The sequence below is a fragment of the Cydia fagiglandana genome, chromosome 26 (assembly GCF_963556715.1).
Source record: "Cydia fagiglandana chromosome 26, ilCydFagi1.1, whole genome shotgun sequence".
NCBI classification, from domain to species: Eukaryota; Metazoa; Arthropoda; class Insecta; order Lepidoptera; family Tortricidae; genus Cydia; species Cydia fagiglandana.
In genome coordinates this window covers 10,031,143-10,259,994 of record NC_085957.1, presented here as the reverse complement: position 1 = coordinate 10,259,994, position 228,852 = coordinate 10,031,143, and the positions used below count along the sequence as shown (strand labels likewise).

The 228,852-nt window shown below is 43.2% G+C and overlaps 6 protein-coding genes and 1 long non-coding RNA gene across 11 annotated transcripts; 3 read left to right on the top strand and 4 right to left on the bottom strand.

The window, feature by feature from the left end:
* Window positions 1-12,339: 12,339 nt before the first annotated feature.
* LOC134677367 (uncharacterized) lies at window positions 12,340-23,735 on the bottom strand. Its single transcript, XM_063535802.1, has 5 exons — window positions 23,565-23,735; window positions 22,908-23,055; window positions 21,857-22,017; window positions 16,865-16,949; window positions 12,340-12,652 (listed from the first exon to the last, which is right to left on the bottom strand). Exons 1-5 carry the CDS (start codon window positions 23,733-23,735, stop codon window positions 12,468-12,470), a joined length of 750 nt encoding a protein of 249 aa, XP_063391872.1. The 3' UTR covers window positions 12,340-12,467.
* Window positions 23,736-46,042: 22,307 nt separating this feature from the next.
* On the bottom strand, window positions 46,043-65,773 carry LOC134677380 (uncharacterized). 5 transcript variants are annotated; one of them, XM_063535815.1, is made up of 10 exons: window positions 65,652-65,773; window positions 64,577-64,744; window positions 60,806-60,878; window positions 57,707-57,840; window positions 57,551-57,625; window positions 55,260-55,317; window positions 53,446-53,583; window positions 52,586-52,644; window positions 51,983-52,034; window positions 46,043-49,363 (listed from the first exon to the last, which is right to left on the bottom strand). In XM_063535815.1, exons 1-10 carry the CDS (start codon window positions 65,750-65,752, stop codon window positions 46,139-46,141), a joined length of 4,083 nt encoding a protein of 1,360 aa, XP_063391885.1. In that variant the 5' UTR covers window positions 65,753-65,773; the 3' UTR covers window positions 46,043-46,138. The 5 variants fall into 5 exon arrangements, with proteins under 5 accessions (XP_063391885.1, XP_063391886.1, XP_063391887.1 ...); XM_063535816.1 differs by having other exon boundaries at window positions 53,446-53,580; XM_063535817.1 differs by lacking the exon at window positions 57,551-57,625.
* Window positions 65,774-67,054: 1,281 nt separating this feature from the next.
* On the top strand, window positions 67,055-73,709 carry LOC134677435 (uncharacterized). The gene is made up of 5 exons (XM_063535904.1): window positions 67,055-67,436; window positions 68,655-68,791; window positions 69,068-69,241; window positions 70,068-70,674; window positions 72,703-73,709. Exons 1-5 carry the CDS (start codon window positions 67,379-67,381, stop codon window positions 72,741-72,743), a joined length of 1,017 nt encoding a protein of 338 aa, XP_063391974.1. The 5' UTR covers window positions 67,055-67,378; the 3' UTR covers window positions 72,744-73,709.
* A 5,754-nt stretch (window positions 73,710-79,463) lies between these two features.
* On the top strand, window positions 79,464-179,305 carry LOC134677462 (microtubule-associated protein futsch). Its single transcript, XM_063535944.1, has 14 exons — window positions 79,464-79,957; window positions 143,799-143,896; window positions 144,499-144,663; window positions 144,855-144,968; window positions 146,231-146,384; window positions 148,998-149,143; window positions 149,724-149,823; window positions 150,831-150,928; window positions 151,523-151,696; window positions 165,162-165,269; window positions 166,548-166,697; window positions 167,879-167,995; window positions 172,356-172,445; window positions 175,285-179,305. Exons 1-14 carry the CDS (start codon window positions 79,780-79,782, stop codon window positions 178,657-178,659), a joined length of 5,067 nt encoding a protein of 1,688 aa, XP_063392014.1. The 5' UTR covers window positions 79,464-79,779; the 3' UTR covers window positions 178,660-179,305.
* A 4,735-nt stretch (window positions 179,306-184,040) lies between these two features.
* Window positions 184,041-187,484, bottom strand: LOC134677608 (ribonuclease H2 subunit C). Its single transcript, XM_063536076.1, has 4 exons — window positions 187,293-187,484; window positions 186,534-186,661; window positions 185,810-185,914; window positions 184,041-185,459 (listed from the first exon to the last, which is right to left on the bottom strand). The coding sequence occupies exons 1-4, from the start codon at window positions 187,438-187,440 to the stop codon at window positions 185,445-185,447; spliced, it is 396 nt and encodes a 131-aa protein (XP_063392146.1). The 5' UTR covers window positions 187,441-187,484; the 3' UTR covers window positions 184,041-185,444.
* A 501-nt stretch (window positions 187,485-187,985) lies between these two features.
* LOC134677657 (uncharacterized) lies at window positions 187,986-226,340 on the top strand. The gene is made up of 25 exons (XM_063536118.1): window positions 187,986-188,336; window positions 191,203-191,322; window positions 193,481-193,624; window positions 196,480-196,547; window positions 201,298-201,986; window positions 202,309-202,547; window positions 203,563-204,251; window positions 204,780-204,885; window positions 205,264-205,421; window positions 209,376-209,507; window positions 210,508-210,617; window positions 211,328-211,460; window positions 212,771-212,983; window positions 213,223-213,316; window positions 215,324-215,439; window positions 216,022-216,186; window positions 216,540-216,698; window positions 218,242-218,351; window positions 218,644-218,767; window positions 219,061-219,175; window positions 219,658-219,884; window positions 220,327-220,590; window positions 221,054-221,149; window positions 222,164-222,291; window positions 222,747-226,340. Exons 2-25 carry the CDS (start codon window positions 191,208-191,210, stop codon window positions 222,787-222,789), a joined length of 4,437 nt encoding a protein of 1,478 aa, XP_063392188.1. The 5' UTR covers window positions 187,986-188,336; window positions 191,203-191,207; the 3' UTR covers window positions 222,790-226,340.
* LOC134677503 (uncharacterized) lies at window positions 204,799-206,224 on the bottom strand. The gene is made up of 2 exons (XR_010100031.1): window positions 206,087-206,224; window positions 204,799-205,802 (listed from the first exon to the last, which is right to left on the bottom strand). It is a non-coding gene; the product is annotated as an uncharacterized LOC134677503 (long non-coding RNA).
* Window positions 226,341-228,852: the final 2,512 nt, after the last annotated feature.

The window sequence follows — 228,852 nt, the reverse complement described above, 5'->3', positions numbered from 1 at the left end:
TTCAATTAAAAGACATATCAAGATCGCTTACCTTCTTTCAAGTTCTTTCTAATGCTAAAAAGCCCCTAAAAATTTAATTAGTATGGAACCAGCACAGAGAATCAGTATTTTACGCCATAAGTTGTTGTTTTGACAACAAACCATAGAAGCGGGGCGTGAGTTTCGTGACCTAAACGCGTAAGCGCCATGAATTTTATATGAACTGCATTACTGAGTGGAGACCATTTCAGCCTCACATCTTTATCTTTAAGATGTCTCTTTGTGGTGTGCTACTCTACAGCGGCGCCACCATAATGAATACCAATGAATTATATTGTGAAATGATGTACCTAAAAGGTACATAATGTACATATAATGTTTATGGCCGTACCTGTGCTAGGAAACGAAATAATCGGCATTGAAAGTGGCGCCGCTGGGGAGCATACTCCCCAGCGGCGCCACACAGTACTCATAGATAGAAATGATATTAGCTATTTTTTTCTTATGTAAATTGATGTACTAATGCTGTTTATTACGTACCTATTGAAAAAAAGAATTATTTTGCATTGATTAGTGATTTTATTTACATTTTAATTCCGCATTCCGCCTAAACGGTACGAGTTGTAAGAGAGGCGCGCGGGTGAGCGAGATGGAGATAGAAATTCATCCCGCGGGACCGCGCTCCCGCGGCCCGCTCCTGTTTTCAGTAATAAATACTTTTGTTTTTGCTTTCGTTATGTTTCTGTGTCTGTACTTCTATATCAAAAGGAAAATTAAATATATTAAGTACGTTGTATTTTTTATGTTTAAAAGTATATAATTAATAGTAAGTTGTTTGACTTATTTGTTTTACAAGGGGGCAAAGTTATTGTTTAACCGCTCGTGCTAATATCGATACCCGAGATAGCGTAAGATCCCAAAATTGAACTACGAGCGTAGCGAGTGGTTCGGAAAATGGAATCTTGAGCGTTGCGAGGGTTTCAAAGCACGAGGGTTAAACAAAATTTGCCCCGAGTGGAAACACAAAATTTTTCACCACACCAACCCTTACCCGTAGCAAATATTAAATGTAAAATATTAAACGAAATCAAATCCAAATGAATGTTATTAGATATTTGTCATCTAAAATCATTATTTAAGAGTTAATTCTTCCAGAAAACATAAGAAAACAACTCAAAATGTACAGTTGATTACTTTGCCTCACATGTGAATAAAATGCAACTTTGCTATCAGTGTTTGAAGTGCAAAGTACTTAAGCCTTTCCGAGCTGGTGTGGTGAATTTTACATTTTCTGTATGCTAGTTTCAGATGAGAATTCTATGTTGTTTCATTGTGATTTTCAGTAGTCTGGTTTTAATTTTTGAACTTATTTATAATATTTTTGTGTTGGCTTTCGTTATGTTTTAGTGTCTGTAATATAGAGGTACAATAATATAGAGATGAAACGGGGGAGGCGCCAAATGACTGAACGAGATACACTTATAGAACTTTCAGTAGGAGTAGCAGAGAAAGCGGTACTATTGCTTGTCCTTGTCACAGTCTCACTTTTTGTTTGTTCCCCACCATAAATTCGCCAGTATGAGTTATGGTGGGCAACAAATAACCCGACCGAATTACGTAGATTGTTTTTGGTATATTGTCAGGAATGTTAAAACGTGTTTTTAATATTGTCGCATTGCGTATGTTTTGTCCCTCACGGAGGAACGCGCACACCACTTCTATAGGATGCTACCTTCTATGGTCTGTAAAAAGAAAAATAGTTATTTGTTTTACTAGGGGGCAAAGTTGTTGTTTAACCTCGCGTGCTAATATTGGTACCCGAGCAAGCGAATGATTCCAAAAAAATAAAAACAAAATCAAACCAAATCAAATTCAAATTAATCTTATTAAATACTAGACGGGCCCGCAGCTCCGCTCGCGTAAATGAAATAAGGAGTGTGTCAACCCTGCCAGGGTTCATAACGGTGATAGGGATTTCTTATTTGTAGCCGTTATTTGGATAACTTAATACGCAAAATATCTGAAATAAAATTATGTGATTTGATAAAAGGCAAAATTATACTTTTTCATCGACGTAGTTATTTATTTAAAACTCATTTCAACATAAAATTATTATTTATTTTTATAAGCCTAATTGCAAAAACGTTCATTAGATTAATTTCCGCTTTAAGACGAATATGGACGACCACCGCCCTTAAATCGCCTTTTGGTACAAACGTACGTAATCCCCATTTCCCTTTCTGAATACTAACATTACTTACTACGGTTATGTGAATCCTGGCCTCCGAGAAAAGATCACACCATGTTTCTCGGTCTTGCGATAGCTCTCGCCAGTCCCCATGGCTGAGGATAAGCAGATCTCGAGCAACTACATACGTCGTTCCAGCGTCATACCTATGACGTCCAATTGGGCGTCTCCCATTTCGTTGTCCCAAGTACGCTCTCGTCACGGCACGATCCTCTCCCATTCTCTCTAAGTGTCCGAGCCAATGTAAGCTTAGCCACTTTGTCTCTCAGTATTCCGCCAGTATATCGGAACACATCCTTATTTATATAGCAACAGATTTATATTACGATATTTGGCCGACTGCTGACTGTACATTTGCTTATTTTCACCAGGTCGTTTCGCTCAAAAATATCTAAACATGCACTTAAATTTTATCTACGTACATTATAACTTGCTATCAACTTTGTATTTTTGGCCCATCTCGGCAGCCCGGTCTCCGGACGAATTTGTTTGCCGAGGCTGTGAAAGTAAATCTGAATAATATAACTCAAAAAGAAATTTAAAACAACAAAATACAAATTACTATTGATATTGATATGTCATCATCAGTCATTTTATGGCATGTCCATGTCCATTAGCTTAAATAATCTGTTTAAGCATCAGATTGTGTCAACACTAAGAATCTTTATTTTCCTCATAGTTGATGTGAAAAGCAGTATGGGTCACACGATATCAAAATTATTTCGTCTTGGGCGTTAACACTTGAATCCCTCATCACGCTCAGGATTCTACTTTAGAAGGTTTGTGTGATGAGCACAAGATCACAGATATTTTTTTCTGAGACATGTATGTTTTCTGAACTTTTTCAAATTTGCCCCCTTGTAAAACAAATAACTTACTATTACTGATTTAAACTTTCTCGATTATTAAACATTTAAATCAAAAATGGCCGAGTTATTCAAGAAAAACCGTTTTTCGAATAAACGCAGGAGCCTGATTCAGTCTACTTTTTGAATGTACACTCCCAGTGACCCTCCCGAGGGACCTATGAAAAAAAAATCCAAGAACTAATTATTCACGGGTCAAAATCTATAATGACTGTACTAATTATCAAACTGCACAACGGGACTTAATCGCGTATTTAAGTTTTAAGATTTACCTCCGACGTTTCGAGGACGGCGTTGTCTCCGTGGTCTCGGAGAAGACTGGCTCAAGTTGACATCAACATCTTCTAGCCGCGAACTTAAATACGCGATTAAGTCCCGTTGTGCAGTTTGATAACTTACTATTAATTATATACTTTTAATCATAAAAAATACAAAGTACTTAATATATTTAATTTTCCTTTTGATACAGAAGTACAGACACAGAAACATAACGAAAGCAAAAACAAAAGTATTTATTACTGAAAACAGGAGCGGGCCGCGGGAGCGCGGTCCCGCGGGATGAATTTCTATCTCCATCTCGCTCACCCGCGCGCCTCTCTTACAACTCGTACCGTTTAGGCGGAATGCGGAATTAAAATGTAAATAAAATCACTAATCAATGCAAAATAATTCTTTTTTTCAATAGGTACGTAATAAACAGCATTAGTACATCAATTTACATAAGAAAAAAATAGCTAATATCATTTCTATCTATGAGTACTGTGTGGCGCCGCTGGGGAGTATGCTCCCCAGCGGCGCCACTTTCAATGCCGATTATTTCGTTTCCTAGCACAGGTACGGCCATAAACATTATATGTACATGATGTACCTTTTAGGTACATCATTTCACCATATAATTCATTGGTATTCATTATGGTGGCGCCGCTGCAGAGTAGCACACTCTTTGTGTTTTGTATACTTCTTGTTTCACATTTTATGTTATTATTTCCTATTGTGCATTTTGTAATGGAATGATGTGTTGCCTGAATAAATATTTTTCTATTTCTATTTCTAATTTCACGGTTGCGATTACGACAATTTCATAGTTTGGTATGGATTCTCTATAGTAATTATACGTCAATGGTTTTTACATTTTATCTTATCGCTTATATACTATGCTTATATCTATTCGCTTATGTAGATCAACTTTTTTTTGGTGTTGTGTCGGTAATGTAACCATGGCAACGAACCACACTAAGGACCCCCCACATCTGGCGTCTTTCGAGCGTCGGCGTCTACAATTCTATGGCCGCTGCTCGACGCAACGTCGACGCAGCGTCGACGCAACTGCGCAGCGACGTCATTTTCCATAGCGCTGACCAGACGCCGACGCTCGAAAGACGCTAGATGTGGGGGGGCCCTAAAAAGTTTCACCCATTGGATCTTTTACTAAAATATAAATATTATTAATTATGCTTATCATGAGACAAAAAATGGTTACGAAGTAATAATAGGTAACATAGTTATAACTAATAATATGCTTATGTCAACTTACAAATACAAAATGTCAGAGTATGAGATAAATCAAATCTATATGTTACTAACATACAAAAAATGTTACTGAAAGTAGTCGAGCTAACTAAATAAATTGAAAAAAATGAGAAATACACACAAAAACTGTTTGATCTATTAGCCATGTTCATAAACTGTCAACTTATCACCTAGGCCAGCGGTTCTCAAACTTTTTTGGTGACGGAACCCTTTCGGCAAGCGAAATATTTGACGGAACCCCAAATTAAAAATTTTCGTTCATCACTGTGGACCAGATATACCTATAGAAGAGCTGGTTTTTTTTTCTTATTATTACAAGTATATTTTCGCGGAACCCCACACTTAGAGAATGGCTGATCTAGGCAAATAAAACTATGACATTTTAGTCGAGCCTTTTAAAGTAATAGTCTGTCAAGACATTGCTGTCAGTAGAAAAAAGCGGCAAATTTAAGAATGTAGGCGCGAAGGGATATCGTCCCAGGGAAAATTTTAATTTCGCCCCTTTTTCTACTGACAAAGTTGTTAGACCGGTTATAGCTAAGGGTGGTATTCCATCTGTCTAATATCTTGGTTTCATGTCATTACAACTCACTCTTTCGCATAAGCAAAAATATCTGGGAGTCCGAGCAAACATATAAAAACTCAAAAATGCGCGTTTTCCCAGAGGTAGGCCCTAGATCAACCTTTCGGCCCCGAAAAACCCCATATACGAAATTTCATCGAATTAGACCAGTTTCCGAGATGCCGAACAATAGGGTATTTGACTGCCAGTCAAATCAGTTTCTTTTTTCGAACTGTCAAAACGATTCTGTTACTATGGAAGGTAGGGGTTCTACACTCCATACTATGGAATTTATATCGTCGGGTGGCAAGCAAAACTCACTATAGTTAGTTTTTTTAGCATTAGAAAGAAATTGAAAGAAGGTAAGCGATCTTGGCATGTCTTTTAATTGAAAAACGCTTTTTAAAAATCAAATAACTATTACTTATGAAAGCAGGAGAATATAAATGATCGTATTAGATTGTTAATTGTTACGTAATTGCCGTAACTTATTTTTAAAATGAGTTTTTCAATAAAAAGACACATCAAGATTGTTTACCTTTTCTATTGCTAAAAAAAACGAAGTATAAATAACACCATTGAAATTATTGGACAATAAACCGTGTTACAAATTTAATAAAGTGCATTGTTACTTTAATTTTTTGATAGTACTTATAGTTCGTTTTTTTTAGCATTAGAAAGAACTCCACAGAAGCAAGCGTGCAGTTTTTATCAGGCTCTTTAATTGTTAATAATTATTGAATTATCTAATGTAGCATGGTCAATACATATAATGTACTTCAAATTATTACCGCTAAAAGTGCCGGATTTGGAACCACAAGCTTACTTCTGCGAAGTTCTTTCTAATGCTAAAAAAAACGGACTATAGTGACTTTTGCTTGTCACTCAACGATATGAAACACTAGCATGTGACGTCACAATCAAATTACCTACTCTTTATAGTTTTATACGGGTTTTGACTAGAACTCGTGTCTAAAAATAACTGATGTCCACGTTTCTCTATTAATTATTGGTGCTTTATTTCATGCGTGGAGTAAAATAATTTATTTTAAATACAGTAAAATACCCTATTCATGTAAATAAATATACAAGAATTGCTCGTAAGATGCGAGACAAAATACATATTGGCAGGCGTGACTCACTCCGCGATTCCGTCGCTTTGCTACAGGTAGCTAAAAGTGCATCCGTTCGGCCCCAATTTTGGGGTTAGCCATAAGCCGCGCGTGGCGCTGTCGCCACCTAGCGGCCATATCTGTGCTGATCGTAACAGACGCGTTTTGTTAGAGAGTGAATCATCTGTACCTAGTACTATTATTTATTCTGCGACATTGGACAGATGGAATAACACCGTTCGGGCTGATTTACGGCGCGCTAACTCGCATGCGATTTTAGTTACATTGCGGACTGTTCGTTACATCCTATTCAACCGATCGATCAAAAAACCGCAATATAATGAAACTCGCATCGTCTTATGGCCTTTGCACACCGGCTGCGTGTGCGTGACGTGTGCGTGCGCGTGCGACGTTGTAGTATACAGATACTTATGAGAGACGGCACACCGCTTGCGTGACGTGTACGTGTGCGGCTCCAACATTTTAGCGCACGCGCCCGTGCACGTTACGCACACGCAAGCCGGTGTGCACAGGGCTTAAATGAGGCCTCAGACGGACGGGCGGCTGGTGCTCGTGTATGTTTACTGCATGGCCTTGATGAGGTCCGGCGCGGTGACGCGGTACTCGCCGGGGTCGTCGCCGGCCTCGCGGGTGGCGCGCGTCACGTGGAGGACGCCGACGCCCTCGGGGCTCATCTGCATGTACTTCTTGGCGCGCTCCAACTGTTCCGCTGTCGGCGCCTCCGGGAAACCTGTAGAGAAATAGTAGTTCGTGTTACAAGGGATCAAAATGATATATTTCCGTCAAGGGCGTACATTGAATCCTGAATGAAGCGATGGATTCTACAATAGAACCCCGAACGTAGTGAGGGATTCTAAAGTAGAATCCTGAGCGTAATGAGGGATTTATGTGTTAACGCCCAAGACGAAATAATTTTGATACCGTGTGACACATACTGCTTTTCACATCAACTATGAGGAAAATAAAGAAATCTTAGTGTTGACACGACCTGATGCTTAAACAGATTATTTAAGCTAAAAAATAATGTACAAAAAAATGTAAAAATAGTGTGATTGAACAGAAAAGTGCTACTTTGATCCCTCCCAGCAGGGAGGAAAAGTGCCATTTTGATCCCTCCTAGCAGGGAAGAAAAAGCCCATTTCCGAATAGGTGGTGTAAAAAAATAAATTGTTGTCTGTAAAGTCGGTTTACGGACGATAATTTCGCGTCATAAGAAAACATCACCATTACATTACGTAACGTTACCATGGAGATCCGTCCACAACGTGACACTTTTTCGTGCATGCTACCGGTGTTTATCTATTTGTAAGACATTATCACGTCAAAAAACTAGATAAGAAAGACTGTTCAATGGGGTTGGCCGGTGGAAGTTTTTAGCAGATGGCGCCATCATATCTTGCCCTGTCATTCCATAGAATTATGTCAATTTCTTGTTGTTTTAATACCCTGGATGCCAGCCCTTTAAGCCAAATTTCATATAAAAAGGGGCAAGCTATGATGGCGCCATCTATGCAAACCTTTGACAGTTGCCAACCCCATTAATGTTGGTAGAGTGAGATCAAGAAAAGTCTGCAACGATTTTGATAGCATACGCAGAGCAAGTGTTATTGTATACGTCATCATTTCATAGAAGTTTGACGTTTAAAGTAACACTTGCACTGCGTGTGCTATCGAAATCATTGCAAACTTGACTTGGTCTAAATCTAGCAGAGGTGTTTAAGCTACTGATATGTGCCGTCGAAAACTTTCCGAAATGTTCACACTGAAAATTGCTAATAAAGCACTTACGAAATCATTTGTCTACCCTAAAGTCCAAGCGATCCACAAGGATAATACCTTCGAGCAACACCGGCTTCCGACACGTCGGAAGGGAGAGGCCCAAGCGATATCTCGCCGTACAAATCTTTCTGACATTTTTCGCGGGGGGAAAGGTGCACACAGTCGCATTACTCACACACTTACATACAAAATCCAATCTGTAATGACGACACAAATATATAGAAAATGACACACGTCAAAGACAAATCTTGCAAACCTCGATCTCTTTTTGTGTACGGACGAGTGACTAGTGTCACAACACGCACACTAACACATTTTCGTTGAAGTATGTCATTGTATTCTGAGAGATGAGAAGTCGGATTTGTCGCTCGACCTATCCGCAATTTATACTGAGCGAACAAAATCGATAAATCCAACAATTACTTGAGACTAAAATATAATAATTGTATTTAAATGTAATTTAACGTATGATATGTAAAAAAAATATTACATGTGAAATGTAACACTTTCTTTTTGTACATTTGATGTCCCCGACCTCTTTTTATAACAAAAAACCGAGCAAACAGGCATTTTTGTGCAGCAGTGTTCACGCGCGCGTCCTAACTCGGTCTAGTGAAAAATCCAAGTGCAACTAGTTTTATTACCCGCGCTAGATTAGATTGACGCGCTAATCTTGTACCTCGGCAGAGGGGAAATAGTGCGAATGCCGCCTCCCTTCCGTGTTGCTCGAAGGACAATACGCAAAATCCATCACCCAACCCCATTATTCTAGGAAAAATCTTAACAGCGCGATGTAGGATTTCCACCGGCCGGTACAACGCCACCTAACGTACAACGTACCTTTGATAACCAGGGTACAGACAGCGGCGGGGATGTCCCGCGCGAACTCCGGCATCATCTTGCGCAGCGCGGAGACGGGCACGGTCGGCATATGTCCGTGGTCGTAGAACGGGATCTGGTCTCATCATCATCCTGGCGTCAATCCCGGCTGTGCCGGGGCGCGGGGCGCGAGGACCCGGGGTCCGCCTTCCGACTCCTTCGTGACCACTTTGCCCGATCTTCGGCATCCCTGGTAGTGAGTCCGTTGGCACGCATGTCCTCCTTGACGACATCAAGCCATCGCTTCTTGGGCCGGCCTCTTCTTCCCGTACCGGGAGGAGGCGGCATGGCCAGGCATTTGTTACCCACGTAACTTGCCGGTCTGCGCGAGACGTGGCCATACCAACGAAGGCGACACTCTTGCAGTTTGTCTGCGATGTCACGGACGCCAAGACTACCCCGAATGTGGGCGTTTCGGACGCGATCCTTGCGTGAAACTCCGCACATCCACCGTAGCATCTTCATTTCCGTGACACGCAGTTCCTCCTTGTGCCGCTCTAGTAAAGGCCAAGTCTCGCTGCCGTACAGAAGGGCAGGTCTAATGATGGTCTTATAGACCTGTCCCTTCAACTTAATCGGCATTTTGGGGTCACAAATAACCCCAGTCATCTCCCGCCATTTGACCCAAGCAGCGGAAATTCGGGCTTTGACGTCGCTGTCGATGTCCCCGGTAGTGCTAAGTACAGATCCTAGGTACTTAACTTGATCCGTGCGCTCGACAATGTCCACGCCTATGCGGACGGGTAGAGGATCTGTACTATTGCAGGCCATGTACTCTGTCTTCGCCACATTTAGTTTAAGACCGCCGTTCTCCAGCGACCCCCTCCATCTGTTCACACGCTGGACAAGTCGGCCCTTATCAGAGTCTGTCAGCGCGATATCATCAGCATACATGAATAGCCACGGTGGCTGCTCATGGTAGTCTCGGATGCTGGCTGACAGGGCGTCTAATATCACGCTAAACAGAAACGGGCTGAGCACAGAGCCCTGATATACTCCAACAGTGACAGAGAAGGGGTTGGTGTCACCAACAGCGGTCCTGACTATTGAATCAGAATCGTGGTACATGTCCCGGATAGTGTCAATATAGGCCTCAGGTACAGCCTTGGACCGCAGCGCCCACCAGATCATCTCACGAGGGACACAGTCAAAGGCCTTTTCCATGTCCAGAAACAGGAAATGTAGAGGCGTGTTCTTTGCTCTGTATCCCTCCATGAGGGTCCTCAGGGCAAATACAGGGTCCATCGTTCCGCACCCTGGCCGAAACCCATATTGACACCCCGAGACTGTACACTCCTGTCGGAGCCGAGCATCGATTATGCGCTCAAAGAGCTTCATGGTGTGAGACATAACCTTTATACCGCGATACTTGCTACACTCCCGCACCGAGCCCTTACCTTTGAATACTGGAGTAATGATACTCAGCCTCCACTGGTTGGGTATCTTCCCGGTGAGGAGTATGCGGTTATAAATATCAGTGAGTATGCTCACACCCTGAGAGCTCATCGACTTCCACGCCTCTATAGCGATTCCGTCGGCTCCGACAGCTTTCCGATTCTTCATGCGGCGAAGAGCCGCCTCGACTTCCTCCGGCGTTATCGGTGGCACTAGTCCTTGATTCGGAGGGAGATCCGGAGGTTGCACCTCTTTGTGCTGGTTATTCAGCAGGTTGTGGAAGTAAGAGCGCCATCTCTCCTTTACCGCGCGATCCTCGCATAGCAGGTTACCGTGAGGGTCATTTACGCAGCGGCACTTGGAGATGTCCTGTGCCGCTTTGACCCTCGATCGTGCCAACTTATAAATGAACTTCTGCCCCTCAGACGTCTCCAACTTATCCTACAGAGGACGCAAGTGGTTATGTCTGGCTCTGGCTACAGCTTGTTTAGTGGCACGTTTGGCAGCCCTGTATGCCGCGTGGTCTTCAGGAGATCTGGACGCTTGCCACTTTTTAAAGAGGGCTTTTTTCTCCCTAGTCTCCCTCTGGACTGTGGCGTCCCACCACCAAGTCTCCTTGTCAAGCCTGCGACCCCCTTTAGACACCCCCAACACCGCCTTCGCCGCCCGTGTGATGGCTGCCTGAGTTCTATCCCAGATTTGCTGTACGGAATGGCCATCCGTCACAACACTGAGGTCGTTGACAGCGGCAGCAAACTCATGGGACTTGGTTCCTTCAAGCAGCCACCACCGGGTTTGGGGGCGGCACTGCTCCCGGTATGTGCCTCGGGGCTTGACGAGCAGGTCCATCACAAGGACTCGGTGTTGGGCAGTGAGACTCTCTCCCGGTATGACTTTACAGGTGGCTACTTTGCCGATATAGTCTCTCCGAGTGAGAAAGTAGTCGATCTGAGTGGCGCTCCTCCCGCTCCTGTAGGTGATCAGATGCTCGGATTTCTTTTTGAAAAACGTGTTCACGACGGCTAGATCAGCAGCCGTACACGTCCGGAGAATTTCTTCCCCTTCGGGGTTACGGCTCCCGAAACCAAAACCACCGTGGACACGCCCAAACTCCTCACACTTCTCACCCACATGACCGTTCAGGTCGCCACCCACAACAACACTCTGCGACAACGGGATGCTTTGCAGCAGTTCCCCGAAATGCTCCCAGAACATCGCCTTGTCCGCATCGCTACAACCGGCCTGTGGGGCGTAGGCACTTATCAAATTGGTCACGACCCCTTCGATAAGCACCTCCACAACCATAAGGCGGTCGCTTATACGCTTTACGTCCAAAACGCTATCCCTGAACTCCTCAGAGAGCACCACCCCCACTCCGTTGTCCCCACTCGGAGAGCCCGTGTACATCAGCTTGTATCCATTCCCGATGTTCCGGGACCTGTTGCCTTTCCATCGAGTCTCCTGCAGGAATGCCACTGCCACCCTCCGCCTGGCGAGTACGTCGGCTAGCTCGCGGGAACGCCCGGACAGCGTGCCAAGGTTCCACGTGGCAAAGCGGACCTTTCGGGCTAACGTCTTTGGCCGAGCCCGCCCTTGACCCGGTAGCCCTCGCCCACTTGTCGCAGGGGTAGGGCGATCCCCTGCGCGCCGTTATGCGGCGGCGCCCTATCCGTGGTGCGTTTTCTTCTTCGACTTTCCATTTTTGTTTGGTGTTTTGGCTTTTTACACGCGGCGACGACTACCATCTGACCCGCGCAACCCGGGCAGAGCCGGGAGAAGCCGTTTCGCCATAGCCTCGTCCGTTTGTCAGCAGGGGGACCGCGAGCAGGTGAGGTTGACTTGGGCCCAGCGGATGGTGGTAGGGCCCCGAAACCCCCCCCCCCTAATTCCTAATTGTTCTCGATGTCATAATACTTCTCAACAAATACCCCACGAAACCATTTAACTACTGCCACTCCCACTCGTAAGTCCAAGCGATCCACAAGGACAGTACACAAAATCCATCACCCAACCCTATTATCCTAGGAAAAATCTTAACAGCGCGATGTAGGATTTCCACCGGCCGGTACAGCGCCATCTAACGTACAATTGGTGCACTAACCTTTGATAACCAGGGTACAGACGGCGGCGGGGATGTCTCGCGCGAACTCAGGCATCATCTTGCGCAGCGCGGAGACGGGTACGGTCGGCATGTGTCCGTAGTCGTAGAACAGGACCTGGGCCTGGGCGCCGCCCGGACCGCCAAGTTGTTGACTCATCACGGCGCGGAGCCACTGCTTCTCTGTAAAGGCCAAGTACTGGTAAGAAAGTGGTACAGGCCTAGGAGTAGTTAGGTAAGTAAACGATACAATTGCCAATCACGACATTCAGTACGATTCAAAGATTCATTTATTATGTTAGAAGTGTGAGACAAACTCGTGCAAGTGGAAAAGGGAGTATTACTGCAATGTTCTGCCGCCAGAGTGCAGCACTAATTTATTTAGTAACTACCACCATACCATACCATCAGCGCCACCATAGAGTATACTAAGCCTTAAACAGTTTTTTGACAAGTTTTCACTATGACATTGATGCACCAAGGCGGTTTGTTTACAGGTGGCCTACCAAAACGCGACAATCGGGATTTTTTTATCTACCTCTCTATCCATCGAATAAACAAGAGTGATAGAAAGATAGAAACCGAACTTTCGATAGTCGTGTTTCGCGGCAGGCCATGCGATTGACGTGACGTGCGATGTGTCATTGATGATGTCAATGAGGTTTGTTTTACTGTATGTGCTAATGGGGTACCTGATGATTCTCCGAGAAACTTTTAGTAGATCATCGATTCGCCGAACATCGTTTCGCAGTCATTATTTGTCAGTGTATAGGTACTACGAGTAGTACGAGTATGTGAAATAATAAATTAGAGAGAAGTTTTTCTAGTCAATATTAATGCCAAATGAACATTCGACCTATTGTGTTTCGACGATTGGTTTCTCGAGTAATTATGACAGTACTTTACTAAATGATTATTCTACGAATAGTAAATATGCGTATCAATGTTCTGCTTATTGACTACTCTCGCAAACGACTACTATGCGTAATGAGATCGTTACTCTGCCAAAGAACCCGTCGGCGAATCGTTGTCGGCGAAACAAAAATCGGCGTAACTTTTCTCGGAATATCAATAGGGCACCGTGCTAATGGTGCCACCTACGCAGAGCTTTGCCTAATATTCCCTTTTAAAATTGGCTGCTATTTAACTGATCACCAGATTTAATAAAATTTAATACCAAAAAAATCTACTTTACCACCCTAAAATAATGAATGATCACCAAAATTATAACACCATTTTAATGTGAAATGATTACCAATTTTAATACATTTTACTATCCTATTAAAGGAAATGACACCAAATTAATCATTATTAACCCAAAAATTGTAAATAATTACCAAATTTCAAACCCCAATTTAATGTCAATTGATAACCAAATTTTTACATCGTGCTATCCTATTAAATAAAATGACACCAAAATAATCATTGTAAACCCAAAAATAGTAAATGACCACCAAAATTAGAACTCCATTTTAATGTAAAATTATAACCAAATTTTTAAATCTTGCTATCCTATTAAAGCAAAGCAAAATTTTCTAGTAGCATTTCGTTTCTGTATGGGTTGCAGTTCAAACCTAACCTAACCCACTTTTCTAGTAACATTTCGTTTCTGTAAGGTTCGCAGTTCAAACCTAACCTAACCTACTTTTCTAGTAGCATTTCTTATCTGGAAGGGTCGCCTACTTTTCTAGTAGCATTTCTTATCTGGAAGGGTCGCAGTTCAAACCTAACCTAACCCACTTTTCTAGTAGAATTTCGTTTCTGTGTGGGTCGGAGTTCAAACCTAACCTAACCCACTTTTCTAGTAGCGTTTCGTTTCTGTAAGGGTCACAGTTCAAACCTAACCTAACCCACTTTTCTAGTAGCATTTCGTTTCTGTAAGGGTCGCAGTTCAAACCTAACCTAACCTACTTTTCTAGTAGCAATTCGTTTCTGTAAGGGTCGCAGTGTTAACCTAGCCCACTTAACTGATAGCAGTACAAACCTAACCTAACATACTTTTCTAGTAGCATTTCAGTATGCCTACCTAAGTTATGCGGTGCGGGGTACGGGGGTTGAGCGGGAGGGGCTAGTAATTTTGGCATCATTTTACTTTATTTGGTAATATGTATAAATTTTTTGGTATCATAGTGGTTTATTTAGGTGAAAATATCGCATTTATTTGGTCTTCAAGATTTGGTGATCATTAACCCTTTGACCGCCGTTGTCCGGTATAGAAGACAACGATAGAACGATACGCTGGCGCCGTCGTCTTGTATACAAGACACAAATTCAACCACTGAGTTAATGTGAAAATAATAACAATTGCAATTTCATTTACACTCGTGTTCATATTTAAGGTCTTTGTTTTTTCATTTATTTGCTTTTTAAGCCGCTATATAAATCCCTTCTTTTATAATAAGGCATTTAAAAAAATTGCTCCAATTTTCAACATTTTTCATGTTCCTCGTCGCCGTTGTCTTGTATAAAAGACAGCTAGGGATGGGAATGTTAACTCGATATGGGAATTTTTAAAGTAAATATAAAGTCAGAAATATGTTTTTATCTAAGTATTTGAACACTTGTTAAACGCCAATTTTTTTCAACGAATAGTAGGTAACTACTTACTAGAATACGTAGAACGAGAGTCAGGTAGGCATAACTATATTTAAAGTTCAGGTAGCTTCTTTAGCTCTATAAAGTAGAGTCAGACAAGTAAATTTGCCATTGTAGATTGTGGACTATTTAATTGCAGAAGAGATAAATAAAAAAATTAATTGATGTTATTTTATAGCTTAGTGGGAAGGGATACACCGCAGCGACCGCTTCGCACAAGTGTGGTACAGGGACATACCTGTTTATCAGATTTTACTTTTATTGTTATAACATTGAAGTTAATGTGTAATTTTTTTGTAACAAGTCGTTGAACGTTTTTTTGATAAGAGTTTACCTATAGATTAATGTAAACCAAACTGAAATTATAATGATAGATTCTAATTCCGGAATAATATCTTCACTCATTAAAAATTCAACCCACGTGTAATTTTCACTAAAACAGTTCCGGTATATTGACTTTATCGACACATGATGCGCAGCTTTAACGTTACGCCAATAAAGTTTACGTACCGACAAGCGCTTACGCCGTTGACCTAGAGACTATTATTACTTGATCCGCGCGGAAAGTCCTTGTCGGTCTGCATTGCGGGCAGTCCATGGGCGCCGTTGTCTTGTATAAAAGACTTCTCGTACAGCCTAGTGCGGCGATATCACGTCTTGAATCGACATTGTTTAGTGGTTGTTTTTTATGTTAAATCCCTATATTTTAAACATTTTCGGGTGTAAAACATATGTTTAATTTTGGCAATTTGGAATGAAATTAAAACAGGATAAGAACAAAGCTAAATTAAAAAGATTTTTACCATAATATTGTAAATATCGATATCACTATTTGCAATCCCTAAACTTTTTATTAGTTGTTTACTTAAAATTTGCTCTGGCGTGTGAGTGAGCGTCTTTGCGGACTAGGTCCGGCGGCCAAAAGGTTAATGATTTTTGGTAATCATTCAATATATTTGGTATTCGAATACAATTTAAAGTGCAGTCGTAATTAAAATGGTGGTACATTTGTAATTTTAGGCCTTATTTTTTTGGTGTTCAGTAATTTTTTTTGGTAAGCATGATTTTTTTATTTAGGGTACCAAAGTATTTTTTGGTGGTCATTATATTTGTAGCCTTTAAAATTCCTGGTACAGTCGCCATCAGATATATCGGAGCGGTCAAGGTGTTCACAAATATCTGAACACGCCTCTATTGTCAATGCGTTAGAGTGCGTGTTCAGATATTGTGAACACCTTGGCCGCTCCGATATATCTGATGGCGACTGTAGTCCGATTAATTGGACCAGCGGATAAAAAGTTCATGTGGTCTGATTGGTAGGACAAAGGCAGTAGGACCACGTGGACAGAGCGTGTTTTACAATTATAGTTTGTCAAAGGGCTGTCTCATTTCAATCATAAACATAAAGAATCATATTATTTTTGTCTTACACAAGCACTCAAAAGAAAAGGATGAGTATAGTTTTCCTGGTTCTTACTGACTTACAAATTGGCTTGACCAACTATACTGCCCTCCTAAGCCATGTAGCGCTATCTCAAGAACAAATGATTTTGAAAATAGAATTCTCAGTAATAAAAACTAAAGTATAGGTTAGCAATTAATTTTCTTTTGACATAGCGCTCTTTGGCTTATGCTCTGATTTCCTAGGATACCCATACTACGACATCCATATTTAGCCGTATTATTTAGTATGGAGTCGGCCGCTATATGATGGCACCGCTATCCTAGGAAATTAGCAGGGCTTACTATACTGCCCTGCAAACTTTATGAGTTACACGAGAGTGTAACCACGTGACTCACTGATAGGGCACATCGCGATGCACAGCTCCTCGGCTTTCGGCAGGTACGGGTCCTTGGCTAGCGCGCTGTTACAATATTCTTGCAGCTGAAATATTAAACAGAAATTTTATTTCAATGCACGCTTTCATCGCCCATTGTATTTATAACCATATATTTTCACCACACCAGCTCGGAAAGGCTTACTTTGCACTTCAAAAACTGATAGCAGAGTTGCATTTTATTCACAGGTGGAGGATACTGGATAAGTAATCAAATGCAAATTTTGAGTTTTCTTATGTTTGCTGGTAGAATTGACTTTTAAATGATGATAAATATTTAATAACATTAATTTGGATTTGATTTAGTTCGAATTTTACATTTAATACACGGTGTAACATGAGGAAACCGAATAATTTTAACAGCGTATTCCTGAATCCTGATCATATTTAAAGACAAAAATGACATCCAAACTTTTTTGAAATTCGCCTAGTTTCAGAGATAATATTAATTTTATTATGTCGAGACAGCTGGGCCCTGGGGACGGGAGGCACGAGAGCTTTTCAGGGAACTTGGAAAGCGCCTCAGAGAAAAGGGGAATGACCCCCGTTCTGAGTCATGGCTTGTCCAACAGGTCTCCATCGCCATACAGCGGGGTAACGCTGCTAGTGTGATGGGGACCTTTGGACCCGGCATGGCTCAGAACGGGTTTTAGTTTGTTAAGTGTTATACATACATACATACATAATATGTAAAACTGAATAAATTTAAGGGTTAAGTTAGAAATAATACTCACAGTAAACCTCAGTGGAGTATAAAAGTAGAGTTAAAATGTTGAAAATAATCTTAATCATTAAAAAAGAATCAAGTTGTTATTGTTACATAGTCTAAAAGGCCCTTTTGATGGTGATGTTGCAGCCAGAGTTGGGCGTAATCAATTCCTTTTGGAATTAAATTACACATTACATTACAGTAATCATGATTCCTTAGTAATCGATTCCTTTGGTAATCGAAATTACTGGAATCAAATCCGCTGATTACTTGCGTACTTGATTCCTTTGGAATTGAATATATCTAAGTACAAGTGTAATCCTGATTCCTTCGTAATCAATTACTCCAGTAATCTGATTACGTAATATTGTTCAGACTAAATTACATTACTCGGTGTCAAAATACTTTTGATCGTTCTTCTCCCAGCCATAAATACACTTTTTGTGTGAAACTGTATCATATAAGTTTTCGGGGGCGCAGATTTCGAAAATGATGACAGTTTTGGAATCCGACATGTCTGCCGTGCACTTTGACATAAAAGTCGTCATGGGTGTCGTTTTATAGGTTTCAGGGAGTGCCGGTTTCGAAAATAATGACAGTTTTGGAATCCGACATGTCTGCCGTGCACTTTGACATAAAAGTCGTCATGGGTATCGTTTTATAGGTTTCAGGGAGTGCAGAATTCGAAAATGATGACAGTTTTGGAATCCGACATGTCTGCCGTGCACTTTGACATAAAAGTCGTCATGGGTGTCGTTTTATAGGTTTCAGGGAGTGCCGGTTTCGAAAATAATGACAGTTTTGGAATTCGACATGTCTGCCGTGCACTTTGACATAAAAGTCGTCATGGGTGTCGTTTTATAGGTTTCAGGGAGTGCCGGTTTCGAAAATAATGACAGTTTTGGAATCCGACATGTCTGCCGTGCCCTTTGACATAAAAGTCGTCATGGGTATCGTTTTATAGGTTTCAGGGAGTGCCGGTTTCGAAAATGATGACAGTTTTGGAATCCGACATGTCTGCCGTGCACTTTGACATAAAAGTCATCATGGGTGTCGTTTTATAGGTTTCAGGGAGTGCCGGTTTCAAAAATGATGACAGTTTTGGAATCCGACATGTCTGCCGTGCACTTTGACATAAAAGTCGTCATGGGTGTCGTTTTATAGGTTTCAGGGAGTGCCACTTTCGAAAATGATGACAGTTTTGGAATCCGACATGTCTGCCATGCACTTTGACATAAAAGTCGTCATGGGTGTCGTTTTATAGGTTTCAGGGAGTGACGGTTTCGAAAATAATGACAGTTTTGGAATCCGACATGTCTGCCGTGCACTTTGACATAAAAGTCGTCATGGGTGTCGTTTTATAGGTTTCAGGGAGTGCCGGTTTCGAAAATAATGACAATTTTGGAATCCGACATGTCTGCCGTGCACTTTGACATAAAAGTCGTCATGGGTGTCGTTTTATAGGTTTCAGGGAGTGCATAATGCGAAAATGATGACAGTTTTGGAATCCGACATGTCTGCCGTGCACTTTGACATAAAAGTCGTCATGGGTGTCGTTTTATAGGTTTCAGGGAGTGCAGAATTCGAAAATGATGACAGTTTTGGAATCCAAAACATGTCGAAACCGGAACTCCCTGAAACCTATAAAACGACACCCGTGACGACTTTTATGTCAAAGTGCACGGCAGACATGTCGGATTCCAAAACTGTCATCATTTTCGAAAGTGGCACTCCCTGAAACCTATAAAACGACACCCATGACGACTTTTATGTCAAAGTGCGCGGCAGACATGTCGGATTCCAAAACTGTCATTATTTTCGAAACCGGCACTCCCTGAAACCTATAAAACGACACCCATTACGACTTTTATGTCAAAGTGCACGGCAGACATGTCGGATTCCAAAACTGTCATTATTTTCGAAACTGGCACTCCCTGAAACCTATAAAACGACACCCATGACGACTTTTATGTCAAAGTGCACGGCAGACATGTCGGATTCCAAAACTGTCATCATTTTCGAATGTGGCACTCCCTGAAACCTATAAAACGACACCCATGACGACTTTTATGTCAAAGTGCGCGGCAGACATGTCGGATTCCAAAACTGTCATTATTTTCGAAACCGGCACTCCCTGAAACCTATAAAACGACACCCATTACGACTTTTATGTCAAAGTGCACGGCAGACATGTCGGATTCCAAAACTGTCATCATTTTCGAAACTGGCACTCCCTGAAACCTATAAAACGACACCCATGACGACTTTTATGTCAAAGTGCACGGCAGACATGTCGGATTCCAAAACTGTCATCATTTTCGCATTATGCACTCCCTGAAACCTATAAAACGACACCCGTGACGACTTTTATGTCAAAGTGCATGGCAGACATGTCGGATTCCAAAACTGTCATCATTTTCGAAAGTGGCACTCCCTGAAACCTATAAAACGACACCCATGACGACTTTTATGTCAAAGTGCACGGCAGACATGTCGGATTCCAAAATTGTCATTATTTCCGAAACCGGCACTCCCTGATACCTATAAAACGACACCCATGATGACTTTTATGTCAAAGTGCACGGCAGACATGTCGGATTCCAAAACTGTCATTATTTTCAAAACCGGCACTCCCTGAAACCTATAAAACGACACCCATGACGACTTTTATGTGAAAGTGCACGGCAGACATGTCGGATTCCAAAATTGTCATTATTTCCGAAACCGGCACTCCCTGATACCTATAAAACGACACCCATGACGACTTTTATGTCAAAGTGCACGGCAGACATGTCGGATTCCAAAACTGTCATTATTTTCAAAACCGGCACTCCCTGAAACCTATAAAACGACACCCATGACGACTTTTATGTCAAAGTGCACGGCAGACATGTCGGATTCCAAAACTGTCATCATTTTCGCATTTTGCACTCCCTGAAACCTATAAAACGACATCCATGACGACTTTTATGTCAAAGTGCACGGCAGACATGTCGGATTCCAAAATTGTCATTATTTTCAAAACTGGCACTCCCTGAAACCTATAAAACGACACCCATGACGACTTTTATGTCAAACTGCACGGCAGACATGTTGGATTCCAAAACTGTCATCATTTTCGAAATCTGCTCACCTGATTCAAATAAGGTGCATCTATATCTAGTAAGCCAACATTCACAACATCTATACATATCTACTATCGAAATGTACTTTTGATAGTAGAAGTACAAAATGTAATCTGAAAGGAATCAAGTAATGCATTCCTGTAATGAGGAATCGACAATGATTCCAATTACTAGGAATTGTAATATTAGAAAAACTGATTCCTGATTCCTCAAATGGAATTGTACTTAGTAATTCGGTATTATAGATTACAAAGTAATCTGGGAATCGGTAATCAGATTACAAAGTAATTTCGAGTAATCGTGGAATCAGGAATCAATTACGAAATGCCCATCTCTGGTTGCAGCTATGGGACATAGTCTAAATATCCTTATCGAAAGATGTCAAAAAGTGACAAGTAACACTTTGCAAAAAGCAGGTTTTACGAAAAATATTGTAAAAACTAATGCAAAGTGACAAGTTTACCAATAACATTTATTTTTTATGTACAAATACATTCAAAAAATTGAAAAAACAAAAAAAAAATTTTTTTTTGACGAAATTGACTCATGTTACATTTTTCCTTCTTTTGACCTCAGAAATGCGTGGTTAAAATTATTCGGTTTGCTCATGTTACACCGTGTATTTGCTTCGGGTATGTGGTGAAAAATTTTATGTTACACTTGGCATATTTTGTTTAACCCTCGTGCTTTAAAACCCTCGCAACGCTCAAGATTTCATTTTTCGAACCACGAGCGTAGCGAGCGTAGCGAATTTTGGAATCTTTCGCTTGCTCTGGTATCAACATTAGCACGAGCGGTTAAACAACAACTTTGCCCCCTTGTAAAACAAATTACTATTGGAGCCAATGTCTTTCTGTGGAATCGAAGCTCTCCTCTAGCAGAAGAACCGATTTCGATGCGGATTTTTTTACGTTAAAGCGTTTTTTTACGTCTGTGAGACAGAGAGGCACGTACCTGAGAGCGATAAGTGAGAGCGAAGGCCTTGCGCGCGTGCTCCGCGTTCTTGTGGTGGCCGCACACAATGGCGTGCCCGAGCATGCTGCAGTCCAGGATCACCATCTCGCCTGACGCTGGGTGCAGTATGTGATGTGGTGAGACTGTGAGACAGAGAGCGACATACCTGGGGAGTGAGAGCGAAGGCCTTGCGCGCGTGCTCCGCGTTCTTGTGGTGGCCGCACACAATGGCGTGCTCGAGCATGCTGCAGTCCAGGATCACCATCTCGCCACCTGCTGCTGGTGGGTCTACGAATGTGACGTGGTTGAAGTGGAACGTTTCCGTTTCTGGAGACAATAATGGATAAAAATCAATTTCAGGCTGTTTTAAGTCAGCAGCAGAAATTGCTAGGCGGGCGGTTCCAAAATACCTTGACACGCTCTTATTCTCTTAAGTCGCGTCAAGATCATTGTGAACACCTGGCCCGCTTAGCAACTTCTGCTGCTGACTGTAAACTATAAATGTCGGTTTGGTTACACCAATTTGTGTGTAACATCTGTTGTTTTAGTACAATTAAAATTGATGCAGAAAAATAGCTTTATGAATGCTCTGTGGAAGATAATAAATAAATAAATAATAAATAAATAAATATTATAGGACATTCTTACACAGATTGACTAAGTCCCACAGTAAGCTCAAGAAGGCTTGTGTTGTGGGTACTCAGACAACGATATATATAATATACAAATACCTAAATACATAGAAAACACCCATGACTCAGGAACAAATATCTGTATCATCATACAAATAAATGCCCTTACTGGGATTCGAACCCAGGACCATCGGCTTCGCAGGCAGGGTCACTACCCACTAGGCCAGACCGGTCGTCAAGATGTATCTAGCACATCCCCGCCTCGCTCCAGTATCTTCCACTCCTCTCCAGCGAGCCCACAGTGCGGTTGACTGCGGTCTTACTGGGCCCGGTGTTAAGGGATGCTCTGTAGAACATGTATTACCTAGCACAGACATTCTCAAAGTGTGTTCCGCGGAACCCTAGGGTTCCGCAAAGCCTCTGTTGGGGTTCCGCGAAAATACTTTTAATAATAAGAAAAAAACCAGCACTTCTATAGGTATATCTGGTCCACAGTGACGAACGAAAATTTTTAATTTGGGGTTCCGTCAAATATTTCGCTTTCCAAAAGGGTTCCGTCACCAAAAAAGTTTGAGAACCGCTGACCTAGCACATCCCCGCCCCGCTCCAGTATCTTCTGCCACTCTGGCATGGACAGCGAGTCTACAGTGCGGTTGACATCTTCATTGGACTCCGTCACGGTCAGGCGGACGGGAGTCTTACTGGGGCCGGTCTTCTCGCCGGATGGAATGCTCTGTGGAAGAGATACTTATTAAAAAAGGGACTCTATCACTAAGACTCTAACACAAATAGAGGGCAAGCGCGAGAAAAAGCACCCATGAGATGGTCTGATGTTGTGAAGGGGGTGGTTGGCGGCAACATGCAGTGCGTGATTCATATGGCTTATGATCGCACACTGTGGAGACGTAGCATACATGGACGCGATCCTCAGCAATGAAGGACCGAGGAAGAAGAAGAAAATCACTAAGACTCCTTTGTCCGTCTGTCTGTCTGTCACCAGGCTGTATCTCATGAACCTTGATAGCCAGACAGTTGAAATTTTCACAGATGATGTATTTCTGTTGCCATTATAACAAGAAATACTAAAAATAATAAAATAAATATTAAAGTGGAGCTCCCATACAACAAACTTGATTTTTTTGCCGTTATTTTGCGTAAAACGAAACCCTTGGTGCGCGAGTCCGCCGACTGCAGTGTCACGTGTGACGTGCGACATACAGCTCCCTACTGTACAACACTCACCAGCGTCAACACTGTGCCATCATCCTTCAGCTTGTCCAAGTATGCTGTCGCAGCGTCAGAGAAGGCCTCCTGTTTCATCTGAAGCGTCACGTGCGAGGTGAGCGTCGGGCGGGCGGCGAGGGAGAACTTATCGGGACACGGGCAGAGGGACTCCAGGTCTTCCACGATCATTGCGCTGGCGGTGGCGACGTCAGACGACGCGTCCAGCAGCGTCATGTGTGACGTGCGACATACAGTGCCCTACTGTACAACTCACCAGCGTCAGCACTGTGGCGTTATCCTTCAGCTTGTCCAAGTAGGCTGTCGCAGCGTCAGAGAAGGCCTCCTGTTTCATCTGAAGCGTCACGTGCGAGGTGAGCGTCGGGCGGGCGGCGAGGGAGAACTTATCGGGACACGGGCAGAGGGACTCCAGGTCTTCCACGATCATTGCGCTGGCGGTGGCGACGTCAGACGACGCGTCCAGCAGCGTCATGTGTGACGTGCGACATATAGTGCCCTACTGTACAACACTCACCAGCGTCAGCACTGTGGCGTCATCCTTCAGCTTGTCCAAGTATGCTGTTGCAGCGTCAGAGAAGGCCTCCTGTTTCATCTGAAGCGTCACGTGCGAGGTGAGCGTCGGGCGGGCGGCGAGGGAGAACTTATCGGGACACGGGCAGAGGGACTCCAGGTCTTCTACGACCGTTGCGTTGCCTGCGAACAACATATTATATTTATTAGCAATTTGACTAAAGGAAGGACGCTCAGCACGAGAGGAAATTCGTGGATTGACCCGCCTAGAGATAGGAAGATAGGAACCTCTATCGCTCGCGTGTCATTACATTGTTATCCCGTCCATGATGACAGCGGTCAATGACAGTGTGCAATCATTTATTCATATAAGTTAATTATAGTTAGTCAAAGGACTGTCTCATTTCAATCATAGACAGAGAGAATCATACTATCTTTGTCTTAAACTAGTACTAGCACCCAAAAGAAAAGGATGAGTATAGTTTTCCTGGTTCTTACTGACAAACTGTTTTGACCAACTATACATAAGTATATATAAGTTGTGAAAGCACTCACCGTACTCGATGTACTCGAGCAGGCAGCGCCTGTGCTTGGAGCTGACGCGCTGGACGAGCGCGCGGTAGTGGTGGCCGTCCGTGAACCGCGCCACCACCGTCTGTCCCGCCGCTGGCAACTCTTTCAGTCGCGGTGTGTCTTCTATAGGGGAAATATATAATTTTATATATAAAAAAAAAAACAAAACAAAAAAAAATACAAAATAAAAATTACAAATAAATAAATAAATAATCATTTGTACTAGAAATTGATTCCTTATTGATTAAATGTTGCAATTAAAGCCCTCAGCGCACGGAGCGTAAGCGTAAGAGACGCGTAAGCGTATCATTAAATCGTTACGAGTACGATTAGTACGAAACGCGTCGAGTTCTGAGCACCAAGCGTCGCGTAAGTGCAATCGTTCTGTTTGCGTCAAAAGTTCTTTACGCTTACGAGAAACCTTATACGGCTACGACTACGCCTTGTGTGCGGACTTGTTTGAACTTGTTCCTGCTCGTAGCGCTATCATTGTATTGTACGCGCGTATTACGATAGAAAAGAATAGAATCGGTTTCTATTCGTAAACACACAGACAATAGACATACATAGAAACAGTGAAAAATAAAGTGTCACGAAATGGTCCCATCTCAGCATGTTGCTGGCGACTTTCAGCGCTGATATTCCGATGAGACCATCAAGTGAGAAATAATCACGGAAGGTAACAGACAAAAATAAAACAAAGAAACATAAAGGAAAGAAACATAAAATAAACCGAAAAATAGATTACACACATTTATATATGCTTATACGATACGATACGCTTACGCGTATCTTACGTCACGGCGTCGTGCGCTGAGGGCCTAAGGCACTGGTCCCACCGCGAGCTAGTAAGCTATGAGCTATCGGCTATAAACACGAACAAAAGATAAGCACTCCCGTGTAAATAAAAGAGACACGGCGATATTTATAGCTCACCGCTGGGCGAGTAACTATAAATATCGCCGTGTCTCTTAGCTCATAGCTTACTAGCTCGCGGTGGGACCAGTGCCTAAGTGACAGTGACCGACCTGCGGCGCCGTACAGCGCCACCTCGTAGACGATCTCGTCGAACTCCCCCTGCTGCGCGCGCGCCGCGGGCCGCACGAACACGCGGCCGGGCTCGGTGGCGTCCACCACCACGTAGCCGCCGCCGCTGGTCACCGCCGGCCGGGTCACCGCCGGCGGCTCCGACGACCCTGGACACGGATATCATATAGTAAGTAATTCACAACTTCATATGTAAGTAATAATGCAACCTTGCTATTTTTATAGCTATAAATTACGTGTTTATTGAATAAAACTTTAGTCTTTAAGCATTCACTTGTTTATAGTTCGTTTTATTAGCATTAGAAATAAGGTAAACAATATTGATGTGTCTTTTAATTGAAAAACACATTTTAAAAATAAGTTACGTCAAATATGTAACAATTTAGAATCTAATAGAAGAAGAAGAAGAAATACATACGATAATAATACGATCATGTATATTGTTCTGCTTTCATGAGTAATACTTACTGATTTTTAAAAAGCGTTTTTCAATTAAAAGACATATCAAGATCGCTTACCTTCTTGCAAGTTCTTTCTAATGCTAAAAAACGAACTATAATTGCTCCTCCGACTTCCCGCTGGGTGGGTGAGGGTGGCTATAATATAACTGCATTCCCGTTGAAAAGAAGGTTTTGGGATTATATTATTAAATATTAATAAAATGATTTAAAAAATACAACGGCGTTATTTTATGTAAAATTTTTACTTCATACATTTATTAACCACAAATTACAAAACCAACCGCAAAAAAAACGTACGCCACAACCAGAAATAATACACTACTTGTTGCAAACAATTGGTATTTAAGCTCACCCAATTCTGATCAGTGGGGATACGTATATAAAGAGCCTGCTAAGGCCCTACTTATAGTTCGTTTTTTTAGCATTAGAAAGAACTCCACAGAAGCAAGCGTGCAGTTTTTATCAGGCTCTTTAATTGTTAATAATTATTGAATTATCTAATGTAGCATGGTCAATACATATAATTTACTTCAAATTATTACTGCTAAAAGTGTCGGATTTGGAACCACAAGCTTACTTCTGCGAAATTCTTTCTAATGCTAAAAAAAACGAACTATATAGCCACTCACATGCTTTTGGTAACTGTAGCTACCAGCTGTCACCCTTATTTTATTATAATAATAGGTCACTGAAAAATATCAAGCATGTGAGTGGATGTGAGTACCTCTTCAGTTCGATAAAATTTAAATCCTATTCAATTGGAACATAGTCGCTATTGCTGTTTCGTAAAATTTTCCAACAACGCAAATTCAACTCTATTTCCTACATTATAGGTTCAAATATTACCAGCAAATTTACGTTTTTTCATTTAAATAGCTGGGCCTTAGGAGGATATAACTGTGTAGAAAGGGGCTCGGTAGAAAAAGGACGGGTACAGTGGCGCACTCAACCTAATTTCAACACGAAAGAGGCGATATTTGAACGACTCAGCCACTGTTCGACCTGAGCCACTGTTTCCGCCTTGACCCTACTCACCACTGGGCTGTGCAGCAGTCTGGGCAGCAGCAGCTGCAGCGGGTGCAGGTGCCGGAGCATCCACAGGCGGCAGCCAGCGCTGCAGGGCGTCTCCAAGTTGGGGAGGGTCACGTTGAGGGTCGACCCTGATTTGGACACTATAGTGCATTGCACCTGGTCTTTTAGCTGTCGGAACATATAAAGTCCGCCTTGAGCCTACTCACCACTGGCCTGTGCAGCAGGCTGGGTACCAGCAGCTGCAGCGGGTGCAGGTGCCGGAGCATCCACAGGCGGCAGCCAGCGCTGCAGGGTGGCGGTGCCGAGCGCGGCGCCTGTCTCCAGGTTGGTGAGGGTCACGTTGAGGGTCGACCCTGATTTGGACACTATAGTGCATTGCACCTGGTCTTTTAGCTGTCGGAACATATAAAGTCCGCCTTGAGCCTACTCACCACTGGCCTGTGCAGCAGGCTGGGTACCAGCAGCTGCAGCGGGTGCAGGTGCCGGAGCATCCACAGGCGGCAGCCAGCGCTGCAGGGTGGCGGTGCCGAGCGCGGCGCCTGTCTCCAGGTTGGTGAGGGTCACGTTGAGGGTCGACCCCGATTTAGACACTATAGTGCATTGCACCTGGTCTTTTAGCTGTCGGAACATACAAAGGTTTTTATTAACACATTCAGGGTCGATAACCCGACTGTCGGGTACACTGTTCGTAGGGATTTCACACTCCATACGGCGAAACCGTATCTACGCGGTACGAGCGTAACCCGTAGCACTTAGTGAAAGTTAAAGATTTGAGCAATTAAAATAAAATATTGAAAACAGACTATCCGGACTTTTTTAGGTTTTTCCAACTCAGAATAATTAGATGTTCAATCCTGATGCTTAAGAAAATTCCCAAACAATGGTAGGTACGAGAACTTTTTCTCTATGTCACGCACAAAGAAAAACATTCCACAATACAACAGTTAGGACCTACTGGAACGGTAATTTTGAAGGACAAGGGTAAAACGGGACCCTATTACTAAGACTTCGCTGTCCGTCCGTCCGTCCGTCCGTCTGTCTGTCACCAGGCTGTATCTCACGAACCGTGACAGTTGAAATTTTCACAGATGATGTATTTCTGTTGCCGCTATAACAACAAATACTAAAAACAGAATAAAATAAAGATTTAAGTGGGGCTCCCATACAGCAAACGTGATTTTTTATCAAAGTTAAGCAACGTCGGGCGTGGTCAGTACTTGGGATGGGATGGGTGACCGTTTTCTTTTTGCATTTTTTTCCGTTTTTTTTTTTTGCTTTATGGTACGGAACCCTTCGTGCGCGAGTCCGACTCGCACTTGCCCGGTTTTTATTTTGCAAACGCTTACAATGAGCCTAAGAAACTTCAGATTTAAACGCCTTGACAATAGAGGCATGTTCAGACACGTGTGAGCATTTTGGTCGTAGAATATAGATAAAAGTTAAACGAAGGGGCATAGCTGTGGTCAATATACATCAAATTGTGTAAACATTTCTATAAATGTTAATATCTGGAGAGGAAAATAGGAAAGTTTGTGTAGAGAGGTGGTCATCTTTTCTCTTAACGTAGTACGCATATGTTACTGGACAGATCTACTCATCAGTGGAGCCTGATACCTGGACTTTATCGTTCTTGAGGTGCGCGCAGAACTCCGGTAGAACAGCGAAGTCCTTCGGCAGGCGACGGTAGGTGTCGCCCGGCGCTAGTGTGACGACCCTCGCGGCGTCGAGCAGCGCGGCGCGTGTGGGACACCGACGCTACTAGACACGCATGTTACTGGACAGATCTACTCATCAGTGGAGCCTGATACCTGGACTTTATCGTTCTTGAGGTGCGCGCAGAACTCCGGTAGAACAGCGAAGTCCTTCGGCAGGCGACGGTAGGTGTCGCCCGGCGCCAGTGTGACGACCCTCGCGGCGTCGAGCAGCGCGGCGCGTGTGGGACACCGACGCTACTAGATACGCGTAGAGCCTAATACCTGGACTTTATCGTTCTTGAGGTGCGCACAGAACTCCGGTAGAACAGCGAAGTCCTTCGGCAGGCGACGGTAGGTGTCGCCCGGCGCCAGTGTGACGACCCTCGCGGCGTCGAGCAGCGCGGCGCGTGTGGGACACCGACGCTTCTAGATACCTGTGTTACTGGATAGATCTACTCATCAGTGGAGCCTGATACCTGGACTTTATCGTTCTTGAGGTGCGCACAGAACTCCGGTAGAACTGCGAAGTCCTTCGGCAGGCGACGGTAGGTGTCGCCCGGCGCTAGTGTGACGACCCTCGCGGCGTCGAGCAGCGCGGCGCGTGTGGGACACCGACGCTACTAGATACCTGTGTTACTGGACAGATCTACTCATCAGTGGAGCCTAATACCTGGACTTTATCGTTCTTGAGGTGCGCACAGAACTCCGGTAGAACTGCGAAGTCCTTCGGCAGGCGACGGTAGGTGTCGCCCGGCGCTAGTGTGACGACCCTCGCGGCGTCGAGCAGCGCGGCGCGTGTGGGACACCGACGCTACTAGACACGCGTGTTACTGGACAGATCTACTCATCAGTGGAGCCTGATACCTGGACTTTATCGTTCTTGAGGTGCGCGCAGAACTCCGGTAGAACAGCGAAGTCCTTCGGCAGGCGACGGTAGGTGTCGCCCGGCGCTAGTGTGACGACCCTCGCGGCGTCGAGCAGCGCGGCGCGTGTGGGGGACAGGCGACGAGCGCGGTACCATGCGCCTTCTGACGCATCCAGGTACGCGAACGAGTCGCCGGGTAATGGCCTGAAATAACACCATAATTAAACAGTGCAAGATCTAACCTATCTTAGATCGCGACCTCGACGCTGGCGTCCCTCCCTAATGGCGTTAATTCAATAAAATTTTATTAAAATCGTAGTACGGTCAAAGAATTTAATTCAGTACCATTTCGTCACAGTCACAATAGTATGAAGTCCCTAGCGACTTTCATATTGATTATATATTTCATTTGAGTCCAGGTACGAAATGGCACGGAAATTAAGTTTTTTGACTAAACAATACACAAGTGCTACTCACTCGAAGGCCTCGCTAGCTTCACAAGCCTGCCCGAACGGGTCCAGCAAGCGCTCGTAGTTGTCGAGTAGTCTCTGTACCCGCATAAGTACAGTACATTACACAAGTGTTACTCAGTTACTCACTCGAACGCCTCGCTGGCTTCACAAGCCTGCCCGAACGGGTCCAGCAAGCGCTCGTAGTTGTCCGAATAGTCTCTATACCCCCATAAGTACAGTACATTACACAAGTGTTACTCAGTTACTCACTCGAACGCCTCGCTGGCTTCACAAGCCTGCCCGAACGGGTCCAGCAAGCGCTCGTAGTTGTCCGAATAGTCTCTATACCCCCATAAGTACAGTACATTACACAAGTGTTACTCAGTTACTCACTCGAACGCCTCGCTGGCTTCACAAGCCTGCCCGAACGGGTCCAGCAAGCGCTCGTAGTTGTCCGAATAGTGTCTGTACCCCCATAAGTACAGTACATTACACAAGTGTTACTCAGTTACTCACTCGAACGCCTCGCTAGCTTCACAAGCCTGCCCGAACGGGTCCAGCAAGCGCTCGTAGTTGTCCGAATAGTGTCTGTACCCCCATAAGTACAGTATATTACACAAGTGTTACTCAGTTACTCACTCGAACGCCTCGCTAGCTTCACAAGCCTGCCCGAACGGGTCCAGCAAGCGCTCGTAGTTGTCCGAATAGTGTCTGTACCCCCATAAGTACAGTACATTACACAAGTGTTACTCAGTTACTCACTCGAACGCCTCGCTGACTTCACAAGCCTGCCCGAACGGGTCCAGCAAGCGCTCGTAGTTGTCCGAATAGTGTCTGTACCCCCATAAGTACAGTATATTACACAAGTGTTACTCAGTTACTCACTCGAACGCCTCGCTGGCTTCACAAGCCTGCCCGAACGGGTCCAGCAAGCGCTCGTAATTGTCCGAATAGTCTCTATACCCCCATAAGTACAGTACATTACACAAGTGTTACTCAGTTACTCACTCGAACGCCTCGCTGGCTTCACAAGCCTGCCCGAACGGGTCCAGCAAGCGCTCCTAGTTGTCCGAATAGTCTCTATACCCCCATAAGTACAGTACATTACACAAGTGTTACTCAGTTACTCACTCGAACGCCTCGCTGGCTTCACAAGCCTGCCCGAACGGGTCCAGCAAGCGCTCGTAGTTGTCCGAATAGTGTCTGTACCCCCATAAGTACAGTACATTACACAAGTGTTACTCAGTTACTCACTCGAACGCCTCGCTGGCTTCACAAGCCTGCCCGAACGGGTCCAGCAAGCGCTCGTAGTTGTCCGAATAGTGTCTGTACCCCCATAAGTACAGTACATTACACAAGTGTTACTCAGTTACTCACTCGAACGCCTCGCTGGCTTCACAAGCCTGCCCGAACGGGTCCAGCAAGCGCTCGTAGTTGTCCGAATAGTGTCTGTACCCCCATAAGTACAGTACATTACACAAGTGTTACTCAGTTACTCACTCGAACGCCTCGCTGGCTTCACAAGCCTGCCCGAACGGGTCCAGCAAGCGCTCGTAGTTGTCCGAATAGTCTCTATACCCCCATAAGTACAGTACATTACACAAGTGTTACTCAGTTACTCACTCGAACGCCTCGCTGGCTTCACAAGCCTGCCCGAACGGGTCCAGCAAGCGCTCGTAGTTGTCCGAATAGTCTCTATACCCCCATAAGTACAGTACATTACACAAGTGTTACTCAGTTACTCACTCGAACGCCTCGCTGGCTTCACAAGCCTGCCCGAACGGGTCCAGCAAGCGCTCGTAGTTGTCCGAATAGTGTCTGTACCCCCATAAGTACAGTACATTACACAAGTGTTACTCAGTTACTCACTCGAACGCCTCGCTGGCTTCACAAGCCTGCCCGAACGGGTCCAGCAAGCGCTCGTAGTTGTCCGAATAGTCTCTATACCCCCATAAGTACAGTACATTACACAAGTGTTACTCAGTTACTCACTCGAACGCCTCGCTGGCTTCACAAGCCTGCCCGAACGGGTCCAGCAAGCGCTCGTAGTTGTCCGAATAGTCTCTATACCCCCATAAGTACAGTACATTACACAAGTGCTACTCAGTTACTCACTCGAACGCCTCGCTGGCTTCACAAGCCTGCCCGAACGGGTCCAGCAAGCGCTCGTAGTTGTCCGAATAGTCTCTATACCCCCATAAGTACAGTACATTACACAAGTGTTACTCAGTTACTCACTCGAACGCCTCGCTGGCTTCACAAGCCTGCCCGAACGGGTCCAGCAAGCGCTCGTAGTTGTCCGAATAGTCTCTATACCCCCATAAGTACAGTACATTACACAAGTGTTACTCAGTTACTCACTCGAACGCCTCGCTAGCTTCACAAGCCTGCCCGAACGGGTCCAGCAAGCGCTCGTAGTTGTCCGAATAGTGTCTGTACCCCCATAAGTACAGTACATTACACAAGTGTTACTCAGTTACTCACTCGAACGCCTCGCTGGCTTCACAAGCCTGCCCGAACGGGTCCAGCAAGCGCTCGTAGTTGTCCGAATAGTCTCTATACCCCCATAAGTACAGTACATTACACAAGTGTTACTCAGTTACTCACTCGAACGCCTCGCTGGCTTCACAAGCCTGCCCGAACGGGTCCAGCAAGCGCTCGTAGTTGTCCGAATAGTGTCTGTACCCCCATAAGTACAGTACATTACACAAGTGTTACTCAGTTACTCACTCGAACGCCTCGCTAGCTTCACAAGCCTGCCCGAACGGGTCCAGCAAGCGCTCGTAGTTGTCCGAATAGTGTCTGTACCCCCATAAGTACAGTACATTACACAAGTGTTACTCAGTTACTCACTCGAACGCCTCGCTGGCTTCACAAGCCTGCCCGAACGGGTCCAGCAAGCGCTCGTAGTTGTCCGAATAGTGTCTGTACCCCCATAAGTACAGTATATTACACAAGTGTTACTCAGTTACTCACTCGAACGCCTCGCTGGCTTCACAAGCCTGCCCGAACGGGTCCAGCAAGCGCTCGTAGTTGTCCGAATAGTGTCTGTACCCCCATAAGTACAGTATATTACACAAGTGTTACTCAGTTACTCACTCGAACGCCTCGCTGGCTTCACAAGCCTGCCCGAACGGGTCCAGCAAGCGCTCGTAGTTGTCCGAATAGTCTGTGTGCATGGTGACGCCGACGTAGCCGTCGCCGCTGCCGCAGCTCTCGGCGGTCGCGTCGGCTGATAGGACGAAGGTGTCGTTGACCGACAGCAGATCGATAACGCAGCTGAAAACAACGCAAATGTTAACACTAGACCACATAATAAATAATAGTATTACCGTACTGAAAGGAAATTGCCTACAAAACCAAAGTTTGACAGCGGTTGAGGGTCGAATCATGCTGTCCCTTTCTAATATATGGCACTATCCCTTTCGGCTAATTAGGGTTGTCAAAATTCAAGCCATCTTGTGTCAACCCTAATAATTGCTCGGAGCAATGTTGAGCCGAACCGAGCCGAGTTTGCCCAAAGAGAGGAGTTTCGCACCCCTGGTTATGATTTAGGTCTGATGGCGGACCATGTAAACTTGCACGGTCCCTGAATTACAAAATTAACCTAAATATAATATGTAAAATAGGCTATTTTCTTAAGTTGTACATATTAAATACTGACTTCTTAGGCACTAGAGCGGCCTTAGGAGCGGCGGCGGCGGCGGCGACGGGGGTAGGAGCGGCGGGGGTGGAAGCAACCTTGGGCTCTACTTTAGGCTCCTCTTTACGGACGGCGGGCGTTTTCGGCTTGAAGCCGAACGTCGGCTTAAGCTCCTCGGGTTTTTTCTCGGGTTTCGCTGAAAAACATAAATGAGCTCTATGAAAGTAAAAAAACCGGGCAAGTGCGAGTCGGACTCGCGCACGAAGGGTTCCGTACCATAATGCAAAAAAAAAAAAACGCAAAAAAAAAACGGTCACCCATCCAAGTACTGACCACTCCCGACGTTGCTTAACTTTGGTCAAAAATCACGTTTGTTGTATGGGAGCCCCATTTAAATCTTTATTTTATTCTGTTTTTAGTATTTGTTGTTATAGCGGCAACAGAAATTACATCATCTGTGAAAATTTCAACTGTCTAGCTATCACGGTTCGCGAGATACAGCCTGGTGACAGACGGACGGACGGACGGACGGACGGACGGACGGACAGAGAAGTCTTAGTAATAGGGTCCCGTTTTACCCTTTGGGTACGGAACCCTAAAAAGTAGTCAGCCAAGCTAGATCGGGCCTTGAGTAAATACTGATTCATTTCAAGAAATAATATTAGGGGATATCTTACAGTTACACAAATAAACCTAGACCCAAACTATAGTTCGTTTTTTTAGCATTAGAAAGAACTTGAGTAAAGGTAAGCGATCTTGACATGTCTTTTAATTGATAAACGCTTTTTAAAAATCAGTAACTATTACTTTTGTAACCAGAAGAATATAAATGATCGTATTAGATTCATAAATTGTTACATATTTGCCGTAACTTATTTTTAAAACGTGGTTTTCAATTAAAAGACACATCAAGATTGTTTACCTTATTTCTAATGCTAAAAAAACGAACTATAAGCAAAGCTTGTACTATGGGTTCCAGGCATGGTATAATAATATACTCTTGACCTGGTACTCTCTTCCGAGACTCGCGAACCGCGTGACTGACACAAGCCTACGTCACCCTCAACTGGCTTAAGAAGCCATTTGAGAGTACATTTTGTTTACTTTTATTTAAATACCTAAAGATACAGATTATAGTCAAGATCGCTTACCTCGCTACATTATTATTATTATGTATAGCCTCTTTATTTCCATAACTCATACAAATTATTTAGTTTCGTTAAAATATGTTTTTATGCTGCATAGTATGAGCCCCGATGCAAATTATTTCGTCTAGTTCCACGCAACAATTTTGTTTATTTTAATAAATTTTACACATGAACATATAATGACCCAGTAATGGGAACCATAATAGCAATGTTTAATGTAGTTTATTTTGATCGTATAATAAAATTGCATGAGACTTTTATTGCTGAAAAAAAGGACTTTTCAAAAACGTTGTCTAAATCATATTGTCCTCTCTCACAGCACTGCTGCATGCATGGGCTCGAAACAAAATTGTCAATACATTGGCAGAGCCCTATTGCTTTCCCTAGTAATAGCCCTTTTCACATATGTTGTAATCCTACCTGTCAATAAAAAAATAAAAAATCATCATTTTTTTTCTTTCAGTACAAACGGCATTTCTTGTATTTGGATTTAGTTATTGCAGAGTATTACCATATAAAATTAAATTACATTAGTATAAGCATTAAATATTAGTAATTTTTAAACAAAAACATTATTTTTGAACAAACGCGAGAACCTCAAAAAATGCTCTTACTAGACGAAAACATATGCATCGGGGCTCGTATGTGTATATCAAAATTATACCATTTTGAGTATCTCCTCACCCAAAATACAAAAGATACTTACGGCCCCAGTCTTCGTCATCTTTCTTGCCAAACCCTCCCGACTGCTGTCTCGACTTCCTGGGGCCTCCATCAGGTGATACGTCGTTCCTCGGGCGTGTGTCTAGTCGGTCATCCCTCTCCTGGTTCTTGGTGCCAAAGTAACTGGTGTCTTTGTTTCTGTCGTTGGGTCTTGACCTGTTGTCGTCACCTGGAAGAAAATATGGATCGTAATTTAAATTGACTTTATTTTACAGAGCAACATAAAATAGTAGAAAATAAATGAGGGCGCCACTTCTTACGTAACTGTCACATTTTTGACGTAAAGTGACACACTTAACATGACAACAATTTAGTATGGATTTTTTTTTAAATTGCAAAACGTAATTCAAGACCAAAAAAGTAAGAAATGTTGCCACTCTTTTACTAGCGCGTCTTGTATTTATGTACAAAAAAATAAATTAAAGAACTTTTTTAAATCGTAGGAGTAAAATTAGCTTAGAGGATATAACCTACGGAGACGCCATGTCTATAATTTTCGGTACAAAATAGTTTGCCGTTTTTTGCGGGGGAGGGCACATCAAATGTATACGTAACGTAAACATAGCCATGTCAGATAAATGTCAGTCCATACATTTGGTTGACATGTCGTCGACCATTGGCCGCCTATTTTCGACAGAGGGGAACGCCTGTTAATGACCACTCCGTTTGGTTATATTCTCTAAGAAAATTAGTAATAAATAAATTATCTTAGTGTGATTATTTATCAAAAAGAATTTACTATTTTACAAACAAATTTTGCAGTGGCAACATTGTCTTACTTTTTTGGTCTTGAATTACGTTTTGCAGTATAGTTCCATTTTATTTAACTTCTACCATTATAATTACAGTAGAATCCGCTTATAATGACATCGAAGGGAAGTGACAAAAACGTCATACTAAGCGGATGTCATATAAAACATACTTGTACAACTTCTTATTTTTGTTGTTTTCCAAATTAATCTCAAATTCCTTTATGAGAAATGAGATTTATTAAACTTGTAACAAATATCAACTTGTAAAACTAAAATACCTTACACGCCACGAACGCACCAAACGTCCTCGAAGGGAAAGACGTGGTGACGGCCACGAAAACCAGCGAATGTGTCAGTATAACCGGACATAATTTCATGGAAATAGGATTTTTAGGTCATAGTAAGCGGTTTGTCACTATAAGCGAAGTCATCTTATCCGAATTTGTCACAAAGAATTTTATATAAAAACCAAACTTCGCACAGTAATTACGTCATAGTAAGCGGTTGGTCAGTATAGGGCCCCCCCACATCTGGCGTCTTTCGAGCGTCGTCGTCTGTCGGCGTCGGTCCAGCGCTATGGAAAATGACGTCGCTGCGCAGTTGCGTCGACGCTGCGTCGACGTTGCGTCGACGTCGGCCATAGAATTGTAGACGCCGACGCTCGAAAGACGCCAGATGTGGGGGGGGACCATAAGCGGAGTCATAATAAACGGATTCTACTGTATGTCACACTATATTTAACGATATATTAAATATTAGGATCACAAAAACATAAATTACCGTCATTCGAGCGGTTGAATCTGCCCCGATTATCCCCTCTGTTGTCCTGCCAGTTGTCCGAGCGGCCTCGGTTATCCGAGCGGCCTCGGTCCTGCTCCCGGTTATCCGGACGGCCGCGGTCCTGCCCCCAGTTGTCCGAGCGTCCGCGGTTGTCGCCACGGTTGTCGCCACGATTGTCGCCACGGTTGTCGCCACGGTTGTCGGCACGGTTGTCGCCACGGTTGTCGCCACGGTTGTCGCAACGGTTGTCACTACGGTTGTCGCCACGGTTGTCGCCACGGTTGTCGGGACGACCCCTATCGTCGTTGCGTGCGTTGGCTCTAGCGGCGGGGGTCGGGGCGGACGCGCTCCCCGGAGGACCGAATTTCTGGAAGGTGGGAAAATTATAGTATCGCATACTAATTACTCAGACTCATTTGGGGACAATCTTACTCAGATCGACCTAGCCCCAAACTAAGCTAAGCTTATAATATAAGTACTACGCGACGCCGACGATATACTTACTTATATTATAATTTATAAAATGATTTATTATATTTTGTGGTAAAATCGATTTTAAATGGCGAAATCTTTTGTACTTGTATGGATCGGTGACATACGATGACTTCAAAAACAAGGTCTGTTGTCAAAGACTCTCCTTGCCAGTAAAATAATTTAGTACCACCGAAAATCCGCAACATGGCGAAGGCCGAATAAAATCTTGTCAGGGTATAACAACTATTATAGTTTCTTTTGAGATAGCGCCACTCGGCTTAGCAGGGCTGTATAGTATTTGTTAAATAAGTAGTTATGTAACTATGTAACACCTAAAGATAAACACCAGCTCGGCAATGCCCTCGCAAACACAATATAACTTCACTTCCACAACAACAGACGCACAGCCCGCGGCCATCGTACCATTGACAGGGACCGCTCTTTTTTATGGCTTTGCCGCTAACACAAGGACACACGAGACGGCGTACGTATGCTATTTAAGCTGCTCGCATAATCGCATACACTACAACAACAATCAATAAATCGGTTAAGTACTGCTATGTATCATTCTCGCACCATCTACAGTGGAACCTGGATAATTGCAATATCAAGGGACCGGCCATTTTTTGTCAATTAACCAGGTTTTTCATTTAAGCAGGTCGTGTCAATTAACGAGGTTAAAAAAATCGTTGTGTTAATTATAGAGGTTTTCATTAATAGAGGTTGCGTTCTGACAAATTTCTTTTATGGAGGTGCAAATAACCATTGAAAGTAGATTTACACGCTTACGTTCTGGGTTTCTGGTCTGTATATAGCTTCTGTCTATACTTGCACTTTTACACTACATTAATTACTACTTTATTTTCTTATTAATCATATGGGTTTAAAAAATTCCCTTGAATTGTAGAAGAAAGCTTTATTGGAATGTAAAAAGCATACTTTGTATTTGATTTAATCAAAACTATTTCACCTACTACAGGCTGTGATAGATACCTAATAAATAAATTGAATTCTTGATGAAGATATAAATAAAATAAATGATCATTGTTATTAAAATATTGTTCCTGCTGTCTACAACTACATTATTTCAATTACAGAGGTAATAAGTAAGACTCGTTTCAAAAATAATGGTAAAAAGAAGAGCAAAAATATCGGATTTTTTTAGCACTGTGTCAATTATAGAGGTCTTAGTTGCGATGTGGTCAATTACAGAGGCAAAATTACGAAAAGCCCTAAAATCTAAATTGCAATTATAGAGGTTCAAAAATTTCAATTATAGAGGTCTTTTGGTCTCAAGGGACCGGGACCGGACTTTTAATTGCAATTATTGAGGTTTTCCATTTATCCAGGTGCCAATTAACCAGGTTTCACTGTATATAAGCCATAAATATATAGCTACCTTCGGAGGCATCCTGTCGGGGCCGGAGTCGCGCGCGGCGCCGGGCGAGCGCGGGCGGCGCGCCGGGACCCTGACACAAACCATTCCTTATTAGGCCAAGAGTTACACCAAGAAAAGTCTGCAACGATTTTGATAGCACAGTTGACACTTTCCGGCCGGAGGACAGAAAATTGCTTTAAGTAGGGTATTTTCCTACTAGTCAAGTCAGTTACTTTTTTAGAACTGTCAAAACGATTTGCTAATATGGAATTCATATGAAACATTACATCGTGACGTCACGGTCAACTCACATACTTCTTATATTTCTATCCGATTTATTAAATAGAACTTGTGTTTAAAAATAACTCCTATCTGTGTTTTTCTAATAATTATCTGGTGCTGTCATGCATAGTGTAAATTAATTTATTTTAAATACAGTATAATACCCTATTAGTTAATGTTTCTCTTCTAGTATTTAAACTGTGGAAGGGTAGAATATGCAATATAATACTCACACTGGCTCCGAATCATTGTCAAGTCTGGATGCAATGCCCCCGGATTGACTGAAACATGAAATATTTGTTTAGTTCCACATTTCGGGTAACAATGGTAACTAAAATATGGTGCGAAGTCAAATGAAATGAAATCATTTATTTCGAGTACTCATACAAATAAGGATCTCAGTTAATGACCAGTAGCATAGAATAAATAGTACTAAGTAGGTACCGAAGGTTGACTACGCGTCAATTACGACATGTATGACCGCTAGGTGGCGCAAGCGCGAACAAGCGTCCGTTCCGACGCGGTGCGCGGCAATTACTATGGCTATGACACCAAAATTTGTGTAGGCTGCATGTACTTGTAGCGACGCGACGAAATCGCGGAGTGAGCCACGCCTGCCAGTAGTCTTAGGTTCACTGAGTCCACTGTGTTAGTTACAAGTCACGCCACAGGCACGAGACTTCATTCACCTGTGGTGAACATTGAACATCCAGCCGAGCGCATGGCAAAGCGGGCAGCGTCAGTCATATAAAATCAAACTGCACTCAACCCGCTCACATTCCTTGTGCTGGTCTCGACGCCACTCTACTTCGTACACTCACCGCTTCAGGTCTTGTGCCTGTGGGCCCAGTCGCGGCGCTGGCAGCCGGGCGAGTTGTACGGCGTGACGCGGCACCCGCTGCAGAACGCCGAGGCGCGCTCGCCGCACGCCACTCTACTCCGTACACTCACCGCTTCAGGTTGTGACACACAGTCTTGTGCCTGTGGGCCCAGTCGCGGCGCTGGCAGCCGGGCGAGTTGTACGGCGTGACGCGGCACCCGCTGCAGAACGCCGAGGCGCGCTCGCCGCACGCCACTCTACTCCGTACACTCACCGCTTCAGGTTGTGACACACAGTCTTGTGCCTGTGGGCCCAGTCGCGGCGCTGGCAGCCGGGCGAGCAGTACGGCGTGACGCGGCACCCGCTGCAGAACGCCGAGGCGCGCTCGCCGCACGCCACTCTACTCCGTACACTCACCGCTTCAGGTTGTGACACACAGTCTTGTGCCTGTGGGCCCAGTCGCGGCGCTGGCAGCCGGGCGAGCAGTACGGCGTGACGCGGCACCCGCTGCAGAACGCCGAGGCGCGCTCGCCGCACGCCACTCTACTCCGTACACTCACCGCTTCAGGTTGTGACACACAGTCTTGTGCCTGTGGGCCCAGTCGCGGCGCTGGCAGCCGGGCGAGCAGTACGGCGTGACGCGGCACCCGCTGCAGAACGCCGAGGCGCGCTCGCCGCACGCCACTCTACTCCGTACACTCACCGCTTCAGGTTGTGACACACAGTCTTGTGCCTGTGGGCCCAGTCGCGGCGCTGGCAGCCGGGCGAGCAGTACGGCGTGACGCGGCACCCGCTGCAGAACGCCGAGGCGCGCTCGCCGCACGCCACTCTACTCCGTACACTCACCGCTTCAGGTTGTGACACACAGTCTTGTGCCTGTGGGCCCAGTCGCGGCGCTGGCAGCCGGGCGAGCAGTACGGCGTGACGCGGCACCCGCTGCAGAACGCCGAGGCGCGCTCGCCGCACGCCACTCTACTCCGTACACTCACCGCTTCAGGTTGTGACACACAGTCTTGTGCCTGTGGGCCCAGTCGCGGCGCTGGCAGCCGGGCGAGCAGTACGGCGTGACGCGGCACCCGCTGCAGAACGCCGAGGCGCGCTCGCCGCACGCCACTCTACTCCGTACACTCACCGCTTCAGGTTGTGACACACAGTCTTGTGCCTGTGGGCCCAGTCGCGGCGCTGGCAGCCGGGCGAGCAGTACGGCGTGACGCGGCACCCGCTGCAGAACGCCGAGGCGCGCTCGCCGCACGCCACTCTACTCCGTACACTCACCGCTTCAGGTTGTGACACACAGTCTTGTGCCTGTGGGCCCAGTCGCGGCGCTGGCAGCCGGGCGAGCAGTACGGCGTGACGCGGCACCCGCTGCAGAACGCCGAGGCGCGCTCGCCGCACGCCACTCTACTCCGTACACTCACCGCTTCAGGTTGTGACACACAGTCTTGTGCCTGTGGGCCCAGTCGCGGCGCTGGCAGCCGGGCGAGCAGTACGGCGTGACGCGGCACCCGCTGCAGAACGCCGAGGCGCGCTCGCCGCACGCCACTCTACTCCGTACACTCACCGCTTCAGGTTGTGACACACAGTCTTGTGCCTGTGGGCCCAGTCGCGGCGCTGGCAGCCGGGCGAGCAGTACGGCGTGACGCGGCACCCGCTGCAGAACGCCGAGGCGCGCTCGCCGCACGCCACTCTACTCCGTACACTCACCGCTTCAGGTTGTGACACACAGTCTTGTGCCTGTGGGCCCAGTCGCGGCGCTGGCAGCCGGGCGAGCAGTACGGCGTGACGCGGCACCCGCTGCAGAACGCCGAGGCGCGCTCGCCGCACGCCACTCTACTCCGTACACTCACCGCTTCAGGTTGTGACACACAGTCTTGTGCCTGTGGGCCCAGTCGCGGCGCTGGCAGCCGGGCGAGCAGTACGGCGTGACGCGGCACCCGCTGCAGAATGCCGAGGCGCGCTCGCCGCACGCCACGCACGCGCCGACCGTCTGTAGCGCCGGAAGGTTAGGCTGCGGTTTCAAATGTCTGTGATTATATGTTATCAAAGGAATTATGGGCATGTGTCCGACCGCGAGCGATTACGTTGCGAAGTTTCGAAAATCTCTGAACTCTGTTTAAATGGGATAAAATGCTTGTGGTATAGCCATCGTCGGCTGTATATCTTGGCCATTTTAAATATATTAAGAACGGTTCACTCACGTATTTTAAGTCGAAAAACGCTCGACATGTTTCACTCCGTACCGAGGAGTGTCATCAGTGACCCGTTCTTAATATATTTACTGTCTGTGTCCACGGAAGTTTTCTTATTAAAATTGCTAATATTTCTGGGGCATTTTATTTAAAGTTGCACTTTCGAAAAAGTAACAACTCTTGGATTATTTCGACTCAGAATCACGAGGACTATTGATAGAAAAAAGAAATAATAAAACCGGGCAAGTGCGACTCGGACTCGCGCACGAAGGGTTCCGTACCATAATGCAAAAAAAAAAAAAAGAACCGTCACCCATCCAAGTACTGACCACTCCCGACGTTGCTTAACTTTGGTCAAAAATCACGTTTGTTGTATGGGAGCCCCAATTAAATCTTTGTTTTATTCTGTTTTTAGTATTTGTTGTTATAGCGGTAACAGAAATACATCATCTGTGAAAATTTCAACTGTCTAGCTATCACGGTTCGTGAGATACAGCCTGGTGACAGACGGACGGACGGACAGCGAAGTGTTAGTAATAGGGTCCCGTTTTACCCTTTGGGTATGGAACCCTAAAAAAGTGTCCAGAGTTTTTCATACAAATTTTGTGTGTAGAGTTGTGATTGTGACGGTCCATACAAAATGTAAGTACATATGCCAAAATGCGTCAGAAAACTGTCCTTTTTTTTTCAGAAAATCATTTCCTTTTTAAATCGATAGTCTTCGTGATGCCGAGTGGAAATAATCCAAAAGTTGATGGTTTTTGGAAAAATTGTGACCTATTCAGAGTACAGGCATTCTTGTGCGAAATAATAATAGCCTTGCCTATCGCTTTTCGGTACCACAGAATAAATAATAGTAGGTACTACCGTACAGAAAGGAAACTTCCTACAAAACCGAAGTTTGACAGCGCTTCAGCCGGCCTAGCCAAGGTTACAATCGCTATCGCTTCGACAGCGAAAAGCATAATGTCTCTCTGTCACTCTTCCATATTAGTGCGACAGTGACAGTTGCGTTTCGATCGCTACGGAGCGTAAGCAATCGGCATCTTGGCTACGCGGGAAGGGGCGAATAATACGGTGCCTTTTTTATGACATAGACATTTATTCATAATATGTATGGCACTATCCCTTTCGGCTATTTAGGGTTGTCAAAATTCAAGCCATTATCTTATCTGTGGTTGTGCACACAAAGGGACGTCAAGTTGTGTCAACCATAATAATTGCTCGGAGCAATGCTGAGCCGAGCGGAGAGTTTCGCACCCCTGTCGCTAATGTTATCGCTGCTAGTTGGACAGTACTCGTGAATTGGTCACATTTCGGTTTGCATCAATCATTTAAAACTTACGTCTGGAACACCTTCAAACTCTAATTCCTATTCCTAATCTTTTATGCTTCTTGCCAGTTCATCCAGGCATTGGTTTTTATTTCGCCTAACTTTTTAATTGAATACTATTTTTTTTAAATTGTTTAAAGAGAACTAACTACTCATTCATGACCGTTTCTTTTATTTTTTGGCATTTTATTTATTTTGACCTTTTTGCCACTTTTGTGTTATTTCTAGTCAAGATGGCGAGCCCTTTTCATCCTAGCAAAAAATGTCCTAAAACTTCCATACATTTTTCAAAGTTTCCTCTTTGTTATCGCCATACAAAGAGACTGGAGGTGGTCGTAGGAACTCTGTGATGAAACAACGGAAACTATCTCTTCTTCTTTCCCCTGCCCTTATCCCACGTCATGTGGGGTCGGCACAACATGTTTTTCTCTTCCATTCTCCTCTTTCTTTCGTGTCCTCAGCACTCACCCCTTTCTTTCTCATATCCTCTTTCACACAATCCATCCATCGTTTTTTGGGTCTACCATACGCTCTCCGTCCATCAACATTCATCCCTAACATTCTTTTGCCTATATGGCATTCATCCCTCCGCGTTACATGCCCATACCACGACAACCTAGCACTCCTCATTTTCTCCGTTACTGGAGCTACTTTCAAACTTCCTCACAACAACAACAACGGAAACTATAACTAAACTAATTGTATTTGGAGCTTTTAGAATCGTCTCGATGAGTATTAGTTGCCTGTGGTACGAAAAGTACAGTCAGCGAGAAAAGCTTGTATCAAAAACAAAATGTATGACAATTACTTATTTAATCTTAAGTTGTAAGCTTAATAGCATCATACGCAGACGTTTCTGCTTGTTAAAAATTAACACTTTGACTATCGAGAACCCGCGTGGTAGGCACTCGTAATGTTTGCTCAGATGCCGGACAACCCGCCCAGCGGGTTGTTTTGTATGCAGATATAGACGACCGGTTTCTGGGGTAGTGCGCCGTTTTTTGCCCGGTTGCGAAAGTGTTAAAAAAAAACTTATTACAGTACATATGATGCTACTTTACCGTCCTAGGGCGTAATTAAGGACAATACGTGCGTATTTCAAAAGTTTAAAAGGCCATATGTACTGTAAAACGTTGTACAATACACGTGCGAAAAGATAATATCCAACTTTTGTCAATCTAAAGCACTCCCAGTGTTTTAATTTATCGCCACTCGTTGCGAATTCCCTACTTTTCGCACTTGTATCGTAATCGTAATGTTACTTCTCGTTTGGCATTCGTCGATGTACGATTATCTAGGCCCCCAGGGTATAAGCTTACTATGTTATCTTACAAAATGTGTTTAATTTTATTTTTAAGAAATTTGTCTACCCTTAGATATAAGCAGAGATCTTATTTATAATGAATAAGGATAACAATCTTATAATCAGGAGTATAAAAGAAAAACAAAAGTAAAAACTTTCACTTTATTTAAAACCATGCTCAATTCACAATCACATTCACAAGATTAAGAAAATTAAAAACGTACAATAAAATTAATATTACAAAATCACTTTTAAAAATACTTACCGCAAATGAATGTAAACATTAAAAAAAAGGTTCAGACATTAATTGAATATACCAACATTAAAATATCACATTTTAAGGAATGACAACTTTTAAATATAACAACATTCGGTGGTAACATTAGTCTTAGACGTCTTTTTTTATTGGTCCTGACTTAAATATAACCTGACTTTAACGTCACTGGACTTTGAAATTGACAGTTTGCTCAAAATCAGTTTTTAAAACTAAGCCAACATCTAGTAACAAAAATTGCAAGTTTATAATGTATAAACCCCTCGAACCCCCTTGTCAAAAATTTGTTTACTGAATTGATAACAATAATAACCTTGACATTGTAAATTCAAAATGTTCGAAGGGTAAAATTAAGTATACGTTTACTCAGGAATGTCTACTTTTTCATACAATACACTTTATTGAGCCTAACTTTTATCATTTCTAAGGGCTCGTTTAGAAGATGCGAGAACTCGCATGCGAGTTTCATTACATTGCGGTTTTTATTCGGTCGGTTGAATTGGACGTAACCAACAGTCCGCAATGTAACAAAAAGTCGCATGCGAGTTCGCGCGCCGTCTAAATCAGCCTTAAGGACCCCCCCACATCTAGCGTCTTTCGAGCGTCGGCGTCTACAAATGTATGGCCGCGCTCGACGCAACGTCGACGCAACTGCGCAGCGACGTCTTTTTCCATAGCGCTGACCAGACGCCGACAGACGCCGACGCTCGAAAGACGCTAGATGTGGGGGGCCCTAAGGCACATGACTACATTAATAACTTTTCCACACAATTTTAAATTCTAACTACAAACTATCGTACACAAACTAGCAAAAATAGTCTTAAAACATTACAAAGCATAATTATAACAGAAACTTCAGCTTCTGACCAACCACCGTAGGAGAGAATTGGTTACTGCGAATCACAGAAGCTGATTGCTTGTCTATAGACAAAATAAACTTCCCCTTCTCATAATTACCGAAATCATTAGTAACTGTCCACAGCTCTGTGTTCAGACCCGGATTTTGATCTTGCAACAGATCGAAAATCAGATTCAAATCCTCTCGCTCCTTAGGTAGGATCTCAGCTGGTATTTTCACCACCATTTTACAAACTTCATCTATTTCCACTGGTGACAATTTCAAGCTATCACGCTCAACGATCTTTGGATCTAAATCGGATGCGTTTTCTGAATTTTTAATGGAAATATGTTCAATTTGGTTATTGCTATCCTTAAGTTTCAGAGAGTCATCGATTCTCAAATCGGGGAACTCTTGTTTCAATTCAGTTTTGAGCTCTTCAAAAGTGAATTCAGTAGATATTTTCACTTGTACTTCTCTTTTTGTTGTGTTCGCTTTCATTAGTTTCTTCTCCTGTTTTTTGCTCATTTTTTCCATAACGATAAGAGGTTTTAGAAGAGACTGTAAATGACCTAACTGGAATTGAACAGGATTGTCGCCCACGAAAGAATTGAAGTCGGGACTTCTGATGACTTGAGCGGAGAGCTTATCAATTTGTAATACTACGTCCAACTTAGCTTTGGATCGAACTGTGCTTATAATCCTCCAATATTTCGCTCGAAGTCGAGGATTGTTCGATTGAAGAATCGATATGACCTCTTCAGTATCCAAATATGTTTTGACTACCATACTTACAATGCCAACGGCTCCCCTGTATTCCGTAGATTTCAAATTGATTTGCAATTTAGAATTAGCAATGGTTAAAGCTTCGTCGATCCAACAGCGCGAAGCCATGTTTACACATATAACGAAAATTACGCCGTCAAAAAGGTACATGTCGTGGAATTTAGGCATAGACATTTCATTGATATCACCATCTACAAAGGACTTGTAAACGATACTCTCTAAAGTTTTCTTTATAGCGTGGAAAAGGTTTTCGTCTACGCGCGATTCTGGATAGATAGTAGGGCCTACGTACAGTTTGAGATCGTCGGCGACTACATCAGAATAGTGATTCGTTCGGATTCTTGTAAGGGGAGAGTTCGACATATCAGCTTCCACTGGCACGTACAATAGTTTCAAAATTTTCTCTTTCACCTCCTTATTCTCGTTTTCATCATCGTAATCTTGATTTCCTTCGAAGCATGAATCGCGTTTCTGCCTATCGATTATCCTGAAGCTAAGCTTCTCGCCGTCATATTCCGGATCAAAATCCGGGCTTTTGATTATTTCTAGAGACACGGGATCGACGCCGAACTGCCGCTTCTGTTTGCCAGCTACATCAGAATAATACTTCCAGCAATCCGGTTTCAAACCAGGGTATTTCTCTTGAAGCTTCGATATTATTTCAGCAGATTCTACACTGGCAAGTGCTTTTGGCAGTCGCAGAACGATTCTCGTATATCTAAGTAGTGTTTTAATGTCTCTAAATATTAGCTTCCAGCCGGTGGAATTGACGAATTTCGGTAATACCTCTGTCAAGTAATCCTTAGTCTCTAAGCTGTCACAAATATATATCACAGCGCCGTTAGACAGGTAAATGTCTTGGAATTTTGGGATGATTAAATTGGCGAATCGCTGTTGTTTCATATCTCTGTGTAAATACTCTTTGAAGAGTTGCTTCAGCCTCCGGATATGCGTGCCTTCGAGTTTGTTCTGTGGGTAACCGTCGAGAGCGATTGCGATTTTCAATTCTGGTTCCACATGAAGGTAGTTCGTTCTTCTGTGGTAAGCGATACCCCGGTTACTATCTATGTTTACATTGCTGTTGCTCCTAATTAGGTTCTCGGTGCTTTCAGCGATAGATTCAGTCTTTTCAGATTCTGCAACCAGAGATTCTGAAGCGGGCATTTGCATGTCCTCATTGGCAACATCTTTACTGTTATTGTTATTTTCCTCTGACCAAATTATCATGTCACTCTTTTCGTTTCGGTAATTAACGTCCTTAAGTTTATTCAATACATCACAATCATTATTTTTCAATTCAGTGATGTTCACTGTATTACCATCGTCTTTATCAGGAAATTCTACAAAATATCTTTCTGTTTCTGTCTCATTCTCGTCTTGTTTTTTTACATTTTGTGCGTCTTCACCAGACAGAGGTTTTCTTAAACTGCAGTCAGAGATATTTCTGGGTGTATCTTCCCCCCTAAGTTCGTTCAAGAGTTTCACTCTCGACGAAACGCTTTGCAGATCTTCTTTCATATCTAACATTAGACATTCGTAGTAAATTTCGGTGTACCCGGTCAGTTCAAACTCCATTTGCGCATAATCTATAACATTTTTAAAGGTGGCGCCACGAATAATTTCACCGGAAACCCTGTCTATTAGAAACGAAGTGTATTCAGCGTCATCAAGCCTCTTTTGCGAGTAAATTCTCCACGCATCAGTTTTTAATGTAGGATTGAAATACTGTAGCAGTTTGAACGTGTCCTGGGCAGTCGTCGGCCAAGTTGCGCTAGGTATTTTCAGGTAAGCTAAGCATAACCTTTTAATCTTAGACTTGAGTAGAATAAGGTTGGAAGCCATACGTTCTTGCAGGCCTGGTGAAACCCTGATTATCCAGTTCCTAGTATCAATGTCCCTACAGACGCAGACGAGAGCGCCCCTGTTCAAATAGTAATCTAGGAAGTAAGGTACGGTTTTTAAAAGGCCTGCCTTGATTTGCATATCCATAACCTCGGCGATGGATCGTTGAAAGAGTTCTAAATTTCTGAGACGCATTTTTGATTTGGGATAACCGGCGAGCGCTATGACTATTTTCAACTGGTCTTCAATAATATCTGCATAATCCGTGTTCCTCAACTGTATGAGCCTATTCGTCTCGTCGGCTTCATCCTCGCTATCGCTGTAGAAATCAACATATTTAGCAGTATCACAGCTACTTTTAGACTTTTTACATCTAGGGTTCTTACTAGTACCGTCAGTGACTTTGCTATGCTTACTAAACGTGGCCTTACTGCCTACATGACTGCCTACATTTGTTTTCTGAGTACATTTGCTATCAGACTTATCTGGCGAGTTCTTTTTTCTGGTATCATCGGAGCAGAGTACGCATGTGGAGGCGGTGGAGGCGGCGCCGTCGGTGTCCCAGCACCTCTGCTCGCAACTGCACAGTTCGGGTGAGCTCTGTTGATAAAACACCGATTTTTGGTATGGGTTGCGTAACTCTAACCATACCGGGCCATGGCCATGCGACAAGCTTACATGCACAGCAAAGCCACTGGGGGTACAAGTTCTGATCTGTCGCTGCTGTCATTCTGTCAGAATTCGATGCATTCGGAACGCCACTTCACCGTAACAACCGTAATCCATCACACAAGTCTCTCCAAAACCTCAATATTACCCAAAGGTTATCCTGCTACCAGTGCTACCCAAAGACTGTCTGGAAGAGATCGCCTTTTCAGCGATAAGACCGCATGTTGTTACCTAGTCTTAAACTAGTATTTCACTTTTGTTTTTTACTTTATGGTGCAATAAAGGATATTTATTTTAAAAGATCGGCCATTCCGCTGCTCAAAAGAAGTTGTCGCACCATTTAGGTGGTTATCAACTTAACACACGCGTGCGGAGACTGCGGAGCGACGATTCGCGTGCGGCAAGGACGCACCACAGCACCTATCTCCGTATTTCCGTCCGAAGCTGCGTTGCACGAAGTGTTTATACACAAAAATCGGTACGGTACTACGGAGCTCAGTAGCATACCTTGCGGCCGGGGCCACATCTCCAAAAGCGCGAACCTACGAGCAACACCGAGAAGCGAGACGGCATTCATACTATTTCCCCTCTGCCGAAGCATAGGCAAAACTGTACGTATGGTGTTTAGTTATACTGGACATTTTCCGCAAGTCGACAACCATTGTGCCTATTTTGCGTGAAAACGAGGTAGTTTGGCGTACGTATGGCGGTGCGTGTTGTGACCCGATCGAGTTTTGCAAGATTTGTCTTTGACGTGTGTCATTTTCCATGTATTTGTCTCGTCATTACAGATTTTATTTTGAGTGTGAGAAATACGCACGCAAATAGTGCACGTTTCCCCCCGCAAAAAATGGCAAAGATTTGTACGGTAAGATATCGCTTGGGCTCCTCCCTTCCGACGTGTCGGAAGGCGGTGTTGCTCGAAGGCGCGAACCATGCGATTCGGCGCACCTTCGTACGGAGAGGCGGAGCCAGTGTGTTAAACATGCCGCTTTTGCATACAAATCATCATTCTACAGTAATAAGTTAAAAACCTGCGGAGCAGTGTGATAACCGCCTTATGGTAACATTCTATTTCTAACCGCAGCTGCACTACCGCTCGCTACTGAACGCGTCGCTGTCATTGTCAATTTCCATAGTAAAATTGACAGTAGTGCAGCTGTCATTGGAAATGTCGTTGTCAAAAACGCAACGCGTAAGACACATGACTCGCTGTCAAGTTTTGATGTGTCAAAAGGGTAAAGGTCGGTTTTGGCCGAAACTAGATCAAAACCAAACAATTAGTTTCGGGCACGGTCGGGCATTAGAAATCATACTGACGTGCATATGTTAAGTACCGCATATCCCAACACGTATACATATAAGAAATAAAATAGTTAGATATATGTATATGATCCGCATATCCCGAACACGTATTCATATACACGGTGGCTAAAAAATAAGTACATTCCCGTTGCCAGAGATGTTTTGGGAATATACTGAGCAACTTTTACTATGATACCAACCCCGAAATCGCGAACAAAAGGTTTACCCTCCCATAGAAAATGGACCAGCTAAAATGTAGTAAACAGGCAATTTTTTTTTGCGATTTCGGAGTTGGTCCCATAGTAAAAGTTGCTCAATATAATCCTAAAACCTCCCTGGCAACGGGAATGGAGTTATTTTTTAGGCGCCCTGTATAAGAATTAAATCGTATTAGTTAATATTCATAAATATTTTGTCCAAAAAAGCTGAAGAAAAACATTTTCATGCAAACCGAAGAAAGTAGTAGAATAAATGTTTAACGCGTCGAACGCCCATCGTACAACGAATTGATGCAAAGCAATTTGACCCATATTGATTTGTACACACGTCTGATACTGCGTCGCTACGACCCAAATTGGGTTATAGAGAAATAAGTTCAATAGTGGTAAGTGAGGCCCATCATACAGGAAAAAAAACAGTTAAAATTTTAAATAATGAATAGAATCAGGCGTTACTATGCGGAAATCCATAACAATTAAAACCAAAATATTACTTTTATAATAGCGAAAAGATAGCTACTAATTAACTGATTGACTAGCACGTTATCTTTTTACGGATTAGCAAATAGTTCGGTTTTAATTCAGTAAAATTTTAACGAAATAAAGAAACGCAAGCCAGTTCCAATATTACATTATTGAAATTTAATTATGGCTACAGAACGAGCTGCCTCGCGAGGAAAATGTCGCGAGATGCAGCTCTGTCTGTCTAGGCCCTAAGCATGCCTCGGGCGAGGCACGTCTCCTCCAAAATATGCGGCGCTTCGGCCGAGAAAGTAGCAGAATTTTAGGCGCTTCGCCCGAACGGGACTGAATATTAGGCGGTTCGGCCGAGAGAGGGGCCGAATATTCGGTAATATTCGGGGCTATCCAGCCTCTTGAGTCCCTGATGCCTTTATAAAGGATTTAATCGAAATCGCATTTTGAATTAAAATAAAATACATTAAGGTTCCAAATTGAATACTGCAATAATGACAAGGGGGACTCAGGAGGCTAGTTGAAAGTTACTTTAAAAGTTGAAGGAACTTACCGCATCGCCAGCACCCGCTCCAAAGCTGCCGTCGGCATCGTTAGCTTCACTCCTGAAAGAAACCATAATATGAACAAAATGAAATCAGGAGTTCCCTATTTAGTGCTGAATAAAAAAAGCCTTTTTTTTCTGTATTTGTATTTTTGTATTTGTATTTCTGGTTTAAAAGAGCTATTATACACCTTCAGCTGTATGCATGTATTTTTTTGAAAGATTAATAATTTTGATGCCAATCTATTCTACCTGCCATGAAATTTAAATGTTTCTAATAAGACATTGACAATAAGGTTAATTATATTTAATATTTTTGAAACCATGGAAAATCAACATGGTTTCAAAAACCACCCCTCTGGGTTGGAAGGTCAGATGGCAATCGCTTTCGTAAAAACTAGTGCCTACGTCAAATCATGGGATTAGTTGTCAAGCGAACTCCAGGCTCCCATGAGCCGTGGCAAAATGCCGGGATAACGCCAGGAAGAAGAAGATTTTTGAAACCATGGCTTGTAAAGATTTTTGTGTACTTAATTTTTATTACTAAAACTAAACTAAAATTAAACCAAAGTGCTTAAAAGTGTGTCCTGCTCAAGAAATCTATCAACTTACTTTTCAATGGTGCGGACAACAATTCTACCATCTGGCAGAAGTTGGCGACTACTGGAACTCTGAAACAAACAATAAAATATAGTTTTTATACCCTATATATTTAAATTATATTCTATCATTAGCCGGGTTCATACAGAGCGAGGGTACGCGCGAGCACAGAAGAAATAATAGTACCACCGTACAGAAAGGACACTTCCTACAAACCCGAAGTTTGACAGCGGTTCAGGGTCGAATCATGCTATCCCTTTCTAATATATAGCACTATCCCTTTCGGCTATTAAGGGTTGTCAAAATTCAAGTGATTTTCTTATCGTGCACTTATTTGCTCGGAGCAATGCTGAGCCGAACGGAGCCGAGTTCGACCGAAGTCAGGAGTCTCCCCACTGGCGCGAATTTCCTCGCGCACAAAACGTCAAGTGTAGACGTGCCTCGCGCGCGCTGCCTGGCCGAGACACGTCAACACTAACATCAACAATTAAAGTCTGTGCCCGTAGCATCGTGCTGATCTTATGATGAAGACACGGAACGCAACTAATTGCGTTTTGGGTTTGTTAGAATTGTCTCGATAGTATTAGTTGCCTGTGGAAACAAATGTACGTCTTGGATAAAAGCTTGAAAAAAATAAAATATTTGTCAGATAAGTTACGAAGTGAAATAAATTTCATATACTAAGGAAAAGTTACCAAGGCCTCCAGTGCTCCAGACTGGAATTGAACCAGTGTCTTCTGCTATTGGGCCACAGTGGCATAGGTAATTTTTCCAAGTTTATGCACTTCTTACTGAAGGCTTAAAGGTAGAACAGTATGGTATAGGTTTATGAAAATAATTTAGTTGTTCTAATAAAATTATGTGTTACTTACAGACTTCTTCTCAGCCTGCTTGAGCAGCAGCATCCGGTGCTTGCACAGGACCTGCGCCTCCTGCAGCTTGAGGTGCTCCAGCTTTAGCTTCTCCAGCTCCAGGTTCACGTCTGGCTCCAGGGAGCCGCTCAACACCTGCTGTACAAGTAATTGTGGAGTGTAGAACACTATTTTATTATATTGCTTATTTAATAAACTCAAGAGTCAAGGAGTGGCGCTGCCTGGAGGAGGCCTATGTCAAAGACAGCCTGACAAAGTAAAATAAACAGAAAAAAGTAAAAACATAAATAGATACTTTGTATATGTCAGGAATAAAGGCTATTTCAATTCAATTCAATAATAAACTCAAGTAGAAACGGTCCGCGATGGTCGCGATGTGTTTTAAGAACCCGACCCCTGAAGAAACTACTTGAAGGGATGTTTACAAAAACAACATAACTTAGTTATGTTCAATTAGTGACCCCATGGTTTATCAAAAGCTTGTAACTTGTAATACGAGTGGAAGTTCCTTTTTGACAGCTTTTGTTAGAAAGGAACTACCATTTGTATTAAAAGTTACAAGCTTTTGATAAACAGGGCACTGGTGGAGTGTAGAGTGACGGAACATAACATATTTGGATTTTGAAAACGGTACATAATAATAAATTACAGAGATAGTTATCCCGTCCCGTCACTATTATCCAGCTATTAAAGTTAAGTTGTGATTTGTCAATAAAAGTATTACAATTTTTAGTAACAAAATCTAATACCAGACAGATATGTTGTAACATACATGTTTATGCCGAGTTTTATATTTCAGCATGTTGTTTGTGTTGTGCACAGCGCTGGTGGCCTAGCGGTAAGAGCGTGCGACTTGCAATCCGGAGGTCGCGGGTTCAAACCCCGGCTCGTACCAATGAGTTATTCGGAACTTATGTATGAAATATCATTTGATATTTACCAGTCGCTTTTCTGTGAAGGAAAACATCGTGAGGAAACCTGCATACATCTGCGAAGAAATTAACTAAATAATTAACTACGGCATATCCAGCTATGGGCGAACCTATAAAACTTACTTACAACGAATACATAAATTACAGATTAGAATATTAAAAACTATAGTTCCGCTAAAAATAAAGCAACAGTTCAGATATAATTATGAAAACTTGTTTAGTTATTGTAGGGTGCTGAGTGTATATGATAAGGCTAAACTGGCTGTAATCTTAGAATATAAGCATTGTCTGGGAGAGCTGAAGAGATATAACAGACCAAATAACCTTCGCAGTCTACCCGATGAACCTAATTTTATGACTACTAAAAATAATAATGAATATGGTAATAGAACCTGGTTCTCTTATGTTCCTAAAGCTCTAAACAGTTTTCCAAGTCATGTAATTGAAAATATAAATAAGAAACCTAATAATATTAAGGCTATTGTTAAAAAGGCATTGATAGAGATAAATGTAAAAAGACTCAGTAGCATGTAAAAACACTTAATGATAATGTAATAATTTTGATAGGGGTTGCTCCCCATGTCCCTTAGTTCTAATAATCTTAAAAATGTAAGATTAGTTCTAAGCTAATAGAATGTTAATTCTTTTTTTAAAATAAACAGTTTAAATTTTTAAATTTTTTTTTTTTTAATTCAAAGGTGTATGTGAAGTCCCCAATCCGCATTGGGCTAGCGTGGGGACTATAGCCCAAGCCCTCTCGCGCTCGAGAGGAGGCCTGTGCCCAGCAGTGGGACGTATATAGGCTGAGATGATGATGATGATGATGTTGTTTTTAAATAAACGTGGAAGCGGATTTAGGCGGAGGGTTTGGAAGACTCTTACCACATCATCATCTACCAAGTCTTCCATGTTGTCACCGTTGGCCAGAGATTCTTGTCTCCTGTGAAGAGATTAGACAACTATTAGTACTTTCATCTATTGACAATGGATTTATAAAGAACCCGGATAGTAGTATGTACAGAAAGAGAAGAGCCATAGCCACAAGACCGTCCGGCTGCTAGACTGTTTTCCTCTCAACCGTCCAGGTTTTTTTAGCGACGCACGCCCCACGCTGCGCATTCACAACTTTCTACAAAAATTATAACTACACTGCCATCTAAATTTTTTTAGATCTAACTATTTAGTTAGGCTATGTTGTCGCATGAAGAGAATTAGTAAATAATCCCGAAATATTCCGTTAGATGGCTCTGAAATGAATTCTTTCTACCACCCCTTTGGATAGTAAGGTTCCCCCGGACGGTTAAGAGCATATTGGTTTCGGATACTATGCTATCGTCGGACGGTCAAGTGGAGAGAATGTATTCATGTATTGGTTCCCGTATATTCCATGACTGTTCTCATAACTATTATATGTTAGTCTTCTTCTTCTTGCTCCCATTGTCCCAGCATTTTGCCACGGCTCATGGAAGCCTCGGGTCCACTTGATAACTACTTCCATAATTTTGTCATAGCCTCGTAAGACCCAAGTCAATTTTTGCACTTTTGAATTTGGAACTTTGTTTTATTTCTACAAGAGTTCAAAACTCGAATTTAATTTGTACTTGCACAAGTACGCGGGGACTTACGAGGATAGGACTCATAGGCACTAGTTTTTACGAAAGCGACTGCCATCTGACCTTCCAACCTAGAGGGGAAACTAGGCCTTATCAGGATTAGGTAGTTAGTGTCAACGATTAAGTGCTAGTATTAGATATATATTTACAAACATAATGGTTTAGTCCCATGTATTTTATGGAAGACCAGGGTTTTCTGTCACAAGCATATCCGTTGCTAAAAAGAAGATCCCAAATTATATTGTAACATTGTACAAAAACCTATAAATATTTTTAGGGTTCCGTACCGGCCGTTAAAACTTGAGTAATGTACGGAATTGGAACGCGAGTCTGACTCGCACTTGACCAGTTTTTTTTTTCATTTTCTCTTTCGGGCACAGGCTCTAATGTAATTATTCTGGCTCATCAAAATTGACCATTTTAAAATTTTTATGTGCCCAGGGGCCCAGCATAGTTTAAGACGCTGTACATAGTATACCTCTGTGCTAATGGCATAAAAATTCGAGGGCAGTTAAAATGAAAGCCAAGGAAGCAGCGAGTCCAGAAAGGTTACACTAAAACTAACTAAAATATACATCCGCAACGCAATATGTTAAGTACTAATTATAATCAAAACTGAGAATCTAAAAGACTCAAACATTTGCTGAACGACAATAGCAATCAACAGGTTACGAATAACACTTAAACTTGGCACTTGAACGTACGAATCGTGATAACATGGGTCACTGATGACTTGACGAGTACTTATGCTTAGTAAACAAAAAAACAATGTGAAACAGTTAACGCATTCGAGTACCCCAGATTCCAGCTAGTGTACCTATATTAGTAAGAAATGCTGACTTGCGCTTTATGATAATTAAGTTTTGTATCGAAAACAGACGTTTAATAATATAAACGCATGAGGTTGATTTTATTAAAGTACCGGCATGGATACCTACTTTAACAGTAAAATAATGAATTAACCTCATATAGTAAATATTCATGGACATTCAAATATTCACTGCATCTAGTCAAAACATTTGTTTAAAATAACAGAAACTTACGTTTTGGCTTTATCCATTTCAATAGATTGAAAATACTTCTTTAAAAGCATGGCGCAACAAAACAAAGTACTTGTTTCGAAACCTAATTCACGGATAAAACACAAAAGCAACTGCACACACTTTAAACCACACGTTTACTAAATTTATTACTTACATAGATTCAGCAAAAGTTTCAAATATCACAAAAAAAACGTAGTAACAAAAGTAAGCACAACTTAGCGCTAAGTAGTCACGACGGCCATGTTAGTATAGTACCGGAAATGCAAACTTGCAAAGCGGTAAAGCGCTGCAGCGGGCGAATGACAGAAGCTTTCCGTTATCGGAGTGCTGTAATTGGCCGAAACAACTAGACATAATGATGGCGGCGATGAGCAAGACGTTCATTGGCCAACAATATTTTTTTATACGTTCAAAAGCGGGACCCAGGAAATTATCACAAACAGCCAAAGTGAAAATTAAATTAAACATGTGACAATCACGGAAACCCTTCTAGTCTGTACGTAACCATCAAACTTACCCAAAGTTACTTTTGCGAACCACAAGAAACGGGGTGTTTACGTCAGTGGCTGGGCGCCGATCCTGTGGAGGCATGCTTTAAAATAAACACTTGTATTTGTCTGCTTAAGATATTTTTATTAATAAGCAATTAATGCATGTTATATGGTAAACAAACCTTGTGTTGGTCCGGCTGCCAGCGCTGCCGTCGTCCCTAAAGCTACGATCTTCGCGATTGCGAGAGTTTGAATTGTTACTCCGATATCCCGAGCTGGCTTTCTGGTCGAATGGTCTTTTTGTTTTTGCATTGCTCTGTTAGGAAATAAACTTATTTTAAAGAGCAGTTTATCATGAAATATAATTTGCCACGTTTGTAAGCCGCTTCCGTCAGTAGAAAAAAGCGGCAAATTTAAAAAATGTAGCCGCGGAGGCTTGTCCTCCCATAGAAAATTTGAATTTCGCCCCTTTTTTACTGACAGAATGGTTTACACTTGGCCACTTAAATTGGCTTTAATCATTTTTTCTGGCACCTATAGGTATTAATTCAGCTTTATTAATTAAAACCTCCATACAAGTCACCAATAATGGGGTTGGCTATATACTTACTATAGAATACTATAGATAGTCAAGCAAATCTTGTCAGTAGAAAAAGGCGCGAAATTCAAATTTTCTATGAACCGATATCCCTTCACGCCTACATTTTTCAAATTTGCCGCCTTTTTCTACTGACAAGATCTGCTTGACCAACTCTAGACATGCGCAAAATGACAGAATGTATCACTGAAAAGAAAAGATTGATATGCATCTTTCGTACGCTGCTGTGAAGTACTTCACTCTTTTTGTTCACTAGTTCAGTTTAGTTCAGTAGCTCAACAGATCCATCTTTCCATCTATATCAAAAGTATTGGTTTCATTTCTCTCATTCGCAGATATATTGAGTTGAATGAAGAATTTGATAGATAATTTCATTCAATATGAATCACTCAAGTAAATTAATTTATGAATCAAAGGTTTAACATGGCGTCCTTGTCACTCTTTAAGCGAATGAGCAAGTAAATGAACAGATTTTTAAACTGAACTGCTGAAGTAAAGAACTAAATGAAACCGCGCTGAACTAGTGAATGAAAGAGTGACAACAAGTGAAGTACTTCATTTGAATCTTTCATTCGTGAACTACTCATGTCTAATACGAGTATACTCTTTGGGTTGGCTACTGTCAAACGCTTTCATAGATGGCGCCAGCATAGGTTTTACCTGTCTCTAGTTTTGACTATAAGATTTGGCTAATAGGGCCTGGATGGCTATGGCTATAAACTTGCAAAAAAACTTACAAAATAATGTTCATGTTTTATAAGCATTTATTTAACTTGCAATGTTTGTATGTATGTTTGAGTTAAGTCTCCAAGCTAAAGGGATAAGTTCGCCTTTGTACTTCTTACTAATTATATGTTATTTTTAACATGTCTTTTTGTACAATAAAGAGTTTATTACTACTACTACTAAATTAGACCCACTTCCTAAGATTCGATTGAGCTGAAACTTCACATACGTGTAAGTTGGGTGACTATGAAATACATATTATGGTACGATCGACCGGATGATGAAGACAGGGGGTGGTCATATGAACTCTGTAATAAAACGACGCAACCTAATTGTTTTTGGTATCGTCTTGGGTCGTCCCACTCGTTTTTCGTCCAGTCCTTAAATTAGTCCTATTCTGCTTTCGTCACCCAATCTACATTAGTCACAATCGACGTGGCTTTCCAGTGGCGTGCCTAGGGTTTAGGAGTAAGGCAAGCCGAAAGATATGTTTTCGTAATAAATGTCCAATCTCACTCTTTGGACTCAAATGAATTTGCTAGCGTATCGCGGCGAGCTATCATAGCGCACAGCACAGGGCATACTAGGTACTACCATAACTACTAGATAGAATTTTACAAACATATCAGAGGGCCTACCGCGTACACTGAAATTTGCAAATTGCATGCTTCTTTCCCTGTCACTCTAATTACGCCGTAATTGGAGTAAACCAACAATCCTTGTGTTTTGTAAACAGCCGTACAAAATGTTCTTTTAATGCGACTGACTTATCTGAGAATACACAAGTCGGGTGTTGGTTTTGGCGCGGAAATGATATATATCCCGTTTTTCTACAAAGTTTAACGATTTTACCTTGATTTCGTCGAGTAATACGTGGACGCATCTCATACCGTCACAAGGAACAACTTCATCCATTGTCAACACTTATAAACGCCACAACAAACGAACAAATCCACATTCACTACTTAATTCAAATTCACTTAAATAAATTGACCTTTCGTTACTTTCGACTCGACTAAATAATAATACACTTGAAGTAAACGCGTGCCCGTGTGAACTTATGCAGCTAACTTCACACCAAAAGCTCGGCTTAAATCGCCTTATAAAATTGCTATACATACCAACAAATAGTTACATCGTTCTATGGCGTTTGTAGGCTTAGACCGCCTAGAGCGGGACGAAAAAGCAAGCTCGCACTCGTCGGCTTGCAACCGCAACAAACCGACGAGTGCGAGCAGGATAGCTGGATTCTCAGCAGATATTCATCCTACGCCTGATTTTTTTCGCGCGGAGGAGGCGCCACGGCAAAATTTTGCAACACGCTGGCGCCGCGGTCCGCGCGCTGTAGCTTGAATTTAATAATACGGGTTCATTTGGCGCGCGGTTTAAAAATAATCTATATTGATTATTGATCTTATCACTACGTAATTTCGGTAAGGCAACTAAGGCAAGCCCGGCTTTTGGGCTTGTATGGAAGTACCGCCACTGTGGCTTTCAATGTAGAATGAGTGACGAAAGCAGAATAGGACTAATTTAAGAACTTGACGAAAAACGAATGGGACGACCCAAGACGATACCTTGTTTTGTGTTTGTTAGAATTATTTCGATGAGTTGCCTGTTCAAAAACAAGTACAGTCAATGATAAAAGCTTGTATAGCCTGGCAAAAAAAAAAGTGGCAACACTGTAGTGTCGACCCGTTTTCTTATATAAATTGGTTTGAAAGTGACGACACAACAGTGTTGCCACTTTTAAATTTCTACTCTTTTTTGCCAGGGGGCTGTCCATAAATTACGTCATCGATTTTTGACCCCCCCCCTATAATCATCCAAAAATCATGCTTCAAATGACCCCATTTCCTCCTACTTCATGCTACCGTCATCCGATGTCCAGACCCCCCCCCCTAATTTGAAATGACGTAATTTATGAATAGGCCCCAGACTATAAAAATTACATTACCTTATGAGCAACGTTGATATTGAGCTTCAGAGGTTCCGTTCTATTCAGTTTCATCATGGCAAACTTTGCTTCCCTGTCAACGAAATTTTATATAAGACATCATCATCATCATCATAACTTAAGAGCTCTTGTCGGTGCTCTATTATTTAAGACAAATGGGGAAAATGTTTGATTTGATAAAAAGTGAGTTCTCGGTCCGATGACTCCATCCATAGGCTACAGAGACCGCTTACCATCAGGCGGGCCGTATGCTTGATTGCCACAGGCGTAGTATTAAAAAATATACTATATTTTATAACACTATTGCGTCGGTGGCAAACAAGCATACGGCCCGCCTGGTGGTAAGCGGTCTCCGTAGCCTATGGACGCCTGCAACTCTAGCAGCACCATACCACCACCACTGCAGTATGCCGTGGGTGAGTAACTACTGGGAAAAAAATTCCCAGTAGTTACCACCAACTTTTGGTCAAGTTCCCGCCGAATGTGTGGATCACTTTCTGATGGCTCCTCTACACGATGGGCCAACGCCGGCCACTCCAAGGGACGCAGCCATGCGGTAGAATGAGCTAGCAATATCACTTCCTCACTCTAACGCATAAATGCGTCTCTTGGAGTGGCCGGCGTTGGCCCATCGTGTAGAGGAGCCATGAAAAGTGTTATTCCACAATTTCTATGAATTCTATAGTTAGCCTCTATTCCAGGGGTCACCAATTAGTTTCTTCAGGGGTCAGGTTCTTAAAATAAAATGACTATGGCGGTCCGTTTCTCCTCGAGTTTATTAACCTTTTCGACGCCGTGTCAAACACAAAAGCAGTCTCCCGGACGCCGCGGACCGAAGTGTCAAAACTGAAATTGAATTTTATAGACCAGTCAAATCTTACAAAAAAATCTCCTAAAAAAACAATGCGTGATGTAGTTCTATATTTTTTTTTATATTGTTTGGAGTCCTTGGAGGAATGTGAAACTATGTTTTGCAAGCAAAAAAAAGTTGTGCTCCCTGCGTAATTTGCAAAAAACTGCAAAAATTTCGGATATTTTTCAGTTTTTGCACTTTTATTAAAAAGCTTTGGGTTTTTGGTCAAAACTTGCTATGTAACGCTAAAAGAAAATTAAATTTGGAACAATTTAAGCCCATGTACAGCGCCGCATGTTAAATAGTTTATGAGATATGAAACTTTAAAAAAAGGGTATTTTTTTCCTTAGAATGAAATTTTTAGTTTTTCCTATATTTCAGGACAAATATCGGCACAACCGCTCATGCTATGAGATATATTGCGATAAATAAAGTTGTAGCATATTTAATTACCTTTCATTTAAGTGCAAAAAAGGGTCAGTAAGTTCTACAGTTCTCTAGTTATCGTAAAAAAATGAAATTGCTATAATGAGGAAGGCAACTAATGTATTGTTTTAAGGCATTGTCAAAATCCATACAAAAGGCAGTACTATCGTCGAGAATGCCATCTATGATTAACTTTTACCGGCCTTCTCGGATAGCAGCAGAGCGATGTTAGAGATCAACCATTTTTAAAATGCACTCCCTTCTTAAGCATTTCATTCATTCAGTAATGAAATCAAGATACAAACTGTAGATTGACTTGCTTTTAGGCTCCACTTTTTGGTCTTAGCCATTGATTGTAGTCCAGGATACCGATTCTTATTTAAGAATTAGTTCTGGTTTTGATCTTGTTTTGATACGACCTTGACGACAGTTCACGGTGATTGGCGTGGTGTTGGCGAAACGCACCAGAATCACTGGAAGTTGTGTCATTAGATATCTAGCTGTCGCTTTTTGGCGCTCTTGAGTGTACTGTGAGTCGTGTTAATCCAAGATCACGATAATATCCTAACCACAACAAATTGATACATCAGAATCAGCTACCATTACACACGCTAAGTATGTATGTTTGTGCTATAACTAGGCATGGATGTGACTCAGTCTTGTCGAGTTACCAGTATATTATAACTTCTTCAGTGGTTTACCGTATTTACACGGAATATTGCAAATAATGCAAATTCTTTTCCAATGGCTGTTAAGGCTAAATGTATGTGGAGCTACTGCTAAGTGAGTTGTCAATCCACGGGTTGTGACTATAAATAACTATTTCAGTCTTTACTGTACAAATGAATTTATAGTCTGGACCAATTAAAAATAAAAATAATTGGACTCATTTGTCAGTAGAAAATACGGCAAATACATATTGAAGTTTTTGAGTTACAAATTGGATATTTAAGTAGGTACCTATATGTGTAATTCGTAACCAAATATAGCTCAATGTTAACATGATTAACTAATTATGCTAAAAGAATATCTCATTGCTAGAAAGTAACAAATGTATGCAATCTACCCGGCTTGGCAGATCATGCATCATGTTAAAACACACTTATTACACCTTACTGAATAAAAACTAGTACATACTACGTGTTTCGTTTAGTTCTTCTATTCCCGATTTGGTTTGTCAATCTATACACCTTTATATGTAGTTAAGACTCTTAGTAATAGGATATTGCTAGTTAAAACCCGTAGATTATAACACAAACGTATACTTAGAGTGGGTAATGGTAGCTGATTCTGATGTATCCATTTGTTGTGGTTATATTCGATACAGGATATTATCGTGATCTTGTATTAACACGACTCACAGTACAGCCAAGAGCACTAAAAAGCGACAGCTAGATATCTATTGACACGACTATCCGTGATTCCGGTGCGTTTCGTCAACACCACGCCAATCACCGTGAACTATCGTCAAGGTCGTATCAAAACAAGATCAAAACCAGAACTAATTCTTAAATAAGAATCGGTATCGTGGAGTACAATCAATGGCTAAGATCAAAAAGTGGAGCCTAAAAACAAGCCAAACTACAGTTTGTATCTTGATTTCATTACTGAATGAATGAAGTGCTTAAGAGGGGAGTGCATTTTAAAAATGGTTGATCTCTAACATCGCTCTGCTGCTATCCGAGAAGGCCGGTAAAACTTAATCGTAGATGGCATTCTCGACGATGGTACTGCCTTTTGTACGGATTTTGACAATGCCTTAAAAACAATACATTAGTTGCCTTCCTCATTATAGCAATTTCATTTTTTTACGATAACTAGAGAACTGTAGAACTTATTGACCCTTTCTTGCACTTAAATGAAAGGTAATTAAATTTGCTATAACTTTATTTATCGCAATATATCTCATAGCATGAGCGGTTGTGCCGATATTTGTCCTGAAATATAGGAAAAACTAAAAATTTCATTCTATGGAAAAAAATACCCTTTTTTTAAAGTTTCATATCGCATAAACTATTTAACATGCGGCGCTGTACATGGGCTTAAATTGTTCCAAATTTAATGTTCTTTTAACGTTACATAGCAAGTTTTGACCAAAAACCCATAGCTTTTTAATAAAAGTGCAAAAACTGAAAAAACTCCGAAATTTTTGTAGTTTTTTGCAAATTACGCAGGGAGCACAACTTTTTTTTGCTTGCAAAACATAGTCTCACATTCCTCCAATGACTATAAACAATATATAAAAAATACAGAACTACATCACGCAATGTTTTTTTATTGTAAGATTTGACCGCTCTATTATGCATATCTGGTCTATGTTGCTCTGTGGTCTGTGACCGATTAATCAGTCTTTGGCGTTGGACCTGCGGTGCGGATATATCGGTCATTGGTGTCCAAAAGGTTAAATAAGCAAAAAATAAAATAGGTCGGCGGTCCGGATGCGCACCATTTGGTGACCCCTGTTCTAATCTAACTTGGTAAAATCCACATACCCTGGCGTCTCAAACGCCACCAAGGCGTATCTCTTGTCCGGGTTCCTGCTGACGAAGATCTCGGTGAGCTGGCCATATTTGGAGAAGGCGGTGGACAGACCGTCGTCGCTCAACCCGTTCGGGATGTTGGTTATGTAGAGCCGGCAGTGGTCCAGGTTCACGAAACCGCTGCGAAGGAGTTATATTTATATTAAATACTAGTTTTTGCGACCACAGAATAAATAATAGTACTAGGTGCAGAGGGTTCACTCTCTAACAAAACGCGTCTGTTACGACAGATATGACCGCTAGGTGGCGCAAGCGCAAGCAGGCGTTCGTTCCATAGCGTGCGGCAACTACTATAGTTCGTTTTTTTAGCATTAGATATCAGGTAAACAATCTTTATGTGTCTTTTAATAGAAAAACACATTTTTAAAATAAGTTTCGGCAAATATGTAACAATTATGAATGTAATACGATCATTTATATTCTTCTGCTTTCAAAAGTATATTGATTTTTATAAAGCGTTTTTCAATTAAAAGACACGTCAAGATCGCTTACCTTCTTGCAAGTTCTTTCTTATGCTAAAAAAAAACGAACTATAAGGGAGACCAAAGTAGGGGTATTCGTGCCTGACCTACCTCTTATACTTAGGTGAGCAAGGCCTATTAAAACATAAAACATTATTACAACACACACAAACATTATATGTGACGTTCCACGGAAAAAGGTACCTTATGGCGGCTGGCGCTTACGTCGCATAGCGCCGCAATAATATTGGAGCGGGGTTAATAATAGCGTAAGCACCTACCGCCATAAGGTACCTTTACCCGTGGGACGGGACGACACATATATTAAACAGAATTTTTCTGCTTGTAGTAAACTTAATGTAGTAAAGACCGTCTAAGCTAATTTTGCACTGACTTGTCATTATAAACATCATACTTTCATAGAAATTTGACATTAACGATGACACTTATTTAAAAGTAGGTTTTCTAGCACTGGTTTTTGGAGAAGTTTCATCAAAATCGATTCACCCGTTACATTGCGATTAATGTTTTTAAAATGTTCAATGTTTATGAAGTTATGTTATTACCTGCCACTCTCGTCAGCATTCTGAGGGTCATAACTTGAGTTGTCGTAGTCCTCCCTCATCGGGTCCCAGTCCTGATTGTATCCTCTACTCCGAGTTGTCATTGTGCTGTACAGAGAAATATAAAATTACTACGGACTCGCCACAGCTTCGCACGGGTTACACAAAACCTTACCAAAATACACCTAAACCCTTATCAAGAATCACTCTTTGATTGATAGATGCAAACCGCATGAAAATTCGGTCAATAGTTTTAGAGTTTATCATGAACATACATACACACTAACAGACAAACAAGACAGGGGACTTTGTTTAATAAGGTGTAGTGATGTACCATCAGGGGTTCAGCATGAAATTATATAAATGTATAGCAAGCTTAAATAATTTACTTCACGTCAGTTGAGTTAGACCAAAGTATGTATGTATGTATGTATGTATGTATACACTTTATTGTACATAAGACAGGTTAAATTACAATGAAACAAAATATATATAATGTACAAAGTATAAAATGTAAAGTATAACTATAAAGTAAGAGTAAATCTGTGGCTAAGCCTAGACTCCTAGAAAATAAGTTTAATAGACACATACATTTTATTACTTATAATCAGATAATATGTAAAAGAACAATTAAATAATATAAACTGTTGATAAAGCACGGCTTTTACATCAGTATGGAGCATTAATTTTCCTTATAATTTATTATCCTCATTAACCTGTTGCTCAAATTCAGTAGTAAGCCAAGTAGTTTCCAAGATTGTTCTAAATTTCAAGTATATCTAAAAATAAGCATATTAAAGGCGGGAAAGAAATAAGACCACTGTGGAGTAATTTATAATACGTTATAGAGGTAACCTAAATGACCGGACACAACATTAAATTAAATGAAACTTGGCAGACTCGAGAGTATAGAAGGGTTAAAACTAAATGTCAATATCGTCACAAGATGTTGAATTGATTCAAAAATATACGTTAAATGCAGCGATAAAAACACATGTGGATGTGCAATTTAAAAAATAGCATTAGTGTACAGTATAGGATATACTTTCGATAACTAAACTGCATTATTTGGAATATTTTATTAGATAACTCACCCTTTTACAATTTCTGCAAATGAATGGCAGAAACAACGAAATGCTGCCGGTGAAAACAAAGACAAGCAGTCAACCAAAGAGCATATAATCACAGTCAACAACTGCTAACAACTGACTTTTTTAACTTTTTTTTATTTCGTTCACGCCTCTTTTGTGTAGCACCGCCACAACAGCTGTTGCCACATAGAAAATAATACAACTTGGTGATCCGAGTATGTAATGAAGATACGAAACCCTTAGAGCTTAAGTAAGTTGTGAGGTTATTATTTCATTATTTAGAGAATAAAGAGTTACTCGTGCCAATGTTGTGGAGTTTGTATTTAATCCAAAATTGGAATTCACCAAGCTCAAAACAAAACGCAATGTTATGACATCAACTTTGACAGCTGCAATTTCTTAACCAATTTAAATTTGCTGCTATTTACTATTCTTCCGATTGAGTCACAAACAAATTATACCCCTTATTACAAAGAGAGATGTTTCAGATTCGTCTGAATATTACCGTATCCTAATTTCCGAGAATGTAAGATGATGTTACAAAGCCATACATAACCTATCATCGTTCACTTGTGATAAGAAATTTTGTGAATAATATTGAGAAATATTCCATAGTAAATAAGAATTTAAATATGAAGAATGGATGATTTAGAGAAGCAGGCGTCTTCGTATCAGCAGGACCAGGAAATACTTGATGGTAAGTATGGTTTACGTGATATTTGAACGAGTAATTTGAGAACAAGTTGATTTTATATCTTCTTAGAAACCTGCAACAGGTATGTGAACTGAGACGCACTTTTTCGTTTTATGCGATACTTTTTATGTTTGTATACACCTGTTTTTACAAAATTATATTATATTTACGGCTGCAACTTTATATGGAACGAATATATATGATTCATGCCTCTTCGAAATTTAAATTTTACTAGTCTACTATATCGTATTAGGCGCAGTTAGATTTGAAAATTATAAGTATGTTTCTTGCAATACAAAACTATTGGGTAAGTATATTATTTATTAAAAAACTTTGACTGTTGAATTAGCTATAACAATAACAATATAAAATGTACCTGTATTGTTATGGTTATGTTATAATAATAACAAACACTGTATGATAAACACCAATATTTACAATTATATAGGTGCTACGGTAAAATTCTTATTAGAAACAAATAAGTGGCCGAATTTACAGAGTAGTTTTTTTTTAACTCTATGAGTACCTATGTAGATTAGTATAGTTTCAGACCTTTTTTAATCTCTACATATGTAAAGTTAAATAAATATCCTAGAGATAGTTAATGACTATGTATTAACACTTTCGCAACCGGGCAAAAAACGGTGCACTACCCCAGAAACCGGTCGTCTATATCTGCGTACGAAAGAACCCGCTGGGCGGGTTGTCCGGCATCTGAGCAAACATTACGAGTGCCTACCAGGCGGGTTCTCGGTAGTCAAAAGTGTTAAGAGTATAAGTGTTTTGGCATATCTAGAGCTGTAAACTTATACTTGTATTTATTTAAAGAATAAAGTATACCTCTAATTCCCATTTTAATCAAATTTACAACTTGTTATGGTAATAGGTTCATTGTAATAAGATGATAATAATATGTAACAATGAGAGTTAAAATCAGAGTACTCTCTGTTGCCCTCTCTTTTTTTTAATAGGGGACATTTTACACAGATCAACCTAGCCCCAAACTCAGCAAAGCTTGTACTATTGGTGCTAGGTGACAATAATGACAATATACATACTTATATACTTAGAAAACACCCATGCCACAGGAACAAATATTTGTGTTCTTCACATAAATCAATGCTGTTACCGGGATTCGAACCCAGGACCATCGGCTTCACAAGCAGGGTCACTACCCACTAGGCTAGATTGGTTGTCTTCACAAATCCCTTCTGATTTCAGCCCGAGGCATCAATATGACAGTAGAGGAGGTGGCCGGGCTCCCGACGGTGAAGTACTCTGAGAAAGTGCAGTCGCTCCGGCTCAACGAAGAGGACTTGTCATTCCTGAAGGGGCTCCGGAGGCGGATCAAGAATCGGGTGAGGAAAAGCTTAAGTTTGTGTTGTTTAAAAGAGAAAAGTTTTTTTATGTGTCCAAAAGGGTAAAAATGGGACCCTATTACTAAGACTCCACTGTGCATCTGCCTGTCTGTCTGTCACCAGGCTGTATCTCATGAACCGTGACCGCTAGACAGTTGAAATTCTCACAGATGATGTACTTCTGTTGCCGCTATAACAAAAAATACTAAAAAAGGCTCGGTGGGCGTGTCCGAATCGCATCTGGCCGGTTTTTCATTATTAATCGTTTGTTGTCAGTTGGCGTCACAGAACAGCCGGCGGCGCAGCCTGGAGCACCTGCGGCGGCTGACGCGCGAGCTGCGCTGCGTGCGCGCGCGCCGCGACGCCGCGCTGGCCGAGCGCCGCGCGCTGCTGCGCCGGCGCGACCTGCAGCGCGGCCGCTGCCGGGCGTTGCGGCTGCATATATCGCTGGTATTTGATTTTTTTTTAGGGCTCCGTACCTCAAGAGGAAAAAACGGAACCCTCAAACCCCGTCTCGATATCGCTCGGCAAGCTATCCAACATTGGCTCGCGCGCAATGGATACCGGGCTGCCGCGCGAGCCAACTCGATCATTGGCGCGCTCGCCCCGCGCCGCGCATAGAACCATTCACTGTCGGTGTTTCGACGCGCGGCAAAGGAATGTTCGCGCGCAGTTGGGACGGGTGTGTATATATTTCAGTTGGCTCGCGCGGCCGCATACATGAATAATGAAAAGTGTCGTACTTTAATTGAATTATACGGCACTAAACAGTTTCTATGGAACAGTAAATGTAGTGAATATCGCAACAGAACATTTTTCTATTTGGCTATACTTCGTTCCGAATAATTAATTTTTGTGATATAATGTGTCGTGTTACAAAATAAAATAAAAGAGCTCTTTGTGAGAATTTTAAATATATTTTTTTTATAATTTTAAAATACATAGGTTAGAAGTTATTTAAGAAAATATCCAAATAAATGACGTTCCCCCCCCTGTATCTCCAAAACTACAGGGTCTAAAATTAAAAAAAAAATACACAAAATAGTTCTTTACCTATAAATGACAGGAAAACCTATTAGAAATGTGCAGTCAAGCGTGAGTCGGACTTAATGTACGGAACCCTTGGAACGCGAGTCCGACTCGCACTTGGCCGGTTTTTTTTATTTAAGTTGGCTATTTATTTATGTATATAACTGGACTAACTCCGCTGCATCGGGGCTCGTATATACTACAGCACCTGTCGCGAAATATTACAACATAATATTTCTCTTTCCAGGTCCTACAAGAACGCTCAGACCCCTCCCAACTCCCAGAACTAGATGACCTAGAATCTCCCACACCCAAAGACATCAAGACCCCCAGCTCTCCAGACCTCAGTGAGAGCTATCGAGACCTAGAAAAAGAAAGCACGTTCGAGTGTCGAATCGAAAAACTGGTCCAAAAGAGCGTCAACCATATATTTGATAAGAAAAAGGTATCAGCCAAAACTGTCTTCCTAGACGACAAGAAATGTTACCAGGATGCCTTTATAAAAGACAAAATTTTCGATGAAACCAATAGTGCCTTTTTGAAGGACAAAATTTTCAATGAAACGAATAGTGGCTTTTTGAAGGACAAAATTTTCAATGAAACGAATAGTGGTTTTATGAAGGACAAAATTTTTGTTGAGAGAAACGGTGCCTTCATAAAGGAAGAAATTTTCGATGACGGAAAGGATGAAATTAGAAATGCCTTTATAAGTGACAGTGGGATAAAGCAGGAGTATGATAAGGTGCTGAAAGAGGAAAACGGGGGGGTGCTGGATCTGTGCGTGAAGGCGAAGAGGAGTCACGGGAGGAAACAGTCGGCGCCGCGGAGGATCGCGTACGTCGATGATTATAATGGTAAGTACCTAATAGGTTCTTCAAAAAAAGGAGTGTACAGGTTTTTAACAGGGATGTTGCGAATATTCGCATCCGCAACCGCATCCGCGGAACATCCGCATTATTTTCAACATCCGCATCTGCATCCGCATCCCCATAAAATCGATGCGGGGCATCCGCATGATGCGGATGTCGACCATGTCGGTAGCAGGAAGGTATTAGCGGCGGCGCCGGCGGCGTAAGTGCTAGGTAATTTCGTCATTATATAATAATATAACGAAATTGTCTAGATCCCGAAAAGTCGGCCAAGTTACTGTTTATTAAATAAAACGCACCTATATTCTAGCTCAAATACTAAACGTTTGGTTTTTTTTAAATAAAAAATGCAATGGCATCAACATCAACGGCGAATACATCACTCACCTTCGGTTTGCCGACGATATCGTAGTCATGGCAAAGTCGATGGAGGAACTCAGCATGATGCTCGATGACCTCAACCGAGTTTCACAACGGGTGGGCTTGAAAATGAACATGGACAAGACGAAACTTATGTCAAATATATGCCAATGTTGTGCCCATCCCAATCTCTGTTGGGAACTCGGTACTCGAAGTTGTTGACTCGTACATCTACCTAGGACAAATAGTCCAATTGGGTAGGTCCAACTTCGAGAAAGAGGTCAACCGCCGAATCCAACTCGGTTGGGCAGCGTTACGAACTAAAGTCACCGACATAGCCCACCGGATTAGCAAGCTGAAGTGGCAATGGGCAGGCCACATTGCACGCAGAGAAGATGGCCGATGGGGTCGAAAAGTGCCCGAATGGAGACCACGGATTAGCAAGCGCAGCGTAGGACGTCCACCCACAAGATGGACAGACGATCTTGTTAAGGTCGCCGGAAGACGCTGGATGCGGGTCGCTTCCAACCGGCACGTATGGAGGTCCAAGGGGGAGGCCTATGTTCAGCAGTGGACGTCTTATGGCTGAGATGATGATGATGATGATGAAAAAATGCTAAAAATGAAATATTTGACGTATTTTAAGTACCAAATCTTGACATCCTCATCCGCATCCGCGGATGTGAGGCTTTAAATATCCGCATCCGCAACATCCCTGGTTTTTAAAAGGTGGATGGCAACGCGCTTGTAACACCTCTGGAGTTGCAGGCGTCCATAGGCCACGGTGACTGCTTACGATTAGGCGGGCCGTATGCTTGTTTGCCACCGATATAGTTTAAAAAAAAATAGGTTTCAAATTTATCCTAAAACATGAAAGAGTTTACAGAAAAAGTTGTATTTTTTTATCAACACATTTTGGGTTACATGACTATTATTCAATTCAATTCATTTATTTAATTCAGACATACATATCCATAAAATTGTTAGTAATAATCACATTAAAAATACAACAGTTCACGGAAAACATTGTTTTACTGAGTAATTAAGAAAATAATGACACATGTTTTTTGAATTTAAACTGTTGTGAGATATACTAACATTGAATAATTTTACGGTTTAGACTCACTTGTTTTTATTCACTCGCGCGACATGTTTCGGAGAGCCTGTGTCTCCTTTCTCAAGCACTAACAGTGCGAGCAGCGTTCACGACGGCCGTGTATCGCGCACATATACACAATATGCCAACATGTCGCGCGAGTGACTAAAAACAAGTGAGTCTAAACCGTAAAATTATTCAAGCATATGTTTTTTTCTTTTTTTTGGGGAAAAGCGCTGGTGGCCTAGCGGCAAGAGCGTGCGACTTGCAATCCAGAGGTCGCGGGTTCAAACCCCGGCTTGTACCAATGATTTTTTCGAAACTTATGTTCGAAATATCATTGATATTTACCAGTCGCTTTTCGGTGATGAAAAACATCGTTAGGAAACCTGCATACTTCTGCGAATAAATTCAAAGGTGTATGTGGACTTGTGAAGTCCCCAACCCGCATTGGGCTAGCGTGGGGGCTATGGCCCAAGCCCTATGGGCATGAGAGGGGGCCTGTGTACAGCAGTGGGAGGCTGAAATATTTATATTATTGTATTTTCTCATTTCAGATGTAGTCCTGGATTTGAAAATAAAGAAAGAGAATCAGTGATATTGACAAACACAATTAATTAAGAATTTTATTGTAACCAAAAAATCGTAACAGTTTATACGAAAAGTAAGCATAGGAATAGTCAGGCTTACGTGCAAAAATATTACAACTAGAAGCCTGATGTAGTGGATAATGGGGTATTTGACTGTATTTAAAATAAATTATTTTACACCATGTTTGAAATAAAGCATCAGAAGATTAATAGAGAAACGTGGACAGCAGTTTTAGACACAATTTCTATTTTAAAACCCGTATAAAACTATAAAGAGTAGGTAATTTGATTGTGACGTCACATGCTAGTGTTTCATATAAATTCCATAGCAAATTCGTTTTGACAGTTCGAAAAAAGAAACTGATTTGACTATACTTCATTTTTTTAGCATTAGAAATTAGGTAAACAATCTAGATGTGTATTTTAATTGAAAAACACATTTTAAAAATAAGTTACGGCAAATATGTAACAATTATGAATCCAATACGATCATTTATATTCTGCTTTCATAAGTAATAATAGTTATTGATTTTTAAAAAGCGTTTATATTAAAAGTCATGTCAAGATCGCTTATCTTCTTTCAAGTTCTTTCTAATGCTAAAAAAACGAACTATAGTAGTCTAGTACCCTATTGTTTTCCATCGTATTTTCTCGGAAACGTTCGTATTTGTCACGCTTCTTCCAACCTCAGTACTTTTTACCGAGACTGACTGAAATAGCAAGGCGCGTTACGTTTCCGTGAAAATACGATGGAAAATAATTATGCACTACATCTTTTGATATTATCAAATTTTTGTATCGATTTTAGTTTTTTTTTTAATCGCTGCTGTATCTCCATAGTCGTCCGTGTATTCATGTATAATTATAATTAAGTTATTTTTACAAATTTAAGTCTGTATATATACCGAAAATTAACAATTAATGATTTTAAAGATCTTAGTATTATTTGGTTGTTTGTTACAATGTTTATAAAAGTCCAAGAAAATGGTATTTTATGTAAATTTTTATAAAATGAATTTGCAACTGTATTTTTCAAATAAACGGAAAAAAAATACTATAGATGCACCAAACAAAGTCTGCAGCGGATTTGATAGCCCACGCAGTATAAGTGTTATGTATTCGTCATAATTTCATAGAAGTTTGACGTTTAAAATGACACTTGCACTGCGTGGGCTATCAAAATCGCTGCAGACTTTTTACGGTCTGACTATAGGTCCATAAACCCTGATCCAAAAAGTTTTGGCGACTCAGGCGCTCATAAATATCTTAGCAAAACTATTCAGAGTGATCAGGTATCCAAGAATTTATTGGCGAGATGACAGTTAAAGTAAGGCACCGAAATTAACTCGAAATCACAAATGAATTGTAAATTATTTATATTATAATTTCCATAGGAAATGTAAAAATATACAAACGACAAGATATACAAATATACCTACGTTATACAAAGTAGTTTAATGAAGTAAGTTCGATAGCTAATCAAAAGGATCCCCGTGGCTCTAAAGTCCTATTTTATTTCGTCAATTAATTTTTCAAATAAAACCTGACCAGAAATATATGATCATTGTCATGAGGGCGCTGTTATTCTCATGTACAGTCAGCAGCAGAAGTTGCTAAGCGGGCGGAGTGTTCAAAATTACCTTAACACGCTCTTATCCTCTTAACAATAAAGTCGCGTCAAGATCATTTTGAACACATGGCCCGCTTAGCAACTTCTGCTGCTGACTGTATAGGCAGTGGAGAGACACTCCTGACTTCGGGCAAACTCGGCTCAGCATTGCTCCGAGCAATTATTAGGGTATTCACAATTTGACGTCCCTTTATTACTTGAATTTTGACAACCCTAAATAGCCGAAAGGGATAGTGCCATAAGTTAGAAAGGGATATCATTATTCGACCCTGAATCGCTGTCAAACTTCGGTTTTGTAGGAAGTGTCCTTTCTGTACGGTAGTAATAAATAAATAATAATAAATAAATAAATATTTTAGATACATTTTTTACACAAATTGACTAAGCCCCACGGTACGTTCAAGAAAGCTTGTGTTGTGGGTACTCAGACAACGATATATATAATATATAAATACTTAAAACACATAGAATACAATCATGACTCAGGAACAAATATCTGTATCATCATACAAATAAATGCCCTTACCAGGATTCGAACCCGGGACCATTGGCTTCGTAGGCAGGGTCACTACCAACTAGGCCAGACCGGTCGTCAGTATAGTATGAAAAATTTAGTTCCAGCGAAATTCCGCAACATGGCGCGTGATCATATATTCCTGGTCAGAGAGGGGCTACCGCGAAACCCGAAATTCGCAAATTGCGGTGATCTTTCTATTTTACTCCAATGAAGGCGTAATTAGAGTGACAGAGAAAAATACTTTTATAATAAAATAGGGTCATTGCGTCAGTTTATATTCAAATATACAGGTATATATTCAAATTATACGCATTTCTTGAATATATAGGCATATATTCAAATTATACGCAATTCTGTAGCAACTATGCCAAGTGGACGGAACGGAAACAGGCACAGACGGTAAACTGATGCAATGACCCTATAATAATTTTAAAGCATCCTAAACTAGGGACCCACAAGATGGACGGACGACCTTGTTAAGGCCGCCGGAAGACGCTTGATGCGGGTCGCTTCCAACCGGTACGAATGGAGGTCCAAGGGGGAGGCCTATGTTCAGCAGAGTGGACGTCTTATGGCTGAGATGATGATGATGATGATGAAACTAGAGGGATCCTTTTGATTTGGACACAGAATGTGTGTAAAATGATAAAAATGACTATTGAGGTGATGTTAAGTTTTGTAATAAATAATTTTAGTTACCCACGAAAGTGTTTTATTTACTAATGACTTCTGCCACAGAATAAATAATAGTACTACCGTACAGAAGACTCACTCTCTAACAAAACGCGTCTGTCACGATCAGCACAGATATGGCCGCTAGGTGGCGACAGCGCCACACGCGGCTTATGGCAAACCCCAAAATTGGGGTCGAACGGATGTACTTTTAGCTACCTGTAGCAAAGCGACGAAATCGCGGAGTGAGCCACGCCTGCTTCTGCCAGCTAGCTATAGATCGTTTATTTTAGCATTAGAAAGAACTTGCAAGATGGTAAGCGATCTTGACATGTCTTTTAATTGAGAAACGCTTTTTAAAAATCGAAATCTATTACTTATGAAAGCAGAAGAATATAAATGATCGTATTAGATTCATAATTGTTACATATTTACCGTAACTTATTTTTAAAAATGTGTTTTTTAATTAAAAGACACGTCAAGATTGTTTACCTTATTTCTAATCATTTTCTAATGCTAAAAAAACGAACTAGCTTAGTGCTGCACTCTGGCGGCAGAACATCGCAGTAAAACCCCCTATTCGTCTGCGCGGAAATCGCGGAATGATGATGATTATAAAAACTATCCTATGTCCTTTCCCGGCCCTTAAATTATGTCCATACCAAATTTCATCTTAATCGGTTCAGCGGTATAGCGTGAAGCTGTAACAGACAGAATACTTTCGCTTTCATAATAATAATATTATTATATATACAGATGAAGGGATATGACCCACATTTTTTTATGATATAGGAGCACTTAAATATAGGAGGCAAACAGGGGCGTAACTAGGGGGGGGTTGGAGGGGGCACGTGCCCCGGGCGCCGTCCAAGGGGGGGCGCCAAAATGGGCAAAAGACTACCTCTCCGCCTTGCCAAAGGCAGCAGGGAAACTTTTGTCAGTCATATTTACCACCACTGTGAAGTGTGAAATGCGGATGGTAATCTGGCCCACAGCGCAAAAGAGAAAGCCGATCTTTTAGGTACTCTTTTTGCCTCGAACTCGACCTTGAAAGACGACGGTAGCGCCCTACCGCCCACCATCCCGTAGTGCGAATACTCTATGCCAGAAACTTCTATCAAGCAGAGGGATATTCGGCGGGAGTTGCTAATGCTTTCGTTTTATAAGGCGAGCGGGCCGAGTGCTTCAGAGTTGTGTCCCGTGTTAGCGCGTCTTTTCCGTTAGGGGTCTAAGTTACCATCTTATGGACTGCCCAAGAGACTACCTATGCAAGTGGATCGCGAGCCCTTTGTCCGGCAGGCGCTTATGAGCCGTAGTAGAAGACGGAACCTGCTCCAATAGCTGCTGCTGCATATCTGTGACATGTTGTCTATCGACTACATTCATCGATATGCGGAGTACTGGGGATTCCTATGCAGGATGGATAAAAGTTGCTCAGTATAATCCCAGAACCTCCCTGGCAACAGGAATGCAGCAGGGGCGTAACTAGGGGGGGGTTGGAGGGGGCACGTGCCCCGGGCGCCGTCCAAGGGGGGGCGCCAAAATGGGCAAAAGACTACCTCTCCGCCTTGCCAAAGGCAGCAGGGAAACTTTTGTCAGTCATATTTACCACCACTGTGAAGTGTGAAATGCGGATGGTAATCTGGCCCACAGCGCAAAAGAGAAAGCCGATCTTTTAGGTACTCTTTTTGCCTCGAACTCGACCTTGAAAGACGACGGTAGCGCCCTACCGCCCACCATCCCGTAGTGCGAATACTCTATGCCAGAAACTTCTATCAAGCAGAGGGATATTCGGCGGGAGTTGCTAATGCTTTCGTTTTATAAGGCGAGCGGGCCGAGTGCTTCAGAGTTGTGTCCCGTGTTAGCGCGTCTTTTCCGTTAGGGGTCTAAGTTACCATCTTATGGACTGCCCAAGAGACTACCTATGCAAGTGGATCGCGAGCCCTTTGTCCGGCAGGCGCTTATGAGCCGTAGTAGAAGACGGAACCTGCTCCAATAGCTGCTGCTGCATATCTGTGACATGTTGTCTATCGACTACATTCATCGATATGCGGAGTACTGGGGATTCCTATGCAGGATGGATAAAAGTTGCTCAGTATAATCCCAGAACCTCCCTGGCAACAGGAATGCAGTTATTTTATAGCCACCCTGTATACAGAATGGTCCAAACCTTGAGGTCCAAAATCGCTTGTATTTTTTATTTATTTAGGTAAGGACAGCATCTAAGCTTGACATGCTTGAACGTAAAACTTTGTCTTTTTTGCCCAACTCAGCCAAGTGAGGATGCTGATTTTTTAGCTACTGCGCCGTTTGTCAAGGATTATGTTACAAAGAGAAACATTCTAAAATAAATTAATTGCTTCACCCCGAAATGTCTTAAAAAAAATAAAAAAAATCATAACTCGAAAACTACGAAAAGTCGGCTAACATACATATTCTGGCCGCATAGCCAAGATGCCAATCGCTTACGCTCCGTAGCGATCGAAACGCAACTATCACTGTCACACTAATATGGAAGAGTGATAGAGAGACGTAATGCTTTTCGCTGTCGAAGCGATAGCGATTGTAACCTTGGCTAGGCCGGCTGATTGATAGCCCACAGTGTGAGGAACCTAAAAAAAATTTTTTGGACATCAAGGTTTGGACCAACCTGTATAACACATGCCGTGCCAACATCCCTCGTTCTGATACTAGAATGTCGTGAAAAACCTGTGTCAGGTATCGAGAACATTCTATCCAGAGTTTTGGTGTGGGATCGGGACAATTTAGTCCAATAGATCCCACCAAGACTCAATTTTGCGCGTTTACCGCTAAGAAAACCCCATTTTCCAAGGCACAACCCTTCCCATGTCAGGGAGTATTGGGAGCCTCGGTGTTGACATCTCCATCAGTGCCGTCCAATACTTTCGTAGCCACCTTGCTGAGTAGGGTGCGCTGGTATTCAAAAAAACTCGGTGTGCTCAATAAAGGGAGGCGATACTTTACTCTGATGGGGTAGACTGCTTATGTATTTTATGTTAGTCGCAAGTCAGATCCCATATATTGAGTACTGTTGTCACCTTTGGGCAGGAGCACCTGGACGCCATCTTGGACCCTTCGAAGCAGTTAAAAACATGCTGCCTAGTTGCCAACAACGGTGACAGAATAAGTTGCCTTTTCTCGAGAGGCTTCAGTAGGGAGATCTCCAAAAAACAAAGTGTCTAAGTTTTTAAAATGGTCGGCAACGCGCATGTAACACCCCTGGAGTATAGACGTCCATAGGATGCGGTGACCGCTTACCATCAGGTGGGTCGTAAGCTTGTTAGCCACCGATGTACTAAAAAAACACATATACACTGTATTTGTCTAAATTAAAACTAAACTTTAATAAGTAAAAAAGTAACCCTTTCGTTAGTTCATTTCGTTTGGGGGGGGAGGGGGGCGCACATTTGGTGCCTGCCCCGGGCGCCATATCCTCTAGCTACGCCACTGGAGGCAAACGAGTATACGAGAATAGTCTCTGCGGAAAGAAAAGAGTCATGAAATGTATGGGATCCAATACATTCTACGAGTCTTCTCTTTCCGCAGCATGGAAACGTAACCTCAGTTTGAAAAAAAAAAGTTTTTCAAGTTTTCTTCACACGACGCAAAAAGCAGCTGCGACCATGCTGCGACATTCTGTTATAAGCGCCATCTATGGGTGAGTAGCTGAACTGCAAGAAACCCAATGCCCAGCTAGCTTAGGTACGGCTAGATAATCATTTGATATTTCGGAAATTTGTTTTAGTATTCTACATGTGTGACTCGATTATTTAAATGTAAACTTTTCTATAAATAATACCTTTTTTGTTTTGTCAAAATCAAAATTATGTTTAATTTTTTTACTCATTAATTATTATATCTTCATATGGTATCCCCGATCGCGAAAAAGCACCCCCTAGCGTGCAAAATCCGAAACCTTCCTTTTGTCTCCTTCAATCCAATATGGCGGTAAACGATGTATGAAAGGTGCAGAATGTTATGATTTGAAACGAATAATAAAAATAGTAAAATAGCAACGAAACCCGTGAAATAAGCGCTTCGACCGGTGTGTTAACGACAAAACAATGTTAATAATACAAACGGATCAATATTCAGTGACGTGTGTGTGAAAAAACGTGTTATTTATATTTGTGAAATATTATTTTTCTGTGTGGGTTTTCGCTAATGCATCACGGTGTATTGCTATGTGACAGAAAACGTAGATATGTCTACTGATGCTGATAAGGAAACGGCATGTCCGAGTGTTAGTGCAAATCAGAGTGGCGGGGACGGGTCGACGGAGGAAGCGAGCAAAAAGAAGAAATCCTCTCGAAAAGTCTGCTTCCCTGACGAGGAACACCTTGTCACTCAGTATTTCGAGCCTGCGAACCCTTGGCACAATGGTAAGTCTTCAATTTTGGCACAGCATCAAACTTTTTATCGTATGTTATATTTCCTTGTTTTGGTGGGGATTGCCTTCGATTTTGGAATTGTAAGTTTATGTAAATAACTTACTTTATATCCCTCCTTTTCGAAATACGTACAAAACATAATAACCTCTTGTCATAGAAAAGATAAACATATAACTCATATGAGTTATATGTTTATCTTAACTTATATAAGTTATATCAGACTTAATATGTTTATCTATAGGCTTATAAACTACCTATAACTCTGGGTTTGATTGCCCCAACAAGACTGGTTTTGTTCTTAATATAATGTATTTTCGATATAACTTACATATATTATCTTTTAATTTTCACAACAACATTCCTAATAGGTTCTGTTATTTTATAAATAATTAAATATTATAGGACATTTTTACATGAATCTACTAAGCCCATGGAAAGCTCATGATGGCTTTTGTTGTGGATACTTAGGCAATGATATATATAATTTATAAATACTATATATTGTTATTTTATTATTTATATTTGCAAAGAAATCAGTTGCTAAGTGATGTCACTTAGTAAGAATTATTAATAGTATAATATTTGTTTAATAGCACAATTTCTAAGGTGTAGTCTAATTAGTTTTGTTAAATTTATGTTCTCAGCAAAAATAACATAACTCATTACCAATAAGTCATTATTGCCATAAAACTGCAATAAAACGTAATCACTTTTAATCACCAGAAGCCTGAAAATATGTGCTGTTTTCAGCCAAAAGGGTACTTTGTTCGATGTCAATAAGGCTATGGTGTGGTATACCACACCACGTAAACACAATATAACGTCATTAGGTGTAATGTTTCACTTCCTATCCCCATAACGTTGACATTGTTGCCTCTAGTTGGTTTAATTTAATATTAATTTCTCTCTATATAACCCGTGGGTCACCCGGGTCAAAGCGACTCAGTATCAGACATGTGTTACTGCAGATCAATATGGGTAAAATTGCTATGCAAATTTGTTGTATGGTGAGCGTTCAATGGGTTAAGGGAAAATCTCTAATAATACCAAAAAGTGTCCGGCCCATAGACCTAGTATTACATAGATGAGCTATACGCGCGCCTCCGTGAGAGACAACATACGCAAAGCGACAATATTAAAAAGATGTTTGATCATTCCTGACAACATCCCAAAAACAATCTACGTAATTCGGTCGGTTTATTTGTTGCCCACCATAAACTATACTAAATTTTTGGTGGGGAACAAACAAAAAGTGAGACTGTGACAAGGACAAGCAATAATACCGCTTTCTCTGCTACTCCTACTGAAACTTCCATAAGTGCATCTCGTTCGGTCGTTTGGCCCCTCCCCCGTTTCATCTCTATATTATTGTACCTCTATGGTCTGGCTCCTTGAATGTTCCTATAGAGTTTACACTGTTGCTTCAATTTGAAATCGACCTTATTGTCAACTGACAATGTGGTAGTGGTACCTTTTAGTTTTGTTTTAAATAAGTTTTTGGCAAAAATTTTATTTTTGGTACAAGCTTTTATCACTGACTGTACTTTTCTTTCCACAGGCAACTAATACTCATTGAAACAATTCTAAAATCCCCAAAACACAATTAGGTTTCGTTGTTTATCACATAGTTCCCATGGCCACCTCCGGTCTCCATCATCAGATCAGCTCGATGACACCATAATATTGCATTGTCACCCGACTTACGTATGTATGCAAAATTTCAGCTCAATCGGAAACTGGGAAGTGGATCAAATTTAACTTGCAAGATTTGAGCAGACAGACAATGGTGAGGTGAAACTAAATAAAAGCTTGTAAAAACACATATGTAATATTAAAAACGCAAGTGTTATAAGTTATAACTCTTTCATAATTTCATACAATTTGTTGGATATAAACTAAGTATTGACTGAGAGACCAAATGGATTGCGTACTGACTACAGTTTTGATTTTGTTAGGTTTTAAAATAAAAATCATGGCTAATTTTAATAGTGGCAAAACCGAACCTTCCGTTTCAGCAAAAATCCGGTTTCGGCCAGAAACTAATATACAGGGTGTTTGGTACATCGTTTGCCAAATTAAAACGGCAGATAGGTTGAGTCATTTGCTATCTTCTCAGGCCTAGAAAAACAAAATAGGCCATGGTTTTTTTTACTACTACGCAAGTAAAAATTTGAAATTTACGAAAAACTGGCCTGAAAATTTCTAGGCCTGAGAAGATAGCAAATGACTCAACCTATCTGCCGTTTTATTTTGGCAAACACTGTACCAAAAACCCTGTACATGTTGTCCAGTAGTTAAGTTTTCCTGGACTAGCCGAAGGTGCCCTGTTCGTGGTTAAAAGGTTATCCATTAATTACTGGGCACCCTGTATACATGGACTGCTAAATACAGTCAGCAGCAGAAGTTGCTAAGCGGGCGAGGCGTTCAAAATGATCTTGAAACGACTTTATTGTTAAGAGAATAAGAGCGTGTCAAGGTAATTCTGAACATATCGCCCGCTTAGCAACTTCTGCTGCTGACTGTACATAACATATAACGCTACGTCTTACGTAGGCGAACAACGCGCGAACGCGGCGCGGCGCGGCGCGGCGAAATCAATCCTTTGATGCCCATAGAAGTGTCCTACGTAAGCGATCTCGTTGCGAACGCGGTGCGGCGCGATTTGCACGCGAATGTCAGGCGGCGCGGCGCGGCGGCGGCCGCTTTCGCCGCGCCGCGCCGCGCCGCGTTCGCGCGTTGTTCGCCTACGTAAGACGTAGCGTAACCCTTCCCGCTGTAAAAAAAACCCGGACAAGTGCGAGTCGGACTCGCCCACCGAGGGCGCCGTACTTTTTAGTATTTGTTGTTATAGCGGCAACAGAAATACATCATCTGTGAAAATTTCAACTGTCTAGACAGTTGTCTATCACGGTTCCTTAGATACAGCCTGGTGACAGACGGACGGACGGACGGACAGCGAAGTCTTAGTAATAGGGTCCCGTTTTACCCTTTGGGTACGGAACCCTAAAAACGATACTGAATTAACATTTCTAAGCACATTTGGACCTTACTATTACTACCTACGTTTATTTCATAGTTTGGTAATTATTTTACAATAAACAAAGTTATAAATACACGAAATCATTCCCGATCCGAAAACCCCGATGTATGTAATGTACAGGTCGGCGGCCGATCGTAAGATCAGGCAGATCGTAATGTTCCTGTGTAATGTTTTGACGATAGTCACATTAAATTAAACCAATATATAGGTAGAATAGGTTCGTTAGGTTGCTTCAGATGCCCGAAGGGCAAACTGCCCAGAAATAGGAGCCCCGCCTAGCGGGGCTCCGTCGACTCAGGGAACGAGTCAAAGATTTTCACGTTTCACGATATGCCTAGGAATTTCACGTTATGCCTGATCTTACGATCGGCCGCCGACATACATAACATAACCCTTCCCGCTGTAAAAAAAAGCGTGCACACAAAGATGACGGAACCATTAGACCGGGAGATAGTGACACATTTTACTGGGTCATTTGTACCAGTATGGCGGTTCGTCAGGGGTCTAAGTACGTAATGAACGAAATAAAAATGATGGTCATAGCACTGGTACTGGCGGCCCAATCGCGTGGTCGTTAGTCGAACGTGTCGGATAAAATACGAGTGTCGAACGATTTGTTCCACAAAAATCCTCGTATTTTTCGATAGTCCATAAAAAAGAAGTAGACGGTAGCGTAATGCCATACTTCTCCGGTGTGACTTACAGCCCGCCATACTGAGGCGAACACATTAATTAAAAATAAACAATTCAATCATTTGTGCCAAGCTAATTTTTGCACAGGTGATCATCGTCGAGCAGCCATTCATGGATATCACCATGCCATACTCTTCGGACGGTTCCAAATGGCCGCCATACCGCCGCAAAGGAGTTAATTTTTTTTGTTATTGCTAAACGATTTGTACCATCTTGTAATTTTTTTTCAAGACTTTCTGTGTGATCATAAATGGAAATCTCATAATGCCATACCTGTAGGAGGTGGCAAATGTGTACAATATTTTTTTTTTATTTCAAGTATGGTGCCCCTTTTTCCCCCTATTAGAAGTATGGCAAATATAATAATGGTCACATTGCATCATATAATTTTCAAAAATCCAAATGCCATACTGGTACAAATCGTCAAAAAATTGTTTTTTGTTTTAAGTCTTGGCTTAAGTCTCACAGTCGTCCGCCCCGTAGTTATAATCTGAAATATTTTTTTTAGGTATAATTGTATCCAAACAAACAGAATATGATGATGCCATGCTGTAAAAAAATATTTTACGTATACATAGTCGTATTTTTGAAACGTGTCGATTAAATAAGTTTTTCAAGTATGGCATCACTTTTTCCCCTTACTATAAGTATGGCAATTATAATAACGGTCACATTTTATCAAATACTTTCCAAAAAATTAAATGCAATACTGGTACAAATCGTTTAGCAAAAAAAAAAATAACTCCCTTGCGGCGGTATGGCGGCCATTTGGAACCGTCCGAAGAGTATGGCATGGTGATGTCCATGAATGGCTGCTCGACGATGATCACCTGTGCAAAAATTAGCTTGGCACAAATGGTTGAATTCTTTTTTTTTAATTAATGTGTTCGCCTCAGTATGGCGGGCTGTAAGTCACACCGGAGAAGTATGGCATTACGCTACCGACTACTTTTTTTTTATGGACTATCGGAAAATACGAGGATTTTTGTGGAACAAATCGTTCGACACTCGTATTTTATCCGACACGTTCGACTAACGCCCACGCGATTGGACCGCCGGTACCAGCGCTATGACCATCATTTTTCTTTCCTTCATTACGTGCTTAGACCCCTGACGAACCGCCATACTGGTACAAATGACCCAGTAAAATGTGTCACTATCTCCCGGTCTACATGTCACAGCGAGACGTGAAATGTAAACATATGATAATGTCAGCTGTCTGGAGCCGTTATCAGTGGTCTTATGCTAATATTTACTTGCTCTTCCTATATATTATACAGGGTGGAAAGATAAGTCGGGCCCTGGAGGGAAACTAACTTTAATCCTTAAGCTGGCTCATTTTACTTAAAGGAGACATTCCTTTATTTTTAAAAAGAAACAAAACTGCATTCAAAGATTTTCTGAAACTCGCTTGCCTCGCCCGGGACTCAAAACGACTAAAAATTCCAAAAAATAAAAACTCGCAATTTTATTCTACTAGTCGATACAGTTAATGTTAATGATAACATTTCTCCAAGAAACATTAGGTCTTACACTCGTCTGTCGTACAAAATATGCATAAAATCTAATATTTAGTACTTATGATTTAGTACATACTACTGATGAAGAAAAAAAGAATAATACTTTGAATGCAGTTTTGTTTCTTTTTAAAAATAAAGGAATGTCTCCTTTAAGTAAAATGAGCCAGCTTAAGGATTTAAGGTAGTTTCCCTCCAGGGCCCGACTTATCTTTCCACCCTGACTTTCCATACAGACTTTGCAAATCAGTATAGTTCGTTTTTTTTGCATTAGAAATAAGGTAAACAATCTAGATGTGTCTTTTAATTGAAAAACACAGAAATGACAGCCATGACGTCTCCAGTTACTAAGGCTGCGGTCGTACTGCAGACGCCGCACGCAGCCGACAACGTCACGTCGCACGCAGCGTCTGAATGGTGGTGGCGGGGGGACGCCGCACGCAGCGAGCGAAAACGACCACTCCCGAGCATTCTCGAACACACCATTCAGACGCTGCGTGCGACGTGACGTTGTCGGCTGCGTGCGGCGTCTGCAGTACGACCGCAGCCTAAATGATCTAAAGGCTCCGTCACACAGGCGCGTCTTGCGGGCGGCGCGTGAGCGGGGTTGCCCGAAGTCAGGAGTTTCGCACCCCTGCCAATACCGTTGGTTGTTCCACATCTCGTCTCCGCTACGCCTCAGTGGAACGGCAGCCTTATGCGCCGTCTCTGCCTGGTCGGATATCACAATTGAGCCCTCTTGCTAATGACAGGCGTGTCTCACTCCGCGATTTCGTCGCTTTGCTACAGGTAGCTAAAAGTAGATCCGTTCGGCCCCGATTTTGAGGTTTGCCATAAACCGCGCGTGGCGCTGTCGCCATCTAGCGTCCATATTTGTGCTGATTGTAACAGACGCGTTTTGTTAGAGAGTGAGTCTTCTGTACTTAGTAATACTATTATTTATTCTGTGCTAATGATAATGATGGCTAGTTAATGAATAATGATTAATAATGAACGGCCAGGCTTGATGCAGCTGGGAGACTGCGCGGCACGCAATCTTGGCGGCGTTTCAATGTATACTGACGACGGCGTGGATTGGTTCATGTTTCAAAGGGTCTGGCCGCAAACCTATAGTGAAACTGCCCCTGGCTGAAATGTAAACCTTTCTAAAACTTTCTTGAGTGTGCGTTTATTTGTCTTAATATTATAAGATAACGTTTTACCAAATTTTAATAACAAAGCTTCCGTGAGACACCGATATATCCTCGGTACGGAGTGAAACATGTCGAGCGTTTTTCGACTTAAAATACGTGAGTGACCCGTTTTTATTAATATATTTTTACCAAATTTGTTTAAAAAATATTTTATTTTTTATTTTTTTTAATACTTGAGAGATAGCAACAACCTCAATTTTTAGTTATTTAATGCAGAATAGATATTGTGAACACCTTGGCCGCTCCGATATATCTGATGGCGACTATACAATATGGGTACATTCATAAATTACGTCATTTCAAATGGGGGGGGGGGTCTGGACATCGCATGACAGTAGCATGATGTAGGAGGAAACGGGGTCATACGAAGCATGATTTTTGGATGATTTAAGGGGGGGTCAAAAATCGTCAAAAATCGATGACGTAATTCATGGACAGCCCCTAAGCTCTGTTTTTGTATACCAGATACTAAAGTGACAAACACTGTTCTTTATACTTAATGTACTGTACCAAATTCAACACTTACAGGAGCGCACGCGCCAGTTCACAATAACCCGACTACACGAAATAATCACCACAACACAACGAGATGCCAAAACACCTCTCCGCGTGGATATAGGAAAATACCGCTTTCACGCCTAAATATAAATGTTTTCGGGAATATTACTCATCTGGCCTGGCCGCGTTAAAATAAACTAACAGTACGTAGACCTTATTACAAAAGGCATAAAGTCCACTGATGGTGAGTTAATTGCTGTTTGCACTTGACGGTCTTCTGTGATGGTAGTGACCGTGATTGTGTTGTGATGCGGTCATGATTGTAAACATGTAGGTATTGCTATGTACAGTCAGCAGCAGAAGTTGCTAAGCGGGCCAGGTGTTCAATATGATCTTGACGCGATTTTATTGTTAAGAGAATAAGAGCGTATCAAGATAATTTTGAACACCTCGCCCGCTTAGCAACTTCTGCTGTTGACTGTACCGCTGTAGTCGCCATGAAATATATCGGAGCGACCAAGGCGCTTAATTCAGATAACAAGATCCATACAATAAATTAAATTAAACTAAAACTATTTCATAGGTAACTAAATCAGCACCTCTATTATGGTCCATGTGCATAGCGTTCCATTTGAGCACTATTGGACACTGTAAATTGTCAATAAAAGTGTTCAGAAGGCTGCTGGGGCGGCGCTTCAAGGCCTGTGCACACCGGTTGCGTGTGCGTGACGTGCACGTGCGCGTGCGGCGTTGTAGTATACAGATCCTTATGAGAGACGGCACACATGATTGTGAAGTTGACCGCCCCATATCGAGTGCCCGCAAATGGCATATCTATATCGTTAGTTCATCGTTAGTTCACGTTAGTTCAGTATATTAAATCGTTAGGATCCGACTACAACATCGATTTTTTTTAAAAACAAAAGTGGGGAGGTCAACTTCACGCTACCGCCCCAAAATCGATTTTATGGTTTTTATCAATTAGAATCGATAGATAATCGTTAGTTCACGTTAGTTCAGTATTTTAAATCGTTAGGATCCGATTCTAAGTATTATTTTTTTTCAATTTTGTGGGGCGGTCAACTTCACGTGAAGTTGACCGCCCCATATCGAGTGCCCGCAAATGGCATATCTATATCGTTAGTTCATCGTTAGTTCACGTTAGTTCAGTATATCAAATCGTTAGGATCCGACGCATAACTTGTGTACGAATTTTTTTTTAAAGTAGGGGAGCGGCAACACCGTCTTCCGCTCCAAAACTGTATTTATGGTTCCAATCAATTGGAATCGATATGTAGTCGTTAGTTCATCGTTAGTTCATGATAGTTCAGCATGTGAAATCGTTAGGATCCGACTACATTACGTATATTAAAAAAATAACATAAGTGGGGCGGTCAACTTCACGCTACCGCCCCAAAACCGATTTTATGGATTCTTTCAATTAGAATCGTTAGTTCATCGTTAGTTCACGTTAGTTCAGTATATTAAATCGTTAGGATCCGACTAAAAGATGTTTTTTTTTTAAAAACGAAAGTGGGGAGGTCAACTTCACGTGAAGTTGACCGCCCCATATCGAGTGCCCGCAAATGGCATATCTATATCGTTAGTTCATCGTTAGTTCACGTTAGTTCAGTATATCAAATCGTTAGGATCCGACGCATAACTTGTGTACGATTTTTTTTTTAAAGTAGGGGAGCGGCAACACCGTCTTCCGCTCCAAAACTGTATTTATGGTTCCAATCAATTGGAATCGATATGTAGTCGTTAGTTCATCGTTAGTTCATGATAGTTCAGCATGTGAAATCGTTAGGATCCGACTACATTACGTATTTAAAAAAAATAACATAAGTGGGGCGGTCAACTTCACGCTACCGCCCCAAAATCGATTTTATGGATTCTTTCAATTAGAATCGTTAGTTCATCGTTAGTTCACGTTAGTTCAGTATATTAAATCGTTAGGATCCGACTAAAAGATGTTTTTTTTTTTAAAAACGAAAGTGGGGAGGTCAACTTCACGTGAAGTTGACCGCCCCATATCGAGTGCCCGCAAATGGCATATCTATATCGTTAGTTCATCGTTAGTTCACGTTAGTTCAGTATATCAAATCGTTAGGATCCGACGCATAACTTGTGTACGAATTTTTTTTTAAAGTAGGGGAGCGGCAACACCGTCTTCCGCTCCAAAACTGTATTTATGGTTCCAATCAATTGGAATCGATATGTAGTCGTTAGTTCATCGTTAGTTCATGATAGTTCAGCATGTGAAATCGTTAGGATCCGACTACATTACGTATTTTAAAAAAATAAATAAGTGGGGCGGTCAACTTCACGCTACCGCCCCAAAACCGATTTTATGGATTCTTTCAATTAGAATCGTTAGTTCATCGTTAGTTCACGTTAGTTCAGTATATTAAATCGTTAGGATCCGACTAAAAGATGTTTTTTTTTAAAAAACGAAAGTGGGGAGGTCAACTTCACGTGAAGTTGACCGCCCCATATCGAGTGCCCGCAAATGGCATATCTATATCGTTAGTTCATCGTTAGTTCACGTTAGTTCAGTATATCAAATCGTTAGGATCCGACGCATAACTTGTGAACGAATTTTTTTTTAAAGTAGGGGAGCGGCAACACCGTCTTCCGCTCCAAAACTGTATTTATGGTTCCAATCAATTGGAATCGATATGTAGTCGTTAGTTCATCGTTAGTTCATGATAGTTCAGCATGTGAAATCGTTAGGATCCGACTACATTACGTATTTTAAAAAAATAACATAAGTGGGGCGGTCAACTTCACGCTACCGCCCCAAAACCGATTTTATGGATTCTTTCAATTAGAATCGTTAGTTCATCGTTAGTTCACGTTAGTTCAGTATATTAAATCGTTAGGATCCGACTAAAAGATGTTTTTTTTTTAAAAACGAAAGTGGGGAGGTCAACTTCACGTGAAGTTGACCGCCCCATATCGAGTGCCCGCAAATGGCATATCTATATCGTTAGTTCATCGTTAGTTCACGTTAGTTCAGTATATCAAATCGTTAGGATCCGACGCATAACTTGTGTACGAATTTTTTTTTAAAGTAGGGGAGCGGCAACACCGTCTTCCGCTCCAAAACTGTATTTATGGTTCCAATCAATTGGAATCGATATGTAGTCGTTAGTTCATCGTTAGTTCATGATAGTTCAGCATGTGAAATCGTTAGGATCCGACTACATTACGTATTTTAAAAAATAACATAAGTGGGGCGGTCAACTTCACGCTACCGCCCCAAAATCGATTTTATGGATTCTTTCAATTAGAATCGTTAGTTCATCGTTAGTTCACGTTAGTTCAGTATATTAAATCGTTAGGATCCGACTAAAAGATGTTTTTTTTTTAAAAAACGAAAGTGGGGAGGTCAACTTCACGTGAAGTTGACCGCCCCATATCGAGTGCCCGCAAATGGCATATCTATATCGTTAGTTCATCGTTAGTTCACGTTAGTTCAGTATATCAAATCGTTAGGATCCGACGCATAACTTGTGTACGAATTTTTTTTTAAAGTAGGGGAGCGGCAACACCGTCTTCCGCTCCAAAACTGTATTTATGGTTCCAATCAATTGGAATCGATATGTAGTCGTTAGTTCATCGTTAGTTCATGATAGTTCAGCATGTGAAATCGTTAGGATCCGACTACATTACGTATTTTAAAAAAATAACATAAGTGGGGCGGTCAACTTCACGCTACCGCCCCAAAACCGATTTTATGGATTCTTTCAATTAGAATCGTTAGTTCATCGTTAGTTCACGTTAGTTCAGTATATTAAATCGTTAGGATCCGACTAAAAGATGTTTTTTTTTAAAAAACGAAAGTGGGGAGGTCAACTTCACGTGAAGTTGACCGCCCCATATCGAGTGCCCGCAAATGGCATATCTATATCGTTAGTTCATCGTTAGTTCACGTTAGTTCAGTATATCAAATCGTTAGGATCCGACGCATAACTTGTGTACGAATTTTTTTTTAAAGTAGGGGAGCGGCAACACCGTCTTCCGCTCCAAAACTGTATTTATGGTTTCAATCAATTGGAATCGATATGTAGTCGTTAGTTCATCGTTAGTTCATGTTAGTTCAGCATGTGAAATCGTTAGGATCCGACTAAATTACGTATTAAAAAAAAAACATAAGTGGGGCGGTCAACTTCACGCTACCGCCCCATAATTGATTTTATGGTTTCTTTCAATTAGAATCGATAGATATTCGTTAGTTCACGTTAGTTCAGTATATCAAATCATTAGGATCCGACGCGTAACTTGTTTGCGAATTTTTTTTAAAGTGTGTACCAAAAACGGTCACCCATCCAAGAACTGACCCCGCCCGACAGTGCCGGATTTAGACATTTGCCGCCCGTAGGCTATGCAGATTTGCCGCCCCTATCCACCTCGCTTATAGCTTTTTAAAGTACTTTCCAATCAGAGGCCTTTAATTTTTTAGTACAACACACCATAGCCATTAGCCATATTAAAATGCATATAAGGTGACGTCACTATTTTAGATACAGATTTATATGGGCCGTTTCTGGCACTCAATGACGATGCCACCTCGTTATATTTGCCTGATCTGATCGGCGATCGGTGGGTACCGCCGGGTTTTGGCCACCGAGTATCAAGGTGAGGCATTGGCAGTCATGCTGGATATAGCTAAGGCGTTCGTTCGGGTCTAGCATCGAGGTCTGCTCGAGGGACTACCTATGCTATACAAATGGATCATTGGATTGATGGATCTTTTTATCCGGTAGACGCATATGAGCCGTAGGAATCGGAAACTGTTCCGATAGTGTGGACATTACCGCTGGCGTTCCGCTATAGGTTCTGTGCTATCCACAACGCTGTTATTGCTGCATATCAATGATAATCATTGCTATGCAGACGACAGTACTAGGGATGCGTATTACAGGGGCCGTGCCAATATCTCTGGTTCTGTGGTGCTGGAAAGTCATGAAATGCTTGTATCTGTTATCGAGAGCACTTTATCCTGAGGTTCGGCGTGGGATCGGAAAAAAATTACAGATTTCGTGCCTCACACGACTATCGAGCACATTGGAAATGAATCTATGGAATTCGAAAAAATATTGTCGCTGAGCGACGAGAAAGTCTGGATAAGGAAAAAGTAACAAAATAAAACTACAACGTTGGATGATAATTATTTTATTCTTAGATTAACACAAGTATCCTGGACATAACGCATGTGAACAAATAAATTGCAATATTTCCACACGCGTATCGAAGTTTGAATAATTGTCGCCGTGGCGCATAAGTATAGGTACATATTTCATTTTTCGATTAATAAGCAGGATATATTAATGTTCAAAGTACTTACAAGAAAATTATTACACGGCAAATTCGTAGTCAACTCGAGAAGTGGTAGCCACATCGCCGTTATCATCACTCGAGTCTTGATCGGCAGCGGCCCATTTGCTGCAAGATATGAAATTTTCTTGACAGCAGTTTGACGCGACGAGAGATGACCATAATAGCGTTTGTCTATGTTGCACCAAACCTGAGTTCCAATAGGTACTATCAGGGTTCAGCATCAGCTATCTTGGGTAATGCTCTACCATGTGATCATCATGACGAATCGGATGTCCAAAACAGCGCGTGCCTATGTTGCACCAAACCTGAGTTTCGCTAGGTACAAGGGTACAACCAGGGTTCAGCATCAGCTCTATCTTGGGTACTACTCTCCTAAATGCTCATCAAGACGAGTCGGATGATCAAAACAGCGTGTGCCTATGTTGCAATAAACCTGAACTCCACTAGGTACTGCCAGGGTTCAGCATCATCTATCTGCTAGTAGCCGCCAGCACCTACCTCTACCTCTATGTCTATTTCCATCACCACAAGAATGCATAGATTGACGAATAGTGAACACGTTATCTACGCCCGTCTCAAACAGGATAGATAGAGTTAGACCAAGAAAAATCTGCAGCGATTTTGATAGCGAACGCAGTGCAAAAGTTATTCTGCCGCCATAATCCCGATAATTCACAACAAACACCGATAACGAACTCTGCGAAACATGAAGTCTTAAATGTCATGTGAAAAGTGTGTCGTTCTGACTTTTTGACTATTTTAAGGTTAGGCTATAGGGCAAACCCTTAACCCGATCGTCTTTGTTTTAGGCTCAAATTGTAGCTGACTAAATTGTCCAGAGCCGTTTTTCTCAAATTTTTGATATCATTCTTCGTTTCCAAAATTATCGAGCACCAAAATCAAAAATTCGGAAAAAATTGAATTTTATTTTCACTATTTCGACCATAACTTTTTTCGTTTTTGACTTTCTCGAATAATTATTTTTGCACCTTACAGCTCTCGTGATTATGCGTCTTTTGAGCCTGTTTTTAAATATCATATCTTCACAACTTTCCGAGATATAAGGGGATCGCACTTTTTCGTGAAATCCGACCGACCGACCCTATACTGGAGCGAACGAAAAGACATTTCCAATGTCAAAATTTAGCGAGATTCAATACCACGTGTAGTAAAAGACAAGAGGCTTGGTCAAACACTGATTTATTTCAACTACCCACATATGATAATATCTAAGACTAAGAACTACCTACATATTATTAACGTAAATCTACAACATCTTTCCCCTCATAGCAGTTTTGTTTAAATAATTATAAATGTCTTACTGGCTACCAAATGTATAAAACATGTATCTCAACTTTTTACTTTAATATTACCACCACCATTTTATTATTCTTCTATTTTTTTTTTACATAAAATAAACTTAATTTACTTCTGTATAAACATCAGTAGTATAATAGTTTAACTACATAATAACTCGAGTTAATAACTAATTACTTATTCTAAACATATCTCTTCCTATCTAATATATTTTTCTCAAAGATGCAATGAAATATTGATGTTATGTTCCTTATAATAGGCTGCGAAGTATGACGTTTCAGGTGCGGCTAGGACAAAAGGTCGTTAATGGAATTTCATACGAATCTTGCAGGCCTAGGCCGGCAAAGTCCTCTTTTTTAATTTTCATTTCACAGATATTTGTGACACAGCATCGTGGCATTCATCCATTCAAAAAAATAGAGGCTGTATTTGCTTTATGGTTCGTAGTGACACTGCCACTACGCCTATAAAAAAAAAACAATGTTTGCTATAATTTGCAGTTTTATTTGTATAAAATCAACATGAACTTAATAAATAATACATTATTAATCAAATTCTATAATTTTAAATTATAAATTTAACTACACAAATAAAAACATTTAAAATATTTCATCTAAACGTTAGCGGTAAAAAGGTCTACTCAAACACGCGTTGTTATTTTTTTTAAATTGTTATGGAGGTAACGTTGAAAAATTTTCATTCTGTTTTATTGGATTTATGGTGCGTTTTTGAATTTTTTACTTTAATATGAGTTCCGACGAAATAATGAAATTAATATTAATTGTAATCGTAGGTGTTGGAATTGGCAGCGTAAGCAGAATTGATTTTAAATAACTTGCTGCCTCTGCCGCCAAGTAGAAGCGCAGAAGTATGTATATGGTTGCTTATGGCAATTTTATTATTTGAGAAACTAAGAAAAATGGCTGACAGTTTATTAGAAACAGTTTTGTGGCATATTTTAAATGAATGTAACTGCAAATTCGTCAACACTGTGGAAATTATACTTATTTACTCCATGCATAAAGCAACGATGTATGTGAAACATGATATCAACATGAAAGACTATGTAAACTTATGTGACGAAAACGACAGTCAGACGGATACAAGGCGAAAAAATCAAAGATACATGAAAATATACGGGTAGTAAAAATACATGACTCGTGTAAAACATACGCGTGATAATGATATAGGTACGTGTTGGTTATATTTTGGGTGTAGTTTACTTTTAGTTTTTTCTATAAATAAAACTTGGGTTTCGTGGATTTTTTATTTTATTTATTTCATTGCATGTTTGAGAAAAGCACTATACATACCTCGGCGGGAAATGGGGTTGCCCGCGCTCAGACCTATCCGGCCTCGCTTCGCTCGGCCGTCTATATGTCTTCGGCCGGCAACCCCTTTCGTCCCGGCCTCTGTAGTAATGTACTATAAAAACCATTGTGTTTAAAGTAGGTCAATAAATACTCATACCTGATGCAACTTGAATGCACAATATTAGTCCTTATGGCTATTGTAACACCGGCGTAAACAATCTGTTTAATAATGGAACCCGTGGGCAATTTAATATCACAAGGACTTAAGTACTATACAGTTACATGATAAAAGGTCATTAACCCCGTAAAGCTCTGTCAGAGGTATGTACCACCAATGGTGTAACTCTGCAGTGGATTAAAGGACACAGCAACTCACGAGGTAACGATGCAGCCGACATCTTGGCGAGAGGTGGCTCGGAACTGAAGGTGGCAGGACCTGAGCCAATCCTACCTCTGCCATATGCCTGGCTCCGGAACACGCTGCGACACAACACCAAGGTAAAACACCAACAATACTGGTCTAACCTAGGCACCTGCAGGCAGGCGAAGGAAGCCCTCCCGACACTCAACCCCAACCTGTCGCGGAGGCTTCGACAGCTGAAGAGACCACAGCTCCGGCTTATAGCTGGGGCAATAACTGGACACGCCTCATTTAACAAGCACCTACTAACCATACGTGTTACAGATAGCCCCCTCTGCAGAGCATGCATAGAGGCAGAGGAGACAGCCGCCCACGTCATTCTTGAATGCCCAGGGGTGGCAAAATACCGGGCACAACACCTCGGCTCACCGGGGTCTCTCCCAGAAGTCGTCGGCAACGTCAAGGATCTGCTAGGCTTCTTGGTAGAGCTGGGTTGGCAGGAATAGTGCCGCCAACCCATCATGCAAAATAGGCGCAATACTATGACGTCGAGTTGCGGAAACCAAGCCCGCGAAAACCTATAACCTATATATAACCCCGTGTTGCACCAACTCTGCCGATCACCTTATCACACAAATAAATTATCTTACCGGGATTTGATCCCAGGACCATCGGCTTCACAGGCAGGGTCACTGTACCTACTAGGCCAGACCAGACCGATCGTCAAATAAGGTAATAATATGACTCATAGGAGTCAAATGAGATTTATAGTTGTATTGTATTGTACTTATAACAAATTATAAATAAATAAATCGTAGATAAATATTATTGAGCGTCAGAGGGTCTATGGGGAGATCAAGCCGCAGGACGTAGTGCGTACCATCATGGCATGCCCCATACCGTAATTAGTAATTAGTGAACGTCCTCTAACAGTACCTCCTCCGGGCCCTCCAGTGTCCTCTCTCTCTCTGAGCTATTGTCTTAGCACAGTAGGAGCGCTGCGACAGCACAGAATAAATAATATAGGTAGTACTACTACCGTATAGAAAGGACACCTACAAAACCTAAGTTTGACAGCAATTCAGGAACAAATCATGCTATCCCTTTCTACTGAATGTCACTATATCTTTATGATTTTTTTTTTATTTTGGCTATTAAGGGTTGTCGAAATTCATGTCTTTATCTTATCTGTGGTCGTGCACGCAAAAAGACGTCAAGTGGTGCCACCTTGCCCAAAAGGAGGGTGTATTCCCACGCACTGGCGACAGTATCTCGCTTGCGTGATAAGACTACTAGGTAGACTAGGTACCCATCCCTCTCATATAAATAAAGTTATACATATAAAGAGCTCGGTACTGTAAAGAGTGCGACCTAACGGGAGGACACCGTGGACAAGAAATACACTTAGTTCACTCTCTTCAGTTTATTATTTAGCTGAAATTACCGTACAATCAACATCTATACTTGGTAGCTGCCTCTCATTGAATCCCGAATGCGCTCCGCGTTCCCTTTGACAGCGGGCTGATATTCTAAATTTAAATATCAAAACTAACCAGTCACAGATTAAAAAGGCTGTAAAGGTTGCAAACCTTTACAGTACCTACCCATCGTTTAATTTGTGCGAGAGGCAATTAGCGTGACTCGCGCCTGAGTCGCGCCATAGTACATTGTGCTAGCCTCGCGCCTCGCCGTTCTCGCCGGGCATTCGCCGGGCGCGGCGACTGGACGAGCTTGATTCGGAACGGGTGTTGCTTTGCGTGTTTTAAACTACCTATATGATTGCATTAAAAAAACTAGCAAAAAGCAGAGCTTTATAAGGGCTCGCGGAGTTTTTCTACCTAAACGTACCGTACCGGACCGCGACTTTGATCCAATCCGAGACTTGTTTCATGTTCGATCGAGTGGGTACGTAATGAGTCCGCTAAGGACGCAACTATAAGTGAGAACAAGTTAGAAATATACTAACTGGACCCCGGTCGCTGTCTGGTACGCCTGTCTGTTACAGTTTTTACTTTGTCCATTAAAAACGTGTCCAGACGACAAAATCAAATTGCCAATATCATAGACACGTAATTTAGTAAACGCTTAATTACATCCTACACGGTCGCTCAGCTTTTTAGGGTTCCGTACCCAAAGGGTAAAACGGGACCCTATTACTAAGACTCTGCTGTCCGTCCATCCGTCCTTCCGTCCGTCCGTCTGTCACCAAGCTGTACCTCACGAACCGTGATAGCTAGACAGTTGAAATTTTCACAGATGATGTATTTCTGTTGCCGCTATAATAACAAATACTAAAAAATCCGGAACCATCGGTGGGCGAGTGCGACTCGCATCTTGTCCGGTTTTTGTAAGGAAACCAACTGGCTTTCCTCACATAATGTTGGGTCAGCGGTCCAATGTCCTTGAATTAATTTTTTCGTCCACACCACACAATTAAGCGACAAACTATCCCGCCTGGACACCTATTGGCGGTACTCACACTGCTCGGCACATAAACACACATATAGTTCCACTAGGTACAGCCAGGGTTCAGCATCAGCTCTATCTTGAGTACTAATCTCCTAAGTGCTCATCAAGACGAGTCGGATGACTAAAACAGCGTGTGCCTATGTTGCACCAAACCTGAGTTCCGCTAGGTATAGCCAGAGTTCAGCATCAGCTCTATCTTGGGCACTACTCACCTAAGCTCATCAAGATGAGTCGGATGACCAAAACATAATAGTGTGCCTTTGTTGCACCAAACCTGAGTTCCACTAAGTACTGCCAGGGTTCTGGGTCATTTTGTTGAACTGCACGCCGACGTTGCAATTGGCGTGCAGTCGACGTGCGGACGTGCAGTTCCCATACAAGTTGCAGTCCGGTTGTAATCCGTCTGTATCGGCCCTTAGTCATTGAAGTTTGTATTAATATGCTTGTTTATCTTTATTAATTTATAATTTTAGCAGTGCCAAGCAATAGTAACACTAAAGGCGCCATTCATTAATTCCGTTAGACAATTTTTGCCAGTATTTGACCCCCTTCCCCCCTACGTAAGAAATAATAAGAATAGGCCGACTCCCCCTCCCCCCTATATTACGTGAGAAAATGAAAAAAAAAGGAGTACTTACACGTTTGGTTTATATTAATTAGTGTTTAATTATAAAAAAAAATGTAATTTTTATTTGTACCTACCTACAAAGGTACTGCAGCCCATTTAAGCTAACTCTGCACAGTGTTTGATAGCACAGCGTGTAGAAGTATTATTTAAAAACGTCATAATTTCATAGAAATTTAAAAAAAACGCATTTTTGTGATCTTACATAAGAACTATGAAAACCCACTCCCTCCCCTTGTAAGAAAAAATAAGATATGTTCGACCCCCATCCAACCTAAAATCCCCTTACGTAATAAATGAATGCGCCAAAATTCTTGCTTGAACTGAAAATACCCGATTTAAGTTTTTTTTTTTCAAGTGGAATAATAAACTTTACAGTACATTATATATAGTTATCCATGCCGTAATCGGCAACGGCGACCCTGGCTAATTACGAGCGTGAGCTCTGATATGGCTGGCAAAGCCGAACTTACTTTTAAAAACTCTATCGCTATATGTTGAAGTTGCTGTTTCGTATAAGAATGTATAGTTTGTTTTATCTGTGTCATAACGATTCGTATGCCTCGTTCCGGATCCGTCACAAGCGATTTGTACATTATTTTTAAACTCCAAGGTCCAAAATTGACATACGAAATGTTAATCATGAAACTGATTCAATGTTCTCGACTACTGAACTTGTTTTTATCTTTTCAGTTTTTTTTTACTTTTTACTAAAGATAGGTTTTTTGCAGTCGGGTTTTTTTATTTTCTAAATTATCTTTTTTTTATTTAACACTTTTTAGTTAGTATATTATAAATGAAAAAACCGGCCAAGTGCGAGTCGGACTCGCGTTCCAAGGGTTCCGTATATTACACAATTTTTAACAATCAGTGCCGGATTAAGATATTTTGATGGCCTAAGCATTTCTAGGTGCCCCCTCTCCCTAGGGTCATCAAGATTACATTGATTTTTTGGTAAATTGAGAGAAGTTCATTGCCGCATTACAGCTGAGAATGGAAATCAGTCACATCATTTTATCACGAAAATTGACAGTGCCGCAGCAGTAATGTTGCAACAGAGTACCTAATGCTGTTGCAGTCGCCACCCGAATGTCACCTTTATCATAGCTTAGAATGTAATAGAAACGCGAGCGAAGCTAGCGCGGAAATTTTTCGATATAAAAACGCAATATGATAGACAGTTGTACATTTTTACTTACAGTATGGAAATCAGTTACATCATTTTATCACGGAAGTTGACAGCACTGCAGCAATAACGTTGCAACAGAGTAATGTTGCTGCAGTCGCCACCCGAATGTCACCTTTATCATACCTTATAAAGTTATTGAAAACGCGAGCGAAGCGAGCGCGAAAATTTTTCGATATAAAAACGCAATTTTACTTTTAGTCCCAACAGATTTCATACAGAGAAGGGATGGGACAGTTTTCTATCAGCCTAGCTTCGCATAGGGCTCGATATTTAAGGGTCTCAGCGAGGTTGTTTTCATGCATAAAATATGCAAAAAAGCAGAGCTTGGAATTGAATTGGCGAAGTGTGAGATACGCAGTAGGCCCAGCTGCGAAAGAGGAAAGCTTGGATTTGGATCCACGCCCAAGTGTAATTAAGGCAGAAGATCAACTTTGCCGTAAGGCAGAAGGCCTCGCATAAAACCTAACGCCGAACCGCAAAAGAGTGGGTTGAAATCGAATCTATGCATGTAATCACGACTCTTCTACTGCTACCGATTGTTTCTTAAAGAATTACGCGCCATTATTTTTGCATATTAGCTTTTGGACAGCTAAAAAAATCGTGTGGTAAAAACGATGTGTCTGTCCCTAATTTTAAAATTTGATCACCTTTTTGAGCTAGCTCTCAATTTATATATTTTTTTTAAACATTAGTTTTAATTTGACCTTACAATTACTCGTAAGTAGGTAAGACCGTTAAATATTTAAAATGATTATCTTATCAGAAAATTATCACTCTAAGAAAACTACTACTCTAAGTAATCCGGCACTGTTAACAATGTATTTTTTATGTGAAACGTGAGTGAAATCGCTTTAAAAAATCCGTAGGGGTCGGATCAAAAACTGTAATTAAGTCCGACTCACGCTTGACTGTACATTTCTAATAGGTTTCCTGTCATCTATAGGTATAGACCTATTTTATTTAAGTATTTTTTCAAAATTTTAGACCTAGTAGTTTCGGAGATAAGGGGGGGAATGGTCATTTTTTGCCTATTTTCTTGAATAACTTCTAAACTGTTTATTAGAAAATTATGAATTATTAGAAAATTATAAAAAAAATATATTCGTGATCCTTACAATAAGCTCTTTCATTTGATATGTAACATGATATACTTTGAAAAATTTAATTTTGTCATTTTTTCATTTACCCCCCAAAAGTGGCCCCCATGTTTAAAATTCATTTATTTACGTTACATGTCCGTATTTGGGTCACAAACTTACATATGTGTACCAAATTTCAACTTGATTGGTCCAGTAGTTCCGGAGAAAATCGGCTGTGACAGACGGACAGACAGACAGACAGACAGACAGACGCACGAGTGATCCTATAAGGGTTCCGTTTTTTCCTTTTGAGGTGCGGGACCTTAAAAACTGTAAAAGAAACCTATACCTGATTTTTAATGCCTATTCAGTGATACCCCACTCGACATATTTCGTAAACTTTTATTTTTTCAATTTTGGCGTTTGGTTGTCGCCATATTGAATTTTGATTACTGTCATGTCTTTAGTGACACACGCAAGAGTAGGACGGTTCGATTGACGTAAGAATTATCAAAATCGGTTCACGCGTTTGGTCTCCGGAGTGCCACATAGGAACAAACATACGTACATACATACACACATACATACATATATAGGCTGATAAACACATAATAATAATAATAATAAAAACACAAAAAAAAACACATTACCCTCCGTTGCGTCGCGCAGTCGGGTAAATAGGTAACTATTGTATATGTAGCTTAGATACCCACCTTACAGCATAATACGATTCTTATTTTTTCATAATTCGCGCAATGAGTTTTGAGTCATTGAGGTCATCGAACTTGACAACAAAATGGCGAGAACCCTAGCACGTCTATCTCACTCACACAAGCATGGTACGCGTTCACCTACACGAGCTTAGGCTGTGTGCGTAGGAACGCGTTTGTTTCATACATTTGATCGCCAGTGTCCGAGGTGTGACGGAGTATACCACTTTCTTAGGAGGTCACTTTCGAGTTAGGTCACTTTCTTAGGACGTCACATTCTGAGTTAGTCACTTTCTGAGGTCGTCATATTCTGAGCACGTCACTTTCTGAGAACACCACTTTCTGAGGGCGTCAATTTTTGAGTACCTACGTCACTTTTTTTCGTAGTAAGATTTAAGCACGAACAATAAATAATCATGTTAGCTGTAGTACGACATAAAGCCACTTTTATGTATGACATACATATCGATGTTGCTACCCGGATTTTTGACATTTGTGGCAGCTGGTGCAGTTTGTGTCCAAACTAGAGATGCCCCGAATAGAGAATTTGGCCGAATACCGAATATTCGGCGACCGAATATTCGGCATGACGAGCGAACATTTTGAGTCACAATTATTATGAAAACTGTTCGCCAACAAAGCACAACGTTTGCTTAGATATATTTTTATATCTAAGAGAATGAATGAATGTAGTTAAGAATCAAAACAAATTAGACCCACGATAAAAATAACATATATAATTATATAATCAACAAATGCTCAAAAACGTGCCTTTATATTTAGTTACTTTCCAAAAGTAGGTACCTACATTTTTAATATTAAATATACTTAGTTTTTGGTTATATTTTTTCTTTTCAGGTAGGTGCAACAGATATTCCGTACTCGGCCGAATACTGAATATTCCGTACTCGGCCGAATACTGAATATTCCGTACTTGGCCGAATACTGAATATTCGGCAAAGTGGCCGAATAGGCCGAATACCGAATCATCATCATCATTATCATTTCAGCCTATATACGTCCCACTGCTGAGCACAGGCCTCCTCTCATGCGCGAGAGGGCTTGGGCTAGTCCCTACGCTAGCCCACTGCGGATTGGGGACTTCACATACACCTTTGAATTTCTTCGCAGATGTATGCAGGTTTCCTCACGATGTTTTCCTTCACCGAAAAGCTAGTGGTAAATATCAAATGATATTTCGTACATAAGTTCCGAAAAACTCATTGGTACGAGTCAGGATTTGAACCCCCGACCTCCGGATTGAAAGTCAGACGTCATATCCACTCGGCCACCACTGCTTCTACCGAAATACCGAATAGTTGCCGAATATTCGTGACATCTCTAAGTCCAAACGGTACCTTAAGCACACCCCGGACACTGGCGATCAAATGTATGAAACAAACGCGTTCCTACGCGCACAGCTAAGCTCGTGTAGGTGAACGCGTACTATGCTTGTGTGAGTGAGACAAGACGTGCGAGGGTTCTCGCCATTTTGTTGTCAAGTTCGATGACCTCAGTGACTCAAAACTCATTGCACGAATTAGGAATAAATAATAATCGTATTATGCTGTACGGTGGGTATCTAAGCTCAATTTATACACTAGTTTCCTATTTTGAATCAGTATAAACGAAGTAAAAAAATTTTTGTAAGGAAATCAGGCCACCAAAATATTACGTAAGTTGAAAACATGATTTTTTGTTCATATAGATATTGTGTTTTTTTCAGTGTGATCTGATAGGTTTTGTAAATATTTGTTTAATATTTGAATATTTTACGTGGCCTCCGCTCTGCGCACCGCGTCGTCGCGTCCTTGCCAGCCGGTAACTGTGAGGTAACCGAGAGCGGGTGGGCGGCACTTTCAACGGGAGGCAGGGAGTGTCCATACTGTACGTTAGTACTATTTATTATACTGTGCCTTAAGAGTGCTTAAGACATTTTCCCGTTATCGTCTAATAGATCCGTATTTCCCTTCAATTAACCACTGAAAATAAACATCCTGATCCAAGGTATATGTCATACATAAAAACGACCGTATGCCGTACAGCTGATTGCTGGTAATTCCATTGTTCGTGCAGGTATACATACGTACATACATACATTAATACAGAGCGGGTTCTCCTGATACAGGTAGGTATATACATATACTTACAAGGAGGACTCAAGTTTAATTTTAACACAGCAAACATTTTTAGAGCACCGTACAAAACTTTGTTCACGGTGCTCTTATGGGATCACTTCGGTCTTGCAAATCGGTTAAATGCGTTTTTCTCAAAGACCGTTTGATGTAGGTACCTGAAATTTGGAATAGTTATGGCAAGTACCATCACTAACACTGTGAATAAGTCGAAACTGCTTATTTCTGATTTTAGGGGGAAATTTAGGGGTTAAGAGGGGTAGGCTGAATTTTATTTTCAATTGTAAGAATCGTGTGAGGTACCATTAGAAAGCTTGCAAAAAATTGAGTCGATGGACTGATTTTGACTTCATTTTAGAGTGCAATAGTTTCGATAAAAAATGCATTTAAAGTTGCAAGTTTTCATACAAAAATTTTCACCTCTGTCCTGGCGATTTTCGGGAAAACTATAGCTAACAGGCAGCTGACCAGTCAATATCCAACTAAAACGAGTATGGAGACGGCGGGAAAATTATCAGGTTAACTCTAACTTTATTAGTTTTTAAACTGCAGCCTGATCTTTGGTTGCTTAGGGCTAGCTAACTGATGCTTACACTGGTCATTCATATAAAGAAGTAGTTTTAGTTAGAAAGATCCTTACTTAAAACTTTGACATTGAAATTTATGACTTATGTCTTTGATACAAAGTTTAATTCTACTTACTTACTTTTGTGAGATATTTCTTTTTTTTCCGAATAGCCTACTATAAGTATGAGAGAGTAAAAGATCTGCAAAATGCAACCTTATTATAAAGCAAATAAGTTTAAATTTCGAACGAGCTTTCCAACCAATGGACTATCGCAGTGTGCTCAGTAAGAATCATATTTATTATTGGAGTTTATCAGTTCAAATTTAAATTAAGAATTCCGTTCTTCACTGTCGTTGTGTTTTTTTTTCACATTAGAGCACATAGAGTTAGTAAAGCGAATAGAGATAATAAAGTCATTCAATATTTATTAACAGCTATGGCGTCATCTACCTATAGATTTTACTGAGAGTATCTGATTCGTCGAAACAGTACCTATTCCTTTTCATTAAGTACCATTACATTTATGTATTAATTGTATAAAGTATGTATATTTTTGAACCGATCGGTGAGAGCAGCAACTAGATACTGTTCTGTGACGAAAAAAAAAATTAAAATTCACAATTCACAGTTTTTGGAAACAAAGGTAAAGTTGACGAAATATAAAGTAAGCCGATCTTGATCAAACTTGTTTGAGTGACAAAAATGTCAGTTAAGATTTGGTACTCATGAATTCCAGTTCTACTAAAATATTTTTGCTTTTAAAAACGGATGTACAATAAGTCCAAAATTGTCCGGTAAGTTAGGTTTATATTCAAATTATACGCAATTCTTTGTAGCAACTCCGCCAAGTGGACGGAAACAGGTACTGGACGGCAACCTGACGCAGTTACCCTACTTGTACTAAAACTTAGACATTTATTATTAGGTACTTATTTCTGTGACTTATATGAAACATGAGCAAATTGATTAATACTTTACGTTAATTATATTTTGAGTCAGAAACAAGCCTAACGTCAAAAAGCGAGAAATGCCGAATCACAGACTTAATTGTAATATTATTCATTTTTGAGTCGTGCCTGCCCAGTCTACAAGTTTAAAATACAACAATTGCGACTATATCAAAGATTATGAGGTTGTATGTATACCCAGTATTTTTGACGGATTTAGTTTTTCATGTTCGAAGTTGCCTGTCAACTCTGACGTATATTAAATTGTCAACTATTTTGGTGTTTGAAAAAATCAATAATTGGCAAAGTGCCGTGGCAGAAAAAGCCATTCTCACAAAAAAAGAATCAATAATAATGAAAATGTTTAGACAAGTGGAAGAATATCATACTTCAATATGTTATGGATGCTAGTAAGATGTAAAAACAACAGTTTAGCGGAATGTCAGTTTACGAAATGGATTGTACAAATTACAGAGAAATTCATAATGATTTGTTTCTACTAGAAATGTGTAGAAATGTGCCTTCACCAAACGTTTTAGATAAACGGTATTAGGCCTATATTATATAAACGTTCTTGATTTCGGTTGGCCGAAATGGGACTTAAGATTTTTCCTCTTTTCACCTCCAAGATGAGGTTGATTGTTAGTGTTAGAAAGCTGTAATTTGGTATGAATATATAATCAACCCGACAAGGTGGTAAATAAAATCTGTAATCTCTAAAAAATATATCTAAAGTAGAAGCTTTGTAACTTCTACATTACCTATACTAGCCCAGAGGACTTTAATAAAAGTCCAAACTCCAAGGTCCCAGAGCTCCCAGACATTACCTTCTTATTTCCTAGTCAATAAAATGTACTTATGGGATAAATTAGTATTAGTATCCAAACTTAAAACCACCTAGGGATGTGTCGTACGGTGCTCTGAACACCGTAGTCTTGACTTCGTGCTTGGCCAATTATTTAATTTTCATTTTACATACGCTTAAATCTTAGTAGGAAGAAAGTGACGTACCTACTCAGAAATTGATGTCCTCAGAAATTGACGTCCTCAGAAAGTGGCGTTATCAACATGTGGCGTCCTAAAAAAACGGGCAAGTACGAGTCGGACTCGCGCACGAAGGGTTCCGTACCATAAAGCAAAAAAAAAAACGGAAAAAATGCAAAAAGAAAACGGTCACCCATCCAAGTACTGACCACGCCCGACGTTGCTTAACTTTGGTCAAAAATCACGTTTGCTGTATGGGAGCCCCACTTAAATCTTTATTTTATTCTGTTTTTAGTATTTGTTGTTATAGCGGCAACATAAATACATCATCTGTGAAAATTTCAACTGTCTAGCTATCACGGTTCGTGAGATACAGCCTGGTGACAGACAGACGGACGGACGGACGGACGGACGGACGGACGGACAGCGAAGTCTTAGTAATAGGGTCCCGGTTTACCCTTTGGGTACGGAACCCTAAAAAGTGACGTTCTCAGAACGTGACCTAACTCGAAAGTGACCTCCTAAGAAAGTGACATTTAATCTGCCTAAACCAAAAAATGTACCCTCTCATGGTAAATGGACCAACCAAAATGTATGAAACAGCCAAAAATTTTTCGCGATTTCGGGGTTGGTCCCACAGTGAAAGTTGCTCAGTATAATCCCAAAACCTCACTGGCAACAGGAATGCAGTTATTTTTTAGCCAGCCTGTATATTTTATTCTTACATCATATTTAATATTGATTTAGAATAACTGTTATTTTTTTGGTAATGGTGATATTGAACAACCTATGTTATTTATTTGAACTTTATCACAATTAATATTCATCGAGACAATTCTAACAACTCCAAACACAATTAGGTTGCATTGTTATAACACAGAGTTAGTTCCATTAGCCAACTCCTGTCTCCATCATCAGATCAGCTCGATAGTATCATAATATTATTTATATTGTCATCCATCTTACATATGTATGCAAATTTTCAGCATCATTGGTAACCGGGAATTGGGCCTAACTTGCAAGATTTGATTACAGACGTCTCTTTACACTACACAGACAGCAATGGGACAGTTGAAACTAAATAAAAGCTTGTATTAAAGATTTTACTACTTATGCTAGGCAAACCTTGTGTCAAATAGCAACAGAGATAGGAGTTATTAAATTACAAGATTTTTTTAACTGGTATATGTAAATATTAATATAAACCAATAAAAATATAATATGCCTATATTATATTAGTTATTTGCACATAGCATAACTGCTGGTACCCAAGCGGTAAGTAAGAGTGTGCAATTTTCAAACCGAAGATTGCAGGTTCAAACAAACTAGTATTATATGATCTGTGCCGGCTTGTACCACCTTGTACCAATGAGTTTTTTGGAATCTATGTAAGTGGCTCTTGGTTGAAGGACTCATATTATAATCGTATATTTATTCATAAAACATAATATATTACATGTCAAATAAAGTACATAAACAAGTTTTTACTACAAAATCAACTACATTATTTATTTATTTATTTATTACAATATATTTACACAGCATTACAGTTCGCACCAAAGCGCTGGCAAATTATACATGCAAGTAGCAAAAATAGTACATAATAATTATTGAATTATAATTTAGTCATGCAAATAATAATAAAAATTAAAAATATGTCAAGTGATTTAAAATGTGCTACTAGGTAATATACAATTTCATGTCAAACAACAATACAATATTAAACAATAGAAAAGAAAATAAATCAAATCAAAAAGTATCATTCATCCATCCTCTCACAGTATTTCAGACATTCACGACACACATTCACCCATCTGCTGGTAAACACATCGCAATCAGGAGCTGATGACAAGAACGTGTTATATAATCGTCCTAAGTGCTCGGATTATTGGAGAGTTTCTGCAGGAAACTGTACGCGTAAGAGGAACAGCTAAAAGGCTAGGGCACCGCGGCCTGAGCAGGTTCTTAGGCACGAACGGTACCGAAAGTCTTACAAGTCTTGACACCAAGTCGGAACAGTCGCTGTATCCCCTCAATATGCCACAGATATATGTCAAAAATTGGTAATTACGCCTTACCTCCAGCGAGTTAAAGCCAAGTGATCCAAGCAAGAACTTAGTAAGATATAGATAGGGATAGTACCCATGCATTTTTTTTATATAGAAACCTTAAAAACGTTTTTTGTACTCTCTCCAGAAGCAGTGCGTAGGTAATCTCATGAGGGTTCCAAACGACTGCCGCAGACTCGAGTTTGCTACGAACCAGTGATGTGTACAGGAGCTTGATTACGCTTGGATTTCGGAAGTCACGTGCACTCCTGATAACAAATCCAAGCCTTTTAAAACACTCAGCAGCTAACTTCTTAATATGGTCATGAAAAGTCAGATGATCATCAAAGATAACTCCTAAGTCCTTGACTGTTACGACTCGAGACATACTCTCGGACCCAAGTTTGTAGTCAGCATGTATTGGATTTTTTGCTCGACTTAACGTCATGACAGAACACTTGGATATATTGAAGTGCAGCTCATTAGTTGTACTCCACTGAAAGATAGAATCGATGTCGTCCTGTAATTTTTTACAGTCAGCCAAATTCCTGATTCCAAGTATTAGTTTCAGGTCGTCCGCGTAGAGTAGACATTTGGCATGTTCAACGGTTTCCTCAAGATCGTTGATCATAATGCCAAACAGCAGTGGACCTAAGATCGACCCTTGGCTAACACCCGAACGCGTTGAATACTCCTTAGACACATAACTTCCGTGTTTGACAAATTGCTTCCTATCACATAAGTAATTATGAGAATCAGACTAATCCCAATAAAGCCTAGTTTCCCCTCTGGATTGGCAAATCAGTAGGAAGTCACTTTCATCAAAACTAGTAAGTTCCTATGCCAATAGATGGAATTAGTTGCCAAATGTACATAATATCCACAACCACATAAAGCCACTACATCAAATTTTATTTTTAAAATTTGTAATATTTAAATTTAACAGTAAAGGTTTGATGCTTGTAAAACTATGTATGTATTTGGAAAACATGATTTCCTAAACATCTATTCATGTGTTGAATTATGTTTCATACTTAAAGTCAAACTGCTCATAATTCAACTACTTACTTGATATTTTCCAAGACAAAAGAAAAAAATCAAAATACCTACACACACCTACCACCTACACCACCTAGACTACCTAGACTGGACTAGAACACCTTTTAATTGGCATCTACACAACAATACACAATACAAACATTATTTGTCTCTGTATCTCTGTAGTATTTATTACCTGTTACACAATAAATTATAATAAATATTTCCATTTCTCCATACTTGTTGTCCATAAAATAACTGAAGTATTATATACCTATCTACTTAGGTACTGTACCTAGACCTGTATATATTAATATCATTCAGCCAACCAGTCTAGCCTAGTGGGTAGTGACCCTGCCTATGAAGGTGATGGTACTAGGTTCAAATCCCGGTAAGGGCATTTACTTGTGATGAAGCATATATTTGTTCCTGAGTTATGGTTGTTTTCTATTGTTTATTTATTTATTAGACATCTATGTATCTAAATATTTATATATTTTATACATCAATGTCTGAATACCCTCAACACAAGCTTTTTAGAGCTTACCGTGTAGGGCTTAGTAAATTTGTGTAAAAATGTCCTATAATATTTATCTTATGATGACTGATGACTTTTTTTTTTATCTTTATCTTTATCCCTAGTTTATTTTTTTAAGAACTTTTACAGCTAGTGTTCTATCTGGGGCAAATTACACCCCACCTCCACTGTGGCATCATATTTTACAACCTATGTGAATAGTAATCAGATCGGGCATATTCTGTCAAAATAACTGATATTGGGTTAGATAACAGTTGAAACGGTTCTCAATATATTTTTATTAAAACAATATCAGTTTAGGTAGGTATATTCTATATCAATGACTAATATGTACTGACGTACTGTACGATGTCAATACAGCGTAAAGGATGACTCACGTTAGACCGGGCCGTGTCCGAGCCGGAGCTTCGTTTACTATGGAAAGCATCACGCGATCACCGATCAGCCGTCATAAAAAATTACATGTCGGACGCCCAGGTCCGGGCACGGCCCGCTGTAGCGTGAGTCGTCCCTAAACTGTAAACACTTTTAAAAGTAATTTTAGAATTGGTTGTAGGAAAGATAAATTTAAGAAAATAGTAAAAACTTACCACAATTGTCAATCCAAGTTTGCAATCGAGCACTGTCGCCAGTTGGGAAGTGGAACATCGGCTTCTGACCGATCATGGCCTTACATTGGTAATACGAACACGTGGGTGGCATTGTTCTCCAGCAGCCGGCGTATACAAATCGTCGCGAATTTTCGAGAGTCCAAATCCAAGCCAGGTCGTCGTGATTGCAGTAATTGTCGGAGTCCTATTAATTGCCAGTCGCGTATATGGAACGTCCGTAAAAAGTCCGTTTGAAAGCCAAGACGAGAGTCGTTTGAGATTAAGAGAGCGTTGTGAGAGAGCGCCATACCTTTGGCCTATTCTCGGCTAGAAGGCGTTGACGACACCGTTTGATATTTAACAATTTGAACACATATCAGTGAAAGAACATGGGTCAGTATGGAACAATAAAAATAAAAAATCATTTATCCGTATACATATTTTGATTAATTTATACATTTTCAATTTTATTTTAAGTTTTAATCGTGTGTCGATAGATGGCAGTAAATGTACCGTGACTACAAAATTTACTATGGCAATAGCCCTCTATGCTCTAAAAAGGAAAACAATCGGACACAGATATTGACAATATTAAACTGTGTTGAAAAAAACCGGCCAAGTGCGAGTCGGACTCGCGTTCCAAGGGTTCCGTACATTACCCAATTTTGTAACCGAAGTTAAGCAACGTAGGGCGGGGTCAGTACTTGGATGGGTGACCGTTTTTGGTACACACTTTAAAAAAAATTCGCAAACAAGTTACGCGTCGGATCCTAATGATTTGATATACTGAACTAACGTGAACTAACGAATATCTATCGATTCTAATTGAAAGAAACCATAAAATCAATTATGGGGCGGTAGCGTGAAGTTGACCGCCCCACTTATGTTTTTTTTTAATACGTAATGTAATCGGATCCTAACGATTTCACATGCTGAACTAACATGAACTAACGATGAACTAACGACTACATATCGATTCCAATTGATAGGAACCATAAATACAGTTTTGGAGCGGAAGACGGTGTTGGCGCTATCCCCTATTTTTTAAAAATTCGCATACAAGTTATGCGTCGGATCCTAACGATTTGATATACTGAACTAACGTGAACTAACGATTATCTATCGATTCTAATCGATAAAAACCATAAAATCGGTTTTGGGGCGGTAGCGTGAAGTTGACCTCCCCGCTTTCGTTTTAAAAAAAAAACCATCTTTTAGTCGGATCCTAACGATTTAATATACTGAACTAACGTGAACTAACGATGAACTAACGATTCTAATTGAAAGAATCCATAAAATCAGTTTTGGGGTGGTAGCGTGAAGTTGACCGCCCCACTTATGTTATTTTTTTTAAATACGTAATGTAGTCGGATCCTAACGATTTCACATACTGAACTAACATGAACTAACGATGAACTAACGACTACATATCGATTCCAATTGATTGTAACCATAAATACAGTTTTGGAGCGGAAGACGGTATTGCCGCTCCCCTACTTTAAAAAAAAATTCGTACACAAGTTATGCGTCGGATCCTAACGATTTGATATACTGAACTAACGTGAACTAACGATGAACTAACGATATAGATATGCCATTTGCGGGCACTCGATATGGGGCGGTCAACTTCACGTGAAGTTGACCTCCCCACTTTCGTTTTTAAAAAAAAAACATCTTTTAGTCGGATCCTAACGATTTAATATACTGAACTAACGTGAACTAACGATGAACTAACGATTCTAATTGAAAGAATCCATAAAATCGGTTTTGGGGCGGTAGCGTGAAGTTGACCGCCCCACTTATGTTATTTTTTTAAAATACGTAATGTAGTCGGATCCTAACGATTTCACATGCTGAACTATCATGAACTAACGATGAACTAACGACTACATATCGATTCCAATTGATTGGAACCATAAATACAGTTTTGGAGCGGAAGACGGTGTTGCCGCTCCCCTACTTTAAAAAAAAATTCGTACACAAGTAATGCGTCGGATCCTAACGATTTGATATACTGAACTAACGTGAACTAACGATGAACTAACGATATAGATATGCCATTTGCGGGCACTCGATATGGGGCGGTCAACTTCACGTGAAGTTGACCTCCCCACTTTCGTTTTTAAAAAAAAACATCTTTTAGTCGGATCCTAACGATTTAATATACTGAACTAACGTGAACTAACGATGAACTAACGATTCTAATTGAAAGAATCCATAAAATCGATTTTGGGGCGGTAGCGTGAAGTTGACCGCCCCACTTATGTTATTTTTTTAAAATACGTAATGTAGTCGGATCCTAACGATTTCACATGCTGAACTGTCATGAACTAACGATGAACTAACGACTACATATCGATTCCAATTGATTGTAACCATAAATACAGTTTTGGAGCGGAAGACGGTGTTGCCGCTCCCCTACTTTAAAAAAAATTCGTACACAAGTTATGCGTCGGATCCTAACGATTTGATATACTGAACTAACGTGAACTAACGATGAACTAACGATATAGATATGCCATTTGCGGGCACTCGATATGGGGCGGTCAACTTCACGTGAAGTTGACCTCCCCACTTTCGTTTTTAAAAAAAAAACATCTTTTAGTCGGATCCTAACGATTTAATATACTGAACTAACGTGAACTAACGATGAACTAACGATTCTAATTGAAAGAATCCATAAAATCGGTTTTGGGGCGGTAGCGTGAAGTTGACCGCCCCACTTATGTTATTTTTTTAAAATACGTAATGTAGTCGGATCCTAACGATTTCACATGCTGAACTATCATGAACTAACGATGAACTAACGACTACATATCGATTCCAATTGATTGGAACCATAAATACAGTTTTGGAGCGGAAGACGGTGTTGCCGCTCCCCTACTTTAAAAAAAAATTCGTACACAAGTTATGCGTCGGATCCTAACGATTTGATATACTGAACTAACGTGAACTAACGATGAACTAACGATATAGATATGCCATTTGCGGGCACTCGATATGGGGCGGTCAACTTCACGTGAAGTTGACCTCCCCACTTTCGTTTTTAAAAAAAAACATCTTTTAGTCGGATCCTAACGATTTAATATACTGAACTAACGTGAACTAACGATGAACTAACGATTCTAATTGAAAGAATCCATAAAATCGATTTTGGGGCGGTAGCGTGAAGTTGACCGCCCCACTTATGTTATTTTTTTAAAATACGTAATGTAGTCGGATCCTAACGATTTCACATGCTGAACTGTCATGAACTAACGATGAACTAACGACTACATATCGATTCCAATTGATTGGAACCATAAATACAGTTTTGGAGCGGAAGACGGTGTTGCCGCTCCCCTACTTTAAAAAAAATTCGTACACAAGTTATGCGTCGGATCCTAACGATTATCTATACTGAACTAACGTGAACTAACGATGAACTAACGATATAGATATGCCATTTGCGGGCACTCGATATGGGGCGGTCAACTTCACGTGAAGTTGACCTCCCCACTTTCGTTTTTAAAAAAAAACATCTTTTAGTCGGATCCTAACGATTTAATATACTGAACTAACGTGAACTAACAATGAACTAACGATTCTAATTGAAAGAATCCATAAAATCGGTTTTGGGGCGGTAGCGTGAAGTTGACCGCCCCACTTATGTTATTTTTTTAAAATACGTAATGTAGTCGGATCCTAACGATTTCACATGCTGAACTATCATGAACTAACGATGAACTAACGACTACATATCGATTCCAATTGATTGGAACCATAAATACAGTTTTGGAGCGGAAGACGGTGTTGCCGCTCCCCTACTTTAAAAAAAAATTCGTACACAAGTTATGCGTCGGATCCTAACGATTTGATATACTGAACTAACGTGAACTAACGATGAACTAACGATATAGATATGCCATTTGCGGGCACTCGATATGGGGCGGTCAACTTCACGTGAAGTTGACCTCCCCACTTTCGTTTTTAAAAAAAAACATCTTTTAGTCGGATCCTAACGATTTAATATACTGAACTAACGTGAACTAACGATGAACTAACGATTCTAATTGAAAGAATCCATAAAATCGATTTTGAGGCGGTAGCGTGAAGTTGACCGCCCCACTTATGTTATTTTTTTAAAATACGTAATGTAGTCGGATCCTAACGATTTCACATGCTGAACTGTCATGAACTAACGATGAACTAACGACTACATATCGATTCCAATTGATTGGAACCATAAATACAGTTTTGGAGCGGAAGACGGTGTTGCCGCTCCCCTACTTTAAAAAAAATTCGTACACAAGTTATGCGTCGGATCCTAACGATTATCTATACTGAACTAACGTGAACTAACGATGAACTAACGATATAGATATGCCATTTGCGGGCACTCGATATGGGGCGGTCAACTTCACGTGAAGTTGACCTCCCCACTTTCGTTTTAAAAAAAAAACATCTTTTAGTCGGATCCTAACGATTTAATATACTGAACTAACGTGAACTAACGATGAACTAACGATTCTAATTGAAAGAATCCATAAAATCGGTTTTGGGGCGGTAGCGTGAAGTTGACCGCCCCACTTATGTTATTTTTTTAAAATACGTAATGTAGTCGGATCCTAACGATTTCACATGCTGAACTATCATGAACTAACGATGAACTAACGACTACATATCGATTCCAATTGATTGGAACCATAAATACAGTTTTGGAGCGGAAGACGGTGTTGCCGCTCCCCTACTTTAAAAAAAAATTCGTACACAAGTTATGCGTCGGATCCTAACGATTTGATATACTGAACTAACGTGAACTAACGATGAACTAACGATATAGATATGCCATTTGCGGGCACTCGATATGGGGCGGTCAACTTCACGTGAAGTTGACCTCCCCACTTTCGTTTTTAAAAAAAAAAACATCTTTTAGTCGGATCCTAACGATTTAATATACTGAACTAACGTGAACTAACGATGAACTAACGATTCTAATTGAAAGAATCCATAAAATCGGTTTTGGGGCGGTAGCGTGAAGTTGACCGCCCCACTTATGTTATTTTTTTAAAATACGTAATGTAGTCGGATCCTAACGATTTCACATGCTGAACTATCATGAACTAACGATGAACTAACGACTACATATCGATTCCAATTGATTGGAACCATAAATACAGTTTTGGAGCGGAAGACGGTGTTGCCGCTCCCCTACTTTAAAAAAAAATTCGTACACAAGTTATGCGTCGGATCCTAACGATTTGATATACTGAACTAACGTGAACTAACGATGAACTAACGATATAGATATGCCATTTGCGGGCACTCGATATGGGGCGGTCAACTTCACGTGAAGTTGACCTCCCCACTTTCGTTTTTAAAAAAAAACATCTTTTAGTCGGATCCTAACGATTAAATATACTGAACTAACGTGAACTAACGATGAACTAACGATTCTAATTGAAAGAATCCATAAAATCGATTTTGGGGCGGTAGCGTGAAGTTGACCGCCCCACTTATGTTATTTTTTTAAAATACGTAATGTAGTCGGATCCTAACGATTTCACATGCTGAACTGTCATGAACTAACGATGAACTAACGACTACATATCGATTCCAATTGATTGGAACCATAAATACAGTTTTGGAGCGGAAGACGGTGTTGCCGCTCCCCTACTTTAAAAAAAATTCGTACACAAGTTATGCGTCGGATCCTAACGATTATCTATACTGAACTAACGTGAACTAACGATGAACTAACGATATAGATATGCCATTTGCGGGCACTCGATATGGGGCGGTCAACTTCACGTGAAGTTGACCTCCCCACTTTCGTTTTTTAAAAAAAAACATCTTTTAGTCGGATCCTAACGATTTAATATACTGAACTAACGTGAACTAACGATGAACTAACGATTCTAATTGAAAGAATCCATAAAATCGGTTTTGGGGCGGTAGCGTGAAGTTGACCGCCCCACTTATGTTATTTTTTTTAAATACGTAATGTAGTCGGATCCTAACGATTTCACATGCTGAACTATCATGAACTAACGATGAACTAACGACTACATATCGATTCCAATTGATTGGAACCATAAATACAGTTTTGGAGCGGAAGACGGTGTTGCCGCTCCCCTACTTTAAAAAAAATTCGTACACAAGTTATGCGTCGGATCCTAACGATTTGATATACTGAACTAACGTGAACTAACGATGAACTAACGATATAGATATGCCATTTGCGGGCACTCGATATGGGGCGGTCAACTTCACGTGAAGTTGACCGCCCCACAAAATTGAAAAAAAAAAATACTTAGAATCGGATCCTAACGATTTAAAATACTGAACTAACGTGAACTAACGATTATCTATCGATTCTAATTGATAAAAACCATAAAATCGATTTTGGGGCGGTAGCGTGAAGTTGACCTCCCCACTTTTGTTTTTAAAAAAAATCGATGTTGTAGTCGGATCCTAACGATTTAATATACTGAACTAACGTGAACTAACGATGAACTAACGATATAGATATGCCATTTGCGGGCACTCGATATGGGGCGGTCAACTTCACGATCATACGGCACACCGCTTGCGTGACGTGTGCGTGTGCGGCTCCAACATTTTAGCGCACGCACACGCGCACGTCACGCACACGCAAGCCGGTGTGGCTCGGCCTTCAGGGAGGCCACTCTCTTGCGCATTATGGCTTGGAAGCCATCCACGCGAGCTTCGGCAAACATCCCCGACGCGATGCAAAATCGAGGCAACCCCAACAACACTCTGAAACCAAACAAATGTATACATCTTTATGATTACAGCGGGCGCAGCATGGTTCCATTTTTAGGGTTCCGTACCCAAAGGGTAAAACGGGACCCTATTACTAAGACTTCACTGTCCGTCCGTCCGTCCGTCCGTCTGTCCGTCTGTCTGTCACCAGGCTGTATCTCACGAACCGTGATAGCTAGACAGTTGAAATTTTCACAGATGATGTATTTCTGTTGCCGCTATAACAACAAATACTAAAAACAGAATAAAATAAAGATTTAAGTGGGGCTCCCATACAGCAAACGTGATTTTTGACCAAAGTTAAGCAACGTCGGGCGTGGTCAGTACTTGGATGGGTGACCGTTTTCTTTTTGCATTTTTTCCGTTTTTTTTTTTGCTTTATGGTACGGAACCCTTCGTGCGCGAGTCCGACTCGCACTTGCCCGGTTTTATCGCCTGTCACTATGTCCGTCACGTGACAGGCGTGGTGACAAGCGATAAAAATGCGACCGTTATACCGCCGCAGCATGTAAATTCGCAGGTGCCGTACAATACAACTTGTTTACTATCCATATCCCCGCTAGTGAAATGAACTGGTTATAACCAGATCAGATTAGGTTATCTGCCGAATTATTCCGATGTCCGATACGAAATGCGGATATTTATAGACGTGGAGCCAAAACTAACGCTCCGCAACATGTAATCGTGTTTCTGGGCTTTAAATAAGGCCTGATTCGAATTCAATCTGCCAAATTGAAAACCCTATTAATGGTACTGAAGCTAGCTGAATCAAGATTTGTTTTTCCATAATTTATTGAAAATTTGTTTAAAAATTGTTATTTATAAGTAAATTCATCATTTTCCATTTCTTCCCGCTCCTGTCGTTAGTTTTGTTGTATGCCCTCCATCATACATCCGACAGTGTTTTTTGACAGTTTCTTAGTTTGAGTCCTATCAAGAACAATGTTTATTTTGAAATATTATATTGCATATAGTTTTTGTTGTTTTAACGAACTAATTCCTTGGACACTCCACTCCATACCGTTCAATAGGTCAATACTGTGGGACTTTGTTGAATCAAGTTTTTTGGTCCGATTTCGAGGGTACTGGCTTAAGCATGCTGATTGCCTCATAAACATCGTGGATCATCTCCAAATATTATCAAAGTAATATTGGAAATCCGCATTATTAAACTAAAGCTGCGAACCGTTTCTTTTAGTGATGTTGGTGTCGATTTCTCTGTCGAAAAGTAACCAATGCCCGGTAACTGACACCACATCGACGAAATTCCTGATACGCCAGATATTTGAAGATATGTCTAGATCCTCATTGTTTCATGGATATTGCAATGAAATTACCTTTCAGTATTGGTATAATATTAGGTAACAGGTTATGTTGGAAATTAGTTATGTGCAAGTTTCTTCCATACTTATCAAGTTTTTGACAGCAATTTGGCGCCTAATTAAAAAGACGGCGGCGTTTATTTGATTTTTTTGATCATCTTAGAATTGATAAAAAAAAATTTTTTTGGTATAATAATTTTATGATTCTGATAATTATAATGTCGTAGTGTATATATAAAGTAAGCTAGAAAATATCCAAGAAAAATCACTCTGAATTTGTCAAATTTGTTTCGAATCAGGCCTTACCTACTACTTTTCTCTTAGCTTTATTTGAAATTAAATATTTATAAACAGAAATACATCCTCTGTGAACATTTCAACTGTCTAGCTATCACGGTTCATAAGATATAGCCTGGTGACAGACAGACTAACAGTGGAATCATAGTAATAGGGTCCCCTTTACCCTTTGGCCACGGAACCCTCGGTGGGCGAGTCCGACTCGCACTTGCGCGATTTTTAGGACTTTATAGGACTCACTTGCACTATTCCATTAACCCGTGGTTAACCGGTTAAACCTGGAGTTAATAGGTACCATGGTTACAATTTGACACTGGGTTGACGGTTAAACCGCTTAACCCCGGGTTAGTGGGATGGTGGAAGTGGGCCTAAATAAACAAGAAACGTGGAATACATATAGAAATAAGTCTCCCAGTGATACCGATAACACGTGACTGCTTGATAACGGGCCTTGAATCTGTTATTCTGTGTTGAGGCGAGTACAGTAAGCTGCGGAGATAACTAACCCCCCACTGCAATTGTATACGCCATAAGACTAAACAAACAAGAAACGTGGAATATGTACATATAGAAATAAGTCTCCCAGTGATACCGATAACACGTGACTGCTTGATAACGGGCCTTGATTCTGTTATTCTGTGCTGAGGCGAGTACAGTAAGCTGCGGAGATAACTAACCCCCCTGCAATTGTAGACGCCATACGACTAAACAAACAAGAAACGTGGAATATATAGAAATAAGTCTCCCAGTGATACCGATAACACGTGACTGCTTGATAACGGGCCTTGAATCTGTTATTCTGTGTTGAGGCGAGTACAGTAAGCTGCGGAGATAACTGACCCCCCCCTGCAATTGTAGACGCCATACGACTAGTGTCCGACCGAAGGTTCGGTTTCGGTTTCGGTTTCGGCCAGTTTCGGCCAAAAAATCAGGTTTCGGCTGTAGTTTCGGTTTCGGCCCAAAAACGGCCGAACCTTTCGGCCGGGCCGAAACTTACGAAATGGTACTTCGGACAAAGACCAAAAGTTGGGGAATAAGTAGGACAACAATATTAATATCTACATATTCTGATTCATGTATAGGTACAGAAATTAATTGGTTTATTATAAAACACAATTCCACTAATGAGGGCGCCACTGGACGGCCGACGCAGTCTTAAGAGGCTGTCAATACTTATAACGCGTACACTGTCTAATTGTATCGGAGTGAATGAGATAGCACTGTCGCATGTTACTGGGCCCTGGGCAAGAGAATAATAAGAAAACTCAACATCTTCCTCGAAAATCCCGGAATTTTTGCCGTGCCCTGGCAATGGGAATGGGAGCCTGGGGTCCAATAGACAACTAATCCCAAAAATTGGTGTAGGCACTAGTTTTTACGAAAGCGACTGCCATCAGACTGACCTTCAAACCCAGAGTGTTAACTAGGCCTTATCGGGACTAGTCCGGCTTCCTCACGATGTTTTTCCTTCACCGAAAAGCAAATAGTAAATATCAAATGATATTTCGTAGGTAAATAAGTTCCGAAAAACTTTTGCTTCGTCGAACGTCGAACGTCGACGAAACTGCGGTCTCGCTTTTTAATACAATGGACATTGGTTGGAGTCTGTGCTCAACTACTTATCCTGAAGCCTGAAGCACGGCTTTGACTTCGCATGAAAGTTCGCCTCACTGGGGCACTTCGGACTTTTAGGCCCAGCGGCCCAGGTGAAGATCGGTACCTGGCCTTGCGATATTGTTAACAAAATATTTCGCGCTCGCTGCGCTCGCGTTTTTGGTTGGTGTTTTGGTTGACCCTGTATCTACATGTTAGCTTGACTGGTGGCTGAATAGAATTAGACCAAGAAAATTCTGCAATGATTTTGATACGCAGTGCAACTAGTGCAAATGTTATTGATACGTCATAATTTGATAGAAGTTTTGACGTTTAAAATAACACTTGCACAATTGTTGCAGAATTATCTTGTTCTTAGTAATTTTCTTAAAAAAACTGCTTAAGTAACATCAATTTCAAGGACATTCGGTGTTGAGAGCCCCATAATATGTGTATAAAAGCAGTTTTATGACATTTTTCAACGATTTTATCAAGTCTACAAAAGTTTCGGTTTCGGTTTCGGCCGAAACTAGAGCCAAAGCCGAACATTCGGTTTCGGTTTCGGTTTCGGCAAAAAACATGTTTCGGTCGGACACTACATACGACTAAACAAACAAGAAACGTGGAATACATATAGAAATAAGTCTCCCAGTGATACCGATAACACGTGACTGGTTGATAACCGGGCCTTGATTCTGTTATTCTGTGCTGAGGCGAGTACGGTAAGCTGCGGAGATAACTAACCCCCCCCCCCTGCAATTGTAGACGCCATACGAATAAACAAACAAACATGTAATATACGGCCTGATACTAACTTTAAGATATGTCAATTAATAGATCTAGAAACGATATGGATTCGATGTGTCAGTGTCAAAAGCGACTTTGTTTGAAGAGACGTCACATTTGACACTGACACATCGAATCCATATCGTTTCTGAATCTATTAATTGAAGTTTCTTAAAGTTCTAATCGGGCAGTTAGAAATATAAGAAATACATATAGTAGTCTCCCAGTGATACCGATAACACGTGACTGGTTGATAACGGGCCTCGATTCTGTTATTCTGTTTCTCAATTAATAGATCTAGAAACGATATAATAGATATGTCAGTGTCAAAAGTGACGTTTCTTCAAACAAAGACGTCACTATTGACACTGACACATCTAATCCATATCGTGTCTAGATATATTAATTGACGTATCTTAAGGCTTCGTCACACAGGCTCGTTTTCCGGGCGGGGCTTGAGCGGGGCGCGGCGCTTTTACATATAAAACGCTCATGCCCCGCCCGGAAAACGCGCCTGTGTGACGAAACCTTTAAAGTTCGAATTGGGCAGTCAGAAATATGAGTAGTCTCCCAGTGATACCGATAACACGTGACTGGTTGATAACGGGCCTCGATTCTGTTATTCTGTTTCTGTGCTGAGGCGAGTACAGTAAGATGCGGAGATAACTGTCACTTTGTTAGTACCATCGCCCACACTGTTAATTGTAGATATGCTACGAATATTCGGCAACTATTCGGCCGAATACCGATAACCGTTCCATCTACCTAAAATGAAAAATTACACAATAAAATAACCAAAAACTAGGGTAATTATTAAATATTATTTAAAATGTATTCTTGAAAAGTATTTACATATGAAGGCACGTTTTTGAGCATTCGTTGATTACAAAATATTTGATTTTAATCATGATTCTGATTTGATTGACTCTAACTAAATCCATTGATTATGTTCAACATAAAAATATGATTTAGCAAACGGTGTGCTTTGTTGGCGAACAGTTTTCATAAAAATCGTGACTCAAAATGTTCGCATGTCATGCCGAATATTCGGTATTCGGCCAAATTCTCTATTCGGGGCATTTCTAGTTAGAGTCTGTGCGGAAAGAGAAGAGTCGTGGGATTTGAGGGCGCGCCAGTGCTATTTTATGGTTTTTGCTATGCTGACAACACTGGTCACGTGATTATAGTACGACACTAAAGGTCATGATACTTGAATCCCTTTTGTTCGGTTTTTTACCACGGCTTACTAAACGGAGCCTGGTGGTGGTGTCGGCTCGTCAACTCAATCCTCTGATTTAGCGCAGGCACTAATTTTCTTTTTAAAACACACTTGTTTTTATATCTCAGATACTAAAAAGTGACTGCGATTGACAAAACTACTAAAACTATTTAAGAATCTGCCCAATACAACTGTAATTTTAGTACCAAACAAGATACGAGTCTCATTTATGTACTGCCTAATCTGTGCAGTCCAACAGTTATTAAAACCGGGTAGATCGGGTAGAAATTGGGCAATAGAACTGTAATTTTATCTGGGATATATTTCACCCATTGTAAACTTGACTTGTAATGTATGTGTACATTATTAATAATAAATATGAATATGAATAAAAATAGTGCAAAAGTATAGCTGGTCAAGCAAACCTTGTCAGTAAAAAAAGGCGCGAAATTCAAATTTTCTATGGGACGATATCCCTTCGCGCCTACGTTTTTCAAATTTGCCGCCTTTTTCTACTGAAAAGATCTGCTTGACCAAGTATAGCTACAGGCCTTATTGGGATATGTCCGGTTCTCTCATCTCACGATATTTTACTTCGCCGAAAAGTCACTGCTAAATATGAAATATAATTTCGTAACTAACAGAACCTACAAATAAAGAAATATTTTATTAGAAAAAGTTTTATTCTTTGTAATCGAAGTCTGAATTAAAATATTCAATGTCACTTATGTTTGAGCTATCTTCAAAACAACCAGGGACACTCATAGAACTATCTTCATCTGAACTGGATGTGCTTGAATCCGGCACGTAGATTACGAATTCTTGCATATCACCTACTTAGCGGTCTTTTATTCGAGATACCGTAGGTACTTTTACACAATCCTGAAAAAGAAATTACATATAAATTATGCATAAAATGGCAAGTATCAAGACTATTTGTCAGTTATTTTAAAGATCATGAATGACCTGCATATTTATGAAAAATAATATATTTTGAATGAATATACTTACCAATTATGTACCGGAGACAAGTTACTTAGAGGGCTTATTAAATAGGTAATTATTTAATATGAAATACAACATCAATACCCGCGAATAGCGGAAATACGTTCCGCGACTTTTTGTAAGTCGATAGTCGGCGTTTAGCCGTTTTCTTCCCGCTGACAAAACCGAACAATGTTAAATATAATTTTCCTTGTGGTTTTATGTACGGTTTTATCGTGTTTTGAAAATATTTTATACATAAAACTTGCGGTTTTTGTTAATAAAAATATACATTGGCAGAAGTTTGTTTACTTTTTACAAGACAGGTGTCAAAGGTTTGATTGCCATATAAAATTTAAAATGTTAGTTCCCGTTTCTGCCACGACTCTTCTCTTTCCGCACAGACTCTAATTGTACATCGGTGGACCTTATGCCTTTTGTAATAAGGTCCGCCGATGCACAGTTAGGAGTGTTGCTGTTTGTACAGTCGCCATCAGATATATCGGAGCGGCCAAGGTGCTCACAAATATCTGAGCACGCCTCTATTGTCAAGGCGTTAGAGCAGGGATGCCAACTTAGTGGTTTTACCACTAAATTTAGGGGGAAATAAGCCAGCTAGGGATTTTTTAGGGGCTCAATATTTTTAGTGGTTTTTTTGGGTTTTTTTTTAGAGTAGAAAAGTGCGGCAAATTTGAAAAAATGTAGGTGCGAAGGGATATCGTCTCATATAAAATTTGAGTTTCGCGCCTTTTTCTACTGACAAGATTTTCTTGACCATCTATGTATAACGTTCATATGCATGATCATTAAAATGTCGAACCGGTTGAAAATCATAATAATGTTCTAAATTTGGAAAATCTATAATAATTTCTTTTATTTAGTGGGTTTTCCAAAATAATAGTACAGTTTTAAGGGTTTTTAAGTTGAGCTCAGGGGTAAAAAAAAATTGGAGTTGGCAACCCTGCGTTAGAGTGCTTGTTCAGATATTGTGAACACCTTGGCCGCTCCGATATATCTGATGGCGACTGTACTACTGCACACACCCTGTGCGTATTGTGCTTAAATGAAAGGTATTGTATTGCCTGTTAAGCGGGTAAAAACATGACCCGCGCCCGCAAGGTCGGTTAACCAGCTCCGCCGCCGCGCTGTCTGCGCGAGCGCACCAGCGGTCGGGAACTTTTGGTTCACTTTATAACTTGAAAAGAAAATTGTTTATTCAAAGGCTGGCAAATAGGTAATCGACGGTCGAGTGTTCGTAAAATGTCCCTTTATATCACACGGTCGTATCTAATCCACAATATACTTAACGATTTCTTTTGCCCACCAACACAGGTAGTTAAAAGTGGTTAAGGTAGACCCCATGGGTAGCAAGATATTATATTATCTTAAACTAACACGCTCGAGTAATCTATCAAAAATCCCCATAGGTAAACGTACATACAGCGTGACTGGGAAAGGTTGCCGACCACCTCTAGTATAATAATTGATCGCACAATTACGCTCGCAGCAAGTATATTAAAAGTGCTACATAATTGCTCGTTGTTCTATCTAACTAGTTACTAGTAGTTACTAGTTGTTCGTGATTGAGGATAAATGCTTCATAAAAATGTATATACCGGGTGTGGCCTGTAACATGTAACATGAGCAAAAAAACCGGGCAAGTGCGAGTCGGACTCGCGCACGAAGGGTTCCGTACCATAATGCAAAAAAAAATAACAAAAAAAAAGCTAAAAGAAAACGGTCACCCATCCAAGTACTGACCCCTCCCGACGTTGCTTAACTTTGGTCAAAAATCACGTTTGTTGTATGGGAGCCCCATTTAAATCTTTATTTTATTCTGTTTTTAGTATTTGTTGTTATAGCGGCAACAGAAATACATCATCTGTGAAAATTTCAACTGTCTAGCTATCACGGTTCGTGAGATACAGCCTGGTGACAGACGGACGGACGGACGGACAGCGAAGTCTTAGTAATAGGGTCCCGTTTTACCCTTTGGGTACGGAACCCTAAAAATGTAAACTGTAGGCTGTACTCCTCAAACTGACCAACATTTGTTCATCGACTTTTAAAAATAACTTATTGTGGTTTGATTTTTAATACACTTTAAAGTTTATTCTAAGACGCAATGTATTGCGAATTTTGTTATGTTTAAGGCGTGACAAGCATCGTCAATCACAATGATATGGCGTGGCGATGGCGTCCATTGAAGATAATATTTATTTTGTATGAAAAATAGGGACTAATTACTTCATAATTTTTAAAAGTTGTTGAACAAAAGTGTCACTGTTTGAGGAGTACAATCTATGTTTTAATTATTTGCTCGTGTTACAGGCCACACCCGGTATATCAGTTAAGCTTGGAATAAATTTAAAAGTGGTAAAGGTCTTGGGTGAGACTTGAACTCGCGGCCTCTGGATCGCTACTCCAGCGCACTGCCATCTGAGCCACCAAGACCTCATCCATAGCCAGTCAATCTTTAAAATTCAACTTCTCGGAAAGGCTTACTTTGCACTTCAAAAACTGATAGCAATGTTGCATTTTATTCACATGTGAGGCAAAGTAATCAAATGCTAATTTTGAGTTGTTTTCTTACGTTTGCTGGTAAAATTTAGTTTTAAATGATGATTTGGGACGATAAATATTTAATAACATTCATTTGGATTTGTTTTGGTTTGATTTTGTTTGATATTTTACATTTAATATTTGCTTCGGGTTGGTGTGGTGAAAAATGATGTGTTTCACTCGGAGGCAAATTTTGTTTAATCCTCGTGCTTTGAAACCCTCGCGACGCTCAAGATTCAATTTTGGAATCTTTCGCTTGCTCGGGTATTAATATTAGCACGAGCGGTTAAACAACAACTTTGCCCCCTTGTAAAACAAATAACTATTGTTTACATTACGTCCGTCTTTGGGTCACTAATTTACGTACCAAATTTCAACTTAATTGCTCCAGTTGTTTCCGAGACAATAGGCTACTACTGACAGACAGACGCACGAGTGATTCTATAAGGGTTCCGTTTTTTCCTTTTGAGGTATGGAACCCTAATAAAAACTTGTAAAAAAAAAACCGGGCAAGTGCGAGTCGGACTCGCGCACGAAGGGTTCCGTACCATAATGCAAAAAAAGGCAAAAAAAACGGTCACCCACCCAAGTATACTGACCCCGCCCGACGTTGCTTAACTTCGGTCAAAAATCACGTTTGTTGTGTGGGAGCCCCACTTAAATCTTTATTTTATTCTGTTTTTAGTATTTGTTGTTATAGCGGCAACAGAAATACATCATCTGTGAAAATTTCAACTGTCTATCTATCACGGTTCGTGAGATACAGCCTGGTGACAGACGGACGGACGGACGGCAGTCTTAGTAATAGGGTCCCGTTTTACCCTTTGGGTACGGAACCCTAAAAATGGGAACTACGTTTGTATGGGTCCACTATCCTCCCAATAGAGCGGACGATGGTACAATTGGTACGTTTCCACAAGTTTTTTGCCCAGTAATTAGCAGTGACCGTGACAATGTGACAGTGCCGGCCGTGCGTGGGTGGGTGCTGAACCGCACTCTTTCGAGCTTGTTAATTGTGTTGCATGTACTATTTCTGTACTGTGGGGTATAATTAGTACATTTTCAACATGTGAACACACTTGAAAAAAATCTGCAGACGAATATAGAACCTCCTATAATAAACAATATAAACATCTTCCTTTTTAATTTTTTACATGACAGGTTTCCACAGTAATTCTTGTGGCAGGTTTAGTATAATTTGTTAAGGTTTTGTACAGTCGCCATCAGATATATCGGAGCGGCCAAGGTGTTCACAATATCTGAACAAGCACTCTAACGCCTTGACAATAGAGGCGTGCTCAGATATTTGTTAGCACCTTGGCCGCTCCGATATATATGATAGCGACTGTACTACCCGTGCGAAGCTGGGGTCGCTAGTATATTATGTATTATCCGTCGCTGTTGCCGACAATATCCACAAAGACCTTAAACTTTCAGACTTATGACACACACACTGACATGCTTATAATTCCCTTTATGTGTCTTATGGAGCAACGACGCTACTCATAAGTTTTTGGCAAAAATTTCATTTTTGGTACAAGCTTTTATCACTGACAGTACTTTTCTTACGAGAGACAACTAATACTCATCGAGACAATTCTAAAAACCCCTAACACAATTAGGTTGCGTTGTTTCATCACAAAGTTCCTATGGCCACCTCTTGTCTTCATCATCAGATCAGCTCGATGGTACCATAATATTGCATTGTCATCTGATTTATACATGCATGCAAAATTTCAGCTCATTCGGAAACCGGGAAGTGGATCAAATTTAACTTGCAAGATTTGATTACAGACAGACAGACAACGGTCAGGCCCCAATTTCACATCGGTGACAGGTGCGACGAAAATTGTAAAATCACTGTTGCTGACTTCACAGGCATCCATGGGCTACGATTACCACTTACCATCGGGCGGGCCGTATTCCTCTTTGCCACCATCATTGTATTATTTAAAAAAACTTTATTATATCGGAAAAAAACAGATATTTCTCCTGCGAAGTTTCTGACAGGTAATGAGTTATATGTCGGGATTTCGTGACAATTGTAGTGTTTCTTGTGACAATTGTCATAAAGTTAGCAAGAGAAATATCTGTTTTTTTTTCCGATATCAAAGTTTTTTTTAATAATACAATGATGGTGGCAAACAGGAATACGGCCCGCCCGATGGTAAGTGGTAATCGTAGCCCATGGATGCCTGTGACGTCAGCAACAGTGATTTTACAATTCGTCGCACCTGTCACGTTGGTGAAACTGGGGCCCTAAATAAAAGCTTGTAATATAAGGGGCTTATCTCCAAACCCTAGTAAACACTAAGGGCCGTTCCCGTTTTGCCTAGGAACGCTAATGAAGATTTATTTTAGCGTTTATGGTCGCGACAATTTGAGCTCCTATTTCTAGAATGCGGGTAATGCATTCCTTGTGGCGAGCAGTTGCAGGTTGTCTCGTAAATATTGTCACCAGTAAAACTTATGACTCTTGAGTCATCACTATACACTATATGTTACCTTATATATTATAAAACAAAGTCCCCCGCCGCCTCTGTCTATCTGTATGTTCGCGATAAACTCAAAAACAAATGAACGGGTTTTCAGGTGGTTTTCATGTGGTGTGCCGTGTGGTGTTCAGGCGTATGAGCGGGGTGCGCCGCTTTTACATATAAGCCCCCCCCCCCCCCACATCTAGCGTCTTTCGAGCGTCGGCGTCTACAACTCTATGGCCGCTGCTCGACGCAACGTCGACGCAACTGCGCAGCCACGTCATTTTCCATAGCGCTGACCAGACGCCGACGCTCGAAAGACGCTAGTTGTGGGGGGGGGGGGGGGGCCTATCGCGTTTGTGTGACGGAACCTTTAGCACAGGACGTGAGCTCACCGCGCCAATTACTATGAATTGACGCGGTTTTGTCTAATGAATGATGGCAATAAATTATCATCGCCGGCATGCGAGTGATGTGCGCTCGCTGACGGATTAGTGAGCAGGGGACCTACCCAAGATGACTATAGTTCGTTTTTAGGGTTCCGTACCCAAAGGGTAAAACGGGACCCTATTACTAAGACTTCGCTGTCCGTCCGTCCGTCTGTCACCAGGCTGTATCTCACGAACCGTGACAGCTAGACAGTTGAAATTTTCACAGATGATGTATTTCTGTTGCCGCTATAACAACAAATACTAAAAACAGAATAAAATAAAGATTTAAATGGGGCTCCCATACAACAAACGTGATTTTTGACCAAAGTTAAGCAACGTCGGGAGTGGTCAGTACTTGGATGGGTGACCGTTTTTTTTTTGCTTTATTTTTGTTTTTTTTTTTGCATTATGGTACGGAACCCTTCGTGCGCGAGTCCGACTCGCACTTGCCCGGTTTTTTTAGCATTAGAAAGAACTTGAAAGAAGGTAAGCGATTTTAACATGTCTTTTAATTGAAAAACGCTTTTTAAGAATCAGTAACTATTACTTATGAAAGCAGAAGAATATAAATGATCGTATTAGATTCATAATTGTTACATATTTGCCGTAACTTATTTTTAACATGTGTTTTTCAATTAGAAGACACATTAAGATTGTTTACCTTATTTCTAATGCTAAAAAAAACGAACTATAGAGATGGACAGAATATTCGGTAAAGGATCATCCATTAATTACGTCACACGAATTTCTAGGTTTTTTTGACCCCTCCTACCTCCTCCTTGTCACACTTGGTCACATTTTGCAAATCCCTCCCCACCTGGTGTGACGTCACATTTTAGGCAATTTTGTTTTCAACGAAATCGGCAATACTAACTCGGCATTATTTTTTTAATAAAAAAAAATATTTTTGGTAAAAGAAATAGGTACTAGAAATTTTATAACACAAAACCAATTAGGAACGAAAATTACCTATGTACTTCCAAAACCTCATTATTTAAATGTACAGCGAATAAAAAATTTAAAATTAATTTTCGGTTATCTACTGATGAATGAATAGTGATGAAGTTAAAATGACGTCACAATCTTTGTGACTCCCCCCTCCCCCATGTCACAACATGCCACATTTTCTTGACCCCCTAAACGTGTGACGTAATTAATGGATGACCCCTAACTATTCGGTATTCGGCATATTTTTTTATGTTCGAATTCGGACGAATAGTTCGGTTCGAACTGCCGAATATTTACCGAATAAACAAATTCTTTTTACGGGCGTGCACTTCGCGGTCAATCATGAGACGGTTCCGTTTCTTTTCATATTTTCGGATATTGAAAAATATGCCGAATACCGAATATTCGCCTCATCTCTAATCTAATGCGAATTTTCGTATTCACACTCCACATTCGGCCCATCTTTATAGATGAATAACAAACGGTTTACGAATCATGGTACATTGTTAACCCAGAACTTGAATTTTCCATTGTGTACTTTGGCACCGTTCCATACCACGTAAGTTTGTCACAAAAATACTAATTCTGACTTTTCTGAGTCACCTGTCTGCACAGTCTTGTGCTGGTTTGAGCTAGTATGAGCTTAGACGAGATAAAAAACATTTTAAAAACAGCATGATGCCATCAGCTTAATATGACCTGATGCACGAGTTACTATAAATAAACTATAAAAATAATACACTTCGCAAAACAGTATATACCGGGTGTAGCCTGTAACACAAAATAGATAGGTACAGAAATCAATCTACATACAAAGTGCGCTCGAGCAACGCACACATAGACACTGCTCACGGACACGATATCTCGGACCGGTTGGGACCACTGCGAGCGCGAGTGCCATCCGCTTGAGACACGCGTCTGTGAACTTTTTTATGCAATAATGGAGAAACAAAAAAAAATATTATAACTGTTCAGTGGACGGTTGTTTAAATTCAACATTAAACGGTGAATTGTCGTTTTTAAACTACCAGTGGTTTCAGAGAGAATGCGAATTTATTACATTGTACATAATAATGCGAATTTATTACACTTTAAAATTGTATAATAATCGTGCATTTCGCCAATCTCGAAATCATCGCAAGATATTTTCTGTGACAAATTTGTAATATAACAATGACATTAAAATTGAAATACCCGTTTGAGTTATTAATATTATTATTAATTTATATTTCCATTCTTCCCGTTTCATCCTCAACAATAAATCAAACAACTAGATACGAGATACGATACGATAGATACGAGTGCCACTACCACAATAGTTTTTTATGCATAAGCCCATAGTTCGCAACCCTAGCGTAGGTATGAAAAGTGAAGTACATACATGTGATGTGATTGACTTCTGTACCTGTCTGTTTTGTGCCTGTAATATGAGTAAAAAATTAAACTGTAGGCTGTACTCCTCATACTGACCAACATTTGTTCAGCGACTTTTAAAAATAACTTGTGGTTTGATTTTTAATACACTTTAAAGTTTATTGTAAGACGCAATGTATTGCGAATTCTGTTATGTTTAAGGCGTGACAAGCAACGTCAATCACAATGATATGGCGTGGCGATGGCGATGGCGTCCATTGAAGATAATATTTATTTTGTATGAAAAATAGGGAGTCTAAATACTTCATAATTTTTAAAAGTTGTTGAACAAAAGTGTCACCGTTTGAGGAGTGCAATCTATGTTTTAATTATTTGCTCATGTTACAGGCCACACCCGGTATAAGATATCATCAAAGTGGATAGTCTTCTTTTTCTTTCCATTTTAGGGTTCCGTACAATCCGTACTTAAAGGGTAAAAACGGGACCCTATTACTAAGACTCCGCTGTCCGTCTGTCTGCCAACAGGCTGTAACTCATGAACCGAGATAGCTAGGCAGTTAAAATTTTCACAGATTATGTATTTCTGTTGCCGCTATAACAACAAATACTAAAATCAATATTAAAAAATATTTAAGTGGGGCTCTCATACAACAAATTGTTTTGCGGTTTTTTGAATAATGGTACGGAACCCTATGTGCGCGAGTTCGACTCGCACTTGTCCGGTTTTCAAATGGTTTAAAAATAAGGGTTTCAAACTATCCAACATATCTTTGCGACGTCGACCTATTTGACTAAAATGGCAAATCGGTCGGACAAGTTGCGTGTCATTTTAGTGAATAAAAACAAAATTAACATCTGAACTCTTGTTATTTCTCGTTGCCACGTCCAAAATATAAAACATGTGCTCACCCTTAGGCCAATCACCGCTGGCACTGACCCAAGATTCACGGTTTTTAACATATTACTATTTGTAATAACACCGCGTTCTAGCCGTGTCCAGTGCGGCAGAATATCAGACCTCCCGTAGAATGTGCGTACTTTGCCCCCCTACTGGGTAATGGTGCCCCGATATCTTTTAGTTGGTAAGCAGTTACCATAATTAGCCTATGGACGTGGCCGTAAATTTGTGTAAGAATGTCAATATATAGTTTATAATTATTTTCCTTCGTATTGTCACGGAAACATACGAATTGCTATTTCAGTCAGTCTCGGTACAAAAAGTACTGAAATTGACTGAAGTAGCATGACAAATGTTACGAACCTTTCCGAGAAAATACGATGGAAAAACGATTAATACACTACATCTGCCCTAAAACATTTAAGTATTTATTATAATTAATTTATTAAATAAATCACACCTAGACTATCCCGCTGCGGAAGATTGACAAAGTTATTAACTGACAGAAATGCTTACTGCTTAGATGGCAGTAACAAATAGGAGATGATGATGATGCATGAAAAACCATCATTATCACACATTATAAAACAAAGTCTCCCGCCGCGTCTGTCTGTAACTATGTTCGCGATAAACTCAAAAAGTACTGAACGGATTTTTATACGGTTTTCACCCAAGGTTTAAGTGTATAATCTGTTAAGTGTTCTATCAGTGCGAAACCGGGGCGGGTCATTTTCATAGAAATAACGATAACTTACTGATGATGTCATATGTATAAAAAAGTGTCCGCCTTGTACGGGGCGGGTTAACAAATTATCACTAATAATTTTGACATTGTATTGTTTTGGTTCATTAACGGCCGTAGCCTGGTATGTACAGTCAGGCGTGTCTTTTTTTTATTTTTATTTTTTTTTATTTAACAGAACACAAAGTACAGTGTTACCTATAATTAAAGTTTCGCCAAACTGTAAAACAGTCACTCCGCGATTTCGTCGCTTTGCTACAGGTAGCTAAAAGTACATCCGTTCTACCCCAATTTTTAATCCAGTAACTTTGTCGAATTTTGTAACCTGGCTCTTTTGCGTCAAATCCGGTAGTTCTGATTTTTTGCAGACTTGTTTATGATGTTGGCCCAATGAATAATCCAAGTTTGTTGACTTCGAGCGCCGAACGCAACTTTGTCAAAAATCGAATAAACCGCAATTTTTTTAGATTTGGGCGATTATAACCTTTCATTGGGCCAACATCACAAACATGCCTGCAAAAAATCAGAACTACCGGATTTGACGCAAACGCAAAATGTAAAATTTTACTGTATTATTTGGGGAAAGCCTTGCCGCGCGTGGCGCTGTCGCCACCTAGCGGCCATATCTGTGCTGATCGTAACAGACGCGTTTTGTTAGAGAGTGAGTCTTCTGTACCTAGTACTACTATTTATTCTGTGGTACAGTCGAGAGTTTTGACCCATATTGTATCTTGTCACAGTGACAATAGTATGAAGTCTCTAGCGACTTTCATATTGATTGTCACGTGACAAGGTACGAAATGGGAACGAAAACGGTATTTTTTCGTTCTTTGTTAATTATTTTACTTATAACTGGGCAATCTAATAATACCAAGTCTTTACTTAAATACACAGCCGAGTCCTACATTTCGAGTATAAAATAATTCGAAAAATATGTTTATTTCGAAGTTTTTGCAAAAAACCGGCTCCGATCCAAAAAAGTTTCGACCGTACCGTCCGTTTTTAGTTTTGCTCTTCAAACTTCAATCAATAAATCCATTTATACCTAAAAATATATGAAACGCGTATGCTACCAATTCTTCACGCGCGGCGTAATAAGAACAACACCATTTGTATACCTTATTCCTTCGCAATAAGACTCACGTTAGCTCAAATTATCGACATACTGGCGTAGTTATTACTCCAACACCATTGATAGACCTTATCTCTTGGCAATAAGACTCACGATACGTCAACTTATCGTGTCAATGGATACGCGGATACACCCCATAGTAAACACAGTATATTAGTAAACAGTAGGCGTGAACCGCCCTTGACACCGCCAAGGCCGCGTGACCTTCCGATAAGGCTGGCTACATACTGACGCGCAAAAACTTTCCATCGCGTTATTATTAATGATTTTTTTTTTTATAACGAAATCATTTATTTACAAACGATATATATACAGTGGTACAACTAAACGAAATTAATAACTAGCTTAAATCTAAATGATTAATTACATATTTATATGATATATGACCTATTTGGTGAATCGTGCGCGGAAACACCCCATAGATAGTAAACATAATTAGTGTATTAGGGCTCACCCATTAATTACGTCACGTGATTAGGGGGGAGGGGGTAAAAAATGTGACAAGGGGCAGGGGGAGTCACAAACTTTGTGACGTCACTATAACTACATCTGTAATCGAAAATAGTTTTGATTTTTTAATTCGCTATTAATAGTTAACTAGTTTTTGCAATGATAATCGTTTTTATATGTATTTGTATTCCTAATCGGCTTCGTGTACACTTATACACTTATACATTTCTAACAATGGATTTGTCAAAAATGGTTTTTATTTGTTAAAACAATAAAAACTAATTTAAATTGTTGATTTAATTGAAAACAAAATTGCCAAATATGTGACGTCGCACCAGGGGGTAGAGGTTAGCCAAATGTGACCAGGTGTGACAATGACAAGGACCCGGAGGGGTCAAAAAATCTTCAAATTCGTGTGATATAATTAATGGATGACCCCTTAGTAAACAGTAAGCCTGTGCCCTTGACACCGGCAAGGTCGCATGACGCGTGAGATAAGGCTGGCTACACACTGTCACCGAATACGCTCTCAGCCGACCGTATAAGCGAAATATTAACTTTTGGAAAGAAATGGTCACGGTGGTTGATTTTTTGCGCATCAGATATTTTTTCCGCTGTTTAAAAGATATAATCTACTTAAAGTTAGCTTGTACAGACACTGGGCAAAAAAAATGTGTTCTTTTTTTAATCTTCTGTGCAATTTTGCGCTGACCTCAAAATCCTCAAATATCCAAATTTTTTTGCATAATCTAATGATCTTATATACATGGTGGCTAAGAAAGAAGTACATTTCCGTTGCCGGGGAGGTCTTGGGATAATACTGAGCAACGTTTACTATGGGACCAACCCCGAAATCGCGAAAAAAATTTGGCTGTTTCATACATTTTGGCTGGACGAATTCATACGTTAATGAATAATCACCATAGTAATTATTTACATTATTGTCAATTTACAAGAATATTACTATTATCAAAACATAAACCAAAGCACAGAATAAATAATAGTACTAGGTACAGAGGACTCACACTCTAACAAAACGCGTCTGTCACGATCAGCACAGATATGGCCGCTAGTTGGCGACAGCGCCACGCGCGGCTTATGGCAAACCCCAAAATTGGGGTCGAACGGATGTACTTTTAGCTACCTATAGCAAAGCGACGAAATCGCGGAGCCACGCCTGACCAAAGTAAGGCACTTGTCCCACCGCCGACGATGAGCGATAGGCGAGTAGAACGATAAACTAGAATCGAGTGGGCGAGCGGCGAGAAGCGAGTAATAGTTTTGTCGCTCGGCTATAGGCGAGTGTTCGAATGCGACGGGCGGTGCAGCGTAGCCGAACACGCAGACTTGCTTGTACAGCTTGAGTTCTAACTACGAAGCGAGCATCGCCGAGCGAGTACCGCTGAGCTAGTGTTATCTTATCGCGGCGACAAACTAGTAGAGCGAGTGTTCTCGCCGGCAGTGTGAACAGCCAGCGTTGAACTATTAATATATGTGTCTCTTTTACTAACACAGGATCCTAATCTTTTGTTCGTTTCTTGGGCGAGAAAATCGCCGATAGTTAAATATAATCATTAATTAATTATTATTTTATTTATTATTTTTATTTCGTCGAGTCCTTTAGTAGTTAATCTGTTCTGCTCCAGTGCGAACCAGGCCTTAGTCAATTTCGTTGATTCGTCCGCTTATCGTACTCCTATTACGTCATATCGTAGCAGCAGCGTGTCATTATAACACAATACCTTTCCCCTTTGTAAAGTGCCGCTCGAAACGTAAACAGTATTTTTATTTACGGTAAAATGTGCCTACTTTGCTCCAAAATTCGAAATTTAATTTAATTTTTAGGGTTCCGTACCCATGGGATAAAAACGGTACCAACTAAGACGTCCCTGTCACCAGGCTGTATCTCATGAACCGTGATAGCTAGACAGTTAAAATTTTCACAGATGATGTATTTCTGTTACGCTATAACAACAAATACTAAAAACAAGATAAATAAATTAAATGGGGCTCCCATACAACAAACGTGATTTGTCGTTTTTTTGCGTAATGGTACGGAAACCTTCGTACGCGAGTTCGAACTTCGCACTTGGCCAGTTGGCCAGTTTTGCATTTCAAGCCCCATTGTCAGCCACTGATTTTTTTATGTGATAATCAGCAAATTATGTAATGGTATATTAATTAAACTGGCTAATGCATGTATATTTCTCGGAACGCATAATATATAAGGGTGCGGACTGGACGCGCGCGACAGGCGGGCGGCGACCGCCGCTGTCCAAAACGGCGCGGCGTCCGCTAGCTGGCGCGGGTGCACGGAGCAGACACATGCACGCGTGTGCCATTGACGATCGGTCTAGCCTAGAGGGTAGTGACCTACAGACCCCTGCTTATGAAGCCGATGGTCCCGGGTTCGAATCCCGGTAAGGGCATTTATTTGTGTGATGAATGAATGAGCGGGCAGTCGAGGCGCGGAGGCGCTCGTATGCATGAGTGCTGCGGCGATGCATAGGGTCTACCATCTTGTGGCCTGAATCGGAAACATAATTATGCACATGTACAATGCCAAAACAAGTGCTACCATCTATCGTTCTCGTCGGTACGTTTCCTAATTCCTTGTGCATAGTAGGTGTTGCCATCTTGTGGGCTACATCGGAAGGATAAACGACACATTTACGCCTCGCGCCAGAATCTGACGGCTCCTATGCTGCCCTCTATAGTTCATGCACGGCGCCTATATGAATGGCCTTGATTTCCCGCCCGCCGCAGGCATGGCTCACTCCGCGATTTCGTCGCTTTGCTACAAGTAGCTAAAAGTACATCCGTACGGCCCCAATTTTGGGGTTTGCCATAAGCCGCGCGTGGCGCTGTCGCCACCTAGCGGCCATATCTGTGCTGATCGTAACAGGCGCGTTTTGTTAGGGAGTGAGTCTTCTGTACCTAGTACTATTATTTATTCTGTGCCCGCCGCTCCGCCGGTCGCGTGCGTACAGTCCACGGCCTTACTGCAATCTCAAGAACACGCTGAAAATGATGAAATGTTTCCTGTCACGCGAACTTATAGTGACTCGTACGTGAGCTCATCACACCATTCTGTTTAATTATTCTATGAAATATACTTAAGTTTCACCTTTTTGTACTGATTACTAATTTTCTAACCGAGCTAAAAAGAAGTCTGTAATTGTTGGTTATACATAGATTAAACTTAGATTTTTTAATTATCCAATCAGCGAAGAAATATATGAGGAGAGTAATTTCAAAATTTTGATAAAAGTTTACACAACACCGCAATTAAAGTATTCAATAAATTGGACATTAATATAAAATCATGTAAGGATCAAAGGACATTTGAAATTAAATTAAAAGACTACTTTATAAATAAACCTTATTATTCTATTAAAGAATATTTTGCAAATGCTTTAGATTAAAATGTATGATTTGTAATAAGAATACTTAGTTGACATCGATACTGTACTTACGTGTAATTCTGACTCTGACATATTACTGTACTCTTTGACATTCTCTTCTGACATTCTATTAATCTGTAATCTGTAATTACTGTAGATGAAGTGTTCGATATTGTTTAGTCTCAAGTGTTGATTTACTTGTTTTTGTTTAGTTTTAAGTGTATGTGTAAAATGCATTTTCAAACACAATCCTGTATTGTTTATGAATAAAATACTAAATAAAAATAAATAAAATAAAAAGGGCTTATTTTCTGACTCAAAAATCACTCTATTTCTATTGATTGGTGAAAATGGTGAAACCCGCATGAAAATCCGTCCAGTATCGTGTAGTGATACACGGTGGCCAAAAAATAACTGCATTCCCGTTGCCGGGGAGGTTTTGGGATTATACTGAGCAACTTTTATTCTGGGACCAACCCCGAAAAAAAAAATTACCGTCCCATAGAAAATGGACTGGTTAAAATGTATGAAACGGCCTAATTTTTTTTCGCGATTTCGGGGTTGGTCCTATAGTAAAAGTTGCTCAGTATAATCCCAAAACCTCCCTGGCAACGGGATTGCAGTTATTTTTGGCCAACCTGCATATTTCGTCGCTGGCTTTATCTTAGTAGTTGAGATGCTCTGTGGTTACACTGGTTACAAATGAAGAAATGAACAATACAGTTACATAGCCTACACAATACTCTATTACTTGACCAAGTGACATAACAGCGGCCCTGGATTTCCAACGGGACTGACGTCATACTGTTAATCCTATTAACTCACCTGGCCCCTGTTTCACCAACGTGACAGGTGCGACGAATTGTAAAATCACTGTTGCTGACGTCACAGGCATCCATGGGCTACGGTTACCACTTACCATCGGGCGGGCCGTATTCCTGTTTGCCACCATCATTGTATTATTAAAAAAAAAACTTTATGATATCGGAAAAAAACAGATATTTCTCTTGCTAAGTTTATGACAATTGTCACAAGAAACACTACAATTGTCACGAAATTCCGACATATAACTCATTACCTGTCAAGAATTACCTACAATTCTTCTAAATCTTTGACAATTGTCAGAAACTTCGCAGGAGAAATATCTGTTTTTTTCCGATATAATAAAGTTTTTTTAAATAATACAATGACGGTGGCAGACAGGAATACGGCCCGCCCGATGGTAAGTGGTAATCGTAGCCCATGGATGCCTGTGACGTCAGCAACAGTGATTTTACAATTCGCCGCACCTGTCACCGATGTGAAATTGGGGCCTGTTGGGCCGGCCGGGGCTAATTTTAGCACAGTACAGTCACCTGCGATAATATGTTACTTTTCGAAGGCGGCAAAAATAAGTGACACGCTCTTATGGCTCTACAAATAACATCGTGTCAGATATTTTTGCGCTATGTTGTCTGAGTACCCACAACACAAGCCTTCTTGAGCTTACTGTGGAATTCAGTTTAATTTGTGTGAAATCCGTTTATTATGACTCCGCTTATACTGACCCACCGCTTACTGTGACGTAATTACTGTGCGAAGTTTGGTTTTAATATAAAATTCTTTGTGACAAAGTCGGATATAATGACTTCGCTTATAGTGACAAATCGCTTACTATGACCTATAAATCCTATTTTTATCAAATTATGTCCGGTCATACTGACATAATATATTCGCTGGTTTTCGTGGCCACCCCCTCGTCTCTCTCTGACAAGTTGATAATTAGTACAAGGTTGGTAAAATTCATCTCTGACAGAGGATTTTGAGATTAATTTGGAAAAAATAATAAGAAATAAAAAGTTAATCAACTATGCTTTATATGACATCCGCTGTGATCCGCTTAGTATAACGGATTTGTCACTTCCCTTCGATGTCATTATAAGCGGATTCCACTGTATTGTGTCCCACTGTGGGGCAAAGGCCTCCCTTGCCTAAAATATGTATTTAATATTTTTACCTATAGTATTAGTCCATGAAATGGTCGGTTTTCCGTCACCCACATATTTTCCTTGACATGCCGTATTACGCGACGTGTCATGTAGAGGCTAGAATGCAAGTAACGCAGCCGTATCCAATTTCTCCTTGACCACATAATAAAATAATAACATGTAACTATTGTGAACTGTTGTGACTTGGTAATAAGGTTCACGACATGCTGGTTAACTGTGTCACTAGACTCACTAGTGAGCTAGACATAGCGACGACGTAGTCTGAGAGACAACCGGGATTTACTTACCTCGTCTGCACTGACACTACATGACATACATATGTATATGTAAAGCCAGCAGCAGAAGTTGCTAAACGGGCCTGGTGTTCAAAATAATCTTGACACGACTGTATTGTTAAGAGAATAAGAGCGTGTCAAGGTAATTTTGAACACCTCGCCTGCTTTAGTAGTTTCTGTTGCTGACCGTACTGCAGGCGTAATATCCTCTACCGTTTGTTACCGTGTCGTTGTTATGTCTTTACTGCGTTACAAAAGACAAACATAATAAAAAATATCTGCCGAATATTCGGCACTTTAACGGAATGATTCGGCTGAATACCAACATTATAGACAACATATTAGGCCCATCTCTAATAGTAATTATTGCATGAATTTATTACTTTTCCATAAAAAATTCTGACTTCTTGTGTACGCGGAAACACTGAGTTGCAACGTCGTGCCAACTTCTTAATTATTCGCAAATGCTCATTAATTCAACTGCTGACCTAATATTATGCAGTATGAAAGAGCAATGAAAGTTTAATGCGATGTTTAACGACTCGCCGTTTACGGTGTTGGCGCTCGGACTACGGTGATGTCACTGCGACCTGCTCGTGCGAATATCTTGGAACTGGGTTTATGTACAGGGTGGAAACTAAAGTGGGTCAATGGGAATAACGAAATACCGAGCGTTAGCGAAGTTCTCCGTTTCAGCTTGGGCAATAATACTCTCGTATGTCCGAATGTTCCCTTTGCAGGTCGCAGTATCAACCGAATGAACCGAACTCCTTGAAATTTTCTCTTAACTTTTGTTACATCCTTACTTACTGTTGTGGCGAACCGACCCCAAAGTCCATATAAGGGACCGTGCACGTTGAAGGGTCTGCCGTCTTGTGGCCTGAATCGGAAACATATGTGCACATGTACATTGCCAAAGCAAGTGCTACCAACTACCGTTCTCGTAGGTACGTTTTCTTGTGCATAGTAGGTTCTGCCATCTTGTGGGCATCGGAAGCATAAACGATACATTTACGCTTCGCGCCAAAAATCTGACGGCTCCTATGCTGCCCCCTATAGTTCATGCACGGGGTCTATAGCCCTCGTCAGGCTTTTTTGTCGAAGGCGCCGAGTTACACGCATATACTTTTATTACACTTGTGCTCTAAATTAGACGTGTGCGCCGATTAAAAAATTATCGGCGGCGGCGTTTGCCAAAAAATCGACGGCGGCGGCGTGTTTTCGGCGTGAAATCGGCGTGACCTTGACTTTTAGGTTTCTTAAGATAAAGCACAAACTGCGGCCAGAAAGCTGGGCGTCCTAAATAAGGTGAAGCGATACTTCACACCTGGACAGCTTCTAACACTTTACAAAGCTCAAGTCCGGTCGTGTATGGAGTATTGCGCCACCTGTGGGATGGCTCAGCTAAATACCAACTCGCCGCTTTGGACTCAGTGGAGCGCAGAGCCAGGAGGATGATTGGCGACAAGAAGCTAACGGCTAAGCTTCAGTCTTTGGCCCATCGGCGGAAAGTCGCCAGCCTGTCGGTATTCTACAGGTTGCACTTCGGGGAGTGTGCCCAAGAGCTATACGAGCTTATTCCACCGTCCCCATTCTACCATCGGACTTTTAGACGCACGGCCGGTTTCCATCCTTACATGGTAGATATTCTACCAATTCGCACGAAGCGCTTTGCTTCTACTTTCCTTATGCGCACTGCCAAGGAATGGAATTCCTTGCCGGCGTCTATATTTCCGTGTTCTTATAACCCGGCAACCTTCAAATCAAGAGTGAACAGGCACCTTCTGGGCGAGCGAGCTCCATCGTAGGCCACGTCTACGCCTCGGCTAGTCTGTGGCCATGAGTAAGCCCATTCATAATAAAAAAAAAATCATTAATTCGTTGTTTTTCTTGAAAATTTGATCAATGCAGTTTGCTGGTCTGTGTACTACATATAGTTTGAATATGCTGTGAGTAAAATAGGGTTTGTAAATGAATATAGGATAGGTGTAATAACTTGATTTCCCTACTGGCTTGCATTAAGAGGTTACCTAGTCCCAATGACCTTCGATCCGATTTGTAACTCTCCGTTTTTTCAAGCTCTCTATGGCTTATCCTATTAAAAATGGCGTATTTTGACAAAACAGAACTCCACACATCCTTGACATTTGCTAGACATAGTGGACTGCTATGACATGACTTCTTTTTAATGATTTCTTCTCGTACAAGCACCAGGCTCACTGAGACGTATCTTCTTTCTCGTTTTCTCATTGCTGAGGCTCGCGACCACATGTACTTTGTCTCCATTTCGTGCGGTCATAACCCGTATGGCCTGCACGGTGCAGACTGCCGCAAGCCGACATCTTCATAGCGTTCGACCATCTCATACATACTCCAAGCACGTTTGCCATTCATTAAATTCATGTGCATTCGCTGCATCGCCCGCGCACCCCCCGCGCGCGCGACCGCCTCCTGTCCCCTCGAAGTCACGTCAGCGTGCATATGCTGACGTCGCCGGTCAGCCTGTCGCAGCTAACCGGGTCAATGCGCCTTCTAAGGCGTGTGAATCACGGGCTCCCCTTTTGGAAAAGTCCTCCCGCACCAATGTGGATAAGGAGGGATTCACACTGGTGGAAAGGAAGAGCAAGGCGCGCAGGGCGCCCCGTAAGACTCTGTGTGGCAGTGCGGAACCGGTTAATTCTGGTTTACGAATTGCGACCCCGAGTAAGGCGCTCTACGTGTCTCGCCTGCATTACTCCGCCGGGGCCGACGAGGTGGTGGAGTACGTCCGCCGGAAGACTGGCTACACGCTGAGGGTGCACCAGCTACAGTCGCGTCACTATGTGCACTTCAGTTCATTTGTGGTGCGCGTACCGCGGCCGCTGCAGGACACCATCGCAAGCGCAGACTTCTGGCCGAAGGGTGTGGTGTTTCAGCGGTACCGGGGCAACCTGCCGAATCCTACACCAAGTCAAACGACGCAACGGAGCCACGCTGTTACGTCGTCGCCCAAATCTAATGTTTAATTTGTCTTTGGTTTTTATTTGTAGTTTCTTTGTATTTATTGTATTTTATTTTGTAGTTTCACAGTGCCTTGGTTTTACTGTAATGCTGTGTTACTTATTTGACTAATAAATAAATAAATAAATAAATGTGTTTTTTCACATCATACGTTGGATAATATGTCCGTATGTCCGGGCTCGCCCATGGCATATTGGGAAGAGATGAGTGGCGATATAGAGCTCTTTGAGAATGGAGGGGTTTGTTCTTCTAGCTGTCCAAGGTATAAGCAGCACTAGCAGCAGTCTTCGTTTGTTCGTTAACAGCTGACGGTGAATACTTAGGATTTCTCAGTTACTTTAATTGGTGTGTCAAAAAGTTTCTGCAACTGGATATTCAGTTTCATTTAATTAATAATTGATGTATAGCTATTAGACAAGTGTATAGGTAACGTTTTTAGTATTTGTTGTTATAGCGGCAACAGAAATACATCATCTGTGAAAATTTCAACTGTCTAGCTATCACGGTTCGTGTGATACAGCCTGGTGACAGACAGACGGACGGACGGACGGACGGACGGACGGACGGACCGACGGACGGACGGACGGACAGCGAAGTCTTAGTAATAGGGTCCCGTTTTACCCTTTGGGTACGGAACCCTAAAAACCAACTTGGCATAGCTAATTGACAACATTCAAGGTCACGCCGATTTCACGCCGATCATTTATCGGCGGCGGCGGCGTGGTCAAAAAGCCCGGCGGCGGCGGCGCGCCGGCGCGGCGCACACGTCTACTCTAAATAAACCTTATCAAACTGCACAACGGGACTTAATCGGGACTTAACTTGAGCCACTTCTCCGAGACCACGGGGACAACGCCGTCCTCGAAACGTCGGAGGTAAATCTAAAAACTTAAATACGCGGTTAAGTCCCGTTGTGCAGTTTGATAATGTTTAATAATCGTGAAAGTTTAAATCAGTGTCTCTAAATAAACCATATCTTGTTGGCAGTGCCGGCGACGACGCGGGCGCAGCTGGCGGCGGACTACCTCGAGTCGTGTCGGCGGCACAACACGCCCGCCATCGACTCCGTGCTGCTGCAGATACGGGTAAGGGTAACATACTCCCTTCTTACTTATTTACGCCTTTCTCCGCAGACGTTTTGTCATTGCCCTTGGCATAGGCCTCTCCCATATTCCTCCACGCGTCCCTGTCCAGAGCCTGTCTTCTCCACAAGGCTCCAGCCACCTGGCTGAACTCGTCTTCCCATCTCGTTTTTAGTCCACCATCATTCCTTTTCCCCTCTCTTGGGATACCATGTTGTGATGTCTTTTGACCACTTTTCTCTTTTGTCTCGGAGTATGTGGGCGAAAGTTTCTAAAATTCCTAAAACTAACCCCTTGGAAATTTCCGGTAAACTCTCCCCAAGTTTCCGAGAATTTGTGAAATTTTTGGAGACTTTCTTGCACAACTTGCAGGGCTATGACACGTCCCAGCGCAAGGTAATTAGCAAGCGTTGGTGAGAACTAGAAGCCATACGATTATTTGAAGAAATCAGTTGTACCATCGCCCACACTGTTTAACTGCCCATCGGTGGACCATATGCCTTTAGTAATAAGGTCAACCGATGGACAGTTCAGAGTGTTGCTGTTTTACGAAGCCCCAAACTGAAACCTGAACCTTTTTATTGAAGAACATCATCTGTCCCCAGGAACTGCCGGAAGGCGTGATAGGCGGAGGCATGCGAGCGCCGCGCCTCACGCTCTCCTGCTGTTCTCTTCTCGGCTCAGCTCCGTGCGATGCTCTAGAAGCAGTGCTACATCGCGCGCAGTTCCGCCGTCTAGAGCTAGAGTGTGATATCGACGATGAGGGTGCGGTGAGTACACATGCTCTGCTGTTCTCTTCTCTTCTGCGACGCTCTAGAAGCAGTGCTGCATGGAGCCGCCGACTAGATCTAGAGTGCCACATAGATGATGAGGCCGCTGTGTGTAGACTGTGTAGAGTTCTGAACTTATTTCGACCTCTGATTTGCAAGTGTTATGTCTTGAATGATGTTTCTATTCCCAGGAGGCGCTGTTTGACATGATCGAGTACTATGAGAGCGCCACGACGGTAGCCATCTCCGGGCCGCGGCACTTCGGCATCCGGGGCTGGCAGGCGGCTTCTAGAATGATCAAGAAGGTACGTGTCTGTTGCTCTGTGGAGGCAGGGTCGCCATGTGAGGACATCCAGGTGGCGTTGTTTGACATGATCGAATACTACGAGAGCGCCACAACGGTGACCATCTCCGGGCCGCGGCACTTCGGCATTCGGGGCTGGCAGAAGGCTTCTAGAATGATCAAGAAGGTACGTGTCTGTTGCTCTGTGGAGGCAGGGTTATAAACTAACTGTGTATAGTTTGGATCAGAAGTGTAGGTGCGAATGCTTGCAGGGTCGCCATGTAAAGACATTTAGAAGGTGTTTATAGTGTTAATTCTGACCCGAAGTTTGAAACGAGCAACATTAGTGGCCAAGTTGGAGGTGGCTTTAGCGTCTTTTTAGCTACCTAAAAAACTTCTTGCGTATTTAAATTTACGCTAGTCCATTCTGCTAGGGCTATGAAAGACAGTTACGGTGAATTACGACTCGCAAACATAGTGGAAACGAAAATATTCCTCAATCTCTCTTCTCTTATATAACACTTTAAACTCTCGCGTTTTGTACACATATTCAATTACACAAACGGGTCTACCGCGATATAATTTCATTGTTTTTACCTTTAATTCCGACGTTTCAGTTGAGTTGCACCAGCTGTGGTCACGGAAAGACTGACGTCCCAACAAATGTCAACGGAGATATTAATAAAACAACACTAAACTACCCGAAATTAGTTTATAAAAATGTTCGGGGTAGACAAAGAAATTGCAGCTACCCGTTAAAGTTTAATGTTTATTGTCTCTCTTCTCTTCTTAGTTGTTATACTCTTTGCAGAATGTCGTGGTCAACTGCTGACATCAGGCGCAGATGTTGCTTGCGCTCATTGACATAGATATCTCAGGACTGGCCTTACGGGCAATAATAATGAGGCATGACAGGGGCCAGTACAGCGGTGTGACACCGCTACAACGCGATTGGTTGATCGCATCATGAGTTCGCATCACTCGCGCGATTGGTTGACGAGTTCGCATCAAGCGCGCTATTGGTCGCAACTAGTTGCGTTAGACTGCACGATTGGCTGGAATTCGTGCGTCACACCGCTAAACTACCATTTTTAGTGCCCGTAAGGCCAGTCCATAGATATATACGTTAATGCTTGCGCTACGATTTCTCGCCATTTTCCGCGGTTGGATGTCATTCTGGCGAATGCGTTCAGGGTTCAGGGGTCTTTCCATGGCAGATTTAATTCGATCAGTCCATCGCATAGGCGGTCCTCAATAAAGTATTGTTAAATTGTCTGATTTCAGAGCGCAGAGCTGTCGGAGTTGGAAGTGTCGGACGGGCCGATAGAGGCGTCGCACGCGCCGGTGCTGGCGCGCGCGCTGCGGCCCGCCGCGTGCCGCCTGCGCGCGCTCTGCCTGCAGCGCGCCGCGCTCGCCGGCGAGGCGCTGCTGTGCCTCGGTGAGTGCTGTCGCTAGTGTCGCAGTAGAGACACGAGGGTACCGAGTACAGTAGAATCCGTTTATTATGACTCCGCTTATACGGACCAACCGCTTACTATGACGTAATTACGTAGTTATATAGTATACAGAGTGTTTTTTTTAAGTGGGACAGTATGGGGAAATCCCAAAGTATAAGAGATACAGGGAAACTGTCTTAGGAAACATTAGGTACTTTTTTGTGAAAAAAAAAATGGTATAGTCAAAATTTTGGTCAAGTGTGAGTTGTCCCTAAAAATGATTAATTTTGATGAAATTTTTTTTTGACGCACATCTACTCAGTTTCATGAGGGGATCATTTTATTGTATGGGAAGAAAAAAATCGGGACAGCAGAAGTTAGTCAAATTTAAGAAAATCGTTTTCATTTTTACAACCCGTGTAAATTGAAAACCACTGCCCACTGCAAGGTTTTTATTTAAAAAATATTGCCTATTCCAGTTTTACATTTGAATTTGGAACACTTTATTTGGTTTAAAAAGGATTAAAATACTTTAAGATATTCTTACGCGAGCCTTACCTTACAAATCTAATTTAAAAAAAAAAACAAATTTTAAATTTGGAACTTCTTGAAACAAACAGTATTTTACTTGATATTTCATTGTTTAAAGTTAACATTATGTTAAGTTTTCGTCATGGAATTACCAAACTCGCATAAAGTAGATTTAATTGAAGCGTATTTTGTAAATTATCGTAGCTCTGTGAATGCGTTACAGTGGTATCGGGAACGTTATCCGGACCGCGATCAACCGGACCGCAAAATTTTTGACAAACTGGTGAAAAATTTAAGAAAGGGAGGCTGTTTTAAATTAAAACGGAAGAGACGAGCCACAGTAATAAATGAATTTACAACTATCGCAATCTTAGGATATTTTGAAGCCTACCCAAAAGCCTCATTGAGGGAAGCTGCTAACACTATCGGTGTGCATAAATCTACAGTACGAAAGGTATTGAAGGCTTACAAGTACAAGTGTTACATAGAAGGTCATCTTGTACAAGCATTGCTTCCAGGAGACACTGACCGGAGATTAGCATTTTGCCAGTGGTTTGTAGCATGCTCGATTAGAAACCCGTCTTTTCCAAGCCGGATTATTTGGACAGATGAATGCAATTTTTCAAACAATGGCATGTACAATAGAAAAAATAATCATTTTTGGGCACGTACAAACCCCTTCCGAACTACGGCAACCCATAACCAGGTCCGCTTTTCCTTTAATTGTTGGTGTGCAATATTAGATAATAAAATCTTTGCCATTAAAATTTACCATGGAACATTGAATAGTCAAAAATATCAGGAAATATTAAACATGGCTGTGGATTTAGTAGATATGGCAATTCCATTAAATAATTTGAATAATATCATCTACCAACAAGACGGCGCCCCTGCCCACAATAGTATCGCTACGAAACAGTTTTTAAATGAACATTTTCTTGATCGCTGGATGGGCACAAATGGCCCTATTAAATGGCCACCACGTTCACCCGATTTAACACCGTTGGATTTTTTCATTTGGGGGTACCTTAAAGGTCGAATTTATGCAGATACTTACAACTCGGTACAAGAGTTAAAAGACGCAGTGCATTATCATTTGAACAACATACATCACAACGCCTTGTCTAAAGCTACCAGAGGTGTTCTGAAACGCGCTCGTGCCTGCATTCGACAAGAGGGAGGCCACTTTGAACATTTACTTTAATGTAAAATTATTTTATTAAACTTCTGCTGTCCCGATTTTTTTCTTCCCATACAATAAAATGATCCCCTCATGAAACTGAGTAGATGTGCGTCAAAAAAAAATTTCATCAAAATTAATCATTTTTAGGGACAACTCACACTTGACCAAAATTTTGACTATACCAATTTTTTTTCACAAAAAAGTACCTAATGTTTCCTAAGACAGTTTCCCTGTATCTCTTATACTTTAGGATTTCCCCATACTGTCCCACTTAAAAAAAACACACTGTATAGCACAGTTACAATTTAAGGAAACTGTAGGTCTCGTATATATTATCAACATATTTTTGTACACATTTTTGTATATGACCGTTTGTTTCTCAATAAATAAAATAAAAATAAAAAATATTACTGTGCGAAGTTTGGTTTTCATATAAAATTCTTATTGACAAATTCGGATAAGATGACTTCGCTTATAGTGACAAATCGCTAACTATGACCGAAAAATCCCATTTTCATGAAATTATGTCCGGTTGTACTGACACTTATGCTGGTTTTCATGGCCGTCACCACGTCTTTCCCTGCGAGGACGTTTGGTGCGTTCGTGGCGTGTAAGGTATTTTAGTTTTGATCATCAGTGACAAGTTGATATTTGTTACAAGTTTAATAAAACTTATTTCTCACAAAGGAATTTGAGATTAATTTGGAAAACTTAACAAAAATAATAAGTTGTACAACTAACTATGTTTCATATGACATCCGCTTAGTATGACGTGTTTGTCACTTCCCTTCGATGTCATTATAAGCGGATTCTACTGTACGGGTACTAGCCGCACGCGATTGTGTGACGGAACCTTTACTCTATCCTGGATGTAAAACTTAACATGTGTGTTATATTTCAGTAATAGCGTTAAAATGCAACCGGTCCGTCCGAGAGCTGCGGCTGTGCGACAACCGGCTGACGGGCGCCGACGCCGCGCAGATAGCCGCGCTGCTCAAGATCAACTCCCGGATACAGCTCCTCGATCTCTCCAACAACCAAATACAGGTGAATATGCCGAGTCGGGGTCTCACGGTCAACTAGGACGTTTTAGAGCTTGTGAGTTTCACGGTTCAAATCTTCAGTCAGGTTCATGAAAATTTGCGAAAATTATTTACTATTTATTTATTAATGTTTTTTGGGTGCCGTACCTTTAGGTACCCTTTAGTAGGGTAAAAACGGGAACCTATTACTAAAACTCCACTGTCCGTCTGTCTGTCGCCAGTATCTCATGAACAGTGATAGCTAGACAGTTGAAATTATCACAGTTGATGTATTTTTGTTGCCGCTATAACAACAAATACCGACCCTGACCCGCTGTCAAACTTCGGTTTTGGAGGAAGTTCATTTTCTGTACGGTAGGACTATTACTTATTCTGTGGTGAAATTAATTGTATTAAATATATTAAGAATGGGTCACTCACGTATTTTAAGTCGATAACGCTCGACATGTTTCACTCCGTACCGAGGAGTGTCATCAGGAGCTCGCGATGAGTGTTTTTCGACTTAAACGTACGTGACCCGTTCTTAATATATTAATATGTCTGTGTGTCAGAAAATTTGTTATAAAGTAATTTTATGTTTATAGGACGCGGGCGTGGGTCACATAGCGGACGCGCTGGTCGAGCAGTCCACACAGTCCCCGCCCTCCGCCACCAGCTCGCCCATGTCACCACACACGTGCCCTAGTGAGTGTACCCATCATCATCATCATAGTCGTGTACAGGACGCGGGCGTGGGTCACATAGCGGACGCGCTGGTCGAGCAGTCCACACAGTCCCCGCCCTCCGCCACCAGCTCGCCCATGTCACCACACACGTGCCCTAGTGAGTGTACCCATCATCATCATCATAGTCGTGTACAGGACGCGGGCGTGGGTCACATAGCGGACGCGCTGGTCGAGCAGTCCACACAGTCCCCGCCCTCCGCCACCAGCTCGCCCATGTCACCACACACGTGCCCTAGTGAGTGTACCCATCATCATCATCATAGTCGTGTACAGGACGCGGGCGTGGGTCACATAGCGGACGCGCTGGTCGAGCAGTCCACACAGTCCCCGCCCTCCGCCACCAGCTCGCCCATGTCACCACACACGTGCCCTAGTGAGTGTATACCCATCATCATCATCATAGTCGTTTCACTCTTGACAGAGTGGTCATGGCATAGAGGCTAGTAATGAGTGCTCACTCCATACATCAGTTTTCTGTCCCAAAATGACTATTATTTTCGCAGTCGACATCTAGCATCGAATAGCGGAATTATCAGTACCACTACGTGACACTAGAATTCTCTAGTGTCGCAACAAACGAAAATTGTATTGAACAGTGAGCAACAGAAGTTGCTAAGCGGGCGAGGTGTTCAAAATTACCTAGATACGCTCTTATTCTCTTAATAATAAAGTCGCGTCAAGATCATTTTGAACACCTAGCTCGCTTAGCAACTTCTGCTGCTGACTGAACAACAATTTATGTGTAGTTGTTGCAGTATAACGTGTGTTGTTGTTGTGTAACGTGCAGTGGCGGCGCGTCCATAAAAGCCGATCCCCACCGACTTGCCTGTTTTTGGACGTTTGAGCAGAATTGAAAACAAATATGTAAGCCAAATTAGCCCCGGCTTGCCTATGGATATCTTTGACGCGTCGCCATTGGTAACGTGTTTTGTTGTTGTTGTGTGACGTGTGTTGTTGTTGTTGCAGTGATGGGCGGCGGGCACGAGGCGCGCGGGCTGGCGTTCCTGGTGCTGTGGAACAACCAGCTCACCCGCAACGCGGCGCACCACCTCGCCAGGATGGTGGTATGTCCACACACATTTCATATTACTCTCTCTACACATATTTCACATTGATTATAACAGATGGCGTTAGTATGTTCTACATCGCGCTTACGGAGTTACAAATGTCAGTTACTATATATAACTTTGACCAATCAATGGACTTTGATTCCCCGGCATAACATTCGTCTGGAGAGAGTACTCTATTGGCCCTCTCTGCGTACGGTTAAAGACTAGTTTAGCTTCTTATGAGCGTCGGTGTCTAGTCATTTCTATGGCTGCCGGTTGGCAAAACTGCGCAGTGACGCTATTTTTTATAATGGTGACTAGACTTTGACGTTTGAAAGATGCTAGTGTGACCTCAATGTCATCATCAACATATCAGCCTTTTATCGCCCACTTTTAACACATTCAACACCAAGAACCCGACTGTCGGGTACACTGTTCGTAGCGACTACGCGCTACATACGGCGAAACCGTGGCTACGCGCTACGAGCGTAACCCATAGCACTTAGTGGTAATGAATGTGTTAAGCATAGGCCTCTCTTCGAGTACGCCATTTATCCTGGTTCTGAGTCAACCTCAAAGCGGTATTGTTAACTCGTTGTGTTTATACAGCGTGCGTCCAAGTCCCTGTGCGTGCTGAACGTGGGGCGCAACGCCATCGGCGCGGCCGGCGTGCGCGTGGCGGGCGCGGGCGCGCTGCTCTCGCTCGGGCTGCAGGGCGCCAGGATCCTGGCCGACGCCGCGCCGCTGCTGCAGCAGGCGCTCGCGCAGGACACGCATCTGCAGGTACACTACACTACACAACGCCATCGGCGCGGCCGGCGTGCGCGTGGCGGGCGCGGGCGCGCTGCTCTCGCTCGGGCTGCAGGGCGCCAGGATCCTGGCCGACGCCGCGCCGCTGCTGCAGCAGGCGCTCGCGCAGGACACGCATCTGCAGGTACACTACACTACACTACACAACGCCATCGGCGCGGCCGGCGTGCGCGTGGCGGGCGCGGGCGCGCTGCTCTCGCTCGGGCTGCAGGGCGCCAGGATCCTGGCCGACGCCGCGCCGCTGCTGCAGCAGGCGCTCGCGCAGGACACGCATCTGCAGGTACACTACACTACACTACACAACGCCATCGGCGCGGCCGGCGTGCGCGTGGCGGGCGCGGGCGCGCTGCTCTCGCTCGGGCTGCAGGGCGCCAGGATCCTGGCCGACGCCGCGCCGCTGCTGCAGCAGGCGCTCGCGCAGGACACGCATCTGCAGGTACACTACACTACACTACACAACGCCATCGGCGCGGCCGGCGTGCGCGTGGCGGGCGCGGGCGCGCTGCTCTCGCTCGGGCTGCAGGGCGCCAGGATCCTGGCCGACGCCGCGCCGCTGCTGCAGCAGGCGCTCGCGCAGGACACGCATCTGCAGGTACACTACACTACACAACGCCATCGGCGCGGCCGGCGTGCGCGTGGCGGGCGCGGGCGCGCTGCTCTCGCTCGGGCTGCAGGGCGCCAGGATCCTGGCCGACGCCGCGCCGCTGCTGCAGCAGGCGCTCGCGCAGGACACGCATCTGCAGGTACACTACACTACACTACACAACGCCATCGGCGCGGCCGGCGTGCGCGTGGCGGGCGCGGGCGCGCTGCTCTCGCTCGGGCTGCAGGGCGCCAGGATCCTGGCCGACGCCGCGCCGCTGCTGCAGCAGGCGCTCGCGCAGGACACGCATCTGCAGGTACACTACACTACACAACGCCATCGGCGCGGCCGGCGTGCGCGTGGCGGGCGCGGGCGCGCTGCTCTCGCTCGGGCTGCAGGGCGCCAGGATCCTGGCCGACGCCGCGCCGCTGCTGCAGCAGGCGCTCGCGCAGGACACGCATCTGCAGGTACACTACACTACACTACACAACGCCATCGGCGCGGCCGGCGTGCGCGTGGCGGGCGCGGGCGCGCTGCTCTCGCTCGGGCTGCAGGGCGCCAGGATCCTGGCCGACGCCGCGCCGCTGCTGCAGCAGGCGCTCGCGCAGGACACGCATCTGCAGGTACACTACACTACACAACGCCATCGGCGCGGCCGGCGTGCGCGTGGCGGGCGCGGGCGCGCTGCTCTCGCTCGGGCTGCAGGGCGCCAGGATCCTGGCCGACGCCGCGCCGCTGCTGCAGCAGGCGCTCGCGCAGGACACGCATCTGCAGGTACACTACACTACACTACACAACGCCATCGGCGCGGCCGGCGTGCGCGTGGCGGGCGCGGGCGCGCTGCTCTCGCTCGGGCTGCAGGGCGCCAGGATCCTGGCCGACGCCGCGCCGCTGCTGCAGCAGGCGCTCGCGCAGGACACGCATCTGCAGGTACACTACACTACACTACACAACGCCATCGGCGCGGCCGGCGTGCGCGTGGCGGGCGCGGGCGCGCTGCTCTCGCTCGGGCTGCAGGGCGCCAGGATCCTGGCCGACGCCGCGCCGCTGCTGCAGCAGGCGCTCGCGCAGGACACGCATCTGCAGGTACACTACACTACACTACACAACGCCATCGGCGCGGCCGGCGTGCGCGTGGCGGGCGCGGGCGCGCTGCTCTCGCTCGGGCTGCAGGGCGCCAGGATCCTGGCCGACGCCGCGCCGCTGCTGCAGCAGGCGCTCGCGCAGGACACGCATCTGCAGGTACACTACACTACACTACACAACGCCATCGGCGCGGCCGGCGTGCGCGTGGCGGGCGCGGGCGCGCTGCTCTCGCTCGGGCTGCAGGGCGCCAGGATCCTGGCCGACGCCGCGCCGCTGCTGCAGCAGGCGCTCGCGCAGGACACGCATCTGCAGGTACACTACACTACACTACACAACGCCATCGGCGCGGCCGGCGTGCGCGTGGCGGGCGCGGGCGCGCTGCTCTCGCTCGGGCTGCAGGGCGCCAGGATCCTGGCCGACGCCGCGCCGCTGCTGCAGCAGGCGCTCGCGCAGGACACGCATCTGCAGGTACACTACACTACACTACACAACGCCATCGGCGCGGCCGGCGTGCGCGTGGCGGGCGCGGGCGCGCTGCTCTCGCTCGGGCTGCAGGGCGCCAGGATCCTGGCCGACGCCGCGCCGCTGCTGCAGCAGGCGCTCGCGCAGGACACGCATCTGCAGGTACACTACACTACACTACACAACGCCATCGGCGCGGCCGGCGTGCGCGTGGCGGGCGCGGGCGCGCTGCTCTCGCTCGGGCTGCAGGGCGCCAGGATCCTGGCCGACGCCGCGCCGCTGCTGCAGCAGGCGCTCGCGCAGGACACGCATCTGCAGGTACACTACACTACACTACACAACGCCATCGGCGCGGCCGGCGTGCGCGTGGCGGGCGCGGGCGCGCTGCTCTCGCTCGGGCTGCAGGGCGCCAGGATCCTGGCCGACGCCGCGCCGCTGCTGCAGCAGGCGCTCGCGCAGGACACGCATCTGCAGGTACACTACACTACACAACGCCATCGGCGCGGCCGGCGTGCGCGTGGCGGGCGCGGGCGCGCTGCTCTCGCTCGGGCTGCAGGGCGCCAGGATCCTGGCCGACGCCGCGCCGCTGCTGCAGCAGGCGCTCGCGCAGGACACGCATCTGCAGGTACACTACACTACACAACGCCATCGGCGCGGCCGGCGTGCGCGTGGCGGGCGCGGGCGCGCTGCTCTCGCTCGGGCTGCAGGGCGCCAGGATCCTGGCCGACGCCGCGCCGCTGCTGCAGCAGGCGCTCGCGCAGGACACGCATCTGCAGGTACACTACACTACACTACACAACGCCATCGGCGCGGCCGGCGTGCGCGTGGCGGGCGCGGGCGCGCTGCTCTCGCTCGGGCTGCAGGGCGCCAGGATCCTGGCCGACGCCGCGCCGCTGCTGCAGCAGGCGCTCGCGCAGGACACGCATCTGCAGGTACACTACACTACACAACGCCATCGGCGCGGCCGGCGTGCGCGTGGCGGGCGCGGGCGCGCTGCTCTCGCTCGGGCTGCAGGGCGCCAGGATCCTGGCCGACGCCGCGCCGCTGCTGCAGCAGGCGCTCGCGCAGGACACGCATCTGCAGGTACACTACACTACACAACGCCATCGGCGCGGCCGGCGTGCGCGTGGCGGGCGCGGGCGCGCTGCTCTCGCTCGGGCTGCAGGGCGCCAGGATCCTGGCCGACGCCGCGCCGCTGCTGCAGCAGGCGCTCGCGCAGGACACGCATCTGCAGGTACACTACACTACACTACACAACGCCATCGGCGCGGCCGGCGTGCGCGTGGCGGGCGCGGGCGCGCTGCTCTCGCTCGGGCTGCAGGGCGCCAGGATCCTGGCCGACGCCGCGCCGCTGCTGCAGCAGGCGCTCGCGCAGGACACGCATCTGCAGGTACACTACACTACACTACACAACGCCATCGGCGCGGCCGGCGTGCGCGTGGCGGGCGCGGGCGCGCTGCTCTCGCTCGGGCTGCAGGGCGCCAGGATCCTGGCCGACGCCGCGCCGCTGCTGCAGCAGGCGCTCGCGCAGGACACGCATCTGCAGGTACACTACACTACACTACACAACGCCATCGGCGCGGCCGGCGTGCGCGTGGCGGGCGCGGGCGCGCTGCTCTCGCTCGGGCTGCAGGGCGCCAGGATCCTGGCCGACGCCGCGCCGCTGCTGCAGCAGGCGCTCGCGCAGGACACGCATCTGCAGGTACACTACACTACACTACACAACGCCATCGGCGCGGCCGGCGTGCGCGTGGCGGGCGCGGGCGCGCTGCTCTCGCTCGGGCTGCAGGGCGCCAGGATCCTGGCCGACGCCGCGCCGCTGCTGCAGCAGGCGCTCGCGCAGGACACGCATCTGCAGGTACACTACACTACACTACACAACGCCATCGGCGCGGCCGGCGTGCGCGTGGCGGGCGCGGGCGCGCTGCTCTCGCTCGGGCTGCAGGGCGCCAGGATCCTGGCCGACGCCGCGCCGCTGCTGCAGCAGGCGCTCGCGCAGGACACGCATCTGCAGGTACACTACACTACACTACACAACGCCATCGGCGCGGCCGGCGTGCGCGTGGCGGGCGCGGGCGCGCTGCTCTCGCTCGGGCTGCAGGGCGCCAGGATCCTGGCCGACGCCGCGCCGCTGCTGCAGCAGGCGCTCGCGCAGGACACGCATCTGCAGGTACACTACACTACACTACACAACGCCATCGGCGCGGCCGGCGTGCGCGTGGCGGGCGCGGGCGCGCTGCTCTCGCTCGGGCTGCAGGGCGCCAGGATCCTGGCCGACGCCGCGCCGCTGCTGCAGCAGGCGCTCGCGCAGGACACGCATCTGCAGGTACACTACACTACACTACACAACGCCATCGGCGCGGCCGGCGTGCGCGTGGCGGGCGCGGGCGCGCTGCTCTCGCTCGGGCTGCAGGGCGCCAGGATCCTGGCCGACGCCGCGCCGCTGCTGCAGCAGGCGCTCGCGCAGGACACGCATCTGCAGGTACACTACACTACACTACACAACGCCATCGGCGCGGCCGGCGTGCGCGTGGCGGGCGCGGGCGCGCTGCTCTCGCTCGGGCTGCAGGGCGCCAGGATCCTGGCCGACGCCGCGCCGCTGCTGCAGCAGGCGCTCGCGCAGGACACGCATCTGCAGGTACACTACACTACACTACACAACGCCATCGGCGCGGCCGGCGTGCGCGTGGCGGGCGCGGGCGCGCTGCTCTCGCTCGGGCTGCAGGGCGCCAGGATCCTGGCCGACGCCGCGCCGCTGCTGCAGCAGGCGCTCGCGCAGGACACGCATCTGCAGGTACACTACACTACACTACACAACGCCATCGGCGCGGCCGGCGTGCGCGTGGCGGGCGCGGGCGCGCTGCTCTCGCTCGGGCTGCAGGGCGCCAGGATCCTGGCCGACGCCGCGCCGCTGCTGCAGCAGGCGCTCGCGCAGGACACGCATCTGCAGGTACACTACACTACACTACACAACGCCATCGGCGCGGCCGGCGTGCGCGTGGCGGGCGCGGGCGCGCTGCTCTCGCTCGGGCTGCAGGGCGCCAGGATCCTGGCCGACGCCGCGCCGCTGCTGCAGCAGGCGCTCGCGCAGGACACGCATCTGCAGGTACACTACACTACACTACACAACGCCATCGGCGCGGCCGGCGTGCGCGTGGCGGGCGCGGGCGCGCTGCTCTCGCTCGGGCTGCAGGGCGCCAGGATCCTGGCCGACGCCGCGCCGCTGCTGCAGCAGGCGCTCGCGCAGGACACGCATCTGCAGGTACACTACACTACACTACACAACGCCATCGGCGCGGCCGGCGTGCGCGTGGCGGGCGCGGGCGCGCTGCTCTCGCTCGGGCTGCAGGGCGCCAGGATCCTGGCCGACGCCGCGCCGCTGCTGCAGCAGGCGCTCGCGCAGGACACGCATCTGCAGGTACACTACACTACACTACACAACGCCATCGGCGCGGCCGGCGTGCGCGTGGCGGGCGCGGGCGCGCTGCTCTCGCTCGGGCTGCAGGGCGCCAGGATCCTGGCCGACGCCGCGCCGCTGCTGCAGCAGGCGCTCGCGCAGGACACGCATCTGCAGGTACACTACACTACACTACACAACGCCATCGGCGCGGCCGGCGTGCGCGTGGCGGGCGCGGGCGCGCTGCTCTCGCTCGGGCTGCAGGGCGCCAGGATCCTGGCCGACGCCGCGCCGCTGCTGCAGCAGGCGCTCGCGCAGGACACGCATCTGCAGGTACACTACACTACACTACACAACGCCATCGGCGCGGCCGGCGTGCGCGTGGCGGGCGCGGGCGCGCTGCTCTCGCTCGGGCTGCAGGGCGCCAGGATCCTGGCCGACGCCGCGCCGCTGCTGCAGCAGGCGCTCGCGCAGGACACGCATCTGCAGGTACACTACACTACACTACACAACGCCATCGGCGCGGCCGGCGTGCGCGTGGCGGGCGCGGGCGCGCTGCTCTCGCTCGGGCTGCAGGGCGCCAGGATCCTGGCCGACGCCGCGCCGCTGCTGCAGCAGGCGCTCGCGCAGGACACGCATCTGCAGGTACACTACACTACACTACACAACGCCATCGGCGCGGCCGGCGTGCGCGTGGCGGGCGCGGGCGCGCTGCTCTCGCTCGGGCTGCAGGGCGCCAGGATCCTGGCCGACGCCGCGCCGCTGCTGCAGCAGGCGCTCGCGCAGGACACGCATCTGCAGGTACACTACACTACACTACACAACGCCATCGGCGCGGCCGGCGTGCGCGTGGCGGGCGCGGGCGCGCTGCTCTCGCTCGGGCTGCAGGGCGCCAGGATCCTGGCCGACGCCGCGCCGCTGCTGCAGCAGGCGCTCGCGCAGGACACGCATCTGCAGGTACACTACACTACACTACACAACGCCATCGGCGCGGCCGGCGTGCGCGTGGCGGGCGCGGGCGCGCTGCTCTCGCTCGGGCTGCAGGGCGCCAGGATCCTGGCCGACGCCGCGCCGCTGCTGCAGCAGGCGCTCGCGCAGGACACGCATCTGCAGGTACACTACACTACACTACACAACGCCATCGGCGCGGCCGGCGTGCGCGTGGCGGGCGCGGGCGCGCTGCTCTCGCTCGGGCTGCAGGGCGCCAGGATCCTGGCCGACGCCGCGCCGCTGCTGCAGCAGGCGCTCGCGCAGGACACGCATCTGCAGGTACACTACACTACACTACACAACGCCATCGGCGCGGCCGGCGTGCGCGTGGCGGGCGCGGGCGCGCTGCTCTCGCTCGGGCTGCAGGGCGCCAGGATCCTGGCCGACGCCGCGCCGCTGCTGCAGCAGGCGCTCGCGCAGGACACGCATCTGCAGGTACACTACACTACACTACACAACGCCATCGGCGCGGCCGGCGTGCGCGTGGCGGGCGCGGGCGCGCTGCTCTCGCTCGGGCTGCAGGGCGCCAGGATCCTGGCCGACGCCGCGCCGCTGCTGCAGCAGGCGCTCGCGCAGGACACGCATCTGCAGGTACACTACACTACACTACACAACGCCATCGGCGCGGCCGGCGTGCGCGTGGCGGGCGCGGGCGCGCTGCTCTCGCTCGGGCTGCAGGGCGCCAGGATCCTGGCCGACGCCGCGCCGCTGCTGCAGCAGGCGCTCGCGCAGGACACGCATCTGCAGGTACACTACACTACACTACACAACGCCATCGGCGCGGCCGGCGTGCGCGTGGCGGGCGCGGGCGCGCTGCTCTCGCTCGGGCTGCAGGGCGCCAGGATCCTGGCCGACGCCGCGCCGCTGCTGCAGCAGGCGCTCGCGCAGGACACGCATCTGCAGGTACACTACACTACACTACACAACGCCATCGGCGCGGCCGGCGTGCGCGTGGCGGGCGCGGGCGCGCTGCTCTCGCTCGGGCTGCAGGGCGCCAGGATCCTGGCCGACGCCGCGCCGCTGCTGCAGCAGGCGCTCGCGCAGGACACGCATCTGCAGGTACACTACACTACACTACACAACGCCATCGGCGCGGCCGGCGTGCGCGTGGCGGGCGCGGGCGCGCTGCTCTCGCTCGGGCTGCAGGGCGCCAGGATCCTGGCCGACGCCGCGCCGCTGCTGCAGCAGGCGCTCGCGCAGGACACGCATCTGCAGGTACACTACACTACACTACACAACGCCATCGGCGCGGCCGGCGTGCGCGTGGCGGGCGCGGGCGCGCTGCTCTCGCTCGGGCTGCAGGGCGCCAGGATCCTGGCCGACGCCGCGCCGCTGCTGCAGCAGGCGCTCGCGCAGGACACGCATCTGCAGGTACACTACACTACACTACACAACGCCATCGGCGCGGCCGGCGTGCGCGTGGCGGGCGCGGGCGCGCTGCTCTCGCTCGGGCTGCAGGGCGCCAGGATCCTGGCCGACGCCGCGCCGCTGCTGCAGCAGGCGCTCGCGCAGGACACGCATCTGCAGGTACACTACACTACACTACACAACGCCATCGGCGCGGCCGGCGTGCGCGTGGCGGGCGCGGGCGCGCTGCTCTCGCTCGGGCTGCAGGGCGCCAGGATCCTGGCCGACGCCGCGCCGCTGCTGCAGCAGGCGCTCGCGCAGGACACGCATCTGCAGGTACACTACACTACACTACACAACGCCATCGGCGCGGCCGGCGTGCGCGTGGCGGGCGCGGGCGCGCTGCTCTCGCTCGGGCTGCAGGGCGCCAGGATCCTGGCCGACGCCGCGCCGCTGCTGCAGCAGGCGCTCGCGCAGGACACGCATCTGCAGGTACACTACACTACACTACACAACGCCATCGGCGCGGCCGGCGTGCGCGTGGCGGGCGCGGGCGCGCTGCTCTCGCTCGGGCTGCAGGGCGCCAGGATCCTGGCCGACGCCGCGCCGCTGCTGCAGCAGGCGCTCGCGCAGGACACGCATCTGCAGGTACACTACACTACACTACACAACGCCATCGGCGCGGCCGGCGTGCGCGTGGCGGGCGCGGGCGCGCTGCTCTCGCTCGGGCTGCAGGGCGCCAGGATCCTGGCCGACGCCGCGCCGCTGCTGCAGCAGGCGCTCGCGCAGGACACGCATCTGCAGGTACACTACACTACACTACACAACGCCATCGGCGCGGCCGGCGTGCGCGTGGCGGGCGCGGGCGCGCTGCTCTCGCTCGGGCTGCAGGGCGCCAGGATCCTGGCCGACGCCGCGCCGCTGCTGCAGCAGGCGCTCGCGCAGGACACGCATCTGCAGGTACACTACACTACACTACACAACGCCATCGGCGCGGCCGGCGTGCGCGTGGCGGGCGCGGGCGCGCTGCTCTCGCTCGGGCTGCAGGGCGCCAGGATCCTGGCCGACGCCGCGCCGCTGCTGCAGCAGGCGCTCGCGCAGGACACGCATCTGCAGGTACACTACACTACACTACACAACGCCATCGGCGCGGCCGGCGTGCGCGTGGCGGGCGCGGGCGCGCTGCTCTCGCTCGGGCTGCAGGGCGCCAGGATCCTGGCCGACGCCGCGCCGCTGCTGCAGCAGGCGCTCGCGCAGGACACGCATCTGCAGGTACACTACACTACACTACACAACGCCATCGGCGCGGCCGGCGTGCGCGTGGCGGGCGCGGGCGCGCTGCTCTCGCTCGGGCTGCAGGGCGCCAGGATCCTGGCCGACGCCGCGCCGCTGCTGCAGCAGGCGCTCGCGCAGGACACGCATCTGCAGGTACACTACACTACACTACACAACGCCATCGGCGCGGCCGGCGTGCGCGTGGCGGGCGCGGGCGCGCTGCTCTCGCTCGGGCTGCAGGGCGCCAGGATCCTGGCCGACGCCGCGCCGCTGCTGCAGCAGGCGCTCGCGCAGGACACGCATCTGCAGGTACACTACACTACACTACACAACGCCATCGGCGCGGCCGGCGTGCGCGTGGCGGGCGCGGGCGCGCTGCTCTCGCTCGGGCTGCAGGGCGCCAGGATCCTGGCCGACGCCGCGCCGCTGCTGCAGCAGGCGCTCGCGCAGGACACGCATCTGCAGGTACACTACACTACACAACGCCATCGGCGCGGCCGGCGTGCGCGTGGCGGGCGCGGGCGCGCTGCTCTCGCTCGGGCTGCAGGGCGCCAGGATCCTGGCCGACGCCGCGCCGCTGCTGCAGCAGGCGCTCGCGCAGGACACGCATCTGCAGGTACACTACACTACACTACACAACGCCATCGGCGCGGCCGGCGTGCGCGTGGCGGGCGCGGGCGCGCTGCTCTCGCTCGGGCTGCAGGGCGCCAGGATCCTGGCCGACGCCGCGCCGCTGCTGCAGCAGGCGCTCGCGCAGGACACGCATCTGCAGGTACACTACACTACACAACGCCATCGGCGCGGCCGGCGTGCGCGTGGCGGGCGCGGGCGCGCTGCTCTCGCTCGGGCTGCAGGGCGCCAGGATCCTGGCCGACGCCGCGCCGCTGCTGCAGCAGGCGCTCGCGCAGGACACGCATCTGCAGGTACACTACACTACACTACACAACGCCATCGGCGCGGCCGGCGTGCGCGTGGCGGGCGCGGGCGCGCTGCTCTCGCTCGGGCTGCAGGGCGCCAGGATCCTGGCCGACGCCGCGCCGCTGCTGCAGCAGGCGCTCGCGCAGGACACGCATCTGCAGGTACACTACACTACACTACACAACGCCATCGGCGCGGCCGGCGTGCGCGTGGCGGGCGCGGGCGCGCTGCTCTCGCTCGGGCTGCAGGGCGCCAGGATCCTGGCCGACGCCGCGCCGCTGCTGCAGCAGGCGCTCGCGCAGGACACGCATCTGCAGGTACACTACACTACACTACACAACGCCATCGGCGCGGCCGGCGTGCGCGTGGCGGGCGCGGGCGCGCTGCTCTCGCTCGGGCTGCAGGGCGCCAGGATCCTGGCCGACGCCGCGCCGCTGCTGCAGCAGGCGCTCGCGCAGGACACGCATCTGCAGGTACACTACACTACACAACGCCATCGGCGCGGCCGGCGTGCGCGTGGCGGGCGCGGGCGCGCTGCTCTCGCTCGGGCTGCAGGGCGCCAGGATCCTGGCCGACGCCGCGCCGCTGCTGCAGCAGGCGCTCGCGCAGGACACGCATCTGCAGGTACACTACACTACACAACGCCATCGGCGCGGCCGGCGTGCGCGTGGCGGGCGCGGGCGCGCTGCTCTCGCTCGGGCTGCAGGGCGCCAGGATCCTGGCCGACGCCGCGCCGCTGCTGCAGCAGGCGCTCGCGCAGGACACGCATCTGCAGGTACACTACACTACACAACGCCATCGGCGCGGCCGGCGTGCGCGTGGCGGGCGCGGGCGCGCTGCTCTCGCTCGGGCTGCAGGGCGCCAGGATCCTGGCCGACGCCGCGCCGCTGCTGCAGCAGGCGCTCGCGCAGGACACGCATCTGCAGGTACACTACACTACACAACGCCATCGGCGCGGCCGGCGTGCGCGTGGCGGGCGCGGGCGCGCTGCTCTCGCTCGGGCTGCAGGGCGCCAGGATCCTGGCCGACGCCGCGCCGCTGCTGCAGCAGGCGCTCGCGCAGGACACGCATCTGCAGGTACACTACACTACACTACACAACGCCATCGGCGCGGCCGGCGTGCGCGTGGCGGGCGCGGGCGCGCTGCTCTCGCTCGGGCTGCAGGGCGCCAGGATCCTGGCCGACGCCGCGCCGCTGCTGCAGCAGGCGCTCGCGCAGGACACGCATCTGCAGGTACACTACACTACACTACACAACGCCATCGGCGCGGCCGGCGTGCGCGTGGCGGGCGCGGGCGCGCTGCTCTCGCTCGGGCTGCAGGGCGCCAGGATCCTGGCCGACGCCGCGCCGCTGCTGCAGCAGGCGCTCGCGCAGGACACGCATCTGCAGGTACACTACACTACACTACACAACGCCATCGGCGCGGCCGGCGTGCGCGTGGCGGGCGCGGGCGCGCTGCTCTCGCTCGGGCTGCAGGGCGCCAGGATCCTGGCCGACGCCGCGCCGCTGCTGCAGCAGGCGCTCGCGCAGGACACGCATCTGCAGGTACACTACACTACACAACGCCATCGGCGCGGCCGGCGTGCGCGTGGCGGGCGCGGGCGCGCTGCTCTCGCTCGGGCTGCAGGGCGCCAGGATCCTGGCCGACGCCGCGCCGCTGCTGCAGCAGGCGCTCGCGCAGGACACGCATCTGCAGGTACACTACACTACACAACGCCATCGGCGCGGCCGGCGTGCGCGTGGCGGGCGCGGGCGCGCTGCTCTCGCTCGGGCTGCAGGGCGCCAGGATCCTGGCCGACGCCGCGCCGCTGCTGCAGCAGGCGCTCGCGCAGGACACGCATCTGCAGGTACACTACACTACACAACGCCATCGGCGCGGCCGGCGTGCGCGTGGCGGGCGCGGGCGCGCTGCTCTCGCTCGGGCTGCAGGGCGCCAGGATCCTGGCCGACGCCGCGCCGCTGCTGCAGCAGGCGCTCGCGCAGGACACGCATCTGCAGGTACACTACACTACACTACACAACGCCATCGGCGCGGCCGGCGTGCGCGTGGCGGGCGCGGGCGCGCTGCTCTCGCTCGGGCTGCAGGGCGCCAGGATCCTGGCCGACGCCGCGCCGCTGCTGCAGCAGGCGCTCGCGCAGGACACGCATCTGCAGGTACACTACACTACACTACACAACGCCATCGGCGCGGCCGGCGTGCGCGTGGCGGGCGCGGGCGCGCTGCTCTCGCTCGGGCTGCAGGGCGCCAGGATCCTGGCCGACGCCGCGCCGCTGCTGCAGCAGGCGCTCGCGCAGGACACGCATCTGCAGGTACACTACACTACACAACGCCATCGGCGCGGCCGGCGTGCGCGTGGCGGGCGCGGGCGCGCTGCTCTCGCTCGGGCTGCAGGGCGCCAGGATCCTGGCCGACGCCGCGCCGCTGCTGCAGCAGGCGCTCGCGCAGGACACGCATCTGCAGGTACACTACACTACACTACACAACGCCATCGGCGCGGCCGGCGTGCGCGTGGCGGGCGCGGGCGCGCTGCTCTCGCTCGGGCTGCAGGGCGCCAGGATCCTGGCCGACGCCGCGCCGCTGCTGCAGCAGGCGCTCGCGCAGGACACGCATCTGCAGGTACACTACACTACACAACGCCATCGGCGCGGCCGGCGTGCGCGTGGCGGGCGCGGGCGCGCTGCTCTCGCTCGGGCTGCAGGGCGCCAGGATCCTGGCCGACGCCGCGCCGCTGCTGCAGCAGGCGCTCGCGCAGGACACGCATCTGCAGGTACACTACACGCCGACCTTTAAACCTGTACTCGACCTCGGCAACCGTTTTCTAGGTGATCTAGATTCTAAAGTATGAGAATGACGGCGACTGCGAGCGGTACGGTCCAAAATAATAAAAGTAATAAAACAGTTTGAAGTTAGTCTTAAAATACGCTTAAGGTAGAGGGGGGCAATTACGAATTAATTTTATATCGAGCAAAAACGATACTATTGAACTTAAATAAGTTTAAAATTTACAAAAAATATTGCCTTTATATAAAGCTCCTTCGCAGGGCCTCAAACTATTTCTATACCAAATTTCAACTAAATCGGTCCAGCGGTTTAAGCGTTTAAAGGTAACAAATAGACAGACACACATTTAATATAATATATATATTATATATTTTATATATTTGAGTTTTTTTTTTTCAATTTGACGATGTTCTCACATTTCTTTTTAAATTATAAATTTGTAATTTGTTGTTCATTGTTGACGTTGTATAACTATGTGTACACGCTAAATTATTGACGATCATAATGTAAATTCATATAGATTAGCGAAAAAATAATTTATACTGTAATTTATCATTATGAAATAAGTAAACTAAACTAAACTATGTATTTGTAACAGAGAATAGACCTGCGCGACAACAGACTGGGTGCTGAGGGGCTGCAGGCGATCCTCGCCGCCATGGAGACCAACACCACCCTCACTCAGGTCGACCTGGACGACCCCGTGGTGAGTCAACTGCACTTAACGACTATATGAGACTAATGATAGACCTGCGCGACTACAGGCTGGGCGCGGAGCTGCAGGCGATCCTCGCCGCCATGGAGACCAACACCACCCTCACTCAGGTCGACCTGGACGACCCCGTGGTGAGTCGACTGATGCACTTAACGACTATATGAGACTAATGATAGACCTGCGCGACAACAGGCTGGGCGCGGAGCTGCAGGCGATCCTCGCCGCCATGGAGACCAACACCACCCTCACTCAGGTCGACCTGGACGACCCCGTGGTGAGTCGACTGATGCACTCAACGACTGTATGAGACTAATGATAGACCTGCGCGACAACAGGCTGGGCGCGGAGCTGCAGGCGATCCTCGCCGCCATGGAGACCAACACCACCCTCACTCAGGTCGACCTGGACGACCCCGTGGTGAGTCGACTGATGCACTCAACGACTGTATGAGACTAATGATAGACCTGCGCGACAACAGGCTGGGCGCGGAGCTGCAGGCGATCCTCGCCGCCATGGAGACCAACACCACCCTCACTCAGGTCGACCTGGACGACCCCGTGGTGAGTCAACTGATGCACTCAACGACTATATGAGACTAATGATAGACCTGCGCGACAACAGGCTGGGCGCGGAGCTGCAAGCGATCCTCGCCGCCATGGAGACCAACACCACCCTCACTCAGGTCGACCTGGACGACCCCGTGGTGAGTCAACTGATGCACTCAACAACTATATGAGACCAGTGGGGAGATACTCCTGACTTCGGGCAAACTCGGCTCCGTTCGGCTCAGCATTGCTCCGAGCAATTATTAGGGTTGGTATCCTTTTGCGTGCACGACCACAGATAACATTTCACTAGAAGTACGATTGTACATTGTAGGCACCTTGACTTTGAGGTTCATGCACAATATTAAAAATAAAAATAAATCATCTTTATTGCAACTTTGAGTTGTTACATAACATTGGTTCCTGGCTCTCAAGTAGGTTTCTCTGTGTCTCAAGAGCCAGTTCCTTCCCAATTATTTTATACATTGGTATTTAATGGTGACAGCAATTTCTCTTGAAATAGCAACGATTCAGAATGTAAACAAACAAGATGGCTGTCATTCACGATCCACATTCCACAGATAATACACAGATTACACTTGATTGAAGAATTATTCGAAAATAATGTTGCTAACCCGAAATCTTTCAAATTTGCCTCCTTTTGTTACTGACAGGATTTGCTTGACCAAGTATATATCCTTTTAAATCGAATGTTGTTTCGTAGGAGACGTCATCCCCTAGCGAGGAGCTGGTGGCGCGGCTGACACGTGAGGTGCGCGCCCTCTGTCGGCGCAATGAACCCGCCGCAGCTAGCCCCGAGCGACGCGTCACCAGGAAGATCAGCCTCACCTGCCACACGCACTGTCTACATCGGGTAACTATAGTAGATTGCTAACCAAGGGATGAAAGGGATGAAGAGGGAGAGACAGTGAAACACGATGTGTGAATGTCACGCCCTCGCCAGACAAAGAATGAAGGACTTTGGAGCAGGATATCTGGAACTAAAGGATTTTAAAACGCTACCCATGAGCTCCATCATCCGACACATGGATATGGTGGGAAAAGCTCTTGAGTAGCGGACGGATCTTCTCTGTTGAGGTAGTTTGGCGTTTGAACGCAGCAGTGAGAGCGCCAATAGTGCGAGACTGAAATGGTTCCTTACAGTCGAGTTAAACACTCACTTATTCCGAATACGAGGAAAGTAAAATAAATGTGTACTTATTAAAAAAAATAGGGCTATAAAGTACAAACTTCAGTAGTATTTCTTGAGGGTACGTTCGATTAACAATTTAGGTAAAAATATCGTTATTTACGGAATGGGGAGTTAATTATCAGAATGGAAATTAAAGAAAAGAAGATGGAAAGGTAATCATGGTTCATATCTCGGGCAATATAAGTCTAGAGAAACTAATGTGAATCATTCAAAACTGTTAGAATGGAAATTGTACAACAGTCAACAAATCTATATACAACCAAAATTTTAATTGATTATCTGTAGAAAGAAGAAAAAAAAACGGGCAAGTGCGAGTCGGACTCGCGCACGAAGGGTTCCGTACCATAATGCAAAAAAAAACAAAAAAAGCAAAAAAAAGAACGGTCACTGTACTGACCACTCCCGAAGTTGCTTAACTTTGGTCAAAAATCACGTTTGTTGTATGGGAGCCAGATTTAAATCTTAATTTTATTGTTTTTAGTATTTGTTGTTATAGCGGCAACAGAAATACATCATCTGTGACAATTTCAACTGTCTAGCTATCACGGTTCGTGAGATACAGCCTGGTGACAGACGGACGGACGGACGGACAGCGAAGTCTTAGTAATAGGGTCCCGTTTTACCCTTTGGGTACGGAACCCTAAAAACGTACTTAGCAAGTGTTGTAGAGCATAAAGGTGTCATTTTCTGTACACTTTTTATAACAACAACGACCAGAGCATGAGAAATGAATAATATTATACTGTACACTTAGAACTTGTCCAATGTCCAGACTATACCTATGTATAGTCATTCAGCTTAACTCTTCTGCCGATACCTAAAACGGAGTTATGTTGTTCCAGAGCCTGGCGGCCGAGGAGCCCCGCGCGGGGCGGGAGGGGCGGGAGGGGCGGCTGCGCTCCCCCGCGCCCTCCCCCGCCGGCTCCCCCACCCCCGCCATGCACCCCTCGCGCTTCTCCGTGAGTACCCACACACACACACACACACACACACACACACACACACACACGCTACACCATTGATATATTGTAGACGCCAAAAAACCGTTCCGATAGGGTAATAAACATACCCCGGCCGGTGAGAGCAAAAATGCGTCTGCTCCTAGTGCTTAATTAAATATCGACTATTCTATCGACATATGGATGTCGATAGAATAGTCGACTTTTAATTAAGCACAATTTTTTTTTAAACTGAGCCATTAGTATTTGTTATTTATTTCAACTTGATACCTCCACGCGTTTCTAAGAATAACCCTAAAACAATTTTCTATCAACATAAAATTATTATTATTATAAAGTTATTCACAATAAGTATCAGAATGTGTTGAAGAAGAACGTTGGCATTTTAACTTTAAACAATTTAAATAAATTGATATCTGGCAGAGAAGTGGAACTACCTAATACAGAACAAATTCATAATCACTATGAATTATTTCGTTTTGCTCCGATTACTACAGTAGATTTAGAACGGTCCTTTAGTTGGATGAAATGGATTTTATCGGCAAGGCGAAGGAGTTTAAAATCAGAAAATTTAGAAAAAATGCTAATTGTATATTACGAAAATTACATAAAATACTGAATAAATACAAACACTTGGTTTTAATTTTGTTTACAACAATAATTAATACTTCTGCATATCATAACGGTGGTCCAGTACATCGTGTTGTTTTTATCGACATCGACCAAAGTGTGTGTCCTCGCACTATTAAGCTGTCAACGCATTTTTGCTCTCGCCGGCCGGGGTATGGTAATAAACCGAACTGTCAACAAGGATGCGGCTAAACTCGATATTGCTTATCGATGAATTACGATTGCTCAAACTGCGGTTGGTTCATAGCAAGATGTCTTTAATGTTTATTTGGCCACAAACGGTACAATAATTCTTACAGATAGCAGGCGTGTCTCACTCCGCGATTTCGTCGCTTTGCTACAGGTAGCTAAAAGTACATCCGTTCGGCTCCAATTTCGGAGTTTGCCATAAGCCGCGCCTGGCGCTGTCGCCACCTAGCGGCCATATCTGTGCTGATCGTAACAAACGCGTTTTGTTAGAGAGTGAGTCTTCTGTACAGTCAGCAGCAGATATACCTGAGCGGGCAAGGTGTCCAAGAAAACATATACACTTCAATCGTCACAAAAATAAGGACATCTAAGTTGTCATTTTAGCGTAGGCTTTCAGTTCGTCGGCTCAGCACACTCTGGAAGAGTGTAATCGCTGGGCCGTGGAAAGAGCTTCCCTCAGGGCAGCGACGGGGGTGGCGGATCTCTCGCTACACAGCATAATAGCGGCGATGCTGGGTAGCGAGAGGAAATGGGAAGCGGTGGCCTCCTTCTGCGAAGAAGTAATGTCGCAGAAGGAGGAGGCGGAGAGGGAGCGAGAAGCGGCGGCTGACGCGCTTCCTCTCCGACGCAGGCGGCAGGGTCGAAGGCGAGGAGCGTATGCTCGCCTCGAGCCCTAGTGGGGCCAGTGGGTACCGAACCCGCATCGCATCGGCCCCACACACGTCGTAGGGGTGGGGATCAAGCGTTTCTGGTCCCCCCCCTGCATTGTGAGGGTGCCCTGGCGACAAGCCGGGGCTGCCGGAGGGCGCTGTGGTGGAATGACCTCGATCCCAGTGCGCCCTCACGAACGGCAAAGAGGGTGAAACGCCGGAGTGGGTTTAGTGGGTAGGGCCAAATTCTCCCTCCCTCTCGCTAAGAGAGGGATAAGGAGCGGCGAGTCCCACACACTGTGCGTAAATGCATTCCCACTCCGTCAAAAAAAAAAAAAAAAAGGCTTTCAGTTCGTCACATATATCTTAACCTCTGAGTTTTTCTTTAACACATACACCCTTATTTAATCACAATGACAATAACGGTTAGAAAGTCAGTGGTAACTGAGCACTCAAATTCAAGCTGCTGTCATTAATACCTACACGCACTGCCAATCACGTACGTCAGCAGCCAGGGTGCCACTAGTTGCTAAGCAGTTGTTATTTCAATGGTAACTAAGCATCAACATTTTATCTGTTTAACTTTTAAAAAATACTGTAGCAGCTACGAATTGACACCTCCTTTCTTAAAGAAGTATTTTTTCGTCAAGTGTCAAACTTAGACAATAACTAAGTAGGTTCTACTAAAACGTAGTGGTTATATTCTCTTGGGGTTCTACGAGTATGATCGGTTTTTTATTTTAACTGTCATAGGCGGCCGTTCTTCCAAACCGTAGAGCTTATTATATGTTAATATATTTATTTAGCCCGCTTATTGTACTAAAATATACTATGTAGTACTAAAATACGATACTCCGAATCGATCAAAAATAAAATAATAGAATTGAAACTTAACACGTTCACTGTCCCAATCTGACATGTAAACCTTAATATGGCTTTGTAATAGAGGCTAGCCGTGGCCCCACGTGAGGAGCACGGGCAGTAAAGGTGTTAAGCAACTATGACTCCTCTCTTTATTTTGTTGGTTGGACTCATGATCCGGCAGAACGGTGCCTCCTCTTCTACAGACGTAGCTATGCGATAAAACCATCACTGCCATGCATATACCCAACATATACCTACGTAATATGCTAACTGTTGACCATATGAATGACGAATTTTGTTTTTACAACTTAGCAGAGAGGATAGAGTATACGGAGGTATATACAATATGTAGGTATCAGAACGAAAGGCCAAGAAAGAGACCCATTAATGTTTAGGTCATACTGAGCAACTTTTACTATGGCACCAATCCCGAACACCCCGGAAAAAAATTTACTCTCCCATAGAAAATTTCAACATCAGACCAGCAAAATGTATGAAACTTCCAATTATTTTTCCTCGTTTTCGGGGTTGGTCCCATAGTAAAAGTTGCTCAGTATGACCTGAACATTAATGGGTCTCTTTCTTGGCCTTTCGTTCTGATACATACGGTATATCTTTGAACTTATTGTTAGTATAACCTAGTAGTAAATATCAAATGGCATTCCACACAGGAGTAATCTAAGGAACGCCCACTGCGGGTTCAAACCTACAACGTCTTGTTAGAAAGTCGTACATACGCTACATGTGACTTATCTTCAAAAAACATATAATATAAAACCACAAAATTAATATAAAACCACAAATTAATAATAGAAATGAAACCCAAAAAAAAGCTGTAATCTCTAGGTGCATCCGACTGAGATTTGAACCCGCGGTCTCTGCTTTGAAAAGCAAACGCCTTAGTAACAAGACCACAACGTGCCTTGACAATTGGTTCTAAATTCGGCTTCAGTTAGCTTTCGCTATGTGTCACTCATTCGTTTTGATGATTCTATTATTTATAAGAAATAGTTTGCAGTAAGTTGACTGACAGGCCCCTGTCAATGGTTGAAGAGCAAAACCTGAGATAGATGTATGTGATGACAAGACTGTACTGCTTTCGATGATTGTCAAAACGCTTTACCTGAAATTAGCATCGCTATTATTCATTCAATATACGACCATACATGTATGCTTTAAACGTCTATTTTTCCATATTGTTCAGATATATTTGACACGTTGACCGCTTAGATACCAGTGGTTTTTTGACAGCTAAGGTATCAATGATTTGTTGTAAGTGTAGAAATTAATGAATAGCGACTGTTAAGATATTTGTGACACGTTGAGCGCTCACAAGTAAATGCTACCATGACAGTCAACAACGTTTTGACAGTTTAAACGTTGACCTCTCTTTGAGCACCTGGAGTGTATAGCGACTTCTGCTGCTGACTGTACTTAGTACTATTATTTATTCTGTGCAGATAGTAAAATTATTCAATACATGAACCAATGAAATTGCCACTAACTACTGACATATACATACAAAAAAAAGAACAGAATAACAGTATATACCAAATGCAAACAAACAACCTTACCCCATGTTGTTTGGTTTACAGACAGATGGACTTGGAACCTTAATGACCCGTGGGTTTTATTTAACCCGGTTATACCCATGATATCCGGCTCCGGCTATACCCGGAAGGGGTCCTAACACATTATTAGATTAGAATAAAATAGTATTTAGTTTAAAAATAGTTTGTATAAGTGGTTACATAATATAAAAGCTTTTTTTTATTTCATTTTCCTTCAGTCGCTTTTCGGTGAAGGAAAACAAAGGAACCTGGACTAATGCAAACAAGGCTTAGTTTACCCTCTGGGGTGGAAGATCAGATGACAGTCGCTTTCGTAAAAACTAGTGCCTACGCCAATTCTTGACATTAGTTGTCAAGCGGACCCCAGGCTCCCATAAGCCGTAGCAAAATGCCGGGACAACGCGAGAAAGATAATGATTTTTTTTTTATACTCACGAATGAATTTAAATGTCGTAGGTGACGCGGGTAACGCCGGAGCGCTCGCCGACCGACACGGCGGCCCTACGCTCGCCCTACTCCACCCCTTCTAGGTTCAAAGTCGTGCAGGTAACACTCATTTTATATTTACAAACATGTTCTTTGCTTTTAAATATAACTACAGATTAAAACCAAGATATTACTTTGCTAATCTGCGTAAAAGATAACGTGCTAGTCAATCAATGCTAACCCGTTATGTTCCCACTAGGGAATGCAAATCGGTTATTTTTTGTATGGAAATAATCGGTTATTAACCGAAACCGCGGTTATTTCCATACAAAAAAATAACCGATTTGCATTCCCTAGTTCCCACCCTCCCACCGCAAAAATATATACGCAAATAAATATAACTAACCACCACCAAAATAATAATACTCGACACGTGTTTCGCCTCTCTACGAGGCACCCTCAAGAGTTGTTGACGGTCTGACGCCCGGCAACGATTAATATGGATTTCCGCAAAGTACCGCCTGATTCTATTCACTATAACTACAGATATTATTTTCCTTCGTATTTTCACGGAAACGTACGAACGTGTCTTGCTATTTCAGTCAGTCTCTATACAAAAAGTACTAAAGTTGATTGAAGTGGCACGATAAATACGAGCGTTTCCGCGAAAATACGAAGGAAAACAATTATTCACTACATCTGTACTTAATCTAGTTTTGAGCCTAAACTTTAGACATGCGGCTCTGTGAGCTATAGTATGAATAATCTCAGGTGATTTTTTTTGGGCTCAGACCCTAATCTGTTAAACAATAGTAGATTGTTAACCAAGGGTGGAAAGTGAACCATTTCACCCGAGATATTTTGGCGCTCGAACGAAGAGAGAGTGCCAATAGTTCGAGGGTGAGATGGTTACTTTTACCCGAGTTAAACACTCTACTTTTCATTTCGACTATGAGGAAAGTCAAACACGAGAAATGTAGGTTTATTATTGGTAAGTATATTTCTTTAGAACAAATTATTAACAGATACATGGGTAAACCACATAACTATAAGTCACTCGAATCACCTGAAAATGTAAACGGCGCCAATTTCAGTCATGCGGAAGCTAATATGAGAGCTTTTTACTGAATAATATGGCTGTTAGCCGTTGCTCGAAGTAAAAAAAAAAATATATTTTCCACCCTAGGTTGGGAAATGCAATTTTCCACCCGGTTATCAGCCTATGAAAGGTGAACTTTCCGAACAGGAGAGATGAAAAAGATATTGTTTCCTTTTTGCAGTGGTTACAATGCTTACTGCTAATAGCCCCGACGTAAGTAACGGGAACAAGCCCGTTTAAAAAGCAAATTTACCATTCTAATTATATGGTTCAAATTCTTGAATCAACTCATTCGGAGATACCACGTTTTTGTTATCTCAAAAAACAAACCTGTGGCCCTAGTGAATAAGGGTACAAGTATCGGACAGCGCAGTTGTAAAAGGACGTAAGTTCCAAGTAACACTTATGCCCTTTTACACCTAAGCTGCGCGAGACTTGTACCCTTTTTCACTAGGGCCACATTTATCCTAATTGTTCTCTGAACAAGCTGTCATATGAATTTGAACCTTAATGCTATCGCGATAGTTGCTTTTTAAACGACATGGTTGCTTTGGCACGAGCTGTAGACCGCTCTTAAAAGAAACAAAGGCTTTTGTTTAACGAATTAGTACCCGAACTCGAAAAAACATCTGTGATAATTCATACTATACTAGTTTTTGAATAAATATCAAATATCAAATATCAAATATCAAATATCAACATTTATTCAGCAAATAGGCCACAAGGGCACTTTTACACGTCAACATTGAATTTACATAAAAGCAAAAATAATAACATCAACAATTTTATAAATTAAAACTAACAATTCAATCTAACGTATTACAATTACTAAGAGATGTATATGGTCTCTTAATGTCGAATTACATACAAAATACAGATAAAAAAACACACACAAAAAATCTATAATATTTAGAGGTGTAAATGTCTCTAGGTGTCAGAACTATAAGATTATATAGTTTATCAAGTTATCCTTAGAGATGTATAGGGTCTCCAAGAGTCAATATCCTGTATAATTAATACATTCATTAAAAGAAAAGAAACATACGAGAACAGAATGAGGCGTCTCACTGTAATTAATTAATAAAAGTTACTAAGTATAATAGCTCGTGTTAGCTTAACAGACCAGTCTCCACAAACAGCACCCGTTCACGAGTATGACGCGTATCTCAGCCATCGCCTCCCTCAACCTTCATTCGGGAAAGTGGCGACCCGATCAACAACGCCACCGTAAGCAAAGACTTTTAAGCGAGCATGACATGTTCAAGCTACCGGCCTATATTAATATTAAAATAGTAATAACATGTAGCTGTAAGACACGGCATTTTGTGCTCATATGTTACATAAAAAGACAGTAATATAGCTTCACATAATTACTAGCCTAAGTTGACTTAGAGATGTAAAGGTCTCTAAGTGTCAGAAACATTAAAAATATAGGTAAGTATGTACAATCAAAAATAAAAATCAAATAAATAAATATGTACTTAGAGATGTATAAGGTCTCAAAGTGTCCAAAACTAAAATTAAATTAAACAATATAATCAAGCGAGAACATCATTGTCTCATGTGTCAATTCTACTGGACACTAGCATATTTAATTCAGTGTAAAAAAAACAATATTTATTTAATTCTTATTATACTAATGAAACCAATCAAGCTACCGGCTTAAAAGCATCTCTATCGTTTATAAAATCATTTACAGTGTAGTACGCCTTAAAATAAAACAATTATCGTACCTGCACACAAAATTTCACGAAATTCTGTTTACAAAAAGGCCTACAGCCGGGCCTAGGAAAAAACAAATTAGTAATTAGATCAGGTATGTTAATCAACACGTATAACAAAATGGCATTTGTTTTTCAGGTAGCAGAGCCGCCACAAATCCAAGTACAGTCCGCCACGCCGGAGCAACCGACCCTGCGGTCCTCCCGCTTCTCCGTCACGCGCAACATGGACACCATGTACAACCCCTCCGCGCCCTCCCCCCCGCCCACGCCTATGACCACCAAGCACAAGCCCAACAGTGGGCACACAGACTGTACCAATGATATAACGAAAGTGACAGACGGTGAACCTGTAATAGTTAAAAACACTAGTGCGAAAGAGAGTGATGAAATAACAATAACTAAAGTGACAGACAATGTTAATGAAACTGTAATTAAAAACACTAGTGCGAAAGAGAGTTATAAAGAAGTAACAATAAATAAAGTGACAGACAATGTTAATGAAACTGTAATCATTAAAGACACTAGTGTGAATGACAGTGAAAAAGAGGATGTTAAAACTGAAAAGACAAAAAGTGATAAAACGAGTGATGAAACTGTTGTTAATAGATTAAATAGTGTTACGGTTAGTGATAGTGAGTTGGAGAACGTTTTCCACGATAAGACGGAGAGTCTGTCTCACGACGAGGCGGTTAGTGTAATAGGTGATAATAAAATAACTAAAACCGAGACGAAATTAGTTAAAAATAGCAAAGCGGTGAGTGAGAGTGAGATGATCGATGTACAGGTGTCCGTTACGGTGAAGAAGGAGACGGTAGATACGTCCAAAGCGCGCGACCAAATCAAAGAGGAGAAAGTAGTCGAGAAACGTGACGATGTCGCCATGAAGCAGATAGAAGCGATTACGGAAGACCTCGGCAACCTTATAGAAGAGATGCGCGACAGAACCAAAACTGTTAAACCTGTTAAAGTGAGTGATTGCACGCAAACTGATATAAATATAGATAGCAAATTAGATACCTTTGACGATGTACCTGTTATTAATCGAGATAATGTAGTTCTTAAGAAAAACAAAAGCGAATCGAGCCTGGACAGCCCCGATTTAGAAGTCTCCAGGCTTATGAACAAAAAGTTGATCGGGAGCCCGTTCTGCGATAGCAGTTCCTCTTTGGAAATATCCGGAAGCTCCATGGAGAGTTTGAACGCGATAGAGCCGGCCAAACCTATAATCATACAGGAATCCGTCGAATCAGATTCAGAACTGGATAGAAGAAAAACTGTGGTATTCTCTACTGAGAGCAGTATAGAATCCACTAGTGAAGTTACTCCGGTCAACAGCGGGAACTTCTTAAACATGTCTGTAAGCTCCAACGAGAGTGTATCTCCGATAATATTTGGGAAAAACAAGAAGATACACGGATCACTTTCCAGCCTAGAGGCTAGCGTGAGCTCCTTGGAGTCCAGACAGGAAAAAGTCATGGTAACTTCAGCGGATTCCGGTATAGAGTATTCCTTGCAAAATCCAACAGAAAATAAAGAGGATAACTCGTCCAATGAAGGCACTTTAACGAACAATTCGAGTTTAAAAGAAACTGTAAAGAAAGATGGTTTCCAACATGAAACGCTCACCTGCTCCCCTAAAAGAACCTCTAGTTTGCTCGATGTGCCCGCGCTGAAGACGAAAGGTTTGGACAGGATGAGGAAAATATCGTGGGTCGCGCCTTCAGCCAGTTTCCATATACCGAAGGAGCCGGAAAAGGAATCCAAAATGCCGGGCCATTTAGAAAAATTACTAAGCCTCTTCCAACACCCCACCAGTATATTTTCTAGAAACTCTGAAGACGAGAAGAAATCCGCTTCGAACACTCCTCCTAGAAAGGATTCTTCTCTCACCAGCTCCTTCTGGTCCTGGGGCAGCGCCACAGAAAAGACAGAAGAGAGAGAAGATGTAGAAAGTCTGTCGGAAGCCACAGATTCGACTCTTTCGGAGAGAGTCCAAGTTTCTTTCGTGGATGAATCTTTCTCGAAGAAACTTGATAGTAAAACGCCGTCGACGGACACGGATAACACGCTGAGCGAGTTCCAGTCTTTGCAGCAAGGCAACTCAGAGGCGAGCGAGCCGGAGATAGAAAAAGTTACCGAAAAAACCACCGATGACAATTTAGTACAAAATTTAGGTTTAAGCTTAAAGTGTGACGTTAGCGCCAACGGCAACAGAGACGTGGCGAGAGCGCGTGATATACTAGATCTCAGTAAACCCAACGACTTAAATAAAAACTATGATACGAGTAAGCCAGACACCAACAAAAACGCCGGGGAGGAATCTAAAGAAGATAAAGATAGAGAGACCATCAGACCTAGGTCTTTCGCTGCGGTCTTAAAAGCGTCCGGCTCTGAGAACACTCCAGACAAGCAGAGTCCGGAAACCGGACAACCGGTTGACAAACTACCCAGCAAGGTTATCCGGGGCATCAAAGAAAATATAAGCCCTGAAAACACATTGACTTCCACTATGACTAAAGCGCTAGCTTTTGAACTGACGGAGAAACAGGTTAAAAGTCAACCAATAGTAAATACAGTTTGGGAAGTAACGTTAGACAATGATCCTAAGGTAGAAGAGAAAAATCAAGATTTAGCGCCCATAGCTACTATAGAGGAAACATGTGACGAGACGATAGAAAACGCGCAGTTAGATTACATTGACGATATCAAATTTGATGATAAAAACACATCGAGCGACAGCGGCGTCACATTGGAGGGTGAGAAAAAAGATTTGGAAAGTGTCGATTTAGGTAAAGACGCGTTATCGTACCTGATTTATGAAAACCAGGGGTTAGCTGTTGAAAAGTCTGAAGCTGAACCTAGCTTAGCTCAAGAATTAAGAGACGCAGAAATTAAGGAGCAACTCCTCGATATGTCACCAGAACTGATTGTAGACGAAGCGATTGAGCCAGAAGTGTTTAAAGACTTGAAGACGTCCCCGGTCATCCCTGAGAGAGCGAAGCTTAAAAAATCTAACTCAGCCGAAGACATCTCGCAGTGCGAGGAGAGTCAGAAGAAAACCATCGCTTTCAAAGTGCCTGAAGTAGTCTCGACGCCGAGGGATATACCAGAAAGGAGAACGAAATTACGATCGCGAAGCGGTTCCAGTCCAAAATCTTTGCCGGAGAGCTTGAACAAGCCTTCACCGTTAACCAAAATGGACTCGATATTGTTCAAGAAAAAGAAAAAGGTGTCGTCTCTAGGGAAAATAGCTAGAGACTCCTTGCTAGCGTTAAACATGAGCGAGGAAGAGATAGCTGAGTTCAGACGGTCATACAAGCTTACCTCGGTTGAAAGTTTGAGGTCTTTGGAGTCGGTGTCAGAAGATGCGAACTCTCAGAGCGGGGCCTCGGTTGATTCGAGATGTAGGTCCTGTTTACGGACCTCTCAGGAGAGCCTCATGTCTCTGGACTCCATAAATGAGGACTGCCGGTGCGGTGATGATGAAAAACAGAGCCAATCTGGGAGATAATCGGGTACAGCAACACTTCTAACTGTACATCGGTGGACCTTATTATTAAAGGCATGGTCCGATGTATATTTGACAGTGTGGGCGATGGTACTTTAAATCAGAGTTATTGGGAGACTATGGTTGAGTATATGTGACGTTTTCAACCAAAAGGTACCACATTGTGGGTTGTCGATTTCAAATAAAAGCTGTTTATATGGAAATAGCATCTTATTGACAAACGACATTAAGTATCCTTTTGGCAGAGAATGCCACATATTGTGAAGGGCTTGCGACTTATTGTCTCGCTCTTAAATGTTTTTTTTGTTCATCATTTACATTTATTTAAGTACAAATTATAATAATCAATGTTTTTGATGCTTATATGCTAATGCTTGTAAATAGTTTTACATTGGGAGGGAATAATAAGTCTCATTACGCCCTGTTGTAAAATATTAAACTAAAGTTATACATAATAATGATGTATATGCCAACGTCATATATGTGTTAAATAAACTCTACTCAAAATATACATAGATCTCCCAAGATTCGAAGTGTATTAAATATTATGTACAGTGCGTTTGAAATTTTATATAAAAAAAAAAAGATTATCCATACTTAAATATATGTACAGATGGTAGAAGATTATATGGCTCTGCACACTAATATTGTCTCTACAATGAAGTATACAATGAAGTATTTGAACAAATTAAATTATTTCCAGGAAATATTTTAATTTGTTTTTATCAAGTAGAAACACTACTATATAAATATACACTACTATATATATATTATATTTATACTATTTATTTCAGTTTATAATATTGTCTCTTTCCAACAATAAGGAAAAGATAGGGACAGATTTAGTTCTCGATAATATTAGTGTGCGGAATACTATGTTTATAATAGTGGTTCAATATATCAAATTGATATGTTGAAATTTCTTCTCAGAAGTTTATAACTATAGTAGATATGAAATAATCATGTATCTAACATAAAGTGGCACACTTCGCTGGATCCTATGACTGTACCTATATTTTTTTTATTTATTTATTCATATAAATAAACCTGTAAAGCGAGATGTAGCTATCTGCTAGAGTGAGATGGTAAAAGATTTATATTCAGATAGCCATGAGATAAAGTTAAATATCACTAGACAATGTTTACTTAAATTTTATAAAAAAAAATATTATGGGGCATTATCTATGAAAAGGGACCTTATTATCGATGGCGCTTACGCCCCACAGCGTGTGTATTTATATCGGAGCATCGTTCATAATGGCGTAAGCGCCATCGATAATAAGGCCTCTTTTCATAGATAACGTCACGTATATCTTGAAAAACTAAATACTAAATGTTATATCCAGAGTTCCAGATTTTAGGGGTCAAAAATTAATGACAGGTAGATAGTTCCTATATCGAGAAACTCAATTATCATGTGTCGTTTCCAAGCATTAAGTACCATTTTGTCGTATGCCATAAGGACGCTTTGACAGGTGTTATTTATATAGAAATACAAGCAAATGTCGTCTTTATGGTAACCGACGAAGTGGGACCTTTCATTGGACACGTAATATCTGGGGACCGAGCTTTGAAAACATATAAAAACTCAAAAATGCGCGTTTTCCCATAGATAAGACCTAGCTAGATCGATGTGTCGCCCCCGAAAACCCCCATATAGCAAATTTCATCGCAATCGTTAGCCGTTTCTGAGATCCCCGAAATATGTATATACATATATATAAATAAACAAGAATTGCTCGTTTAAACGTATTACATTTATACATAGATTTGTCATTAAATGTTGCCCCCTAAAATCTGATGTCTGGTTAAATCTGGCAAAATCACAAAGGTTTGTACTTAAAATGCGTTTAATACTTAAAATCAACAACAAACTTATTTTTATTACATCAGGATTAAAATAATGATTGTGAAATAATTTAACCGTAATTGCGACGTTCCACGGGTAAAGGTACCTTATGGCAGCTGGCGCTTACGTCGCATAGCATCGCAATATAATTGGAGCGGCGTTAATAATAGCGTAAGCGCCAACCGCCATAAGGTACCTTTACTCGTGCTACGTCACAATTATTCCTTGTCATAATGTTGAAAATACTCTTTATAAAAACGAATTTTATATACTTTACAGTACATATGGTGCTACTTTCCCGCACTTGTGTGGGAATAAGCACTTTCCGTGCCTATGTCGAAAATTTAAATTGCCATATGTACTGTAAAACGTATAATACAAGTGCGAATAGGTAATTCGCAACTCGTGATAAATTAAAACGCGACCGAAGGGAGTGTTTTAAATCGACACGGGTCACGTAAAGAAAGGACGCTTAGAACGAGGAATTTTGTATATTGACCCTGTTCATATTGAAACGTACTATTTTAAAGGGGTTAAATAAATTGCAAAGCTCCGGCTTGTTCAAAGAAAGCTATAGCACGTTAGCACAAAAAAAAAATTAAATTAAATACTTAGTAAAAATGTGGTGTCTAAAATTGCTTGCTATAGGAACCTATTTTGGGAGATGAAAAAGGTGAACACAAATTATATTATAGAAACTTTATTTAAGCCTAAATATCTTGCCTATGGAATGTTAGTTGATAAATCTAAACTTGTTGACTTCTACGTGAACCTTTAACTTGATTTGACGACACCTAAATTCAGAACTTAGCTCAGTGGAAAGCTGGGCCGCTTAACAGGTCCAGGATAAAGCTTCACACAGAATTCTACTTATTTAAGAACTAATTTATTTTATACTAAATACTATGTACCAGGATTTTCAAATGTCTTTATCTTACTTTAGTGGTTGCTCAAAATTCTAAATTTATTCTAAACTTTGCAGCTGGCGCTGATGCCCTACTAAATTAAATCATGGAAAGGACCGACCTCAGAATTTAAACGTTCCTCAGATGCAGCGGGGTGACAGGCTGCTTTCCCCGGTGAAGCTAGATGCTGAGCGGAGACGTAGAGCTCAGGGGCCGCGCACGTGGTACCAAAATGACGTGGCAGAGGTAGATGGCGTGTTTAAATTCTTCGCTCCAGGAGGTCTCCAAAACTAAATTGACTTCTAGGATTTTTGAAGCTTTTGAGATAAATTACTCAACGAATGAAATAAATGAATGAATAAATCAGTAAATAGATGAATCCCGGCTCCTGAAAACCGAGAAAAGGTTATATTAGCCTACGCCCTTTATGGCCGCTAGAAAAGAGATGAAACCATTGGAAATTTGGCTCACCGCACTGGTAGCTGCTAAGCCTTCTGGCGGAGCGCTCCCTTCCCTCGAGCAGGAGTCTCTCTGCAAAGAACCAAAATTTGGTTAAGAACAAACCCACAACGTTTCGCGCCATTGTGGAGTCGATCACCACGAAATTTAATTTCTACTCACTCAGTGGAGCTTCCGAAGGACTCAAGCCGTTTCCATCTTTCAGACCACCATGCCGAAAGTGTGGTCTTCCCACAAATTGGGCTCTTGCGAGCGAGTGTCCCCAGAGGGGTTCCCAAATCAAATGTGCCTATCATTCTCGAATGATCTCCAATATGGAGTCCCTGAGAGCCCTAAGGTAGGGTGGCAGTCCCTTGAAGACACAAATCCCACGAAAATTCTGTCTGAATTATTTAGACAATATCACTCCTGAGCCTAAGAAATATATTTTTACCATTTAATCTAATATTGTTTCATTCCAGAGCCACTTTGTAAGTCTGTAATTTCTATGTTTTGTTTTAAATCAAAATTGTTTTTTATCTTATAAATCCTACCTACTTCATACAAAGTTTTCCTGGAGTGACAACATAAATATCTCAAGTTTTAATTAATTTTAGTCATATGACAACCCCGACAACAGATAAGCATCGAGAGATGCATCTGAATGCAACAGATTATGCATAGAAATGCAATCAATGAGGTTTGTTTTGGACACCGTTAAAAACGTTGAAATAAGAAGAGGTATTTTTCTTTTAATTTTCAATCGACCCAAAATACTTATTTTGAATTTAGAAAAATGTACTACGTTACAATATCTTTATCGCTCGTATATATTGCTGTACCGCCCATGATGCCGGCGGTCAATGACTCTATGCCACAAAATAAGTAATAGTACTACCGTACAGAAAGGACACTTCATACAAAACCGAAGTTTGACAGTGATTCAGGGTCGAATCACTTTCCACTATTTAGGGTTGTCAAAATTCAAGTAATTATCTTATCTATGGTCGTGTACGGACCGGGACGACATGTTATGTCAACCCTAATAATTGCTCGGAACAATGCTGAACCGAACGGAGCCGAGTTTGCCCGAAGCGAGGAGTGTCTCTGACTGTGCGAGCGATATAGAGTCGGACCAAGAAAAGTCTGCAGCGGATCTGATAGCCCACGCAGTGCAAGTGTTATTTTATACGTCATAATATCATAGAAGTTTGACGTTTAAAATAATACTTGCACTGCGTGGACTATCAAATCCGCAGCAGACTTTTCTTGGTCTGACTTTAGCAATGAAATTACGCGCGTTCGATTGAGGCGGGTCGTTGTACGATATTCCTCGTGCTTTTAATTAAATTGAATATAATATTTGCTGGCGACATGTGTGATTCTAGCGAAGTGAGCTACAGCCGGGGAATAATGTAGCGTTTCGTCACTATAATCTATTCACGATTTAAAAAAATGTCGGTTCCTTAAAATCATAAATCAATTTTTTTTTTTATCGTCTGGAAATTAGTAGAAAAATCGTGCCTTGGGGCACTTTTGACAGCTGAGGTAGATGGTGTCGCGTGACATGTGCTGTGATAACTGGATTGTCAAACGAAAATATTTTTACCGCACAACGTACGGAGCCGTGCAGCACCATCTACGCCAGCTGAAATTCGAAACATACTATCTATAATTTAACTACTCTGTACCTCAAGTTTGTCAAGGTTTTTAAGCATTTTATTTTCTACCTTAAATATGTCTTAAAAATATTACCATTGACATTCGTCTGAATATCGACCTTGTAGAAAATTATAGAGGGCGCCGCTTCCTACGTAGCTGTCACATTTTTCACATAAAATGCTTAAACATGGCAAAAATTCAGTATGGAATTGTTTTAGTTATATTTAATTTAATTTCTACTATTTTATGTCGCCAGTTTAAAGGTAGAAAATAAAATGTATAAAACCATACATAAAATATAATTTATTATATAGATTTGAGGACACATTGAGATGGAGTGATGTATCGCTACTTGTGCCTACAGATGTTTAAAAAAGAGATGTGTGTGAAATAAATAATGAAACTATTATCATATTGTTTTATTGATTCATTAAATAAGTACTTATTACAATAGGGAATATTACGCGAAACTGCGTCTGCGTAGGGGGCGCCACTACCACGAATTAGAAATAAATTATAACACTTTAAACTCTCGCGTTTTGTACACATATTTAATTACACTAAATTAAATCGGAATTAAAGGTAAAAACAATGAAATTATATCTAGCGATGGGCGAGTCGAGTTATCTGATTCGAATCAACCTACAGATGAGTTGATTCGAATCAAGACTATTGGCAATCCGAATCAAAACTGACTGGTAACTTGGTATCCGATCCGCATGAATCGCCAATTCGCCAACTCTCCGAGCCGAGTCAACGCTACGCTAAGGCCATTCAAAAATAAACCTTAATTCGATAGCCCGAAGGTTCTTTTTACAACAACTGCCGCTTGATTCGCTGTCTCAATCCGAGTTGACTGGTACTATGACCATTCAAAAATAAACCTTAATTCCGTAGCCCGAAGGTTCTTTTTACAACAACTGCCGCTTGATTCGCCATCCCGAGTCGAGTTCACTGCTAGTATAGCCATTGAAAAATAAACCTTAATTCGGTACCCCGAAGGTTCTTTTTACAACAACTGCCGCTTGACTCGTGTGCGGCTCCGCGGCCCGTGACCTCGCAACCACGCAAACCGTCGAGTCGAGTCAGTTCGAATTTCAACTCGGATCAATGGCCGAATCGATTCGAGTTGAGAAAAAGTGGACTCGTCACATCGCTAATTATATCGCGGTAGACCCGTTTGTGTAATTAGAAATAAATTCCTTATGGCACAACTGTAGTTCGTTTTTTTTAGCATTAGAAAGAACTTTCAAGAAGGTAAGCGATCTTGACATGTCTTTTAATTGAAAAACTTTTTAAAAATCAATAACTATTACTTATGAAAGCAAAAGAATATAAATGATCGTATTAGATTCATAATTGTTACATATTTGCCGTAATTTATTTATAAAACGTGTTTTTCGTTTAAAAGACACATCAAGATTGTTTACCTTATTTCTAATGCAAAAAAACCGGGCAAGTGCGAGTCGGACTCGCGCACGAAGGGTTCCGTACCATAATGCAAATAAAAACGGAAAAAAAAGAAAAAAATACGGCCACCCATCCAAGTACTGACCACGCCCGACGTTGCTTAACTTTGGTCAAAAATCACGTTTGTTGTATGGGAGCCCCACTTAACTATTTATTTTATTCTGTTTTTAGTATTTGTTGTTATAGCGGCAACAGAAATACATCTGTGAACATTTCAACTGTCTAGCTATCACGGTTCGTGAGATACAGCCTGGTGACAGACAGACGGACGGACGGACAGCGAAGTCTTAGTAATAGGGTCCTGTTTTACCCTTTGGGTACGGAACCCTAAAAAACGGACTATAGTTGTGCATACGTAGTTGGTCCATGAGGAAAGCTTGAAAAAGCAAAATTGTTGAAGTTAGTGAGGTGTTGCTGGATGTGCTGGACATCTTTCACCATTACTCCTAAAGTCTATTCGAAGATCAATCTCCGTGGATCTGAAAAAGATACAAACATTCCATTGTATTGTAATATAACTCACAGTTTAGGGGTCCAAGCACATGCACTGGTCCTGGGCCCTATTTCACCAACGTGACAGGTGCGAAATTTGTCGACATCACTGTTACTGACGTCACAGGCCTCCATAGGCTACGGTAACCGCTTACTACCGACGTAGTCCACCTGCCTTCACTCTGCCTAGCAACATATGTCCTGCCCAATTCCATTTTAGTTTGGTAATGACGAAACCCACGTCATGCACCTTGGTGCGGCGACGGATCTCGACGATCTGTAATTGATTTACCCAAAGCAATTCACATTTTAAAAAACTTAGAAAGTTTAACCATACCGCATCAGCAATGTCTATCCAATCCAGTGCTTTGACCATGTTGTCATTCTTAGACGGTTTCTTGTCCCAGTTCCAGTATATGAAGTCTTTGAAGCCTCCTACTACCTGAAAATACAGCACGAATTTGTAATTGTTGATAATAAAAACAGTTAATTTTGATAATATCTTTCTTGATCTGCCTTGGCAACAACTACATTGGGGATGCCAACTAGTGGCTATTTTGGGCAATAAGTTTTTATCAAAAATGTCATTTTTGGTACAAGCTTTTATCGCTGACTCTACTTTTCTTTCCACAGGCAACTAATGCTCATCGAGATAATTCTAAAAACCCCAAACAATTAGGTTTCGTTGTTTTATCACATAGTTCCTATGGCCACCTCCTGTCTCCATCATCAAATCAGTTTGATGACTCCATAATATTGCCTTGTCACCCGACTTACGTATGTATGCAAAATTTCAGCTCAATCGGAAACCAGGAAGTGGATCAAATTTAACTTGCAAGATTTGATTACAGACAGACAGACAGACAGACAACGGTCAGGTCAAACTTAATAAAAGCTTGTAAAGAAGAGATGGCGGGACGACTAGCGATGCATTCCAGTGGGATTGGTGGGATTTTGCTCAGGACAGGGAGGATTGGAAAGGGAGAGGGGAGGCCTTTGCCCAGCAGTGGGATATACACATATGCTATTTTTTTGATATTAAATATGTACCTAATACTTACATGGAATTTGCGATCAGCATCTTCCGAGAGTGGTCTCTTGGCCTCAGTGGCCACAACAGCTCGGTAGCCCTCAGGGAAACTCATCTTAGTGCCATCTAGAGAGTGCCCCCGGAAGGATGCCGTTATTTCTACAATTAAAACCAATTAGCAAATTAGAATATCATTGAGCAAAAGTGTCTTTTGACGTGAGACACTAGTGTCTCATGTATCTGGTCCTAGGCCCAGGCACGGAGGCTCCTCAAGGCGCTCAGGAAACATAGCAAACCAGCGCGGGAACGTTGCCTGCGTGATGGGCACCCTACCAAGGGCAAATGATACGTATTTTACATTTTTAGCTTTAGTTATTTTAATTGTAGTTAGTTTTAGTTTTATAATCATGTTATATTTTTACAGACTCTTCTTCTTCCTCACGTTATCCCGGCATTTTGCCACGGCTCATGGGAGCCTGGGGTCCGCTTTAACTATATTTTTACAGACTGTTACAAATTATAAGGAAGCTATTGGTGATTTGTATAACCCCGATTTGGACCCGGGTATGTCCTTAAACTACGTCCAAGACCACCGGTGGACGAGCAGCAGCGTCCCTCAAATTCGGTGTACTCGACTGCGATCGCCAACCCGCCTGCCAAGCGTGGCGATTATGGCATTCACCCAAAGGGGGAAGCCTATGTTCAGCAGTGGACGTCTTATGGCTGAGATGATGATGATGATAATAATTTCCGAACAATTTATAAAATAAACAATAGGTCGTAATCTCACCTCCATCTTCCTCAACGACATACGGCTCGAAATATTTCTCCACATTAGCAGGACCGTCTTCTTCCACTTTACACGGCACGTAGTGTGCACGCTGCTCGAAAGCTTCTTTATTTGTTTTTTGTAATGTATTTTCTACGTGAATCGACATCGTTTACTTGTTTTGAGTGATATTTTAAGGTTATACAGATTCCCGCAAAATTATAAGTGACACTAGTTATGACGTTTATAAGGTATTCTATTATTTTCTACTTAACCTGAAAAACTGGATAAAACGAGCTTTATGTACAAATTTATTTTAATTAGTTCAAAATCAATATGATGTCAATTTACATTTAGTTATTTCTGTATCGATTAAACTGAAGAATGAGCTTGATTCCGTTATTTGATTAAACTATTTTTGTGTTTAGTAAGCTCCATAAACTTCTTTTTTTCTCCGGTATCACCGATGCGTTCTGAAGTCTCACTATTGATGCTATTTTCAAATGAAACTATAATTTTATAGAGGTGATAGCCACTTGCGTTAACCATAATAATTTAAGGTTTCTTAATATTTTATTTATAACTTAGTTATAGTTCTTTTCTTGCTATGTTGGACGTAATATACGAGTCAAACATGAATACATATTATAGTTTCCGAACAAGGCATGCGCGCATTGCCATAACCAAAAATATTTTCATTCAAGTCCCAAACCTTTTCGCAAAATGTCAAACGGTCCAAATTTATAATATGTTGCTTTATATTTCACAATAGTTGTAAAATTTAATTAGTCACAGTTCCAGTTACTATATTCTTATCAATATGTTATTCCAAGCGTAACACCGTGACGTTACCATTTATTGCATACGCTTAATCCAACACGATTATCGTAGAGTCGAGACTGTTTGAACAGTTGCTGAAAACATTATTGTTATCGTTATTTACGTCATAGTAAATAATTTGGCAGTGTTCCCTTGTTGTGTTACGTTTTTGTTGACTCACAAGCGCTTGAATCGCCGAGCCAGTGACTGGGGACCGCTTCGACCTTGAACCTATAACAGCTGTTTGTAAGTATATCCTTGTGCCTTGTGCTAAATTTAAAAAAAAATAGCTTTTTTAAATTATGTTCGTGTTTTTTTAATCGATTTTGTTTAGAAACTACTTAGATATAGTTCGAGTAGTTAGTGGCAAATTTTAATAAATGAAGGGACCCTTTCAACTTTCCATTTCGCAACATTTTGTGCTATTGCTAATAGCTATGTTCTAGCATGATTCTTAATAAACTTATGCAATTCATTTATATGCGTTATGGATATTATTTCCCTGTTTGTTTTAACAATACATTTCTTAACATGAAGCATAATTGTAAATCTTTGTACTTTTATGTTAATTGTTTTATTGAATTAGGTATATTATAGGATGCAATACATAATTATAGGTCATCCTTGAGCGTTTAATATAATATAAAAAAAAATATGCATAATTTGTATTGGTATTATAATTATAAAAAGTGTAAGAAGTAAGTTCAAAAGTTGGTTTGGCTACTTACTAAAATGGCTCCCGGTTGTTACTTCTTCATGTAATTTATTTATATTATAGATAAAGTAATGAAAAATAGTATTAATATTAACAGAGGATTAACTAGGTATAATTAGACTAAAAGTATGGAAAATAGAGTTTCCAGTTTGTCCAACACATAATTATTTTTGTCCCAATAGAAATTAGTAACTATTTTTGCACAAAAGGTATTAACAACAAAATTGGCCAAAAAATTTTTTGATATGGTATTTTTGATTAGCCTTTTAGATTACTTGTTTTTCTTTTTTTTTTTTCCTTAGCCTATTTGAGTGTCTCTGCTGGGCAAAGGCCTCTCCCCTTGTTCTCTATAACTCCCGATTTTGTGGCTCCCCATATTATTTATATACTTTTTTTATCAAATAAAAAAACCAATGACAATATGCTTAGCAAATAGCACCACCCCATCTCGTCCCGTGGGTGTTGTATAAGGCGACTAGATATGCATATGAGCAAGGCTCGCCCGTATCCTTAGCGGCGTCCTTGCTCACAAGAGCTGTGCGCGCGCAACATCGAAAAAAATAAAATATGCTTAGCAACATTAAAAAAGGACATAAACTCACTATACCTGAATGACATAATACAATATTATTTATAAACTTTTTTTGTTTACCTACAAAGATAGCAGTCTGGCCAAATAGAATCAATGCCAAAAACCGTTTGATGTGATGCCAAGGTTTTAGCTTGGGAATATTTCTATCAAAAATGGTTGATTCATACTTGTTAGAGTCCACCATGTGCGCTGATGCGATCAATCCGGTCCAGTATATCGGCGAGTTCAGCTTCTGTCGAGGCTATGATTGTGGTTTCATCAGCAATTAATTTTATGAGAGTTCAAGTTCCGAATTTAATTCGTACTTGTACAAGTACATGGGGACTTACGAGGATAAATGTCTTATTATCATATTTATTATGAATATGGATGTAACTCTGTTTGTCTGTCTGTTACCTCTTCACGCTTAAACCGCTGAACTGATTAAAATGAAATTTGTTAAGGATCTGATATGAGGCCTTGGGAAGGACAATTTAATAATTTTTATCAATTATCATCATCATTTCCTGCAGATTTTTTTTGTACTGAAAAGAAAATCGGTTTAAAGGGCACAAAATAGACCAGAGTGGCAAAAATTGAAGGAGGCCTACATCTCAAAGATTGAAAAGGGCTAAAAAGAAGAAGATTTCGTACAGATAAAATCTCAGTCAAAAGCCAGTCTAAATATAAATCTATATTATATAAAGCTGCATCTAATACCTGTAAACAAGCAATTCATATTTCGGGATCTCGGAAATGGCTGTAACGATTTCAATAAAATTTGCTATATGGGAGTTTTCGGGGGCGATAAATTGATAGGTCTGATCTCTGGAAAATCGCGCATTTTATATGTTTTCCGAATAAAGCTCGTTCGTCCAGATATTAGTACCTATGTTATAAATTATACATATTGTTGGTAAATACTGTTATCTACGTGACGTCACTAAATCACCAATTATGAAGCCTGCGCCCTTGATAATGATACTTATACTTATCTATAAATACCTACTATGCGTGCAAAACAAATACAATATACAACAATAACAATAACTATATCTGATATTTGTAAGTTTTTTATGAACGGAGGCAAACGCCTGATGGCAAGGGATTACCGTAGCCCATGGACACCGGAAACACCAGAGGAGTCGCGAAAGGCAATATTTTTTTCAAAAGTTTTTCCTTACTTATAGAGCTAAAATCAAAATTGAAAATCCAAAAACGTTTTTATAAAAAAAACATATTGGCAATATTCACTTTTGCCTTATTGTGCCTGCGGACCAAAGTCCATTAAGTGACATTTGAAATTCCGTAAGCGCGATGTAGGTAGTAATTGCGTTCTAGCTCCCTAACGCCATCTATTGGATTTTTGTGGCATGACGTCGACAGTGACAGCTAGAAGAGACGCCACATATTTATTTTCACCACACCAGCTCGGAAAGGCTTACTTTGCACTTCAAAAACTGATAGCAAAGTTGCATTTTATTCCCATGTGAGGCAAAGTAATCAAATGCAAATTTTGAGTTGTTTTCCTATGTTTGTTGATAGAATTAAATGATGATTTTGGATAATAAATATTTTATAACATTCATTTGGATTTGATTTGGTTTGATTTTGTTTGATATTTTACATTTAATATTTGCTTCGGCTTGGTGTGGTGAAAAATCCTGTGTTTCACTCGGGGGCTTTGAAACCCTCGCAACGCTCAAGATTCCATTTTTCAATTTTGGAATCTTTCGCTTGCTCGGGTATCAATATTAGCACGAGCGGTTAAACAACAACTTTGCCCCCTTGTAAAACAAATAACTATTGTTATCTGTTTGTTACAGTGAGCATGGATTCGTTCTTTAGTCTGTTCGACCCGTCGGACGGCAACCAGAGCAAGACCAGGAGGAAACAGCACAAACCCGATCAGGACAACGTTAAGAAGAAACTAGACCCGCCCAAGGGTAAGAATAATAATAGTAATAATAGGCCCGCAGGGCAGCTTGTGGCGAGCTGTTGGGGAGTAACGACCCCACGGACCCGAGTGCTCCCGAGAGTCGGTCAGGGTCTCCGTCTCCGGCGTGTCTTCGTCGGTCGGAGTGGACCCCAAGGGGACCCGCAGGACTCTCAGCTCTGGCTTGCCTTCATTGGCCGTCCAGAGAGGAGTCGTTAGGGCCCCCCCACATCTGGCGTCTTTCGAGCGTCGGCGTCTACAATTGTATGGCCGACGTCGACGCAACGTCGACGCAGCGTCGACGCAACTGCGCAGCGACGTCATTTTCCATAGCGCTGGACCGACGCCGACAGACGCCGACGCTCGAAAGACGCCAGATGTGGGGGGGCCCTTAGAGCTATATGCTCCAGGGGTGGAAGTGAAAGATGCATAAGACGCGAGTTGGCACAGTGGCTGTTATAACAGCCGCTGGGTAGAAAGCGGCGCACACCTCTCGACACCCCTGAGCCGCTTACACCAGTGTTGCTCCTGGTCGTCTTTACGACGGGTGTCATTCTGAATCCCTAACAACGTTTGTCCTAAAGTCACTTGCTCTAACTGGTTCGTCCTAATGGGCACATGCCCTAACAATCAATTGTCATAACGATTATTTTCCATAATGTAATGGTTAGCCGAAGAATCATTTGTCCTAAGCATTTATACCATAACTATCAAGATCCCTAAAGTTTTTTACCATATTTTCGAAATCCCTAACAATGTTTGGCATAAAATAACATGCTCTAACTGTTTTGACCTAATGGCTATTGCCCTAATGATCTATTATCATAACAGTTACTTTTCCTATTGATCAATTATCATAACAATTACTTTCCATAATGAATGGTAACGAACTGTTGCCACAAAAGTGGGTTAGGTTAGGTTAGAACCGCGACCCTCGCAAAAACGAACTGCTGCCACAAAAGTGGGTTAGGTTAGGTTAGAACTGTGATCCTCGAAAAAACGAACTGCTGCCACAAAAGTGGGTTAGGTTAGGTTAGAACTGTGACCCTCGAAAAAATGAAGTGCTGCCATTGGTTAGGTTAGGAGGGAAATTTAAATTAGGACATACGAGTAATGGTCAAGAAACGATAGGCTAAGTAAAATTAGGTAACATGATGGTTAGGATATATAATTTTTAGGCCTAACAATAATTAGGAAAAAAAATAATTATGCTACATAATATTAGGATAAATACTCAATATGGAAAGTGCCATTAGGGAAAAACATATTAGGACAAAAAAAAATCGGCCAGTCGATAATAGGGAAACCAAAATTAGGGTATACAAGTGTTAGGACAACTGATCATTATGACAAACAATATTAGGGAATGCAAAGATAGGAGAAAAAACTTTAGGGATTCAGATATAGATCCCTTTACGACGACGGTTTCAGGGGCCTACCTAGTTAGTGGCAAGTCACCGCCTGCCTCGATAACGTGTAAGCATTGTTATGGCAGGTGTCCGGACCTCTCGGCAATAGCCCAATCTTTTGACAAGCCAAACTTCTACACCATAACCGGCACTCTTCTCCACTGCATTTACAATAGCTCCTATGCCAGATGGGACCGATTTACGGGTATCTATTTGTACCCGTGAATGGGTTCTAGCTGGTGTATTACATAACATCAAACTTGTCTTAAAGGGCCTCTGTGCTATTGGCTTCAACCCCACGCATGCCTCCCAAAGGTCCGGGACCCCATGGTCCCGAGATATGGAAAGACATACAAGTAATAATAGTATTTTATCATCAAAAATACTTTTTTTATTCGTACTAAGATGCAAAATTATTACACATTGCTCGACAGTAATAGATTAATTCCGAATAGGCATGCATGCATGTATGAACTATAAGGGGCAGCATAGGAGCCGTCAGATTTTTGGCGCGAGGCGTAAATGTGTCGTTTATGCTTCCGATGTAGCCCACAAGATGGCAGAACCGACTATGCACAAGGAAACGTACCGACGAGAACGGTAGATGGTAGCACTTGCTTTGGCAATGTACATGTCCACATATGTTTCGAATTCAGGCCACAAGATGGCAGACCCTCCAATGCGCACGGTCCCTACAGTATTTTCCACCTCGTATGCCGAGGTTTAATGTTTGAATAAAATTGTCTGTTATCCATGCAGGCAGGCGAAGAGGCAGGAAGACCCAGGGCAAGAATGAGACGCTGCCCGAGGAGTCCTCATTCCTCTGCGAGCCCGAACTGAGCGCGGAGCTCCTCATGAAAGAGGGCAGCTACTTCGAGAGCTACATCGAGCTCAAGAAGGAAGGTGAGTGTTGAGGAGACAGGGCAAGAATGAGACGCTGCCCGAGGAGTCCTCATTCCTCTGCGAGCCCGAGCTGAGCGCCGAGCTCCTCATGAAGGAGGGCAGCTACTTCGAGAGCTACATCGAGCTCAAGAAGGAAGGTGAGTGTTGAGGAGACAGGGCAAGAATGAGACGCTGCCCGAGGAGTCCTCATTAGCTCCTCATGAAGGAGGGCAGCTACTTCGAGAGCTACATCGAGCTCAAGAAGGAAGGTGAGTGTTGAGGAGACAGGGCAAGAATGAGACGCTGCCCGAGGAGTCCTCATTCCTCTGCGAGCCCGAGCTGAGCGCGGAGCTCCTCATGAAGGAGGGCAGCTACTTCGAGAGCTACACCGAGCTCAAGAAGGAAGGTGAGTGTTGAGGAGAAAGGGCAAGAATGAGACGCTGCCCGAGGAGTCCTCATTCCTCTGCGAGCCCGAGCTGAGCGCGGAGCTCCTCATGAAGGAGGGCAGCTACTTCGAGAGCTACATCGAGCTCAAGAAGGAAGGTGAGTGTTGAGGAGACAGGGCAAGAATGAGACGCTGCCCGAGGAGTCCTCATTCCTCTGCGAGCCCGAGCTGAGCGCGGAGCTCCTCATGAAGGAGGGCAGCTACTTCGAGAGCTACATCGAGCTCAAGAAGGAAGGTGAGTGTTGAGGAGAAAGGGCAAGAATGAGACGCTGCCCGAGGAGTCCTCATTCCTCTGCGAGCCCGAGCTGAGCGCGGAGCTCCTCATGAAGGAGGGCAGCTACTTCGAGAGCTACATCGAGCTCAAGAAGGAAGGCGAGTGTTGAGGAGACAGGGCAAGAATGAGACGCTGCCCGAGGAGTCCTCATTCCTCTGCGAGCCCGAGCTGAGCGCCGAGCTCCTCATGAAGGAGGGCAGCTACTTCGAGAGCTACATCGAGCTCAAGAAGGAAGGTGAGTGTTGAGGAGACAGGGCAAGGATGAGACGCTGCCCGAGGAGTCCTCATTCCTCTGCGAGCCCGAGCTGAGCGCGGAGCTCCTCATGAAGGAGGGCAGCTACTTCGAGAGCTACATCGAGCTCAAGAAGGAAGGTGAGTGTTGAGGAGACAGGGCAAGAATGAGACGCTGCCCGAGGAGTCCTCATTCCTCTGCGAGCCCGAGCTGAGCGCGGAGCTCCTCATGAAGGGGGGCAGCTACTTCGAGAGCTACATCGAGCTCAAGAAGGAAGGTGAGTGTTGAGGAGACAGGGCAAGAATGAGACGCTGCCCGAGGAGTCCTCATTCCTCTGCGAGCCCGAGCTGAGCGCGGAGCTCCTCATGAAGGAGGGCAGCTACTTCGAGAGCTACATCGAGCTCAAGAAGGAAGGTGAGTGTTGAGGAGACAGGGCAAGGATGAGACGCTGCCCGAGGAGTCCTCATTCCTCTGCGAGCCCGAGCTGAGCGCGGAGCTCCTCATGAAGGAGGGCAGCTACTTCGAGAGCTACATCGAGCTCAAGAAGGAAGGTGAGTGTTGAGGAGACAGGGCAAGAATGAGACGCTGCCCGAGGAGTCCTCATTCCTCTGCGAGCCCGAGCTGAGCGCGGAGCTCCTCATGAAGGAGGGCAGCTACTTCGAGAGCTACATCGAGCTCAAGAAGGAAGGTGAGTGTTGAGGAGACAGGGCAAGGATGAGACGCTGCCCGAGGAGTCCTCATTCCTCTGCGAGCCCGAGCTGAGCGCGGAGCTCCTCATGAAGGAGGGCAGCTACTTCGAGAGCTACATCGAGCTCAAGAAGGAAGGTGAGTGTTGAGGAGAAAGGGCAAGAATGAGACGCTGCCCGAGGAGTCCTCATTCCTCTGCGAGCCCGAGCTGAGCGCCGAGCTCCTCATGAAGGAGGGCAGCTACTTCGAGAGCTACATCGAGCTCAAGAAGGAAGGTGAGTGTTCAGGAGACAGGGCAAGAATGAGACGCTGCCCGAGGAGTCCTCATTCCTCTGCGAGCCCGAGCTGAGCGCGGAGCTCCTCATGAAGGAGGGCAGCTACTTCGAGAGCTACATCGAGCTCAAGAAGGAAGGTGAGTGTTGAGGAGACAGGTCAAGAATGAGACGCTGCCCGAGGAGTCCTCATTCCTCTGTGAGCCCGAACTGAGCGCCGAGCTCCTCATGAAGGAGGGCAGCTACTTCGAGAGCTACATCGAGCTCAAGAAGGAAGGTGAGTGTTGAGGAGACAGGGCAACAATGAGACGCTGCCCGAGGAGTCCTCATTCCTCTGCGAGCCCGAGCTGAGCGCGGAGCTCCTCACGAAGGAGGGCAGCTACTTCGAGAGCTACATCGAGCTCAAGAAGGAAGGTGAGTGTTGAGGAGACAGGGCAAGAATGAGACGCTGTAAAAAAAAATCGGAACTCATGGATGTAATTCAGGACAAAAATATAGGTATTCAAGATGGCGCCGTTTTTTTTTTCAATTTCGACCAACGATTCATTTCCTCGGGTCTCCGAAGCTTTTTAGCGCGGTTCCGTAAAAAATTTGTCGAGTTCTTTAGATTCAAAAGACTAGAGTTCCTACCAACACTAGCAGTCGTTTCAATTCAGCTCAAAAAGGAAGGTATTTCCCAAAACGCGGGTTTCACTATAGTTCGTTTTTTTTAGCATTAGAAAGAACTTGCAAGAAGGTAAGCGATCTTGACATGTCTTGTCATTGAAAAACGCTTTTTAAAAATTAAAAACTATGAAAGCAGAAGAATATAAATGATCGTATTAGATTCATAATCGTTACATACTCGTATTTGCCGTAATATATTTTTAAAATGTGTTTTTCAATTAAAAGACACATCAAGATTGTTTACCTTATTTCTAATGCTAAAAAACGAACTATAAATGCGGAACGTTTGTATCGTTACAGACCCCAAAGCGGACGAGAAGAAGCCGAAGAGACGCAACTCGGGCCGCAAGAATCGCAGACGGAAAAAGGTACGTCAACATACCTACTTAAGAGCCAACCGGAGTGGCCATTTCTCCATACAAACGTACACGTTTGTATGAGAGAAAAACGTGTTTCCTCCGTGGGTTTTGAAGCTAGAGCAATGATTTTTTCAACACAGATTAATATTGTCAATATCTGTGTCGGACCGTTTTACTTTTTTTGATATTTTTGTTTTTTAAGGCGCTAGAGCCCTTCATAAATGGCCAAAATGGCCTAGACTATGCCGCAATGAGAGGCGTAGTATTTATTCAAAACTGATATCAATTAGCCAAAAAAGCAAAACGGTCCGACACACATAATTTCATAATCATTTAGATTTCCAAGTTTGGTTAGGATTGATTAAGTTTTGGAGGAGGAAACAGTCGAGTACGAAACCTCGATTTTTGAGATTTTTTTCGCCTTGTCCTTATCGCACTAGTTTTAGGAGCCACTTCCGTTAGCGAGACGGGTATATTTACCTTAAATTATAAAACTCAGCTCCTGTTTCATCGTAATAAGTTCTCCTATATAACAACGTCATATATCTGCAAGTCCATTGATGCGTACAAAAGGTCGGTCCCCTCATGGGCAACCAAAATGATGCGGACAGAGCCGGTCCCCTCATGGGTTCCGCCTAAAATGGTTGGCACAAAGGCGGGCAATCCTAGATCCCCGGATGAGCCACCATAAATGATGACGACAAAGGCGGGCAGCTGCGTCAGCTACTCTCTCTCTCTCTCGTCTCTCTTACTCTAAACATGGGCCACCAACATGGGTTCCTGGCGCTTCCCTGGCGCGCAAGTACACATGTACTATAGGAGCTGCCCCAGCTATCTTTCCTATGATCTAGTACTTAGCCTTCCGTATACTCTTGACCTGGAGACACGTGGCTGCGACGACCAGCTACCGGCCGTCGAGTGTGCCGTCGCTGCGCTCCGCTGACGACTCCAGCTCTCCGGCCAGCTGCGGGACGTACAGTCGCTGCCCTAGCGGCTGTGATGAGGATAGAACCCGTTCAGGGTTAGGACCACGTGACGTCGTTATTGAAAGGCACTGAATTTACTGAACTATTATATTAACTGAACTTAACTCTAGCGATACATCTTATTTTAATACGTAAGCTACTGACTTGTTAACTAAGGGCCGCCGCGGCATAATGTAAGACAATTATACTGAGGACAAAATGGCGGAGCTGACTTGACCCGTCAGCTCCGACCCGCGCCCCGGGCACGCGTCCGCTCGCGACGAGGAATCGAAAGAAGAGGCGATGCAACGGGGTGTATGAATGTCCATTGCAACGAATGAATGAACGAATGAATTGACTGACTTACTTATACCTTTTTAATTACAACGAGCCATGGATTCTCGTTGATTTGGCGTGAACATTCCTGCGGGGCGGCCCCGAAAGTTGAGCGATTACATGAGCATTTATCAAAAGTTACCCTAACTTGTTGATAATACAATGATGATGATCACATAAACAAATGACATAATATAAAGTGACCAAGTTGACACATGATAGAGCAATCAGTACCTAGTAATGATTACAAACAATTGAATAACGAAATTGATCTACCATTGAATGAAGAACATACTTAAATATTAAATAAACATGAGCAATGAAACCAAAGATGACTTATGAACTATTCCTTACAAGTTACTATACTTTATAGCTAATACATACAAGTTGAAAATGAGTCGGTTTAGTCTTACCGCTCTGAATTCCAAATTGACTAATTTGACAAGACATTCTTGCACCCTTGAATCTCTAATTAACATAGCTTCTATGCTTAGGAAGGGGTGACAGTTCATAGTTCATGAACACACATTGAAAATTAACATAAGTCATATGAACACACCTTTATGTTAACATTGAAATAATTGAAGCAATTATAATTGATTACAGAATCAGTTGAAAATAGTTTGGAATGTGAGTTGAGTTGAAAACGTGACGAACATTCTAGTGTCCTTACAAGGACATTCTGACATTGAAAGTAATTATGAAGAATAATGAATGAATAAACTAAATTGAACCTTGTACCTGAATTGATGCGACGAAGGGTGGGCACCCTCGTCGAATGACAAACCGTGTGAACACCACAGTGACAACCTCAAAGCTCAGCAGCCTGAGATGTACTTTCCCGGTATCTAAACACATGAAAAATACAATTTTAAGCTTTGACTGAGTGAGCATATTGATACGACTACTCTAAACTAGTAGAAGGTCAAATCTGCCATTAGCGGGTTTGAACTGTAGCATTGAATCTGAAATATGACATACAATCGCAGACTACCTACACGATAAATCTGACGTCGCATCGACGAATCCAAAATGATTATGCTGAAATATTAATATAAATGGGCAAGGTCCCATTTGAAACATGACGACCCTATTTGAGCCGTGACCTACTGAGTTCAATGAACCTGCTGTACCAACAGCTGATTGCATTTCCGCAGCCGTCCTCCGACGCGAATGCAATATGTCCCAAAACCTTACAACTTCCTTGTAGGTATTCGTGAACATATGATCCAATGGTTCGTGTCCTCACGATTCCGTCGCTAGTGAATGTAGAACGGAGTACATATTCGTCGCTCCCTCGGCAATCGAATATACTTCCATTGCTTGACTTAGCGGCAGCAACATACGTTGCAAATATCCATTTCTGACATCCTTGACATTCGATGATGACTGACATAATCTGACCACAACGTACATACATTTCAGTAGTTCATCTCTCACATGAACTCTTCCTGTTTTGCGTCAAAACTGGGTTCTAGGCAAGCTCTGCTTCCTCTGAATGAATATAGAGCATGGCGAGTGCTTTGGGTTCGCCAAGCTGGGTCTGTCTGCCAGCAGCGGCAGCTGTCCGTATCTTTGCCTCTAGGCAAGCCTTTAGTAATGAAAGTATACGACCTTTCTCTTTCGTGGTCCGCTGGGTGCTCCGTCTGTCCTACGGACGGTTCCACCTTCCAACTTCCAAGACTCCCTCGAGTCAGGCCGCATGGAGACTGCTGTCCTTGACTGAAGTTCTCCTGCTGCGCTGATGATGATGATGGACGAGTCTGCATGACTTCCATCAGACTTGGCCGAAGCAGGTGCTGTCGTTCTCAACACCTGGAATGTCAGTGAGTATCCTTGAAACAGTGAAATATAATTGAACACATATTTTCCCATATGGATGTCCACATCCTGAGTCTTATGACAATCCAATCAAATCCTCAAGCTTGATATTGCTACAAGGTATTTCCTTGCTAACTCATACAGATAGCTACTACGCTAATGATGAATACATAATTATGAAATTGAACATAATTGACTATTCAAGTGTGCTTCACACATTGACCATTGACTATCTATCCCATAGATATAACGAATGAAACATTTGATAGCGCTCCTTGCGCGTGCGTACCTACCCCAGGTCGCGTTATATAACTAGCCGATCAGCTGACCTACTGATTTGACTTGTGAGAAGGCCTCGCTCTTCTCGTCCTCTAAGTTTCCTCCTCCGGAACTAGAGCCTGATAATGATTACCTATTTGAATTGAGTGACCGCTTTCCCTGGTTTGACTTATTGATGTACTTGACGTGGCGTGGCGTGACCGTGACCTCTGCTCCCGTCGTACAGCAATGAGCTATGCGCCAACAACTGACAATAAGCGCACCAGTCGCGCTCCATACAATCCAGTGCACAATGACTGCATAGGCACCAGAAACAAGCACCTGCGTTCCTTGACCAGGTCCTCCGCTTCGAGAACACCAGTGGTCCGACAATCTCGGACACACTACTGAACGCTGCTATCACTCGAGCAGCATGAGCATAATACGGTAACAGATTCACCTGATACTCGGTTCCTGGTCCACTGCCAGGACCCTCGCTGATGGCGTCGGCCTCCGCGCCTGACCAGCTGCACAGATATCTGCTCCCCCATTCACCGCAGGTGGCACATCCTGCTTCACTCCACTGCTCGGCCAGCAACTCCTGGTCGGCAACAGGCAACACTCCAAGTGACTGCCGCATTGCTCCAAGTGGCTGCTGCGTTGTTCCTTGAACAACATCCTTATTCTGACACGCAATCTCTGAAACATTATTAAAACTAATAAGTTTTGACAACTCAATGACAGCTGTTATACTTCTCCAGCTCTTGAATTGATTCCCGTTATATTGCAAACCTTGACCCTCAGTCAACAATTAAATTGAAATCTGAATATAAGTTCCTACTTACTATGATTTAAAACTAAACGTAAATCTACCAATTTACTCACTTACTTTCCTATGAATGACGAATCTGACAACTACTAACTACAATAGACAGAACAATATAAATATCTAACAATGATCGTTGATTAACCGCGTGATGTGAATATACCTAGGTACTAACTAACCTATAAATTGAACAAGCTAAACGTAAACAACAATTGACCACCATTCTGAGAATAACCCCGTCGACCCGTAAATCTACCTACGGCGTAAGAATAAAATAACAGGAAAACCAATCCTATAAAACTCCAATTGAAACATAACACTGATAATCGTAAACAAGTCTAACTCACCCGAGTTTGATGACGCGTGCATTCCTTGAACACAGCTGCATTCCTTTGTTTACAATAATAACAATGGAAATACGGAGGAGTAGCGCGTTGAGTGAGTGGTTCGTTTTTAGGTTATATTTCCTTAAATAAAACAACTTTCCTTGTTTACTAATCAGGTGGTGGTATATTTAAATATAATACTGTAGGTTAATCCTATAGGCGTTTAGATGGAGGGTAACGAGAAGGAGAAGCCTCCAGACGAGGCTGATGATAATAACATGAACTGGGAGACAGTCTCACGTAAACGTAACTTGGATTTGTCACCGACCAAGCTGGAGCCTTCTCCTAAAAAAATTGTAATCGACCCGTCAGAGGCCGGCAATCAATCGGGTAATACAATTAATACAGTGGAGTCTAACAACAGTAGTGTGGTTGAGTTAAACAAAAATGATCCAGCCGAGACAAGTCAAATTAATACAGTTCATTTAAACAAAAATAATTCAGACGAGTTCAACCCACATTTATACAAACACCCCAGTCTAGACAGCAAATACCGAGAGTACAATGCCGAAGATGATGGACCATTTATCGTTCATGTCTCTAGAGAGTCTGCACCATCTTCCAATGCTTCTCTAAAACCCATCAATGTAGGCCTTTTGCTTACTCAAGCAAATGTTCATAATATCCAGAAAGAAGGTGGTATTAAATCAGTAGGTCGCAACAGAGTAGCAGTAACCTTCTCCACAGCAGCTGATGCAAACAGTTTCTTAAAACACCCGCTACTAGACAAACATAAGTTTATAGCTGATATTCCTTCATACCATGTGTCGCGTATGGGAGTTGTGCGAGGAGTTCCTTCGGATTGGTCGATGGAGGATGGAGGATGGATTAGTCAACGGCACAAACCTCAAAGAAGGTAAAGGAAAAATCCTTAAGGCTCGACGACTGCAACGAAGGGTGACAAAAGATGATGGCTCCTCATCCTGGGTACCAACCCAGTCGGTGGTGGTTACTTTTGAAGGGCAATCTTTACCATCAAAAATCTTCGCATACTACACCTCACTAGTTGTAGAAGTGTATCAACTGCCAATTATTCAATGTAGGAAGTGCCTTAGGTTCGGACATATTCAAACACAGTGCCGGTCTGATGCCAGATGCTATAAGTGTGCACAAAAACACCCCGGTGATGGATGCAATGTAGCTCCAGAACATGTGACATGTATATTTTGTTCCGGCAGACACTTTGCTACAGAAAAAGTATGCAATGAATATGGTCGGCAAAAGGCCATTAAACTTGCCATGTCTGAACAGAATATCTCATACGCAGAAGCAGCAGCACAGTTCTCAGCGGTTCGCAGGCCATATTCAGATGTAGCAAGAGTCATGTTTGAGCCGGTTACAGACTCTTCACGATCCTCCCAGTCCCCATGCCACCCTGATACTTTCATGCCAACCCCTCCGTCCACCACTTCATATCGTAAGACCGTATATCGAGCGCCCCGGACGAGGGTCTCTCTCTCCCCCGGTTATGATAGAGTAGCTCACAACAATATTGTCCGAACTCCCCCACCTCAACTGCCCAATGGCCAAGCTCTGAAAGATTCTTCTGCTTACAATAGAATCACTCCCAATGATGACCTAATGGAGCTCTGTCTAAAATTCTTGACAAACATAATCGCTAAGTGGAGCGATTGCCTACCAGACGACGTTGCACCCTTAATGATCACACTCGCGGAAAGACTTACGTTCCATAATGGCCCCCCCGGTCACATTTCTTCAGTGGAATAGTCGAAGCATTATACCAAAGAAACCTGACCTTATTCAGCTCATCAACGATCATGCTGTGACTGTTGCGGCCATTTCGGAGACATGGTTACGCCCCGGCTCTTTTTTCAGAGTGCCGGGCTTCTCATGTCTTCGGGAAGACCGTAGCGATGGACGCGCCGGATGTGCGTTGTTCATCAAACGCGGTTACCCTTTCGCCCAAATTTCTATCCCCCCTCATTCGGATGGGATTAATGCCGTAGCTGCCAAGGTTATGGGCATTAATTTCATCTCTATATATATTCCCCATCCTGAAGTAGTTGATATATATGAATTAACGTCTATTCTCAAATCGGTTCCACCTCCTCTTATGATTTTAGGGGACTTCAATTGTCACAATATGTCATGGGGGTCATACCATTCGGATGCGTTTTCATCAGCCCTGTTGGATTTATTCGATGAAATCAATGTGGGAGTTATTAATGACGGTACTCCCACGCATCGGGTATACCCAGGCCAGAACCCCCAGTCAGTCCTCGATCTATCTGTGTGTTCTCCTAGTTTATCTTCTTTATTATCTTGGAGGGTATTACGCCAGTCGTTCGGCAGTGACCATTTTCCAATTATTATCACGAAGCCTTCTTCTATTCTTCCAATTCCGTCCCCTGAACCTCTTTTAAAACACAAAATTCAATCAGCAGACTGGCCCAATTATGCATTATTTGTAGAGGAAAGTATGAAAGAGTGGGACACGAGCGAAATGGGTCAAGATGAAAAATATTTAAAATTTAAAAATGTGTTAATAGAGTCCGCCGATAAATTTATCCCAAAAAAGAAACCTGCTAGACTTAAAATCCCTTCACCCCCGTGGTGGAACGCAGACTGTACGGCAGCCGTTAAGGAAAGAGATGCCGCTGAAAAAACTTTCAGCAATACCGGAAATCTAGATGACTACATTTCTTTTAAAAAAATCTCTGCACGTACAAAGCGCTTCCTAGCAAAGGCTAAAAAGAGAGGATGGAAGGGATTCTGCGAGAGCTTATCTCCTAGAACCCCTCCATCACTTGTATGGCGGAACATAAAGAGGTTCAGGGGTTCATTTCAACCAGAGTCTATGCCCACCACAGATGCTCCTTGGCTGTCAGACTTTGCAGATAGACTTGCCCCGTCAACTGTCCCTGAAGCATCCTGCTTGTTACTTCCCCCGCTGTCAGGCACCTTGAGCTCACTGGACATGCCTTTCTCATATTCAGAACTCAGTCTAGTGCTTAGTGGATTGAGAAATACTACACCTGGAGAGGATGGCATACCATACTGTTTCCTGTCTAAGCTAAATTCATCTTCACAGGAGTATCTGCTCGGTATTCTAAACCATGCCTTTGACACGGGAGAGATCGCAGTTGACTGGAAGACCCAAGTTATTATTCCAATCCTTAAACCATCTAAAAACCCAGACGAGGCTAGCTCATATCGACCGATTGCTCTTTCCGCGACAATGGGAAAGATATTAGAGCATCTGGTTAAAAATAGATTGGAATGGTTTGTGGAAAACAAGGGTATTCTAGCTGATACGCAGTTTGGCTTCCGAAAGGGCCGTAGTACAATGGACAGTTTAAATATTTTAACAACTGATATCCGACTAACCCTTTCAAAAAACGAATATCTGCTGGGATGTTTTCTAGATATTTCTGCGGCCTACGACAATGTCCTTCTTCCGGTGCTCAGGGCAAAAATGCTACATCTGAGCATTCCCGCGAAGATTGTACATATTGTCACCAAATTGTTCATGGGTAGGTCAATTAAAATTAGGAATGGTAATTCCTATTACCCACCTCGAACTTTGTGGCATGGTCTGCCGCAAGGATCTGTACTCAGCCCCCTGCTTTACAGTATCTACACCTACGACTTGGAGCAATCTGTCCTATCCTTCTGTAATATCTTGCAGTATGCTGATGACCTAGTCCTATACACATCAACAAAGTCAATGGACAAAGCCACTGCTAGTCTGAACACAGCTTTGGGTTACCTCAAGGATTGGCTTGATGAACATGGTTTGACCCTATCGCCAACAAAAAGCTGTGTAGTGACTTTCAGTCGCAGAAGGACCATGCCTGATGCAGATGTCTGTTATGGTGGTGTGATGATTCCAAATAAAGAGTCAGTTAAATTTCTAGGTGTTATTTTAGATCATAAAATGTCTGGCACCACACACCACAAATATGTACTGGGTAAATGTGAGAAAAATATTAATATTCTTCGAGCATTGTCAGGTGTCTGGTGGGGCTCCCATCCTTATTGCCAGAAGCTACTATACAATGCCATCATACGTAGCCATATAGACTATGGGTCATTTTTAATGGAACCCTGTAATAAGGATGGCCTAGATAAATTAGATCTTATACAGGCTAAATGTTTAAGGATCATACTAGGTGCTATGCTTCCCTCTCCCAAAAATGGCATGCAGGTGGAAGGTGTTGAACCGCCGTTGTCTCTACGCAGACAATACCTAGCCGACAGGTTCTTGATCAAAGCCAGCTCTTACAACAACCACTTGCTGCTTCCACGCTTGCAGGCGCTGGCACTGGAGGTCACTGAAAGCAGATATTGGACATATAAAGCTTTTCCCAGAATAGTAATTTCTTTTTCAAAATTAATTAATATCCACCCCAGTTTATATCAATCTGGTGCTAACCCTTTATTTGAAGTGGCGTTTGAGACCCTAATATACTCACCAAAGGTCATATTAGATATAGGAATTTTCAAAGATGATCCAGGAGCAAACAACAAATTTAATAAATTTTTAGATAAATGGCAAGATTACTTACCAGCTTTACTGACGCTTCTAAGGTGGATCCTGCAAGATGTGTGGGAGCAGCGGTGTGGATTCCACGGTACAATATTGTTCTTCCATTTAAATGTCCTCCTCAAGCGTCCATTTTCACAGGTGAGGCAGTTGCTATTCTTGAGGCTGTCAAATATGCAGACACACATAACATTAAAAAAACAATTATCTTCTCAGACAGTAGGAGTTGCCTGCAGGCAATAGTAGGCAATCAATTAAAATTTAAAGCCAAATTCCCATTGATTCTCGAAATTAAAGCTGTGCTACGTAGGTGTGAATCGAGGGGCCTACATATTGTTCTCGGATGGGTTCCAAGCCACTGTGGTATTAGAGGCAATGAGATGGCTGATATATGGGCAAAACGGGCGATTGAGATAGGTTCACTAAAACAGGAAATTTACAGTACTGACCTATTGAGTTGTGCGCTATCTGATATGTTTAATACATGGCAGAGGCAATGGGATATTTCTAGATTGGAGACTGGTAAACATTATGGCTGTGTACAACCTCGAATTACTCGAAAACCGTGGTTCTATCGATTCCGTACTTCTCCGAAGTGGGTAATATCCACCATTTGCCGTTTACGCTTAGGCAAAGTATGTTCCCCGTTATTTCTGGCTATGATTGGTGTCCGTGCGAACTCATTGTGTGAATGTGGGTTGGATGAGGGCAACTTGGACCACATCTTCTTTGCTTGTACAAAATGTAGCTACTCGCTGTACGATGTATTACCCGAAAATGTTCCACGACCTATATGCTTTAGCTCGCTACTTTGCCACATGGATACTAAACTAACTTCTATTCTAATTAAATATTTACAAACAAATAACATTAAACTCTAAATAATGTCTTGTCTTTTCTAATTTAATTCTTATAATTCATGTCAATCTACACTCGTTTTATTCTATACTCTATATTTCTATATTATGTATATCGTTTTCTTCTCTTCCACTTCCTTCATGTTGGCACTACTAACGTTCTGTCATCCGCTTCCCGCTTCTTTGCTAATCGTTGTATTTGTCATGTGTTTGTCTGTGATGTTCATAACAATTATTTGTTTTTAGGTTTCCCCAACTACATCCTCCCAAAAATGCAAAATTATTATACCGAACATTCTCCTCACGTGTGAAAGTCAACACCGACATTGGCAAATTCACCCTGTGCAAAATTGCAGGGAGTAAGCCAGAAAAAAAAAAAAAAAATAACAATGTCTCAATCTACTTGAAATACAACAACTCAATCTCCGCGACCGAATGATAACCTATAATTTGACTTTGACGTATTTTTAATATGTCCTTGAACTAACTTGAGACATTGTTACAAATACTTACGAGTATTTATTTCCTATTAATGAATGAATATGATTAGTTTACACACTTTCAACTCACTCTGAATTTAACTTGAAACAATTTAAATCCATTCAAATGAATATGAGATTATAAATAACAATCAATACAGATCGATGTTTACAACTTGAAGTTGACAGTTACAATGACATGAATGAATGAAATGAAGAATGAATGAATGGTTGACCGAATGAAATAAGCACTTAAAGTCTTTAGCTGATGAGCGAGTCCCGTGACCGGTTGACCGAACGGTCCGCGGTTGAACGGATACGATGACTCGAACTAACCGGAAGGTGGCGCTGCGAGCGCTCTCATCGTCTAACGCACTTTCCGATTTTAAAGATGGCCGGCACCCATCTAATTGACTTCGCACTTTTTTATGATCTACTTTTCACTTTTGCTCGTAAATCCGCACTCGAGCACCGTACGTACGCACTGAATTTAACGGCAAATGAAATAATGATGACACGATGACTACTTTGACGCGATGATTATGTTGACCCGATGAAATGCCGACGCGACGCGTGCGCCGTGTTACGTAACCCGCCGTTTTCTTCGCCTACCGCGCACGACCCGCGTTGATTTCTTGAAATCTTGATTAATCTTGATAAATATGAATAAATATGATGAATATGAATATGAATTCTCTTCCTGCGACCGCTCCGGTGCTTCTCCTTCGTAGACGAGCGTCGATGACCCTCGGCGTTGTCTCTAACCTTGAAATATCGCAACGATATGTTACCTTCTTTTTACTTCTTGATCCTTCTTTTTCTTCTTCTTCGTGCTGATTCATTCCGTTGATCGTGCTGATTCATTCCCCTCATGGGCCACCAAAATGATGCGTACAAAAGGTCGGTCCCCTCATGGGCAACCAAAATGATGCGGACAGAGCCGGTCCCCTCATGGGTTCCGCCTAAAATGGTTGGCACAAAGGCGGGCAATCCTAGATCCCCGGATGAGCCACCATAAATGATGACGACAAAGGCGGGCAGCTGCGTCAGCTACTCTCTCTCTCTCTCGTCTCTCTTACTCTAAACATGGGCCACCAACATGGGTTCCTGGCGCTTCCCTGGCGCGCAAGTACACATGTACTATAGGAGCTGCCCCAGCTATCTTTCCTATGATCTAGTACTTAGCCTTCCGTATACTCTTGACCTGGAGACACGTGGCTGCGACGACCAGCTACCGGCCGTCGAGTGTGCCGTCGCTGCGCTCCGCTGACGACTCCAGCTCTCCGGCCAGCTGCGGGACGTACAGTCGCTGCCCTAGCGGCTGTGATGAGGATAGAACCCGTTCAGGGTTAGGACCACGTGACGTCGTTATTGAAAGGCACTGAATTTACTGAACTATTATATTAACTGAACTTAACTCTAGCGATACATCTTATTTTAATACGTAAGCTACTGACTTGTTAACTAAGGGCCGCCGCGGCATAATGTAAGACAATTATACTGAGGACAAAATGGCGGAGCTGACTTGACCCGTCAGCTCCGACCCGCGCCCCGGGCACGCGTCCGCTCGCGACGAGGAATCGAAAGAAGAGGCGATGCAACGGGGTGTATGAATGTCCATTGCAACGAATGAATGAACGAATGAATTGACTGACTTACTTATACCTTTTTAATTACAACGAGCCATGGATTCTCGTTGATTTGGCGTGAACATCCATACTGCACCCAAACAGAATAAATAATAGATAAAAGGGCAAAAACGCATCGAAAATCATTAAAACATTATATTTATACTTTCAAAATGCCAAATTCAGTGTTTTTGTAAACATTTTTAATCTTTGACTTGGGCCTAGTTCCATTTGTATGGAAATCGTCACCGCCACGCGCTATATATTTTTTTTACAAAAAAATGTACCCTCCCATAGAAAATGTACCAGCCAAAATGTATGAAACAGTCAAATTTTTTTTCGCGATTTAGGACTTGGTTCCATAGTAAAAGTTGCTCAGTATAATCCCAAAACCTCCCTGGCAACGGGAATGCACTTAGTTTTTGGCCACCGTGTATACATATATAGATGGTCAAGCAAATCTTGTCAGTAGAAAAGGCGCGAAATTCAAATTTTCTATGAGACGATATCCCTTCGCGCCTACATTTATTAAATTTCGCGCCTTTTTCTACTGAAAATATCTGCTTGACCATCTAATATACACGCGTGACCAAAAACTAAGTGCATTCCCGTTGCCAGGGAGGTTTTGGGATTATACTGAGCAACTTTTACTAAGGAACCAAGCCCGAAATCGCGAAAAAAAAGATTTGACTGTTTCATACATTTTGGCTGGTACATTTTCTATGGGTGGGTACATTTTTTTGTACAAGAACTATTGACTCCCTTTATTGCCAGGTGTCGCCAGCCAAAGAGGAGTTGTCGTGGAATAGCACGACGTCCACGCCGCCCGCGAGCGACGCCGACAAGGTCAACGACCTGCGCGACTACGGCGGCGGCGTGCACGGCGTCATTGACAAGCTGGAGAAGGTACGCGTTTTTTAGGGTTCCGTACCCAAACGGTCGCCCCAGATCAACCCAAAAGGGAGTGGGTTGACATTCCTGACTTCGCTCGATCTCGGCTCCGTTCGGCTCATCAGCATTGCTCCGAGCAATTATTAGGGTTGGCACTACTTGACTTCCTTTTGCGTGCACGACCACAGATAAGATAATCACTTGAATTTTGACAACCCTAAATAGCCGAAAGGGATAGTGACATTAGAATGGGATAGCATGATTCAACCCTGATACGCTGTCAAACTTCGGTTTTGTAGGAAGTGTCCTTTCTGTACGGTAGTACTATTATGTATTCTGTGCCAAAGGGTTGGTTGGGGCGACCAACTGGGAGACGTCCGGTCGGAAGACTGCTGGACCGATGAGGTCCAGAAAGACCTGTGTGGCATCCAAGCGTCAGATCGAATAGCGTGACAGGACAGGAACGAATGGCGAAATCTAGTGTCGGAGGCCAAGATCCACTTCGGGTCGCTGAGCCAGCGAAATACATAATACATACGCACCCAATGGATAAAAAGGACCCTATTACTAAGACTCCACTGTCCGGCTGTCTGTAACCAGGCTGTATCTCATGAAACGTTGTACTGTCCAGTTGAAATTTTCACAGATGATGTATTTCTGTTGACGCTATAATAACAAATACTAAAAAGTACGTAGGTATGGGCTGGGAGAAGGTAGGCGTAGTGTGTAACGTCGAATTCCAGTATCGAAATTAAAGTTACTGTACATAATTAACACTTTGACTACCGAGAACCCGCCTAGTAGGCACTCGTAATGTTTGCTCAGATGCCGGACAACCCGCCCAGCGTGTTGTTTTGTACGCAGATATAGACGACCGGTTTCTGGGGTAGTGCGCCGTTTTTTGCCCGGTTGCGAAAGTGTTAAGCATTAAAATACGAGTGCGTTATGAAACGAGCTTAAAGCGATTTTCATAATGTAGCAGTCACATAAACCAGTATTATCTGTTTGTGACCAGGTGATCCTGAAGGACGACACGTACCTCGCGGGCGAGTTCAACGCGGAGGACCTCCACAACGAGCCGTGGTACAGCTCCGACGACTTCGACGAGAGCCTCGACGACGACACGTGAGTCAATATATTAATAATACGTATCCCATGGACTGCACACCGCACCAACGCTTCGATTCTGAAAGAACTTAATATCAAAGCGAGATTGTCGTCGACTGTGCAAATGCGAATTCTCAAATTCTTTGGACACATCACTCGTAACGAGGACTCCATGGAACGCTTGGTGATGCAAGGGAGAGTCGAAGGCAAAAGATCTCGTGGCCGCTCCCCAACACGATGGACAGACCTCATTAACCCTTTACCAGGCTAAGGGATATATATTTCCCACATGCGCCACTTCAAACATGCGTTCTATTTTCGATGAGTAAGACTGATATTCGATTGTCATTTATGAAATGTCAGCCTGGTAAAGGGTTAAGTTCATCACAGGAAATTCAGTCAACGATTGCTCCCACCAAAAACAGAGCCACATGGCTGCAGCCACAAGAGCTGCGGTGGCGCAGAAATCGACCGTGACATGACCACGACCACTCTGTCAAGAGTGCACGACTAAGAAGAGAACATATGTAGAGTTAGACCAAGAAAAGTCTGCAGAGATTTGACAGCACACGCAGTGCAGGTGTTATTTTAAACGTCAAACTTCTATGAAATTATGACGTATAAATAACACTGGCACTACGTGTACTGACAAAAATCTCTGCAGACTTTTCTTGGCCTAACTCTAGCGTCTCTGCTTTAAATGAAATTACATTAATTGTGTTCCATAGTAACTCGGAGTCCGAGGACAGCGGGAGCGAGGCGCACGGCAGCCTGCCCCCGGAGCCCCGCTTCGGGAACGTGGAGTACAAGCTGCAGCTGGTGGCGCCCTGCGAGCGGCGCTTCCAGCACTTAGTCACGCAGGTACGGAGCCCTAGGCCTGACTTTGTAGAGCTCGCCAATCCCCAAGGCACCATTTTTAATATTGTGCCTCATTTAGGTCACTCAGCAGTTTTATACACGGTACTCGTCTGAAAATCTTTCTATTATATCACGATTGTATAATAGTATATTGTACAATCGTGATATAATGAAGAGCATTTCAGTCGAGTACCGTGTTAAGGCTCAGCAAGCTTCGTGGCCTTATCGGTACGAGATTGAAGAGCTTGATTATATCTCTATTGTATACAATACTTTTTCTAAGAGTCAACAAAAATAATACTTTAAACTATAGTTCTTTTTTTTTTAGCATTAGAAAGAAGTTAAGCAACCTTGATGTGTCTTTTAATTAAAAAACACATTTTAAAAATAAGTTAAGGCAAATATGTAACAATTATGAATCTAATACGATAATTTATATTCTTCTGCTTTCATAAGTAATAGTTTTTGGATTTTAAAAAGCGTTTTTCAATTACAAGACATGTAAAGATCGCTTATCTTCTTGCAAGTTCTTTCTAATGCAAAAAAAAACGAATTATAGTAGAATCATACAAGTAAACAAACCAAAAGTATACAGCTAAGATACGCGAGCAGCCGCGATACCTTCATACTGGTCCGCGTCCTCGCCCCGGCCGCCGCGTTGGTCAACGACACCTTCTCGCAACTCATGAGGCCCTGGTACTTGCTCCGCGCTACATTCAATTTTTAGACGATTGCTTTCCCGATTGTGGCCACCGTAGCCTATGGAGACTAACATGCAACGCTAAGTGGTTTTCGTAGTTTATGGATGTTGCTATATTAAGGGTGTCACATGCGCGTTTCTGACTTATGAAGCGATTGTTTCTACTATAGAACCTAAAATAAATAATTAATTTGAGCTATGGTGTTGTTTCGTGCTCTTGACCGCGGCGAGCTGTGATTGGTCAATTTCATTATAGTCGACTAAACTGTATCGATATGAATATTATAGTTGAGTTAGGAGCCGATACATTAAAAGTACCCAATTGCGGTTTGGTATACGACATCTTCATTCAAGAATTGCAGTCGAAAATTAGTATTTTATACAATCGTGATATAATAGAGAGTTTTTCAGTCGAGTACTGTGTTTAGGCAACAAAGCTTGCTGAGTTGCCTAAGTGAGGTACAAGATTGAAAAGCTTGAGTTGTGATTGGTCATTTTCATTATAGTTGACTAAACCGTTTCGATATGAATATTATAGTTGAGTTAGAAGTCGATACGTTTATTTATGAAGTTTGTTCATTACACCCCATCTGAAACATGATTTCGCGTATAGCTAAAGTGGCGCCTCCGTTCGGGCGGCGGCGCGGCGGTGTACCTGGTGGGCGTGCGCGACTGCGGCGCGCTGCGGGGGCTGCGCGCGCGCAACCTGCGCGGCTCCCTGCACACGCTGCGCCGCATGGCCGCCGCCCTAGGGGCCACCCTGCACCACGTGACCGCCCGCCGGGTGCGGCAGCACCGGGCCGTCGCCGAGGTGTACATCAGGAAGGTGAGATCAGTGTACCAGGCGTAGCTCACTCCGCGATTTCGTCGCGTCGCTACAGGTACATGTGGCCTACACCAATAGGGGATATTACTGCAATGTTCTGCCGCCAGAATGCTGCACTAACGCCTCTAGTAAACCATAGACTCTATACTCTATGGTATGCACTACGTAAGCTATCAAAATTGCTGCAGATTTTTCTAAGTCTAACTCTAATAGGTTTTAATATTTTTAAATATTTTCAGTTGGCGGATACACAACAGAGTGTGGAGCTGAGAGTGGCGGTGATGGGCGCCAACGAGGCCGGCAAGTCTACGCTAATAGGAGTCCTCACTCAAGGTATGACTATAGGAGCATTCCATGAAATTGTCTTCCGTTTGTCCCGTACAAACGCGTATTTTCTGAAGTTTTGAAGGTATAAGAGGTTCCTTTTCTATGACAAATGGTCAAAAATATGCAGAGAACAATAATCGCATGCTTTAAATGCCCAAAAAAAAGTCGAAACACAGGAAATAAAATGCGTTTGTACGGCAGCCCGTGAAATGCTCCTATAGTTCAGTTGGACTGTTACTATATCTGACGGCAACGGCATCTGAGCATTGGGAGGAGCTTGCTGGAAGAAGGTCATCTTGGCGTTCTACCATCCATAACGGTGTCAAAATGTTCGAGGATAACCGCCTTACAAGCTTAGACACAAAACGCCAATTACGGAAAGAGAGACCTAAGCCCTCCTACGTGTACACGCTCAACGATGCTGGCCAACTTTATTGTCACACGTGCAATAGAATATTTAAGACCAATACGGATATGATGGCCGTTCTTGTCTACGTGACAGCGTGATAAAACGGTGTTTGTCACTTTCTATCCCACGTCGTTAAACAGTGACAGTTGTTTTATCACGTGGATAGAGATGGATAAAGTGATCCATAATACGCCGGCAAGTTCGGCCTGGCCAGCCACATAAGAGACGCCAGACAACGTCCATGATATTTATTTAGGGTCGCCGTCATCGAAAACGATGAGGAGGACTATATACCATATGGCTATATTGTGGTTTTATATCCCAGTTCTAAAAACTGGTCAAGTGCAAGTCAAACTCGCGCACAAAGCAAAAAAATCACGTTTGTTGTATGGGAGCACCCACTTAAATATACAGATATACATCAGGTCCATATTGGGTCGCATAATAATTAATTGTCCTAATGTAATGTTACGCATAAAACTCATTTCGCATAATTGTTATTGTGCTGGAAATATACTGGGTCAAGCAAATCTTGTCAGTAGCAAACGGCGGCAAATTTGAAAAATCGCGGGTTAGCAACACTGTGTTCGAATAATTCGAAAATCGCGTGTCATCTGTGTTTTATCTGTGGAACGTGGATCGCGAATGACAGCCATCATCTTGTTTGTTTACAAATGGTTTACAATGTTTACATTCTGAATCGATTCTATTTCAAGAGATATTTCTGCTGTGTCACCATTAAATACCAATATATTAAATAAGTCTGTGCTTAATTAAAGCTAAGGTGCCTACAATGCCTACAGTGCCAACTGAGAAATCTAATAAAATATGAAAATCCAGTATGACATCTACCTGCTGAAGCAATGATTTTATTCATACATTCTTGTTTAACGGCATAGTCCACTTACAATTTTATTTTGAAATCTTCAAATTAGTTATTCATTTTTATCAACATCACACACCGCTTTTAAATTGTCCGTCCATACGTATTAATAACAATTTCAAACATTTTCAATAGAGAATCCGCGAGTGACAATTTGAATTGACGTACGTGACAAGGCGCGCTCAGCGGAAAAAAAAGTTTTGGTTCGATGTACATTGTACATTGCTGCTTTTCTTAGCGCAATACTACTCTTTGAGTGTTGCCCTTCTTTAGTTTGCTTTACATTGCTACTGACAAGATTTGCTTGACGCACTATATTAACATTTCTGAAAAATTATAACACAAACCTAACCTAACCTACCCTATTCTACACAACCTATGCAAAATATTTTCGAAAATACTTTCTGTTTCAGCTGGAGAAAAAATATGCGAAAAGAGATTTATGCGTAACATTCCATTATGACAATCAATTATTATGCGATGAGATAGGATCCCATATACATCATCTGTGAAAATTTCAACTGTCTAACTATCACGGTATCTGTCATCAGGTATAGTACTATATGTGTATTTTTTTCAAAATTTTAGGCCCAGTAGTTTCAGAGATAAGGGGGGGGGGGGACAGACGCACGAGTGATCCTATAAGGGTTCCGTTTTTTCCTTTTGAGGTACGGAACCCTAAAAATAGCTTACAGTCCTGAAATGATTTCTGTGTTACCAGGTGAACTCGACAACGGGCGGGGGAGCGCCCGTCTCAACATGTTCCGCCATCTGCACGAAGTGAAAAGTGGCCGCACTTCGTCATTGAGCCACGAGATACTCGGATTCGATGCTCAGGTGAACACATCTAATATATAACTCGGAGGAAGGGTTGCCTGCCTCGTCTCGCTAAACGTACTCGTTCACTGAGTCACGAGATACTCAAGTTGGATGCTCAGGTGAACACACCTGATATTTAATTCGGTGGGAGGGTTGCCTGCCTCGACTTACTATACGAACTCGACGACGGGACTCACTGAGTCATTAGATACTCGGGTTCCATGCTCGGGTGAACACATCTCATATATAACTCGATGGGAGGGTTGCTTGCCTCGACTTAATATACGAACTCGACGACGGGACTTACAGTTAGAGAAGTTACGCCAGTGCACCTTAAATAATGTTTTGACATGCTACTAATGATGTATAATAATGTAATGTGATGATGTAGTGATGTATTTATTATTTTATCTACCCATATATCATAAACTCTCCATTATGCGTTCAAGAGCAACACATTGTGACCACCATAAACATTACCACACCATTAAATTTGGCATTAAAACACGAGTGTGGGTTTATGAAACGAACGCAGTGAGTTTCATAATAGAATCACACGAGAGCTTTCATTATGCACAGTGACATAAACTATTATTATAGGGTAACGTGGTAAACTACGGCTGCTCGGAACTGATGACCGCAGAAAGGATAGGCGAGCGGAGCGCCAAGCTGGTCTCGTTCCTCGACCTCGCCGGACACAGCAAGTACCAGCGCACCACGCTACACGGCCTGACCGGGTACTGCCCGCACTACGCCATGCTTGTCGTGAGTATAATAATAATTACAAGGCCTCCACGTGTTGACTTCGGCCCACGCACGCCTCCCAAATGTCCGGGACCCGACGGGCCTGAGATTTTGTAAAAGACAGACAATAATTAATTACTCAACCACACAAGCTACAACTGAGCCGAAGATGGCTAAAATTCACGGGTTGATTAATATGAAATGCACTTGGCTTCGGCCCGTGCAGGTATTACACCGGTATTCCCTGGAATACTGAGGAAAACAAAGAAAAACGATAGTTTTTTTAGCATCTTGCCTTTTTTTATTGAAAAACACTTGAATAATAATAAGTATGGTGGCTAGACTTACGTATTTTTATATTACATTTTTGTCAGATCTCAGCGACGGCCGGCATCACCCGCATCACCGAGGAGCACATAGGGCTGCTGCTGGCGCTCGCGCTGCCGTTCTTCTGCGTGGTCAGCAAGTGCGAGCTGGCGGCCGTGCAGCCGCTGCTGACGCGGCTGCAGGGCATACTGGCCGCCGCCAACAAGGTACTACTGTGTGACAGGGACGGCACCGGTCAGCACATAGCGTTGCTGTCAGCAAGTGCGAGCTGGCGGCCGTGCAGCCGCTGCTGACGCGGCTGCAGGGCATACTGGCCGCCGCCAACAAGGTACTGCTGTGTGACAGGGACGGCACCGGTCAGCACATAGCGCTGCTGTCAGCAAGTGCGAGCTGGCGGCCGTGCAGCCGCTGCTGACGCGGCTGCAGGGCATACTGGCCGCCGCCAACAAGGTACTGCTGTGTGACAGGGACGGCACCGGTCAGCACATAGCGCTGCTGTCAGCAAGTGCGAGCTGGCGGCCGTGCAGCCGCTGCTGACGCGGCTGCAGGGCATACTGGCCGCCGCCAACAAGGTACTACTGTGTGACAGGGACGGCACCGGTCAGCACATAGCGTTGCTGTCAGCAAGTGCGAGCTGGCGGCCGTGCAGCCGCTGCTGACGCGATTGCAGGGCATACTGGCCGCCGCCAACAAGGTACTGCTGTGTGACAGGGACGGCACCGGTCAGCACATAGCGCTGCTGTCAGCAAGTGCGAGCTGGCGGCCGTGCAGCCGCTGCTGACGCGGCTGCAGGGCATACTGGCCGCACAAGGTACTACTGTGTGACAGGGACGGCACCGGTCAGCACATAGCGCTGCTGTCAGCAAGTGCGAGCTGGCGGCGGTGCAGCCGCTGCTGACGCGCCTACAGGGCATACTGGCCGCCGCCAACAAGGTACTACTGTGTGACAGGGACGGCACCGGTCAGCACATAGCGCTGCTGTCAGCAAGTGCGAGCTGGCGGCCGTGCAGCCGCTGCTGACGCGGCTGCAGGGCATACTGGCCGCCGCCAACAAGGTACTACTGTGTGACAGGGACGGCACCGGTCAGCACATAGCGTTGATGTCAGCAAGTGCGAGCTGGCGGCCGTGCAGCCGCTGCTGACGCGGCTGCAGGGCATACTGGCCGCCGCCAACAAGGTACTACTGTGTGACAGGGACGGCACCGGTCAGCACATAGCGCTGCTGTCAGCAAGTGCGAGCTGGCGGCCGTGCAGCCGCTGCTGACGCGGCTGCAGGGCATACTGGCCGCCGCCAACAAGGTACTACTGTGTGACAGGGACGGCACCGGTCAGCACATAGCGTTGATGTCAGCAAGTGCGAGCTGGCGGCCGTGCAGCCGCTGCTGACGCGGCTGCAGGGCATACTGGCCGCCGCCAACAAGGTACTACTGTGTGACAGGGACGGCGGCACCGGTCAGCACATAGCGCTGCTGCCGCTGTTCTGCATGGTCAGCAAGTGACGGCCATGCAGCTGCGAATTACCTAATCGCACGTGTATCGTACAACGTTTTACAGTACATATGGCCCTTTAAACTTTTGACATTGCACGAAAAGTAGTAAAACGTTGTACGATACACGTGCGAATAGGTAATTCGCAACTCGTGACGATTTAAAACACTCTCTTCGGTCGTGTTTTAGTTTATCGCCACTCGTTTCGAATTTCCTCCTTTCCGCACTTGTATCGTAAATAACTATTACTCATCTTTACAGAAACCACTCCTGATTACTGACGAGAACATGGCCCGCAACTGCGTGGGCCCGCAGAGGCTGATACTTGACACCATCGACGGTGTCGACCATCCGGACGACAATGACGATGAGTAAGTTGTTCTCTGGAGCTGGTCTCTCTAACTAAATTAATTACTCTTTGACCCAGGCGTGGCTCACTCCGCGATTTCGTCGTTTTGCAACAGGTAGCTAAAAGTACATCCGTTCCACACCAATTTTGGTGGCTTGCCATAAGCCGCGCGTGGCGCTGTCGCAACAGACAGCGTTTTGTGAAAGCATCCTTACACTATTTGTTAACTCTGTCATTTCATGTACTCGAAATATTAAATAAAATTGTTCTATGACTATGTCTAAGATATTTGATTGCATGTATCACGTGTGCAGGCCGACGACGGAGCAGATCCCGGTGTTCCCGGTGAGCTGCGTGAAGGGCGCCGGGCTGAACGCGCTGCACGCCTACCTGCTCGCGCTGCAGCCGCCCGCCACCGAACTGCCTCCACCAGACCACGTACGTGTATCTTCCTTAGTCAGTTTTAAGAAAATTGTAAGTCATCAGGTTGTCCGCTAGCTGGCGCGGTTGCACAGAGCGGGTTTACAAAAAGTAGGATGAGCGTTGCTAACTGGCGCGGACGCGTACGACGTGTTTTATCTACAATGGCACCCACGTGCGTGCGTCCGCTCCGTGCGCTCGCGCCTGCGCCCGCGCGCAATTGTTGAAATAAAAATGTTGAATAAATGTATTGAATTGTTGTAAGTGATCATCCTGGTCACGGCACCAATTGTAATACCCTCCCCTTACAGGAGACGTGCGAGTTCCAAATTGACGAGATCTTCCACGTCGGCGACTCGCTGGGGCCCGTCGTGGGCGGGCTGCTGGCGCGCGGCACGCTGTACGAGGGAGACAACCTCATCATAGGTATGCACGTCAATGTATACGTCATCATCATGCATGAAACATTGTGAATACGAATAGCTCTAATTAAAAACGGAATTTTACCCATACGGAACCCTATTACTAAGACTCCGCTGTCTGTCTGTCTGTCACCAGGCTGTATCTCGTGAACCGTGATAGCTAAATGATGTATTTCTATTGCCGCTATAACGACAAATACCAAAAACAGAATAAAATAAATATTTAAGTGGAGTTCCCATACAACAAACGTGATTTTTTTTGCCGTTGTACGGAACGTTGTGTTTGCTTAATAGTACGGAATCCTTCATGCGCGAGTACGACGCGCACTTGACGGAACCCTTCATGCGCGAGTCCGACTCGCACTTGGCCGGTTTTTTAATGACCCGGCAACATTATTACCGTCTTCTTAAATTGAGCTTATAATAAAATAATAGGGCTTTAAACTATTATTTCTAATTCAATTTCTATTATTTCGTGTACCTCAGGCCCCCTGGACACGGGGGAGTTCGTGCCCATCTCCGTGAAGAGCATCTACCGGAACCGCGTGCCGTGCGGCCGCGTGCGCGCCGGGCAGTCGGCCTCGCTCGGCCTCGCGGGCCACACGCCCGGCCTCCGCCCCGGCATGGTGCTGCTCGCGGCCCCCGAGCCGAGGCAAGGCCAGAGGCCGACGTTTGGCGGGTGCCCGCCGGGGAAGTGTAAAAGGAGTAAGAAGGTAAGTTTTCAGTTGCAACCGATAGTCTTAGAGTTAAACCAAGATAAGTCTGCAACCATTTTGATAGCACACGCAGTGCAAGTGTTATTTATACGTCATAATTTCATAGAAGTTTGTCGTTTAATTAAAATAACACTTGCACTGCGTGTGCTATCAAAATAGTTGTAGACTTATCTTAGTCTAACTCTATAAGGTTATTTATAAAAGTCTGTCGAATCTAAAATACCGTTGATCGTTGTTTGTGATCAACATACAAATTGTTGAGTTACGAAAACATATGGTATTTAGTACGGTCGCCATTACATATATCGGAGCGGCCAAGTTGCTCAAAAATATCTGAACACGCATGCCTGCTGCTGTCGGGAATTATAGACCTGGCTTACAAAATCTCACTTACCCCCCACGTTGCACAATGTACTAATAACTATCACTCAATTAACAGGTCAACGAGATCCTACAAAACCAGCCGAAACACAAGAAGCATAAAAACCGCAACGTCTATCAAGAGCTCGCCAACGCGGAGCTGTCCCTCACGAAGGACGCGTCCTACACACAGGACATGTCCTACACACAGGACAATATGCCCTACACAAAGGACAATATGTCCTACACACAGGACACGTACGTGTCCGACGAGGAGTGCACGTGCCGCGACGAGGTGCTGCTCGAGGACCCGAGCGACCCGCGGGGCTGCATGTACTTCCAGGTGAGGCCTACACACAGGACATGTCCTACACACATTTATGTACTTTTATTATGTTTTTTTTTACATTTAGATTTTATTCTAGAAACATTCTTCATTCCAAAAATCTCCCATTACATGATCAAATAATGTAGGTTAAGTCAGGCCATTCCGGGACTGATCCAAGGCGGTTTTAACCAATAAATGTTATAACTACCCGCAAAATTTACAAATTATTTATTTATTTAAATACTTAAAGATACAGAGTATAGTTTTGTTTTGTTATATCTATACCTTTTACAGACATGTTCGTACATGTTTGTGATTGCCACGAGTGTCTTAATTATTCCAAAAGCGGCGTCGTGATTGAAGAGTTTTCTTAATATATTTTTTACTAAATTTCATAGTTGACTGCTGAGTGGCCTTAGTGAGTCTGTCACTTGTGAATGGTGCAACTGGACTTGACTTGAGTGTATATTGTTCGCAGGCCACTATACACGTGCTGCGGCACTCCACGGCCATCTCGCCCGGGTTCCAGTGCACCGTGCACGTCGGGAACGTGCGCCAGACCGCCATCATCGAGGTACCCTATATAGCATGCATTTTCTCAAATGATTTTTTTTACACCTTTTTTTTAACAATAGTTATTTGTACAACAAGAGATCAAAGTTTGATATTTCTTCGAGTGCTTATTTTGAGTCCCGTGCAAGCGAAAGATTCTATAATAGATCTAATTTAGAATCTTGAGCGTAGTAAGGGATTCAAAAGCGCACGAGATGTAAATAACTTTTATCTCGTGTAGTACACAAAATTTTTCACCCTAAGCAGTGAGAACATACCTAGAGGGACAGAGATAATAGAACCCAAGTATATCGAACTTGTATTAGACCCCGCATGTTGAAATGACATTTGACTATAAAAGTCACTTGAATGACATTTTGTCTCACTCAGTGAGCAAAATGCGATTTTGCTCACTCATACTGTCTCACTAAGTGAGCAAAATGCGATTTTGCTCACTGAGTGAGACAAAATGACTCAGTGAGCAAAAACGCATTTTGCTCACTGTTTTTAAGAAGCAAAGTACCCTTGTTCGAGCTGCTGAGGTGAAAAAGCCTTTGTTTTTCTTTTATGCGAGCGGTTTAATTTCCGTATTAGCCACGTGTTAAAGCAACCATATCCTTTAAAAAGCAACTGTATCGTGATAGTACTAAGGTTCAAAGCGGTGTCGGCATTTGCGCAAACATCAAAAGGGTCGATCTGTCGGCGGCCGATTGTAAGATCAGGCAGATCGTAATGTTCCTGTGTATTGTTTTGAGGATAGTCACATTAAACCAATATATATGTAGGATAGGTTAGTTAGGTTGCTTCAGATGCTCGAAGGGCAAACTGCCCAGAAATAGGAGCCCCGCGTAGAAATAATACGCCCGCCAGAAATGGGGTCTCCGTCGACTCAGGGATCGAGTCAAAGATTTTCACGTTTCACGATATGCCTAGGAATTTCACGATATGCCTGATCTTACGATCGGCCGCCGACATATCCACTGGTACTTTTTACACTGTGACTACATAGTTTAATATGTATGTGTTGTGTGTTCAGGGAATAATGTCACACGACGCGTCGCTCCGCTGCGGCGAGTCTGCGCCGGCGCTGTTCCGGTTCCTGCGCTGCCCGGAGCACCTGGTGCGCGGGCGCAGGCTGCTGCTGGCGGCCGGCGGCGGCACCAGGTGTGACACCCGCCCTGTGGCTCCATACCCTAGATAACATAATGTCACTCTATAGCCATACTGTGGCTCTATAGGCCCAGTGTATGAACTATAGGGGGCAGCATAGGAGCCGTCAGATTTTTTGCGCGAGGCATAAATGTGTCGTTTATGCTTCCGATGTAGCCCACAAATGGGTCTACCGCGATATAATTTCATTGTTTTTACCTTAAATGAGGTTGGCCGGTTGAAGTTTTTAGCAGATGGCGCCATCATAGCTTGTCCTGTCAATCCCTAGAATTGTGTCAATTTTTTGTTTTTTTTAAATACCCTGGATGCCAGCCCTTTAAGCCAAAACTGATAGAAAAAGGGGCAAGCTATGATGGCGCCATCTATGCAGACATGTGACAGTTGCCAACCCCATTCCAACATAACATAACACTTTGTTTTGTGTTTAACATATTTTTTTTCTGTTTCAGGGCGATCGGTCGCGTCACGCAGATCTTTCCCTACGTACCGTGAATAACACCCCTCCTTATTCGGATTTAATCCAAATGGTTCATAAATTTGACCATTCAGTCATGACACTTAAATTATAGTCCGTCAAACAACAATGTCAATAGAAAAGACGCGAAATTCAAATTAGGGACGATAACCCTTCGCGCCTACATTTTTTATATCCTCCTAAGGCCTAGCCATACAGATGAAAAATCCAGAAATTTGAACCTTTAGTGCAGGGAATACAGTTGATTTTGGTTTTGTTTGAAAATTGAGCGAAACAAAAGAAATGCGACTCTGTTCCAATTTAAATTTCATCTAACTGAATAAGTACTATAGGTAGGACCTTGGGCCTTAAGAGGCTGTTTGCCTTTTTTTTCTACTGACGGAAATGGCTTGACAGACTCAGTTTTGTTACTAGTGAAAACATTAAAATCCTGTGCATACCGGGTGCGTGTACGGGCGCGTTGTAATATACAGTTTAGTATAAGAGACGACACACCGCTTGCGTGACGTGTGCGTGCACGGCTCCGACATATTTGCGCACGTGTACGTCTGCGCACACGCAGCCGGTGTGCACTGGCCTAAAACCTTTTAAAAGGAAACTTAAAGTAAACCACCCAATTCATATAATGGCTTATACCCGAGCTATGTACTTATTTTTATATTACTACAATTATAGTCTGTATCTTTAGGTATTTAAATAAAAGTAAACAAATAATTTGTAATTTTTCAGGTAGTTATAACATTTATTGGTTAACCGACCAAATACAAAACCACCTTGATCAGTCACTGAACGACCTGACTTAAACCTACATTACTTGATCGTGTAATGTTTTCATCTACCCCAAGGCCCCTACGCTTTCTGTTCTCTTTGACGGCGCAGCAACTAGTATCATTTCTCTCTCCTCGCTATTTTAAAAATGCCATTTGTCAAAAAAGGACAACCATACTGTTGACAAGGTGAACTTCAAATCAAGTGTTGCCTTTTTTGATGCATCCAGGCTGTGTATGTGTGCGTAAAAACGTGTATGTGTGCTCTTTTAGGGATGTGAAAAGTCGATTTTAATCATGTTATATATCGATAAATGCTACACAGCGGAACAAAATAGCTATTAATTGAAGCTTCAATATCTTCGTTAAACATATACATAATTGAAATGCTAATGAATAATAAATATATTAGAATATAATAAATTATTTCAATTATTGCGGAACACATATCTTAGTAGGTATTTATGTATTTTAATTAAATATCTGAACTTTCACTTGGTTCCCTGCTGGGGCGTGACGATAAAATTGTGATCTGATAACCACAATAAAGAATAAAAGCGTTTCTGTTCATTTTAGATATCGTCAAACCTTTGAAGTAAAATTAAAATTGCAAGAAATGTCGATAGTTTTTCGATATGACTTTATCGACATGGCTACAGCAAGGTGGTGTTAAATTGTTAATCGTACACTAAACAAAAGTGGCAACAGTGACAGCTCTGTGAGACCGTCTCTATATATTATAAGTCTATGATCTACCCTTAACTGGCTTAAGGAGCCATTTGAGGGTAGATTTTGTTTACTCTTATTTAAATACCTGAAGATACAGAGTATACATTAGTGTTAATAAACTAGTTTGTTGTTTATTAAATACAAACATCGATCACTAATGTTACTATAAGGTCAATGTGGCTAATTCCGTCATAGGGGTTACTCCGACCACTATAGTTCATTTTTTTAGCATTAGAAAGAAGGTAAACAATCTTGGCGTAGCAGCCTTGATTAAAAAGTATTGAAAAACGCTTTAAAAATTAGTTTACATTACTTATGAAAGCAAAATAATGTAAAAGATCTTGTATGATTTATAATTCTAACATATTTGCTGTGACTTATTTTTCAGTGGTGATTTTTAATAAAAAAGACATGTCTAGATCGTTTACCTTCTTTGTAATGCTAAAAAAAACGAACTATTGCGTTTTTCTCGAACAACATTGATAATTTCGTCGGCGATTGCTTAGTTTAGTTTCAGCTATCAAAAGCGTCTTCTCGTTTGCCTCCTATTTCATAAAAAAAAATCTTTTCTTACGATTGAAAATCAAAGAACTCGCTCGTGGACGGAATAGCCCCTATGACGGAATGAGCCACATTGACTTTACTAATAACCCAGTGAGACGCGAAACATAAAAACTCTCTGATTACCACCACAAGTTCATAGCCATAGTGCACCATATGAGTACTCAAATAAGGTTGAATTTTGTTTAATATTTTTTTTTAGTTATTGATCAATATTTTAATTGCTTAATAATGTGAAAGTTTACTCATAAATACTCGCATAACTTAGACTACATTAAAATGTTATATGTTTGCGGATTATGGAACTCGGAGCGTAGCTAGGGTTCTACACGTACCGTCCAAGGTATAGATTTATTTTAGATTGACAATCGAAGAGAATTTAAGATTATTTGTTTTTAATTTCATAGAAACCTTAGTGATTGCATTATAAGTGGTAAAAAAGCTTTTTTTTTCTAATTTTTTGTTATAGGTCATAGTAAAAAGTACATAACTCACTATATTAATGTTACATTAAGTAATTTTTTATAATGTTTGATTTTAGGATAAAATACATTTGCTGTTGTACAATCACGTCTAAAAATATCGATACGGAAAAAGTGCCAAAAATATGTATACACGACCTTATTGGTTATTGCCTATATATTGAGGTGGTGTATACATATTTTTGGAACTATTTCCGTATCGATATTTTTAGACGTGAGTTTTCTTTAGGTGTAGTCACGTTTGTCAATTTACAAGGGCAGTATTTTAAATGTATTAGTTTAGTACGATATTGTAACAAATTAGGGGAGACTGGGGAGATTTGGTCACCTAAATTAAAAACCCTTTAATTGCCAATAAATAAATACTCTCCGAAAAGTAACACATCGCTATACGGTTCCGTTTTTGACAACGCAGTAGAATTAGAATATCCTAACTCAATGGCAATAAAAATATTCAATAAAATTAGTAACGAAATAAATAACACCAAGTCCGACAATGAATTCTTTAAAAAACTAAAAGATCACTTAATAGAAAAAGCTTACTATACTTTAAATGAATTTTTTCACGACCAATAACTGCAATTAATAAAGCACCTATATAATAAATAATATACCTACCTAATAAACATATATAATCACTAATATACATAATCTAATTGTACAAAAAACTCGATCTCCTCTTGAATAAACTGTTTGCTGTGCCCTACAGGGTGTCATGTTGTACACAATTCTATGTAATAGGTTAAGATACAATGTGATATGCAATAAAGATTATGAGTATGAGTATGAGAATTACTATTTTAGATATATTTAAAAATTATTTTCATATTTCATATTTATTTATTTCGTAAATGCACGGATACTTTACACTCATTCATTTTATAATTTAGGGAACCCATTCTCCCTAGGATCAAGTTTTCCCATTTCCCCTGTAATTTGTGCTAGTTCCCATAAACATTTGTGACGTTGTTTATTACTGAATCGCGATTAGAAAGGGATTGAGATAGCTGTCAATCCATATTGATTTTGACGTAAGTGTATGGAAATCTGTTATTTCTAATCCCTTTCTGATCGCGGCATGATAATACGACAACGGTTTCACTCACTTGAATTTTTAGTCGCTATTGGCGACATGTTTCGGGCCCGTCGCCACAATGTCGCCAATAGCGACAAAAAATTCAAGTGAGTGAAACCGTTGTCGTATAAACAATTTAAAATATGTCGCACGAAAGTTTAATGTCGATTTGTGACGTTTTCAACCAAAAGGTACCACATTGTCGATAAGGTCGATTCAAATTGAAGCTATATGGAAATAGAGCCTTATTGACCGACAATAAGTACCCTTTTTGGTCGAGAATGGCATATTTTTCTAGAGTTAATTTAATTTCACAATTATATTAAGGTATATTTTTTTTTTTATTATGAATGGGCTTACTCATGGCCACAGACTAGCCGAGGCGTAGACGTGGCCTACGATGGAGCGAGCTCGCCCAGAAGGTGCCTGTTCACTCTTGATTTGAAGGTTGCCGGGTTATAAGAACACGGAAATATAGACGCCGGCAGGGAATTCCATTCCTTGGCAGTTCGCATAAGGAAAGTAGAAGCAAAGCGCTTCGTGCGAATTGGTGGAGTATCTACCATGTAAGGATGGAAACCGGCCGTGCGTCTAAAAGTCCGATGGTAGAATGGGGACGGTGGTATAAGCTCGTGTAGCTCTTGGGCACACTCCCCGAAGTGCAGCCTGTAGAATACCGACAGGCTGGCGACTTTCCGCCGATGGGCCAAAGACTGAAGCTTAGCCGTTAGCTTCTTGTCGCCAATCAAGCTATATATTTCGCTTTAAACGTACAACTGAAGATCTTTGCTTGTTTTTTTTTAATTGATCATTCGTAATTATTAGAATATTATTACAAATAATTGTATAAGTAATTTTTAGTTATAAAAGGTTCGATGCTTGAATTTATTAGAAAAATAGTTTTTTTTCTAGTCCCTAGGTAGTGATTTCTTGTTTTAACCTTTTGACTGTGATGCGGTGGCTGTGGTGAGAAGGTTAAAATTGATTTTGAGCACTAGAATACTAATTTCAAATTTATATTCTTAGTGACATATTCGACTCAGTACTTCAGTAGGTTATAGACCTGAATACATATATGTATTGGCATACATGTATATAATATATTGTACATACGTCTCTGGATTTCTTTTTCAAAAGGTCCATTAAGAGGTATCTGAATTGTTTACTGAATAAATGTGACCTTATTAACTAAAGGTACCACTTCGATTTGACATACCTACAAGCTGATTTTTTTTTTTACATTACAGTATATGGTCCTACTTTCCCTCACTAGTGCGGGAAAGAGCACTTTCCATGCATATGTCAGAAGTTTAAAGGGCTATATGTACTGTAAAACGTTGTACGATACACGTGCGAATAGGTAATTCGCAACTCGTGTCGATTTACAACACTTCCTTCGGTCGTGTTTTAATGTATCGCCTCTCGTTTCAAATTTCCTCTTTTCCCCACTTGTATCGTAAACAACTATTTCGTTACACCTGTGCTAATAACGAATATTTATAATTATAACCGACGAAGTGGTACTTTTTCCTTAAAACGAGAATAAAAACTTGTATATATGTTATGTTAACCTCGTGCCGCCCACCATACAAAATTATTGCCAAGGAAATTAGAATATTATTGTATATTGGATTGGGTTGAATTTCATTTGTTCGAAAATTTTACAAGACAAATGAAATGCTGCCTAATTCGTTTTTTATTAAGGTTGACATTCCATCGAAACTGATTGTACATCCTAATGTACATTGGGCGGCACGAGGATAAAATTTTCTTTTGTATATAAAAATCACATGGAAAGTCTTCCAATACTGTCATGAGTTATATCAAGCCAAGATGGCAGTGATTTTGATACCCCAGGCTGTGCAAGTGTTATTTCTATGAAATTATGACGTTTAAATAACATTTGTACAGTCTGAAATATCGAAATCGCTGCCAACTTAACTTGGTCTAACTCTACCTACTCAACAGATGTTCTAGCTTAGTCAATATTCATACATACAGGGTGTCCCAGAATTCGACGTCAAGCCGTAAACGGATGATAGACCAAGTCATAACAGTTATCATAAAAATACAAAAAAAATCCAACTCATGTTCTTTAAAAATTATGGTCACTTTAAAAATTCACTAAAAAATCCACACCCGGTAATTATTCAAGATTACACAATAATAAAAAAATTTGAATAAATTATGGAATTTGTAGTAACAAGAGTTAAAGAACCAATTAATACAAGGTGTGGATTTTTTTGTGAATTTTTAAAGTGACCATAATTTTTAAAAAACATGAGTTGGATTTTTTTTTTTTGTATTTTTATGATAACTGTTATGACTTGGTCTATCGTCCGTTTACGGCTTGACGTCGATTTCTGGGACACCCTGTATATACCTCGTTCATACATACACTTAAAACACTAGACATGAGTAAATAATGTAATATATCTCCTTGATTATAGGATTTTTACAATACTA

Excerpts from the sequence above, each read along its gene's own strand:
- LOC134677367 (XM_063535802.1), bottom strand. The coding sequence starts at position 23,735 with ATGATCGTGGAAGACCTGGAGTCCCTCTGCCCGTGTCCCGATAAGTTC. Across the intron at positions 22,018-22,907 it reads GCGGGGCGGGGATGTGCTAG|AAACGGAAACGTTCCACTTC; the intron begins GTCAGCGGTTCT and ends TATTGTCTCCAG. Across the intron at positions 12,653-16,864 it reads CATCGCGATGTGCCCTATCA|AGAAGCAGTGGCTCCGCGCC; the intron begins GTGAGTCACGTG and ends TGGCCTTTACAG.
- LOC134677380 (XM_063535815.1), bottom strand. The coding sequence starts at position 65,752 with ATGACAACTCGGAGTAGAGGATACAATCAGGACTGGGACCCGATGAGG. Across the intron at positions 57,626-57,706 it reads GGCAGCCGGACCAACACAAG|CATGCCTCCACAGGATCGGC; the intron begins GTTTGTTTACCA and ends TTTATTTTAAAG. Across the intron at positions 52,035-52,585 it reads GTTGTCCGCACCATTGAAAA|GAGTGAAGCTAACGATGCCG; the intron begins GTAAGTTGATAG and ends GGTTTCTTTCAG.
- LOC134677435 (XM_063535904.1), top strand. The coding sequence starts at position 67,379 with ATGGATGATTTAGAGAAGCAGGCGTCTTCGTATCAGCAGGACCAGGAA. Across the intron at positions 69,242-70,067 it reads TGCGGCTGCATATATCGCTG|GTCCTACAAGAACGCTCAGA; the intron begins GTATTTGATTTT and ends TTCTCTTTCCAG. Across the intron at positions 70,675-72,702 it reads GTACGTCGATGATTATAATG|ATGTAGTCCTGGATTTGAAA; the intron begins GTAAGTACCTAA and ends TTCTCATTTCAG.
- LOC134677462 (XM_063535944.1), top strand. The coding sequence starts at position 79,780 with ATGTCTACTGATGCTGATAAGGAAACGGCATGTCCGAGTGTTAGTGCA. Across the intron at positions 146,385-148,997 it reads CGAGGCGCTGCTGTGCCTCG|TAATAGCGTTAAAATGCAAC; the intron begins GTGAGTGCTGTC and ends GTTATATTTCAG. Across the intron at positions 151,697-165,161 it reads CGCAGGACACGCATCTGCAG|AGAATAGACCTGCGCGACAA; the intron begins GTACACTACACT and ends TATTTGTAACAG.
- LOC134677608 (XM_063536076.1), bottom strand. The coding sequence starts at position 187,440 with ATGTCGATTCACGTAGAAAATACATTACAAAAAACAAATAAAGAAGCT. Across the intron at positions 186,662-187,292 it reads TGTCGTTGAGGAAGATGGAG|AAATAACGGCATCCTTCCGG; the intron begins GTGAGATTACGA and ends TTTTAATTGTAG. Across the intron at positions 185,915-186,533 it reads ATGCTGATCGCAAATTCCAT|GTAGTAGGAGGCTTCAAAGA; the intron begins GTAAGTATTAGG and ends CTGTATTTTCAG.
- LOC134677657 (XM_063536118.1), top strand. The coding sequence starts at position 191,208 with ATGGATTCGTTCTTTAGTCTGTTCGACCCGTCGGACGGCAACCAGAGC. Across the intron at positions 204,886-205,263 it reads GGATTGGCTTGATGAACATG|GTGCTATGCTTCCCTCTCCC; the intron begins GTTTGACCCTAT and ends GGATCATACTAG. Across the intron at positions 211,461-212,770 it reads TCCAGCACTTAGTCACGCAG|CTAAAGTGGCGCCTCCGTTC; the intron begins GTACGGAGCCCT and ends TTTCGCGTATAG.